At 40.8% G+C, this 288,358-nt stretch overlaps 1 protein-coding gene across 11 annotated transcripts; it reads left to right on the forward strand.

Annotated features, from left to right (window-relative positions):
• Positions 1-18,050: 18,050 nt before the first annotated feature.
• On the forward strand, positions 18,051-194,380 carry SMARCA2 (SWI/SNF related, matrix associated, actin dependent regulator of chromatin, subfamily a, member 2). Of its 11 annotated transcripts, none has more exons than XM_066257157.1 (35): positions 18,074-18,203; positions 28,300-28,396; positions 32,337-32,597; positions 35,555-35,684; positions 44,703-45,092; positions 51,628-51,883; positions 61,531-61,657; positions 63,422-63,595; positions 64,659-64,832; positions 67,437-67,607; positions 76,083-76,136; positions 78,883-79,013; positions 79,238-79,295; positions 81,426-81,526; positions 83,169-83,316; positions 87,977-88,140; positions 89,500-89,566; positions 90,235-90,345; positions 93,461-93,703; positions 96,490-96,603; positions 106,106-106,213; positions 106,814-106,900; positions 111,277-111,323; positions 113,986-114,152; positions 119,234-119,397; positions 126,057-126,284; positions 128,509-128,586; positions 133,700-133,918; positions 161,924-162,141; positions 171,292-171,345; positions 181,764-181,869; positions 182,343-182,444; positions 186,328-186,460; positions 192,080-192,222; positions 193,450-194,380. In XM_066257157.1, exons 3-35 carry the CDS (start codon positions 32,373-32,375, stop codon positions 193,483-193,485), a joined length of 4,728 nt encoding a protein of 1,575 aa, XP_066113254.1. In that variant the 5' UTR covers positions 18,074-18,203; positions 28,300-28,396; positions 32,337-32,372; the 3' UTR covers positions 193,486-194,380. The 11 variants fall into 11 exon arrangements, with proteins under 11 accessions (XP_066113252.1, XP_066113261.1, XP_066113254.1 ...); XM_066257160.1 differs by lacking the exon at positions 18,074-18,203 and adding an exon at positions 18,575-18,923; XM_066257158.1 differs by lacking the exon at positions 18,074-18,203 and adding an exon at positions 19,088-19,203.
• Positions 194,381-288,358: the final 93,978 nt, after the last annotated feature.

Here is a 288,358-nt window from a genome sequence, read left to right on the forward strand (position 1 = left end):
TGAGCTAAAGAGTCAGAGGGAAAGTGAGCATTAATGGTAGGAAGGATGGATGACTGAAGAAAGGCAGTTGGGCTGAGGTCATTTTTGTGTATGGAATAAAAGTAATACAGTTTGGCTAAAGGAAAGTTTCTATAATAGAGCATGAGTCTTGAATGATAGACTCCTATTTGAGGGGGGTGAGGGGCATCTGACCTTGATTGTGGAGCCTGGGCTTCATTTTTTGAACAATAAAGAATCACCCAAGGTTCTGCCACACATGAAAGATGTGTAAAGCCGTACTGTGAATAAGGTTAATGTTAGCCAGGTGTGTAGGAAGAGAGAGGTACTGGAAACAGAAATAACAGTAAAACAACACTCTGTTATGAAATCTTTTCAACCTGGAAAGTCGTTATAAAAGAATTAGAATTGTAAAAATATATATATAATTAAAATTGCAAACTGTGATTACAATGACACAAAACATATGCATGGAAAAGACTAGGAAGAACTACAACTAAATTATTAGCTATTGAGTTGAGCTGGTAGAGTTATGGGTGATTTTTTTTATTCCTATCTCACCACTCCACTCCTCTTTGGCAACTATCAGCTCTATACCTATGGGACTGTTTCTGTTTTGTCTTGTTTTTTTTTTTGTTTTTTGGATTCCACATATAAGTAAAATTATATGTCATTTGTATTTCTCTGTCTGACTTATTTCACTTAGCGTAATATCCTCTAGGTCCATCTATGTTATCACAAATGTCAAGATTTCATTCTTTTTTATCACTGAATAATATTCCATTGCATATATTTTTTTCACTGATTTTGTATACAATAGCAAATTATGCTTTAGACATAGTAAGATAAAGGAAAAGCCATTCAAATGTGGATTTGGGGCAGCTGGCAGCTAAAATTTTGGAAATTGGTGAAGATGTGACATTTTATTTTGTGAGCCATAAAACTGACTGAGAATTCTGATAGGGAATTCAAAGCAAGAAAGGCTTAGCAAAAAACCTGAGCCTTGAGGACTTGCCCAAGAAGATGCAGAAGAGGAGCAGGAAGTGAAGTCTATGGAAGGGACTGAACATCATGAACCTGAGAATAAGAAGTGTTAAGACTTGTTAGGACAAAAAGACCAATGTAACTTAGTAGTTTCTAATGTAATTATCCTCTGAGAGTTAGAAAAATAATGAAGACTAAGAAAAGGCACTGTTTCTAACTTCTTGAACTGATGAAGCTGGAAAAGAACGATAGTGGCTTCATATTTTGAGTGTTTCCTCTGTACTACGACCCTGATATGTGCATTATATCTATTGTCTTTTATAATTTTCATAATAGTGTCTTGTGCTGGGTGCCATTATTATCCTCATTTAGTAAATGAGGAAACTGAGACAGAGCATTTAAGATGGAAAGAAACTTAGAAATTATATGAAAAAATAGCCCCATTTTATCAGTGAACTTAAATGGGCTCACAAGTCAAGGTCACATGACTTGTCTAGGGCCAAAGCTATTTGGAGAAGGGAAGCGCACATTGTAGGGAAGTCATGCACCTGAATTTTTCCTTGATGATGGCCAACCTACCCCCTAGTGTGTCTGAGCCCTGCAGTGGTATTTTTTCATGTTCACTTTCTACATTTTCTCAATACTATATATACTTCTCACAAAAATCTGGGATCATTTATCACTTCATATTCATTTTGAAATATCCTCTAATTTTTGTGAGCAGTATAAATGGTCTACATGTACAGATTTTGATGCTGATGTCACTCAATGTCATTTGGCTGCTCCAAGTAGCTTTCCCACTCCATTTAGCAGCATTTATATAAGATGTCATCTACAGCAATGCTGTTTAAGTCTAATAATGAATCTAAAGTGGGAATTGTTTTCCTGCGTCTGAGAAGGGGCGGATGTTATTCAGGAGAGAACAAAAGTTGTGATCATTTAGTAGAACACTAATTAAAAGTGTGATTAATGTTATACATTGACAATTCAGTCCTACAAAAAAAAAGTATTTAGGTTACAAATGGCCTAACTAATCTTTACTTTCAATGTTTTGTTAATAGAGTATTAGATGTGTGTAGAGCATCTAGACAATTTTACTCTGTTTCTGAAAATACATGGAACTTAGCATAGACCCGATACTATACCCTCTCCATGGCTAATGAACAACAAATCCATCATGAGTCTACTAAAACGTTGGTCCCTGGAAGTGTTGCTAGAAATTTTCATAGTCTAAACTCTCACCACAGTGGGAAATTTTATAAACCTTGCTGTTAGCATGAAATGTGATCTGATATGCAAAAAATATAATCATAAACTAAAATTTTCTTGTTATTCATTTGAATTAGGAAAGTGTGCATCTTTTACTAGATTTCCAAAAGTCTGAAACTATTTCATATGGAATTATATATATTTATATATTATTAATATACTATTATATTATATCTATTATTTAAAAGATAGTCTGAGTGTGGACCCAATACAATTTTATTTTACTAAGATTTATATCATCCATAAACTCCTGATGATGAGGCCCATGTTTTAGTGACATGACCTAAAAGCATAATATTTAGGTGAGGGCAAAATATTCCTGAAATGTCTATCTCCTAAGGGCCCAAAGATTGTTTTTCCACTCTGTGAAGTTTGAGTCATAGTGGCAACATAAAAGAAATAGAATAGAAAATATTAACTTGAGAGGGCATTATGCTTAGTAAGAGTCAGAACTGTTTTAGGAAACTGCTGTAGTTATTGTGTTTGTTAGCCCTCAGATCCACTCCTCCTTCCAATCAGCCCTATAAGGGAAGTGGGGACCGAGCCTTGTGGACTGCAATTCCCAGGCTCCTGTGTCAGCGGCAGTCTGCCCATGAGAGGCACTGGCAAGAGACAAGACAACTGAAGGACAAGAGGGAAGCAGAAGACAGGGTATTTCCCATTCTTCTTTCTGCTTCTAACTTCACCTTGGCTCTTCACCTTGGCTCTAACTCTGAGAACCATCATTAGTTTCAGATTCACTAGGAGACCCTGGACTCTGAGCTCTGTTAATTCTGCCTCATCCCTTGGTTCCCCAGCTTAGGTGTAAAACTGACCTTACTGTTCATTGTTACTGTCAGTTCTTTATTTGACTTCTCAGCTCTTCCATCACCTGTGTAACCAATTCCCTAAATTAAATTCCTTCTGTTTTTCTGGTTGGACCCCAACTGATACAATTTGCTATGTACATAAGTATGTGTATATTGGGCCATAATATATAATACATTTCATACTGAGAGTATTGTTAAAAGAGTTTTGAAAGCCACAATCTATGAAAATAAATTTTATAGCATTTAATGAATTATACTGGTGCCATTTCTTTAGTTGAGTATTGATGGCTGTTACTGAGCTGAAGAACATGAACTTGAGGACTTTATTTCTCCTCTAAAGGAAATAGTATAGTAGAATAGCGTACTGACTGAGAGTAAGGAGACCAAGATTCTAACCTTGGTAGGTGGCCATGGGCAATCCATTCAACCATGTGTTCTATCTAGCACATTACGTTTACTTAAGTGCATGGAAACAGAGGTGATGAGTTTGGCCTGTATTTTTTAAACCAGTGATGATTATAAGAAGTTATAGTGTTACCATTCCAAGGAAGACGCATATAGTCTGTGACAGCTCAGACACCAGTGATATTAGCAATTGAAGACTGAAAGAATAGTCACTTATCTAGATCATTATATTTTGCTTTCACTATTTAATTATGTTCCTCACTTGATAAGTAGTAATTTATTATGTTAGCATTAGAAATAGTAGATCACCATTCTGGTCTTAAGTTCTTAGGAAAATAATAAACATTGATATATGCAGTAGGACATGCAGAATATCAGGTAATGGTAGATATAGTCATTAATATCAGTAAATAAATCACACCATACAAGTGAGGTGTCCCATAAAGACAAACGCCCCTGACAGACAGGTATATTTTTAAAGTAGTTCAATAAAATATAGCTAAAGTGTGAGGTGTCAACCTCTTTAAGACTCAGATATACCTCCAAGTCCTAAATCTTAAGTATTAATTATACAAAAGCACAAACAAATAATGTTGTATGTTATGATCTTCTTTAACCTTATCAACAAATCCCTTATTGTCCCTCAGATTTAAAGAAAATCTATAACCAAAAGGCCCCAAATAGTCTTCATAGAAGTAAAATTCCAACTGAATCACAATGTCTCTGTTAAGATAAGCAATTGAATATGTACAATTCCAGACATTTCCTTTATGCCCACCACTGAAGTCAGTGACTGTTCGGCTGACTTTATCTGAAGGAGAGATGAAAGCTTCCTGTCCAGCATCAGGCCTCGCCCCATGCAGAATCCAGATGCTTGCAACCCTTTCCCAAACTACTTATTCTTGTTTTATATATTCATCACTTTCTGCGATGAAACCTAAAATAAAGCCATATTGTTGTGGAATGTATTTAATCCCTACCTGTGGAGAGATTTATTCCCCTCCCCCTCCAAAAGCAGATTATTTCATCTCAATTTCTTTAAAGAGTCATCTAATGCGATTTTAGTGGTTAGTTCTGATTTTATATGCTCCTGACTTATTTCCTACCCTTCTCTTGAATTTGCATAAAACTTCTGGAATAGAATAATGACTGCAAGAAGGCAACATCAGAGTGCACTTCTGTGTACTGAACTTGAAGTGAGAATCTGGTGCGGGACATAATGCAGGTAGAACCCGAAAAGGGTCACACACAAATAAAAGGCAATAAATAGTACCTGAGAAGATAAGTCCAGTGCCAGCTGAAGTGGTCTACAAGTAAAATGCTACAATAAAATCCCATAAAACAGCATGAGAAATAGAGATAATAGAGCCTGCTCCTGTGGCATTTGGTTGTGGGGCTTAGAATGAGCTACGGTGTCACATTGGTACAAAAGCATATTATCATTCAGAGACACACAGTAGCATGACCTGCCATAACAAATATTAAATTATTTAAACAATTTGTGACAAAAAATATTTAGACACTAAATTTATGTTCTGATTCTTAATGTGCCACTGCCCAAAGATATGTCAAAACCTTAAAGACATGTTGATGGCAATATTTATAGAACTCTTTCTTGTCTAGACAGCATACCTATAATAGAATGTTCCTGAGAAAATCCTTCAGAAGGAAATTATCCTCAGAAAACCTATCTTCAGAGACAAATGAAGCCTTCGTTTGGGCAGTTATAATGCACTTAAATTATCTAGAGATAGATTGAGTTCTATAAGGTGTTTGTTTTTTCTTTTTTAAGGGTAGACATGTATGGACATATAAATGTTACAGAAAAGATTAATTTCTTATCAGAAAATAACCATGCATCATTAATGCTCTGATAACTCTATATCAGTAAATCTTATCCCCTTGGAGGAAGATCCCCTTGAAAATCTGATGAAATGTATGGATTCTCTGTGCAGAAGTACAAATTAACATGATCACAGAATCTCAAGCAGGTTCAAGAGATTCTCAAATGCTTCAAAAATTATTTATATTCCACCCTTACCTGCACCATAATGAGTGAAGAATCCTGTATTTATGACAAATTATTGGGCAGTTTTTACACGAGCAACATAGATCACTACTCTGAATCTCGAGTTTTATGATGCTGAGATAAAAACTTTGACTTCATCATTTAGTCTTCTCCAAGTTGCTTGATCACTTGCCCCTTGCAGTTAAAAAAATAGTGTGATGTATGTATATTTATTTATAATACATGTATTCAGTATTAAGTCATATAAAATATATACAAAAAGAAGTTATATAAGAATGAGATGAAATTGATGGAAAAACTTTATTTTCTAGGCATTTTATTTTACTTTTTAATTTTCATTGAGTTTATTAGGGTAACATTGATGGATAAAATTAAATGTTTCAAGTGCACAATTCTATAATTCACCTGTGTATTGTATTGTGTGTTCACCACCCCAAGTTGTCTCCTTCTGTCACCAACAATGCATGAGGGTTCCCTTTCCTCCACCTCCTCACCAACACTTGTTGGCAAATTTATTGATGATAGCCATTCTGACAGATGTGAGGTGACATCTTACTGTGGTTTTAATTTGAATCTTTCTTATGATTAGTGACAATGAGCATCTTTTAATATGTCTATTAACCATCTGTATGTCCTGTATGGAGAAGTATTTATTCAAGCCCCTTTCCCATTTTTTTAAGTGGCTTTTTCTCTTTTTCAGATGCTGAGTTATATGAGTTCTTTATTAGTTTTGAATATTAACCCCTTATCATTGGTGAATATGTTCCCCCACTCGGTAGTTGTCTTTCCATTTTGTTTATAGTTTGATGTGCTGTGCAAAAACTTTTTACTTTAATATAATCTCATTTCCCCCCTTTGCCCAAGGAGGAGATAATATCAAAAATATATTGCTATGGGAAATGTCTGAGATTTTACTGCCTAGGTTTTCTTTTAGGATTTTTATGGTTTTGAGTCTTACATTTAAGACTTTAATTCATTTTAAGTTTATTCTTCTGTATAATAAATTGATCTAGTTTCATTGGTTTTGCATGTATCTGTCTAATTTTCCCAAAACCATTTCTTGAATAAACTATCTTAACCCTATTGTATGGTCTCACCTTCTTTGTCAAATATTTATTGACCATAAAGAAGTAGATTTATTTCTTCACTCGCTATTGTGTTCCATTGATCTATATGTCTGTTTTTATACCAGTACCATGCTGGGGGCTTTTTTACTTCAATTTAAACAACATTTTTAGATTGACTTTATTAGGGTGACATTGTTTAATAATATTACATAGGTTTCAGGTGTACCATTCCATAATACATCATCTGCGACACGTTTACCACACCAAGTCAAGTCTCCTTCCATCACTATTTAATTCCCCCTTTATCCTCTTTTATATGCCCCACCCCTCTCCCTCCTGTAATCATGACATTTGTCAGTGTCTATGAGTACCATGCTGTTTTGATTACTGTAGCCTGATAATAGGTAAACTAGTTCCTCCAACTTTTTTCTCAAGATTGATGTGGTTATTTGAGGTCTTTTGTGGTTCCATATAAATTTTTGGAATATCCTTCATCTTTCTTGGATCACTTGCCTTTGAGGAATCTATCTACTAGTTTGGTAAGAACATTCAAACAGGCACATGTGTCAAGGAATGGAGTTCTTTCAACAGCCATAAAAAAAGTGAGGTTTCCTGCCAACAATTATGTGAGTGAGCTAACTTGGTAGCAGATTTCTCAGCCCTAGCCATGCCTTCCAGTGATCTATAATATATTACTGGTTAACACCTTGACTATAATTTCTTTAAAAACTATGAGTCAGAACCAGCCAATACTGTTTTTAAATTTCTGACCCATAGAAATTATATTTGTTCTAGTCTAGTTTTGTGACATATGCCATTGGTATCTTGATAGGAATTTAGCTGAATATATAGGTTGCTTTGGGTAGTATGGATATTTTAATGATGTTAATTCTTCCTATCCATGAAAATGGTATATGTTTCCACTTGTTTGTATCTTCTTCAATTTTTTTCTTAGTAGCTAATAATTTTCCAAGTACATGTCTTTTACATCCTTGGTTGTTTATTTCTAGGTTTTATTTCTTATGCTGCAATTGTAAATGGGATTGTTTTCTTAGTTTCCTTTTCTGAATGTTCATTATTGGTGTATAAAAATGCAACTAATTTCTGGGTATTTGTTTTGTATCCTGCTACTTTACTGAATTCGTTTATCAGTTCTAGTAATATTTAGGTGGAATCTTTAGGATTTTTTTTATATACAGTATCATGCTATTTTCATGTGTGCATGCCTGCCTGTTGAAATCACATGTATGCGGTCTAACAATTGGGATCCTGGATGCAGAGAGTTGGTCAACCTGACTCACAAGAGAGGACACATGAGATCATTATGTTTTGGCACATAAAGACCTGGACACCCACTTCAGCAGCTGCTCAGCCTCCCTCATCCATATGGAACAGGATTGGTGGATCCCATCCCCTCTCCATGGACATTAGTGTTTATCCCAACTCCTATTTCATCAGTTCTCTAATAGGTAGTCTGGAAAAAATATCTTTGGAAGGTTGTACAAGAATCTATTTGGGGTCACTTCCTAGGAAGCACACTGCCAAGTGAAAATGAGCACTGGTGGGACTTTGACGAGCCCTGCACACTGTTCTCCCAGAGGAGGGTCCTTGCCCTCTTCTCCTCAGGGGATCTGCAGGGGCCTCTGCTTCTGCATGTTGTCCCCAGCGTAGGATACCACCAAATCAAAAGTCTGTCAGTCTGATGGTGACAGTTCTCCCTCCCCAGTATTTACAGTGTGTGTGTCCCCATCAGGAAGGTCGGGCAACTCTGACATGTAGTGACGTGTACGCTGTCTCTCATTGGAAGTGCATGTGTCCTTATACAAACATCAAGTTTCAACAGTTTTCTGCACTACAGGGATGTTAAGTCTTTGTCAGGCCTTGGGGTTGAGGAAGGCTTTCCAGCTTGTGGTGTGTCTTTTCTGATTTCTATATCTTTCTCATTTTTGTTTTGGGCACAGAAACAGCCAGCTGTTGCCTGACTCGCTCCTGGCCCTGCGGTCACACTTAGCACAGCACTCTCTACCCTGAAATGATGCACATACTTACTAAAAAGGTTTTATTTATTATTTATTTATTTATTTATTTATTTATTTATTTATTTCATCTTATCTCTAATCCATCTGGGATTTCTCTGTCAAATAACAAAAATGATATTTCAGATAAAAACAAATAAAACTATGTGAGCAGACACAAAAGGCATCTATTTTAAGATTCCATTTATAGAAAATGTCCAGAATAGGTAAAGGAGCAGAGACAGAGAGCAGATCAGGTACACTCAGGGACAGGAGGAGTGGGGTGAGGACTTTAGGTGCAGGGTCTCCTTCTGGGATGATGGGACATTCTGCAACTAGATGGTCATGCTTGCACAGCATTGGGAATGTACTTCATGCTCAGGAATGACACAATTTAATATATATATATAATGTTTATTACTAAAAATAAATCACACATTGGAAAAACAAAGGATAAAAAAAGCAAAAAGAAAGAAGAAAAAAAACCCAAATCTTCAAATAATGAAATTTTAAAAAAACTGAATCTCAATAGGGAGAGAAGAAGAACATAACAATGAAAGAAAAGAAAGAGGTCAAAGAGGAAGGGCTAAACAAATCCTTCTGATGGGAGGAGTGCAGGTTCAGCAAGCAGCTCAAGAGCCAGCCCGGATGTGTTTTCTAGAAGCAGCTGCTGCTCTGTGGCGAGGACCAGGGCAGGTTCGAGGGAGGCTTCCCCAGATAGGGGTGGCGGGGCCTCAGGTAGCTCAGGAGATGCTGGGAAGGCCAACCCAGCTCCAGAGCCTCAGCTGGAGCAGCTGATGGAGGGGGCACGACCATGGGAAATGGACACCTTCCAGGCCTGCAGCTGCCTCCTGGTCCACCCCTGCATCTGGCTCCTCAGGTGCTGAGATGGGAGCAGCCGGCTCTACCTCCTGGGCAGATGCTGGAGCTGTGAGAAGAGAAAAGATCAGCCACATGTCTGCATTGCCATGTGATCCCAAAGACAGATCCCTCCAGAGCTTTCCACAGAAGGGCAGCCCAGGACCCACCACAGGACATCCTCCCTGCCGACAGTCCAGCACATGGGTGCTCTGGGGCTGGTCTTTGCTCCTGGCTGTTCTCTGGGGGTGCTCCCTGTGTGTCTGACACTGACCCCTCCCCATAAACTTGCATGCACCTGCACCCCCATCACAGCCCCACCTCCCCCACTTTCTCACCCTTACCCTTTATCTAGTTGGGTTCCAGGTCATCTAGCCCAGTTCCTTTATACTTGGGTATGGTACTCCAGCCTGAAGTCTGAAATCTGGAGCTGTTTGAGAAACTTGGGTGGCTTTGGGGAAGGAGTTCTTTTCTGGCCATCCAGAGACCCTGGGTCCCCAGACCCCCAGGTGGTCACACTCACTTCAAGCCTGCTACAGCCCATGGTGGTGTGGCACACCTACCTCTCACTGGTGGACAGAGGGCAGGGGTCTCCTTTGACAGGCTGCTGCTCCTCCATGTTGTGGGAGGAGCTCTGCAATGACAGTGACCAGCAGCCACTCCAGAGGCCTCAAGCCCTGCCTGGCCCTAGTCGCTCTTGTATCTGCCCACTGGACCTTCTGCTCCTGGATCAGGTCCAGCCTTGTGTCTGTACAGACCTCCACCCAGGGGAAATGAGAGTCACCTCCAGGGCTCAGAATAAACTTCTGGTAAAGGGTACAAGTTGCACTCCATGTCCATCCATCCAGCCTTGACCTGGGGTGTGAACATGACCGGCATACCAGGCTTCTGCCTCCTCCTCAGCTTGTTTCTGCGGGGGGCAGGCTCTCCCCACATGAACGCTTTTCCCCCTGTACCTGCCACACACACATGGGAAGGGAAATAGAGCTGTTCAGGTAGGGGATCAGAGGGGTGGCCTGACCAAAATAACACCTCCCAGGGCCTCCCTGTGTTACCTCTGGGTCCCCTGTGAAAAGGACCACAGGAATCTGGGTTGAGCCCGGAGCCAGCCCAGATGGCCTTGGCGGAATGTGCTATCACTGCTGCTTCTTTTGAGGCTGCAGCCTCAGAGCACTGACACACAGCAGGAGAACATCTTGTCTCTGCCAGTGTCTCTAGCCAAGTGAGCTGGGTAAGGTCTGATTTAGAATGTGGCTGCCTGGTTACCAGGGTTCCAAATTCTGTTGAGCTCTATGGTCAGAGAAATGAGGTCACTGCTTGGTATAGAGAGGTCATTGCTCTTGTCCAGAAGTGAAGTCACTGTTCTACTGAGGAGATGTTAGGAGTAAGGGACCCAGGCAATAAGATGATATCATACTACCAATAACTAATATCTCAAGGCAAAAGATAGGCTTAGGTCAGAATTCCTCATTAATGATAGTTAACAAAAATCCAAATTTCTAGTAGTCTTGGATAACTGAATATTTTGACCTATCTTGTCAGATGTAATTAGACTATTTCTGCTTCTCAATATGGCTATCTAAGAACTCTTAGAGTTTAGCCTGACTAGTGGTGGTGCAGTGGATATAGCATCTTGGGCTTGAGCCCAAGGTCATTGGCTTGAGTGAGGGATTATTGACATGATCCCAAAGGTCACCAGCTTGAGCCCAAAAATTGCTGGCATGAAAAGCCCAAGGTCACTGGCTTGAGCCCAAAGAATGCTGACTTGAGTAAGCCAGGTATCTGGCTCTCTGGTCAAGGCACATATGAGAAGCAAGCAATGCATGACTAAAGTGAGAGGAACTACAAGTGGATGCTTCTCTCTCTCTCTCTCTCAGATGCGTGCACATGCGTGCTTTCTCTCTGTCAACAACAACATAAAAATAACTCAGAGGATAGAGTGGCAGATTTGATCTTGGTTTTCACCTGTGCTCAGTATTATCGGATTTATCTCTGTTTTCTTTCAAGTAACATTTTTAAAAACCACTTGTTTTCCAAACAAGAAGTTTGCTTGGTTGAGACCAAGTAATATAATCTGTGGAAGCAGTAAACTTCAGGCAATGCCAATGCCTTGACATTGAAATACCCAGAGGAAATAAATCCCATGATCATCTTCTGCCAGTGGCCCTTTTCTTCTGTAAGTATTTCACATACATAGTGTTTGGTACATGGCCAGTTTATGTGGAACTGTGTAAAGGTGCTAGTATAAATGAGTATAATAAACAGTTACAATTTTTTTTTTGCTCATCATTACATATTTTAATCATTAAAGGAAAAATAATAGAACTAACAATCTTCCCAGATCATGATGAATTATATTGCCCATTCCACACTGGAGACCCCTGCCTTAGGTGAATTATTATATTTATTCTCTCTTAGCTTTCTCATCTGTAAAATGGGGATAATACCACATATATCAAAGCATTACGTGAATTAAATGACATATATAAAGGTCTCTGCAGTAATTCTGGCAGATGAGTTAAAAATAAACAGGAGCTGCTATTTAATTACTACTATTTTATTGCACAATTGACATGTAAGCACTCATGTTACTTTGAGACTAATTTAAAATTCAAACAAACAAAACCTCCTCCTCTCAATGCTTTTTATATGACTGCAAGAGATATTGCTTCCTCACCTCCTACCTCTAAGCCCTACCAAAACAAAACAGAATAAAACAAAAACAGGAAACATATTGGCCTTTTCAGCTTGGAAAGTAACATAAAGATTCAGACTCTTCTTTTTTATTAAGTTAGAGGAGAGGTGATTGACTCCTGCATGCACCCCGACTGGGATCCGCCCAACAAGCCTTGTCTGGAGCCTATTCAACAGAGCTAGCCTCAGCACCTGGGGCTGAGGCTTGAACCAAATGGAGCCACTGGCTACAAGAGGGGGAGAGGGAGGGGAAGAGAAGCAGATGGGTTGCTGTTCATGTGTGCCCTGAAAAAGAATCAAACCCAGGACATCCACACATAGGGCCAATGCTCTATCTATTGAGCCAACCAGATAGGGCCTAGATTCAGAACTTTTAATTTTGTTCATTAACTCTTTTTTTTTTTTTTTTCTTTTTTTTTTTTTTTTTTTTTTTTTTTCCTGAAGCTGGAAACAGGGAGAGACAGTCAGACAGACTTCCGCATGCGCCCAACCGGGATCCACCCGGCACGCCCACCAGGGGCGGTGCTCTGCCCCCCAGGGGGCGATGCTCTGCCCATCCTGGGCGTCGCCATATTGCGACCAGAGCCACTCTAGCGCCTGAGGCAGAGGCCACAGAGCCATGCCCAGCGCCCGGGCCATCTTTGCTCCAATGGAGCCTTGGCTGCGGGAGGGGAAGAGAGAGACAGAGAGGAAAGTGCGGCGGAGGGGTGGAGAAGCAAACGGGCGCTTCTCCTATGTGCCCTGGCCGGGAATCGAACCCGGGTCCTCCGCACGCTAGGCCGACGCTCTACCGTTCATTAACTCTTTAGTAGTGAGTTTTTTTTTATGCTTGCTGGCTTCTGGGAGTGAGTTTTTTTTCAAAAAATGAAATGAGTTCCAGTTACTCTGGATGGTCAGGAGGCATGAGAATGTACATGAACGTTCATACTACTCAAAGGGTTAACATGATAATTGCTAATAGAAGACCTGCAAATTCTCTTTCAGATAATTTTAATATATAGCTCTCATCCTTTCATTCAACAAAGTTGTTTTTTCTTTTCATTAACAATATGCAGTAGGTCTCCCTTATCCATAGGACATGGCCCAAGACCCCCAGTGGATCCCTGAAGCCACAGGCAGTATTGAACCATATCTCTATATTTTTTCTATACATACAATTTATGGTTTTTCTTTGACATGTCCAAATTGCCAGATCACCACTCATGGACTTTGGGGCCAATTATTAAGTAAAATAAGAAGTTATTTGAACATAAAGTACTGCAATATAGCAACAATCCACCTGATAACCTAGAAAGCTACTAAATGACTATCAAGGCACACATACAATATGGAAACACTGAACAAAGGGATGATTCATGTCCCAGGTGGGAAAGAGTAGGACTTCATGAAGTTGCACTGTATAACCTGTTTATTTCTGGATTTTTAAAAAAATTTTTTTACAGAGACAGAGAGAGTGTCAGAGTGAGGGATAGACAGGGACAGACAGACAGGAACGGAGAGATGAGAAGCATCAATCATTAGTTTTTCGTTGTGCATTGTGACACCTTAGTTGTTCACTGATTGCTTTCTCATATGTGCCTTGACCGTGGGCCTTCAGCAGACCGAGTAACCCCTTGCTGGAGCCAGCAACCTTGGGTCCAAGCTGGCGAGCTTTTTGCTCAAGCCAGATGAGCCCGCGCTCAAACTAGCAACCTCGGGGTCTCGAACCTGGGTCTTCCGCATCCCAGTCTGACGCTCTATCCACTGTGCCACCGCCTGGTCAGGCTATTTCTGGATTTTTAATTTAATGTTTCCAGACCAGGGACCACAGGTAACTAAAACCACAGAAAGCAAAACTGTGGATAAGAGAGAAACTACTGTATAATGTGCAAGGTATCCAGTTACCGTATTTCCTCATGTATAAGATGCTCTCATGTATAAGATACACCTTAATTTGGGGGCCAGAAATTTGAAAAAAAAATCTATTATATAAAGTTATTAAAATCAAGTTTTATTCACCATAAAATTCATACAACTCGTCACTGTCAAAACTCCCATCCATTAGCTTGTCCTCAAATGTATCTAATGAGGAATCACTGTTTTCATATATTGCCTCATCCTCAGTTCCATCTATGGCATTTGAAATGCCACAATCACTGTATAAAATGCACCCAGTTTTTAGACCCCAAATTTTTCAAAAAAGGGTGCATCTTATATATGGGGAATTATGGTAATTGCTGAGGTTTCAAAGATGAATGAACTTGCTCTACACTCTCCAGGTACCAACATTCTGGTGGAGGATACCAAATAAACGCATCAAAGAGGTAAGTGCTATAAAGGCCATACACACTGGTTGCTATGAGAGCAGAGTAGGATAAGTGGCTTCTCTGCCTGTGGAGGGCAGGGAGGGCCACTGAAAGGATGCTAAGCCATAGCTGAGTCTTGGAGGATGTGGATTGCGGGCTTGTATTTTAGTCAGAGGAGAGTTTGTCCAATATGGTATCTTGGGAAACAGCAGGTAGATCATGTTTTCAGAGCTCAGTCATTTAGGGAATCTCAGCAAAGCTGGAAGAGAGCTGTCCACACACAGCCTTGGATGACATGTTAAAATATCTTAAATTTCTCATATAATGGATTGAGAATAGACAAAGGGTTTTAAGCTGGAGAATAATATCATAAAGAGAATTGGGTTGTTATTTTGGAGGAATGATTGTGGAAAAACAATCTAATGAAACTGTTGATTGGAAAAATGAAAGAAAGGAGTGTTTATTTCTGCAATAAATTTACCTGTTAATTCTAGACACTTCACTAAATTAAATGTTGGCTGACTCACTTTGTCAAAGTTTAGTTTCCATAACTGCAGATGAACAGCTCATTCCATAAATGGTCTTACTTTCTACTGTTTGAAGCTGGGCAGTATTTCAGTCAGCATTAACTGTTTACCTCAGTAGGACTAGAAGCTTCCTAACTTTGTGCCCGGTCATTTTCTTAATTAAGGTGTTGTAACTATATAGATAGCAATTTTCAAATCCAATATCTACCTTATACAGAACATCAACCATGGCAGACTTACATAACATGTGAATGTGGCCATACAAACATGAAAAGGTGACTTCAATTCCTTGATCCCAAACTAGAAAGAGAAAAGCAAGATCAGAGAACCCATTATGACTCATTAAAGTCCTAAAGGAAAGGCTTCATGTGAATACAACATCCTGGGCAACCTCCCAGAGTCCTTTTAGCCTCCAACTATATTTGCTTTTGTGTGATTTTCTGAAAAACACAAGAACCCCATCATTTTTCTCTTTAACATCACCTGTTAAATTTTGCTTTACCTTGGAGATGAAGTTCATGCTCTATGTTCTACAATCTTCTCTTTGTGCTGAGTGAATGGTGCTACCTTTTCATTTCTCCTGAGCATAGATCTTATTTTATATAATTCATATTTGCTGCAGTGCAAGCTACAAACAAGACAGTGCTTCAGAGGAAAGACCTGAAGGGAGAAGGTGTTGCTCTCTAAGAACAATGTGAAGGAAAAAGGAGATGGGATATCTATATTTAATCTCTGCTCCCCATGATAGATAATATTTTTCAGATCCCACAGTTGTGCATATAATGCATGGATACACATCCCTCCAGGTACTGCATCAAAATTTTATATGCACTGAGGAATAGATACATGTAACAGTGGGAGTGTTTTCTTCTTTACTTTCTCTCTTACAAATTGCCAGAAGAAATGGCCAATCTCTTTCTCCAGTGTCTTACTAAAGTGACTGTTCTCTTTTCTGAAATTGGCATGGCAAGTGGAAGTAGAATCATAAGGGATAAAGGGCACTTATTCATAAGGAAATAATGGTAAATTCATCAATTTCTGAAAAATGGCATGTGAGTTTGGTGCGCCAGGAAAATGAATTAGGCCCTACCCCCAAATTAAAACCTAACATTACCTAATGTAATAAGTATTGCCATTAGATTAAAGTCCTTTTATAGACAACTAGACTATCTGGCTATATTATTAGGTATAATTTATTGGGTAGTTAGAAGTTATACTTTAACTACATTGCTAATTTTGTTTAAGATTTCTGACTGTATTTTTCCCAGTTAACAGTTATATTGGCAAAAAGAAGAAGGAAGGAAAGAAAGAAGGAAGGAAGGGAGGATGGAAGGGGAGAAAAGCTTATACTGGAACGTCCTTAGGCAGAAAAAGTTCTTACAAAAGATTCTTCAGGTCATACTATATTCTGTTTCTCTTAGTTAGATGTGTTATCTTTTGTTGTCTTGAGATTCCCTTTGGGAAAGACAGAAAATTATGAAGGTGAAGTTGACAAGCAAGTAACAAGTCCTTAAAAAAGGACAGGGTGGGAGATCACTGACACTCCTAGCCACCTGAATACTGTGCTCCTGCAGACTCTACTTCTGCCAGCAGCGGACCAGCAAGGTAAACAATTCTTGACACTTAATGCCTACATGCAGCATTTGGTGTTCTTTCCATTGCTTGGTGTCTTCAATGGGTCCAGTGCATAGTTTTAAGCACCCCATAACTGCATTTCAAACCTGATTCCTCAAATAGAGTCAATTTTGCAACAGTGAAATAGGCTTAAAATAGGATTTTACTCTAGGGGGAAAATCCCCAATCAAGTAGTCACAGTGCACTTTGAATGACTAATTTAAACCATTATGTTACAAAATAGGGGATAAATCATTCTTTTCATAGCGCTATTGTATAGGAACAGTTTTAATTTTAAAAGTCAAGCACCTACATTAATCTGAGACTAAAATAATAGGCCCCTGATTTAAAATCTAACATTCTTTCACACTTCATAAAACTAAATATAACATTGTCTCAGCAAACACTGACCTATTCCTCCCGCCGAAGTACTGTATTGCAAGGAAAATGGGAACAAGAGGTCTCAAAACTACAAAGTGCCAGCAGTTTACTGTTTGTAACCTTAATTGGTCCTAAATGTTGGGTATGAGAGAAGATTCTGTGGTCTGTAGAAAGAAAAACATTTATTCCCCTTCTTAAAAGCAGATTCCATATTTCAACTGTCCCCCTCACCCCCCGCCCTGCCCCCACGGTGTTGTTTTCCCAAATTTTTGTTTGTATTTTATCGAAGAAGGACAGGTGAGGGAAGGTCAAAGTGCTGTGTCTCGTCCACAAAGTAAACAGAAGAGTTAGGGCGGGTTTATTTATTTATAAGGTGTTCAGCCTCTCAGCTGTTTCCCCCCGACTGGTATTTGGAAGCTTGCAGTCCTTTAGAAAAGAGGCAGATTTGGCAGGAATGTTCTTTGTGCCCGCCTCCCTTTCTACGGGGGAGAAAGGGGACAGATTTATGATTACAACCTTGGCTGCGGAGCGGGGGGCTGGCGATAAAAAGTTTCAGTCGGCACGACATCTTTTTTTTTCACGGTCAACACTGTGCCACAAACAGCTTTGGTGCCACTCGGAGTCCTTCCCCTGTCCCCTCCCTTTCCCTCTGCAGGCTCGCTCTGGCAGGCGGAGGCACAAATTCCAGCACCTTCTTCACCAAACCCCAAACTACTACACAATATTACTACGGCTGCCCTCCTTTTCCCTTTGCCTCCTCCGCTTCACCAGCCTCCAGGGAGGTGCCCGGCAGCGCCCCTGGAAGAGGAGAAGGATAACGGGCGCCCCGCTCCATCAAGGCTTGGGGTTTCCTGCGTTCTGTGCAGTTTCTCTGCTCTAGGAACAAACACAGCTCCAGAGCCGGCGCCCTGCAGACACTCACTGATCCACGCATACAGTAGAAGCTGTCTCCGTCCACATTCTTGCACACCGCCCCCTCATCCCCCGGCGCTCACAGAGTCGCTGAGCGGGTCGAGTGACAGGCGCTACCCGCCAACCCGCGCCAGGGCGGGCAGGGAGGAGCGGCGCGCGGGGCCAACTGCAGCGCGTCTTCCGGCGCCGGTGGAGGCGGCGAGGGTGGGACGCGGGGCGGAGCCCGAGTTTAGGAAGAGGAGGGGATGACTGTCATCAATGAAGTCATATTCATAATCTAGTCCTCTCTCTGTGTTTCTGTACTCTGGGTGACTCAGAGAGGGAAGAGATTCAGCCAGCACACTCCTCGCGAGCAAGGTAAATATAACTTACAACTCCTTTCTCCTCTTTCCCCTCCCTCCGGCCTCCCGGTTGCAACCGCAGCACAAACCCCTCCGTCACCGCGCCGCCTTCGCCGGGGATTATTCATTATTATCCTAATTATTATTTATTGAGCATGCACGGAGACCAAAACAAACAGGCGGGCCAACCGCCACAACAACAACAATAACAACAAAAAAGAGCCCGCCTCCTCCCCGCGGGCCTCAGGTGGAATGCTCATAACGACAGAACCCGGGCTGCGGTGGAAGAAACGGGAAAGTTTAAACCGAACCTTACTATTCTAATAATAACAGTAATAATTACTACTTCAAGGAGGCAAGGAAGGGAAATCCCAACAAACCATTGCCTTGACCCTAGGTAGGCAGAGAGCGATGCGCTGCCAACTCAGGGTTGCAACACACACTTGGCAAGATTGCAACACCCCCTCCCCATTCCTTTAACAGCTTGGGGGGTTGGGGAGTGGGGGGGATGGAGACACGACAGTTCATCCCGAGCAGTCCTCCCCGGAAGAGTTGGAAGTGGAGCGAGAGAGGAAGGCAAGGAGCCTAGGTTGACGGCCAGGCGCCAACGAACGCGGCTGCCAATCGCTTCCCGGGGACTTGTTTAAAAGGCTCCGGCTGCGGAGACCCAGAGGATCGCGGCGATAGAAGCCTGAGCTGGCGCGCCGTAGAGGCGGCTGCCACCGCCTCGGGGCTGGTGCGTGCCAGATCGGAGGTGTCACCTCTACTTTGCGCGTTCCCTCGGGCGGGGATGGAAATGCTGACCAGTAGGCAGGCCTTTAGGGGAAAAGGCTGCCACGGGTTTGTGCCGGGGACTCTGCGGGCGTTCCTGCCTCGGGTACCTGGCGACCGCGCGGGCTCGAGTGTTGAAGTTCGGGGTGTCCGGTCCGGGCCGCACTGCTGGGAAGAGGGGGTGGCACCGAAGAAGGAGGTCGGAGGAGCCGGGCGGGCTGTCACCCTACCCTCCTTCTCCCCGGGTTTGTCTTCTTTTGCTGTGCGTCTTACCCTATCTTGAGACGCGGGAATCGCAAGCGTAGGTAGCCCGCAACCGTCCGGGTGCTAGGGGCGCCCTGGGGCCAAGGAGAGCCACAGTGGCTGCGGGCGGGGAGGCCATGATCTGGATAATCTTCTCTGCCTGACTGTCACAAACAGGACTCGCGCGCACCCGGACAGCAGCAGTGGCGTTCGCTAGAGGAGAAGGGCTGCGGGGGGTATGGGGGGGGGGTGAGGGAATGGTGCGGGGGGTGGCGAGAGCGGGAGGCGGGGAGACCCAGTGGGAGCCTTCTCCCGAAGATAACACACACCCTATCTTTCTCGTTCCTTGCCTTCGAGTTGCTTTATTCTCATCCTAACCTGGTTTACCCCTTCCTCTTCTCTTCCCCCTCCATCCGGCCGTCTTCCCTCCTCCCGTTAGCGTTGCAAAACACGGCCATACCATCTGCAAAGGTGTCGTGATGCACTTCCCCAAATAACCGGTCCGGCGCACCAGCCCCTAGCCGCCCTTCGGCTGCGGGCGCACTCCGACTCCAATGCCCCGGGTGTCCCGCACCAGGCCTTGCAGCCTGGGCTCATTTGTACCGCGCGGGGCCAGGCGCAGTAGTACGAGCTGCAGGAGATACCCGCGCTCGGGTCTAGGCATTCGGGCCGGTTTCCGGTACACGCGGGGAAATCTCCTTCTGCCAGTGTCTGCGCTTTCGCCTCCGCCGGCTGGATTGCATTATTATTTTTATCCGGGTTGCGGTTTGCAGCTGATCCTGGTGAGCGCGGGGCTGGCTGAACTGCTGGAGGGTTGGGGGGTGGGGTGGGGTGGTGATAGAGGAAAGTTGGATGCGGATCAGGCAGAGGAAAAAAAAGTTTGGCAGGGTGGCTAAGTAGGATTAGGGGGGTTGAAGAGGGTGGCGAACTCCCGCGGCTCGGGTCTCCGCACCCTCCGGGCTGTCGCAAGTGTGTCCGAGCGTGAATGTGAATGTGTTGTGCGCGTTAGGTCCAGTAAGTCGCGAGCAGCGGCACGGGCAGACGCTCCTGCTTGTGCCTTCCCCCGGAGCTCGGGAAGACAGGCGAGGTTTGGTGGCGGGGGCTGGTTGGGGTGGCGTGTGCGTGTGGCTGTGAGTGTGAGTATGCGCGCGCGAGCGACAGAGAATCAGGAAGTCACAGCAGCGAAGCGCACACAGACATGTTAGATCGCCGTGACATGACGCGCTCGAGGGAGGAAGCGGTGGCGGGGGCCGGGCCGCAGGCTACCGCGCGGGCCTAGGGCTCCGGCGGGGAGACCAGCTCTCGGCCGCCGGCCTCGCCGCCACCGCAGGCTAGGCGAGCCCAGCTCCTCTTTTTGTTCCGCATACCCCAGGTAAGAAGCCTTCGTCGCCGCCGCCCGCTGTGTGCGGATCTTTCCAGCACTTTCTCTGCCTGCTCCCTCTGGTCTGCCGGCTCGCTTTTCCTGCAAAGTCAGGCAGGCGGGAGCAATGGGCTCCTTGCTCTCCGATTGATCGCGTGGAAAACTTTCCAGCGGGAGGCATCATGAGGGGGAAGGAGAACGCTTTTCTGGCCGTTGTCGCTTGTCAGTTCTTTCCCGTGCGGGTCCCGAGAGTGGAGCAGCTTCGCGCTGGGGCTGTTGAACATTCAAACTTAGGGCCTAACCGTGCCTCCAACTCTAGCAGGATTTACTCCAGCAATAAAATAAATATTCAGAGTCGTTCGCTTGATCTTGCCAGGCTTTTGGATTTTTAAAAAGAAGGAGACAGACTCCGGAGTCTAGGGAATTGGGGATGTTGTGCAGAATCCATTTCTTTAGTGTCTGCACCGGTTGTTATGTAATTCTGGTAGCACATGGGTGCAAAACCCATTATGGTCTTCTCTCTTCCTTTGTTTATATAACTTTCGGGAGAGTTTTGCAAGGTTGTCACCTTTTTTCCTTCCTCCGTAACCTGATAGAGGTTGGTGCTTTTAAAAAGCAAAGAGATCCGGGTTAGTATTTGATGGAGAAGTGTCATTGTCAATTGGTGGCTGTATTCCTAAGCATGTGTAATGCATAAGGAAGACATTAAGGATGCACGTTTGTTTACTGCAATCAGTGGTTAGTGTTCACCTCTGTGTGTTACCAGTAGCAAAGTTAAATTTTAAATTTCCATTTCAAAGGACTTACTTAATTTACACCTGATTCTGCTGTGCTTGTAGGAACAAAATGTTTGTAGGAGCAGAAAGATTGTTGCTTGCATGTCGAGTAGAAAATTCCTGTCCAACCAGTACGACTCAGAAACCACTGAGAGTTGTACTAAAATAAAGGCCATGCCCAGTTTTGTGTGTGTGTATATACTTACGTATGCACATTCAGATGTTTTCGGTAATATTTTATATGTGGGACCACTACCCAAGGCTTGTTTGCCCATACTAGACTTGGTGGGCTTCCAGCCTACTGCTAGCACACTGGTGAAGTGTTAAGAGGTGTGTCGGGTTTGAATCAAGTTGGTGTATTGTTATGCAAATTGAGACACACTTAGGAATTTAATTGCCCTCTTATTCTGGATTTTTTAAAGCTTGCTGACAGCACAAATGTTTGCTACTATAAACAAGGGATTTGGAGATACCTATTAGGTAAATATGATATTTATTGAAATGAATTTAGGACAAGACCCACATTTCTAGATTGAGGTCCATGTCTCTTGTTGGAAGGTATTCAAGAGAAACGCTATTTTGATAAAGAATATTGTTAAATAAATTAGAAGCTTGGGATATCAGAACCCTTGAAGAACTGGCAGAGGCGAGGAACTGTTTCCTTCAATGCAGCCTTCTCTTATGAGATATATCAGTTACATCCCAGTTTTGGGACTGGCTGCACTGTGGTGTTTCACAGAAGATATTCACCGCCAGAGTGTGTTCAAAGCAGCCTTAGATCTTTCCTTTTGTTCCTTTTTTAAAGTGGTTTTTGAGCATTTCTCATCAAGTTTCTTGAAAAGTGCTTTGACCAACACCTGAGGCTTGGAATTGACAAAAATAAAACAGAAAAGTGCCTTTGCTTCTATGGTTAATGCTTGAATTCTATTTAAAATATTTCTGAAGGTAAGACTTGGGCAAATAATTATTTAAAACTTTTTTCCCTTTAATTAAGTGTAGAATAATTAATTTTACTGACCAGTATGAAAGCATATCCCATTCTTTTCTGGTAGATAATTACGATACCCCTTATATTACTGTAATATTTTGACATTTCATTTTAAAGGCTTATTATGTATTTGAGCAAGACCATAAAAAACTTTCATAAATTATAAAAGTGGTGCTGTCCTCCAGTGTCTCATGCCTTTTTTTCCTTTTAGAAGTCTTCCTTTGTAAACAAGGCTTTTGTTTGTCAAACTCTCCTAGGTCAGCAGTTTTTTGATACTCGAGAGAAATAATAAATCATAGTTTATGACGTCTTGACATGCTGCCATGAGAACTGAATTATCACAGACAGAGCGCTGAGGGGTGTTGCCCAGCACTAGCTTATTGAAGGTGTGTTGGGAGGACCTGATTTAACCACCACAGGTTTTGATTCTCACTGTTTCTGGTCAAGATGATTTTAAGGAGAGTCATGGACAGTTTGTTGCTTAACATGAGTGGCCTTTGAAAGTTCTCTATAAATGAGTCACATCTATAGTACTTTTGGTGAACAAATGAGAAAATTTCCCTAATGTAAAAAGGCACATTTGGAACATACTTTTGATTTTTTCTTGTCACTTTTTTTTTTAATGTAAAAGAATGATTTTCTAATTTGCTCCATCTCCTTAAATGCTGAATGTTCTGTCATCTTTGCAAGAATTTGTGTTATGGAAATTTAATCTCTAGCCAGTTAGTAAAGCCATGGATCATTTCGTAAGTAGATGGGAATAGAAAATACAGATAGATGGTGGTAAGTTATTTGTTAGAGTATTTAAAAAGGTCTGTGGCATTTGTTTTTTCTACATAGAAATTGAGAATTTATATTTATAGGGAACATAGGAGTCTAAAACTGAATTGTGCCAAAGTCATTGTGAAAGATAGCATATTTATTTGCCTAAGCTACGTATTGCCAAGTTAAATGGGATCTTGCCATCTGGGTTTAGAAAACTTTACAACTTTATTACTGTTTATTATGACTTCTTTTCCTCATATTAATATAGCACTTTTCCTTGTATATATTCAGAATATATTAAAGAGAGCCTTTAAGCTATACCAGTTTTAAAGATATAGTCAAAGATACTTGAATAATTATAATTTAGCAAAGAATAATGGAGCTGACCAAATTCAGGAGCTAAATTACTGGGTCTTTTGAATGTTACATATAAACAACATTTAATTTAAATTCTGAGTTCATTATATTTTAATTTATTCATTTGGAATGATGTTTTAGATAAGGAAAACAGAATTTTTGAAATGTTGACATAAGTAGTGCCCTTTTAAACTTTTGGATTTATAATACATTATTATATAACTGAAGTCTATAAATTATGATGTTTTGTTACATATATAAGACTTTCAGAACATTTGGACAGTTATAATCAGTCTCTATGTTTATTCTCTATGATTTAAAATATTAAAAAATATAACAATATTCTATTGTAGTTTTAGGTATATAAGCACCAACTTAAGCATCAGTCATATATATCATCTATCTCTATGCATGAATTATTGTTTTAGAAACTTTTTAGAAACTGGCCTAATTTAAATATGGCTTGGTCCCTTTATAAATTGATGAATGGAATCCACAGAAGTTGAAATAAATTTAAAATTTAAAAACTGTTACATATAATTATAACCCACCCACCTCCTTTTTTTTAAAAAAACTTAATTCAGAATTTGGGAGTTAAAAATACTTAAACAGAATAAAATGTCTGACCAAAAAGGGTCAGGATATGTGGGTTTATATAAGTGATCAAATTTGGAGGTTGAATGTCCATAAGGATAGCCCTCTCTCCTCTCCTCACTGAGCTTTTGAACCAGGCATGTAATAATGGCTTTGAAAATATTTCCAGGTCTTTTTGTAGCTTGCTGTTGTCCTGTATCCTTATGTGTTCTAAAAGGCTATTAAGCAAAATCCATCGTTCCATAAAAAAGTAAATAATCTACAGTTGAGAATTTATGTATTTTAAAAAATATACCTGAACATGTAATCATGAATAGCAAATGGTAAACTCCACAGGCCACGTGATACAGGGAGCAATCAGGATGAGCTCTAATGGGCCCATGGGGTAGGTAGACAAGGGCTTTGGGATATGGGATGGGGTTGCTTTGCTGTTGGAGTGGGGTCGGGTATGTCGTGGGCTGTGATCATCTGAGATCAGAAGAAAGTTCTGGTACCACAGGACTAAGCCGAAAGAATCTGTGAGAAGACTAATATACCAGTTTTGACCTAGCTACCCAGGACAAGAGGTTTCCAGTTGGCAAGAATTTTCAAAAGATATAAAGTTGGAGATGGTAGAAAGACTTGACTTCCAGGCTAAAGTATGACTGTTTTATCCAATGCATATTGGAGGCTTGTCTCAGAAGTTTTGAGCAAGGGAATTCAAGAACAAAAACAGGGTAGGAATTGAGGCCTTTGGAAGGATCCTTGGGATAATGTACATTTTGATATGATAGCTCAGCAGGTGTCATCATATGTAATGTTTTATTAAAATTGAGAGGGTCATCGCAATTATTATGCTTATTTGTAGGTAAAGGACTTGAAGCTCAAAGAGGTCAAATGAACTACGTGATGATTTTCTTAAGGACATATAAATGTCATAAATGACCGTTATTCAGTTTAATTGCAAAGAACTTGAAAGGGCGCCTTCTTGAATTTTTATTGCTACTGCAAAAGTTGGTGCATATCAAAGTTGGCCTGTCACATCACCTGCATATAATGTTGGAATTTTAGTGCTAAATCCAGTGGTCCAGAAAAGTTTTAAAGTATGTATTTCAGTATGTTTAAAAGTATGTTAAAAGTTTTAAAGTATGTTTAATGTATAAATAATATTGCTTTAGCAGACAGAGGAGGAAGTGGCTGTCACTGATTCTTATCAGCATCCCAAAGGAGGGTGCCTTGCAAAGGGCCTACCAGGACTTAGGAAGGCCAGGCAGACGTGGAAGCATACCCGGCACAGTACATTGCAGCGTGTCATGTTTTGAAACTAGCTTTGCTTGCTTTGTTTGGTTTGGTTTGGTTTGGATTTGACTCATTGCCTGGCAGTTTGGGTTCATAGGAGTTTTAGACACAATCATTCCCCGCAATGACCTTTACAACCACCAATGGAAGTGAGTTCTAGGTTAGGGGGATGCTCTGCTGAGGTGCTTTTTGTTGAGGGGTTTTCTTGTGAACACCCTTTATAAAAGATTTTCTTTCCTTTGTGGAAACATTCACTGCCCTCACGGAGGAGGCCATCGAATCGCATCTCAGGTAGATTCTTGGGAGAAGAATCTCCAGGGTGACAGTGTTAAGAGCCAGGTTCCTGTGAGGCTGTGCCTGGGAATGGCAGGGCACTAATTAGCCACTGCGGGGTTTGTTGTTGCACAGAGCTGCCTCAGAGCCTCTGCCAGCTCTGACTTGGGGCAAGGACAGTTCTAAGGCAGTTTATTGAAAGCGCAGGCCACAGCTCACATTTTAATATGTTTCCTTGACACCATGATGAACAGAAGCCCCACAAACACAGCACACTTTCAGTCCAACCACTTTTTAGAGACATACTCGACTTTGAATGGTAAACTGACAGGAATAACCACGAGAGAAAATGTTTTCCGTGTTTTTCTAGAGTTTCCGTCCAGCAACGGGTAATGTTAACTTTAAGTGCAGTGTGGTTCTGACCCATGGCACAAACCATACGGTGCACTGTGTAAAGCTGCATGTCTCAGACCAAGAAGCACAAGGGTTTTGGCGATGCTTCACCGCCTATCCTGACAACCTCGGCCTCTGAAAAAGAAACTTCTGGTATTTATTTCCTGTACCTTCATTGCTGCTCTCCTTACCCAGCTCTGCTGCCCCATTCAGATTAGTAGTGCTTGTGTCCCAGTTCTAGAGATATTGCAACTTCTTGTCTGGGAATTATCAATTCATTTATAGAGAAAGCTGCATAGAAGACAAGAAGCCCTTCAGGTCAGAAAAGACTTTCTGAATCAGCAGACAAAAAAGAACTCTCTTTTTTTAAAAAAAAACAAAACTCCTATCTTTACTATCTCCTGAGTCTTACTGTTCTACAGAGCAGCCAGGAAACTTTAAAAAGACCGAGTTGTTTGGGATGTGAACTGGGCCTAATTTTTTGTTCTTAATTTCCACCTTTGACCTGTTCCCCCTTTCTGTAGATCAGCAGTGATAAATATCTGCCAGAGATCCAAGATTTTTCATCTTCCTTATCACCTTTTTGTGGAAAGTGTTAAGAGGTGTTGCCTATTCAAAATGGTGGCACTTCTTCAAACTCTTTCTGTGACTAGAAAACAAAAGTTTCCAGGAAACATTTGTTTATGTATTTGTATATCAAAGCCTAGCTGAAATGCCTCAAGGCATGACTGAAATGCCACCTTCTCCAGGAAGCCTTCCCTAATTCCCTTTTCCTTCAGTACTTCAGGCAGCAAGTCATCTTTACTGCCCTGTGGCTGTGTTGGACACTTTAGCTATATCCTTTTTTGTCTTGCAGGAGGTTGTGTGTGTGTTTTCTTTCTCTCTCCTTGGTATTTATGGATGGGTCCTATTTCCCCATCAGACTTGCAGCACCTTGGGGTAAGCCCTCCAGTCATGTTTGTGCATCCTACATGCCTTGTGCGGAGTGGAGGGTCAGTATAGTTGGGAATAGATGAGTCAAATGGGCCCCCTGGATGTTTGATTAAACATCACTGACCTCTTTAGTTATGACATTGTCTTCACCTCGTATTCTCTGTAGGGCTTCCCTTGACTTCTCTGTCTCCTCGTAAATTAATGTGTTATCACAGCCAAATTCTAATCCTTGCAGAAATCTTTCTCCCATTGTTTCCATCTTTGTTTCTCCGCCCTCTGCTTCCCACTGCTCTGTGTCCTTGCGAATTCTCCAGGCTGGTGGATGGCCTTGCCAGTGGCTGCAGTGGCTCAGTAGTAGGTGGCAGTCAAGAGATAAAAGGTTCTACTTACAGTTATGACTTTGGTTCATGCCACGTAGTCCCTTCTTGCCTTTCTGCCCTCATCATTTAAATGGGGATGTGACAAAATGTCTCCCCAATTTACGTCACTAGAAGCATTATGAAGCACATATGGGTGTGTTTTACTACAATGCCGGGGTCTTTGGTATTTCCGTGGATGGCAGTAAGACACTAAGGCTTAGGCTTTGTCATGGTTGTCATGGTTGGACTGGTGACCCTTAAAATTCCATGAAGTGGAAGTCCTTTTAATATGCAGATGGATGTGCTGTGGCTTTCATCAAGGGGAGGGGAAGGAGGTTGTGGCTGAGGGAAGATGTCTGTGGTGGCTGGAGTTGTGGGCAGCTCCGAGCTTTTATTTTTAAAAAACACACTCCCCAGTTGTAAAGGCGGGAACATCAGGATGAAAAAAGACATGGTGTACTGCTGAAAAATTCTTGGCTAAGAATGCAGTGGCCTGTCCCTCAGGGAGTCCTGGTCTGTGGTAGAGAGAAGCAAACGGGAGGTTCAAGGACTAGCAATGTGTGTATCGGGAGGTCCCTGTGCCTTACCTCCCCTCCCCTCCCCTCCCACTACACATTTTCTTCATTGTATCAGCCACATAATTGTAGAATGGGTTGTTCTTTTCTGTGACAATATAACTCCCTCCCCAAACACAAAATAAAAATAAGTTTTGAGTGTTATCTTGTGGACAGACTTACCACCACCCTATCAAGGTCATCCGAGCCTTCTCTCCCTCACCACCCCATCTGCATCATTTCCTTAGTGCTTTGAAGAAGAGGAAAGGGGTTTGGATTCCTCAGGGATAACAGTGGGGTTGAGGAGGGAGTAGCTGAGTTGGCCAGTACTGGACTTTAAAACTCAGTCCTAGTAACTTAGTAATAACATGCACCTCTGCCATGACTGGTTTCTCTTTGTAATTTATACACCCCAGTTGCTTTATACTGTGGAGAACTTTAATTAGACACTCAATCTCTCCTGTACAGTTGCCACCAGAAATGAAGAGGAAGGAGTAGGAGGCCAGGACTGTGGCTGCATTTTTGAGAGGTGCTCCTCATCAGTACATTGGATGGTGGCAGCAAGGTACAAATCCTGGGACAGCCTAGACTTGGCCCTGGTGCCTCTCTGATGACCTCCATGCACAGGATTGGAGGAAGTGTGCGAGGTGTTCTCCAGCACTGATGGGCAGGTGGAGGGAGCTTTGAGATACCCCTATTAGAAGCCCAGGGAAAGCCTACAGACCTTCAAGGAAAAGGACTTTGCCCAGGGCCCCAGAGTTGGAGGTGGCCCTGAGTTAAGTAGATAAGAACCCAGGTCTCTGGCCTCTTGCTAGTCTAAATTCCTGCCAATCATGAGTTGTGGGGCATGGGGCAAGTGTCCTCATTTACTAGACTGTGCTATTTCTCGGAGCTCGTTTCTCATTTGTGAATCTCCGCTATTTCATAGATACATTGTTTATGCGTCTAAAGTTTCTCTTATTAAAAAGTCTTTTTCCTGTATAATATTAATATTCCACGTGAATGTCCATACTTTTCCATTTCCCTTCTCATATGCTTTCCACTATAAGAAATTTTTAGTAGTTACCTTTAACAAAAAGTGAGGAGCATGTTTATAGGACCGTATATGAGTAATTATAGCATTCTACGAGATTCTCAGGTGAAGATGATCATATTTGTAGAAAGTAGTATTACAGGATAGTTACTATATATATTAAAATATAAAACCTGAAAAGTAGAACTGCCAGATAAAGTATTTGTATTGTCATTTTTCACATTTGTGCTATATACTCTAATTAACAGGGGTCCCCAAACTTTTTACACAGGGGACCAGTGCACTGTCCCTCAGACCATTGGAGGGCCGCCACATACAGTGCTCCTCTCACTGACCACCAATGAAAGAGGTGCCCCTTCTGGAAGTGTGGTGGGGGGCCGGATAAATGGCCTCAGGGGGCCGCATGTGGCCCTTGTGCTGTAGTTTGGGGAAGCCTGCGTCTAATAGCTATTGAAGCCCATTTCAAGGTAGATTGTAACAGGAAGTAAGCAATTTCCTTTTATTCACTAAAATATAAAGGGGTATATTAGTTTGCTGACATACATAAAAGAACATTATATTTTGTAGTACCTCTGAATTGACGTCAGCTTCCTAAATTTAAAATGCTGACTGAACATGTGTGTGTTTGTATATGTGAGGAGGTAGACAGCAAAAAAAAAAAAAAAAAAAAAAAGTTACTTCCGCCTGCTTTGTTAATCACAAAGAATAAATAATATTTGGGTCTCTAGAGAATTCAAGGCTATAATTCACGTGCAAGGCTTCCCTCTTGTTTTAAAAACCACTTGAACTACATATTTTCTTAGTCCCATCTTGTATCAGCAAAACAGTTTTGAGTGATCGATCCCCTGCTGGTAGTCACTCCGAAGTAGCCTTTCACTGCTTCTGGGTTTAACCCTAACTCATCAGGATGCCCTGAATTCTTTTTTTTTAAACTTTTTTATTAAAGTATAGTTGGCATATATTATTGTATTAGTTTATTAGTTTCAGGTGTACAACATGATGATTCAACATTTAATCTTGCAATGTGATCACTGCAGTAAGTCTATTAACTATTTATCATCATTCAAAGTTATTAAGATATTGACTGACTATATTCCCTGTGTTTTACATTATATCCGTGGGGCTTATTTTTTTAATAACTGGAAGTTTGTACCTCTTATTACCTTTCACTTTATTCACCCATCCCCCAACACCTTCCACTCTGGAGGTTTGTTCTCTGTATCTGTGAGTCGGCTGCTCTTTTGTTTTATTTATTTTGTTTTTTTAGATTATACATATAAGTGAAATCATGTGGTATTTGTCAGTGTCTGACTTCTCCCCTAAGTTCTTGCTTACACGTTTAAGATTTTTCTTTTCAATTACAGTTTACATTCAGTATTATTTTCTATTAGTTCCAGGTATACAGTGTTGTACTTAAGACAATCATATGCTTTACAAACTGGTTCCTGTGAACATGCTTTTTACTCTCTAATTTTTATTTATTAAATAATTGACTCTATTAATAGTTTGCCCTTGAAATTGTGTTTGCACTTCATTCAGATCTTTTTTGAGCACTAACTACATGCTGGTTGGGATACAGGAGTGACAAAGAGCCAGACCCCTCCTTCCTGGCCTCACATTTTAGAGATTCAGTGAGAGGTGACACAAGGTAGCTCAGAATGGAACTAATGTGGTTTTTTTAAACCTCTGCTTTCACTGTGAACAGAGGCCTGTTACGGGTGACTGGGCCCTAGGGTCTAATTTCATCCCTGCCACTAGGCAATGGGTAAGCAAATCTCTTAGGGTGTCTCATTCTGTATTTTATGAGGTTGGCAGTAGAAAGTTTTTGTGTGTACAGGTGTGTGCCCCCAGATAATATACAATGCAATTATTAATGTCACTAGTGACATTCAGCTATCTTCATCAGAATTTGGAAAACAGCTTGTTCACTTGTTTTGGCTCATGTCCAAGATGCAGTTGTATCTACCCTAAGAGGAGCTCCCCCGTGGGCATGCCAAGAAGTTTTGGAGCGTGGGCGATGGACTATTGCTTTGCTGAAACTGGAGAATCAAAATTTGCATACCTAGTCTGTGGTAGGCCCTGAGCCAGTATTCATGGAGGACTTCTTCCAGGATGTTGGACCACAGAGAGGCCTAGGATGAACTCTTAACTGTACAAGTTGTCTTCAGTTAATTAGCTGGCAGGGGGACCACATCTTAATCTGATCCTTCCGATCCATTTCTGGTATAGGGGAAAATAATGCTAAATAGGAGTGGCTAAAGAGGAAGAAAATGCTAATTTGAAAAGATATATGCACCTCATGGTCATTGCAGCTTTATTTACTAAAGTTAAGACACGGAAATAACTTCAGTACCCATTGATAGACAAATGGATAAAGAAGATGTGATACACACAGACATGTACACACACACACACACACACACATCATGGAAATTACTCAGCCATAAAAAGAAAGGAAATCTTGCCATTTATGACAACATGGATGACCTTGAGGATAGTATATGTTAAGTGAAGGAAGTCAGTCAGAGAAAGACAAATTTCGTATGATTTCACTTATATGTGGAATCTTAAAAAAAAGGAACAAACAATGTAAAACAAAAACTAAATCGTAGGAAGAGCAGATTGGTGGTTAACAGAAGAGAAGTGGGTGGAGGGGAATGCAGACGGGGAAAGGGGCTCACTTGTGTAGTGATGGAGGATAACGAGATTTACACTGGTGAACCCTGTGCAGTGTATACTCATATCTATAATGTCCAACCCCTTAAATGTGTACAATCTGTATACCAATTTTACCGCAATAATATAATAATAAATATTGCAGCTTGTTGTGCCAGGCAGAGTTGTGTTTTATATGTGTTGTTACATTTCATTCTCCACTAATAATTATATAATATGGGTATTTGAATCCATATTTGTCTGACTCCCATAACCTCTGCTTTTCCTATGATTGGGAATTCTCTTTCTCAATTTTTTAGAATTGTACTTTTTCTCAGTTTTAACTATCTAGGATTTTCTATAAAGTTTTCAATGTCCATTTACCTATGAAAATGACTCTCGATTGGATATTTTTAAGGAGGTTATATTTTAATGGCTCTGGGAGGTTAATAACTTGTAAGGTCCCCCAGCTAGTAAGTAATGGAGAGCGTCTGTTGAATTCAGTAATAATTTCAAACTTGTTTAGAATTCTGCTTATGCGTTAAATCTGAGTTTTTCCAGTGAGTCTTTTTTTGTGTACTACATGATTTATATCTTCCCGGGGAATCATTTAGAACATTTTTTTCTTTTAAACAAGTGGTCTTCATAAAGACTAGGGCAGATGGATATATATCACACTCAAACATCTGGATCAGACAGGGTAGTTCTGTTTGATGTTTGTTATAGAAATGGCACCATCAAATACTAACAACTGTTTTATTCTGATCTTAACATCATGTTGAAAACTTTTCTTTCTTTTTTCTTTTTTTCAACTCAGTATCATTGTACTGACCGGCAGAGAGAGGAGAAGTAGATGTCCACGCCCACAGACCCTGGTGCGATGCCCCACCCAGGGCCTTCGCCAGGGCCTGGGCCCTCTCCTGGACCAATTCTTGGACCTAGTCCTGGACCTGGGCCATCCCCAGGTTCTGTCCACAGTATGATGGGCCCAAGTCCTGGACCTCCGAGTGTCTCGCACGCTATGCCTGCAATGGGGTCTACTGATTTCCAACAGGAAAGCATGCATCAAGTGCATAAGGTAAGAGTTTCTTCTCCTGTGCAGTCTCATCTTCTGTGTTGTGGATAGCTAATATGCCTGACAACCCCTGTATCTGCTGTTTTTACAAGAGAAGCTAGGTCTTTGTCTTATCTTGAATAATATTAATAACACACATTCTGAGCTTCTTTTATTGTTACAGATGTTATACTAGTCAAGAAGATCAGATCTTGGCTTTTTAAACACGCAAGATAGAATATGCAGTTCTGATAGTTAAGTTCTGTGATTTATGGGCTGAAGCTATTTTGGCTTGGGGAATAAGTGTGTAAGTGAATAGGTTTTGATTTCATTTTTCTGACTATGTGTTAATAATTTATATCCACAAATAAATATATTGAAAATTATTCTTTCTTTATAATGTTGGTATTTATTTTAAAAATTAGATCTCAAAGAGTGAAAAAAAAATGAGTCCCTTTCTAAAGATTTTATGAAGATTCTAGGGAAATCCCTAAGGGGCACTTTGCTGTCTCCCTGGGAAGTGGCTTTATTCTGGGAGAGGGGTCTGCTTTAGCAGAGCTCAGGTTCGAGTATAGGCTCCTGGACTAATGCTATTATAGTCCTCTATTTATAAGGCTTGGATGGTTGCTGTGGGGATGATCATACTGGTATGATTTTGGCATTAGGCCTTCACAGGAGATGCAAAGAAGAGAGAACAGCCTTTTGAGAAAGTAAACAAGAGCCTCTGAGACAATACGCTTTGGAAGTTAGCAAAGCCAAAGAAACTCTATGAGGCTATTGAACATTAACCTGAAGATCATGCCTGATGAGACAAGTGCAGGTTTTACTTCCCTGTGGGGTGACAGCACAGGTAGAAAGGGTGGTGGAATGACTCTTGATGCTAAATAGACAAGCTGTGGAAGATACTGGTGTAAAACTGGAAGATACTGAAAAAATGAACAATTCATTCCTCTCATTGTGTAGGACTGTAAGTCAGTTTTAAGCTAAGGCATTGGAGCCCAGAGGAGAATATCCACCTTTTTACAACTTTTGTAATTTGATGATTTTTCAAATCAGGAAAGTAATGTATTGCTTATTTTGAAAAGTGAAACCATACTGACATAAATAAAGGAAATAGTTAATCCTGGCTTTATTGTACATGCTTTTCACACCTCACTTTTCTCCATGTTCAATAAAACTCATATACAGGGGTGATTTTTAAATAATTTTTCTTTTACCATGATAGAATCATATTATTACCATTACTCTGCAACTTTCCTCTTTATATTTACCTGAAGAAATAAAGCTGTTTGTTTCCCATATCATATTTTTTAGCAGACATATTGAACATATAGACATATTGAAGTCATTAAATTGTCTTGTGCACATATTAAATTAATTTGGAGCTATATTACAGCTCTGATCTGTCACTTGTAAACCTTAGTCCAGGTGTGTTAAATATTTTCAGAATGGGTTAAGGATGTCTCACCTCCGAAATGAAAGGTACAATTTGAAGGAACTATTTAGCTAATCTCTGTTATTATTTAAGCATTTAAAAGGTAAATGTATAAATGAGCCCTTGGGTCAGTGTTACATTTTTGTCCTGGGTTGTTTATATTGATAATTATCAGTTTTGTTACCTCAATCTTTGTCACACTTTGTCAGATTCTCTACCCCCATCTATGGTCTCTTTTGTTTTGCTCTCATTCTGCAAGGTGTGCATTTTTTTTTCATTCTGGTTTTCCTTAACCCTCAGCCCCTCAGATAATTCCCTGCATGCGGACATGTTAAGTGCCTAAGTTCACACCTGCTGACCAGATGCCTTCACTTCTTTAGATTCTTCTTATAGGCAGCTTTCTTCCCTGTCTTTCTCTTCCTTCTCCCTCTGAGCTTCAGCTTTCTGCTTTTCAACATTACTGGAAATAAATAAACAAGTGGCCTAAATACATCTGCTGTGTTGCCTTGATTTCCTCTCTATTATTACTATTGAACACATTCAGAGACAGTCTTTATACCCAATTCTTCCCATTTTTTTCTTCTGAACATCCTCCTTATGGTAAATTTTTCTCTTTTCAAGTGCATGCTTTGACTCTGCAGAAATTAACTTTTCTTTCTCCAAAACTGCAAACATTCATACTTTCTTGCTTGAGGTTATTTGGTTTCTATAAACTCCTGGAAACATTCCTCCTTTCAGGCTGTTTTGAAAATTGCTACTGCAGTTTGCAGAGGAAGAGACTTTTCCTTTCTCTAACACATGCTCCGTTGCCCAATTCTGGATTGGATTAACGTCAGTTCAATCTCTATTTATTGTGTGTCTGTTATGTACTAGGCCTCAGGTCCCGTTTCCAGACCCTGTGCTCTTAATGCTTTTCCCCAGCTCTGCCTCTAACCTTCTCAGTCTCCCTCCCTCTGTAGCACAGCTTCGTTGCACCATCTTTCCCCTTTTGTGTTCACCCCATTCACTGCTCTGCCCTGGCTCTCTTTTCCCAACTGCCATGGAACTTTCTGGCTTCTGCTTTTCAACTTTCCATAGTTCCTACCCCTCTGATGACAAACAAACAAAACCCATGAAACAGATCATTGCAGGTATTTCAGATAGTCTTCCTTCGGACTTTAGACTGACTTCACCATACAGCAGGTTTCAGGACTTACTTAACAAGGCATGGAGAATAGCTTCTGTTTGCTGGCATGCCTTGGGGAGAGGATTTTATTTTTATTTTCAGCTTTTGACATTACAAAAAGAAATTGAACTATTTGCAGTCTTAACTTTTGACTTACAGATAGTTTGGAAGATTCTATTGATGCAGTCTTTTAAATTTTTTGTCCTCACCTATAAAAGAATTCTAATATATAATAATATGTGTAATGTAGGTGTAAAAGTATATGACTATCCTATGGGTAAGAAGTGGTTGTGCCTCAATTTTGAAGACTTTAGAGAGGGGTCTTAAATAGATATACTGTATCTTAAGGAGGTATCTAACCAATGCCCTTCCACGTTTCAGCCCATGGATGGTATGCACGACAAGGGGATTGTAGAAGATATCCACTGTGGGTCCATGAAAGGTGCCGGTATGCGACCACCTCACCCAGGAATGGGCCCCCCCCAGAGTCCGATGGATCAACACAGCCAAGGTCTGTAATTCTACATACGTGACTTTGGCTTCATACCATAGGCTTTATCTCTTCTATTGGTTACTTTAACTCTGACTTCCAAAGAACATGTCTAAAGAGGATTGAACCCTGCAGGTTCCTTTCCCTATAGAAATTCTGCACCAACACAACTTTATGATTTATAGAGTCAGTTTTCTTAACAGAATTATAGTAATTTTACTAGCCTCCACAAGTTCAAGTATTCTGCACAGTGCTTTATGAACTTTATTCAGACTCTTTATCATAATCTTATAAGGTAAATTTTATATTATCCCAGTTTTATAGACGGGGAAGCTAAAACTCAGAAAATTTATTTTCCTAAGTTTACACAACCTGTGAGTGACAGGGCCAGAAGGAGAATCCTGGTTTGCCTTCCAACAATAGAGTAGACATGAAGGTAAAGTGCACCACCTGTGTTCCTTGAATTGCACGTTCATACATTGTTTGTAAAGTGGCCTTTTCTGGAAGTGGAATTACCAATCATTACTGGCGGGTAGCTATAGTCTTCTAAGGCTGCCATAACAAAATACCACAAACTGGGTGACTTAAAACAATAGAAAATTATTCTTCAAAGTTCTGGAGGCTAGAAGTCTGAAATGAAGGGACCAGAAGGGCTATGCTCTTTGAGGGCTCTAGGGAACAAGTTTTTCCCCCTTCCTAGCTTTGGTTGCCAGCATCCTTGGCATTCAGTGGCTTGCAGAGCTATTACATCTATTTCTGTCTTGGTCTCCACATGACATTTTCCCTGTGTGTCTGTGTCTGTTTCCAGATTTCCCTCTTCCTATAAAGATACCAGGCATTGGATTAAAACCTACCCTAATGCACTATAACCTCATCTTAATTTGATCATATCTGCAAAGATCCTATTTCCTACTGAGGGCACATTCACAGGTACTAGGGGTTAGGGGTTCAGCTTATCTTTGTAGAGGTCACCATTCTATCTACAGTAATGACCAAGTCAATATATAGTATATTTCTCTTCTCCTTGATGCCTTCTTCCCTCAGTTGAAGGCATGGAAAAGATACCTCACAGTCCTTTGAATGTAATGTAACTTGTTTTCAGAATCATTGTATGGTCATTCCAACATGCAAGGGGCCTGGCTTAATCTAGCACTAATTAACCATAATATGTGGATATTCTAATTCAAAGTTTATGGTTTTTGTGTTGCTTTATATACTCCTTTGTAACATAATATAGGTGAATTTTTTCCACTATCTATGATTAGACATCCATCTACCTGAGAGAAGATTTTTGAGTGTGTGAGGATTTAGAAAAATATACTCAGTTTTAAAATATATATATATAAAAAAGCAAGTCAATGGGGGGGGACATAGAGTAGCATCTTCATTAATATTCAAACACATTTTGATCGGTCTGATCTGAATTTTGATGACAGACAGGCATAACTATTACAAATGACTCATAAAATCTTGAACATATCAGAAAAACTGCCTGTAAAAAACGTCTTGGGATTTTTTTGCAATCCAGGAAAAAGAATTTTGACCCATTTAGTGTTAAGAATTAATTAAGACAACACTTTCAGGTTTATCATTTAAATTCTAAGGAGCCCAGTTGTGTTCAAAGCGCTAATATGGTTCTAATTTTTTTAATACTTGGGAGGTATAGATGAATGATATTCAGTGATTCTCAAAGCCAGGTGCTTGTTCACTCTGCTCCTGGGTTTGCAGTACTTCTAATTGTGGGGCGATTAAAAAATTCCAAAATGGGTGAATTATAACTGAGCATTTTTTACTTTTATGTATCTTCAGATTTCTCTCCTTGCTTGGTTTCTTACTTCAAGTGAAAGACGGATGATTGTTCTTGGCCTCTCCAACACTTGGCGCCAGTGTCGAGCATATGAATGGATAGATACTTAGTACATTTTGTTCAATTAAGTAGAGAAGCGAACCTCTGCATTCAAAAGTCAACAGTTTTAAATAGCTCTTAATTTTTATATAATTTCAGTAAATTATAATTACTTTAAAATGCAGAGGACTGCATTAAGTGGAATCATAATTAGCATGTAATATTTTTCTCTGAAATAGCAAAGTGCCTTGTAGGCTGGGAAATGAGTTATTTAAAAGTGTATTTTTTGACCAAGTAGTATCGGTATAATGCAATCTTATTTCATATAATGATTTTAAAAGAATTTAGAATCTGTAATAGCACATATCTTTAAAAACTCTGTTGTACAAAGCCGTTTATAAACACACAGGTACAGAGAGGTGTGGTACTAAAAAAAAAAAAAAGAAAAAAGAAAAAGTTAAAGCTGCCACCTTTAACCACCTAGGAACCCATTAGGTTATTTTAAAATATTGGTTAAGAAGCAAAACCATTTCCTTCAATAAATACTGAATTGTGTACCTTATGGTCCCAATGATAACATTGTTTATTTTTAGTCCATTGGGTAAAAAGCCTTCAAAGGCAAGTACATAATATTTAATGTTTGCGTGTGTGTGAGTGTGTGTGTGTGTGTGTGTGTGTTTGAAGAGAAAATTTATATAAAATTGGCATTTATAAGTTCAAAATTATTAAAAGGAGAGAGAGAGATGATTGCTTCTTTCTGAGGCAAGGTGAAACTGGGGAGATAATGGTTCTTGAAGACGAGGGAAGGAAAACTGCCACTTTTTGACCACTTTTGAATGAGCAAGGCACACCAGATTTCATAAAGAGCAGATTCTGCATCAACATTGTCATTCTCCAGACAAATGTATATTGATTCTCGGGCAATTTCTTCTCTCTGTTTTCTTAATGAAAGATAATTACCAAAATATGTTACATTGTTTTATTGTCTAGGTTTTATTTTTCCTTAAATTTTATTGAATGCTAGTCATCTAGAACAAAAAATTCTCTCTTTAGCTGAAATACTGTGACATTTTTAAGATCATAATGTGATAAAATGATTGTTAACATCCCCTACAAATTCTAGGACACGATTTTTCCCACCTTTAGTTTTTTCTTATTAAATATGAAATTGAATTTTGTTTATTAATTCTGAAAAATAATTTTTATTCCACTCTCATTTCTTTTTTAGCATATTTAGTAAAATTACTGTGTATACTGTAACTGTTTCATTCATAACTTTGCCTTGTCCCCAGGTCATAGTTTATAAGAGATTTATTAAAGTGTTATACAATGAATTTAGACTGGATTGTCTAATGTTTTGGTTCATTATATTAGGTAGCCTATGATTTATCATGGATAAGCTATAATTGATAACCTTAGGAAATAGGAGAGAACAGAAGGCAAGAGACATGTGACCCATTTGAACGCCTGGGTGTATCCCGTCTACTATGAAAATGTCATTAGCTTTTGAAGGAAGTTTTTCTCCCTGCGATAGGTGCAGGGTTGGCTAAAAAGGCATCAAGAAGGTGCTTTCTTAATGAACAAATTGCCATTTTGCACCAACATTACAATTAAAGAATGAATGTAAGCCTCATGAAAAAGGAAAAATGTTAATGATCTAGTTATGCACATATGTTATTGATATTCTGTAAATGTTTATTGTGATAAATAACAATATACTAGGATTAAATTTCAGCTAGTCTTGCGGGCTGATTTCTGGGGTGTTTTCTTGGCTGACTTCTGTGGCCCACTAGAACCCTGATTGCTGCGTGGTGTCTGTGCTCCGTGATGGAGTTGGGATTTGAAGAATGCGAGGAGCTCTTCCATTTCTCTTCAGGACAGGCTTTTTTCCTGAAAGGAGTTCTGATTGTCACCAGTTGATCGAACAAAACCTATTGTCTTAGGGAATCAAGCTAAATTCATTTCTGTTTGCAAATGGCAATTTGAGATAAAAGTAACAGTCCTTTACTTTCTGTAGTCTTGTGAATGAATGGTGATGGTAGGTCCCCAGTCTGTGGCAGTCACATAGTCTCAGGTATCTGATTCCACAAAGGTGCACAGAGCTGTTTCAGCTGAAGCTTGACCTAGTTTCAGACGTACAGCAGATGACTAATAAACATCTATGTGACGGCTTTGATGATAATTATGACACAAGTACACTTAGTAAGGGCAAAAACCTTTAATCTGATATTTATATTGTGCCTGAGGGTACTTTGACTTCATTAACTAGCACGTAGTTTGAATTCAAGGCGACCTTTCAGCTTGCAGCAGACCCCTTTGTTTTGTCCTCTGGCTTGGGTCTCCCTCCACTGACATACAGTCATATGATTTTCTAGGACTTCTTTGGCTGAACTCTAGTTAAACTCCTGAAATAAGTTCCTTGCAATTTTTTTCTATTTTGACTTCTTTTCCTCAAGAAAAGCATTTTTAAATTTCCCATGTATATCTCTTATAATACAAACTATTGATATTTACTCTCATTTTTATGTATTGTAATCTTCCAGAACATTTTTGAGACTTTTAAGTCTTTAATTTAAAACCAAAATTAAGACTAGCATTTTTTTTATATATATCATGAGAGGAGGGGAGGCAGAGACAGATTCCCACATGCACCCCAACCCGATCCATCCAGCAAGCCCACCTAGGGGCGATGCTCTGCCCATCTGGGGCGTTGCTCTGTTGCAACCAGAGCCATTTTTTAGCTCCTTAGGTAGAGGCTGTGGAGCCATCCTCAGCCCCTGGGGCCAGCTTGCTCCAATAGAGCCCAGGCTGCAGGAGGGAAGGAGAAGAGAAAGAGAAAGAGAGAGAGAGAGACAGACAGAGAAGCAAGAAGGGGAGGGGTGGAGAAGCAGATGGGCTCTTCTGTGTGCCCTGACCAGGAATCGAACCCGGGACATCCACATGCCAGCCAATGCTCTACCACTGAGCCAACCATTCAGGGCAATACTATACTAGCATTTTTATAAAACCAGTTCATATTCGACCATGGAAAACTGTACACATTGGAATCAGACAAACCTTAGTTTGAATCATGAGCTACTGAGATCTAACAGGGTGACTTTGGGTCACTTGCTTTCTCTCTGAACCGGTTTCCCCATTTTAAATCAAAGAGGTGACAATATATATCTTTGGGATGCTGTGAGGATTAAAGAAATAACATGCTACATCCCTATCCCTTTAATTCTCCTTATCATTTCTGTGCTCCCAGCAGCCTCATAATCACTGGACAGACCACCATCTTGCCTACTATGTCTACCATTTCCACACATGGAAAAGTCCCTAGGGACTAATTTTCCCCAGAGTCGTAACCAGTGATATAAGTAGTGACAGATGATTCTTAACATATAAATACCTCAACTCCTGATCCCTTCCCTGGGATAATTTGGAGGCAAGTAATTTACTTTATATCCCAGTGCTTCTGCATGAGATTAATTTTCAGGCACCCACTGCAGCAGCTGGCTCAACAGCACACCCCTTATTGGCTGCCTTCTCTTTATGATACCACCTTTCCATCCCCTGCCAGTGCCCTTGTACCTTCCATATAAATCACCAGCACTCAGTCCTTCCATCAGGCTCTGTTTCCAGGGAGAACTCAATTAAGATAATATGTACAGTGCCTTCATAGTGCCTGCAGCAGTAGAGACCCTCGATAATTGGAAATTATTCATAATATTCATAACAGTAAACCAAGTAATATTTGTTATCTCCATAAGATACTCTTCATTTCACATTGTTATATAGTAGACCCCTTCATGTTTTGATCTGTAGTTTGGAGCTCCTTTTAATATATAATACTACCTATTGGTGCCTTTCCTTTGGGTGGATAGTAGCCACTAACATTTGCCTTGTAGGACTCACATGGCTATTGATCATTTGCAGTGTGGCTAGTTTGAATTGAGATGTGCTATAACTTAATATGAAAAATAGAATGTAAAATATCTTAGCCCTGGCTGGTTAGCTCAGTCAGTTAGAGCATCATCCTGAACCACCAAGGTTGCGGGTTCAATCCCTCCCTGTTCAGGGCACATATAGGACGCAACCAGTAGAACAACAAATGAATGGCCCCCTCCCCTCCCCTCCCCCCCCTTCCTTCCTTCCTTCCTTTCTTTCTTCCTCTCTCTCTAAAAAATAAAGCAACATAATATCTATTTAATACTTGATATATTTTGAAATGATAATATTTTGGCTGTGTAGATTTGGCTGTGTAGATTAAATAGTAATATATTTTATTTAAATAATAAATAAAATATATTACTAACATTACTTTTTGTCTGTTTCTTTTACTTTTTAATGTAATTTTTTAGAAAATTAGAAATTTTTATTTTATTTTACCTTTTAATCATCTTTTTATTTTTCAATTATAGCTGATGTACAATAGTATGTAGCTGATGTACAATAGTATGTTAATTTCAGGTATATACCCAGTGATTAGACATATTACATAACTTACTAAGTGATTATCCTGATAAATCTCGCACCCACCGGACTCCATGCACAGTTACTAGAATATTATTGACTGTATTCCCCATGCTGTACTTTACATCCCCATGACTATTCTGTAACAACCAGTTTGTACTAATTAATCTCATCACCTTTTGCACCCACTTCCTCAACTCCCTTTCCATCTGGCAACCATCAAAATGTTCTCTTATCTGTGAGTCTGTTTCTGTTCAGCTTTTTATTTATTTTATTTTTGGATTCAATTATTGATATGTGTTAATTGCCATTTTATTGTTCATATTTTTAATCTTTTTTTTTTCCTTCATCTTAAAGGAGACTGACGTTTCATATAATACTGATTTGGTGGTGATGAACTCCTTTAGTTTTTTTCTTGTCTGGGAAGCTCTTTATATATCCTTTGATCCTAAATGATAGCTTTGCTGGGTAGAGTAATATTGGTTGTAGGTCCTTGCATTTCATCACTATGAATAAATTCTTGCTGATCCCTTCTGGCCTATAAAGTTTCTGTTGAAAAATCAGCTGAAAATCTTATGGGAGCTTCCCTGTAGGTAACTAACTGCTTTTCTGTTGCTGCTTTTAAGAGTCTTTCTTTGTTTTTAACCTTTTGCATTTTAATTATGATGTGTCTTGGTGTGGGCCTCTTTGGGTTCATCTTGTTTGAACTCTGTGCTTCCTGGACTTGCATGTCTATTTCCTTCATCAGGTTAGAAAAGTTTTCTGTCATTATTGTTTCAGATATGTTTTCAATTCCTTGCTCTCTCTCTTCTCCTTTGAGCACCCCCTTGATGCGAATGTCCCGACAACCTGAAGTCCCAGAGGATCCTTACCATCATGTTGTTGTTTTTTCTTTTTACCATTCTGATGGGTGTTTTGCTTCCTTATATTTCAAATTGCTGATTTGATTCTTGGCTTAATCTGCACTATTGTTGATTCCCTGTAAATTATTCTTCATTTCAGTTAGTGTATCACTCATTTCTGACCGATTCTTTTTTATGGTTTCTGTTTCCTTTTTCACGCTTATTTTTTTGTTGATGTTCTCAGTAAGTTCTTTGAGCATCTGTATAACCAATGTTTTGAGCTCTGTGTCTGGCAGATTATTTGTTTCCTTTTTTATTTTCCTGGAGACTTCTCCTGTTCTCCCGTTTGGGATGTGTTTCTTTGTTTCCACATTCTCTGCTGCTGCTTCCTTGTGTTTAAGCAGAGCTGCTACATCTCCCAGACTTGGTAGAGCGGCCTTGTGTAGTCGGTGTCCTGTAGGGCCCTGTGGCACAGCCTCCTCAGTCACCGGAGCTAGGCCCTACAGGTGCGCCCCTGTGTAGGCTGTGTGCACTGTCCTGTAGTTGAGCCTTTATGCTGTTGGCGTCACTGGGAGGGATTGGCCCTCAGGCTGATCAGCTTTGAGGACTGGCTGCAACTACAGCAGAGTAGCTGCTGTGCAGGAGTTGACTGTAAAGAGCAGGACTTGCTTCCTGGGGCTTTGGTACTCACAGATTCTGCCCCTTGAGTATGTCTTTTGTGGAGGTGGTAGAGTTATAATCTGATGTGGTCTGAAGCTGTCCACCGGGTACACTGGGGCCAACCAGTAGGACTTACAAAGCGATCTGCAGATGCCTGCTATTTGTGCTGGGCTTGGAGGTGCCCAGGAGAGGCCAAGCTGTGAACCAGGGCTGGCTACTGCTAGTGCCAGGCCTGGGGCCACTTAGCAGGAGGTATGGGTCAGATGCTGTTTGAGAGATTTTAGGAAAGTCTGAAGCCTGAGCCCAGATAGGCTGTTTGTATGGAAAAGCCACTGAAAAAGGCTTGGGAGGGCCAGCAAGTTGGGTGTGTCAGGGCCTCAGGAAATCACCTTAGCCTAGAGGACAGTGTGAGCCAGGTTGATGGAATCTCAGATATGGCACCTGTCTGCTGACTGTGTTGCTGATGGTGGTGGGGGTCTCAGAAAAGCATCAATGGCCTCTGCTAGCACTTTTGTCTGGCAGAAAGCTGCTCCCCCAGCTCTTTCCTTGATGCGTAATAATCCAGTTCCTCCCCCTATCCCTCTGGTTTCTTTCAACCTGCTGCCCCAGTACAGGAGCTCAGAAGGAGTGAATCAGAGTAAATCTGTTTCTGGGCCCTTTAAGGGGAACTGCGTGGGACTCCCACAGTCCTCAGTCTCCCTCAGCAACAATCCCCACTGTTTTTACAGCCAGAAGTCATGGGGACTTCTCTTCCTGGTACTGGAACCTTAGGCTGGGAGGCCTGGTGTAGGGCCAGCACCCCTCACTCCTCAGGGACAACCTCCCCAGCTGAGATATCCATCCTGATTTCAAAGTGCCACACGTGGGTGTGTGGGACCAGCCTGTTCTATGTCTTCACTCTGCCTACCAGTCTCAATGTGGCTTCTTTAAATCCCTAGTTGTAGGACTTTCATTCAGCCAGATTTCAGGTGGTTCTGAATGAGGTTCTGTAGTTTAGTTGTACTTTTGATATGGTTATGGGAGGATTCAAGTACTATTTACTGATGCCAACATCTTGAGCAGAAATCTAGAAAATTTTAAATTATATATATATAATTATGTCATGATTAAGTTACATATACTTTAAATTTCTATAAGACAGCACTGTTGTAAAAAAATTATCAAAATATTCAGGAATGCCTCTCTTTCTATGTTATCAAGGGCAGCCTGTGATTTTCCTTTTGTGTTTTCTTCCAGGTTATATGTCACCACATCCGTCTCCATTGGGAGCCACAGAGCATATTTCCAGCCCTATGTCATCGGGAGGCGGCCCGACCCCACCCCAGATGCCACTGAACCAGCCAGGGCCCCTCATCCCCGGCGATCCTCAGGCGATGAACCAGACCAACAGAGGTCCCTCGCCTTTTAGTCCTGTCCAGCTGCATCAGCTGCGAGCTCAGATTTTAGCTTACAAAATGCTGGCCCGAGGCCAGCACCTCCCTGAAACACTGCAGCTTGCAGTCCAGGGGAAAAGGACGTTACCTGGCATGCAGCAGCAGCAGCAGCCACCGCCACAGCAGCCGCCACCCCAGCCCCCGCAACCGCAGCAGCAGCAGCAGGCCCTTGTTAACTTCAACAGACCATCTGGTAGGTTAATGTGCAACCAAATGAGCGATGTGATGGTCTGGCTTGGATGAGAAAGACTGAGAATGGCTCCGATAGCCCAGGGCTGTTTGAGCCTTTTGTTGTACCTAGCTGGCCAGCTCCCTTGTCTTGCTTCAGTTAGTTGGCCAAGATTCTTTTTTTTTTTTTTTTTTTTTTTTTTTTTTTGCTGTTAGCTGTTAGAGTCCTGGAACAATGCTTCTTCACCTTTGGGGTCTCTGATACAAGGTTGTAGTAGGAGAAAAAGCACTATCCCCTATGATTTTGCATTCTCTTTCAAGCGGTTCCATTCCCATACTGTGGTTTAAGAACCCCTGCACGCAGTGCATTCCATCGCCAAAATGTGCTCCTCGAATCTACTCCTCGAGACATTTTATGTCCGTTGGTTTATTTAATTCTACCCCTTTTTGTTGTGGAAAGCATTTGGGAAGGCTTCCAAGAAACATACCTGCAGTGGAATAATTAATTGTTAAGTAGAAAATCAGAAACAAAGGGAAACAGAAGTTGAGATCAGGCATGGTGGGGCCACAGGAGTTGTCATGGTTGCCACGTCAGAGCGTTCAAGATGATGGAGTTCTGAAGCAGTCGAGAAAGGAGGGGCAGGGGCAGGTACCTAATTCTCACCATTTGGAAGGAAGTTGCTTACCATTTTGCAGAGGGCACAGGCCCATTTCTAGTATGATAGTATAAAGTAGATATCCCAGGTAGAATTACTTTTTAATTACTGTTATTATTGTAAGAGGCCCTGCACGATAAAGACATCATGACATCTGTTCATCATAAACACTGTAACAGAACCCACACGGCCGATTTCTTACATCCAAACTGAGGCTGTGACAGATCCTGGTTGGAGATGAGACAGTCCGTGTATGCCCTCCTGGTGGTCTGCCCTCATCTCGCTGGTAGACTGCAGAGGTACAGGGGCTAGAGCAGCGGTTCGGTTCTCAACCTAAAGCGACCCCTGTGTTTTGGTCGTTCGACCCCCGCCGGGGTCGCGACCCACAGGTTGAGAACCGCTGGGCTAGAGGATGACCTGTGCATGTTGTTTTTTCCATGCAGGTTGAAGGATGAAGCTCCAGTTCTCTGGATACTCACGTAACAAGTGCTTCGTGTCCCAATAAACATAATCCTGTGCATTTTTTGGATCATGTCCAGAGGAAAGGGCTTCATTTTTTTTTTTTTTTTTTTTAAACCCAGCGCAGTGTTACATCTTCCTTCAATCAGGCCTCTGTCATTTTTGGAGGAATTCATTTTATTACTCACTGCTCATGTCTTGTATTTCCAGGAGTCAGACTTCATTAGAAGTGAAAATATTTGGGCAGAATGTATTTTATGCCAGAGTAGGCAAGGAGGCCCTGGGTAGAGGAGGAAAGAAGATACCCTTTCACATAGAGCAGACCCACTCCTGCCCCTGGGAAGGAGGTTGTACTGACAGCATTGCTGAACTTTTCCCCAAATCTCAGGTTTCACAGGGAGATGATAATCTTACTTGACAAAGGTTTTGGCTTTTTTTTTTTTTCTTGTTTTTTTGAATTGGCATGTAGGACAAGTCAAAATAATGAAAAAAAATACGTTTAAAGTTAAAATTACCTTTGATTAATTGTTATTGTTTATCTTTTCCCCTTTTTAAAAAAGGTATGATTACTTACATTTTCTTTTTATTGAGGAATTAAATTTAATGGGGTGATGACATTGATCAACAAGAGTGCATAGGTTTCAGGCGGACTTCTCAATAGCGTTTGAACTGTGTATTGTGTTGTATGCCCATCACCCAAAGTCAAATCATTATCTGTCACCATATATTTGTCCCTCTTTATCCCCCCACCCTGCTCTGTTAACGACTTCAATTTTATCTATGTCCATGAGTTTCAGTTTTATATTCCACCTATATGTGAAATTATATAGTTCTTAGCTTTTTCTGATTTACCTATTTCATTTAATATAATGTTCTCAAGGTCCATCCATGTTGTAAATGGCACTATGTCATCATTTCTTATGGCTGAGTAGTACTCCACTGTATATATGTACCACAACTTCTTGATCCCATCTTTTATTGAAGGTCACTTTCGTTGTTTCCATGTCTTGGCCACTGTGAATAATGCTGCAATGAACATGGGAGTGTATGTATTTCTGCATACCAATATTTAAATTAAAAAGTATAATTACTTATAAATACTAATATTTCAGAAAAAAATAAGTTTAAGTATGTTCACTTACTGGAGGTGGCTGTGATTTCCTTTTTTTTTTTTCTCTCATTTTCTGGTGTTATTCATGTGTGAAGAGAATCTTTTTGGCTGGGGTGGTCTGCCTCAAATGTTCTCCAAAGTTACAAATCACAGAATTGACATCATCTTAGCTACCACCAGAGAATTACAGTTTGACTGGAGGAATCTTACACCGAAAAAATAACTCTTCAGTCCTGTCATGGGCTCCACTCAAATCTAACCTATCATTTTTCTTTTCATTTTGATTCATTTTTCCTTTTAGAGACTAAAGCAAAATTAAAAATGGGAACTGAAAAAGGTTTGGATTCGGGGGTGGGGTGCAGAAAGGACTGAATGGGAGAAAGTAAAAGTTTTATTACTAAGTTTTTTCACTGCTTGTCCCTTCCCCCTTTCCCCATTTTTTTTAGTTATCTAAAGTTTCTTGGTATGTTCATTTAAGTACACTTTATTACATTTCTTTTTTTAACCTTTGCAAACCACTTAAATCCTTATTCACTGCACAGAATTGTTATTTGCATAACTGTCCTTGAGTGCCAGCAGGCAAACAGGGACCACTGAATGCACAGATATTCTGTACATGTGATACTCAGGTGTTTTGATGAGTTTGGACCTGTTTCTTATAATCAGGCATGGAGTGCATCCAGTTAAACCCCTCACCCTCTTGGCTCTACTGGGGTGCCCCTCAGGAGTGTCAGGGCACCTCTACCTTGACTTCTAAGCTGAAGTCTAAAGCAGATTCATCTTGTGTTTCTGACAATTAAACCTGGATTGTTTACATTGGAGAGGGAGCAGGAGATAAGCTAAAGAATGTAATTTGTCTTTCGTCTGAAGATTCCAGGGAGAGTCTTGTCACGTAGCAGACCACAAGTATCTGTTGTAGAGATGATTTTTGTCAATAGCAAATCCAGGTAGGCAGCTCAACTCCTGAGGGACAGGCATAAACCCTAAGGAATAGGTGGTGACATTCTGGGCATGTTTAATTTTGGTAAGCTGCATTCTGTCCCCAGCCTCTGTAAATAGAAGTTTTTATATAATCTGTTGCAGGGAGTAGAAAATAGACCCATGCGATAAATAAACTAACTTGTTTAGTTAGGAAAAGAATTTGCTTAGAAGTGACTGATAGCAATTTCCAGGAAGCACACGGCAAGCCAGCTTATCTAAGTATTTGTGCTGAGTTGTGTTAAACTATAGAAACATTCTGGAGTTCGCTGTAAAAATAGTACTCCAAAGTTTCCAGCTAATACAGTACAAAATTTCCTAAAAGCCTTTCTTTTGCTGTGGAGTGTATGTAAAGGTAATTCAATTAGACTTCTTTATCTTTGTGTCCTTGGTGGCAGTAAAGATGCTGAGGTGAGGGTGAGCACATGGCCACATTGTTTCATTGAATCATCACTACTACCCTCTGAGGTGGGTACTGTTATCATTGCCATTCTTCAGATCAGAAAACTGAGGCAAAGGGGTTAAGTAACTTGCTCAGGCTCACACAACCAGTAGGTGATGGAGCTGAGATGAAAACTTACTATTCTGTTGGTACAGGGCACTTTAAATGTACCTGTTTAATTCACAGCAAGTTGTAGTACTTTCTAAATTGGAGCTTTGGATACGTAAGTCCATGTTTGAATCTCTCACTGCTTCTCAATGTTAAGAATCCAATAACCAGATCAGAATGTCTTTATATGTAGTAATAAAAGGCCAGCCATGAATATATCAGTCTTAGATGGGAGTAATAAGCTAAACATGACTAAATTCAGAACCAGAGATATCAGACATGCTCTGCATGCCTTTTCTTTCTTTCTTTCTTTTTTTTTTGGTAAAATGTGGTTTTTAAAAAGAATAACTTGAATATACCTCAAGGAGTCATCATAAGCTTCTGTATACGTAATTGCAGGCCATAATGCTAAAAAGAAAAAATGCCCAGAATCATTGAAATTTGTAATACTATTGCACTGTTATGGCTTTTGTTGATGAATTAGACTTTGAAAAGAGGAAAGACAATTTGAGAACTAGATTAAAGTAGTTATTATGATTTTATCTTCTCAGTGAGACCCAAGTTTTCTTTTCTGTTGGAGGTGGGGAGTTTTTTCATTATTTAGTATGTTATACTAGGTCTTCAAATATATTTAATTCTGCCAATTTCTTGAGCTTATTCAGGAAATTCATAGAATCACAGAGAATTAAAGTAAATGTTAGAAATCTCTGTCTCCTTTCTTTTGGTTGGGTAAAGCATGAAAAACAAAAAATTTACCGTTTTCAAAGACCTCTAGGGAAAAAAACGTTCTAAAATGTCCCAGCATAACTCATTCTAAAGCTTAACAACCCTGAGATTTAATGTTTAGAAATTGGTTTCTTATATATAGGTGAAAGAAATGCTAAGTATAAAATATTATGAAAAGTTATGCATTATGCAAAAGACCTCTCATTCAGAAAAATATCAGAAAGTAGTTAGATGAAAAGAATCTCTTACGATAGTCCACCTGCAATGCCTAAAATAAAAAATAAATGTATTTTTCTCTTGAAAATTTTTCATTAACCCCAAAACCAAAGCTACTTGTTACCTTAAAAAGTCTTTAGCTCTGTATCTTTTTGAAAGTTTTATTTAATTTCGGAAGGAGAAAAAAGAACAATACTCACACCACACACACACACACACACACACACACACACACACACACATTGTAGTTTCCTAAGCAATTTGTTCTAATTCTTCACATTCCTCCTGTCAAAATGTTTGCTTGTAGCTACCCATGCATTGTCATTTAAGCTCATTTCTAAATGGTTTTTGCTGGAAGTGGAATAAATGTTTCATTTTTTATAATGTATATCTTTGTATGGTTAATTATTAAGTCATTCCAAAGTGTATAGACTATTATTTTGTTGCCTTTTAATAATTTTAATTTTTCTTGGAAAAGATATAGACAATGCTTTAAGAAATACCTGTGAGAGGTTTTAACATCTGCTTAGTGACATGGTCTTCTTTTTTAATTTACTAAATCAAGCCCTGGCCGGTTGGCTCAGTGGTAGAGCATCGGCTTGGCGTGCAGAAGTCCTGGGTTCGATTCCCAGCCAGGGCACATAGGGGAAGCGCCCATCTGCTTCTCCACCCCTCCCCCTCTCCTTCCTCTCTGTCTCTCTCTTCCCCTCCCACAGCTGAGGCTCCACTGGAGCAAAGATGGCCCGGGCGCTGGGTATGGCTCCTCGGCCTCTGCCCCAGGCGCTAGAGTGGCTCTGGTCGCAACAGAGCGACGCCCCGGAGGGGCAGAGCATCGCCCCCTGGTGGGCGTGCCGGGTGGATCCTGGTCGGGCGCATGCGGGAGTCTGTCTGACTGTCTCTCCCCATTTCCGGCTTCAGAAAAATACAGGAAAAAAAATTTACTAAATCATCTAGTGGCATCACTAATCTTATTCATAATTTTGAAGTAAAAATTCACTTAGAAGAGATGGAATACTTCTTATGTTAGGTCCATGCTTACTAAGTAATTCAAACTCCTTAAGTTGAATGTGGACAGTTCCTTTAAATTAACTTATTAAGTGCATTTTGATAAGATTGATGATTACATATCTGATTCTCCTGAAAACCCAAGAAAAATGCCCTCTTTAATCTTAAATATTTGTTAGTTGTTATTAGGTAGAATGGGCAGATGCCCCCCCTACACTGAATGTTTTTAGAAATATTTTCTAATATGTAGTAAAAAAAAAAAATTAAAGTTCTGAGATGCACTGATTTAGTCTGAAATATACTTTATGAGTCATTAAGGAAAAGCATGTGCCCCTCTGAGGTCACCCCAGAGGACTGGTGAGCTCCTGGGGACATTTATAAAGCATGGTTCTAACAGTAGATGGGGACTGAGGTCCACCTAAAGGGGGCTTGCCTGCACTTTGCAAAATGTGAGTTTAGGATCATACCCAGGTTGCACCTGACTGCTAGCTTATTGAACTCTGAATGCACTTGTAATTCTTTTTGAAAACCTACTGTAGACCTACATTAAAATCTGGCAGTCTTTTTCTTAATCAGTTTATTACTTAAGAGTCATTTTTGGGCCATTTTCACCAATGTTCATTACTGAATGCCATTTTTCTTATGGAGATAGATTCCAGATTCTTTTTGTTTCTCTTCCACCTCCCCCCACCCTTTTCCTCCCCAACCTTTCCTGCTTTTTCATTTTTTAACCACCTTTTTTCTTTCTTGAGACATTTACTTGTCTGTATCATTAGGCTCCAGGGGCATAGCAGGCAGGACTAGTGTGGCTGCAGGTTGATGACCCACCCAAGCTGCTCATGTCGCTCTTGTCCCCCAGGCCCCGGGCTGGAGCTGAGTGGCCCCAGCACCCCGCAGAAGCTGCCTGTGCCAGTGCCCAGTGGCCGGCCCTCACCAGCACCCCCCGCAGCTGCGCCGCCTCCCACAGCCGCAGTGCCTGGACCCTCGGGGCCGCAGCCCACCCCAGGGCAGCCCTCACCCATCCTGCAGCTGCAGCAGAAGCAGAGCCGGATCAGCCCCATTCAGAAACCGCAAGGCCTAGACCCCGTGGAGATTCTGCAGGAGCGAGAATATAGGTAATGTACTCCGCCCCAGGAGGGGTGAAGCTGCTGTGTTCTTTCTTGCAAGTACCATGAGCCGAGGGGTGGGTACATGTCTCCTAGTGTTGTGGTCATTCCTTTCTGTGGGAGGAGGCAAAGGCCTAAGGGAAATAGCAGAGGCCAAAACTCATGCTATGAGAATGATTTCAGAATGAAGTCGCAAAGAAGTTTGTTTCCCACTGGGGTTGGGGAGGTGGGGGGTGGGGCTCTGATGGCTCTGGGTTGGCAGAACTGTGATTTTCACTATTTAATGAGAAAACTTTTATCAATTCCTGTACATGCTAGGCACTGTGTTTGGCTTTGAGCATATGAAGGTCACAAGCCCAGCCTGGAGTTCCTGTGAATCCCAGAAAGTGGTCATCTCACATGTAGATTATGCCGTTCCTTGATTTAGTTTGTTGGCTTGGCCTTGAATGGTGACTGTGAGCTGGTCGGATGTTGAGTGTTGGCCGGACCTTCGGGTCTCATGATAGTAAAGCATACTTCAGTAGATTGATATATTAATATATGTTTTGTTTAAATTTATGCTTTTTTTTAAGGCTTATGCCTTGGTTCAACTTTAGGAGTAAGCCGTATGTAAGTGTCTTCATATGGCGTCTGTATTTAAACTCTTCCTCCAGAAACTCAGTTTTGACTTGATCTGGCACATTTATCTTAGTCAGGGGTTGGCAAATTCAAACCTTTTCTGCGAAGGGCCAGGTAGTAAATATTTCACACTTTGCAGGGCCATATGGTCTCTTTTACAACAGCTCTAGCTCAGCCCTTTGAGTGAGAAAGCAGCCATAGACAGTAACGGGCTGGCTGTGTTCCAATAAAACTTTATTTATAAAAACAGGCTGTGGGCAGGATTTGGCTCAGAGGCTGTAATCAGCAGAACCCTGATGTAAACAGTTAATGTTAGTGGGAAAGGGAGCCCAGTAAGTGTTGAGTCAAGATTAAAATAAAGCTAAGATCATGGTTTCTGGAGTTAGAAAGCAAGTTCTGTCACTTACTTACTATACTTACTAGCTATGTTATTTAAGTTTTGTCTCTATTCTGTGACTCTGTTTCCTCACTTGTTAAAAGAGGGTATTAGAGTATTTCTAATGGGTGGGGTGGGGGGATAAAATGACACAAAGACATTTAATACATACAAATAAGCTATTACCATTATTTCACAAAAATGGTTTAACTTAAAAGAAAATTAGAATTTAAAAATTATACGGAATGCCCTGGCCAGGTGGCTCAGTAGATGGAGCATTGTACCGGGGTGCCAAGGTTGCAGGTTTAATCTTTGGTCAGGGCACATGGGAAAAGCAACCAGTGAGTTGCACAGCTAAATGTAACAACTGGGTGGAACAGCAAGTTAATGCTTCTCTCTTTCCCTCCCCACCCCCTCAAATCAATGGACAAATTTAAAAAATATATATGGAATGTTAGTAAACAATATGTAAACTCCCTTTTAAAACATTATCTTAAACTTTATTGAAAAATACATGACTTATTACTACATTAAAATACCAAGCTTTGAGAGTTATTCTGAAAGAAAGCACAATAACTTGGCATTAAATGTATGCATTTTTTGGGATAAAGAATATAACTAGTTTCATTACTATTGCTAATCTTCAATTAAGAGCTTTTATGTTGCTCTTTCTGGCATTCATGTATTCTTAGGGAGCTAGATACTTATCAATTATTATTTCAATGTTGATAGACAGACTGTTGGGTAAATAATTGCTGTGTATTATTATTATTATTATTGTTGTTGTTTTTTATTTAGTAAGAAGAGGGGAGGCAGAGACAGACTCCCGCATGTGCCCCCACTGGGAGCTACCTAGCAGGTCCACTAGGGAGCAATGCTCTGCGCATCTGGGGCCCTTGAGGAGGCCGTAGAGCCATCTTCAGCACCTGGGCCAACTTACTCTAATTGAGCCATGGCTGCAGGAGGGGGGAGAGAGAGAGAGAGAGAGAGAGAGAGAGAGAGAGAGAAGTGAAAGGGGGAAGGGTGGAGAAGCAGATGGGCACTTCCCCTGTGTTCCCTGACTAGGAATCAAACTTGGGACATCCACATTCTGGTGAATGTTCTACCATTGAGCCAACCGGACAGGGCAATTGTGTATTATTAAGTCAAATATTAGCAAATATTTTTTGGACAGGAAAACTATTTATATGCAGTCTTTTCTTTATGTTGCTATAAAAAGTCAAAAGTATTTTTTAAATGACAATAAATGGGATTGAGAGTATCATTTAATTACTCTAAAATTCTGATTTCCTAAGAGTGAACATTATTTTTCTTACCCTAAAGCACAAAACTATCAGTACCTTTGTAGAGTTATATGAATTAACCCTCATGACATCTGAGACACTCTCTGTACCTAGAAATACATCTGTATTTTTTTCCTTATTCAGCCTGTGTTGTATTTTGTATGTGTATTTTAGTGACCCATAACTTAACTTTATCATTTTCACCAGAATTTTAATGTTGACCTTTCTTGTACTGAGCTCATTTTAGCATCTTTTTTAGAACTGATCTTAATGGAAGCCTCCCTCAGTATACAATAATAAGTAGTACTATTTAGCCTGTTCTAGTGCATTGAAGACCTTTTGTTCTTTACTTCTGTAGCAATAAAAAAAATGTATCTGTCAGTATCTTTTAAATTATAAGCATTGTAGAAAGTGATGGAATGGCTATTTTTTATATTATTTTTATTACTTGATAAATGTCTCATCTTCTGTTGTATAAAGCTGAGAACCATTGATCTGGCAACTGTGGGTCCAAACAGCTGGAGGGTTCTTTGGACAGGACAGTTCCATGGCCATCTTGAGCAGAAGCACAGGTTTGCACTGGCTACGTTGCAGGGATATCCTTTTTCTCTTTCATAGAGCAATAGCTGGCTTCTGCCTGTATGAAGAAAATTGTTCACCTGCTGAGATTAAACTTGTCCCTTAAAAAAAGGTTAGATTAAGTCCCTTAGGTCCTTGTAAACACACCTAAGAAATATTTCCATTTGCCCCTCTTTGAGAGAACGGCTTCCTTAGCCTTTAGCATTGATAACTAGAAGGTCCAGTATATCTTTACCTTCTGGTCAAGGATTTGAGCAAGGTATTAAAAAAGTCTCTTTTACAGTTTTATAAACTAACTTTGAACAAAATCATTTGTCAGAAAAATTTTTAACATATTCATTTCTTTGACTGTTGTTATATTACTTACCTTGTCCATGAAAATTGAAGGAAAATTGCTTTCCTATAGTCCCAATAATGAAAATTCAGAAAAGGAACTAAAAAACATAATTCCTTTTATAATTGCAACAACAACAACAAAAATACCTAGGAATAAACTTAAAGGATGTGAAAGACCTATATACTGAAAACTACAAAACATTGTTGAAAGAAATTGAAAAAGACATAATGAAGTGGGAAAATATTCTATGTTCATGGATTGGTAGAATCAACATAGTTACAATGGCCATATTATCCAAAGCAATATACAAATTTAATGCAATCCCAATCAAAATCCCAATGTCATTTTTTAAAGAAATGGAACAAAAAATCACCAGGTTTGTATGGAACCATAAAAAATCCCAAATATACAAAGCAATCCTGAGGAAATGAATGAAGCTAGAAGTATCACACTACCTGACTTCAAATTATGCTATAGAGCCATGATAAGCAAAACAGCATGGTATTGGCAGAAAAACAGACATACAGACTAATGGAACAAAATTGAGAGCCCAGAATAAAACCTCACATATATGGGCAGTTAATCATCGACAAAGGAGTCAAAAACACACTATGAAGGGAAGAAAGCCTCTTCAAAAAATAGTGCTGGGAAAATTGGAAAAGCCACATGCAAAAGAATGAAACTTGACTACAGTTTTATCCCCTGCACAAAACTCAATTCAAAATAGATCAAAGACCTAAATGTAAGATCTGAAACAATAAATTACATAGAAGAAAACACAGGTACTAAACTCATGGACCTTGGCTGTAAAGAATAATTTATGAATTTGACCACAAAGGCAAAGGAAGTTAAGGCAAAAATAAATGAATGGGAGTATATCAAACTAAAAAGCTTCTGCACAGAAATAAGAAGCTTCTGTACAAAAATAAACTTGACAATAAAACAAATAGGCAGCCAACTAAATGGAAGATGATATTTGCAAACAGCAGCTCCAATAAGGGGTTAAGATCCAACATATACAAAGAACTCAAAAAGCTCAGCAACAAACATGCAAACAATCCAATTATAAAATGGGGAGAAGACCTGAACAGACACTTCTTCCAAGAGGACATATAAATAGCCAACAGATATATCAAAAGATGCTCATCTTCACTAGCTAATTGAGAAATGCAAATGAAAACTACAGTGAGATACCACCTCACACCTGTTAGATTGTCTATTATCACCAAGACAGGTAATAGCAAGCGTTGGAGAGGCTGTGGAGAAAAAAGAGCCTTTATTCACTACTGGTGAGATTACAAACTAGTACAACCATTATGGAAGAAAGTATGGTGATTCCTCAAAAAATTAAGAATACAGCTGCCATATGACCCAACAATCCCTCTACTGGGTATCTAATACCAAAACTTGAAAACATTGGTAAGTAAAGACACATGCACCCCTATGTTCATCACAGCATTATTCACAGTGGCCAAGACATGGAAACAACCAAAGTGTTCTTCAATAGAGGATTGAATAAAGAAGATGTAGAGCACTGACCTGTTGGCTCGGCAGTAGAGCATTGGCCCAGGATGTGGAAGTCATGGGTTTGATTCCTGGCCAGAGAACACAGGAGAAGTGCCCATCTGCTTCTCTACCTTTCCCTCTCTCCTTTCTATCTCTTTATTCCCCTCCTGCAGCCAAGGCTCTATTGAAGCAATGTTGGCCTGGGCACTGAGGATGGCTCCATGGCCTCTGCCTCAGGCGCTAGAATGGCTCTGGTTGCAATGGATCAATGCCTCAAATGGGGAGAACATCAACCCCTAGTGGGCATGCTGGGTGGATCCCAGTTGGGTGCATGCCTCCCTGCTTCTCACTTCATAAAACTCTACACACACACACACACACACGCACACACACACACACAGGATGTGGTATATACATACAATGGAATACTACTCAGCCATAAGAAATGATGTCATAGTGCCATTTACGACAGCATGGATAGACCTTGAGAACATTATACTGAGTGAAATAAGTAAATCAGAAAAAGCTAAGAACTGTATAATTTCACACATAGATGGGATATAAAACAGACTCATGGACATAGATAAAAGTGAAATGGTTATCAGGGTGAGGGAGAAATGGGGGAGGGGATGGGGTAGTGAAAAGAGGAACAAATATAAGATAATGGAAAATGATTTTACTTTAGGTGATGGGTATACAACATAATCAACAGTTGAAGTGGTATAGAAATGTTTACCTGAAACCTATGTACTCTTACTGATCAATGTCACCCTATTAATTTTCTAAAAAAAATTTTAAAAAATGTTTTTTAATGTTGAATACCTTAACTGTTTTTTCTTGTTCATCATAAAATCAGGAATTTGACAAATTGACCTTCTTTATTTAGTGATAGCATAAATAAGTTTATGCATAGGAATATTTTGGCTCAGATCTGTACAAAGTCTCCAGTTAAAAGTTTTTCCAGTTTAATTGTATCCATTTTGCTTGAACACCTTTCTCTTATGATGGAGTTTTATTGCTTTTCTTTGTATTAGTGCCACAGAGATATTCCCTGTTCTATTTATGTGGGTGTGTCTTGCCTTTTTGGACTCTGTCTCTGCCCCATCAATATACCTAACTTTAGTTCTTTCATTTAGAGTTAGATGTTTGGGCAGAAGTGCTCCAGACATTGTCACGTTTGCATATCAATCAGTTCCACGTATGTTTGTATGAGAAATGCATTTCTCATTCGAAGGAAGAGCCTCTCTAGTGCGTCAGCCCACTTTGGTATCGAGTCAGAATTTAGTCTGAGAAACAGTAGTCCTTTCTCCTTGCTTCAGGAAGTAGGCATAGTCTGCTTTTTCTTTTCTTTTCTTTTTTTTTTTTTTTTTCCTGCCCTGGTATTCATTGCAATCCTGAGAATTCCTTCTTAAAAATTACCAAGGGCCACTTTATCAGCAGAGTTTCAAAGAGTCAGTCTCCCTCTCTCTTTTTTTAAAAGTGTCACTCAGCTCCTTGAAGGAACAAAATGTGCCAGTGTCATTTTCTGTTCAAATAACTCTCCTACAGGAATCATAAACTTCTCCTCTGGACCTGAACAAATATCTGTTGCCTTTAATGGGGCTCTTTCTCTTGGCAGAACAGTCACCCCTCTTGATTTACTGTTCAATCTGTATGAAAAACTTGAGTGACCTATTTTTGCTTCAATTTTCTGTGCTTGTGAGGACACTAAATGAGTCTCCTGCAGTCATGCAGTATTACATCTGTTGTTTCGGGAAGTTTAGAATCCTGAATCCCTTTATCGGACTACCTGCTGAATCCCATTGATAGGAAGCTGAGATTGTCTAGAGAGAAGCATTATTTAAAATGAAGATTTCTATTAACAACCACCACCACAAAAAAATAAATATTTCTGTGTTAAAGAATCCCCTCTGTCCTTCTGTTCCCACCACTGCCCAGTATGTGCAGAATTGCATACATATCATTTTACTATGGAAACTACCCTTCCCCTTCTCCTGTAGCTTTCACATATGTACTTTGTACACTCCTTCTTGCCTTCCTTTCATAAAGGAGAGATTCTGCTGTGCTGTGGAATCTGAGATGCAGTGACAAATTACTGGGCCCTTGGGAGAAGCAGTCATTTCAGGAAGAGGTATAACCTCCACCCCAAGCTCCTCACCCACTCCAGTGCCCACTCACACCCAAGGCTGCAAGCCCCCCCAGTCTCTACCTCCTTTCTTCCCCTCTCTACTTCCCAACTTCTCCCTGCCTGGTTCAGTGTGATTTAATCTCTGCAGTGTCAGTCCAGCTGTCCTAAGATTATTTATTTAGACTTTTAGAAGACGAAGGACAAAGAAGCTGTTTCTTTAATTTAGCACCTGACCCACTTTGTCAAAGAGTGTAAACCAGAATATGTTGGGCTCTGGGATTTTCAAGTAAAAAAGGTCTGCAGTGACTCTAGAACCAAGGAAGTAAAAGAACCATATCATTGGCCCTCATCTCACCCCACCGTATATTTAATTTTCCTTATATTACTAGTATGCCTTTATTCTACAAAAATAAAATTGTTTCACTATGATTTTTCTTTAAATTATTTAATTGAAAGAAATCCACAATAGATTTTTCTCTTAATATCTTGATTTTTAAGATGTATTATCTGTTGTGGTATTTAAGAATTTTGGGCTACGTGGCTATTTAAGAAATTGAACTGGATAAATGAAGTAGATATTTGTTTCAGGCAGTGAAAATTTAAAAAAAAAACCCACATACCAGTAATAATCTCATGAGTATCAATATTAAAAGAAATGTAGAAGTTGGGAGAGTTGGAACAATTTGACCAAAAAGAACCATATGATAAAAGTTTATGATAGCCCGACCAGGTGGTGGCACAGCAGATAGAGTGTCGGCCTGGGATGCTAAAGACCCAGGTTTGAAACCCTGAGGTTACCGACTTGAGTATGGGCTAATCTGGTTTGAGTGTGGATTTACCAGCTTGAGTGCGAGGTCACCGGCTGGAGTCATAGACATGACCTCTCATCACTGGCTTGAGCCCAAAGGTCACTGGCTTGAAGCCCAAAGTTGCTGGCTTGAGCCCAAAGGATGTTAGCTTGAGCAAGGGGTCACTGGCTCAGCTGGAGCTCTACCCAGGTCAAGGTACATATGAGAAAGCAATCAATGAAGAACTAAGGTGCCACAACTATGAGTTGATGCTTCTTATCTCTCTCCCTTTCTGTCTGTCTCTGTCTCTCTAAAAAAATAGAAAGAAAAATATATTTGTGATAAATCAGAGTAACATGTATGTACTAAATAAAATAGGAATCTGTCAATATTATTTTCAGTGAGGTCAATGAAAAATCATGCATTCTCTTTTTTTTTTAATTTTGAAAAAGAAGACATTTTATTTTTCTACCAAAGTAAACAACTGTAAGGTTTTAAAAAAATCATTTTGATATTTGGGCTATATGAAATCTCAAGATAATTTGTAGCATCTTAGTCATAGGTTATACTTTCTCATACAGACTGATGAAACCATAATACTAATTTTTAACATAATCTTCAATGTTTATAGTTGAGATCCATGAAAGTTCTCAAAGTATTTTTTTATTATTCTGTAGTGGTTTTGGTATTAGGCAAAGGAGGTTCAATCTAGAGTCCCTCCTTTACTAACTTTGTGAAGTTACATGTTTCTTAATATCACCAAGCTTCTGTTTTCTCATCAGTAACATAGCACCATTGTACCTTGTAGGTGTGTGTGTGCATGTGTGTGTGTGTGAGAGAGAGAGAGAATTAATAAAATGGTGCACCAAATATACTGAACTCAGTGCAGTTAATGTTAACTTCGTTTATTTTTTTAAGACTATTTATTTTAGAGAGGAGATAGAGATGGGGGAGGGGAGGAGCAGGAAGCATCAACTCCCATATGTGCCTTGACCAGGCAAGCCCAGGGTTTCGAACCCACGACCTCAGTGTTTCAAGTCGACGTTGAAGCACTGCTCCTCCGCGGGTCAAACAACTTAAACTTACTGCCTTTTTTATTACTATTCTTTCTTTGTTGAAGTCTCCTCTAAGACAGTTTTGCTCTACTTTTTGGGTGAAACAGTTCTAAAAATAGATTTAAATGGCATGTAATTATTTGTAAGAAAAGGGTCCAAGTGAACTCTAAAACCAGAAATTTATATGGGTAACAGTAATGGTATCCCAAATGAATAAACAAAAATGGGATGTCTTTTATGAGGAACTACCTGCAGTTATATATATTTTTGATGGCGTCTAAAATGAGAATTCCCTAGCAATGCTTTTCTAGAAACTTGGTTTTAAAATAGTGTTTGCTTTGCTATTTGCTGTTGCCCAAACCAGATTTTTTAAAAATTCCTAACTTGCTTTTTCTTTTTTCTCCAGCAAGCACTGCTCAAAGAGGAAGTGGCTTTGGTTGGCAGGGCTCTCTCTGAATGTTTTGGGCTGGCTGATTTCTGTGGCCTTAGCACCTAAAACTGCTCTTGTTCACTCAGCTTTGAAGGGCATTGTCATCAGCGTCTTGGCAAGCAGGGCCAGTGGCCCCACTGCCTTAGGACAGAACCAGAAGTTAGAAAGAAAACTGTTGTTCCAGTCTTGCACTGTGGCTGGCCGGGCGTTTGGGAGCAAGTCAGAGTTTCCTGCCTCTTATTTTCTCTCTCTGTTCAGAGCAAGCAATGGCACTTGACAGTCCTCCTACATGGATCATGAGCCTTCTTTCGTAGGAATCAGAGAAAGGTTATATACAAGACCAGAGTGTTAAGCAACATATAACACCTGTCTGCATTCATGCAAGGGTAACTCTTCTGTGTTTAACATCAGAAAATCCAGCTGAGTGTTAGAAATCAGCCATGAGTGTCTAGAATAGGTTTTGCCATGAACTTGATCCTGTTATTGTTTATCATTTATGACTGAACTGTAATGTATATTTTCACCTCTTCTCTCCCTATTTTATTATGTCCTTTAGACTTCAGGCTCGCATAGCTCACAGGATACAAGAACTGGAAAATCTGCCTGGCTCTTTGCCGCCAGATTTACGAACCAAAGCAACTGTAGAACTGAAAGCACTTCGGTTACTCAATTTTCAACGTCAGGTAATGCCGTTTCCCCAGCAAACCTGAGGTGTTAAGAAGTAAATGTAATTGTTCGAGATTGGTATGTTTCCTTAAGTCTAATATTGTTATAAAGATATAAACTTAGTAAGGTAGTATATCTTTTAGACTAGAAGCATAGCATTGCTTATTATTTTGTTTTTCTCATTTTTTTTTCTCTTGTATTATGGTTTACAAAGTAAGAATTCTGGCAGTTTGTTACTATGGATGAAACCCTGAGAACAAACAAGATAGCTCATGTTTGCATTTATGACTCCGAAGAGAAACAATCAGGTGGTCGATCAGAACTTCTTTGTAAATACTAACATATAATCCTAGCCAGGCCATGAAAATATTTTAACAAAGATGATAGCCACTCTACTAAATTAATTGTTCATCATCTATAGAAAAACATAAACCTGTATTTTGTAACTGTTGATTATTCATCACAAGTTTGGTGCCTTTGATCATGTCAGACCTACATATTGAGAAATCAGTGAATTATCTATTGTTCCTGCCATGTTTATTAATAGTCCCTGACTAATAAAAGCTAGCATAATGATCTGATTTGGAATTGCTAAATCAATAGGAAACTACATAGTAGAATGAAATAGAGCTAATTTTCACTTTGTAGAGTTTTGTCTTGACCCAAAAGGTGCAGGTCTCCTGGTCTGCATGTTGCCTCATTAGCCAAATGGGAAAAGGAACACTTTGTTGCCAGTCTGATGGGTCTGTTTAGTTAAAATCTTGGGGCATGCAAAATGAATTATTAATTAATGAAAGTAGTTTGGAAGTATTGAATTGCATGACTTGGTCTGTTGGAGGATGTGATTAAAATCACAAGGCAGCCTCGCTTGCAATTGTCATATAGACTTGGGATTACATTTGCCTATTGGCCAGGGCAACTTTGACTATCTTGCAAAGAATATCATTGTTAGAAGTGGGAGGCCCAGAACAGTTGGCTCAGTGGATAGAGTGTTGGCCCAGCGTGTCAGACTTCCCAGGATTGATCCCTTGTCAGGGCACACATGAGAAGCGTCTGCTTCTTTTTCCCTCCATCTCCCCCTTTTCTTGCTCTTCACCTCTTGCAGCCAGTGGGTCGATTGGTTCAAGCATCAGCTCTGGGCACTGAGGATAGGTTGGTTGATTTGAACATCGGCCCCAGAAGGGGATTGCTGGGTGGAACCCGGTTGGGGCGCATGTGGGAGTCTGTCTATCTCCACCTCTCACTTAATAAAAAAGAAAAGAGAAAAGAAATGAGAGGAAGCCTAAACTAGTATTTCCAATTTTTTTATGTGACACCAGGAATTAACATTGAGTATCTCATGCCATTGTACATGAACAGGAAGTAATTCTTTTATTCTTTTTTGCAGAACATTGTTAATCTTTAAACATGAGGAGCATGTTAGTATGGCATTTAAAACAAAGTAAAACATTTTAAGTCTTATTACTTAATTAGTATAGTTAGAATAGTTAAATAGAATGAATGAATGAATTTATTTAAAAGCCATTATCTACTTTATTATTTTTACTGTTTTAGTTCTATAATTGCTTATTTTCTGAATTATTTAGAAAGAAAAGTTATACCATCTTTGAAAATACATAAACTGGGTATGATTTAGTACCTTCATTTATTAAAAGGCCAGTTGTGACTGAGAAACCTGTGGAGTCCCCAGTGTGCCCCACTAAATGGAAACAAGAGAAGGGCAAGGTCCAGGGGTCTGGCCCCTGTTTGAGGAGCCTCTCTAACTGCTTTCCTCTTGACAGCTGAGACAGGAGGTGGTGGCCTGCATGCGCCGGGACACGACCCTGGAGACGGCTCTCAACTCCAAAGCTTACAAGCGGAGCAAGCGCCAGACCCTGCGAGAAGCTCGCATGACGGAGAAGCTGGAAAAGCAGCAGAAGATTGAGCAGGAGCGGAAGCGCCGGCAGAAGCACCAGGTATGGAGGCCTGGGCTTTGCATTTCCTCATATTGACAGGCACGTCCAGCTAAGTAGGCTGGATGGAGCCAGAATGGCTGGAAAATGTACCATGGTCAGCAGCGGGGACATTGCAGAATAGGGACGCTCCTCAAAACTCACATAGTCTGATTGCACCATTTTATAGTCGAGGAAAGCTAGGTCAAGCCAGGTAAATGGGCTTTCGTAGTTCTAATCCGATGTATTCATAAGCCCATGGAGAGCTGCTGACTGGGTAGGAGTGCTAGAGCAAAACCCTGGGGAACTTGGAAAAGAAAAGAAGGAAACAAAAAGTATTTTTATAACACATATGAATATGGTATCCATGGCTCTTCAGAGGACTCAGTTTTAGGTTTTACTGGGGCAGATATTTCAAAACATTCCTTTCTAAGGGTTTGAATATATTTTGATGTAGTATTTGATTCTGTGTCATAACAGTATCAGTGGTTGTCAACCATTGGTCTGCAGACTGGTGTCAATCCACCAGATATTTCATCCCAGTCTGGGGAAGAGGGAAGCACCCTGATGCTGTGTGAAGATTATAGACCCAAAGGTCACTGCTATGAGTTCTGTTTGTCTCTCTGTGCTCACTTTAGTGCCTCGCTTAATTTCATTTTTTAAAATGGTAGATTTTAGTGTAAATAAGGGTACACACTTACCCCTCCTTTATTTAAAAAGTGTGTATAAATTATGTATTGAGATTTTAGCTCTAAGATCCGAGTCACCATTCTAAGGTATTTCAAGCAAAAGTTATTGTTCCATTTTTCATCTTTCCATTTCCATGTGGCTAGCCCTCAAAATTCCAGAGACTTCTCTTCCATGGGCCAGCACCAAAATGAACCTTGAGAAGTCCTTCTCCCACCAGCCCTTCAGCGTACACCTCAGTTACGCAGACACCCCGGGGTATCTATCTCCTAGTGGTCCCGTTTCTCATTGTTGTGAAATACATACAGCTGAGTGTTTTCCTGGACTACTCTGAAACTTCAAAGACATTGAAGGAAATGGATTTTCAGTGTTCTTTCCTCTGTCCCTTGGGATCCTTTAGGAGTATCTGAACAGTATTTTGCAACATGCAAAGGATTTTAAGGAGTACCATCGCTCTGTGGCCGGGAAGATCCAGAAGCTTTCCAAAGCTGTGGCCACCTGGCATGCCAACACCGAGAGGGAACAGAAGAAGGAGACCGAGCGGATTGAGAAGGAGAGGATGCGCAGGTTGATGGTAAGGGGCCCAGGAAGAGGCTTCTCTCACATTCGGTGTTGAGAATGTCAAACGTGCCGTGGCAGAAGGAGAGAGTAAAAGCTGCTTAGCAAATGGAGTAATACGTTTGTTTGAACTTCAAACAGATAGAGTTCAAATATCCTCTTTCCCGGACCAGGTTTGAACTGAGTATCTCGTTCCGTTGTGTCTTGGTCTCTAAAGTCTTTCTTGGAAGTCCTTGTCTTTTTGTTTAATGTCAGAAATTTTTTCTCTAACAGTGTATAAAGTGATTTTTAAATTAATTTTGAAATGTTGCTTTTTTTTATTGATAGCTGGGGTATTGTCAAAGTCTAGGATCATTATTTTTGCACTGTTATTTTTTTAATGGACATATAACACAGAAGGGATTGGTTTATATCAGCAAATTTTCAACCCGTGTGCCACTAGAATTTTTAAAACATGCAATACCTGACTATTTAGTTAGGGGTACTGACCTCTTTTCCCTTAAATTGTCAAATAAGACAACAGCCAATGCAACAATAGCCATATGGTGTGAATGAATAAAAAATATACCTTTTTTTTGGTCAGATTGGCAAAAGATATGTTTTTGGTGTGCCACAGAATTTTAGCAATTAGTCTGTGTGCGCCATGAGATGAAAACGTTGAAAATCACTGGTTTATATCATTAGTCTGTGTTTTGTTTTTTTTAATTAGACCTCATTGAACCCTGTGGATTTTATAAAAGTGTGTGCTCTATGATGATAGATGACCTACAGATTCTGTGACATAATTCCTGAATATTGTGTGAAACTTCAGTCCATAATTATGTCCTGGGAAAATTCTAAGTGACGTGTCTTTCTTGCTGGTATTATGGTTTGCATTTTATAAAAAATTTTTATTTGTAATTTATTGTGTTGACATGGTTTCAAGAGTCCCATTTAACATAGTACTGTCTACCCCCCCACCCCCCACCCCAAGCCCCAAGCAAAGTCTCTTTTCATGCCTATTTGTATTTTGTTGTCATTATTTTTTTTGGATCCCAGAGAGTAAATATTGTATTTTAAACTCTCAGCATGTTTTTCTGTGTCCCTCTCCTTTTTTTAGGAGGGAGATGACTACCCAATAAATTTCTAACTAGCTAGGTAGATCATTTTATAGTAATTTGAGCAGTAAGCAGGCACATTTGTCTGATTTAACTGAAGTGAAACTATACTAGAACTTCAGTAACAGATTGGTTTGATACTAATGATCAGGCATTTGCAAATCATTAATTTTTGCAATTAAATGATGGAATATACAGAAAGCAGAGAAACTGAAGTTTTTTTTATTGCTCTTTCTTCAAGTGAGATCAACCATAATGAAAAGCAATTAGAGTTATAATAGCAGTTGAAGTTCATGCTCATCCACGGGGCAGACGGCAGCCAGACTGGAGGGTGACACCGCTGTCACTCGGGCACAGGCTGGAGGGACACCTGCCTCTTTAAGGTTTTGCAATGTGCTCCTTTTATTCTGCATCACATGAGGAAAATATTTTTGATGTGTCCTTTTTATTGGGATATATATATAAAAGATTTCCCTTGAAATGGCTGAGAGCACAGCTGAGTTTTTATTCCATTTAACCTCATCATGTTGCTTAACAGGATGTGAAGAAGGGAATTATTATATGTTATGTTGCTTGATGGTATCAGACTTCACATTCTAAATGACATCCCCAGTCACGTACGCTCATAACTGAGTGCCAGTCTGTGACAAAAAAAAAAAAAAAAAAAAATCACCCAAACTTGACTGTCCCTATCAATCACAATGTTTATAAGAAGTTATTTGTTTAATACTCATTTGATTACTTGACTTCAGAAGTACTTATTGAAATATTTATGAATGAAAGGATATTATGTCTTGAATTTGCTTGAAGACAGTCCATTTGGGGATTGTGAGGGAAGGAATGTGAGGGAGGGGTAGTGATAAGACAGGAATCATCACAAGTTTATTATTGTTGCTTGGTGTTGGTTTACGAGAGAGTATTCTATTCTCTCTACTTTTAATTATATTTGAAAACTTCCAAAATACTAAGTTAAGAATAAACATTTTTTTTGGTCACAGACTGGCACTCAGTTACGAGCGTATATGACTGGGAATGTATGTCATTTAGAACGTGAAGTCTGATACCATCGAACAACATAACAGATACAATAATTCCCTCCTCCACATCCCGTTAAGCCTCATGATAAAGTCAGAGGTGACTTGTCAAATTTTAACTTTTTTTTTTTCAGTTTATATATTTTATTATTAAATTTAATGCAGTGACATTGATAAATCAGGGAAATTTTAACATTTTTTGTGTCATGAATGAAACACAGAACAAAGAGTCTGGTGCTTGATCACACCAGACAAAGTGTAGCTGTGTGTTCCGACTTGGCCATGAACCCCAGTGCCCCGCGACGCAGGCCTCTCACTGTCCTGTGTCCCCTCACTCCTAGGCCATGTGCATGAAGCGAGCAGCCGGGAAAATTTGGTTTGCTGCGCTCTCCATCAGTCAGAGTTCAGACCATCCAGAGGAGGGATGAGTGGAAGAAGGCATCCACAAACTTTTCTTATGCTCTGATCACACTCTTCTCTCCTTAACAGGCTGAAGATGAAGAGGGATACAGAAAACTGATTGATCAAAAGAAAGACAGGCGTTTAGCATACCTTTTACAGCAGACTGACGAATATGTGGCCAACCTGACCAACCTGGTCTGGGAGCACAAGCAAGCCCAAGCAGCCAAAGAGAAGAAGAAGAGGAGGAGGAAGAAGAAGGTGAGTGCCCTGCTGGGGGCAGCTGAGTCAGGGACCATTTTACGGCATGTATTTCTCTTTAAGAAATACTCCTTTCCACAACAATTCAAGGTTTAGATTCCTGGATGGCAAAAATTGCTCAGATAAATGGGTATGGAGAAAATATAGTTGATGAGGCATACTAGACAATAGACTGGAGATGAGGGCACAATGGAGAGGAAGATGTAAGAGGTAGCTGTGGGATGCTTTTAGAACAATTTTCAGCTGTTTATCTGAACAGACAGCGATGTCAAAATTGTTCATCAAGTCCAGCGGCCCTTGGTCACACTGGGATAAATGTGCAGGTCAGGGTTTTAGGTTAGTATAGAAAATAATACTCTTATGTAAAGTCTATCCTAATTATCATGAGAAGTGAAGGGTAACATTTAGAACTTTTGCTCTATGGATATTATTATATCTCATTTCAAGGGCAACATACTAGTGTAGGCCTGTGAATATAGCTCTTCATTGAAGTTTAAGTAGTCTCATAATTTAATTCTTGGCTGATATTTTGTGTTCATGATAAATTGGAATTGGCCCAAGTACAAATAGGTAGTCTTCCTCAGAATTGTGGAGATTGAGCATGCGTAACATTTAACTTTTTTTTAATTGAATTTATTGAGGTGACATTGGTTAATAAAATTATATGGGTTTCAGGTGTACGATTGTATAATACATCATCTGTGTATTGTATTTTGTGTTCACCACCCCAAGATGATGAGTAGCATTTAATCATTTATCCTCTGCACTGAATAACTGAACAAAATGTTTTTCCAAAAATAATTTCATGGCTTCTGAATTCTCATACTTGTTTCATAATTACGGAGAAGGAATAAATGATTGAGATGGTGCTTCCTTGCTGTTGATCTCTTTAGTATGAGATAGCTTCCCTCCATGTGAAGGTGAGTGAGGGATGACTCAGGGCCTGGAGTTTGTTAGACATGTCAGTAGTGAGGAGTACCTCACTTTTCTGTCAAGGCAGCATTATAGACTGCAAAATTCCACCTCCCAGTTTTTGACTTAAGAAAACATTTTCTGAGTTTGTGAAGAGCACATAGGCAAACGATACAATTCTGTAACATTTCATACATGGATCCCATAAAATGGCAGTTTTAGTTTTTCTGCACCTAGACATGGGTTTTACTGAGGTTGTCACAAAGAGGTCACTGTTAATTGTTTTTAGTATTAAAATTCGTGTTCTATATTTCTTTGTGATTATAAGCTAATGGCCCAGACTGGAGCTTCTGGTTTATAATTAATAGATTCTTGCCATGGTGTTAGATCATTATATCATCATAGGCAAAGAAATACACATAATTGATCAATCATGATTATACCTTTATTTTTGTGTAAATCTTGTACAGAGCAGGAACCTGTCATAATATTTTCATGGTGCTGCCAACTCTCTACCTCTGAGCTCTTACCTTCTGGTTTGCAAGTAGCACTTACTCTATTTTTTGCATTTGCTCAACAAATATTAACTGAACACTTACTATGATGGAGGCACAGCATGCTGGGTTCTGGGGGAGAGAGGATGGCATGTGAGAAAAAGCACTCTTGCCCGCTTCAATTTAATCATAGAGATAGAGAGAGAGAGAGAGATTGATCAAATATGCATCTAAATATGTAATTATAAACTGTGATGAATGATGTGAAGAAACACTGAGTCAAATGGGGATGGGGCCAGATTTCCTGGCAAATGAACAGTACATAGTAGCAAAGCGCCCGCAGCCTGCCTGTGCGTCTCTCCGGGCACCTCCTGTTAGTGCTCTCATGCAGCTGAATATGAACAATTATTACTTCATGATCAGCCTTTTACCTTTTCACTGGCCTGCTCTCCTTAGCATTTGAGCCCTCCCTGCTCTCAGCAAGATTAAAGGGGACAAGCTGCTTTTTCCCTTGGCCATTTTACTGGGAGAAATGGGATAAAGAAGGTAAAAAAGAAACTGAGCCCTTTCTTAGTTCTTCCTGAAAATTGTATCTGTCACGGGGCTTAGACACTGAGTTCAAAATGAGTTACCAAATTCCAGATGCACCTTTAATAGTGCAAAGAAAACGGGTGCTTTCAAAAGCTGATTATTTGATACTTTGGATTATTTGTAGTTCTTCTTTCCTCCATTAGAGTGATTGAGAGTTGCTTGTGGCAGTTTCTCTGCTGGGGAGGAAAACTACATCCAGAAGCTTAAAAATCCTGTGCTGTCCTTTTCGGCATCTTCCCATAGAACTAAACATTATACTGTACCTGACTGCATTGTTTTTAATTACGAAAGGTATCAATAAATCTTTGTTTTGACAAGACTTTTTTACCAAGAGAACTAATAGCATTGAGCTGGTAGCAACATCTGTTAGAAAACTAAGATACAGATACCTGGAAGAACTCTGCTGTTAAAGGTGAGTATGATTGACCTTGTAATGTAATTGGAAAAGGATTACTTTTTACTTCGTATATAATTTTTAAAAATAGCCTCAGTGTAACAGAAAAGGCCTTTTGTTTTTCCCTGCTGGGAAGTTTGTTACTTGTTGTTTTATTAGTGAATAATAGAGTGGGATTCCTTTAACCTGCATGACTTTGTTTAATTTTCTCTTCTCACCATTAAAGCCATTTCTATGAAGTATATATTTATAAATCATTCTGAAACTTCTCAGCCTGATCTTCCATTAATGCCCTTGAAATGGAAGAAAAAGAAGTAAACTGTATGTATCCACTTAAGAGTTGGAGGAGGAAAAATTCCTAAAGAACTGAAATATCTAATTATGGGAATCAGCCTCTGCAGTGGGGCACGATAGATGCACTATGATGTGCACTCAGCATGACCTTGCGGTCTCCATCCTTTGCCATGCTTGTTCTCTAACATCTACTGGGTGACTGCAGGATAGGAAGAGGGAGGGGCCTAGGTGAAGCCACCAGGATGTACACAATTAGGATTAAACATGCTAAATTAGAAAACTGGACCATTGTCCAAGTCATGTTAGCACACAATCTTTTAAATTCATAACTGTGGCCCTGGCCGGTGACTCAGTGGATAGAGCCTCAGCCTGACGTATGGATGTCTCGGGTTTGATTCCTGGACAGGGAACACAGAAAGAGCTACCAGCACTTCTCCTCACCCCCTCACCCTTCACCCTCTTCCCCTCCCACAGCCAGTGATTTTGTTGATCTGAGAGTGGCCCCAAGTACTGAGGATAGCTCCCTTGGGGGTGCTGCATCAGCCTCAGGCGCTAAAAATACTTCAGTCCCCAGATGGGGTTGCCAGGTAGATCCCAGTTTGGGTGCATGTGAGAGTCAACCTCACTATCTCCCCTCCTCTCACCTAAAATCAATCAATCAATCAATAAATAAATAAATAAAATCATGGGTGCATAAGCATAGGAGACCAATTTGCTCTTGTTCTCTTATAGGGTATTTTATTAAAAGTCTATTATCTAGTATTTCAGTCTCTTGACTGGTCAGCAGATGATTTGTTAGGATTGAATGGGAAAGTTTATCCAGAGTATTCAGTTTGTTCCCTGGCACATAGTGAGTACTCAGTAAATCTTAGTTATTTTATCCAGCCATTCTGTGGTATAAATGTAAGACCATTATTATTGAAATATGGTTTTAGGGTTTTGGGAAATACACTCTTTGCCGCCATGTTGTATATTCTCTGCGATGTTGAGTAAATAGGTGGCCACCACTTTTTTCAGGATAATGACAGGGTCTTGGACTGTTGAGGCATGCAGTAGGAAATGAGTATTTATTAATTTTGGTGGATTCCACTTATCCTTTTCTATCCATCTCCTACAAAGAGAATTTGTAATTACGTGGCCTGTAATTTAGAGTGGTTTCTGGTGATGATAAGGTATTTTTTGCAGGGTTGTAGGGTGTATTTTGTCCTTAAGCTGTGGTTAGGAGCCTATGCTGCCCCCTAACCCGAACCTACTGCTTAGAAGTGTAGCTATTTCATGGGTTCAACTTGTTGCCATTAGGTTGAGAATCAATATTTCATTCCATATTTCAAATCTTTCAATGGGGTATAACACCAGCAGAACTATGCCCTTGTTATTTATTTGTGACATTCCTTAGAAACCCATGACACTAATAGGAACACCCTCAGTGAATCCATGGGGAACAAACAGCTCACTGTGCCGGATCATTTTCATTGTGGTACTACCTTTTCTTTCTGAAACTTTTATTCGCTCTCTCTTTCACCACCCACGATTATAAGTAAATCTCAGGACTGGAATGTTTTGGAGGGGGAACCTTTCCAGCATAATGTAGTGATCAATATAGTGATAGGAAAGGTGTTCTTATCATTTTTAGGTATCAAAAAAGACAGAAAAGCCTGTTGGTATTTGGTTGGTAAAAAAGCATCGAATGTAAAGGAGTAATGTTGAGACATTTAAATTCAAGTTACTCTCCAGTTCCTCTCAATTCTTTTGTCTTAGGTTTTCCCCAAAGATGATAGAATTTATTGCAGCTTTTCTCTACAAGGATACTTTTGTAGGTAAAAGAAAGGTTCTTAGGTAATTCTGGGCATTTGAGTGTAGCGACTTTTGTAAAGATCGGTTTATAATAATGCCAAAATGATTAGATTTATTTGATTAGTTCAGTGTCAGAATGGGTGAAACCAGAAGTTTGGATCAAAGTCCTGCTTAACTGGATTGACCAGTTATTTGAGTCAAAATGTTAGAATTGGTTTTCTGTACAAGGTACAACCAAAGTAACTTGCAATTGCCTGTTAATTTGATCTTCTGGGGTATTTTTTATTGCCTGATCACCTATCTTAATGCTCAGAGGTCTACTTATGTGGCAGTGAAAATAACCCAGTGATTTCTGAAAGATTAGGTTTCCAGTTAGACAGAATGAGTCTTTAAGATGCCAGCACATTTGAATGTTGTTTCAGTGTGTTATAACAACACCTGCTGGAGGGTAAACTGCACGCACCGTATAATATAGATTGCAATATATTTGGTGTAAAACTGTTTCTTTACAAAATGAGGCTTTTTGTGGCCTGTGTTGTGATAATATAAATAAAGTGCTCATTGAAGTCTATTTTCTTGAGTTCAGCTTAAACAGGATTTTCATGTTTAGGGATTTCTTTCCCTCCTTGATTCCATCACTGATTATTTTTTATAGCTTCTGCAAGGAAGATGGGTAGCAATGCACATAGCTTCGTTCCTGAATATTTCTAAATAGAAGGTATGACCTGACATTGGTCTTTGGAATTAGGAGCCCAAATTGTCTTTAGTTATGAGTAATTTGTTTCAACCCCTCTCACCCCCCCCCCCCCTTACTAGGGTAATTACACTCCTCCTTTTCTCTGTGAGTATAATTAGTTCCAAATTTCTGGCTGGTAGGAAGAAGGCAATACAAAGTTCCTCTAGTCCTAATTAATGGATGAACTTCAATGTTTTGTTTTGAATCAGTGGAAGTAAGCTTGGCTCAGTAATATTGATAGGATGTGTTTGCAATCACAATATATAGATAACTGGTAGGAAAATTCCTCAGGCTGTAGGTGACGTGGTGGCAGCTGCCATCAGCACTGGGTCAATTCACCAGGTGCTCAGAGACTGTCCAAAGTTAGCTCAAACGGTAGGACCAATCACAGCTGTTTAGAGTTCATCTTGAACTCAAAAAAGAGAAGGGTTTTTTTGAGGGGGGAAGGAATAAAGTACCATTTATTTTACATGAAAACATGGATTTATGAAAAGCGTGCCAACCAGAAACCTTCAAAATGAAAGAATCCAAAGCATCATGGGAGAACTTGGCATCTCCTGCCACAGAGTAGACTGCCACCTAGCTTCTACCTCCTCTAACAATATAGCTGAATCGGCTGCAAGTACACGGTGTGCAAGAGAAATCTCCCAGAGCCCCAGTTCAATGAAGAATTGTGTCTGTATTCTTAACTATTTTGGCTTACAAATATATTGCCATCTAAATTACAATAATAATCATATTTCACTGAACATAAACATTGGTCTTGTTGCATTCATTCATTCATTCATTCACCAAGTTTTTATTTAGAGTCTTTGAAATACTAAGTGCTTGGTAGATGGGGGACTATATAAGTGAGCAAAACAGAAATCCTGACCCTGTAATCTTTTGAAGCAGTTTTCAGACAGTGCTGTAGCAGTCTTACATAGACATATAAGAATAGCCATTGGATTATTGTTGATTCTTTTGCATTGTGGAGATTGATACTCATAGTGTGTATTACATGTGACATTGGATTATATATGTTGAAATAGTGATCCAGTCCTGCAGCAGCCGTATGTGGTAATAGGGACTGTTACAAAATAAGGGAACCAAGACATGGCAGATACGCTCAAGATCACACAGTGAAGGTCTCTTGCACTTAGCGACACAGCTCGGATTCAAATGCAGGTTATCTGGTTCTAGAACCAAGTTTCTTAAGTCTAACAATACATTGCTTCTCAAATTTAATACCTACTGGAATTTTTAAAGTCAGTTTAGAGCAGTGGTCCCCAACCCCCGGGCCACGGACTGGTACTGGTCCACAGAGAGAGAATAACTTAAATTATTTCTGTTTTATTTATATTTAAGTCTGACGATGTTTTATTTTTAAAAAGTTACCAGATTCCCTCTGTTACATCTAAGATTCACTCGATGCTTGTCTCGGTCATGTGATACATTTATCCATCCCACCCTAAACGCCAGTCTGTGAAAATATTTTCTGACATTAAACCGGTCCGTGGCCCAAAAAAGGTTCGGGACCACTGCTTTAGAGGATTTTAAATATGGGAGGGCTTGATTATGAGGCAATTTTTAGACAATATGCTTGCTAGTCTATAATACATTCATAGAAAAGTATCCTTCAGAATAGCTTTGATTTTGTTGTTTATGGTCCTTCAAGCTTTTTAGGATGCTATTCATTGAAATGGTGATCCAGTGCTAGCTATTGGAAATTGACTTATTCATTGTCTCATTTGATTTCTTTGTTGGCCAAATTGGTAGCTTATTTCTGACTTGTATGGAAAGAATGGTGAGATTAATTGACTTTCATTAATTAGAACAGTTGCCTGAATACAGTGCCTAGGAACTCCAGAAATGGAGACTGCAGGTGCTGGTAGCAGGGACAGCTTCTCCTCTGAGCTTCTCTGCCATTGGTCTATTGGTATGTCCAGCTTAGACATAGGGATTGCTGACTTTTGATACTGATCATTTCTTTTGAGCTTGTAAACACTGTCACTTTGAGGTGGCATAAGTAGAAACTTAAGTTCCTGGGAAATCGTAAGCAAAGTGAGGATTTTGTTTCCTCCTTTGGTGCCTTGTGCTTTGACATGCACATGTACATCTATTTTTGTGAGAAAATTGTAAGAGAACTTCAGAATTTTGAAACATTTATGGAAATTGCATTTCTTCAGTATGGACCAAAGGCTGAATTTTAAACATTTAACGTTTTCTATAAGAGCTGTTTTGTCAAGAGACAATTGAGTTATTTTCATAAAAAGCAAAAATGTATAATGTAATCAATGCCTTAAGTAAGCAAAGTGAAGTTAATATTGATTCTGTATCATTATATATATTTTTAATTAACTGAAAGGGCCCAAGGTAGGAAAGCTGATTTTCTTAAATGCCTTGATAAAGCAAATGACTTGAGATTTCTTTCTCTCTTATTTTACTGACCTGAAGTAGTATAGCTTTGCGGTTATAACTTTGAAGTAAAGATTCTATAAAGGTGATGTTAAAGATTTCACTTGTCAAAGAAGTTCTTACCAACGTAAGAAATTTTAGACTATTTTGTTGATATTACAGATGAAACTCTTATGTATGTTCAAAATGTGATGTAATAGTAGCTTTTTGTTTAGGCTGTCGGTCTTTGAGGCTCATTAAGGGTAATGGACTAAGATGCTGGGATATTTAAGAAATGGTAGATGACTGACTTTTTTTTATGAGATCACAGTATCTCTCTCAAAATTCCCCATATCCCCACTGAAGAAATACTGTGAATTATTAAACCCTGTTAGGTAGAATGAAAAACACAAGAGAACTCACAGAATTTTATATTCTTTTGTGTTTTTATGACTCAAGCAGTTCAGAGTTTATTCTCAGTGGACACTTGGAGAAGAACTTGCTAAGGGAATAGGAAAGTTTTGCTGATTACATCAGGATTTGTCTTCATAGCACCAAACATGAGAATATTGCAGACTCTGACCTTTCTCTCTGAATGCTGCCAATATCTTAAACCCTTTGAATCCTAGAAGACATAATCCACAACTCTCTGGTGTGCTGGCCTTGACTTGCACCTGGATTTCAATAACTCCCTGCAAGTTGCTAATAAAATACATGCTTTGTCTTAGATAGTGAAAACGAGTAGAAATGAAAGGCATGGATACTTGTTTTCCTAGATGAGGATGAGTAGTAATGAAATGCTGTTACCCAGAGTTAACAGGAAGCCCATCCTGTACCCATTTTCTTGGCTGACCCATATCTTGTGATACATTGTCGTTTTACAGAAGGCTGAGGAGAAGGCAGAGGGAGGAGAGTCTGCCCTGGGACCAGATGGAGAGGTAAGGGGTTTGCTCCATTTCTACTGTGTTCTGCTCAGTGAGTCACTGTCATCTCTTGCTATATCATTGTCCGTGCATACTAATTTTATTTTTACTCAGCTATTCATCTGTAAGTAAAGAGTAGTACACTAGCCTAATATAAAAGGGATACACTGAAAAGTAATCTACTTCCTTCTCAGATGGCCAATTAACTAATATTAAGTTTCTTGTGTACTATTCCAGAATTTTATGTGCACATATAATAACATATATATAAACACATAAGCATATGTTTTGGGATACATAAAATGTGTAAAAACCTTAAGTGATTCTATAATTACATTTGCTCAGTAAACTATATAAAAGCATAATCTATGGCCCAGTTTCCTTAGTTTATTACTAATTTGAAATGATAAAACTCCATAAGCTATAAACAGTTTACTTATTTGGTTAACTTATTTTTGACCTCTTCTATAGGCTTACAGTATAGCTTCTGTTTGTCAATTCATCAGGATATTCCTAAATTTTATTTTCTAGCATTTCCATTATTCTCCTGAATCATGAGAATACAGTTATTCATTTATTGGATATTTTTGTTTTCCTCTGAAAACTCCCAGTTCTCTGCCAGTGAATCACATGAGGAGGTATATACCCAGAGCATAATGGGAAGGGAGCTTATTTCAATATGCCTTCTCCTCTCACAGATTCAGATAAACCTGCCTAGAGGTCTGGGGTAGGCGGAGGCTTGCCTCTTCCCATTCTAGAATCAGTGTGCATGTGAGATGTATTGTGAATGCAAATAGCCCAGATGCAGAAAAAAGGTCGAAACCACTAGTCTGTGGAGAAACCTCTTGAACAATAAATGTTGCTTAACCACTATAATCCATCACAAGGAAAGAAAGGATCAGGATAAATGCCTAATGTGTAAGAACCTCTCAGTGGGCTGTTATGAGAGAAGACTACTATATATCAGAGCATTTGGAAACACTCTAATTTGTAAAAGCCTAGCTTGACCCAAGCACGCCTCACATCAGTCTGTAACTAACAAGCCCAGGGGAGAGATTTGACATGTTAGTTTGAGAGAGCTTTATTCCGTATTATCTCTCAGGAAAATTACCTACTGATCTTGGGTCTGTGACATGCACCCTTTTATTTCTTTAAGTTTTAGCCTATGTGTATCCTTTCTGCTGAAGTTGGCGAAGTGGACATCTTGCTCAGTTTGTTTTGAAATAATTTTCCTGTTACACTCTGCTGTGCTCATTTGGTGCTTCTGCCAAAGTTTTCATTCCAGCTACAGTGAGTCCCAATCTTCTTTGAGGCGTGACATCTAAAGCAATGAAATGAATTGTATTATAATAGTTGAAGACCATGGAGTATGATTTTTCCATGGGAGACAATCACAAATGGTAGATTTCCTCTCTTGTGTGAGCACATAGGTGACCTTACACATTAATGAGGAAGAAGCGTCGGCTTGGCGTGCAGACTAATGGTGTTCGCAGCCACTGCTTTAACACATGTAACAGGAAAAAAGAAAAAGAAAATAGTCTAGAGGAAGCATTTCTTTTTGCAAAGATTATTTTTGTGAATAATTATTAATATATTGCTTCTTATTCTGACAGCACTTTGTTGAGGGAGAGGGGGGAAAGAACCAACTGAGGATGGAGGAGGAGTTCATTTTTTTATAGAAATAGACAATAACCTACAGTATACCATTTTTCCTATCATTTTTATTTAACTCTAAATAAGAATAATGTAGAAAACATTTTTTTGGAATTAATGAATAGTCTAAACATTGGGTTTTACTATTTTTAAGGAGATACATACCATGAACAACTCACAAATTAAGCATTTCCAAACAAACATCTTGCCTGGGGGTCTGCTCCTAAAAGCACAGCTGCCCTCTACTCCATAGCATTCATTTGCATAGGATTACTTCATTTTTAGGCCTTTTAAAACAGTTTATTCTCTGAAGTAGGTTAAACGCAACCTTTGCAATTTCATTTATTCTCTTAATTTTCTGAACAAGCCATTTTTCACTGAGTCTGATAAAGAACTTCAGCTCAGTCTTGGTCTGTTCTCCAGATTTCAGCTGAGCAGCGTTTTTTGCTTTGTCACCCTTGCAGGTACCTATGGTTGGTCTAGTTTCCTGGTGGTTTGGTTTTGGTGTAAAGGACACTGGTTCTGCAGAAGTCAAACCGTCAGTAATGAGATGACACAACTTACATACTTTTTTTCCTTTCTCTCTGAAACCATAGGTTTGCAATAGTTGTCATCTGGGAACTATTATTTGGGAGTTGAGGTTCTTGGTTGCAAATGACAAAAATCAGCTCTGCCTGATTTGAATAGGAGGGGAATATATTAGTAGAATATTGGGTAATTCATCAGACCTCCGGGAGGCCTGGAGAAGCGGACTTGAGGTGACACCTGTTAGTGTATAAACATCTGCTCAGTGGAGAAGTCGCTGACGCCGGGAGCAGGCGGGAGCTCGGCTCCGCTCGTACCCCTGTACTGGCTCTGCTGTCACTGGGGTTTGCCCTTCCACAATGGCGCCTGTGAAGCCCTCCTACTGCCTTGAACTTTCAGCTCCTAATTCAGAGCCTTGGTGAGTACATCCACTCGGGACCTGAGGTCTCGTGCTGGTGATACTTCCAATCACAGAAAACTGTTTCAGACGCCGGCAGCCGAAAGGCTGAGACCTGTCCGGCACAGAGCTGGGAGGACGTCTTCACACCCAGTGGTGACGTGGTGTTGTTTTTCTCCTTTCCAGCCCATAGATGAGAGCAGTCAGATGAGTGACCTTCCTGTCAAAGTGACTCACACAGAAACCGGCAAGGTCCTGTTCGGACCAGAAGCACCCAAAGCCAGTCAGCTGGACGCCTGGTTGGAAATGAATCCCGGGTATAACATTAAAGCAGACTTATTGGTGTTCTTCAACTTTTTAGATTTTCGAGTTCTTTGTGAAACCTTGTAAGAGCTAAAACAACACCACCTTTGCTGAAATAGTTCAAGTTCTTACATATATTTCTCACTGACACATTGGACCTGCCAGTTAAGTCACACATGTATATATTTTTCTGTAATTTAAAGAACTAAGCCTCTTTTTCCCCACTCTTTTCCTGTAGTTACGAAGTCGCTCCCAGATCCGACAGTGAGGATAGTGACTCTGACTATGAGGAGGAGGTATGTATGTGTATCTCCGTCTGGAGTTTATTGGTTTGGAAGTTTATGGGGGAAGCACCTGTGTCCTGTCCCTTCTCCTTCCAGTGTTGTCGGCCTTCGGGTGATGACTGGAATGAGGGTTTGCCAGTGCTTTGCTGGAACTTGCCTGGCCCTGTAGTGCCCTCCTGGGGGCTCCTGGGTGGTGGGGAGACTTGGCGAATTCTAAATTTATTTGGAACCAAGAAAGAGAAGTTGGCATTAAATCGGAAGTGGTGGAAAGGTCTTTTGGGGAGAGGTGAAGAGGGATCGCTTTGGGAAAGCCAGTCCCATGCCTCCGAGTGGTTCACGCTGAGGGTTCGCTGCCTAAACATTTCTGAAGTCCTTTAGGCCTCAGAGTCCATTTGCCAGAGAAAGTCTGGAAACTTAGAGAAAAAGGGCAACATGGGCTTGACTTAATGAGTTTATTGATCCTCTTGGTTTCCCTTTAACTGTGATTCTTGTTTGAATTCCTTGGATATATTTGTTACTAAAAAGAGAAGCATGTTTTTCAGTCTCTTGGAAGGAGTACTCAAGAACTTAAAATGGTAATCTTACCAATCTTTTCAAAAAAATTATGAAATAATAAAGGAATTTTTTATATCAGCTGGAAATAAATAAACACTTAATAATTTAAATAAATGCTTAGTATGATAAATGCGTAATAATTACGAATAGAAGGATGGAGAGAATATTTCCCTCTCCTTTCTCTCCATTGTCAGTGTGTAGTCACTGAGTCTGCTGTCCACCGTGCAGAGGGATCGTGGTTCAGAGAGTGCCATGGCGCCGATGCCGTGGGCCGGGCCCAGCAGCCTTACTGACAATAGCTCACTAGGATTTTAAGACAGTTGTTATTTCCTTCTATTGTGTGGACTATGTTTTCTAAATTAATCTACCATGGACACTTTGCAAAGAGGAAAAGTAATAAAAGTTATATTTTTACAAAAGCATACTATTAAAAAGCAAATCTTTTTAGAGCCATGCTATTTTTTTATAGGCCACTCTTCCTCTGAGATAGTTGAAGCTTACAGAATCAATTCTAAAAATGTTTCATGTTTACTCAGATGAATGGGCCCATAAAGATCGGTTGGGAGAATCTTCTCAGTAAATGAGCCAGGGAGGGACAGAGACAAGGTAAAGTAGATGCCAACCCGAGACTGACAACTGTGGGCAGCTCTAGAGAGGCAGGGATAGAATGAACCAGAAACCCAGGACCTCATCAGGGGTCTGCCCCCAGCTCATGGCAAGTCCTGTCCCCTCTCAGCTCTCATTTCTCCCCTGGAAAATGAGGAAGCTGTGCTGATTCCTCAGTTTCCCCCAATGTGTCAATGATCTGTTATCAAAGGCTTGGTTTTTAGCATTAATATTTATTGTATGTTTTTTCATTCAAGAATTATTGGGAAAGCATTGTTCTCTTGAAAGCTACTTTTAAAGGAAATTGTACCGGATCATCTCTAAAGATTTAGCCTTCGATACCAGTGGTTAGTGGTGGACATAATATTTAGTGAAGCTTTCAAACAGGTCAGCAGAACATAGCACACAGTGGAGGAGTAGGGCCGTAATGAATGAATTTTTTTTGCCTGGTTATTGTCGGTTTTAATCTAAATATTCAGAAACGTGGTGTGAAGCAGCCACAGAAGCTGTGTGTTTACAGGCTCCAGCGCTGTGCTGTGAATCTGTGGGCCCATCAGAAGTCCACTGGCCTTATCAGATAAAATATTTTTATGAATAGGACAATACTAAGATGTCCAGAGTCTGGCTTTCGAGAGAAGGATATAGAATGTTGCTGAGTGAAAGACATGTGGTCTATGCTGGAGTCTTTGATAACCAAGCAGTGACACGTGTGCCTCTTTCTGGCATGGTTTTTACCTTTTTGGTGTTCTTAGGAGCAAAAGTTCTAGGGGCTCCTCAGAGGGTTCTTTTCGTTCTCTCATTTAATGATTTAAACAGCAGTGGAATGATCGTGTATTGCCTCGTATAGGTAGGTATTAAATCTGCTTCCTCCCTTACTTTTATTTAGTTCATTTGTGAGCTTAAGCATGGTTTAATCTCTTTACAGAAAGATGCCAAACATAGAAATTTCCTTGTTAAAATGAAACCTTTGTATCTTCCCAGGATGAGGAAGAGGAGTCCAGTCGGCAGGAAACTGAAGAGAAAATACTTCTGGATCCAAACAGTGAAGAAGTTTCTGAGAAGGACGCTAAGCAGATCATTGAGTGTGTATCTCTCAAGTTTTCTTTCTTGTGGGTGCATTTTGTGACATGAACTAGGCTTTATGAATTCTCTTTTAGGAAAAGTTAAGGCAGAGGCCCTGGCTGGTGGCTTGGTGGATAGAGCATCAGCCTGGCATATGGACATCCTGGGTTTGATTCCAGGTCAGGGCACACAGGAGGAGTGACTATTTGCTTCTTCCCCCCTCCTTCTCCCTCTTCTCTCCCTCTTACCTCCCATAGCCAGTGGCTCGATTGGTTTGAGCATGGCCCTGGGCGCTGAGGTTAACTCAGTTAGTCCAAGCACACCAGCCTCAGGTGCTAAAAATAGCTCAGTACTCCAGCATCAGCCCCAGATGGGGTTGCCAGGTGGATCCCGGTTGGGGCACATGCAGGAATCTGCCTTGCTATCTCCCCCACTCTCACCTTAAAGAAAAAAGGAAAGAAAATATTAAGGCAGGAAGCCGGCTTTGTGCCCACACTGTACTTGCAGCATTGCCATCAACAGTCAGCACTGGGCCCCGGCCTCCTGCCCCAAGGCTTTGGGTTGCTCTTCTCCTTCCCTCCAACTCTTCTCTCCCCACCCCATCTCCACCACCAGCGCAGGCTCCCTCCTGGCTCCACACCTGCTACGTGCACTCTGTCCCAGCCTGATCTAATCAGACTTGCCCCTCTGGCTGGCTGCTTTGCTGTCTGCCCTCCCTTCTTCCTTCAGTTACATCAACACTCACCCAGAAACCCAAGTGAAAAACACTGCTTCCTCTGTCCCCATTGTCAAGGCAGTGAGCCACCCACCAAACCCCACCCGGAAACACCCCAGCTCCCCGGGAACCTTCTCCTCCTGCCCCCGTCTGCACACCCAGCTCCATGGCCACCCCGTTTGCCCTCTCCATCAGTGCTCCACACAGCTCTTTGCGTGCATGGCTCTAATATTAAAAGGAAATTGTGGGGAAAAAATGCAAAATAGAACCTTAAAGAGTGATGAGATTTAAAAGAAAAAAAAACTCAGAAATCGACATTCTAATCTTTTCTCCTTTTATTGTAGGGCTGAATGCTCTGTTTTAGAAGCCTGTTTTATCATTCTGCCTCCCTTTTTCCCTGAAGGGTTTAAGAACCCCTCAATGACCCCTCATTGCCTAGAGAATAAAATACTAGCTCCTTACCCTGGCATAGAAAATGAAAGCTTACCTTTCCTCCAGCCCTCTCTTACCTGACCTCCAAGCTTTAGACAGTGTTCTGCGGATAAGATTTAGCTTTGCAGCCTCAGAGCCTAGAACAGCTTCACAGGCAAAGTGTTAACCTTCAGGTACAGTTTGTGTTCATATCAGTCATCTGAAGTCACGTGGGCCAGCATTCAGATTCTGACTCCACTACCTTCCATGTGACAGGCAAATTCACTAATGTCTCTGAGCCTGAAGTTCTACCCCATGCATAAAATAAGGATGAAAATAACAGTGTCCACCTTGCTTAGTTTTTGAGAGGATTACAGATAATATATTTTAATTGCCAGGCAATTGAGTAGTAGATGATAAATAAACCACACTCATTGCAGCTATTTTAGGCTTTCCGTTCATCTTTTTGAATGGAACAGAAGAAAAACACGTGCACCAGAATGCCTGTGTGTTATCCTCCACTCTCTCTGTCTCAGGACGGCCAAGCAAGACGTGGATGATGAGTACAGCATGCAGTGCAGCGCCCGCGGCTCCCAGTCCTACTACACAGTGGCTCATGCCATCTCCGAGAGGGTGGAGAAGCAGTCTGCCCTTCTCATTAACGGGACCCTGAAGCATTACCAGGTAATTGCTGTGGTGTGTGTTTCCTTGGCGAGTTACAATCTCTTGCCTGTTTTTGACTGGAGTGTGTCGTGCACGTGCTGACTGCTTAAGAAGCTTGATGATGGTGAGGTCTTTTAGGTCGCACCGCTGATAATGTTGACCTTCTCTCCATCGTGCCTATAATTCTGCTTTGAGAGTTCTTCCGTTTTACCATCTTTGCTGGGGCATATCTGCTTTCTCTTTCAGGGTTTTGTGATGAATTGTGTTTTAAGACATATTGACTTACTGTTTGGAACTGTTGCATTGTGGATCACTTGAAAATGGAAAACCCAGCCACACTTGATGAGTATAGGGAATAGGTGTCTCACCTGGAAGCAAGTGAAGTGTTTCTTCAGAAATGTCAGTGGTGGCTATAGTTTGATGCTATGGATTCAGCCATGTAAGAGTCTACGTTTATGCTTTTTTTAAAAGCCCCTATGAAGGGGTGAACATCAGCGCTTTGATGAAAACTGGGCTGTAAACATGACATTTCATGAGACCTGTGTGGAATGAGGTCACCTGCTGTCTTCTATCTCCTGCCACTTTATAGTATTTCCCAGAGTATGTTCCTTGAGGCTTTCCTCCCATGAGATATACTTCAGAAAGAAAAAGAAAAATAGGTCACAAAGTCATTGAATACAGGAAATACGATCAGCTGTAACTTGGAGACTAATGAGAGTGAATAGGGACCCTTATTATTGTTAATAGGTATAACCCAGGACTGTCCTGAGCCATCTGGGCACCCTGCCAGTGACCCCTCTTGGAAATCCATGATATAATACACATCAGCACATCCATACCTCTAACTATATAAATGTGTAATCTATAATTGCACATCAGTGTCCTACAATAAAATAACTTTAATTCTCTATTTCCTAAATTTCCTTTATTACCCAGACTTGTTTTCATATGTGACCTATTAGGATCTTGTAAAAGTAGCATCTTTTAGAATATATTTTATTTTTTTTTTTAATTTTTTTTTTTTTTTTTTTTTTTTTGTATTTTTCCACAGCTAGAAACGGGGACAGACAGAATCCCGCATGCTCCCGACCGGGATCCACCCGGCACGCCCACCAGGGGCGACGCTCTGCCCACCAGAGGGCGATGCTCTGCCCCTCCAGGGCGTCGCTCTGCTGCGACCAGAGCCACTCTAGTGCCTGGGGCAGAGGCCAAGGAGCCATCCCCAGCGCCCGGACCATCTTTGCTCCAATGGAGCCTTGGCTGCGGGAGGGGACGAGAGAGACAGAGAGGAAGGAGGGGGGCGGTGGAGAAGCAAATGGGTGCCTCTCCTATGGGCCCTGGCCGGGAATCGAACCCGGGTCCCCCACACGCCAGGCGGACGCTCTACCGCTGAGCCAACCGGCCAGGGCCTAGATATTTTAGAAAGAACGTGCATTAGGCCACTAGTTCTCAAACTTTCAGGTCCACTTCACTCTTAAAATTCAGCACTGTATCTGCTGCCGTGGCCTGAGTGAAGAGTACGGTGGTTACCACCACAGTGCTGCCTGGATTGTGCTGAAGTGACAGCTTTTTTTACCCACTGTTGCTTTTGCATTGTCAATGCAGACATCAGCACAATCTAAAAGGTAAATAATGTCCTAAAGTTGTTATGAAAATCGTCTGAACTTGTGGATCTCCTGAGCAGTCAGTCTAGAGACACCCAGGCGTCCCCAGAGCACACTTTGACAACCACTGCTCTGGCCATAGTTGGGTCATGTTTTCTCCAGAGATCATGCTACTTTCATGAGGTTCCAAGTGGTTATCTTATCTTACTTGATAGTCTATGTTGATTACCATCAACAGAGACATTAATTCATAGTGTGTGCTAATAAACTTTTACATGTCTATAACTGGGAGATGCAGTCTGGATCAGTCATAAGTAACTTACAGGCACATAGATCTCTGCTGCCATCCAACACCTTTTTCAGCCCTCCTTCTCACTATTTTCACACCTATTTCCCCGGCTTCCATATTTGAATTTTATGCTCTTCTGCCTCTGGGCTGCTATGGATCCCAGAACGTGCCTTGTTCTGTCTCCCTCTGGGTTTTTTGTCTCATGAAGTTTCTCCTACCTGACAAGATTGTTTCCATTTCTTACAAACCAATTCAGATTCTAGCTCCAAGCCTTCCTGGACCGCTCTGTCTAGAAGTAAGCTTCCTATCTTTTTGTTCCTTGACAAGTTTTAGTATTATTGTGATGCTGGTGGCCAAGGCCAGGCAGGTTCACACTGGATTTGGGTGGATGGTAGAGAAACTACGGAGCCAGAAAGCATTGGGCCATTCCTTTTAATAAAGTCTCACAGCGGTGGGCAAGCACACATGCAGGGGAAACCACCTCTTAGGCAAATAAACAGCAGAATGGCCCCTCACAGTGGCGAGCAGGCAACCCAAAATCCCCTATCTCTCTCAAGCGCAAACATCCATAGCCTTATAAAGGCTATGCACACTTGCCTCTGCCACGTGCATACACACTCATCAAGCAAAGTGCTTGCAGCTAGTACACCAGCGAGCAAGCCTAACACAGCTGCCCCATAATCATTAATAATTATTTAACCCTCACATAGCTGAGGCCTTTCCACTACTTCCTGGGAAGCCCCATAAACTGGTTTAATACCCACCCCTTTCAATATTACAGTCTAGGTAAGTACAGTTCATTTCCCATAATTTTAGTGAATTTCTAGTCCCTTCTGCTGCCAGTTTCTGCTTCTGTTTTATCTGAGGTTAACACAGATGCAAAATTCAGCCCCTCTGCCAATTTTTATTTTAAAAAAGAATTCACTACCACCCAGTGTCCAAATGTTCCTGGCATCCAGTTCCTCCTAACGGTCTGGAGGTCTTGGCATCATGTGGCAGGCACACAGCTCCTCCCGGCCACCACCAGTTATGGTTCCCAGTCGTTTCCTCACTTCCCCTTTCTATCAAGTTTCTTCCCTTTTTTTGTCTATCTCTTGGTGTTACTGTTGTTCTGTGAAATCCTTTAGGCTGACAGAGTCTTAACCTGGCACAAGGCACTCCAGGTGCTATACTTAAGTATTTCTTCAAACCACCACAGTGCTATCCCCAAGAAAAACTCAGGCCAGTAGTATCTTATATGCACGGCACTGGCACTTCAACCATTTCCTGTTGTAAGTGTCTATGCAGATGGCTTACTGTCTTCTCTTTGACTGCAGGCTTCTGAAGGGAGGCCTGCATCTTACGCACCTAGGTATCCATGTGCCATAGCTCCTTGCATGGTTCCTTGCACAGAATAATCATTTCAATAATAATAATAATAATAATAATAAATACTTTAAAAATAAATGACTTACTTTTTTCTTACATAAAGCATTAAAATTAACATTTTCCTAAGTGTGACTTTATTAGCAAGCCAAATTGACTTTAGCTAATATAGATATAGATCAATATATGTAGATACCGATACCCATATTTATCTTCCTATCCATCTATTATCTACCTGTTATCTGCTATCTGTCAATCATTGATCCTACCTTTTAAATCCAGCACCTGTGGTATGGTGGTGGAATGGAATTAGTGGTTGGGGAGGTTGTAGGGAAAACAGCTGTGTGAGGTTTGCTCACTGGTTTACCGGCTGCAAGCACTTTGCACAATTGGTACATGAGCACATGGCAGGGAGCCATATGTGTGTCTGTATGAAAAGCTATGGGTGCTTTCGCTCTAGGTGATTCTTCCAGATTGCTCTCCTGCCACTACAAGGTGCAGTTCCCTGATTCCTTGCCCTCTGCTGCAAAAGCAGGTTTTCTTTGTTTCCAATAAATGAGCATGGCCCGAAGCTTTCGGGCTCCACAGTTCCTCTGCCATCTGTTCGAATTCAGTGTGCACCTTCCTGGCCTCAACCATCAGCATTACAGAAGTTTAAAAATTTTGTATTTTCACCCAACCTTTCTAGTACTGGACAGACACAGGGAATGCAGAGCTGCATCTCTGGTGCAGTGCTTTTGTACTTTAAAAATATAGAGAACATGTGTCTAGGGAGTTAGTTTCCAGTATGGAGCCTCTGAGGAGTGCCCACATTACAAAGTTTCCACATGCGGCCTGGGAGATTCCTCCCTCCCTCCCTCCCTTCCTGCCTGCCAGGAAATGCCCTCCTGTGTGCCCAGCGGTGAGCCCCTGGCTCCCTGGTCACCCCGCTTCCTCCCTGAGTGGATCCCAGCCTGGGGTGGAGGCACTTCTTTGCCAAGGAGGGTTATTTCTCATAGTCTGTGACCCATGAGCCAAACCTGCTCTCTGGTTTGTTTGTCTGTAATCCTTACACTGGCTTTTTGTTCCTGGAGTGTTTGCAGTGGATTTTGGTGTGGGTTTTCTTCATTTATAATAATTCTAGAATGTCATATACTGTGAAATGCTAAATAGGGATGAGCAGCAAAGCTGCTTGAAATCCCACCAGTATGCTCCAGCCCTTGGTTTCTAAATCTGATTAACACAAGGCACCTGCCAAGAAGCAGGGATGATTACAGGCTCATATTTAAATTCTTTTTGTGTTGGCGCTTCCCTCACTTTCCTACTGTGTAAAATCCAACATATAGCACTGAGAAGTTAAGAAGTCACAGGCGCACTTGAGTTGTATTAGTATTAATTACCTGTGCAGATCTTGGATAATTGAAGCAATTACTCTTCATTTCAGCTCCAGGGCCTGGAATGGATGGTTTCCCTGTATAATAACAATTTGAACGGAATCTTAGCCGACGAAATGGGGCTGGGGAAGACCATCCAGACCATCGCACTCATCACTTATCTGATGGAGCACAAAAGACTCAATGGCCCCTATCTCATCATTGTTCCCCTTTCGTAAGTTAAGTTGTTTGTTCTGCACTTGTCTTCCTGGGTGTTATAGAGTGCCCTGTTAGGAGCTTGTCCTTGTTTTACGTTAAAGGCAGAATTAGAGCATGTGGAGGGGTTCCCAAGAGCATGTAATCTGGACTTGTGTGTTTATTTCCCACCCCCACCCCCACTCCCAGCCTCGTAGGCTATTTAAGCACAGGACAAGGCGATTTTATCAGCCATTGTCATAGTGGTCCACACAGCCTGCTCCAGGTACAGGGGCCTTATTCCTCATTCCTCCTTAAGTGGCTCACAAAGGAGAAAGGTTTTGACTTTTATTTTTTTACTTAAAATTATTTTTTCTTTTTCTTGTTCCATTTCCAAAAGGTTACATATATTCAAAAGACTATATATATTCTGAAATTGTTCTTTTTTGTGTCTTTTAAGACAGAACCTAAGTCAAAATTCTGAGAATTTTACGTTTTGCTGCCCTCAGTGTGTGTCATTTATTCTCAGTGATTTTACTTGTTTGTAAGGACAGGTCTTCGCTGTTCGCCAGCAATGCAGAGCCTCGCCCCCTGCATCGTTTTTGGTCGTTCATTGTTGGACACCCTGAGAAAAAGGAGGACCTGTTCACAGCTGCCCTCCGGGACTAGAGTGTCTCTGGCTGTGGGAGTTTGAGTGCATTGCATATTAGCTCTCAGTGCGCATAACAAACTTGGACCTAAGGAAAAAGTAAAGATTATGTTTTTCTATTTTTTCCTAATTTTGTCTAAAACAAGACTATTTGCAGACATTTTTAATCTGCATTATTTGAATCCATCATATTTAGACATTCTTTGCATTTTAATCTACATTTAGAATATATTTTTTGCTTTTTATCTATATTTTACTTGTTTTGACTTGAATATTATGGTGATACTTTTAGGGATTTTAAAAAAAAGACATTTAATATTTCTTCCCCTGCACCCTCTTGATAGATTTATTTAATATTTTCATGTGCTTTTGTCATTTCTTTTTCCTGACTCAACTTTTCTCAGGACATATGTGGTGTTTCTAAAGACTCATGTAATCACTTTGGCAATTGCTATTTTTCAATACCATATTCAAATCTAGGGGGTTTTGCCCTGTATAGTTATGCATGCTTTAATTTTTTTTCCTTATGAGATTTCTTTATGGGCCCACAACAAACTTGTCATGCTCTGTGGCAGCTTATTTCTAACACCTCTTTTTTTCACATTTTTAAATAAGTATGTAGTTGAGATAGATTCTCTAGCCCCTTTTAAGGTGAGGCCTGAAAATAAATAAGAACATCTTTTTAACCACTGACTTTTATACAAATGTCTTTTTTTTTTCTTTTCTTCTTTTTTTTTTGTTGTTTTGTAGGACCCTCTCTAACTGGACATATGAATTTGACAAATGGGCTCCTTCTGTGGTGAAAATTTCTTACAAGGTTTGGAATGCTGTATTTATATATAAATGTGGAAAAGCAAAAAATAGATCCTGTGTTCTTCATTCCATATGCACATCTGTGCACTGTATTTGGTTGTAAAGTTTTGTCATGTACATCATGTACTAAACAGTGAGAGTTAATCATCCCAGGAAGATTACTGTAATAAACCATAATTACTTTCAGATAGTGAAATGCAGAAGAAAATTGTTAATTATCATATTGCAAAGTTTCTGATGAGAGTAATACAAATGACAAATATCGCACGTTCTACATGCTGCCAACGGGCTTGCTGTCGGCTGCTGCCTGGCCCACTGTTCCTGCAAAAAGTTAGGCAATTACCCGGGTACCTGAGCCACCTGCTCTAGGCTCCCATAGAAACGCAGCCTTTCATCAGAGCAGCAGGTTCTGTGCTACCTCAAGGTCACCGTCATTTCCTTTTCTCTCTCTCCGCTCGCTTTTCAGTGGGAAAGCCTCTCTGTAAGATTGTGAAGTGTCAGACCTGTGTGATGTCGCCAAGCACTTTCCTCCTGGATAATGCATCTATACATGATGATGCGTATATGTGCAGTCTTTAGTCACGGGTCGGGGCTCCATTAGGCTCTGAATAGTGAGAAATGACACACATGAACCTCCATCGGGTAATGCATATGTTTTTTCTTTGTATTCAGGGCACCCCTGCTATGCGTCGCTCCCTTGTCCCCCAGCTACGGAGTGGCAAATTCAACGTCCTCTTGACTACTTATGAGTACATTATAAAAGACAAGCACATTCTTGCAAAGGTATGCTTACGAATTCTTTTATCTCTAATTATGGACCATCGCACTGAAGTATAAAGTATTCTTCAGGTTATACTCACTAGTGTAATGTGATCATTAAATGGCTTCTCTCCCTCTCTTTTTCTCTCCTTTTCTCTCTCTCTCTCTTTCTTTTTTTCTTTAGCATCAGATGTAATTTGGTCATGGGTTTTAATTTTATGAATACTTTTTTTTTTGGTGTATGTCATTGATCCTGGGGCTCTTACCTGTCCTCTCATAGTTAATGAGTTTACATCTCTTTAAAAAATGTACCTGTGCCTGACCTGTGGTGGCGCAGTGGATAAAGCATCGACCTGGAACATTGAGGTCACTGGTTTGAAACCTTGGGCTTGCCTGGTCAAGGTACATGTGGGAATTGATCCTTCCTGCTCCTCCTCCCTTCTCTGTCTCTCTCTCTCCTTTCTAAAATGAATAAAAAAATAAATAAAATAAAATAAAATAAATACAAAGAAAAAATTACCTGTGTTTCTTTCACAACTCTTTTTCTCTCCAACAGCCCTGTCTGTGCTTGTGGAAGAAATATTTGTTTTTGTTGCCTAGGTTATTGTCAGGAGCGCAACTTCATTTCTCTTGTGCCTTTCTCTCACCGAAGAAAGAGAAAGGGGTTTTCCATGTGAACATTTGCCTGAGCTGTGGCTTTTCTGTTATCCCTGTTTTAGGGTTTTCCCTGGGAAAATAATGGGCAATTATTGTTTGAATTACTCTAGGCTGTTTCTGTGGACTCTTTGGAGCTGAGCAAGAGTGGTTTTCTACCTACAACCTACATGTCTCCTAATGCAGTAGTCCCCAACCTTTTTTGGGCCACGGACCAGTTTAATGTCAGAAAATATTTTCACGGACCAGCCTTTAGGGTGGGATGGATAAATGCACAGAATAAAATTATGCAACTGGCGTAAAAACTAGTATTTTTAAATATAATTTTCAAACTTACGAGACAAGCATCAAGAATGAGGCTTAGATGGATGTAACAGAGGGAATCTAGTCATTTTTTAAAAATAAAACATTGTTCAGACTTAAATATAAATGAAACAGAAATAATGTAAGTTATTTATTCTTTCTCTGCGGACCGGTACCAAATGGCCCACGGACCGGTACCTGTCTGCGGCCCGGGGGTTGGGGACCACTGTCCTAATGTGTGTGTGTCCTAAGTTGTCCTTTAGCCATAAAATACTAACTTTTTTCTCCATTTATATCATCTTGCCTCTTAGTATGTTCATGTTGAATGATGGAAGTAGTTTATTTCATGGAGCAAATATGAAAACTTAATTTTTTTTCTTTAGTCATTTCTTTTGCCCCGTGGTGTTTTGAAAGCACTATCATCTGAAACTAAGTTATAGCCAGAATTTCACAGAATGCCATTTCTAGGGTTCGTTCTATCTCTGCACTAAACCTCTGCCTGGGAACTAAGCATCCCTTCATGGCATCACAGGAAATAACATCAAGGAGAGGTGTCCCCAGCGGAGGGTTAATAATTGAGGTGGTGCTGACACCAGTGCTGTGTTCAGATCCCTCGTATTCAGAGATGAATCTGGTAGTGTCAAAGAAGATGTGTTTGCAGCATTACTATGGGGATGTCTTTATACACTTGGGATCCTTGAAAACAAATTCATATTCTTCTGCATTTGTATTTCAAAATTCATTGGAGACTCCTGTTAATGAGATGGATTGCTTTTATTTATTGTGGGAGAAATGGAGCTAGAATGGGGCAGTAACTTTTTTCCAAGTGGAAGCCCTAATTAGTAGTAGACCCAATAGCAGAATCTAAGACCTCTGCTTCCTTGTTTATTATTTCATAAGCCAAATTAGGCAGGAGAGGAGATTTAGAATATTTATTTAAATATATTTTCTCTGCTGGTCTCTTTTCATGCTATTGATAAGTTTGAGACCATTAATCATACAAATTTGGTTATTCTTCAATAACCAAAAAAGAAAGAAACGGAAGAAAAAAACCCCACCAAACTCTGGTAATTTCTTTTACCTGAACACCCCATCCTGACTGATGATTCGGTATCTTTCCCCTGGTGCTTCTAACGTGGAGGGCAAGGACTGGGTGGGAGACTTTGCAGCAGGATCCAGGGCCATCTGAACACCAGATGCTTTTCTTGGCCATAGCCCCCGTTTTGTAGGGAATGGGTAGGCTTAGTGGAACATTCCACATTGTTCTCACATTAAGAAATGAAGAACAGTGACCTTGAAAAGGGCTCAGGGTAAAATATGAGAGAGAAGGGGGACTATTCATAGACTTAGGGAGGAAGATTGTTTTAGACAGTCATTCTTTACTTTTGAAGTGATAGTGGTGTGTGTGGGGGTGTATTGTGTTTAATTCTGAAGGTTTGGCATAGATAGAGGAATGCTATTTTAGCACTGCCCTCTCTGCCAGTGAGAATACTCTTTCATTTTAGATATCTTAAAGCAGGGTTCCTAGACCTGGCAGATAAGTACTTCCCAGGTAAAGAATGTGTGACCTGAGAAAGTCCAGGTTGCCAGATCTTCCAATTTTTTTTTTTTTTACAGAAGCTGGATGTCCACATTTTTGTGTGAAATATACAGACTTTTAAATGTGAGCAAGTAGTTCAAATTAAAAAATAAAGAACACTGAGCCAAGCCCTAAAGGTAATAGTTAGCCAACATAATAGAAAAGGCATGAAGCGAAAGTATCTCAGCTACAGGTAATGTTGGAAACATCAGTCATTAACTTCTGCTTCAAGTGGAGAGCTGTATTCTGCACTTACTGAGAGCAGCGGCAACATGGCTATTAAATCTGTAATAGCTCATGTTGTAGCATTAACTGAAGGAGTGCTGGAGAGGGAGTCACGGGAGCCACTCCTTTGTTAAAGGGTGATTTGAAATCACACGGCCCCTAAGAAACATTGTTGCTTCAACTTTCCATTATTACATGATGTGTTACATGATCTGTCAGGTATAGAATATTGACTGTTGAGATTCTTTTATCCTAAGGAGACTCCTACCATATCTTATACCAAGTATGGGTTCTTTGGTTTTTTTACTTAACCACTTACTTGTTGGAAATAGTTGTATATTCTCTTACCACATGTTGGTCCTTCTTTTTACGTTATAGATTCGGTGGAAATACATGATTGTGGATGAAGGCCACCGCATGAAGAATCATCACTGCAAGCTGACCCAGGTCTTAAACACTCACTACGTGGCCCCCAGAAGGATCCTTTTGACTGGCACGCCTCTGCAGAATAAGCTTCCGGAACTCTGGGCGCTCCTCAACTTCCTCCTCCCCACCATTTTTAAAAGCTGCAGCACATTTGAACAGTGGTTCAATGCTCCGTTTGCCATGACTGGAGAAAGGGTACTGGTCTAACTTTTGTTTTTTTTTCTGCTCCTTGACAATGAAATGAAAATAAAGGACATAGAGCTGGCAACATCTGAGTGACAGAAACCCATAGGTGGTCTATAATGTCACTTACATCGCAAAGCTAATCAGGGAGTGCATATGTCCTCATTTCAGGGTGTTGTCCCCTCTGAAGAAAATGGATCTAGTAAAGTGTGGGGTGTCCTGACCCCTTTGTCTTTTGCCAGGGTGTTAACCAGGTCACCAGAGAACATTCCAGATGGTTTAATGCGTAACTGCTAGGGGCCACGAGGATGAATGTAAGGAAAGTTACTGGCTCAGTTTAACCACATCAGCTTATCCAACTGAACATAAATACCTTAAAACACTTTCTCGTTATAAACTTGGGCTTCCCTTTAAACTATTTTCACATAAGGAGTTTGTGTATAAAACTGAACTGGCCTGACCTGCGGTGGTGCAGTGGATAAAGCATCGACCTGGAATGCTGAGGCTTCAAAACCCTGGGCTTGCCTGGTCAAGGCACATATGGGAGTTGATGATTTCTGCTTCTCTCTCTCTCTCTCTCTCCTCTCTGGAGTGAATAAATAAATAAATAATTTAAAAAAGACTGAACTAGTTTACACTAATTTTCTGTACACATTATTTCAGATGTTAGCATGAGCCTCAGTTTTGTGTATACATAAGTACTCCTCAAGTCCTGCAGTAGCCGTTTTCAAGTTTCCAACTCCCCTTTCCTTCACTGTCTGTCTTCCCTTAGAGCTCGGTTGTGAAGGGAGGCACGAGCCCCGATAAGAAAGGAAATGGGTGCGTGTTCTTTTGATTAATGATTTCTTAACTACAGGAATGAAAAGCCACTAAGAATGTGTTAGGGAAATTTATGTTGGAACACTTAGCCCTTTAATTTTAAGGTACAGTGGTCTCTCGTCTATCGCGGGGTTAGGTTCCAGAACCCCCTGCAATAGATGAAAATCCACGAAGTAGTGACCTTATGTTTATTTTATTATTTATATATACAGAACACAGTGCTCTGGTTGGTTGCCTCCCATCCACCAGCCAATAGTGTGCTGTGTACGATCTCACGTGGGCAAACTAGCTCAAGTGGAAGCGGCTGTAGCTGCACTTTCCATACATGCGAGTCTTTACTCATCTGCTGTATGCTACATATTTTATTTTGATTTATGTTTCAATATGTTTTAATATTTTTATATTGTTTTCAATTTTTTAGACTAGAAAAATGCTTATTTTATCGCAAAAATTATTAAAATAGTAAATATATAAAAATACCTATAATATACCACAAAATCCTTCAATATAGCAAAAAATCCACGATACAAAATTAGATATATACAATTAAAAAATCCGCGATACAGTGAGACCACGGAATGTGAATAGCGATATGGCAAGGGGCAACTGTACATTTTCTTTTTTGTCAATAATTAATTGGCTCGCCTGACCAGGCGGTGGCACAGTGGATAGAGCGTCAGACTGGGATGCAGAGGACCCAGGTTCAAGACCCCAAGGTCGCCAGCTTGAGCGCGGGCTCATCTGGTTTGAGCAAATGCTCACCAGCTTGGACCCAAAGTCGCTGGCTCGAGCAAGGGGTTACTCAGTCTGCTGAAGGCCCACGGTCAAGGCACATATGAGAAGGCAATCAATGAACAACTAAGATGTCGCAATGAAAAACTGATGATTGATGCTTCTCATCTCTCTCCATCCCTGTCTGTCTGTCCCTATCTTTCCCTCTCTCTGACTCTCTCTGTCTCTGTAAAAAAAAAAAATAATAATAATAATTATTATTGGCTCACTCATTTGTGTAAAAGAAAGTCAATCAACTCTGCCCCCTGAGGTTAATAGAGGAGGGTGAAACAGAAAGCAGAGGATATTGTAACTAGAACTGTATCTTTAACAAGGTCAGGGCAGAAGAAAAGGAAGAGCAAGGTAGTGGGGCTTAGAAGCCAACCGGCATAAATTGGATTGACTCTTGTTTTCATTTTGTTGTAGAAGCCTTGTCCCCTTGGTGGGTTTCTGCATTTGAGGCACAGGAAGAGCCTAATGAATGCTTCCCCTCTGAGAAAGAACACATTAGGTCAGGAGTCCCCAAACTACGGCCCGCGGGCCACATGTGGCCCCCTGAGGCCATCTATCCGGCCCCCGCAGCACTTCCGGAAGGGGCACCTCTTTCATTGGTGGTCAGTGAGAGAAGCCTAGTTCCTATTGAAATACTGGTCAGTTTGTTGATTTAAATTTCCTTGGTCTTTATTTTAAATATTGTATTTGTTCCCATTTTGTTTTGTTTTTTTTTACTTTAAAATAAGATATGTGCAGTGTGCATAGGGATTTATTCATAGTTTTTTTTTTATAGTCTGGCCCTCCAACGGTCTGAGGGACAGTGAACTGGCCCCCTGTGTAAAAAGTTTGGGGACCCCTGCATTAGGTGTTGCCCCCTTACTCGTTTTCTATATCAGTCTTCAGTCAGTCTTCACTGCCATTTGTCCCATAAAATTCTGAGCTGTCGACAGTACTGATATAAAGCTCATTGCTTAGGAGCCCTTTTCCACAAACCCATTCTTAAGGCACACACTCGCTTAACAGACTGTTTTATTACCACCTGGTAGGCAAGTGGGACAAAAATTCTGAGGTGTACATGACCTGGTATAAACCTGGCCTTAATACATATAAAATTTCAAAGACAGTGAAATGGATAATAAATGTAACATAAAGTGTTATTATATGAAACATCCTTTTTAAAAATAAAATCATAGTCACTGGCGGATCTCTTGTAGGTGGACTTGAATGAAGAAGAAACTATACTGATCATCAGGCGTCTACATAAAGTGTTGAGGCCATTTTTGCTGAGGAGACTGAAGAAAGAAGTTGAATCCCAGCTTCCAGAAAAAGTATGTTGCAAAATGCAAAAGTTGTGGTTTCTTTCCCAGATGCTATGGTTCAAGTCTCTGACCTGGAAATACCTGAAATTGTGTTTCTAAAACAGCAGGCTCATATTTTAGTTACAGGTATTTTGGGCATATCTTAAAGCACTATTTTGTCTGGCAAAGCTAAAGGATTGAGGATACAGACAGAAGGGACATTTTGGCATTTTCAGCACAGTATCCAAAAGCTGTGGGCAGATTTTATAAAATCACCAAATTCCCAATTAAAGTCTCATTCCACTTTAATTTACAGCCACTTAGCATGACATTAATTAGCATTGCATTTTCATTTTAGATTTTTTTTTTTAAGTTAACTAACTTTGTGTGAGTTTAGTCTTGCAGGCACCATACACGTGTTCTGTTTGTGAGCCAAATAAGGATTTGAGTTTGGGACTTTTACCAAGTTTGCTGGAAATTTATTTAATATTTGATGCTTGGATTTTTTTTCTTTTTTATTGAATTTATTGGGGTGACATTGGTTAATGAAATTATATGAGCTTCAGGTGTACAATTCTGTAATGTATCATTAGTATATTGTGTGATGTCAGAGTTCTGATATTTAAGTAAAAAATAAAGAGATTCTGCACATTACAGACCCATCATCTAGTTATTCTTGAACATGGTTTCTGTCCTCCACCACAAATATTAGGTTCCTGTGAATATTCTGAGCAAGTATTTTTCAGATTACTTCTTGGACACTGGAGTTTTCAGGGCTTTAGAATGTCTTTTGAGCCCTTAGCTCCCTATTTTTGATTGGATTCGGGTATTTAGTGTGTCTCAGACCATAATTTGAAACCACACACATTTGAGTTCTAAGTTTTTTTCTCTTAAAGATAGGTTGTTTGACATTGTACATTATTATTTGTAGCATGAGATATTTTGATTTGAGTTTTCTCTTTAGATGAGCCAACTCTGAAATGTGTTCTTTTGCATCATTGTATTTTTCTGTGTGATGGCTGTTTTTCGGACAGATTGTTTATTTCTGTCATTTTTAAGTGGGAGTTGGAAAATAACGTACAGTTGAATGCTTGACTGAGACAGAGTTTTGTTCTTTATTCATTAACAATTGAAAATTAAAAATAAATATGCTATTCATACCATACTATTCCAGCAAAAGCCTAAATATTTAGGTGTTTTACTGTGCTAGTGAATGCATCTTGGGCATTAATGCTTGATATTTCTTTGACTTCCTGTGGTCTTAGCATCTCTGGAGAACCTCCTTTCTGTTTAATATGGAGCTTAGCTGCTGAACAGCTAAACTGGGGAATGGGTACAGTGGTCCTGCGGCTGCATTGGCTACTGCCCAGCATACTCTTACTGACGTCCTGCAGGTTACATTCCAGTGGTGGAATGTTAAAAGTTTTGATTTGTCTCATGCTTCCTTTTGTTCTTCAGAAGAGGTATAAAATAAAAGATAACTAAAGTCCTTTATTTGTTCATTCCATAAAACTTTTTGTTTTTTTTCTGAAGCTGGAAACAGGGAGAGACAGTCAGACAGACGCCCGCATGCACCCGACCGGGATCCACCCGGCACGCCCACCAGGGGGCGATGCTCTGCCCCTCCGGGGCGTCACTCTGCCGTGACCAGAGCCACTCTAGCACCTGGGGCAGAGGCCAAGGAGCCATCCCCAGCGCCCGGGCCATCTTTGCTCCAATGGAGCCTTGGCTGCGGGAGGGGAAGAGAGAGACAGAGAGGAAGGAGGGGGGGAGTAGAAAAGCAAATGGGCGCTTCTCCTATGTGCCCTGGCCGGGAATCGAACCCGGGTCCCCCACACGCTAGGCCGACGCTCTACCACTGAGCCAACCAGCCAGGGTCCATAAAACTTTTTAATCTAGTTTATGTATTTACAGGACTGGCTAATAGGCAGATGTTTTTAAAACATACTACAAGTTAAAAGTATGCCCTGTTTTAAGAAAATACATTCTATAGAAATCCAAACTTTTGCAGCATAAGTATTATGGGGCAATCATTTATATCACAAAGGAATTCTTTAGTATTTATTTCAGAAGAGTTCTTTCCACAAGAGAGCTTCCTGAGTGTGAATAGACTTTTAAAAAATTAAGATTAGATTTTAAGAGTCTGTCTCCAATATAAAGTATACTGTACTCTTTAATCGCCAGAACATTATATCTGAGGTATGTTAGACACCCTCTGTGATACCTTGTCTCTGGATGAGCTACATTTTCCTGGAGGCACCTTGGTGGAGTGGAAATCATGGGTTCTGCCATCAGAGTGGACATGGGTCCCCACAGCATTCTGTCTCTTACTAACTGAACTTGGGCAAGTCAGTAACCCAGTGGGTCTCATGGGTGGCATCAGTGAACTAGAAGATAGATAATACCTGCTTCCTGGGATTAGAAGGCTGCAGCTCTCCTACTACTGTACCTGGCGTGTGGTGAGCACTCAACTAGTGACAACCGGGCCTACATAGTCCTCATTTTCCACTCATGTTGCTGTTTCTGTTATTAATGTGAAAGTTCTACTTTCCCATTTATTTCAACTTCTTTCTTATTGTTCTCACATCCCTGCACTTTCTGTGGCCTTCCTACACCTATGTCACCATAAAACTTTCAAGGCCAGTGGGGGCCTAATCGCCATGTTTAGGTATGTGGATTGATTGATGTCTTGTGGCCAGTGCTCATACTCTACTCTTTCCGCCTCGTGAGGATTTTTTTTATCTGGGAGAAATTGTTCATTTAAGTCTCGTCCTTGGGGATAAGGAGTTTTCTTCTACTGTCACTTGCCTATAGCCACAAACAACGTGTGTGTTTTTCTCAGCCTATGTAAAGAATCCAGGAAGCAATGATGGCTGATGGCAACATCGGCTAATACTTCCATAGCAGTCCTTCTCAAATGTTTTTGTGAACAAGAATCAGTTAGGGAAGTGTTCTTTAATTTTATTTTTTAACTCACATATCATAAAATTTACTCTTTTGGGTATATAGTTCTAGAAGTTTTGACAACTGCAGTTAGTTATATTAACTATTCCCACAAACAAAATACAGAGCCATTCTATTTCCCAGTTCCTCTACCCCCAAATTCCTGGGTGCCACCACTTTTTAGTCGGGGCCCCTCTCTACTGTTAGTCTCATGCAGCCACTGATCTGTCCTCTCTCCTGTCGCTTTGCCTTTCCCAGAATGTAATGTGAATGGACTCAGACACTACGTCTCGTCAGACCTTTCGCTTCTGGTTTCTTTCACTCAGCATAGTAGATTTGAGATTCATCCAAGTTGTTGCATGCATCAGTAGTTGGTTCATTTGTATTGTTGAGTAGTATTCTATTATATGGACGCACCATACCTTGTTTACCCTTTTAGTGGAGAGGGACCTTGGGTTTTCCCTAGTTTTTGACGATTATGGATAAATGTACTATAAACATTGTGTACAGGTATTGTGTGAACATAGGTTTTCATTTCACTTGAGTAAATACCTAGGAGATGGGTTACTTGGTCATAATGATAAATGTACACGTAATTTTGTAAGAAATTTCCAAATAGTGTTCCGAGCTGTCTGAACCGTATTGTCCCTTCAGCAATGTGTGAGCATCCCACTTCCTCCTCCACTTTCTCATCAATACTCAGTGGGTGGTGTCAGTTCTTTTTAACATTTTTAGTCATTTCAAACGGCGCATAACTTTAATGTGCATTTCTCTAATGATGGGCCAATGATGGTGGGCGTATTTTCATGTCCTTATTTGGCCCCAGTGAAGTGGTGCTCAAATCTTTTGCCTGTTATTTTAACGTTTGATTATTTCTTTTCTTATTGTTGAGTTTTGCAGTAGAAAAACTCTAAAATTATAAAATGTCAACCTGCCCCAGTAATTCTGGTAAAGTGGTGCTCAAATCTTTTGCCTGTTTTTTTTTCTTTTTTATTGGATTATTATTATTTTTTTATTTTTTATTAAGTAAGAGGTGGGGAGACAGAGACAGACTCCTACATGCACCCCAACCGGGATCCACCCAGCAAGCCCACCTAGGGGCGATGCTCTGCCCATTTGGGTCCACTGCTCCGTTGCTTGGCAACCAAACTGTTTTTAGTACCTGAGATGAGGCCAACCAAGCCATCCTCAGTGCTTGGGGCCAACTTGCTCAAACTGTTTTGCTGCGAGAGGGGAAGAGAGAGAGAGAAAGAAATAGAAGGAAGCAGGGGAGGGGTGGAGAGCAGATGGTCACTTCTCCTGTGTGCCCTGACTGGGAGTCAAACCCGGGACTTCCACATGCTGGGCCAACACTCTACTGCTGAGCCAGCTGGCTAGGGCCAGATTGTTTCTTTTTTTATTGTTGAGTTTTGTGATTAAAAAAAACTCTTGCCTGACCTGTGGTGGCGCAGTGGATAATGTGTCGACCTGGAAATGCTGAGGTCACCGGTTCAAAACCCTGGGCTTGCCTGGTCAAGGCACATATGGGAGTTGATGCTTCCAGCTCCTCCCCCTTCTCTCTCTTTGTCTCTCTCTCTCTCCCCCTCTCTCTCCTCTCTAAAAATGAATAAAGAAAAAAAGGAAAAAAAAACTCTTAAAAATACAAAATATCAACCCACTCCAGTAATTCTGTTTTGTTTAGGTAGAATGACCTTAGGAGTATCTGTTTCTTCAGATGAAACTAAAGCAGGCATTGGAGGGCCACAGTTTGATAAATGAAACTCAACTTCATACAACGATTAGTTTTAATTATATTGAATAAAAATTAATTTTAATCAGTGGGTATTTAATAAGTTTGTAAGTCTATGAAACACCTAAAGAGCAAGGGAATGCACTGTCCCTACTTCCTCAACACTACCACCTAGCTGCTGGTGTAAAACCCATCCTTGTTCTTAGGGAAGAATGGCGAGTCACAGATAAGGGATTAGAATAAAACCCAGTTTCAACTAAATAAAATTTGATTTTTCAATTTAGCTTTCATTTGAGGTTGTCTATGCTGATTCTCCCCTTGTTAATTTATATAATCAAGAGCCAACTATTATATACTTGCACTGGGCTGTGTATCTGTTCATGTCCAAATATGCTAAAATAGCCTGACCTGTGATGGCGCAGTGGATAAAGTGTCAACCTGGAATGCTGGGAATGCTGAGGTCACTGGTTGGAAATCCTGGGCTTGCCTGGTCAAGGCACATACAGGAAGCAACTACTATAAGTTGATGCTTCCCACTTCTCCCCCCCTCCCACACACACACATACTTCTATCTAAAAATCAATAAATTAAAAAAAATAAAAATAAATAGGCTAAAATATTTATACAATGTCCGAGATTAACTGGAGGTTGATATATCTAAAATTTTATTCTGATTTTAATATATAATCTGTGTGAAACCACCAAAAGGTTCTATTTAAATGGGCAATGTCTATATTCGTTATATAAAAATTTGGAACGCTTGATATAATTAATCATTACTTTGTTCCTCTCTCACATTATAGATTCCAGAACCTGGGACTTTTGTATATTTCATCTTATTGTTTATAAATCTCAATTCAGAAAGTGGCAATGTATTACACACCATAATCTAGGTTCATTGTTCTAACAATACATCCTTTTGGAAGGGAAATTATAAGTGAAGAATAGTATTTGAGCAGAAACTATGACTACAACTTGACTACTTCTGCAGCATTAGATGGGAGGAGGCCCTACACCAATGTAATCACCTGATTTGGCTCCTTGTAGGAGCCACTTTGATCTTTCACTAACAAAGGAATTATTAGGGGATAATTATCATGTACCTGAGGTGGGCACCTCTGTTCTACATATAGTTAGAACCACAGTAACCCCAGTGGCTCTCACAAGCCTGCCTTGCTGAGGGACTCATGCCTGTTGAAGGGGCACAGATTCCATTTCCTACAGCGCCAGCTTTTTTATAGATTCTTCATGTTCATGCTCTAATTAGGTGCCATCACATTTTGGGGGGGTAAACTCAGTAGACCCCTAATTATCATAGCAACTGCCCTGGCCTCGCCACTGTTGACCTCTGTGTCTCCTTTACCATTGTTCAGTCTGTCCTGTTCTCAGTACGTAGCTCTGATTGCCCCTCCTGTGGACTGTTTGGCGTTGGGCTGTGGTGGAAGTGCAGGAGCTACACCAGAAATTGGCTGCCCGGTGTGAGAGGTCAACAGGTTTGTTGTGGAGACAAGGTCCGCTTACCCTGAGCAAGGGGCTGACAGTGAAGGGCAGCGTGGTTCAACCCATAGGGATGAGTGGTCCAGGCATTCGAGCACTTTAGGGCAGGGCTCTCCAGAGCACACACGCCAGCTAGTGTGTTTAGGGCTGGAGGTGCTTACTGGTAATGCATTGGGCGCAGAAAGAAGATTTTAAAACTTCCATTTGTATTAATTTTTCTCTTACAAATAAGGAAAGTTCTATTTTATTGATATTTAGCATACAGATTGATACTGACACCTATGTAGAGTACGCACTGGAAAGTCAGTTATGAGTCTGGGCTCGACTATGCAGACTCCCCCACGGGGAGCACCACTACCCAGGGAGTCTGTAAGTCCACCCGCCCTCACAGCCAGGGTCCTGCACTGCCTTCCTGTCGGGAGGCATCCTGGGTTTCCCTGAACCCAGATAAAAGGACTTAGAGTGATCTGATTTTAACCAAATAGCCTCAGCCTCAGAGTGGATGAAGGACTTAAAAAGACTCTGCAAAGGACTGCAGTTTGAAAACAAGAAGAACAGGTAAACAAAGAGAAAAAAGCAGTCCTGCCTCTTCTCTTCCTAGTCTGGGTTTTTATCAGCCACATCATAGGGCAATTGGACTGGAATTGACCCCTCAAAATTAGATGTCATCAAGTTAGCCCCTTGAAATATAGGTAGAAGTCAATTGCCACACACTCTAAAAGTCACTTGTATCTGAGACATTACCACATGCATGTAATTTATAAATAAACATATGGGCATATTGAGAAGATATGCTTTTAGCATGTCTTCCTGAGGAGGGAACGGCATCACAAAATCTTAAAAACCACTTTTTTGAGGAAACGGAAAGAAAAAATTGAGTTTGGCTGATAGATATAGGAGGTGATTATGGAAGATCTTAAAAGAGCCCTCCCAGCAGAGAAGGGTTAGAAAGGAAGCAGTAAGACTGAGGAACCCCTGAGGCCTGGAGAAAAAGTGCAGAGTTACACAGTGTAGTGTGGAGTTGTTGGGAAGGTGCAGGGAGCACATGTAAAGCTTGATCATCCTGAGCATGGAGTTCAGTAGGGTGGATGCAGTCTCCCATCCCGGCCGCACCATTCAATAGCTGCATCACTTGGAATCAGTCTGCTAGGGTTCCTTCTCTATCAGACATGGACACAGAATGTAACTCTCTGAAACGAGAGACGGCACCTGGAGCTCCTCTGTGTGGGGGCGGCGCCTACACAGAGCTCGAGGATATTAGCCCCGGTGTCATTTTATCATTGTACCTGTCTGAACTTCTTCAGTTTCTTCACCATGATCATATTTCACTGAGAGTTGATAGCTCTTGAAGAAGGGGAAGGACTTTAAAAATATGACATGATCAGGCATCTAAAACACAAAGCCTATATTATATGCATCCTTATTTTTCAAACTTGGAGATTTTCGTTTTTCTGCTCTGGCCAAAAAGGTCATTAAAAACTAAAACAAGGCCCTGGCCGGTTGGCTCAGTGGTAGAGCGTCGGCGTGGCGTGCAGAAGTCCCGGGTTCGATTCCCGGCCAGGGCACACAGGAGAGGCGCCCATTTGCTTCTCCACCCCTCCCCCTCTCCTTCCTCTCTGTCTCTCTCTTCCCCTCCCGCAGCCAAGGCTCCATTGGAGCAAGGATGGCCCGGGCACTGGGGATGGCTCCTTGGCCTCTGCCCCAGGCGCTAGAGTGGCTCTGGTCGCAACAGAGTGATGCCCTGGAGGGGCAGAGCGTCGCCCCCTGGTGGGCAGAGCATCGCCCCCTGGTGGGCGTGCCGGGTGGATCCCGGTCGGGTGCATGCGGGCGTCTGTCTGACTGTCTCTCCCCGTTTCCAGCTTCAGAAAAAAAACAAAACAAAACAAAAACAAACAAAAAACTAAAACAAGTCTGTGGTAGGTCACTTGTGTTTTGTAAGTTTTCTGCTAGAGAGCCAGCCTTTCTCTAGTCTGATTTGGTGTGTGAAACTGAGTGGCAGAGGACTATTAATTGCAGTTCCATCAGGCCTGGCAGGTTTTTTCTAAAGCAGCAATTGAATGAATATTAACTTCTCTTCATCTGTGACCTCCTTGCTCTGGCCCTCAGAGCTGAAAATAACCTGATTATTTTTAATCAGTTTATTAAACATTAGGCAGCTTGCTGATTTACTTTTAATCACATTCTGCAGATTTCTAGGCATTAATCTGATGTTTACTATAAAAATTGCACATTGGTATTCTGGGGATTTTTTTAATAAAGAAAAACAATAATAGGAAATAATCAAGGCAGAGTAGAGTTGATGCATTGGGAGCATGCTGGAAGTACTGCAGGTGTGTGTTAATCCTCAGGCATATGAATTCCCTTTAACTGGTTTATATTGGACTTTTACAGTATTTCGAAGTGAAGCACACAGGGCCTTGCCTTCTGTAGATGGCTGTAGAGCTGAGTCCAGCTATGGATTAGTTCTCTGCCTGTTGCCCTATCCTCTCATCTCTCAAAAGCAGGGGTAGTGCCTGACCAGGTGGTGGCGCAGTGGATAGAGTGTCGGACTGGGATGCCGACGACCCAGGTTCGAGACCCCAAGGTCGCCAGCTTGAGCGCGGGCTCATCTGGCTTGAGCAAAAAGCTCACCAGCTTGTACCCAAGGTTGCTGGCTCAAGCAAGGGGTTACTCGGTCTGCTGAAGGCCTGCGGACAAGGCACATATGAGAAAGCAATCAATGAACAACTAAGGTGTCGCAACAAAAAACTGATGATTGATGCTTCTCATCTCTCTCCGTTCCTGTCTGTCCCTGTCTATCCTTCTCTCTCTCTCTCTCTGTCCCTGTAAAAAAAAAAAAAAGCAGGGGTAGTAATAGTCAACCTAGGACTGTTATAAGTCTCATTTTAGGACCAGTGTTGGGAGTAGTCACAAATCACCATTTAAGAAAAATGTTCATGAAGAAAACCATAGGATAATGGTCAATCACTGTTTTTCCTAAAACTATTCTGTGCGTGTGAAAATGGGGTATAGTTGGAAATACTAAAAATACTCTTATATTGAAAATCTTTGAATTTGAACAGTTTGCAAGCCATTCTGTCTCTCTTAAATATGGAACAAGTAAAGAAATTCCTGAAAGCATGGCCCTAGCCTCAATTACATAGAACCTTTGGAAGGTCCTGCCATCATAACAGTACCTTCAGCAGTGATGACTGTGCTCTGTTCCACACCCTCCCACCTTCTCCCCCACTCTAGGAATCCAAGTGGGGAAACAGGTACCTTGTGGCTCCTGGAGTGCCACCAGCAGCTGGGTCTCAACAGTCTCTGTAGAACAGGCACCTGCTCTCTCCTGGTCTGACCTACACACTGTTCTTTTTTCTCCAGGTTGAATATGTGATCAAGTGTGACATGTCAGCTCTGCAGAAGATTCTGTATCGCCACATGCAAGCCAAAGGGATCCTCCTCACAGACGGTTCTGAGAAAGATAAGAAGGTATGTGACAGAGAGGATGCAGCTCCCAGTGCATGTGTCTTCTCGTGACTGTGACATCAGATACTCCCGGGAAGCATCCTGCTCCTGCTGATTCGTTCAGGCAGATTACTGAGTCTCTTCTGTAGCTCTTGTAGCCGCCAAAGGAAATCTCTTAGCCTCTGAGCTATAAACTGCATTGGGGCCGAAAGGAAGGAGGAAGTTCATACCACCAGAATAGTCAGTTGTCCTCATGTCAGTTCTGCAGAAAATGTATTCTGCCTAAGAGTGGGGTGGTGTTTAAGAAGGTTTTAAAACCTAGTTTCATCCTTGGGCATGTCTTCTGTGCTTCTCTCTACCCAGAATCCTAGGGGTTAGACAGTCTTGTCACAAACCCATCAACTTGACATAATTCCTTCCTGGAGGATAAGTTAGTCACAAGAAAGGTGTTCTGTCTAACCCAGAAACTGCTATATTTTAAGAGGAGCCTTGGACAATAACAGGTGTAGGTTCCTGAGGAGACCCATGGCCCTTTGCCCTTTCTATAGAAGCCCACTTTTAAAATTGGAAATACATGATCAGTTAATAATTTGCTCTATTTTTACTCTCTCTACTTGTTCTTAGGGAAAAGGGGGTGCTAAGACACTCATGAACACAATCATGCAGTTGAGGAAAATCTGCAATCACCCATATATGTTTCAACACATTGAGGTAAGTCTCTCTTCTCTGTTTTGGTCCTGAGCCTGCTTGTGCTATTCCTACCAATACTACTTAAAAAAAACAAAAACATTTCGTCCCTGGCCAGTTGGCTCAGTGGTAGACCATCGGCCTGGCATGTGGAAGTCCCAGGTTCAATTCCCGGTCAGGGCACACAGGAGAGGTGTGTATCTGCTTCTCCACCATTCCCCCTCCTTTCTCTCTATCTCTCTCTTCCCCTCCCGCAGCCAAGGCTCCATTGGAGCAAAGTTGACCCGGGTGCTGAGGATGGCTCCATACCCTAGGCCTCAGGTGCTAGAATGGCTCTTTGCAACGGAGTGATGCCCCAGATGAGCAGAGCATTGCCCTCTGGTGGGCTTGTCAGGTAGACCCCTGTCGGGCGCATGCGGGAGTCTGTCTCTCTGCCTCCCTGCTTCTCACTTCAGAAAAATAGAAAAAAACAAACAAACAAACAAACAAAAAAACATTTTAATAAAAACCTCAAATGGAGTTAAAACTTCTGTGGAAGTTAAAACAACCGTTCTGCCCATCTAATAGCTTTACGGGCAGAATGAACAAATGTGACTTTTCTGGTTATGGATGCTTTTTTGGCACCATGCACTGGAACATCTGGAATTTTATAACCAAGAGTTTAAAGCAGTGAGAAAATGTTGTAAGCTACGGCTCAATATGAGGGTTTGGGTAAGTACTGTGAATTGCCTCATTATGGTAGGCACTCTGAAATTGAAGATAATGATAAATCCAGTTTTCTCAGAAGGATGCTGTGAAAAGTATTAAAATGTATTTACACCTGTCGAAGAGAAAGATATTCCTGAACTCTTTGCTCTGTAAAAGACACTGGCTTTGGTCTGTTACTTAGGTTTGTGTTTTTCCTTTCTTGCTTCTATCACGACATAAATTCAGGCTTTTAAACTGACGCTCTGGTCTCTAAGAAGCTATTTTTAGGGGTTGAGGGCATTTTCTGCTCTATTCATTGCATGTGAGTTAGTTCCCTAGGTTGACAGTTTCACCCCAGTAGAAACAATTGACCTGAGTAGGCAGAAAAAGGAACCACAGTTGTAGTCTTCATTTTTCAATGTTGCTGCTGATGTGTACAGTCCTGGAGGCAATTCCTTGCCAGTCTAGTACCTGCTTTCCAGTGCACGTGAGCAGGAGGCCTGGGGCAAGTCCCTGCAGACACCTGGGGGTCTGCTCCAGTTTATTAAAAAATAAATATGTAGAAGGTTCTCGGAAATTAAGAGTTAATGATCACAGTATAAAAATAGGGTTGAATATTCTTGACTTTGACAGTTCTTTCTTTCTCCTTTTTGCTAACAGTTCTTTCTTTCTCTCTTATTTTTGCTAACTGTGCTTGTCAAATAAAAGTATTTATTGCATATCTTCTTCCTACACTGGAGCCCTAAGACTCCTGATACTACTGTTGCCTCCAAGTCTGTAGGACATAGTATCCGTCGACTACAAAGCCCTAGGCTCAGTGGAATGATTCGGTCAGTTCACACCAGTTCAGCAGAACTAATACTTAATTTCTTCTTGAGTTCAGCGAACCGGTTGTTAAAATGGCACTTGTAATCAGGGTTCTCTCTAAGGTGGGTGCCTGGGCAGCGCCCAATGTGGAAATCACAAATTTACATTCCTTACTCTTTTTTAACATTCATCTATGCAACAGTGTATTCTAAGCACCTGTAGTAATGTTCATTCCGTCCATAGGTGAAAAATATTTGATGGAACTATGCTTGTACTATTTATTTCATAAAAATCATTATACCCTTGATGAAATACTACATTTTAATTCCCTCACGTTTGTTACTTCAGTAAAGAGCAAAAGTGCCAAACAACCACAGGGTAGTGACAAACTGTTACTGGAAATATCTTAAATAACAGTTTTATTGTTTTTTGTCAGGTATTATTTAATATTTTTTCATTACTATTTAAAACTTTTTTTATAACATAATCTAGGTTTGTGTACCTCTTTTATTGTTCTTATTTAAGCATTAAATACATGAAATAATAGACTACCTTGCTGTATACCATTTTTTTTATACTTAAAGTGGTCATTAGGGCAGAGAACCGGTTGTTAAATTATTTGAATCCCACCGCTGCCTGAATGTAGGTGAAATGACAACAGTGATAACACCAATAAGCCGCAACTATGGAACCATTTAGACATACAGTGGAAGGAGGATTCAGTGCACAGTGAGACTTGGTAACTCAGATCGCTCGTACTGGAGCGAAGTCTCCATTTAGGAAACTTAATCGCAAGTGCTGACCTGGTGCTAATCACTCAGCCTCTCTAAGTTGTAGTGTACTTGACTTGTCATTAGTGGTAATAGATAAGAGGACAAACCTTAAAAAAATTAACATAGGAAGCATCTTGTAAACTGATAACATGTTAAATGGATGGGAGTTATCAAGGAATTAGTTGTGGGCTGTATGTTGGGTTAGGGGAGAGCCCCAAAAATGTCTAATGATGAAAATGGGGTCATATCAGGTTAATCTGTCACTCACCATCTCACTTTTGCTAAAAACAATTACAGATATATACTCTGCTCTACGGAGGGGTTTGGGGACTCAGATTGTGAAAATTAATTGCCCCTTTTTGGTTATCATACAAATATGAACCTGGGACACAAGTTCGGCCATTTGGGTCGGGGTTGCACTCCCCCCATGCTTCTGTCTGCAGCACTCAGGAAGGGTGGCGGGAGAGGCAGTCACAGAAGGAGCTAAGGTTAAATATCATGCCTTCCCTTGCACGCATATTTACATTTTAAATGGCAGTCATCAATAGGATAACAGACTTTGATTTGCAATTTTTTAACAAAAAACTTTTAGGAGCATATTCCCAGAAACAAGAGCCCTAGTTACTGGCCAATATCTTACGGATCAGAGGTGATGTGTGCATTATGCCTTTGCCTTTATTTTATTTGCTGCACAACTTCTGTTTCTACTAAGTCATACCAGAAGCCCAGTGTCTCCATTGGGCGCACTGTCTCCCCAAGGCCTTCAAACCAGAGAAATGAAAACAGTATTTTTTTTCTGTATTTTTCTGAAGCCAGAAACGGGGAGAGACAGTCAGACAGACTCCCGCATGCGCCCGACCGGGATCCACCCGGCGCGCTCTGCCCCTCCGGCTCTGCGACCAGAGCCACTCTAGCGCCTGGGGCAGAGGCCAAGGAGCCATCCCCAGCGCCCGGGCCATCTTTGCTCCAGTGGAGCCTCGGCTGCGGGAGGGGAAGAGAGAGACAGAGGAAGGAGGGGGGAGTTGGAGAAGCAGATGGGCGCTTCTCCTGTGTGCCCTGGCCGGGAATCGAACCTGGGACTTCTGCACGCCAGGCCGACGCTCTACCACTGAGCCAACTGGCCAGGGCGAAAACAGTATTTTTTAAATGATTCTGATTCCTAATCTTACCACCATCTACTGACACATACCTATTTGGTTTTTACAGCTCTGCTTAGAGAGTGGGTTAGAATCTAAAAATCTAGGAAGAAACGGCTGCCTGTGGAGAGAGGCATGGTTGTTGGAGTTGGAGTGGTGTTTTTGGCTGTTGTCCACGGGTGGCAGGGCCTACCATAAATGATGAACATATTTGAGAGGAGAGCCCAGGGGAAAGATCTGGTCCCCTTGGAGGAAAAGCTTCGGGGGAAGGAAGGGAAGCAGAAAAGGGAGACAGCTGGTGGCTCTTATGAAGGTGTGACATCCTCTCCTTCCCCACAGATGGTCTCCCTTTCCCTAAGTAGAAAGGGAAAAATCCCGTGGAGAGCAGTAATGTGTAGAGCAGTAATGTGTTTCTCCCACAGAATTGTGGGGAGGGAATTATGTGATTAAGTTCTCTATTTCAAAAGTGAAAGCTGGACACTGGAGGAAGCACTGTACATTTATGGCCTTATTTATAATAGAGGAAAATGAAGTATGGAAGGGTTGTTAGGATAGGATTTCACTAAAGCTAAGGGTTAAAATAGAGTATCTGGTCACCATTATGTTTACTGTTAAATATTGTCACAGTATTTACATGCACATCTTAGTCCTGATTTCCTTACTTTAACTGCTCTTCCTCTACTCTGGACTCTGGCTCCCCATTACCAGTATAGCTCGGCTGTGGGCCAGTAGATGTAATCCCTGTTTGATGAATGAACTAACCCTGTCATCTCAGCATGAGAGTCTAGAGACTTGCAGAAACTCACCGGATACATTTCTGGCAGAACAAAAGTCTGAATTCAAAAACATTGAGTCTCTGGTTTACCTTATAACAAGTATTTCTTTATTATTTTAATTATACTCTAGAAATAGAATGACCTCACTAAAAGAATAATCATTAAGTTAATCTGTTTTACTTTTTTTTTAATCATTTTCTTTTTTTCTCTCTCTCTTAAAGGAATCCTTTGCTGAACACCTGGGCTATTCAAACGGGGTCATCAATGGGTAAATCTTAATTTATTTTTCCTTCCAAAAACTAGTTTGTTGGTCTTACTCAAGTTTTCTCTCCATAGTGTTTTTTATCATACAAATACATATGGTCAGCCTCCTCAGCCCTCCTCTCCTCAGCAAAGCATACAGAAGTTGTTAACCAAAATGCTACCAGCATTCTCTTTAACTTTACTGACATAAATGGATACATGCCTTGAGTAAGTGGAGGTTCAAAGAACATAGATCTCCTTTAATAGACTTAATAGTATCCAAGTTCTAAAAATGTTGTCAAAGCTTCAAAGGGGGAAGAGATGTCTCCTCTGCAATAAATATGTATAACTTTACAGTAATTTGTTAGAATATGGTCTATATATGAAACATTTATTAGGAATAGACATTAAAGAGAATCGTGCCTTGCAACAACAACAAAGAATGTATTAACAGACAGTCTCTGTTTTGCTTTCTTTGAACCAGGAAAAATGTTCATTCTTGGGTCCCATGGGCAGACCAAGTCACTGGGCTAAGAAAGAACCAGGAATTGGAGCCCATTCAGAACCAAGAGCCATTAGGCTCTCCTGCCTCTCCTTCCCTCCCTTTCCTTTGGGTCCTCTAGACACTCCTGGTGCCCTTGGTTTGGCCAGGGCTGCATATTAAAGTCATTGCCACCATGGGTGTTTAGAGGACAGTTCTCAGAGCAAGGGAGTGACATTGGGAAGACCTATAGTTAAAAATTTATCTGGCCTGACCAGGCAGCGGCGCAGTGGGTAGAGCATCAGACTGGGACACAGAGGACCCAGGTTCAAGACCCAAGGTCGCCGGATTGAGTGCAGGCTCATCCAGTCTAAGCGTGGGCTCACCAGCTTGAGCACAGGGTTGCTGGCTTGAGCATTGGATTATAGACATGACCCCATGGTTGCTGGCTTGAGCCCCAAGGTTGGTGGCTTGGAGCCCAAGGTCATTGACTTGAGCCCAAGGTTGCTGGCTTGAGCAAGGGGTCACTTGCTCTGCTGTAGCTCCCCCCCCCCAGTCAAGGCACATATGAGAAAGCAATCAATGAACAACTAAGATGCCGCAACGAAGAATTGATGCTTCTCATCTCTCTCCCTTCCTATGTCAGTCCCTATCTGTCCCTCTGTCTGACTCTTTGTGTCAAAAAAATGTGTCTGTTAGAGGTAACATATACCGTGTCATAAAGTGAGCTACCAAATGATACATTTCATTGTCAGATAAAAGAGAAGAGTGATTTATTGTGGAGGGGAAAAGACCCTACTTTGGCTTATTGACACTCTTCTCCATCTGATGGGAGTACACATTACCATGTTTTTTACTTGAACTTCTACGTATGCCTGGACTCTTGCCCCCTCCCCAGTCCATTCCAACACAGTGTACATGGTGATCTCATAAAAAGATATGTTACCAAGTACAGAGTGACGGAAGATGATCTGACATTGGGTGGTGGGCATACAACGCAATATACAGATTATGTATCATAGAATTGGACACTTGAAACCTATATGATCCTATTAACCAAGTCACCCCAATAAATTTAATAAAAAAAAGACATGTCAGATCTTGTCACTCCCCTGTGTGAACCTCACCATCGGCTTTCCATTGCACTTAGAACTAACACATGCAGATGGTGACCGGAGCCCTGCAGGACCCGCCCTGTTTCCACCTCTACCTCCTGCTCTCATCTCCTAGGATTTCCCACCCACTTGTGTTTAAGCCAGCACCTGATTTTTTCAGTTCCCCAGACTCACCAGGCTCTTTTTTATGCCTTAGGGCCTTTGCACCTATTTTCTCCACTTCCTGATATCTTGTTCTTGACCCTCCCAAACTTCCATTCTCCACTTAGCTATCTTTTGCTCATTACTTTAGGTGTTAACTACACTGTTATCTCTTCACCATGGTCACGCCAACACTCGAAACCAGTGGCTGGCAATTCTTTTTTTCTGAAGGGCCAGATTGCAAATATGTTCAGCTTTGTGGGCCAAAAAGTCTTTCTCACACCTGCTCAGCTTTGCCCTTGTAGGTTGACACCAGCCATAGACTGCACAGAAATGAGGGAGCACGGCTGTGTCCCAACAAAACTTAATTCATTCAAACAGCTGGCAGGTCAGGATTGAAGGCTGCCAAACTGCTCCCATCTAAAGATGATGATGTGCTGCTATAAGTTCTCTTATAGCAACTTGCTATTTTTCTTTTCAGTACTTACCACAATATGTAATTAGCCATTTTGAAAATAGGGATTCTGTTTTGCTTATCACTATACATATGCCTAGCATTGTGCTTGGCACATAGTAGGTGCGCAGTAAGAATCTGAATGAACCTTAAGTGCCCTAAATTAACAATTCTATGTGCTTAATAGGTATGGATTTAAGGAAATACACTATATACATGTATGTGTGTTTATAAGAGGGAAAGAGAGTATGAGGAACATGAAAGGGTTTTCTTTTTCTGTCATCATACCTAGCATATGGAATGCACTCTTTATGAGTTTTCTATATATGCATTTTATTTTTCCATTAAATACTCTCACTGCTTTGGAGTGGATATTCATTCATTTATTCCACCAGTTTTTATTGTTTACTATGCACAAGGCATTCCATGAAAAGCAGAGTTATACTGGATCCTGCAGGAAGACAGCAGTAATACTGTCTTCTTGTTTTGGGTTCAGGGCTGAGCTGTATCGGGCCTCAGGAAAGTTTGAGCTACTTGATCGTATTCTGCCCAAATTGAGAGCGACTAATCACCGCGTGCTGCTTTTCTGCCAGATGACGTCGCTCATGACCATCATGGAGGATTACTTTGCTTTTCGGAACTTTCTTTACCTGCGCCTTGATGGTGAGTACGTGAGGAATTAGACTGGGAACCTGCGCTGCGGAGGAAGCAGGGATGATGGGCACTTAGATCTAATCTCAGTGGAAAAGGAGGGATGAAATTGTTGAAGAATGAACTAACTGGGTGGGGTGCAGCTTTTCTCGATAGGAGTTTTTATGCCCTCAAGCTTAAAATAAGATGAAATCATTTGCACAGCTGTTTGTCCCACATACTAGCCAATGTAAGTGGACGATAGTCATTTTAAGTACCATAAATTAAACTGAAATAAAATTTAAAAACCCTCCTTGCTCTTAGGATTATTTATTTCCTATGCAACATATAGAATGTTTCAGTAAGCTGTTAGCTTTTTGTGTTAAGGCAGGTTGTAAGGGGATAAAGGCTGTGTCTTCTTTATTTTCAGTAACACTGTAATAGTTTATTTAAGATTATATTTAAATTCTCATTAAAGTATCCCTCTTTCTAAGCAGAACATGTTACATTATGAGCTAGGGCTCCATTGTTTCCTGTATTTTGCAAACTATTTAAAGTATTTACCTGATATTAAGAGTGAAATTTAAATACCATGTCCTAAAAAATTAGTAAGAAAATCTGAATGAAAGTATGAATTTAGGAATACTTCCTAAATTATGATTTTGATATCAGCCCTAATACTGTAAGGTGAAAGATACTAAAATTTTCATACTATGTCAGGAGGTAACACTTTCAAAAAGTGGTAAGTGGGAATAGGAGCTAATTTAAGCCAGGATGATGATGTTGGGTCTCTGGATATAGAAGAAGAGTACAATATTACTAATACCAATTTTTATCCAATGCAATATGCAAGTTATTGTGAAAAGTTAACTTAGTTTATGTTTAATTGAATGATTTTGTTTTATTTTCTAACAGTTTGCCATGACTTAGATAATAGCTGAATATATACCAAACCTCAGACTTACTGTACTTGAGTTTTTGTGAATCGTCTTTATTATCTAACCTTTAGGGTATTATTATTTTTTTAATTAATTATACCTCTGACGGACTTTTTTTGTTTGTTTTAATTTGGTGCCTCTCCTCCAAAGTCATTGAAAACAGATGAATGGTTAAGTAAATGTTAATTTTGAATTCAGGACACAGTTATGTCATCCACAGTCTGTCTCTTCGGACACATCTCCTGCACTGTGTCTTGTCCTCTGACCTGACCTATCTATCCCTCCCTGGCTGTTCTTGTGGGGGAGTCTGCACCCCTACAGCACTCTTCCTTTGAAAGGCACACCCGCCCACTGCTGGTCAGGTGAGGGGCAGCCTTTCTGTCTCCCTGGTTGGACAGCCCCTCCGCCCCCTCCCCCGCAGGTGTCCTACATAACTGTTGACTACTCTGGCCTTTTGTTCTGAATCTCAGCTCTCCGATAATAGTGACCCTGGATATTGAAGTCTCTGAAACTGACCTTTAGTGATTCCTTGAAACAGATCTCTCCTGTGTTCTCTCAGCAGTCTCAGTGATCTTTAACCCTTTTGAGTAGTGAGCTTTTCTCATGCTTGCGGACCCCCGGGAGTGAGTTTTTTTTCAAAAATGAAATTAGTTCTAGTTAGTTTTATTAACTTAAAATCATGTTTGTTTGATAACTAATTTATGGAAACAAGAAGAACGTATGTTTGCCTTTTTATAATGTTGCCTTACACATTTTTAAAATAAAAATTTTTGTTATCTCATGCCTTTGTTATCCAGCTCAAAGTTTAAAGACATAGATGTATGATATACTCTGGATAGTCAGGAGGCATAAGGACATACATGAATGTTCGTACTGCTCAAAGGGCTACTAGTCTGCTGATTGCTGTCACTGTTATTACTAACAACGGTCCTGAGAGCTAAATGTTTATGGAATGCCTACTCCATGTGGGATGCCAGGCAGAGCACTTCATGTGCATCATTAGTTTAATTTTCTCAGCCTACTTTTATCCCCTGTTTACCGAGGTACCTAATACAATCCTCATTTAACAGGTAAGAAAACAAAGGTTTTAGAGAAATGAGTTAACTTGTCAAAGTTTACACATGAAGCAGTTGGTGAAACCCGGCTCTCACGTACATTTTTATGCTTCCAACTGAGCTGCTTTAGCAGATCCAGCGAGATGTAGCCCCATTTCTGAAAATAGAGGCTGCTGCCCTCGTGACAGCATTTTAAGGATGATTTTTGAACTTAATGAAAAATTTTTAATTGATTGACTAAAAATACCAGGCACCAAATAAAAGATGAATGTTCCTGTTCATCTTTTGTCAAAGCCCTTACCATTAGATTGGAGGAGACAGGTGAGCAAGTTCAAGCAAGTGTTAACAGATGGAATGGAGAAAGCCAGACAGACTTCTCCCCGCAAGAAACAGCAACCATTTGTTTTGGGGTTGGAGAGAATAGTGGGCAAACAGTCAGTGTGCACATGGATAAATTAGTACACACACTTCCAACGACAACACTGCCATCCAACACCCAGTGACTTCAGATTTTCATTGCTAAATTTGATATCACCAATTTTTAACCTCAGGAAAGAAAAAACAAACAAAACTTGCTGACAGCTAAACAGATTTTTCTGCAAAGATTGCGGTCGCATGAATAGATTTAGATACTAATCCATTATAGTCTTTGCTTTCACTGGAAATGATTTTTGAGTGAAAGCAAGTGGGGAAGTTATATCCTAGAAGACAAAATTTTCCAAAAGCAGTTGACATGAAGTTAAAATTAGGAATCACGAAAGCCTGGCAATGTGTTCCTTCTGGCAAATTCTGAGGTTCTCAGTACAACTGCCCTTGCTATTAATTGTTTTCTGGCTGATGTTCTACATCAAAGTCCAAAAGAACACAGAACAGATGCACATTCAATCCTGTGCCACCTATAAGGAGCATTTATTTGCCTGTGGATAAATCTTGACAAGGTATCCTGAGCAATATCCTGAAGATTGCTGATGACCTGCAAAGATCTTGACTCGGGGAACCTTTGACTAATGGAAATGGCAACACAGCAAATTCTGAACGTTGTAATAAAAAATGCCATAGCTTTGCATGAAAAGTGACTTAATCATATTTTTCCTTGGCTTTATAATTTGTCAAGTTCCCAGCTATTTATATAATTTAAATACAAACCAGATATATGGTTGGTCTCTTTGCTTGAGATATTTGTCATTGGGCCTGAAAACTCTTTTGAACAAATAATTTTGGTATTCTCTTTGTTTTTCAGTGCTTTGTTTTACTTTTAGGATTATTTCATCCCGAGTAGCCATATCCACTACTTAATCTTAATGTATGAGATTATTAAGTTTTTTTCAGAGGATTAAAACTGACCTTCTATCCTGAGTGTATGATGCATAGTTTCTGTACCCTGCTGTCAAAAACATATCTCTGGGAACTTTCTGCATTTTAGAAGCTTTTATCTGGGGGGTGGAGAGAGGTGTAGGGTTCCATGACTTTTTATTTAGTTTAAGGCAGAGGATAACTATGTGAACCATTACTTCGCATATTTCAGATATTATTTTTGAAATATTTAAAAAATTATCGTGACTTGAATGATGATGGTAGCAGAAGGTTTCATGATAGAACTGATCTTCCAAGAGCATCGTGAACAAATAGTCCCCCATGACCTCAGAAAGCCAGTTTTGAAAATAAAATAAAACTGAGCCCCACATGTTTGAAACCTCGTTCAGCAAAGCATATTTCATGCTTCTCCCTCAAATTCTTACAATTCACTGTTGCAGGATTTGACCAGTTCACTAAACTTGAACTAATTCAGAAAGTAAAAGAGCTCTAAAGAATGTTGTTTCATTAAACGAGACCCCCCCCAAAAAAAGCCCCTTTTACTGTCTGCAAGGAATTGCTTCTTTCTCCCTCCTCAGGGGGGTACTTACTATTTTTATTAATATGAAAAACAGATCCCCCCATGTTTGGGAACTGAACCCTCATAGTAACTTGATTCCATTAGCTCTAGTCACTTAACAGTTTTAATCCTCTGAAATAAATTGCTAGTACATTTTCATCCTGAAAAAAAAAAAGCACCATGTAGAAATAATATTTGTATAGCAGGCAGTTAGGGGCTATCACGTAGCATGCATATATATTTCAAAATAGCCCAAAGCCTTTTTCAAAACTCTGCAGCTATACATTTGTGGTGCAACATGTCCAGGTAGAATATGGTAGGGTTTTTTCTCCCTTCTACAGTGCAGTTCAGGTAAACATATATATTACACATCCATGGTAGATGACTGAGTGACTGATTCAGAACATAAGCATGGGTACCTTGGCATCCAAAAGGTGAGCACCATAGCCTGTGATTTGGTAGTCTTTTGCTTACTTATGATTTTGGGATCTCTTCAGACACTGTGGGTGAACCATTGCCAGGTGTATGTATCACACGCTGCTCTGTTGGGTTAGTTTGGTGTCCTGAGAACTCAATGCAGCCGAATGTCAACAAACAGACTGAGAGATTCCTTTTTCATTTTTCCTTTTAATTATTGTGGCTTCAAGTCTTGCTAACAAGGGTAAAAATATTTCATCCATATTTTATGTCTTCACCAACAAGATTGTGCTCAGTAGCAATCCACATGGTCAAGTGTAGGAGAAATTGACGTGCCTTTTGTTTCCACTCCCATGGCATAAACAGGACCTCACACTATGCCTGTTGGCAGAGTTGCTGTAAGCCATTATAATAATCGCTTTTTGCTGTGTATGTGTGTGAGTGTGAGTGTCTTTTTAAAAAATAGTTGGTGTTTTAAAGCCCAGAAACACATCCAGAAAATGTTTTTGTTGAGTTTTAGTTTAGTATAAGAATGTTTCAGACTCTGTAAAGTTACAAAGGTGTGCAGTCCAAGATATTTAAACTCTCAGCATTTTAAGCAAAGCGTTCCTTCTTGATTGGAGAAAAGTCTCCTTTCTATTATTGCCTATATATTTTTTTTCAAGTAGCAAAATTTTCAAAGTTTCTTTAAAACATACAAAAACCTCCTGAGGATTACCTCAGCAATGCCGAGAGTCTGCGTATTTCTCAGGGAAGCAGGCCCTTTTGTCTAGCTCTGTGCCATTTTGAGACAGGAGTTAATTGGCAAATTTATTTTTCTTATCCCCTCAGGCACCACCAAGTCTGAAGACCGTGCTGCTCTCCTGAAGAAATTCAACGAACCTGGGTCCCAGTATTTCATTTTCTTGCTGAGCACAAGAGCTGGAGGCCTGGGCTTAAATCTACAAGCAGCCGATACCGTGGTCATCTTTGACAGCGACTGGAATCCTCATCAGGTCTGCATATCGGCAACTTAGGTGCCCAATCCACCCCCCTACCCCCCCCCCCCCAGAGAGGAACTAAAAGGCCAGCAGTTTCATCCGTCACATTTATGGGGCAGAGCAAATTTATAAACAAGTGGACCATGTTTTCAAAAGAAAGTAGCCCATCACATTATTACGGCTGCTTTTTTTTTAATCTACCTTAGAGCATATTGAGATGTCTTATTCATACCTTTGATGTGCCTTTGAAGAGCTCAGATTTTGAGTAAATATACTTAGTTTCTGCTTAGTTTTAACCTTATTTCCAGGGATTGCCACTGAATAAAGTTCATTTGGTGAAAGATAAGTCAGAAATGTTGCAAAGTAAAAAATAGCAATGGTAGCAGCTCACATTGATTGGCTCCTCACTCTGTGCCAGCCTCTTTATTATTATTATTATTATTATTATTATTGATTAATGGATTGCTTTTAAAGAGACAGAGAGAGGAAGGGAGTGGAAGGAAAGCATTCATTTGTTCTACTTAGTTGGACATTCATTGGCCACTTTTTATATGTGCCCTGACCAGGGGTTGACCCACAACCTTGGTGTTTTGGGATGATGCTCTAAGCGACTGAGCTAACTGGCCAGGGCCTGTGCCAGCCTCTTTATGTACATTGCTTATGTGAATTTGTTACTATTACTATTTGGTTCTTTATAGTCAAGAAAAATGAGTCCCAGGAAGCTCTAGGTGACTTTTAAGATAAATGAGTATATGATAGTTAAACTTATATTCTGTGTGTTTTGCTTAAAATCATCAAAAAATTTTCTGTGAAGCATCTACTATGAAGTTGTTTTAGCTGGTAAGTTTAGAGTTACCCTTTTAAAGGAATCCCTTGATGATTAATAAAAAACGATAGAATAGGTCTTTTGTGGCACTGGGTTCTTAAATTATGCTGGGAGATTGTGCACCGGCCTATAAGATATTTGGTGGAATGATATTCATATTGGGACAAATGTTAACTCAAAATAGTAAAAAGGAAGACTGTAGCTCTAACATACAAATTCTCCATCAGCTTAACCTGGGCTCCTCCTTGCACTTTGATTTCCTCAATGGTAAATATGCAGAATGATACTGTCTTGCTGAGTCATTGTGATGATTGGGTGGAAAGGGCTTATGGCAGTTGTTTTTGGCAGGAAGGTGGGTATCAAGTGTGCATTAAGAATGATGATGGAGCTTTTAAAAAAACACACATTCCTGCTCCCTGTTCTCTGCTGCCTCACCCCCAATTTGTAGGTGTTTCCCACCCGTGCGGACTTGGAGACTTTTCTGTACAGTCAGATGCTCCCAGGAGGGTCTGACATAAGTTTTCTCACACAGCTGAAGAGCGTTGCTTTACAGAATAAACCAATGGTCCCAAACCTTTGGGTTGCCACTAGCACTGAACCATTTGCGTATGCATACCTGTCCCTCTCCCTAGGTAACTACAGTGGAATTACTATTAAATCTTTCTGCCCTGGCTAGATATAGCTCAGTTGGGTAGAGAATCATTGTGAAGCACAGAAGTTGCCGGTTCGATCCCTGGTGAGGGCACATACAGGAACAGATCAGTGTTCTTGTCTTTCTCTCTCTCTTCATTTCTTACTGAAATCAATAAATGAACATTAAAAAAAAAAATCTTTCTGACCTCGTAAAGAGTTTCGAGCCACCAGCACAAAGTGTATTCATTGCAAGTCTTCAGGAAGTATTTTAATATATTTTTATCTCCCACATTACATTCCAAAGCACAGGTAGAATATGTATTCATGTGAGAGATCAGCAGTTCTCCTTTGGACCATTACGAATTCAGTGCCTATTCTACAAACATTTACTGAATGGCTCTCTGCCCCAGGCACGGAGCTAGGCTGGGTATCTAGCCTGATCCCTCTCCTCCTGGGGCGCCCAGGGTGGTTGGATGTTTAGATTATCCTCCTTGCTGCTTTCTAAATCTTCATTGGAAGTAACTGGTCCTTGGATGAATGGAGAGTTCACTACATTTTATCTTCCGAGGGAAACATTTCTGTGACATCTCAGTTGTCCACCTTTATTGGCACAGTGCAAATTCTAAAAGCCAAAGGAAGCCACTGTTTCTGGATCGCTAACTTACCGTAAGGATGCTGTCTCTCCCTCTCTCTTTCTCTCTCTCTGTCTCTCTCTCTCTCTCAGTCTCTCTCTCTCTCTCTCTCTCTCTCACACACACACACACACACTCTTTTTTATAACTAGTAGCTAATGGTAGAGCTTCAGAATCAAAGTAAATTGCATGAGCACCATACAGTTCAGGCAACAAAACACAGGACCTCAAATTTTGGGGGTTCTGATTTACTGCAAACTGGTCACACTGAACCACATATTTCTGGAATTGTTTATATCTACTTTAGGTGGATTCCTGGACTCACTTCTACCTGGTTCGGTCACCTAGGTCAGTGATCGGCAAACTCATTAGTCAACAGAGCTAAATATCAACAGTACAACGATTGAAATTTCTTTTGAGAGCCAAACTTTTTAAACTTAAACTGTATAGGTAGGTACATTCCTTATCAAGGTAGCGCCTACACGTGGTATTTTGTGGAAGAGCCACACTCAAGGGGCCAAAGAGCCGCATGTGGCTTGCGAGCTGTGGTTTGCTGACCAGGGACCTAGGTTAACCAGATCTTTCATGTCTGTCACTTAAACAGACATGAAACGTGGCCATTAGTTGGGGCAAACTGGTTTTTTTGTTGTTGTTGTTGTTTTTTTAATTAGTGATCTTGGAGTGACCGATGAGTACTGATTTTTTATTTAGAAGGTAAGAACTGCCCCGGCCAGTTGGCACAGTGGTAAAGCATCAGCTCTCTGGGTGGAAGTCCTATATTCAGTTCCTGTTCAGGGCACACAGGAGAAGCGACCATCTGCTTCTCCACCCCTCCCCCTTTTCTCTCTCTATTCCCTTCCCACAGCCATGGCTCAATTGGCTCGAACAAGTTGGCCTCGGGTGCTTAGGATGGCTCCATGGCCTTACCTCAGATGCTAAAAAATGGCTCCAATTGCAACGGAACAATGGTCCTAGATGGGCAGCACATCGCCCCCTAGTGGGTTTGCCGGGTAGATCCCAGTCAGGGTGAATATGGGAGTCCATCTCTCTGCCTCCCCTCCTCTCACTAAAAAAATAAATAGGCCTGACCTGTGGTGGCGCAGTGGATAAAGCGTCGACCTGGAAATGCTGAGGTCGCCGGTTCGAAACCCTGGGCTTGCCTGGTCAAGGCACATATGGGAGTTGATGCTTCCTGCTCCTCCCCCCTTCTCTCTCTCTCTCTTCTTTCTAAAAAAATGAATAAAAAATAAAAATAAATAATAAATAAATAAATAAATAAAAATAAAAGGTAAGAACTAACTTCTGTTTTGCAACATCTACCAGATACTGTGAGGCACTTAACATAGCTTATTTCATTCAGGTAATCCTCAAAATATTTTACACACTAGGAAACCTGTCAATTTTAACTTGCCCAGGGCCCCAGCCAGGTTCACACCTATGTCTTTCTAGGTTTGGGATTGAATCCTAGCTTTGGGCTCTACTATCTGTACCCCTGCATAAATTTAGCATTGCTTTCAAAATGAAAGTTGTGGAGTTTTTTTATATATTTTTTAACTTGTTGGTTTCTGCATACATTGAAAAATATTCTGTAGTTATTATTTATCATGTCAAATCAAAATTAAGGCATATTAATAAAATAGGTTTATTTGATATAGGTGGGCAAATTAAAAGTAGAAGTCTTAAAGTTGATAATAGGAGGCCCTAGCTAGAAGCAATGATAGAACATGAATGTGGAATTAGCAATAAAACCCTCAGGGTTACCAAGCTTTCATTTCCAAACTGTTGATTAGAAGCACAGATTGGTACTTTTATTTTTAACCCGTGGAACGGAGCTATATTGTTCCTACAGAATGGTCAACCACAAGGTCACCTTGGAGGCCCTCTTCTCGGGCTGTTTGTATCCTCAGATATAGTCACACCCAAGTAATTGTGATGAAATTTCAGACCACTAAGACCTTAGAAATACTGAATCATCCATTCAATAATTATAATGCTATTTTTTTGTCACACTTTCCTCCATATCCAGCATTTTGGCTTAGGGGCACACTGTCTTACATGGCATAAATTTCTTCAGCCTAGAAATATTAATTTTTGCCACTTTCCAAATTGGTAGATGTTTTTTTTTTTAATTTATTATTGATTGTAGAGAGAGAAGAAGAGAGAGAAACATTGATTTGTTCCACTTATTTATGCATTCATTTGTTGAGTCTTGTGCTCTGGCCAGGGATCGAACTAAGATGGTCTTAAACACACAAAGGAACACCACTGTCACCACCACCAAAAAGCAAAACAAAACTCATTGCAGTGAGTGCCTGAGGGTGTAAGAACTTCCTGCTCTGCTTGTACAATAGACGTCCATACCCTCTGTTTCCTCATCTGGCCTATCCTGCCTCTACCTTGCATCTTACTCTTTTTGTGGTTTATGACCTTCTTCTAGGACAGGGGTCAAAACTATGACCCACGGGCTGAATATGCCCGCCACCTTTATTAATATGACCTACAAACAGAGTGATTTTTACATTTTTAAATATAAAAGTGAAGTTGAAAAAAAGCTATCAGCCTTTTTGTGAAAGCAGTTGCCCAGTGTTTGCTGTTAGCCCAGACAGACTGGATCATTTACTTGTGGGTCCATCATGGACATGGTGGACCCCTGTTCCAGAAGACAGTCAAGAGGTTAGTGACATAAAACTTGCCATCTTGGCTACTGCTTAGCCACTCTGGTGTTAATGTGTTAAGAGAGATGATTGAACTAAAGGCTTGAAAATGAAATTTAGGGGTTTTTTTCCCCTTTGAATTTTAATTACCCACTTTGCTTTCTCCTCTTTGGAAAACAATGTAGTTTGGATGAGTCCCAGTTGTGTTTATGGTTCAACTGTCCAATGTTAATATTAACTTATTAAAATGTCTTCTAAAGAAAAACTTTTGCCTAGGTAGTCACTGGAATCTGAGCAGACTTTGGCCTGTACTCTCTGTGTGCTGTTTGGATGACAGGAAACTTGTCTTGTCAAGAGGATGGGCTTATAACTGTGGAGCATCAGCTCTGTGCAAGATCTGTGTCAGGGACTCAGGATACAGGGCTCAGACCTTTGCCCTAAAAATGTACTTGGGTCACCTGGACCAGAATAAATGAAACTGATAAACCAAGAAGTTTTTGTTTTGTAGCCTTAAAATTAGGTAACTCCACTTCATAGGTTTACGAAGATTTTTATTTAAAGATTTTATTAAAACCTTGTTCTTATTAGAATAATAGATGTTAAAAGCAGAAAAAGATTGTTAAACCATATGAAAATAAACTGAAGAAAATTCAGTAACACCTATAATCTTATTACCTGGAGATGTAAACATGAATTGGCTTGTTGGTGTTTGTCCTTCCTGCCTTCGCTTAGTATAAATATGCATATGTAAGGTCATAATATGCATACTAATACAACTTGTTTTCATAAATAATAAGTTTTCACTTATAGCTTTGTATTATTAAATCTTCTACAATATAATTTTATGGTACTATGTTGGTACATGCATACAGTGAGAAACTAACTTATTTAATCAATTTGTTATCAAATGTTTATTTAATTCTGCTTTTTTTTTAAAAAAAAACATAGCCCTGGCCAGATAGCTCGGTTTGTTCTCCGTGAAGGTCAAGCTACTGCAGGCAGGCTTCTAGCCAGTTTACAAGAGAATCTTTTCACCTTGGGCATGGGGAAGTTCTAAGACCTCCCAGTTTTAGTCATGAAAGGCTGGCAGTTGGTTAGAGCATCATTCCAAAGTGCAGATGTTGCCAGTTCGATCCCAGGTCAGGGCACATATAGAAACAGATTGATGTTCCTTTCTCTCTCTCTCTCTCTCTCTCTAAAAATAAGGATGAGAGGTACACCCTTATTTGTAGAAGTTTTTTACATATCCATGATTATTTTCTCAGGATAAATTTCCAGAAGTGAAATTTCTGGGTCAGGGGCCATACCCAGTATTAACATTTTTGATACATAGTGCCAAATTTCTATCCCCCAAAAATTTTACCAAAAAGTTGCACCAGTTTACTACACTACTAGCAATTCTTTTCACTTCCCAAACTAAAGATTCGATTTTTGACGGAATTAGATCCAGAAAATTTGCTACAGAGTAGTCACTGTATGTATAATGTATGTGTGTATGTATAATGCACATATAATTCTTGATGTTTTAAAAATCATCTGGAACCCCTCCCACCAAAGGAAAGGTGTTTCCTGCAACTTAAGGGTAGCTGTAGGTAAATTCAGATTTATTATTTTGTTTTTTTCAGTTAGGGGTTAATCCTGATGGTGAACCTGGGGACAGGTAAAAACATTCTGAGACCTGAATCTCAAAACGTGAGCTGTATTTCGCTTGGCCTGGTTAATTCGAACCCAGGTTACCTCAAATAGGAATGATGACCTTGAATATTCCCAAAAAAGATAGCTAGTATGGTTTTAAAATGTAAACACCATCTTACATTAGTAAAGGTTGATTTAAATAATCCTCCCCTGCGTCCCTTCCAGGCAGGTGACTTGTGTGCTCCGCTCGTCTAGACACATGGCCCTCACAGTGTGCTGTTTTCTCCTCCACAGGACCTGCAGGCTCAGGACCGAGCCCACCGCATTGGCCAGCAGAACGAGGTCCGGGTGCTGAGACTCTGCACCGTGAACAGCGTGGAGGAGAAGATCCTGGCGGCTGCCAAGTACAAGCTGAACGTGGATCAGAAGGTGATCCAGGCAGGCATGTTCGATCAGAAGTCTTCGAGCCATGAGCGGAGGGCGTTCCTGCAGGCCATCCTGGAGCACGAAGAGGAAAACGAGGTATTCCAGAACGCTGACTTTACGAACTCAGATAGTGACCTTTTATCTCAGAAGAGTTAGAGTAACCTCTTTCTTTTTTGGTGTTAATTAAAATGAATAAATTAGTTGCTTTCTTACCTCCCCAGCACAGAAAATCTCTGAAGGTTTTTCGAGTGTTTAAAAGCAGTTGCTACCAGACGTCAAGGCTTGGCCAGTAGACACTTCTCTTGTTTCTCCCGAGAGGTGCATCCAGCATGCTTTGTTGTAAATGCTCCTTTCTAGAGGGCAGATGCAGAGACTGGAGAGAGGCCACTGTCAGGGACAGGGTCAGCCGAATGCAACCAGGCAAAGCTGGGAGTGGCCCTCCATGCCTTTTCTTTCTGCCATCTTCCAGAGACCTCTCTCTCTTGCCTTTTTGATCTGAGACCCCAGCACATCAGTACGTTTGTAGGACACACCTTTGCAGCCTTGTGAAGATAGATATCTACTCTGGTTTAGGTAGGATGTAGGGGAGGCTGGAGCTGTCCAGTTTTTCGAGGCTACATGCATGTGTTGCCCTCTCCACCCTGCGGGGCCACCAGGTGGAGCCTGGAAGTGGAATTCCATACCGCCTGCTCCGCTGGGAGCAGCTTGCCGAGTCCACACCCCTGCTAGGCTATCAGTGTGTTAGACAGGTTACCATTTTCTGGGTGGCCTGTGTCCTCGTGTGCAGATGTTTGGGGACACTATTAGACTGCAGTCAAGGGCTCTAATCCTGAGTCTCTGAGGCAGCATAGGCTGCCATCTCTGCAGCTGACAGGCCATGAACTACTAGGGTGCAAGGAACCCGGGAAAATGTATTGCCCACTCCCCGTTGAGTGTGTTCTCTGTGAAGTTCAAGCCACCGCAGGCAGGCTTCCTGTCAGTTCACAAGAGAACCTTTTCACCTTGGGCATGGGGAAGGTTCAAGACCCCCCCAGTTATAGGCATGAAAGGCTGGCAGGGTTCTATGAACAGGATGAGCAAAGCAGGACATCTCTTCAGCAGATGTTACATGAAGCAGATTCTTTGTACTGGGATGTCTCCACCCACCCTGCTTGTCTGTATCTTTGTCAGATGAAATGTAATATTTAGGCAAACAGACTTAATCAATCTAAAGATAAACAAGAATAGAGAATTTTTCACATCAGTTTTTTTTTTTAACTTTTATTGAATTGTTTTCTTTTCTAACAGAGTGCATAAAATGTTATCTTGGGAACCAACAGTCATGTCATTTAAGCTGTTAGTACATTCATACTCTTTCTAGACCAAATTGCCTCTTTTAAGAAATGGGATGTTTCAAGTTTCAGGTTTTCCTCTTTCTTTCCTCTACTGAGACAGTAAAATTCCCCATTTTATTTTTAACAAGCTAACTCAGCATGTTATAAAAATAATTTTATACGGGTAAGTTCTGTAGGATATGCACAACTATTAGGGTCATTGTTTTAAAAGTGTGGAAGCCACAGACTAACATTTCTAAAAACTTGAGAACTTTCGGTTTCTGAGGAACTTGCAGAGATAAAGTTTCTTAGTCTAACATAATATAACTGAAAATGTTGGTTTTTCTCCTTCATTTCACTTGTGTGAATTTCATAGGGGTTTTGTTATGGAGTTGTCATATCCACAGATCTCACCAATGGTATAATAATGCTCACTGACATACATTGATTAAACATACCTAAAGGCTATATATTTGCCATATATATGATTTCTATGGTCTTGCTCTGTGCCTAGTCATAAAAGCTTTACATATTCATGTTTTTTTTTTTTTTTGTAAGGCTTTGAAAAGGAGCGTTTATATTTGGGATAAGGTTAGAAGAGTAACAAGAATTAATGTTAGGTACTTTTTCCAAGGCTTTCCTTACTTAACTCTTACATCTTCTCTGTGATGTAAATACGTCACACCCATTTTACAGATGAAGTCATCAAGGCGGAGGGGGGGAGCATTAAGTAATTTGTTTCAAAGGGAAAGGAATCAAGATACACACCCAAGAGAACCAGTATTCTTGTAGTCCATCACAGTTCCTTCCTAAACAGATTTTATTCTGGGATGATGGTTTGAATAACTTGGAAAAGAACTAATGGCAAGTACTACACCCAGTTTCTGGCTTGAGAAAGGAGACCCCTGTGGCCTGGAGGACAGATTCTTGTCACCCATTTCTACCTCACTCCATGTATTCAGCCTCCCTCCTAAAGCTTGTTAAATCGTTCTGTTTCTTAACCCCAGGAAGAAGATGAAGTACCAGATGATGAGACTCTGAACCAGATGATCGCTCGACGAGAAGAAGAATTTGATCTTTTTATGGTAATATAGAAAATCATGGAAACAAATGCCTTGTTCCTCTGCCCCTTTTTCTATGAACGCAGGCCATCGGGGCTTTGAGTGCCCTGGAGAAATGGCATTTGTGCAGCCTGTGCCTCTCCCTCAGCTCAGAAGGCTGCATGTGGGCTGGATTTAGCCTGCAGACATATTTTGTTGTTATTTAAAATTTTGAACTTGTTGCCAACATAAAAAGAATCCTGGCTTTTGGCTTCTCTTTAAAAATAAGAGCAGGCAGTACGAAGCCCACATCTCTCCGTGGAAATGGTTGCCTGCAGATGAGTAGGAGCCATACCCTCTGGATGGGCTGTGTGGACTGCAGTTTACCACAGACCGCCCCCCTCCCGGGTCATTTTTAATCTGGGGGTCGGCATCAGTGAGTAAACCTGTCTTCCTCTTAGGGCAGGGTTTACAGCTCTTCCCTAGCTGCCTCCTTACTGGATCAAAATACACATGCTCTCTGTGGGGGTGCGTAGACAGACCCTAGAAGAAGGTTGTGACACTTACTGTTGAAGAGAGTCTACTTATGTAAAAGGAACCGTGCAGATGCACATCAAGGTGTAGCCTTCATTTAAAGATCAAAATTGGTTGGATTTTACTTGTATACAGTAGATATAAAAGAACGTTGACATTTGAGGAGTTAACGAACATGGTTTCAACCTTGATATTTCACGATACGCAGTCATCTCTAATTTTGCTGACCCTTGAATTTGATTTTTGGGTGTGGCCTGCCATGAGATCACTATATTTGGGAGCAAACCCCTTGGCCAGTCAGAGAGGCTCTCCAAAGTCATCTTTTACTGCATTCTAAGGCATTTGCAACAGCGATTTTTATTTACCTCTGCATCCCCAAAGCTCAAAATAGCATGTGGTAGTTGTTTGATAAACATTTATTGAATGAGGGGTGGCATTTGCAAAATTTCAGGCCTTGTGAAGATGTCAGTAGGGATCTGGATGTATAAAGTTATGAGGCTCCCTGTAGCACCTTCAGTCTGTATAACATTTAGCCTGATTGTGGAGGGAGTGAATACATATACACTGTAACTCTGGCATTTGCTGCAGAACCCCCAAATCAGAAGCCCCCAACTCAGATGCTCGGACAGGTAACTTGCATAAGCAAAGTAAGTGGACAGGTCTGGGAGGTCGGTGGTGAACTGGAACTGCTTTGTCTAAGGGCACAGAGCTGCAAGGCCCATGTAGCTAGAAATCCCAAATTTTCAAAAGAAGCTGAAAATCTGGGCTTTTACATGCAATCTCTGGGTTTCAAAATGTTTGCAGCTAAATTCAATTTTTTATTATATAGCACTGCAGGCCAAACAAAGCATGACAGTGGGCCAAATATGACCCACAGGGTTTGCAATCTCCACCTTGTTAGCCTAGACAGTCTGAGAAGGGAACTCCAGCTGTGAGGAGGCTTAGGTTATTTTTGTGACTTGGTGATTTTTGTCTAGGGAACAATGATTATGTTCACACGTAATGATTCAAGATAAAAGACATTTAATCCTTTCTCAGGAAACTTTAAGGTAGCCATGGGAATATCTCCTAAACTGGTATATATACATCTTTTCCCCTTCTAAATGAACCACCTTACCCCAGGTTAGGCCATTTTGGAGAGAAAAGACACCAAAAAAAGACTTGAACAGCATGGTCAATATGGGGTGCTCATAAAACCTAAATTTCTTAATTCATACTGTTGGTCACCACCCTTATAGATAGTATCCTCTATTTAGGGAGATTAGAAATACTCATCGGAAATAGACATCTTTTCTCTCCTTGAGGGACTTGTTAAAGTGTAGATTACTGGGGAACACTGAGGCAAGAGGCCCTCAGGTTCTCTGGCTGCTGACTGACTGGCAGTAATTCAGTTCTGCCAGAGCCTCACATGCTCTTGAGACTCTGAGAGGGATAAGCCGCCTGCCATTATACAAATTAGATTAAGCCCAGAAATGGAGATTTCCATCAGCAACCCCTAAATAAGCAGAAAAGAATACTTCTCTTTTCTTGCTTTTGGGCTGGGTATTTGTAGAAATTGGGAGCTTCAAGAGGGAGGAAAATGGAACGTCTGGCCAAGGCACGGCTTTCTTTTAATTTGGGAATTTTTGTTTGTTTTGTTTTGTTAAGCGAGAGAGACAGTGAGACAGAATGACAGAGAGAGAGACAGATAGGGACAGACAGGAAGGGAGAAAGATGAGAAGCATCAGTTCTTCATTGTGTCACCTTAGTTGTTCATTGACTGCTTTCTCATATGTGCCTTGACTGGGGGGGGGGCTACAGCTTAGCAAGTGACCCCTTGCTCAAGCCAGCGACCTTGGGATCAAGCCAGAGACAATAGAGTCATGTCTATGTTCCTGTGCTCAAGCGAGCAACCTCGAGGTTTTGAACCTAGGTCCTCTGCATCCCAGTCCAAGACTCTATCCATTGTGCCACCACCTGGTCAGGCTAATTTGGGAATATTTTATTATGCAGAGAACAGGCTTATAACTGGTGAAGCTGGCCGGTTGAGTTTTTTTCTGTAGATATTTTGATTTTGTGAATGTTCTACTTATTTTGACTTCTTATTTTTGGATTATACATATTTTTGATTTGGTTTGGTGTGCCTTTTTACTTTCTTTTTTTTTCCCCTAAACTTATTAGGGTTGCATTGGTTAATAACATTATATAAGTTTCTGGTGTACAGCTTTATAATACGATGTCTGTATATTCCATTGTGTGTTTTTCAAAGGCTTGGAGTCAGCTGGTTGCCTTGGGCCGATTCACTATTCATTAGCACCTCCACCAGAGGGCAGGAAATCAAATCTGAGTCCTTGCAAGCTATTCTAATGAAAAAGTTTAGTGAGAAACAGGAATGGAATGTGGAGCTAGATTTGGATTTCAATATTTAAACTCTTTAGCCATTATTATAAAAGAGTTCTCTGAAATGAATACAGACTTTTTGATTTTGTATCATAGACCTTATAGTTAACACACATTGAGCAGATAGTCGCTTGAAAATAAAACCTTCCTCTTGAACATTTTTTTTATTGTTGTTATTTTTTTCTATGACTTAAGAAAAATTTTTCTCCCTTACTGATCATCTATGAATTTTACATAAAAAAGATCTTTGGTCAAGCTACACATCTGAAACATTTGACTAATATATAAACACTAAGCTTTTAGTTGCTATGTTCTCTTTTGTCCTTATTAGCATAAGGCTTATTATAGGGTTTTAAGACAAAACTATTCATGTAATATCTGAATAGCAATTAGACTTACTAGAATATCAGCTTCGGATTTTATATTCGTATTCTGCACAGAAACCCCTGAGAAGAGATACAGTCTTAAGAACTTTAAGCTGATTAAAAATTGCATCATTCCTTCCTAAAAAAAAAATCAGCTCTAATTTATTTTTGTTTATATCAGCGAACAGTTATTTTCTCTGTTGCGTACAAATACATGGCATGTCATTTTGCAGGTCTTGGTGTAAGTAATGGTGGAAGTCTAATAAAAAATTGAAGTGGCAATATTTTGCCGTCTTATTGCAGCACATTTATAAAAAAGTATTTTTCTTATTGCTATCTAATAACTATTAAGGGATTACCATGTTAAGAGTTTGCACTGTTAACAAGGCACCCCCTGTGTGCTCCTCAGGCAGGTTGGGTGGATCCCATTTCTGATACTAGAGCATTAAGGGCGAGATTAACAACAACCTCTCCAGTTTACCACAGCACATGACATGACAGGATGACTACATATATCTACCAGTGGCACTCCACCATGCTCCAAGCCTACCCATCTTGGGAATATAATGATTTCCAAAAATGTTTAAGCACGGTTTAAGGACTTTAAACTTTAATTTTTAAATAGATTCCAGGGTTCATATTTGAATTTGAATAGAAATTTCATTTGCATTCTGTTACCAGTTTTAGATCTTAAGGAAAAATTATATTGAACCAAAGGAAGAAAGAGGGAAAAGGTTGATCATTTTATGGTTAATGGTCTATTGAGTTGCAGAAATGGTACTTCAGCTAGTGATATATATAACTAATGTGTGTTGCAATTCAGTGGAGGTTTTATTTGCTTTTCGTAGCTATCAAATTGTTTAGTTAAAAGTTAAAGCTGTATATGTGGCACTTTGTTTATTTACAAGTGCTCAGGCATGGGGAAACAGGCATTTTGAAGGCTATGAAAGAATACGCAAGGGAGCCATTTCACTGGTAACTTGATCAGTTGAGATGAGATTGCCTCTGAGGTCCGTCTCTCTGTGGTATAATATTTACATAAGAGCTAAACTTTTTAAGAGCTAAAGAATTGAGGGACATTCCTCTCAGAGCCCATAGCGTACTGAAAATTCATGGCTGACTAACTACTCAAACTGTTTATGTGCCCACATGTCTGCCTCCAGCTGAGGGTGCTGGCTACCCTGTTAGTGATGCTTGAGTTGCTGATTTTATTTCCTGGTTGTTTAGTCAAAAGCATGAGCCGTAAAGAGTAAAAAAGGAAATTTTCTTAATGAACTTTAATTTTTTTTTTTTGTATTTTTCTGAAGCTGGAAACGGGGAGAGACTGAACTTTATTTTATATGCTTGAAGAATACTTTTATGCCATGGCAGCGATCAGTTGTACCGCCAGGACTCATATATTTTCTTTTTCTTTTAAAAATATTTATTGATTGATTTTAGAGAGAGAGAGGAAGGGACAGACAGACAGATGGAAACATCAATCTGTTCCTATATGTGTCCTGACCGGGGATCGAACCTGCAATCCTGGAACATTAGGATGATACTCCAAGCAACTGAGCTGTCTGGGCCGAGGCTCATATTTTTAAAATACATCCTCAGTTTGAATTCTGTCACTGTTATATAAAGGGAAGCTTTGCACACAGAAAGACTAAAACAAGGAATTTTTAAAGATTATTTTTTAAATGCATACATAAATTTCAGCAGTGGGTAGAGAGGAAGGGAAGTGATTTTACTCTGCAGATTCTCTGCCTGGCCATTGTTGAGCGATGGGCTAGACCCTGCCGCCACAGAAGGCAGCTTGGGAAAGTGCTGTGTGCTGTAGAGTCTGTACTGTCCAGAATCCCCTTCCCCACTGGTGAGACCTATGTTGTCATCCCCAGCGAATGGACATGGACCGGCGGAGGGAGGATGCCCGGAACCCAAAGCGCAAGCCGCGCCTAATGGAGGAAGATGAGCTACCCTCCTGGATTATTAAAGATGACGCAGAAGTAGAAAGGCTTACGTGTGAAGAAGAAGAGGAGAAAATATTTGGCAGGGGATCTCGCCAGCGCCGGGATGTGGACTACAGCGATGCCCTGACGGAGAAACAGTGGCTGCGGGTGAGTGTGGCTTTCTTAACTCTCCTGGACAGGTGGGGTGTCTTGTTGACTTGGAGAAGTCAGGGCAAAATTCTAAAGCTGAAATTCTTGGAGGGCACAAGTTGCCAATAAACGGGGAGATGGCTGTTGAACATAGATAAAGTCATTCTGCTGTTGCGGGGAATTATTCTACCTTTCAGGGCGGGACCTTAAAATATAATGAATTTTTTTGCTAGAGCAGAGTTGGCTTTTGGAAGCACAGGATTATTAGAGTTATGAGACCCGCTAATGTTTTATGACCGATTGCCTGGTCATGCCTCACTTTCTCGGAGTTAGAATCAAAATGGAAGGGGGCCTTAGGGATCTTTTTAATTGGTCCCCCTCATTTCATGGTCTTTCATCGGATTTTTACTTTTCCAAGGCCTGCAGAGGTGGTTCAAGGACAGGCATTTTCTACTAGCTACATTGTCATTAGAGCCAGAAGGTGCCTTTGTACTCTCTTGGTTTTACAGACAGAGCAGTTGAGGCCCAGAGAGATTTAAGTGACTATGCAGGATCACACAGCTGGCTAGAAATAACAGAATCAGTGAGTGCTGTTGTATTTGCCTGTTCACTTTCAGTCTGAGCTGATCTGCCCATTACAAACACAAACTGCGGCCTGGAACTCGAGTCACTGATGCTTTAAGATGTTTTTCTTAGGTTTGGGGTTTTTTCCTACTTTGGAAAATGTTGATTTCTTATTCGGACCAAGGAATGAAATCTCAGAAGGTTCTGTGGGGAATACAGAAATATCAGAAAGACCCTAGGAGCCGCATATGTGAATGTCAAGGGCAGTGTGAATCTTCTATTTGAAGGTTTGGCCCCACTTCCCTTAGTGAGCACAGACTGAATACCTAGACAGACTGGGCAATCTGGGACAGCATTCCAGGCAGGGCCAGTAATACATGCTGGAAATAGTAACAGTTGGGTGAAAACCAAACAAAATAGAGGCTCTTGTTGTGAGTTATTAATTTTATCAAAATGGAATACAGTTTCCAAGGTTTGTAGAACATGCTTTTGGGACCCAGGTCGTAAGTAGGTATATGGGTAGAAAGGGGATAGAAAGTTTTTGAGACTGGATGTCACCTGCAGGCAGGTCTTCGCACCACTTGAGATGTGGTTTACTCAGGACAAATGAGATGTGACCTGAATTTTGAAGAGATTGAAGTCTGTGGTGTTCTGAAAATAAAGAGACTAAGAAAGCATTGCTTGTGTTGATGGTTGAACAGTGGCTATGAAAGGTCATTTCTGTGTGATTGTTTTACCGTCATATCCACATACTCCTATGGCCGCAGAATAGGGTTTTATGGATTTCTTTTGTTTCCCTGTTATGAGGTTGTAACTGTATAACTAAGCAAGACTTATTCTATAAGGTGAAGAGATTTGTGTTTGTTTAATAATCATTTCTGAGCTCAGGAAATTTTACTCCTTTTTTATTTAAGTAATAAATTAAGTACCTGGAGCACTATTACAGGAGATGGGACAAGAATCTAGACCAACATTTTAGAATCAGTCTTTATGTATATATAATCTCCAGATGTTTAGTGGGTAAGAATGTAGCTGAACGTTTTATTTTATTTCATTTTAATAATCATTGGGAAATGCTCAAGAAAATTAACGTTATGAATCTTAAAAGGTTTACAGGTTTAGAATACCTCTTTTTTTTTCTCTCTCTTTTTCATTCAGTTTCTGTCATTAATGATTAGTATAATCTAGTGCTAAGCCTATAGTAGAGGCTCAGTGAATGTTTGTGAAATGAAATTATAACCTTTTAGAAGTGGAAAGTTACTAATTTACCAGTAATGTTACGATAGCATTTCTCTTTCTGCTGTATCTAGGAGACTTCCTTTTATCAATAGCGTACCCATCTAAAAATGGAAAACTAGTTTGTTACAAAACTACACTGTGAAATTGATGTTCCTAATTCTAAACCTAAGGTGCATTGTGAGATACCGAGTCACCCCAGAAGGACAAAGCTGTTCTTAGTACAGCTTTATTGTAATCATTTCTTTTGGGATACTGGCTTGTGAGAACTGGATGTCAATTTTTGGTATGAGCTGGTAACTTGCTGTTAACTGGGAACTAATGCAGAATGCCCCACAGCCTAAGTGTTCAAAATAAATGCTTCCTGTCGTTTTGTTTTCTTGTTCACCAGTAGCAGTCCTGTTTAATAGCAGTCTATGAAGCTTCTCTGATAATAATATTATATTTAAGGGGTTCTCATGGGCCTGCATGTGAAGAAATGTTCTTGACTGGCATAAGATTGAGCATGTTGAGTGCACCCAGCCAACACAGCCTTGAGAGAGAGTTTGGCAAGGACCATCGTGTAAGAAATGCTGTAACAGGGCTACAGTAATTCTTCTTTTTCCTGGCAGTGTTTTACAAAGCCTGCTTGGCAAAGGCATTGAAGAGACCCAAACTCCCAGAGTTGGAAAGCAGCTGAACGGAGCATCCATCCATCCTGTGCTTAAATCACATAGTCTGCAGAGCCCATGCCAAGAGGCTGGCCATCCCTAAAGGAAACACTTGGCCTTCTTGTCTGAATGGCCCTTCCAGTCCGTGGTCAGCCTCGATGAGTAGTTCTTCCTCCGCTTGAACGGAATTCTCTTTGCCTGTAGCTGCTCCTCACTGGCCCGGACCCTATTCCCTGGGGTGAACAGGACAATATTTTTTTCTCTTTAGCATCACAGCCCACTGGATAACATGTTTGAGGACTCATGTTCAGTCTGGAATGAACTTTCTAACACTATTCTTTCTTTTGAATTTTGCTCACCCTCCAAGGCCCAGCTCACTTGCCACCACCTATGTGACACCTTCACAAGTGAACACTGTAGCACTTGCCACTACGTTCTCATATTCCTCTGCATGTCCTGTCACAACTCAAATCCAGTGTCCTAGTTTTCTTGGTAGCTGCCAACATGCCTGGTTTCCTGATTGGTTGATAAACTGCATCTTGTTAGAACTTAGGTCTTCTGTGTGCAAACAGTAAGTGCTCAGTGACTGCCCATTTGAAATCATAGCGATTGACATATAAGAGTATAACCTAGGGTAAAATGTTTACTGCTGCAACAGATTAAGCTAAACACACCCTATTCATGGACCTATTCAAAAAAGTAAGTAGATTTTTATTTCTCCCATGGACGTCCTGTGAGCATTCCTGGTTGGTGGGGACAGCTGTCCTCCACATGGCCACTCAAGGATCCAGGCTGACACACGTCTGCCAGGATAGGCATCCGCATTCCAGTGAGGAAGACAGCACGCAGTGGTGGGTGTAGAGTTATAATGGGCTAGATCTCATCATGTTCCATTAGCTGCAACTCAGTCCCGGGGCCACACTGGCTGTAAGGAAGACCGGGAACTGTGGTCAGACTGTGAGCCCTGTCTCTGTCTCCAAACACTTAGGTTAAATTTAAGTGATAGGAAATGACCACTCTTTAAAAATTTTATTATGGTTTCATCACAAATGAGTTTTATTTTATAATCATAGTATGCTAAAAATTCCTAGTGTCCTTTAGACAATCTGTTTAGTTGGAAGATTTTAACATTTTTTTCTGTATTTGTAAAGTTGTTTTAAATGAGAAGGATCACAATTTCCAACACAGCTCAGTAAAAGGAAAAAAGAAGAGAGGAAAAAAAAAGGATTTTAAGTTTGTTTGTTTTTTTGATTCCTGTTCCCATTGAGGAAACTAAAATTTCTTTGGTGTTAGACAGTTTCAGGTTAACTTCATCTGCTTGGGGTAGTCAGTTCACCATTCCTGTTCACTGTGGACTGTTTCTTCTGGGGGCTCTTGTCCCACTTCCTTCCCAAGCCATCTGGTAAAGGTAGAAGCAGAGTAGGGACCCACCTGGAGTTACCTCATTAGCATAACAGAGACACAGCTATCACTCAGGAAAGGTCAAGGGTTTCAGAGACTCTACTGTGGGGTGGGGGTGGGGGGTTGTCAGGTAAAGACCTGACAAATTCTTTTATAGAACAGGTAGCAATACCCTCAGGCCTGACTTCCTACCTCTCTTTCTTCCTTTTCTCTCCAGGGAGGCTCTCTACCCTGCCTTCCTGTCCTATAGCATCTTCCCACACACGTATGGCCTAGGCAGAGTGCTGTGCACCATGGCTTCTAAAGCGGTCTGAGGATCACTGTCCACAGGCTTAGCTCTGATATGGAAGAGCCTTTGTAATTGAGGAAACACCTCTCTGCTCTGCCAGCAAAGCCTGATCCAAACTGCTGCTGATATTGGGCTCGCACATCCTGTTGTGGAAGTCAGTAGTGTCATTTGTCTTTTTGTCTTTGCATACCATCTTTATCCTAATCCCTCTCAAGGCAGTGTATTGCTCCCCTGAACAGGGAATGGGCTCTTTAGAAAGTGTGGAAGAGAAAATTAATGTGGTTTCTAAAATACGATGTTCGGTTTCATTTTATAGCTTCCCCATGGTGTTCCAGGTGATGACAAGATTAAATTATTAATGATTATATGTATGTTGTATCTGCACACACAGTAATTGACTCATATCAATAATTTCTTAGAAAAAATATCTTTGTTTCTTTATATGTGAGAGTGAGCATTTCATGAACCTAAATTGGCAGTCATCTGATGGTGGGTCAGGTTTTTACAGTTTAACTTTAACCCTGTGAGTGCTGTGATGTTTCTAGTATTGTAATCATTATTGAAATGGGCTCCATAAAATTTGGGTGACTGCAAAGCCAAAATATAGGCTGAGGGCGTATTCCGGAATGCCTAGGTTTTCTGTTCTTCCTGTTCCTTTGGTCCTTCTGCCAACTTCAGAATCCTTCCCTTCCTTAAAACATTTAGTGACATCCCAGAATTTATTTAATTGCTGAGTGAGTGATTCGTGCCCTCCAGCACTTGAAGATAATTGGAATACAGTCTGAATTATGTGCTCTGTATAATATTAAATTGCCAGCCTGATGGAGGGAGTGAACTTCCTCAGAGTATGCTTTTGTTTGCCGTGGATCTTCTGTCTGGAAACTGGCATGTGGACAACTCTTTGTTCCTGGTGCCTGTGTGGTCCTTATGCCCGCAGTTGAGGGGCCTTCCTTTGGTATACAGTATAAGCTCCTGCTGATGAAGGAAGGTACCTCTGAAGTTTTGCAGTGTCCCTTACAGTTGGGTCCCAAGCTATGTATGGAAATGATGGTGATAAGACTTCCTTCACCAGGTCTTTGAATCTGGGAGTAGATAAGGGCTAGTTTTAGACACCATCGGGTTTCAAGAGGGACCTGGAGGAAAGCTGGCATAGAACACACCCCCTTATTCCTCTACCAGTTTGCCACTAGAGTAAGTGCTTGAGTGCCCCACAGTTTATGTGCATGATGGTGTCCCCATGGTCATGTTTGCTGACCACTAAGGATTTTTGAGCTTCCCCTCTCCCGAAGCTCGGTGTGGAGAAAACAAAGTAAGAAGCTCTTAAACCATGTAATAATAGCGGTATAATAAGCAACACTTCTCAATAGTATATGCCTTTAAAAGCTGCATAACATGCCTGACTTGTGGTGGCGCAGTGGATAAAGCGATGACTTGGAACGCTGAGGTCACCGGTTTGAAACCCTGGGCTTGCCCAGTCAAGGCACATATGGGAGTTGATGCTTCCTGCTCCTCCCCCTCCTCTCTCTCCCCCCTTCTCTAAAATGAATAAATAAAATCTTTAAAAAAAAAAAAAGCTGCATAACACCAGGGTGCAAATGCAGGAGAAGATCTCCCTGGCATTCTGCCACAGCCAGCCATGCTAATCTCTGCACGGAGAGTCAGTCACAGAGACGTAGGAATAATATGCGCAACGTTTTAAAAATTGGGATTTTAAACAAAATATTTGGAATTCTGTTGAAATATACAATGAAGAAGTAACAAAATATAATATTTCTTTAATATATAAAGAGGATTTCTTTCTCTCTGGAAATCTTTGAAACGGGACAGTGTTCCCTGTGTTTGAACTGGATTAAATCTGATCCTGCCTGAAGTCAGCGACCAGGGCTGGCATCTCCTGGCTGGAATCACTGTTGAGAGCATCACTTACTCCATGAGATGCCCTTTTCTTATAGAGAATTTATTTTATACTGGCAAGATTTGTTTTAGATTTCTTATCTAAAGCATAATGTGCATAATACCGATTAGTTTGAAGCTTCTCTTTTGTCTCTTTAAATAATCTTTTCTATTAATATAAGATTTAAAAACTGTTGGGTTTGGTGTTTTTTTGTGTGTGTGTTTTTTTTTGGTTTTTTTTTTTTGGTCTTTTATCAAATGGCATTGTTAGCCTTTAAAATCGGGTCATCAGATGTATGGGGGCAGTATTTCTAGCAAGCTGCATTTCCGTTTTTATACACAAGGGAGAGCTAAGGCCCTAGTAAATAGATTTGGGTTTTGCCAAATTCCAGGTTCTTCGGTCCTTCAGAAACGAGGTTACTGAATAGGCAGCTGTGATCATTGTGAATTGTTTGGGGAAATATCTCAAGTTATATCCTTTGAAATTGGGGTCTGGCTCTGAAATTTAACTCACGCATTAAAAGTAACCATGGGAAGTTGGAACTTGCTTACAGATACTAAACCAGCCCAAGTAAGTTCACGTTATCTTTCCGTGGAGTAAACTACTGCAGACAGATAGATAGTTTTAAGACTGTCTTTGCTTTTCTGAATCAAGATTTTGGTTTTGTCCCGTATTTTCTTTCAAATCAATAAAGCTACATGAAATACATTTTTAAATTTGTATTTATTTTTTGACAAATAAAAAGTATATGTATTGAAAGTATACAATGTGATGTTCTGACATAGATATACATTGTGAAGACCTCACTGGGGTGGCGGTGGGGTAAGATATAATTAAGGAAGGTAGAGATAGGGTGAGGATGACTTTGCTATGACTGTGCCCATGCCTAGATGGTGTCAGCACAGCGGCTTTGCTGCCTGTCTGTCTGGGTAGTGTAGGAGGGTGGCTAAGAGCATAAGCCTGGGAACATGATGAGCCAAGGTTGAGAGCCCAGCTCCACTTAGCAATGTGACCCTGCTGCCTAGCTTCCTTGTAATATGTTCTTCATAGAGTTTTCTGAAGTTTAAATGTAATATAGAACCTGGTATATAAGAAAGAGTCCTCCAAAAACTAGCTATTAAGGAAAAAATATTAAATGACTTCAGAGAATACTTAATAAGTGATAGGAAAAGAAGAAAAACAACATTTCACTTTGTGTCTTGAATGCAAGGTTTGGAGTGACAGGAGAAGAGTAACAAGTGTATAAAGAGGCCTCTGTCCTCACTCAGTGGAACTGCGGAGGAGGAAGTATTCACTAGGTGACTATGTTATTGGACATGCCAACGGGCTTTTTCACCTCAAGCCCACCGACCTGTACTACTCACTCAGCTCTCAACTTGCTGCTCTGGTTCTCTCCTCCACACTCCAGGCTGCAGACCACTGGGGCCAGCAGTCAGGGACCTGGTCCCCATAGGTCCGAGCCCAGCTGAGTCGGTAATCTTGAACAGTTCTCTGACTCTCCTGTGTTGAGTTGCACTATCTTGAACTTGCATGGTCCCTTCCACCTATCTATAGACAATCTCCAAAACCCCATGAAGTAGCTGCTACTTTTCATTATGTTTTTTTGTTGTTATTATTTTTACAACAGAGAGAGAGACAGAGAGAGGGACAGATAGGGACAGACAGACAGGCAGGAAGGGAGAGAAATGAGAAGCATCAAAGTCTTTGTTGCCACACCTTAGATGTTTATCGATTGCTTTCTCATATGTCCCTTGACCTGCAGGCTATAGCAGAGCGAGTGACCCCTTGCTCAAACCAGCGACGTCTGGGCTCAAGCCAGCAAACATGGGGTCATGTCTATGATCCCATGCTCAAGCCAGCAACCCCACGCTCAAGCTGGATGAGCTTGCGCTCAAGCCGGCGACTTCAGGGCTTTGAACCTGGGTCCTCTTTGTCCCGGTCCGATGCTCTATCCACTGCGCCACCGCCTGGTAGGCTCATTATGGTTTTAGTAATGGTCATCCCCTGCTTTCTTATCAGTGGGTCCATTCATGGAAGCTGTTTGAAAGCAAATTCAGTTCCACACCCATTTACCGAACATCAATACGTTGAGCCACACACTGTGCTTGGACTGGGAAAAATGGTGTTAATTGTCAAGTTTTTATTCCTTACCATCGTGGCAATGGTAAGGTACCACCTCATTAGTGCAATCAAGAGCCCTATTTGAGAGATGCTATTAGAGGTAATATTGCACACTTAGCCAACCTGAAGAGCGTGTCAAGAGCAGGTCTCCAAGTGTACACAGATGGGAATTAATAGAGATTAAAACTGATTGTGAGACGCTCCAAGTTGGAGGGCGTTTAACTGTTGAGAAAATCAGAGTTAAACATGATGTTTCCTACTTTATGCTGGAGTTTCAGCATCATGCCTCTGGGGGAATTAATTACAATTTTCCCTCCCTTATACCCAGACTCTGGAGTGTGGAAAGGCCGCCACCTCTTTGACACACAGCTTAGCTTCCAGACATGGGAGGTAGTGGCCTTGCCTCCTGGCTGCTTCTGGGAGACCCAAGCTTTAGCAACAGCCACACCTGTGTTCCGGGGTTTCCCGACCCACCTTGCTTGGCACCACATGTGAGGAGAAATACAGCAGCACGACCTTTGACAAACGAAAAAGAGATTCCAGTTTTTAGGTGGCAAAATAACGAGCTAGAGCATGGAACATTTGCAGATTCCTGGCTTTTGGGTGGGCAGCTTTTTCTCTGTGTTCACAACAGGTGGCAACCCCGAGAGGTCAGACTCTAGTTTCCAAAGCAAATACCAACTCTGACCACCCTCTTTGCACTACTCCCACCCCTACACCCCACCCTGCTCCCCACATAACACCCTCCAGTGTTGATGTGGTCTCCTTTAGCAGGTGAAATTAAATCTGAAGACTTGAACATGACCAGGGCCATGTCCTCTGCCTGACCCTTGAATCTCATTTTCAGCCCTTGCTTTCTGGGTGGCTGCCACATTGGACTCTCTTTCTGGTCCTTTGCACTTCCAGGAGGGCTCTCAGGTGGTCACATGGCTATCTACTTGTTCTAATGTTTTCTCCCCAGAGAAATCCCTGCTGACCACCCTAGCTGAAAGAGGCAGGCCCAGCCAGTAACTGTCACATAGCCGTTGCCAGTTTTCTTCATGGCCTTTGCCACCATCTAAAGGTTATCTCATTGTCTCCTTCCACTGGAATTAAGCTCTGAGAAAGCCAGGGCCTTCGCTTGTCTAGTTCACTGCTGTTTGCCAACACTGGAGTAGCACCTCACACACAGGAAGCACTCAATAAATATTTGTGAGTAAGTGAGTGTGCCAGCCAGAAATGAGGGCTAGGAGAGAGGAGATTTGGTTGCGGTCAGTAGACTCCTATGGGTTTTCTGGACCCATGTGGGTCAAGGGTAGATATTGTTGGTGTAATGCCAGTGGCCAAGGCCAGGCAGGTTCACATCAGATTTGGGCCGATGGTAGAAAAACTGCAGGGCCAGAAAGCATTGGGACATTTCCTATTTAATTGAGTCTCACAATGGCGGATGAGCAAACAGGCAGGGAAAACTGCTTCTCAGGTGAATGAACAATAAAATTGCACCTCACAGTGGCAGGCGGGCGGGCAGTACACAATCCACCATCCTTCCTGAGGGCAAGCGCCCGTAGCCTTACAGAGACAATACACACAGGGTGCTGCCATGTGCTCATGCACCAATCAGAGTACAAGCAAGCAAGCCTAACAGCTGTTTTCCCAACAGTTGGCGTTCTTTCCCATTGCAAGAGTCCAGTGATCTGTGTCTTCATATAAAGATTTAAAAAGAGAATTCAAAATAGGCGCTTTTGACTTAAGCGCTCTTAAGAGTTTCAAGAATCTGAAGGCTCTGTTCTGATTTCAGAACACGCTGGTGAAGATAGTTCTAAACAGCATTAGAGGTGCAGCCATTGCTTTACTTCAGCTCTTCCCCAGAAATTCCCACAGAGTTTACAATAGCTTTCATTTAGCTTGAACCCCCTTCTTTTTCAGCAAAACCCTGATTACTACATCTAACCTAACTTGAAATTAAGAGAAAAAAAGTACTAAATTAATTAATTGGGTTTTCATTTCTAGCTTTGTACAAGAAAGTTCCCAATAGAGAATGTTCATTTTAAACGTGATGTCATATACCTCTCAGATAGCTTCCTTTCTTATTTTCTAAGTATGTTGAACTGTCCGAATCAAGAAAGACTGCAGAAGGGACCATGAAGCTGTGCTCAGAAAAGCGCAATCCTTATTCTCCCACTGCTTCTGAAATATATTTAAGTTCACTGTGCGCATAGTCAATTGTAGAAAGCATATTCCTAATGGATGATGCTTTTTTCAAAAAAATCTTCCTCTTGGGCCTTACAGAATATTTTCCAAAGATTATCTTAAGTGATATCCTCAAAACCTCGGCTTCATCAAGGTTTTCAGGACTAACTGGTTGGTTCTAGCATTTGGAGAGTTGAGATGCGTCCTGTGTGCCCACAGGGCCCGATGGACAGGACTCCAACGGGGTAGAGCCCGTGACATGAGCGCCAGCCTGCCCCAGGGGACTCCTTTTCCCACACAGGTAACTGGGGGCTTCAGAAATTCTGTACAGACCAAGAATTTTCTCATACTTTATCATCAAGAGGAAATGACCCACCTCCTCATTTTTTTATCCTTGTCCACTACTGCACCGAGTAGCTGCTAAATGGATGCATCTTGTTCATTGGACATAAAGTCTCCCTCAAATTATCAACACTGAATCTCTTTACATTCACTTTAATTTAAAAAAATCAATACAGTAATGGCATGAGAATTGGAAGGCATGGGAAAGGATATTGTGGAGTCCAATAGACTACACTATCAACATTCCATGGGAACCCCAGATATGAATGCTCTGCAGAAGAATGAATACCCCGGGTAACGGGTCTTATTTGCCACTGTCTTATTTTGTTTATGCAAATTTGCTGTTTATGCAAAAGCAGCCGTTATATTCGTTGTATCTTCCCACATTTTTATAATCAGTACCTGAAAAGCTTCAGTATCTTTTTTTACATGAAGTTTAAAATTTTGGGGGGGACATTTTCCCCATCATAGAAGCATAACAAGAAATATGGAATCAGACTGAGGGAAAGAAAATAGAATCACCTGTAATCTCACTGACCTTCGTGTATCCGGATTGAATAAGGAGCCAAGTAAAATCGCCACTGACAGTGGTTATTTTGGTGCCATTACATTCAGAATTATTTTTAACTTGTGACGAGGCTCAGCTCTTTCATAGCTGTTTCACTAAATCCCAACTCATGAGGCCCATCAAGCCCCAGCCTGTTGTTGGTATGTTCATGTCCTTCCATGTGGTCTTAAGACCGAATGTTTTACTGGGCGCCAAAGGACGGACTTATTTTTTAAGGGCCATTAAAGGATATGTGGGGGCATGCCTTCTCACGCTGGATTAGAGTTGTTTGCTGCTTCCTGTAAACGAGGCTTTTATGTCTCCATTTCAAGTTTCACAGGCTCTTTCTCTCTCTCATTTAAGGTAGCTTTTCACCTCTCTGTGTTACAAAGTTGGTGCTTTTTCACTACCAGAAGTTAGCTCACATCAGGCTGTCCTGTGCCCCCCACCCCCTGCCCAAGACAGAATTAGGGTTTTTTTAATTGAGACATAACTGACTTATGGCATGTTAGTTTTAGAGGAGCCAAGATTGAATTCTTAATCCAAATTTATTCCTATAGAATTTTCAAGACTTTTGAGACAAATCAGACCCTTTCAATTCCTATGTGCCCTCTCCTCCCCACCACACAAGTGCTGAGCTGGGTGCTGTAAACACTAATCAGGTTTTAATCCCCTTAGAGGCTCGGAATATGTATTTCTCCCATTTCACAGATAAATTACTAGTCCTCCTAGGTATGGAGCATGGTTTTGGATTTAGTATTAGCTCATGGAAAGTATATTTGTTGAATGAATGTTCAATGTTGACCTTACTGCCTTTTATATTTTGAAAATGCACATCCATGCAGGACAGTGGCAGGTTTGCTAGAAGACAAATAAATGACATCCTAGTTTACAGCTCCTCAGCCCACCTGGCCGACCTCCTCCTGACTTGTGAATTCCGGCAGCTTCTTGAAAAGGTGCAGGAGCTCAGAGCTCAGGTGAGATCAACAATTGGTGCATCTCTTGATGAACCTGGGAGGACTTACTGCTAGAGTTTTCAAAAACAGCCTCCTCCTAGGTGAGATATAAGATGCACTCTTGAAGGCTGCGAGCCCGCCGCTCCTTGCAGGAGCGCCTCTGTGGAATCCCTCTGCTGAGCAGCAGGACTCTAGGGGGTCAGGTCAGTGTTTCTCTCTTCTTGTTTGCCTTCTTTTCAGGGAGGCCAGGGCCCCTCCCTGTCCTGTCCTCCTGCTTACCTTGTTCATGGAATTGCAGACACTTTTGCCTTGGAGCTAAAGAAGGGTGTTGATCTCCATTGCTCCTCCACGGTATATGATCCTTTCTGCCTGTAAGGTTGAGTAGCTTATTTAAGTCACTTAACTCTCAAAGCTACAGCAAGAGAGATTTACATGCATACCTCAAAGATACTGTGGGTTTAGTTCCAAACCACTGTACTAAAGTGAGTCTCACAGTAAAGCAAGCCATACTTTTGCTGGTGGAGTGTCTTGCCTTCAATTTGTAAAAAACGCAATACCTGTGACGCTTAGTAAATGAGCAATAAAACAAGGTATGTCTGTGTGGTTAAAATAAAGGCAGTTTAAAGAGGTGGGATGGAGCAGGGCAAATGAAAAACAAAAATCTTCATTTTGCCACACTTACTGGCATAGTTTAATTCACTGTATTATTGTGTAAACCTCCCTTGAACAGAAATCATTTTAGCCGGGCCTTAAAATATGCTTCCTTGGGAAGCCCTGTCATTTGGAGGAAACAGAGGAGTAAACAATAAGACTTCGATTTATTTCAACAAGATTTTTGAGTCCCACTGGTAAGCAAGGCATCAATCTAAAATGCCTTTGAAGCTATTTTGATCAAAATGACATTTTTTTAACATTCCAAAAGAGATTTTAGACTGATAGGAGATTCAAACATATTTTAAGACATAACAAAACTCACACAAAGCAGAATTAAGTGAACATTGAATTTTAAAAAGTGCCTGTAATATTCTGAAAAAGGGATTCAGCATAATATTGTGAAGGATGGCATTTTAGACATTTCTTAAAAGATGAACATTATTTGAGTAAGAAAGGGGAACCAGGAGGAGAATTCCAGGCTGAGGGAGCCACACAGAGGCATGGAAACGTGACTCAGGGACTGTGGCCCTGTATGTTGAGAGTCTGCAGAGTTGATAGGGATGGGAGTGGAGAAAAAAACTAAGTGGGGCCACACTCCGGAGGCTGTGTGTGACCAAAGAAAATGGGCTTTATTCTGTCCTTCCAAAAGACTGTAGAGCAGTGGTCCCCAACCTTTTTTGGGCCATGGACCGGTTTAATGTCAGAAAATATTTTCACGGACCGGCCTTTAGGGTGGGACGGATAAATGCACAAAATAAAATTATGCGACCAGCGTAAAAACTGTGGTATTTTTAAATATAATTGTTGAACTTACGAGACAAGCGTCAAGAGTGAGTCTTAGACGGATGTAACAGAGGGAATTTGGTCATTTTTTTAAAAATAAAACATCATGCAGACTTAAATATAAATAAAACAGAAATAATGTAAGTTATTCTTTCTCTGCGTACCAAATGGCCTACAGACCGGTACCGGTCCACGGTCCGGGGGTTGGGGACCACTGCTGTAAAGGATACATTAAAGGGGCCCTAGAAGAGGGTGAGGAAAACCTCTGGGGGGGGGTGTTCATTATATTTGACTTTGTAGAAGAGGAGACCTTGCTCAGAGCAAGGAGAAAGAAGGGAAAAGTTTGTTTACAATGTTTATAAAGAAACATTGTTTTAGACGTTGATGTATGTCAGGGGTAAACTACATGGTGACTGAGGACAGGACTGCTGCAGTATAATAAGGGGAGCTGATTTAAAGGTTTCTAGCTGGGATGATTGGGGCGCTGGGGGTGGGGTAGGAAATGATGCTCTTCTTAGGTAAGATGAAAAGATCCCAGAAGAGAAATAGTTGTTTGGAAGTAAATTGATGAATTTGATTTGAGACATTTGGTAGGATATTGGAAACACTGATTGGTAACTCCAAGGAGAAGTCCAGGCTAGGGAGATGTAATGCCAGTGGCCAAGGCCAGGCTGGTCCACACTGAATTCGGGCAGACAGTAGAGGAACTGCGCAGCTGGAGAGCATCAGGCCATTCCCATTTACTGGAGGCTCGCAGAGACAGGCAAGGGAATAAAGAAAAACTGCTTTTCGTAGTGGAGGGCAAGGGATCTGGAAAAACGTCCCTCACAGTGTCTGGAGAGCAATCTGAGAGAATCGCCACGGAGGGAAAGCACTCATAGCTTTTCACAGAGACACGCGTGGCTTTCTGCCACGTGCACATGCACTAACTGTGCAAAGTGCTTGCAGCTGGGAAACGAGGAGCAAGCCTGACACAGCTGTTTTCCCCAAGGGGAAAAATTTTTGAAGCTCTAGCCCTGGTCGGCAAATTGGCTCACGAGCCACATGCGGCTCTTTGGCCCCTTGAGTGTGGCTCTTCCACAAAATACCACGTGCAGGCGCTACCTTGATAAGGAATGTACCTACCTATACAGTTTAAGTTTAAAAAATTTGGCTCTCAAAAGAAATTTTAATCATCGCACTGTTGCTATTTGGCTCTGTTGACTAATGAGTTTGCAGACCACTGCCTAGGGCACGGAAGATTTTATGTCCAGAATGGAGGCTTGGACTCCTCCTAGGTACCTGCAACCAAGAGGTAGGGGTTGCTTAACAGCAGAAAGTCCACAAAGGAGCCCCCTCTCTAGGCGTGGGGGTCCTAGAGGCCTTTACAAGGTATGTTTCACATCCCTTAGGACAGCGATTTTCAAACACAATGCCTCAAGAGACACATTGGTGTGCCTGCAGGTATTTTTAAAACAATCAGTGCCTGACTGTTTAGTCAGGTGCACTGACCTCTTTTTCCTTAGATTGTCAAATATAAAAATGACAGCAGCAAACACAATAATAGCAGTCCCATGTGACTGAATCAAAATCATACCTTTTTTTTTGTTAGATTGGCAAAAAATATATTTCTTGGTGTGCCACAGAATTTTAATAATTAGTTTATGTGTGCTATGAGATGAAAAGGCTGAAAACCTCTAGTCTAGGAGAGCTGTTCTAGAGTTCCCCAGCAGAAAGTTCTTCAGGGTCATCACGAGACACCTCGCCAGTCGCTGGTCAGGGCATCCCATTGATTAGTGATATCTGCTGCGACTTGGCAAAGTCGGTTGGCCATGTTTATTTGACTGCATATTTACAGCCTATAGGAATGAAAATTGAGGGCCAAAGAAAAGCTTGGGGAATGTAGGGGAAAAGGTAAGGAAACAACTCAGGACTGTCACAGTTTAGGAAGTAGATATTAAGTAAGGAGCAGTAGAGGAGAAAGAAATTAAATAGGTTTTAGGCAAGACTAATAGAAAGGGGAATTCAGAAGCTTTGGGCAACTTTTGAAAAAGATTCATGGCCCTGGTTGGTGGCTCAGTGGATAGAGCGTTGGCCCAGCATATGGATGTCCTGGGTTCGATTCCCTGTCAAGACACACAGGAGAAGTGACCGTCTGCTACTCCTTGCCTCCTGCTCCCCTTTCTCCTTCTTCCCGTCCCTCAGCCAGTGTCTCTATTGGTTCAAGCGTGGCCGTGGGCACTGAGGATAGTAGCTCAGTTGGTCTGAGCATGTCAGCCTTAGGCACTAAAAATAGCTTAGTACTTGAGCATCAGCTCCAGATAGGGTTGCTGGGTGGATCGTGGCTGGGGCACATGTGGGAGTCTGCCTCACTATCACCCCTCCTCTCACCAAAAAAGGAAGAAAAGAAAGAAAAAAAAATATTCATGTCCTGGTGCAAAGGTATTTTACTGTGTGGTCAGGAGGTAGACTTATTAGTCTGTGTGACTCTGTGGTTCACAGTAAAGGGAAGGGGAGAATTGGGCTAATCACTAGAGGGTAATGTGGAGAAAAGACAGTTTGATGCTAGACTTTCTAATATTTTGCACTTGACGATTAACATAGAAATACCTAGAACAAGTACACTTGATCATATTACCTATATATAACTATATACCTGTATGACACCTAACATGCTATAGGTATATACTTAAAAACAGTTTTCTAAGACAACCCTGTCTTAAAGTTGAGTCTATTGTATTTATACTGCCTTTTCTTCCCCTACTATTGTGCTAGGTACTAGAAGGGAATTGAGAAAAACAAGGCATGTTCTCAGTAAGGAAAAAAAAAATCACAACTAAATAAGTTGTTACAGCTGAGAAGGATTCTGAGCGGGGCAGTGGGAGTTGGTCATCAAAGCCGCGTACCGCATGCATGAGTGTGAGATATATGAACAGAATCATAAAGGGAGAATAAATATGGCGGGATGCTATAAGTGCTGGATTCCTGCTCCTGCTATTTAGGGAATCTTCACGTGCCAGAAAATGTGGCAAGTCAGACTGGGTATAATCAGATTGTGGAGATGTGCAGAGTGCAGACAGGGAGGCTGGGGACTGATACACTGAGGATAATTTAGGAACTTGAGCAGGACAAGAACCTGATGAAAGAAGTACTTAAGGTCTGACCAATGGGATGTAGCTCATAACTATTGAGAAAAAATTCAGAATCGAGCTATTTAGTCCTATTTCAGGGAGAAAAGTACTGCATGACAAAAAGTTAAAAGCAAGGAGATAGGACTTTCCTTGTGCCCCCTGCACATACCAAAAAGGAATAACCACAGAAGCCTTCTTTATGCAAAATAATCAGAACCAGTAGAAGGTTGGTCAGTGAAAATATCAGTGAAGGTGAGAAAATGATACTATATAGAGATGAAAATTTTAGTGAAAATCAAAATGCTTATGTTTGCCATGTTCTTTTGTTTTCTTTTAATTTTCTCTAGAAAAGTACACTTAATGGGGTGACATTGATCAATAAGAGTACATAATGCTTATCCGCCACATTCTTGACATAAGGCTGAGGTTGTCTCTTTGAATCTTCTGACTAGAATACTTGAATCTTTCTTGCATAAGTGACACCCATTGTGTATCATTTAGGATTTCCAGATTTAGTGTTTTTAGGGTGAAAATCTTTTTTTTTTTTAACTTCAGCGTTTCCAATGTATAATTGATAAAATTGTGAGACATCCTAATTGTACATTGTCGAGATTGGATTTCCATATACCCTGTGAAAGGCCGCCCCCGTCTAGTTCACAGGTCCATCGCCTGAATAACAATCTAATACTGAGTGCAGACTCTGCCCAGATTATAATAATTGCCTTTGGCAAATTTAAATGTTGTTCTTTTTTTTTCTTTCTTTTTTTTAAAGCAACTCACTTTTAATGGAGTCTTTGGTACTCACAGCTTGTAGAAATAAGATCCCTACAATTGCATTTCATTTGGTGTAACACCTAACTGAACCAAAAACATGTTGGGGAGCACAACTGACTGTTGTATATGAGTCAAGTGGAGTGAGCAGAGGGTCCAAACTGTGGGGCAGAGTCTTAAGTGGAGGTCAATTGAAAAAGGCTTTTTAAGTTCCTTGAGATTTAGTGACTGTCAGGTATGCCCCCTCTAAATCGTTGGCCATGTTTCAGCTGACCCGTCTCCTGGAGTCTCCTCTTCTGCCACCCCATTCTGCCCATGGTGATTTCAGCCAGGGATTCCCTGCAAAACTGCTCTTGCTGGCATAGAATACCAAGAAGCTACAGAAGCCATTCAAGGCCAGAATAGCGCTAAGTGTGTTTATTAGTGAAACCTGGTCTTATCTGCCTCTGTTCTTGTTTCTTTGTACTTTAGAGATTTCAATTTAAAGTTTATTGCATAGCAGATGGTGATTATAATCTATGTATAGCTCTCAGCTAACCGGAGCTCAGAGTTGTGTTTTGGATTTTTAGCTTTGTTGGCTTAGCATCATAAAAAGCAGGACAATCATACTTGACAGAGAGTCTTACATATACTTAAAAAAATCATACAGACATAAAGTGAGCAAATCCAGATTTGAAGTTATTGCACATTTCCAAGTTGACTTCTCAACTCTACTGGAGCCAGACACTCCTTTGATACTAATAGTATGATTGCATGTACATGTGTGTATAAGTGTACATCTGCATGTGTTTCTGTATAGCTGAACCAAACGCAGGTGGGTCTGTCTCTATGGAATTATATCCTCCGTACGACCAGCTTCCCTCTGCGTGTATCTCTAGGTGTCCTCTGGTTATTCATGGTTCCTAGTCATAACATCTCTGGTCGAGGTGCTACCTCAGGACCTCCCACACTAACTTGACGTAATCTCTCTCACACTTGCAGTTCAAATTCCTAAGGGAAAGTGAACTAATTCAGCCAATCACTCTCATTTTCTGTTTATACAGAGTCCCTCATGCCAGGCCTGCGTGAGCCTAGAGATAGGTCACCCTGAGAGCAGGGACCATTCCCAGTCCCACCAGGTGAGATGAGGACAGGGAGAGTTGCCCGATAAAGAAACATGGCTGCTCAGCCCCAATGAGAAAGGCTGCCTCACTGTTATATACATGCAGGCAGGCCTCACTGTGCACCATTCTCACGTGTACAAACTTCCACCACTCTGATCTAGTTAAAAAACACTAGCACCCCAGTAACAAGTTTCAGTTACTCTATGAGTTTTTTAGGGCTGTGATAATAAAATACCACAGGCTGGGTAGCTTAAACAGCACATGTATTTTCTTACATTTCTGGAAGATGGAAATCTGAGTTCAGGGTGTTGGGAGGGTTGATTTCTTCTGGGGCCTCTCTCCTTGGCTTGTAGATGGATGTGTTCTCCCTGTGGCTTCAAGAGGTAGGTCTTGACGCTGTGTGTATCAGTGTCCTTATATCCACCTGTCAGGACACCAGTCATATTGGATTAGGGCCCACCTTAATTACCTCATTTTGCCTAATTACGTCTTTAAAAACCCTAACTCCAAATGGTCACACACTAAGGTATTGGGGGGAGGGTAGAACTTCAACATATAAATTGGGGGGAACACAGTTCAGCCCATAACTCCATGATACCCTAAGTTATTGCATAAGGTACCAACTTTGCTGCTGGCTGTTCAGTCCACAGGTCATTATGTAAATAACACACATGATCAGCGATCAGTCACATCACTTGTGTCCCAGTGTATGGTGATGAGTCACTGAGCTTGCTTTTTGGTCCATCACACACAGCCATGCGTGCAGTTGTGATGTCTCCTTGTCTTCCAATGACAAACCCATACCACATCCTACAAAAAGAAATAATCAAGGGAGGGAACTGGTCACTAATGGTGACAGTGCATCCAAGAAACAAGGAGTAATGACACAGGAAACAAAATTGGATGTGATTAGAAGATTTGAAAATGACGACATCGAAATGAAAATAGGACGAGTCCTGCACTTAACTACAATACAAACTGTATGGGCAAAGTCTGTTGAATATATAAAACAAGTTCAAATCGCATCAATGTATTTTAGCTTGAATTGCACGAGAAACATAAAGCTACTTATGGTTGAATTTGAGCACTTACTTTGGCTTGATGACTATAATAAAAAATAATAATAATTCTAATCAGTTTGCCTAATGTTCAGGCCACAGTGCTGAAGTGCTTAGTTGCCTCACTGAGAAGCTGGTCATTACATGGAGCTCGGAGAGGAACCTCACTGTCGGTAAAGACTGGTTCCATCGTTTCAGAAGTCGACAAGAGTTGGTGACTGGGCAGGCCGGTGGTGCTGTGAAATTAGCACCCAGGTTCCAAGGATTAGTCAAGGCAGGTGGTTGTGATGATCGTCAAACATTTACTGCTCATGAGACATCTGTTTTGGAAGGCAGCCCTAGCAAGGACTTATGTGAAGAAAAATGTAAGGAGGCAGAGTGGCCGTAAAGGGGAGACTTTAGATACACATCCAGAGGAACTCAGTGCAGTAGTGAACTCACTGACATAAATGAGGAGGTGGTTATGAAGAAAAGGATTAAGCTCTTCCAGAGAAAGTGACACCAGCAAAAACAAAACCTTCAAATTAGAGAAATTCTGAGGTATTTCATTCACTACATTGACAGGGCAAAAGAGAAAATGTTGGAAGCTGATCCTTGGCAATTTGCCAAAGTATGGAAAAGCTGTTTGCTCTATATCATGTTATTTAATAAGAAAAAGGCAAGTGCTATTCAAACACTCTTGATAAGCTTTTATAAAGAAAAAAATATTATAATGTTAAATGTTTCTAATATTTTAAATTAGTGTACTAAACAAGTATGTTACCATGTGTTTTATTTCTCTGTACATGTATAACTGACAATAAGGGTTTTTTTTTGTTTTATTTGTATTTTTCTGAAGTTAGAAGCGGGGAGGCAGACTCCCGCATGCGCCCGACCAGGATCCACCTGGCATGCCCACCAGGGGGCGATGCTCTGCCCATCTGGGGCATTGCTTCGTTGGGGCCAGAGCCATTCTAGCGCCTGAGACAGAGGCCATGGAGCTATCCTCAGCACCCGGGCCAACTTTGCTCCAAAGGAGCCTTGGCTGCGGGAGGGGAAGAGAGAGATAGAGAGGAAAGAGAGGGGAAGGGTGGAGAAGCAGATGGTTGGGCATTTCTCCTATGTACCCTGACCAGGAATTGAACCTGGGACTTTCACACACCAAGCCGATGCTCTACCGCTGAGCCAACTGGCCAAGGCCCTACAGTAAGTGTTTTTAATATTTTGACATAAATTTGTGAGGGCCATGGAACAATCATAATTTTCCCATTAATTATTAAAATAGCTTTGTTATGGGGGAGGTGCAAAAAAAAAAGGCTTTGTATGATTTCAACTTACAGAGTCATTTTTATGCTCCCACACTTCCATGTAAAATAAGGACTCTGTGTGTGTATGTGATCTTTGCTGGAATTCCTTCAGAGTTGTACCAGGTTCTCTTTTTACTTGCATTATTCTTCTACGCTTAGCAAGCATAATTAGCCTTTTCCTGATGGTTCAGTATTCATTTGTGCTTCAAAGTAGATAATATCCCTCTTAAGGATATGTTTATGCAGCCAGACTTTCAGAATTCGAGGTCCACCTGGCTCTGTGTCTTACGTGTATGATTTGGAGCAAGATGCTTCTCTCTGTGCCTCAGTTTCCTCATCTTGTAGGGTTACTATGAGTATTAAATGAGCAAATGTCTGGAGAGGATGGAGCACCTGGCAACATAGCAAACGATGTATGTGTGCTGCTCTTGCCAGCGGTGGTGATGGTGGGGGTGTGTTCATGATGTCACGTGTCTTCAGGTTTATTGAAATTTAGGCTTTTCCTTTTTTCTATCCTCAAACTATAATATTCTTTATTTCTTGGGTTGTTTTACTTATGTATTCTCCTTCCTTGTAGTTTGGCTGTTAATGGCCTTTTTTGCATCTGCCTCAGGCAGAACAATATCCCTGCTCTCAACTACCCTCCATTTGAATTTAATGCTTTTAAGTATAATAGGTTTATAGATCAGAGAACTTGTCTTGTAGGAGCATGTAAACCTGGACAAGGGCCCAGTTCCTCGTGGACAACCTATCACAGGGAAGCTCAGATGACAACTGATTTTTTTCTGGGGTTTTGGGGTGTTTTTTTTTTTGGCTTAGGGACTTCCATTTGTTATCCCTAAATGAGGTTATAATCATAATCACTCTATTGTCGATTTCAATAGCATTAAATTATTCTTTGCAAGTATTGAAATTGTACCACACAGTGTGTTACCTTCTTTTGGCTTTGGCAAGGCTTCATGTTTGTAATGTGCGGAGAATCCTGAAGTATGAGGTGGCCCAGGCCCATGTGAGAAGCCCTGCTCAAGAGTCGAGCGAATAGAAGTCTGGCTGTGTTACCAGTTGATAGGAACTGGATAAATGGATCAGAAGGCAGAGCTGCATTTCCTTTAATTCTCCGTTTCTCTAAGCCTCTTTCAGGTTCAGGTTCCCTGTGGTTCTTTGATTCCACCCAAGGGAGCTGGAGTATTGTTATTGCCTAACCTGTAAGATCAAATGTCACTACATTGTGTGTGTAATATGGTGGGGTCTACAGGGCTGGATATTTTGGGCAGCCACTAAATCTAAAAGTCATTCTCTGAATATAATAGTTTGCTTAATACTTCTCAAAAGATATCCGATGGGTTCTTGATCTTGTAGCTGAAGTAATTTTTATCCTTCCTATACTTTGTTTCTTCTTCCCTACCCCTGACATAGTGAACTTATTTGCCTCTCTCAGTTGGATAAGCCATGGCTCCCATCCCCCCCTCCCCCAGGTTTCTTTATGTAGCTCCCTTTCCCTATGTCATAGGGGAAGAGAGAGGCTTGGTCCATTTTTGAAGAAGTGATGTAAAGTTGTTGACCAAGAAAATGAAAAGGTCACTGTACCAGAAATTCAGTGAAACTGAAGCTCCAGTTGCTTCCCCTTTATGGCCTGCGTTGTACATTTCAGTCCCCGACTCAGGGAAAGCTGGGAGTTGCCCAGCAAATGAGTTAAAGGCATGGGAGTCTTATCAAATTAATGTCATCGGTTGTAATTGTACCACACAAAAAGAAAAAATGTATACTAAAAAAATCCTTAGCCTTCAGATTGACTTTTTTCTTGAATATTTGTTATTCAAAATGTTAACAAAATAATAAAAATAAAGTTTGTGAATAGGTATGTTCTAGACACAGGTATTTTCTTACTTTGTGGTTATCTCCTTAATAACATTTGAATGAATAAGGTTTTTTGAAAAGCTTCTAGTTATTAGGGCAAGACTGAACATGTTACCTGTTGAAATACTGTAAGGTTTGAGTTTGGAAGGAAAGCTAGCGAGATTTCACTAGTATTGTGTGCTGTGTGTTGAGGTGAGAACATGTAGGAACCTGCAGTTGTTGGGGATTTTTTTCCTCTAATATTTAGAGAATTTGATTTTTTCCAGGTACTTTTTAAAACTGGTAAATTTTTAAATTCTGGTAAAATACACATAACATAAAATTTACTATTTTAACCATTTTAAGTGTACATTTTAGGACATGGTTGTACAACTATCACCACTATGCATTCCAGAACTTTTGCATCATTCCAAACTGAAATTCTGTACTCATTAATCAGTAACAACTCCATTCACCCCTCCATTTGACCGCTGGTCACAGTTGTTCTCTTTTCTCATAAAAGTGCAATCAGATAATATTTGTCCTTTTGTGTCCGGCTTATTTCACCTAGGGAATTTGATTTTATGCATCCTTTTCTAACAGGTTGCTTTGGGGGATGGTAGTAATAAAAACTTATAATTGCCCAAAGCTGTGAGTCTGAAATTTTGTATCCAAAATTACTGCTGTCTTTATTAAGCCAAGTGCCTAAAATAAAAATAATGTCATTTTAAGCAAGAATTCTGTGTTCAATTTTTTTACTGTTGTTAAATATTCCTATTATAAGAAAGTTTCTTATACATGAAATCTTAAATTTTCTTTAAAATTCCACTTTTGTTGTTGTTGCTGCTGGTTGTTTTGGGGGATCATTACCTAAACTGTTGGGTTCCACAGTCTCCATGGGGCTTGAGGGGAGTTGAAGCTCCCCGGGTAATGGAATCAAGTTTAGTGATGTGAGTGGTCCACATGAAGTGTTAGTATTGACATGACCCAATTCTGTAATGCTTAGCCCTCAACTCTGTAACTCCACCTCCACCCCCAATAGTATCTTAGACTCTTCAGGAACCCCAGAGCTGCTGAGGTGGGGAGAACCCCCACCCCAGAGAGAGAAAGAGAATTTGTCAGTAGGCAGAAGAAATGTGATATTTAAATATGAGAGTTAAACATTGCAATACTATAGATTCACCATTTCACATCCAAGATATTTCCCATGCATTGTCTAGATGTCTTTTGAATTGCTCAGTTCAGTTTTCCCTAAGATGGTCTATTCCACCATGAGGGCTGTGCCACGCTGCATGGTGGACTTGGGAGATGCTAAGGGGGAAAAGGCGACTACAGGGAAACAATGCGCCTGAATTGGCTTGTGGGCTTTTGTTTGCTTGTCCCTGGTTACCTATTCATAGCCATGGATTCATTTGTGCGGTGTGTATTGTGAAGTCATGTGTAATAGCACTTCATTACACCACGGGCTTCTCTTTGGGCTGTCTGTCTTGCACTAAAAGACGTAGTGTGTGTCAGGATGACAGGGGCATGGCTGGACTCACGAGTGACGGATTCCTGGGTCTGCCATGTGCTCCGCAGGCTGCGGAGTGGTTCCTGTAATGCAGCTATTCGTGCACGGTCTCTCCTGCATTTTATCAGAACCTGCACGCCGCTTTCAGAAGAACTAACTGAAGGAGTCCGTCTGTATCTCGTTCTTGCCCATCCTGTGTCTTGAAAATGCATTCTTTAAAAAAAAAAAAGGAAAGAAAGAAAAAGAAGGGAGGGAAAAAAGGTTGCCATCCAGTGGAGGAAGGAGTAACTCCCAGCTTCATTCAGGAAAAACGTAGGCTGAAATATGCTTCACTGTTTTAACTTGGCTGGGGAATTTTTTTTTTTTTTTTAATCACCAGAAGGGTTTTTTTAGTGACATCCGGAGCCAAAAGGGTGCAGTGTGCCTTTAAGGAAAGAAGCGTCTCACCAAACTTCGCCGTAGTTGTATCTCACCGTTCCTGCAGGGAAGGAAAGTGTTAATTTCTTATTTGTACACTTTTTTTCCCCCCGACTTCCTTCCTATTCACTTCATTAAATCTAGAGGCAGTTCAGCATGGGAGCCGTCTGTATGTTGAATTAGGGCTCGCACTCTTGCGCAACACGTCACCAGTCGGAAACTGGGGGTTTGCTTCTGTGATTTATTTCATTATTGTGCTGGTAAAAGGTTTGGAAGGGAATTCTTTTTGGGGTAGTACTTTAGCATTGTGTAGCAAGTTTTTTTTTTGTGGCCCCCCTCCTAGCACTGAGTTGAGTCAGTTGAGCCAGTTTAATAAGGATTTTTTTTTTTAATTAAAGAACAGTTTTAAATGTCCATGGATAATTTTACTTACATGCAGGAGTAATCTTACTCTACTCTTTAAGTGCGAAAAGCACCGGGAAATATTTAGTGAATTGATTTCCATTAGAACAAGACCCTTAGAAATCTCTGAACATCAAGCCCTGCATATGGATGTGTTTGGGGTCTTTGGGGAGGGGGAAGGATGTTTTGTAGCTCTCTGCATTCCTGCATAAAACCTTAATTTAAGGGGAATAATGGTCAGTACTTTGTGTGTTTCCGTGTGATTCCAAAACCTAAATTTAATAAGAATCTGAACGTCTTAGCAATTGTAATAAAAATTGTTTTACTAGTTCTTTTTGCAATTTAATTTATTTTCGCTTCTTAGCTACTTAGATTTAGAGATTTAAAAGTCCAAATATCACAAGCTTATGCTTTGTTCCTTTTTTTTGCAAAGTTAAGGGGGGGTGAGAGTAGAAATTTTCTTTCACAACTTCCCCCTCTTCGTTTATCCCACTGAAAAGAAAAACAATGAAAAATTTTACAGCATGAAACTGAAAGTGAAGTATCACAGTTGTTCGGGATTTTCTTTAAAGAGCAGAATAACATTTTATTAAAATATTTAAAATTGCTTTTACTGACATGCATTTAATGAAAAAGAAATTCTTTTTATTAAAAAAAAATCATGTTAGACTGCTCCAAAACCATGCAGCCTGTTTTTTGAAAAAGCACTAAAAAGAGGTTTAAAATACCAAAAAATACATACTTGTTTTAATTTTTTTAAATAAATTTGAATATTAATTTGTTTTTTTATTGGCTTAATTGTTAAAATGCGAGTAAGAATCAGAAACCGCCTGAGCTAAAAATCTCTAATTCTGCTGCCTGGAATAATAACAGGGGGGAAAAATATGATAAGTAGTTGTCAATATTAAAGCAGGCTGAAGGAGGAAGGCTTCGGGCCTTGTAGTAGGTAGAATGAAACAGCAGATTTGAGTATCCACAATCCTTTCAGTATTAAATTTTCAGTAAAATAAAATTACTTGTATATGAAAACATAGCCTTTCCCCAGCTCTCTTTTTTTTCCTGATCAGCTGATGAAGAGACTAGCAGCTCGCTGCTTTGCTGGCTTGTTAATTTTATCCCCACTAACTGTGATTTCCGATAGCCGGCCTGCTGATAGTGGTAAGGTAAATATCCTTTTTCGTTGCCGTCTTGAAGATTCAGTAGAACTACATCCCAGGCATGTGTAGGTGTGTAACACATCAAAGCCGATGTTCTCCGTATTTCTGTGTGCAACTGGGTGCTTGAGGAGAGCAATACCATTAACTGTTGACAGCCTTGCATGCTGTATTTATTATTAGCATGTTCAGCCTCCAAGATTTGCGGGACAATTTCCTTTTCTTAATCTTCGCCTAGCTGCAGTGTTTTTAGCTGTATAGTGGGTGTCCAGCTTTTAGGCAAATGAATATTAATGAAATAATGTGAAGCCTTTTTTTTCCTTCTTTTCCTTTATTTCTCATAACTCATCAGATCTCGCCTCATTCATAATGCTTATCTGAACATTGTAGGATCGTGATGGAAATTGTCTTTTGATTATTAAGGCCTAGGCTCAGGCTGTCCCTTTGGATTCTGTCTGTGTGCATGTTGCTTCTGTGGGTCTGCGCCTTGGAAGATGCATAGGAAACATATTTCTTTAATCCCACTGGCATTCTTTAACATGCCAGGTTGTTTTGTGTTCTGCACCAGGTTTTCTTCACAAAACCTTTCTTTTTCAGGAGGCATTGTACACAAGTGAAAGAAATTATGTCTGAGCTGTAATCACTCTTTATATTGATTGTTATACTCACATGATCATAAATATTAGCCATGTTTGGTGCTGTGGAGAAATGAAGGTAATTGCCTTATGATTAGAGCTCTTTCAGCTACGAGAAAGGATTGATTAGCATTTGCATACTGGAGGCAATATTGAGAGGCAGGAGGAGCAAATAACAACATCAGTTATTTTGTGTGAGAAGGCAACCTTGAAATATAATTGAAAGGTTTTAAAAAATATTTTTCTTTCCATTGTCAAATATTCTTTTATCTGTTGTGGGTATTTTTTTTTTCTTCTTTTGCAGTTTCTTTTTTTTTTCCTCTATTTTTCTTAAGTTTTGAGATTTACCAGGGGAAAAAAAGTTTAAACTTCTCGATCTGTCATATGGATCTTTTAGCCATTTATGAACAGGTTTTTTTTTATACCTGGTTGTTTTTATAGCTATTTTATTATCTCTCTGCATTAGTGCGGCTGGCTCTGGTTTAAAGCAAACGTTTGCAGGTAATTGGAAAAAAGTGTTTGTTGTTTGTGAGTGTGTGTGGTCTTCCTAGGATGATTTAAGTGCCTTTAGAAAGGAATGTGGTTTTGTACTTCTCATTTCCTTGTTTACTAATTGCTACGTTAGAACAAAATCTGGATGCAGCTTTGATTTATGTTGTGAATCATGAATAAATTGATGTAAAATCTTAAATGATCAATGCTTATATGATTGTAAGGATGTATTCTTAGGGAATTTTGTTCTTCAGTCATCCCTCCCCCCCCCTTTTTAAGTTGTATCTCCCCTCCTTTACAGTAATGAGACAATTAAGTTCTTTTTATTCTATTGAGCCAAAATTTCAGTTGGATTCAGATGTCTTTAAACACATAAATGTATATAGATCTTGTGTCTGTCATAGCCTTTACTATTGGTATTTCAGGCCTTCACATGTTTTGCTCATGAAACAGTCTTGGGTTAAAGGTGCATTTATTCAATATGATGGTCTTCTCTTTCTTTCTACTCCACTGAATGCTGTTAACTATTATCTTTTGTTGTTGGTGGTTTGTTGTTTTTTTATTAAAAGTGTGTTTGTGTGTGTGTGTGTGTGTGTGTGTATTGTTCGCTTGTCTTGAATTTTTCTCCTTTCCCTATCAACAGGCCATTGAAGACGGCAATTTGGAAGAAATGGAAGAGGAAGTGCGGCTTAAGAAGCGAAAAAGACGAAGAAATGTGGATAAAGATCCTGCAAAAGAAGATGTGGAAAAAGCTAAGAAGAGAAGAGGCCGCCCTCCTGCCGAGAAACTATCACCAAATCCCCCCAAACTGACAAAGCAGATGAACGCTATCATCGATACTGTGATCAACTACAAAGACAGGTGAGTGTTTTACTCCTTCCCCTTGGTCATTTTTACCAAGACCATGAGTGAAACCACCTCAGAGCAAGAGTTATTAAGGTGTAGTAGACTGAGGCTTTTAAGTTCTTTCTACTTTTGGCCTTCACTCCAAAGGTGTCAGTAACTTTCTGCCATGTTCAAAAATGGCTGCTAGTGCTATCTAGAGTGATGTTCTGTGTAGTGTTTAAGATATTTGGAAATAAGAGTTTAGAATACAAAACTAAAAAACAATCTGAACTGGAGAAGGATTCTGAAGGATCTCAGAAATACCGTCATTTATATGGAAGTATTAGAATGATAGAGTGGAATTATACTTCTGGGTCAAATTGTTAGAGAAAGAATAGTCTTAGCGTATTTAAGGTAAATATTTCATGTTAAGATTCTGTTTACAACCAAACAGATGCTTCATCAAAATTATTGTTCCTTCTTTCCTTCCAACACACTTGAATTTCTGAGCACATGTTTGAGCTATCTTCTTCCTAATACTACATAAACAGCATGAAATTTCAGAAAGTTTTACCTCTATTTTCATGGAACTTGTGAATGTGAACTTTGAGAAATCTATACTGGACACTATTTTCAGTACATTTTAAACAATGGATATTTGACAACCAAAGCAAAGGTGTTTTAGGGAGTTGATCAGCCCTGTTCAGTAGATAAACTCGTTAGGCTACAATTTGGTTACTTGATTTGGTTTCCACTTAAAACTCATGTGATACCGTTTTAATGAGAAGATCACATCTCATCCCAGTTGAAAATAGAAAACAAAACAATTAAACATTTCATTTCTGTAAATTGCATAGTGGTGTTAATTACCTTTTTAAAGATTTCATTTATTGATTTTTAGAGGAGGGAGGGAGGGAGAGAGAGAGAGAGAAGGGAGAGAGAGAGAGAGAAAGAGAGAGAGAGAAAGGCTGGGGCAACTCTAGTTGCTTCTCCTATGTGCCTTACCAGGGCAAACCCAGGGTTTTGAACCAGGAACCTCAGCATTCCGGGTGAATGCTTTATCCACTGCACCACCACAGGTCATGCAATGTGTTAATCATTTTTTAGTTCCCAGTTTTCTTTTACATTAAATAGTGTAACTCTGTATACCTGGATGTATTTAAAACAAGTAAATTATGATTTTAGTTTTCCATTGTGATTTGAGGGAAAACTTCATTATAAAGATTAAAGAGTGGGAAAAGCAAGAAACTTTCAACCAGGGGATTTTATTGTTAAGATTTGATTATACTAGGTCATTGGTAAGGAGTTTTCAGAAATGGTGACACATGGGTGGGAGGAGTTGTTGTGAAAGGGTCAGAGTAACTTGCCCCTCCTTACCTCGTAGGTCCTCTGCTTACTGTTTTTTACTATTTTCCCTTTTTTTTTTTTTGAAAAGTGGATTCCCTTTCAGAATTCTGAAGTAGCCACTAGGGACAGCCCTATTATATTGGGTTTGGGTGAGCTGTTCATTAACACAGCAGAATGACATCAGTCCAGGAAGGAGAATTTGGCTATGAGTCCATCCTTTGATTAGAGTGAACTGCAAACTTCCTTGTAAACCAAGAATCAGTAACTCCCTCTGTCAAGTTTCTGTTTAGCCCCAGTCTGACTGGTAGATTTGCCACAGGCAGGAACTGTTAACATCCGGGAAGCCAGCTCGGACAATAATGCCTCATTTTCTCAGCCCCTGGTGTAAAGAAAATAAATAAATAAATAGAAAGTATCACTCTGTCCATCTCAAACTTCTTTGCCATTGTCTCAGGAGAGTAAAATGTCTGTTTCTTTGAGCAGACATCAAGGTATGCCTTGATATTTGACAGGCATTGGGTTCACTACCTGCCCAGTGTGCCTAGACCTGCTTTGGCTCTGAGGGGTCCTTGGAGGTTGAGAAGCCAGGCCTGCTGTTCCAAGTGATGGCTGTCTCCTCCTTTAATGGCATAGCTGAGGTCGCCAGTCAGTGAACCACAGATTGCCAATAGACTGTTTTGTTTCATGTTTCACATAGTTAAAAAAAAAATGTTTTTTAAGCAAATACATTAAACTAGAGAGAGATTATCTTATATTTCTCTGGTTTTATTTATTTATTTTACGTTTCCTTTGAAAAGCCCCTTTTTGGAAAACCGAAAAATCTGGCAGCTCTCTACCCAACCTTCCCCCAGGTCACAGTTGGTCCAAGTGAAGATGTGGCTGCCTCCTCTCTGGGCTGCCATGCTGAAGTCACCCACAGTCCCCATCACCCACTCTCATTCCTCAAGTATGGCGTGTCAGTACCATTAATCACCGTGCTTCTCACACCTGGCCCTGTCACTCACTTATAGTACCTGCCGGCTCCATAGCCTTTTGAGTTTGCGATTTACTGATAGACGTTATGGACTGACTACTTTCCTAGAAACCACCCAAAATACAGGGTAGTATAAGGTTGGGTACCTTAAACAGTCAGCTAAACATAGTATAGTTGTTTAGAGCACAAGCTCTTGTCTTGATTTAACTACCTGTATTTGAATCTTGACTCTAGCATTTCCTTCTGGCAATGCTGGAGGTTAGGGGTGTGGGGGGTACGATTTATTTAACCTCCTGAGCCTCAGTTTCCTTATCCACAAAATAGAATAATTACTGACCTGCCTCTAGAGGCGTTATGAGGATTTGATGAGTTAGTGCAATCCAGGCTTTCTGAATAGTTTAATCACTAATAATCAGCCTTTCAGACTATGTATAATTAATCATATGGGTGAATGGGGCTCTGAGCACCATAAAGTGAGTGTCTTTCCTGACAGGCTTTCTATCTTTTTATTTTCAAAAAACAGAAAACACATTTTCTGTGGGACTGATTATTGAGCAAGTAAATATTTCAGTGTGCAGACATTGAGCAATTGAGCAGTTTCTTACACACACACACACACACACACACACCCCTTTCTCTGGTTTTGTTTATTTTTACCTTTCCTTTGAAAAGCATCTCCTCAGGCCTATTCTGTTAGCTTCCACATTTTAGGTACCTTCCGGGAAGTATGCACAAAATCTCCTATCGCATGTTTCATATATATTTCATGTTAGTAATCCTCTAGAAAAAGCACTTATTCTATTTATATATTTTTTTTATTTCTCTTACCAAACTTGGTGCTCAAGTAGGAGGCACTCAAATTAGGATGACTGTAATTAGATATGTTGTCATATTTTCGGTTGGTTCTAGAACATGCTGCGGGTAAATGTACCTCTCCATGTGTTCAGGTTTTTGTACCATTCAAGTCAGCTACTGATATAGATACAGTAACGCAGCCTGCCTAAGCAGGAAACACCACCTGTACTAACCCCCCTCCCAGCCCCTTGGTCAGATGTTAGAGCTCTGTCAGCGGTGCAGGTTAGGAGTGCATTAAATAAGACCTGCCATCTATATTTAACTGATATATAAGAACTAATTAGCTCTCGTGAGACAGTTTTTTTTCTTACAAAGTTTTTCCCTGATTCTGGGGCAGAGGAATCTTTATAAAGGTCTAGGATCATATAAGAGTATACTTATTGCCTTGTATTTCAACTCCAGGCCTCATTTTAAAGGAAGATCATTTTTAAAATGTCACCCCAAATAGCCAATATTATGTGATTCATAAACATAAAATCTCTCCGAAGTAACTGCTATTGGAGATAGAACTGCTCCGATGCTTCTTGTTCCTCCCATTTTATTTCTCCAAATAGAAAACTTTATGTCAAATAGTATTAGAAGGCTTTGTTTTGACTCATTAAGCATGCTTTGTATTCTGTTTATGTAGAAGGCTTTTATTTTTTTAATGTTTGTTTTATGATTTTTTTTTTAAGAAAGTGTAGAAGGGAGAGAGAGAGGTCCCTGTATGTTCCCTGACCAGAAATCAAACCAGCAACCTCTACACTTCGGGACTACTCTCTACCCAACTGAGCTATCTGGCCAGGGTGCTATGTGGAAGGCTTTGATTGATTGGTTGATTGATTGATTGATTTTTAAGTGAGAGGAGGGAAGATAGACTCCCTCATGCACCCCAACTGGGATCTACCCAGCAACCCATGTCTGGGGCTGAAGCTGGAATCAACCGAGTTATTTTTAGTACCTGTGGCTGATACACTCAGACCAACTGAGCTATCCTCAGCACCCAGGGCCAACGCTCAAACCAATTGAGCCGCTGGCTACGGGAGGAGAAGGGGGAGAGGGAGGAGGAAAAAAGCAGATGGTTACTTCTCTTGTGTGCCCTCATCAAGAATCAAACCTGGAGCATTCATATGCTTGGATGATGCTCTATCCACTGAGCACACCAGCCAGGGCCTATGTAGAAGACTTTTAAAATCATATTCACAGTGTATATGATGTTTAACCTAAGACTATTTCTTTGAAAAGGAATTCAGTCTAGTTTGCATCTATGTTCTTCAACATTATTCCTGGGATGAGATGCCTAGAAAATGATGAAGTGTAGGGTTGGGTGGAGCTATTCCAAGTCTAGGGACATGGCTTATAGTTACCCGAATAAAGAAATTCCTAGAGCAGTTCTTCTTTTTCTTAAGTGAGAAGGAAGGAGGAAGAGAAACAGACTCCCACATGTGGCCTGACCAACCGGGATCCACCTGGCAAGCCCCGCATGGGGCGAAGCTCTGCCCATATGTAGCTGTTGCTTCATTGCTCGGCAACTGAGCTCTTTTAGCATCTGAGGTGACGCCATGGAGCCATCCTCAGTGCCCTGGGCCAACTTGCTCCAATTGGGCCACAGCTGTGGGAAGGGAGGAGAGAGATAGAGAAAAAGGAGAGGGGGAGGGGAGAAGCAGATGGTCGCTTCTCCTGTGTGCCCTGTCCTGGAATTGAACCTGGGACATCCACAAGCAGGCTGACACTCTACTGCTTAGCCAACTGGCCAGGGCCCCTAGAGTGATTCTTAATGTTGTGTAAGGAGTTTCAGCTCTACCTGGTCCAACTTCTCACAACCATACTTGTTCCCCAGACCTCTCTCTGGCAAACTGTCATCCGGCCTTAGTGTGGACATTCCCAGTGTTAGCTGCTGTGTTAGGAAGCCGTTCACTACACCGAGGGACACCTCTAAACACAGCAGCCATTACCTATATCGAAATGGATTTCAGCCTTATGACTTCTAGTTATTCTACTTAGACCTTCAAAGAGTAATCTATCCTCAGTCCAAGAAATGTTCTTCAAAACATTTATAAACACATTCACCTCAGGCTTTTCTCCCTCAGGCTGAAACACCTCTCTTTGCTGTCTAGTGATGCCTAGACTTTCGCCACCCTGGTCCACTTCCTTTGGCACATTATGCTTTCTTAGTGTCCCATTTAAAAAGTAGCGCCCAGAACTTCGCAGGTATTCGGAGGGCTAATTACAGGGTACTTAGCTTTCTTATTCTGAACACCAGAATTCTGATAACAGAACTTGAATGTGTTAACTTCTTTCAGCGACTCTGACACCGAGTTCACACACGTTCAACATGTGACTTGTTGGGGACACTCCCACTCCCCCAAACACGCAGATAGTTCTTCTCTCGCTGGAGGGCTGCCAGGGTTAGTCTTCAACCCAGCATTTCAGTTCTTTTGAATCTGTATCTACTTATTGTCTTATTATCCCTATGCAGTTCCATTTGATTTTTGTTTTCTCATTCTAGTCTGATACAACTGAATTTGTGCCTTTTTTTAAAAAAAATCCTGTTTACTGAACATATCTTCCTAAGTTTTGGGAGGGTCATCTGAAGATTTGCTGTAAGCTATTGCTGAGAAATTGCTAAAGGACAAAAGACAGGTCTCTATATCATGCCCCTGAAAATCACTTCAAGTCCACATGAATTAATTAACCAGTAATCCTTAAAGTTGATGAGCCACCTGTGAACGCACATGTCCATGCAGCCATGTCGCCCACATTTATCTATCCTTTCTCAAGGTTAGCAAGAAAGGCTAAAACCAAGATGTACCATATTTGTGGCCCCTGCAATTCATCCACCTCAAATCCATGGGGAAAGAATGAAATGAGGTTAGCTTGCCCTGGCTTTTTCTAAGAGACCCCCTACTGATCCTTAATGATGTTATTTATCTTCTCTAAAGAGCCCTGTGACTTCTGAATAATTTCTTTTAAGTTTTTACTAAGGGTCCACATCAAGCAGAGCAGTCTCAAATTTCCTTCCTCCTCTTGAAATTGGGACACCAGCTTATCTATAGTCTTCTGATTCCATTTCTATTCTCTGATTTCTAACCATTATTAGCAGGAGCAATCTACACACTCTTTCGAGACGTCATTGGTGTGGGACTGGACACTTGAATTCATTTGAAAGTCCTGATAGGCTTTCTCTCCGCTCTCCTCTCCGTAGCTTTTGTTCAATTTTTATAATGCCTTGCTTTTCAAATACGAGCATTGTTCTCATTCCTGAAGAATCTGGAATCAGAGAGACTATTGTCACCTCCTCTCTCTCCACCAGTCATTTGAAGGCTGTAGCAGGAGCATTTCATGAGGACTGGCTCTGTGGTCTGAAGGGTTTGGACTTCAGGTCCAACAGCTTTGAGATTGGAGGCAGTGGGGGAGGTGGCCTGTCTGATTGAACACAGCCCTGGCACACACACAGTGGGGTGGCCGGGGTGACAACCATAGGGCCCCTTCTCTCCTGAGGCTCTTCAGGGCTCTGCTCTCTTCCCTGAACTGAGACTGTCTTCTTGCTCCTCATTTTCGTAAGCCCTGATGCGACCTGTAGGAGTGGTGGAAAGCCTTAGCTTGTTCTGAATCTTGCTCTTCTCACATTGTAGAAAATCATCCATTCGTTTATGGCACCGCCCCCGTTATTTCCAGCCCTGTACTGCTGAATAGGTCCGAAGGTACTGCCCCCACCAAGGTTCACCCTGCGGGGGAGGAGATAGCCCTCTTACCCACTGTTAGTGAACAAGGCAGTGTGAACTGGGGAATTCAGAAAAAGTGGGGTCATGTGAGCCCATTAAATGAGGGTGCAATGACATCTCGTGTTTATGGTCACTTTTAGGGGAAATATCTATCTATATCATTATAATGACATTTACTAAGGTAAAGAGATAGAACATTTCACTCCGTTACATTGTCGTACCTTTCCAAGGATTTGGTATACTGCAGAAGTGTACTTGTTTAATTCCTGCCCACGCTGAAAAGGCATTTGTAGCATTTCTCTCGTTGTGAGTCCTGTGTTGAAGGCTCCCATGTAGTCAACTCATTCTCCAGAAGGCACAGACTCTTACTAAAGAAATGTTGCATTGTCTCTAGATTTTCTCTACACAGTGCTTTCCTCCAAAGTACATTCAGGGCTTTGCCGCGTCAAAAGCTGTCCCACACTGGTCACCATCCCAAGGCTTCCATATGAAGTAGACTATTTATATTAGTGTTTATTATTGTCTTTCTAAAATAGATTTATAGTAACAGACATTCTTAGAGCCAAATCCATACCGTTATTTAATATTTCTTTTGTTCTGGGATTTTTTGTTGGGTAGTCTTTTCCCCGCAAGCCAGTCAGGTTGCCGACCAGCCGTGCAGGTCCGTCTCCTGTGCTCCTTCTCGGCTCCATTTACAGTTACTCTGCCAGGATTGCCTTTGTTCGGAGGCTCACATCCCCGCTGAACTGCCATTTCCATTTTACTCAAATCATAGAACCATGCCCATATTCTTTTCAGATTATTTGCAGTACGTTCTGTAAAATGTCTAACAGAGTATTTGTTATGCACAGGTTTCTCTTCCTTCACTGTTACCCATTCTGAGATGACACAGTCTGTTTCGGCTTTTGTATCCCCTTGGTTAACACCATCATCAACTCAGTGTCCCAAAAGTGCAATGATAAAAGCATTCCCAGCTCTGAACCCTGTTCCTAACATACGCTCAGATACCACGTTTCCTCAGGACACGAGCATCTGTCTAGCGCCTCTCCCCCTGCCTCCCCACGTACTGTCTTCATCAGACCCTTCCCATCCCTGGCCTGGCCTGGCCTGGCCTGGGACGCTGTGTCCTGCCTGTGTTCCCTGCTCCCATTCTGCCTTCCGTGTATCTGATCATGTCGTATCCATAGCTTCCCACTGAACATTTCAGTGAGCCTACCTGACGATGATCAGACTTCTGCCCTGGGAAAGATAGCCTCCCACAGTCTGGCCCTCGCAACCTTTCCACCTTTGTTTTCCTATGGGCTACCCTTGTGTTTTAGACAGTCCAATGGACAGATTCTGCATAGTCTGAATTTTGCCTGCACTTCCCCCCTCTGCTTCTGTTTATTCTCTGCCCTCTGAGTGATGCCTCCCACTCCCCTGAGGCAGAGTGGGCAGTGGGTCTGAGGAGTGATGTCTAAGTGGCCACGCATGGGCTGTGTGGGCCCAAGGGTGCCCTCTGTGCCTAGGGTAAGTTCTCAATGGGATGGAGGGTTTTCTCAGGATTTGTCACACCAGCAGACACTTCACTGCCACCACACAAAGGGACACCAACATAGCAGCTGTTCCTCAATGAAGAAGCTTCCCTAGACTCCATGAGAGGACTAAAGACCTCAGGTGCTGGTTTTTGTCATTTCCAGTTGAAGAGCGTTAGGGATCTGGGAATCAAGTAGAGTTCTGGGAAGTAGAGCACACTTCCTAGATGCTCAGAAGCCGAGTGTGGCAACTGTTTGGTGCACCCTCTGTGCACTGGCTGCTATAACCAAGTACCTTCATCCTGTTTTTAGCATTCACAACAATTCTGAGGTAAGTATCCCCCCACTTTACAAATGAGGAACCACATATGGATAAGCTAAGCTACTTTCCTAAGGTCACACCACCCCCAGCGAATGCCATCTCTCTCTCACTGCTTCAGGAATGATGGGCAGACCAGGCATCCTGAAGGCCACACGGAGCTTGTGAAGGGAATGTCACCAGAGTAGCGGGCATTGCCATGTTTGAGAGAAGCTGGGGAAGTCCCAAAGAGGTTAGGAAATCCTTTTTCCCCCATTTCTGGAGAAGTGTATATTTTTTCAGAATGAGGTTCTGAACATGACTCCGTGTGATGTTTCCAACCATCCTGTGACGTAGGCAAGGCAGGTAGGTGAGGATACTGAGACTTGCAGAGAGAAATGAATGGCCCAAGGTCACCCAACCTAGGAGGCAGGAGCCAGGCCGGGAAGAGTACCCAGGTCTTCTGACTCTAGTGTTCTTTCTACTCTACTACAGGTGTAACGTGGAGAAGGTGCCCAGTAATTCTCAGTTGGAAATAGAAGGAAACAGGTCAGGATCTGTCTTGTATTCCCGTGTCTCTAAATACAGGTATCCCTTGGTACAACACACAGCACGATTCCTAGGAGTCGGAAACATTTCTCCAGTCGCCTCCTGATGACCCCTGCTTGGAATGTGGGATAGAGGCACAACTATTACAGAACGTCTGCTGTGGCTTTGGGGGCTGTCTGTGCAGTGTCTCCACGTGGGGTGGCTACTCTGTCACTGCGCTTCTTACAAAGGCATCACTAGCAGGCCTGCCCCTCCCTGCAGTACCTCGGATGTGGTTTCTGTTGCTTCCCCCGCCTTTCAGCTTAGCTTCTGTTTCCATCCTGCGGGCCTTTGAACTCTGTGCTGTCTTGCTTTAGAATCTCAGCGAGAAAAGCCCTGGTGCTCAGATCTGCGGTACACTGTGTCTGACATTCTGGAGTGAAATCGGGGCGCGTGGAGGGTATGACTTCTCGGCTGACCTGTCACGGGTGCTGACGCTCCTGAGTGTCCTAGCCAGCCTGTTTAACCTTCGTGTGCCTTCGCTTCTGTTGGGTGGAGAGTAGAAACGCTTTTCTCCTAAAGATCTTGTGAGAATGAGATGATATTCGCTGAGAGGGATTTGTGTGATTTACTAGGGTCGGGAGTTGTTATTAATGTGTTGAAAATAACATTTCTTTTCCCCTTTCAGTCAGCTGGTACCTTTTACAAAGTGTCAATGTATTTACCATCTGTATTCCACATTTGTCAGTTGAACCAATAACGTCCTTTAAGGCATTTTCACCCACTGGTGTGGAATCTGATTAAGGGCAAGGAGGGAAAAGAACAGAAACTGTGTCCTTTGTTTCAGAACAAATGTCGATTGCCAGTTGTGGAGACTAAAGTAGGGTGATTTGTACCTATCCATATTTGTGTGGAGACAAAACTATTGGGCAAGATTGTCCTTTTTTAAAAAAAATATGTTCTTTGGTGTTCAGTAAACAGTTATCCATCTCCTGGGAGCCAGACACACCATCCATTACGTGTATTGGGAGACGTCAAGAATTGTGTTCTGTTTTTGCCACTATGAGAAAGAACTCAGTTTGGGTTTGAATTTTGGGATTGAAACAATAAACACTTGTCTTTATTAATGTGGGCAGTTTAAATAACGAACCAGCTTGAGTAAACATGTCCACCCCTCAACATTGAAAGAAGGCTTTCAGGTCTAAATGGTATACTGTAGGCTAAATGTGAACGAGGATGGATGAAAGCTTTTTTCCTTCTTCTATCAAAATGGTCATGTGACCATGGAAAGCGGATTAATAACAATATTAAAGGCTGTTGCAAGCCTCCAGTGTCATGCTTGGGCTTTTTGAGGAGACGATGTGACTGCAGGTGGTTGGGATCTAGAAAATCCATTTTTACTGAGGACATGTGTGAACTATAATTCCCAGAGCCATAGCAAGGGGCTGATGTGTGCTTCCTCGAGGCTCTGTAGTCTGTTTCATCCCTTACTCTCTCATATGCTTCCTTTTCCCATAAGCCATAAGTTTATGACATGTTTGGAGGCTGTATTATGATGAACACATTTTTAAAATTATTTTTTAAATCCTTTCTTCATGTGTGTGAAAGCACTGAGCATTTTCTGTGTCAGTCTCTGTGCAAGTACTGAGAAAAGTAGAGAAGTGAAAATGGAATGTCTTAAAGCATAGTTGGAAAGAGATCTATAAAGTAATAATGAATAAAGCATATGTCCAGGGCTGGAGGGGAGGAGTGGGGCAGGAATAGGGAAAGCTTCAAGTGGGCTGTGGGCAGAGCGGGAGTTCCCCAAGGAGATTGTGGCAGGGATGGGGGGGCAGGCAGAGGTATTCAGTCGCGTGTGTGTAGGCAGCCATGGAGGTATGGAAAAGCAGGACCCCCTTAGAGGCCACATGGATCTGTGTGGCTAGGTCATCAGGTACAAGGGGAGAGGGACATAGTATGAGACATGGCAGTGTAGACAAGAGAATAAATACTTAGAGATGGAAAGACTTAGGGGCAGACGAGATGCGAGAGGAGGAAGATCAAACTCTTGGATCTCTGTCCTGAGTGGTAAATGGATTTACAGAAATGCGTGTGACATGAATATATGACATGAGTCGGTATGCACGTCACTGCCCAGCCCGGCATACTCCATCCCAGGAAATGTAAACTCTCTCTATTGCTATTAACAGCTCTTGATGTTGTGATTATGTTGTTAGTATTGACCATGCCTTCAAGACCAACCAAGCACTCTTTTAGACAAAATTTATTTACAGCAATGTTGACACCAGACATTTCTTATCTCTTTAAATGGGGGATAGGAACTGTGACTGCAGATTTTGGGCTCAAGCCCTTTGCATTTAGTAGCTCTAATTAGATTATAGAGAAATGCTATGAAACAGTAATGTGACCAAGTGGGTACACTTTTAGAAAATCTTAGTTCTTGGTGATTAGTTCTCGGTGAAGAGCCTTTCTTTGTTTGTTCTCTGTATCAGATGCTTCTGACTCCGCCTCCACCTGACAGTTTATCTTGTGCAGTTGCAGCCTGGCCAGGCCAGAGCCTCACACACAGGGTGCTTCCCACAATGTGGTCCTCACACTTGAGTCCTGTAGCTTCTTGGAGAATCCCCAGTACAGTTAGAGGCTCTGAGAAGTTTTTCTGTAAAGTAACCTATTGAACTTTGTTAATGCCGTGTTTCCCAGACATGTTAGACCAGCGACCCACCCCATTTTTCAAGGAACACTATCGGTAATCCATGAAGCTTGTGTTCCATGGAGCATGCTTTGGGAAGTGTGGACTTTGAGCTCAGACGTTGCATTTAGTCCAGAGAGAGTCTGTTCAGGGAAATCTGGATTCCAGACTTTTATTTTGCCCTCATTACATATATTGATACTTTCAGATGTTTACTGGACTAGGCTACTTTGACTCCTGGCATCTAGATACTTGTTTCTGTTGCTCAGCCAGTTCGACCCACATGCCGCAGGTGGGCAGGCCACAAATAAACTCAGTTTGTTTGCTTTGCAGGGCACAAGGGCCTCCCGGGAGCCCAGGCACTCTGCCTCTCAAGGCTTCAGGCCCTTCCCAAATAAATGGCCTCTCTCTGTGGGAGGGAATGGAGTCCCAGCTGGAAATAGAAAAACTCATTTTATTTTTTTACTTTTTTTTGAGAGAGGGGGCGGGGAAGACACACAAGTAGGAAATAGAGAGATGAGAGGCATCAACTTGTGGCACTTTAGTTGTTCATTGATTGCTTTCTCATATGTGCTTTAACCGGGGGCTCTAGCTGAGCCAGTGACCGCTTAATTAGCCAGCAACCTGCACTCAAGAGGGTGACCTTGGCCTGACCTGTGGTGGCGCAGTGGATAAAGCGTCGACCTGGAAATGCTGAGGTTGCCGGTTCGAAACCCTGGGCTTACCTGGTCAAGGCACATATGGGAGTTGATGCTTCCAGCTCCTCCCCCCTTCTCTCTCTCTGTTTCTCTCTCTCCCTCTCTCTCTCCTCTCTAAAAAAAAAAAAATGAATAAGAGGGTGACCTTGGGGTTTCAAACTTGGGTTCTCAGCAACCAGGCTGATGCTCTATCTGCTGCGCTACCACCTGGTCAGGCCAGAACTCATTTTCATATTGCCTTATAAACTGTCTTCAAAACAGCTCTCGTAGTGTTTTGATCAAACATAGATTGCATTGAAATATTGCAGTTATTTGGGCATATACAAGGGTGGGCAAAAGTAGGGCTACAGTTATTTGTGTGGAAAAGAATACAATACAGAATATAAGAATAAACTGTTTCATGTACTAAAAACTGTACAAGTAAACCTACTTTTGCCCACCTGGTATGTTCTTGTATATTCGGGGGGGGGGGGGAATCTGCCTCATTCCATTAGAATCACACTTCATATGTCTTTAAGAATTTACTAACAGGATCGTTATACGAAAAGGCAGTGCTCTGGAGCCTGCTATAGCCCGCCCCTTAACCAAGTGACACTTGCGGTTAGGGGCTCAGGTGGAGAGCCATTTGATTTTGCCCGCAAAAAGCTTTACATAAGCTTTTGAGTTGGGTCACAATTCGGCCAAAATCTTTGAAGCATATTTATTTTATTATTTTATTTTATTTCTTTACCTTTACAAAGGGAGGCACAAGGAAAGATCAAAGGCAGAACAGTCTGTAGAATGGAAAGTGGGTCCTTGCCTTTCAGCAGGAAGGCACCCTCTGAGTGGCACCCAGGTCTACAAGACAAGGTGACAAAAGCTGGCAAAGTGCCCTGGCCGGTTGGCTCAGTGGTAGAGTGTCGGCCTGGCGTGTGGAAGTCCCAGGTTTGATTCCCGGCCAGGGCACACAGGAGAGGCGCCCATTTGCTTCTCCACCCCTCCCCCTCTCCTTCCTCTCTGTCTCTCTCTTCCCCTCCCGCAGCGAGGCTCCATTGGAGCAAAGATGGCCCAGGCGCTGGGGATGGCTCCTTGGCCTCTGCCCCAGGCGCTAGAGTGGCTCTGGTCGCAACAGAGCGACGCCCCGGAGGGGCAGAGCATCACCCCCTGGTGGGCGTGCCGGGTGGTTCCCGGTCGGGCACATGTGGGAGTCTGTCTGACTGTCTCTCCCCGTTTCCAGCTTCAGAAAAAGAAAAAAAAAAAAAGGCTGGCAAAGTGGCTGGACAGAGCAAGCAGCAGGCTCAGCTCACGCTTTAGGCAGATGGACAGTGAGAACCCTATCCCTGTATCTGCTATTCCGAGATGTCAAGTGAGAAAAAGAGAAGCATGTACATGTCCCAAGTCACTATTTCTAAAAAGTTCAGTAATAGTTGATCTTCTCAAATGTGTAATCAAACTACTTGCTTAAATAAACAAACAGTACTCCTTGAATTCTGTGTCCTGCTGAGCACCCCTGCTTTGCAGTAATAAGTTCAATGGGAGAATTTTGAGGAAATGGAAACTTTATATAGTAGATTCTGACTTGAGATAGATTAAAATTTTTATAGAATTGTACTGATCTGTTATTTATTTATTTGGCTTTGTGTGATAGAGTTAAAAGGTGCCAATTGGTGAAATGAGATGTTTCTGGTGATAAAAATAAAGGGGGGAGCATTTGCCCTTAGACATCATCCCTCTGGGAAAAACCAGACTAGACTTTTCACTTGTAGCGTGTTCTCAGAGGAGGTACCCCAATAAAGGGTTTGAGACCTACTTCATGTACGGATGAGAATATGATCCCAAATTACAGAAGATTGTTAATCTTCATTTTGTTGAATAAGAGTGTTATTAATGTGTATTTATGCTCTGGCATGTCTCACACTAGTCCTTAGTTTAGGCCTTTTTCAAAACCTCATTGAGATTGCTCTGCATTTAAAATGTGATATCCTGTGTTATTTTTTTTTTTTAGTGAATGGCATAAGAAGCGTATTAACAGTATTTAAGGAACTTTCCTTTTTTCCTTTAACATTTTTCTGAAGTGAGAAGCAGGGAGGCAGGCAGACAGACTCCCACATGTACCAGACCAAAATCCACCTAGCATGCCCACCAGGTGGTGATGCTCTGTCCATTTTGGGCCATTGCTCCATTGTAATGGAAGCCATTCTAGCGCCTGAGGCAGAGGCCATGCAGTCATCATCAGTGCCCAGGCCAACTTTGCTCCAATGGAGCCTTGGCTGTGGGAGGGGAAGAGAGAGATAGAGAGAAAGGAGAGGGGGAAGGGTGGAGAAGCAGATGGGCACTTCTCCTGTGTGCCCTAGCTGGGAGTTGAACCTGGGATTTCCACACACCAGACCAATGATGCTCTACCACTGAGCCAACCGCCCAGGGCTAAGGCACATAATTTTTTAATACATATATAGTTTTAGACTCTCCAGCATAAGTGTATACATACACACATATATATAACTATATAAGTGTATATATGTACATACATAAATATGCATACACATGTAGATGTACACCTATATAAACTGTCTAGATATAAAATATATATGTATTTATATTTTAGTGTAGATTACCAAAAGTAAAACCATGCTTTAGAATCTGATTGTATTTAAGACTCTTGATCGAGCCATGGTACTTTCTGGTTGAGCTAAGTGAGCCCTTTATAGGATTCTTACAGCAGGGCATCTACCTTGCATTAACCTGCTGTAACTTTATTTTTGTTGATTGCTTAGGCACATCGTACACCTACAGTCCTTAACGTAATCCTTGGTGACCTTTACCGGCTACCAGCTCCACTACCAGAAACCAGTCTACCCCCATCCCATTCTGTTTTGCTCTGTATCAGAAACATGCTTCAAGTCGGGGAAGTCAGGTTTCCAAGCTTGTCAGAGAGGATCCTCAGTCAACACCCAGTAAGGTTTAGGTGAGCGATCTCAGTAGTCAGTACGGGGTGCAGGCGCTTGCAATACCTCATCTACAGCTGGCCTAGGTCTCTGGGATCTTTCTGGATAAGTACGGTGCTTCTCTGATCTAAGTGCATTTGGAAATGATATATATTAAAGACATCTCACAGGAACCCGACCCTGAAAATCAGCAGCTTGCTTTCACCTACTGCCCTCTGATGTTGACCCAATTTTATAGTCTTCCCCCCACCACACACACACACACACACGAGATTTCCTGTGTTTGACTTTTTTAGGAATGCAATAACTTTTCTGTAAATTTCTTCCAACTCCAAGTGGTATTCTAAGCCATGGCATAATTTCTTAGGCAAGGTACCTACACATTCATATATATTAACTAAACAAAACCTATTTCAAATGTAATTAAAATCTCTTTTTCACCAGTAACTATTAGAAATCCTTGTCAACCAGTTACCTTGGACAGATAAAAAGAAAAATCTATAAAGCATGAATAAAAAAATAAGGAAAGAAACGACTCACCCAATATCATGTCTTCACCTAAACTACAGTCAAAAGTAAAGTTGATGTAGATGTAATGTTTATAATGTATGCAGTCGTCATTTCAGAATCACAGTAGTACAGATGTGAAATTATTGCCATCGGGTTTGTGGAGGTAATGGGAGAAATATTGGTTCTCAGATGAAACCTAGCAGAGGAAATCTCAAGAGTGTGTGTGTGTGTGTGTGTGTGTGTGTGTGTGTGTGTGTGTGTGCGCGCGCTATACATGTAGGGTTTCAAACCACCATTTACACAGTGGCATGTAGGGCTTTTGCATCTCACTGCATGACACATTGTCATGTGTCCCTGTGCCCATAGTCCTCTGTGGAAAGATAATGTGCTTGCCCACCAGGACCAATAAACTCTAGTAAGTGCATTGGGCTCCTTTAAATTTTTATTTCCAGCTACGCTCCTCCCCACCCACCTTATGCCCTATCAGGGTCATGCTTCTTATCTGTGATAAATCATTGTATGAAGTAGATCTGAAATTATAGACCATCAGTGGAACCCTGTTTTTGGAGGAAGGGAGCAGGTATCACTGTTGTCAAGGTAACAGTTTATACTTAGACCTTACATTGTGTAAAATGACATAATGGAAAATACCTTGGGGGTAGGGTAAGCATTTCAACAGAAACGGAACACCTTCTGCAAACCACTGTACAATTAGCCCATTGTTCCTGTACTTAAAAAAAATCTTTCCAGCACTGGGAAAGAAAAAGCATTTGAAAAGGTATATTGAAAAAGCTTATACTAAGCTTCAGTTTGAGAAAGAAATGCCAAGAATTTAAAACTACTTTTTTCTTATTTTTAATTTTGGAAAATATAAATTACTGTAGTGATTCATTAGCAAGTGGTCATACTAACTCAAGTGGTCATACTAACTCACTGCATTCTATAGGCTGTGGAAAAGCTCGATGTCCTTTAGGTTGTCCTGGCATTTCCTCCCAAGTTGGCCACCAGGTCCATTGCCTCTGATAGGGTGAGAGGAAGGGTTTGACTGCAAGTAAAATGTCCCTGCCCTGAGTGGAGGAGAGAAAAAAGAACACACTTGGAAGAATTAAATTCTGAGCAATGAGGCACTGAGAGTTAATATTGAGAATTTCTTCTATTTTTATGGAGAAGGGATTCGTGGTCCTGGATGTGTATAATGAGGTATTTGAAGAAGGGAAAGGATAGAGACCCTTCCAGACATGGAGTGAGAGATGGGTCAGAACTGGAGACCTGGAGTTAGTCATAAAAGGAGAGGGGAGGTTGGCCATGGTACTTGGGGGTACACAGGAGAGAGGCTGTCCTGACAGATGAGTCAGGGCAACAATACCAACCAGGTTTTCAGAGAATGAGCTGAGGAGGGCTCCGAAAGGCCGAGATGATTGACTGGTGATGGAGCCATTGGAGCCACAGGAAAACTTCCTTAAAGAGCTTCCAGGGTCTCCTTTTGTCCATGCCCTCTCTTCTTAGGAAGGGGAAAACAGGAAGTGGGACAGATATTTTGAAACAGAATAAATTTATCTCCTTTTCAGTATTGGCCCTGAGTCTCAGAACATTCAGTTCCCTCCTTTATGAGCACATATAACTCTGCACTTGTCTCCTTGTAGGGTCTAGAATTTCTATGACCTGACTGAGGACAGAGACATCAGACCAAGGTTGGTTTAGCCATTTTGGCCCTGTTAGAAAGAGCTGTATCACACTCTTGGTGACAGACACTCATTTCTCACATCAGCAATGGCACAATTGAAGTTAAGGGTATGTCCATCACAGGTGTACAAAGCAAAGATGTGCTCATAGGCTGTCAACAGAGAAATGACACCATCTGTTGGCAATGTAGAAAATGACCGTGAAGATGCCATTGAGGGTCAAGTGTTAAATCTAAGATTACCAAGACGTCTGACTCTTTGATTGTTGTTAGGTTATAAAGAATGCTAATTATAAAAAAGTCACTGACAAATTGAAAAACTAGTAGCTATAAATTGCCTTTCAGATGTTCCTTTTCAAATAGGTAAAATGTCTGTATATATAAATCTCAGAATGGTAGAAAAAGAATAGACCAGAAATCGTGGCCATATATTGAAGGTTGATAGTAAACAAAGCAGGTTTTGTCGTACATTATGTGGTATAATTTATGGAGGTACAAATACATTTCTCAACCTGAAGAGGTAGAGGCGGGGCATGCAAGAGTGACTGAGTGTTAGAGGACACCTTGATTCTTGCCACAATAATCTAAAAATCCAACTCCCTATTAAACTAGTCTTCTTAAACCTCTTTGTTTGCTTTTGATTTTAGTATTCATGAAGCCCATATATGCGTTAAGAAATAAAACAATGACCTAGTAAAACAGAGAAACTCGCCCATCCCTTTGACAGAAGATTATCGGTTAATTTATGCAAGCCCCTTTGCACTTCAGCATTTTTCCCACTGGTTGCTAGGCAACCACTTGAGTAGCTGCGCATGCCTCTTTTATGATAACTGTCATTATGATTATTTTTTAATTATACAACTGGGACTATGTATTAAAACAGCATATTGTCACTCATTCTTTGCTGCTGCTTCTAGCTTTCTGGCGCACTCCTAAAATCACCTTCTGACATTTACATGGCAGTGATTTATGGGGTTTTTGTTGTTGTTGTTGTTTTGATATTTCTGGCTTCACAAAGGAAGGAAATGGAGATGGCATTATAAGAGCAGCAAGATTTTTGTGGAAAATGACTATACAATATCCCACCAGCTGTTATTGATCTAAATAGGCCAAGTCAGATATTAGGCTTGTGAATCTCAATTATATATATTTTGTTCTTTTACCCATATCTGCTTCTAATATTAAATGATGCTAAAAGCTTATATTGCTGTGTAGACTGTTTTTCAAAATTACAAAACAGGAAGCATTTGTTGCTATTAAATCGGCTTTCAAATAGAGCTACCATGCACTTGGGGGAGGGTACAGCACTATTTCCAGAAACATCAGACATCCACACTGGTTAAATATGTTTGTTCTTTTCTGCCCAAAGTGCTCCATACACACGAAAGTGCAGTTACACGAGACGAAGGGGTTCCTTTGGCAAATAATAAAGGTACACAGTGTGTAAAATACAAGGAACAAGACCGAAAAGATACTCACTAGGCACATACAAAAGGATTTTATTTGCGGTTCCAGAATATATTCTAACATGTTTTCTAAATATAAAGTGAATTTGAAGACAAAGGAATATGGAAATCTTCTTTTTAAACCAACTCAGTTGTTATTCATTTAAAAATTAAAGTTTGTTTGAATGGTATATTTAAATTTTTTCTATCAAAATGAAAAGATGTAATTTCTCTGAAAGAAATTTACAGTGGACTTCTCATATCAGATGTGTGACAGAAGTGGGGACCTAATGCTATATTAATGTGATTTTGAAGTTCACAGGCATTAACCTTTAGTAGAGTTGTAGAATTGTCCTTGTCATAAAGAGACTCACATCACTGTGCATGGGAAGCCAGTTTGCTTTTCTGATGTTTTCTGAAATGAAATAAAACCTTTCCTTGGTGGTGCATGATCTATCTGTTCTGTGTCTGTTTGTCTTCCCCACTCTCCAGTTCAGGGCGACAGCTCAGTGAAGTCTTCATTCAGTTACCTTCAAGGAAAGAATTACCAGAATACTATGAATTAATTAGGAAGCCGGTGGATTTCAAAAAAATAAAGGTAGATATATATATATATTTTTTTACAAACTTTATTTTTTTAATGAAATCTAAATTTATTGAAATGATTATAGTTCCGATGTGGCAGTGGCATCTTGTCTCTTCACTATTGACACGCATCCAGTGCTTGTCACCAGAAAGGATGGGGTGTCTTCATACCTTTACATGTGTGTTATTTAATCATTATGCTGAGAGCTCCTATTTGTTATGTTGTATTTTATTTAAGAAGTTTCAGACTTTTCGGACCCATTGCTGTTTCTGTTTCCATCATATGCTCCTCCTTTCCCCGTCTGAGAAGGAACAAGTGGGATGGTGGGCTCTGGGAATGGCGCCCCCCTGGAGTTGTGCAGTCTCACATCCCTGGCAAGGCTGCATGCTGAGAAGACCAAGGGAATCCGGCTTTGTGAACCACATAATGATTGCTGTATTTTTCTCTCCCCTTCTTTCCTCTATTTTATTTAAAATTTTCATTAGGAAAGAATTCGCAATCATAAGTACCGGAGCCTGGGCGACCTGGAGAAAGATGTCATGCTTCTCTGTCATAATGCTCAGACGTTCAACTTGGAGGGATCCCAGGTCTGTCTTTAGTTGTCTGAAAAAATGTCAACCTCAAATGTCTTCTGTTCTTTTTAGGTAAAACATTTCATTTTCTACATTTGGACCATTGCTACTACCCAGGCAGAAGAAAAATGAAAAATAAAAGTCTGTATATCTCGCTCCCTGTATAAGTGAATTGAGGCTTTGGCATTTTCAAATTCATGTCAGCTCTTCTGTACTATAGCTGTGCTAACTCCTATTCACACTTCCCTTGAAGGCTTTACTTCTAATTAAGGAGGAATTCAAATCACTTAATCATGTAATGCTTAAAGGCAGGAGGTCCAGTTTTGGCATTTTTAGAAATTGTATATTTAATTACATTTACCTTTTTTTCTGATTGTAACCTTGCATCAAGAGTTGAAACTACTATGATATAAAACGAACAAACATTTATACATAATCATTGCCTTAATTGCTTACAAAATTTTGCTTTTTGTCAGGCTAATTGCAAGCTTCTTTTTTCCCCTGTATCCTCATTAAGTAAGCATAAGAATACATAAGTGACACTGAATTTATTAAAAATAACTATGGGGAGGACACTTTTACTTCTAACTCCACCCCAACTCCACTTACCTTTTGTAGGACCTTCCTTGTTCCTTATCTTCTTGCCTGATGCTCTGTATCTGGGAAGAGGACAAGGAGAGAGGTCAGTGTGTCTGTCACCCACTTGAGTGTCAGCCACCATTAAATTCCGTAGGCCTCCTTCCTGATCTTGTTTCTTGACCTTCATGTCAATTGCAGTCACTAAATTGGAGAACATGGGAATCCTCAGAATGTGCCCAGAACAGACTGTGCATTTCTAGGTTAATAGCAGTTAACAGGAGTATTCTTTTGATCAAAACAGTAGATCCTGAAAGAAGACCTTGTGTTTTCAAGACACTCTTCAAAAAAAATTAAGATGAAAGCCAGGACATACTGAGTAGGCATAGAGAGTAAATACACGAGTCAACAGGGTTTTGTGAACGACCATTTGTAGTCTCTGGGTAGATCTTTGGGTTATTTATAATACAGCAGCAACTTCGTGACAAATACCCTGTCCTTTTCCAGTCCCACAGTTTTCCTGTCTGCTCACACTCTGCATCATACCAAAAGCCTTCATGTCTGGCTTTCCTCCCATTCCGTCCTGGATGTTAGCCTGTCTTTCTCTGACCACCTTCTTATCCTGTCTCCTGCCCACCAAGCTTTGTGGTTCCTCATGCACTATTAAATTCTAGAATAAATTTAATCTCCATTGGTTGTTTTCTAATGCTGTACCCTACCCTAACTCTGTAGCTTCATTTCTTGCTGCCCCTCAAACTAACTAGTTTATGGTCTAGTCAGATCCCTTAAACACCGCCTTCCTGGAATATGCATGCAGTTGTGAGGAGTACTGCAGAGAGCCTGTGTGTCCTTTGTACCATCACAAGATTGTAACACGTTGTGTAACATCATCCATTATCATGACTGGAAACTGGTATTGGTGCAGTCCCAGCTGCATCTCTTTTATTCTTGCCTCCTCCCCTTTCTCACTTGCTTTCCTCCCCTCAGAAGCCCCTCCCCTTTCTTGCCCCTGATAGAATGGATCCTCTCCTCCTCCCTCCCCCCCTTTTTTTTTTGTATTTTTCTGAAGCTGGAAACGGGGAGAGACAGCCAGACAGACTCCCGCATGCACCCGACCGGGATCCACCTGGCACGCCCACCAGGGGCGACGCTCTGCCCACCAGGGGACAATGCTCTGCCCCTCCAGGGCGTTGCTCTGCCATGACCAGAGCCACTCCAGCGCCTGGGGCAGAGGCCAAGGAGCCATCCCCAGCGCCCGGGCCATCTCTGCTCCAATGGAGCCCTGGCTGCGGGAGGGGAAGAGAGAGACAGAGAGGAAGGAAGGGGGGTGGAGAAGCAAATGGGTGCCTCTCCTATGTGCCCTGGCCGGGAATCGAACCCGGGTCCCCCGCATGCCAGGCTGACGCTCTACCGCTGAGCCAACTGGCCAGGGCCCCCCTTTTTTTTTTTAAAAGAGAGTCAGAGAGAGGGATAGATAGGGACAGACAAACAGGAACAGAGAGAGATAAGAAGCATCAATCATCAGTTTTTCATTGTGACATCTTAGTTGTTCATTGATTGCTCTCTCATATGTGCCTTGATGTGGGGCCACAGCAGACTGAGTAACCCCTTGCTCAAGCCAGCGATCTTGGGTCCAAGCTGGTGAGCTTTGCTCAAACCAGATGAGCCCGCGCTCAAGCAGGCGACCTCGGGGTCTCGAACCTGGGTCCTTCGCATCCCAGTCCAACACTCTATCCACTGTGCCACCGCCTGGTCAGGCTCCTCCTCCCCTTTAACCCTTTGAGTAGTAAGAGTATTCATGTACATCCTCGTGCCTCCGACCATCCAGAATATGATCATACATAAATTTTTATTTTAAAAATGTGTAAGGCAGCATTAAAAAAAGGCAAATGTGTGTTCTTCTTGTTTCCATAAATTGATTATCAGGCAAACATGATTTTAAGTTAATAGAACTGGAACTGGAACTAATTTAATTTTTTGAAAAATAACTCACTCCCGGGGATCAGGGAGCATGAAAAAAACTCACTACTCGAAGGGTTAATATCCAGCTCATCTCTGATAGCTCTGGCAGGTTCTACCCAGTGACTGCATCCCAGGGTGGTCTCCTGGTCCTTTGTCCTCCTGTTGGACTGTAGTGTTTGGGGCTCAGCATAAGTGTGTGGCTCATCTTTACAAGAAAGCTATACATTCCTAGAGAGCAGAGATCATTCTTCCCTTGTTATTAATTTGTTTTGCTTAACTGTGGTTAAAACATAGAATTTATTATCTTAACAATTTTTAAGTGAGTAGGTCAGTAGTGTTAAGTATATTCTCACTGTTGTGCAAAAGTTCTTCAGAACTCCTTTATCTTGTAAAACTGAAACTCTGTACTCATTACACAACTCCCATCTCCCCCTGCCCTTGGCAACCACTGTTCTGCTTCTGTGAACTTGACTACTTTAGATAGCTCATAGAAGTGGAATCGTACAGTATGTCTTTTTGTAATTAGCTTATTTCACTTAGCACAATGTCCTGAAGGTTCATTCATGTTGTATCTTTTTTTTAAGGATGAATAATATTCCATTGTGTGTATACACCATATATTGTCTGTCTAGTCATTCATCGATGGGTACTAGATTCACTTTCACCTTTTGGCTGTTGTGAATCATGCTGCTGTAAACATGCATGTGCAAATACCTCTTCACGCCCTTGCTTTCAGTTCTTTTACTATGTACCTAGAAGTGGGATTGCTAGATATATGGTACTTCTATTTTAAATTTTTTTAAAGAAAAGGAACATTTCTGAACTTTATATCTCTCAGTAACTATACAAGGCTATGCTCAGGTACATGCATACACAAAAAATAAAGTTTTGATTGGAATAATATTGGCTGGCATTGATAAACTCAGTAATAAAGACTAGCCTCTATTTTGTTAGGGGAATTGCATTGTAAAAAAACGTTGCCTTGCCACCCTATTTGATAAATTCCAGTAAGAAATGTAATTTCTTTGAATACTTTCATTGTCAAAAATGAGAGGATATGTTATAGGAAGTCCACCCTTATTTCCCCAATGTGCATGTGTGCACACAGAGATACATGCTGAAATTATTTCAACTGCATACAGACTGTTCTATAAGAATATGTCTGTTGGTGTTAGACTTGGGTGTTTTCCTGTTTGTTTTTCCTGTAGGCATCAAAGCTAACACTGATTGATGTGTCTACTAAGATTCGCATAGATAGAACAATGCTGACATGATGTACAAGGTAGCGAAGCGACACTGCAGTTGTGAAACTTGGCCCCTTGGCCTGCAGTTTCTGACTGATGCCACTTTGACCCTTTAGATCTATGAAGACTCCATCGTCTTACAGTCAGTGTTTAAGAGTGCACGACAGAAAATTGCCAAGGAGGAGGAGAGTGAGGACGAGAGCAATGAAGAGGAAGAGGAAGAAGATGAGGAGGAGTCAGAGTCGGAGGGTAAGCTCCAGCATCTAGCTCATCCGACCACACCCTGATAACTATTGCTTTAGAGCACAATCCCCCTCCCCCCAATGAATTGGAACTGTGGTCTATTTTATCCGTCATGGATCAGATATCCTTTTTTTAAAATGTGATATTTTGTTCATAGTGTGTTTTTGGCATTAATTTTGAGTTTTTACTAACTAGAGAAATGACCCCTGAAAGTATAGTCTTTAATTTTGAGTTTTTAAAACATTACATTAGACTATTTCTTTTGGTTACTGAATTTTGATGCCCTCTTCAATTTTGTACCAAGAGAACCTCTCTTGTCTTACCATAGCCCCAACCCTGGTTGATAACCTTGGTCTTCAGTAGTTAAAGCTACCTTCAAAAGTCTAAATTTTTTTCTTATCTAATTATATTTTCACCCCATACCTCCTCTCAGAGTAAATCCCAGTAGATTATGATCTGCTATATAACATAGTACAGATACACTTTAAAGTTTTTTATTAGATTTGGTCAGACCAGGCAGTAGTGCAGTGGATAGAACATCGGCCAGAGACACTGAGGACCCAGGTTCAAAACCCAGGTGTCGCTAGTTTGAGTGCAGGCTCTTCTGGCTTGAGCATGGGGCTGCCAACTTCGGTGTGAGATCATAGACATGACTCCATGCTCACTGGCTTGAGCCCAAAGGTCACCGACTTGAAGCCCAAGGTTGGTGGCTTGAGCAAGGGGTCACTGGCTCAACTGGAGCCTCCCGTTCAAAGAGCATAGGAGAAAGCAGTCAATGAACAACTAAGGTGCCACAATGAAGAATTGATACTTCTCATCTCTGTCCCTCTGTCTCTCTCTCTCTCTATCTTTCTCACTTAAAAAAATTTATTAGATTTGTTCCTAATTGCATACTTAGTGCAGACAACTTGGAAAATATTTTTAAGTAAAATTTGAAAAAATAGAATTTGTGTAGTGTAAATTACCCAATATACATTTAACATTTTGAGAAGTTCCCTTTCAGTTTTTTCTATACATAAGTATTTTGTTTATAAAAGTATAGCACCCTGTTTTATAGTGAACATTTTTCTATAGCAATCAGTGTTTTTCTACAGCAATTTATATTACCAATCATTAATGAATGTACTAAAATGTATTAATCTCATAGTAAATAATGCTGTCCTAAATCAGTGGTTTTCAGACATAGGTCTGCCAGAAATTATGTGCCAATTGGCAAAAGATTTAACTCTTTCACGGACCAGAGTTTGAAAACCACTGTCCTAAATGTTCTTACCCATAAATCACTGCAAAAATTTTTAAAATATCTGATGCGAACATATACCACACAGCTGGAGTTGATATCCTTGACAGCAGTGTATGTGCCTGTTTCCCCACACCCAGCAGCATTCTTTTGATACTGCCTTTTATATAGTTAACCATTTTCAATTTTATATGGTTATTACCTAGTTCTGATATCCCAGCAATTGATGATTAAGTCTACATTATCTTAGCTAGATACTTCCTTTTTTAGAGCCAGATTTCTAATCTATTTTCAAACATCTGCCCTCCCATTTCATTTATCAGTTTAGCCTATTTAATCTCTCTTGAGGCCTGGTGTATGAACTTTTTATTGCTGCTCTCACAGATTACCACAAACTGTGGCTTAATAAAGCAGAAATTTGTGATCTGCTATTTCTGTAAGTCACAAGTTTGGTGTGGGTCTCTCTGGGGGCCCTAGGGAAGAACCCATTTCCTTGTGTATATCTTTGACACTTTCTTGTGCCTCCTCTTCTTAAACTTTCTATTTTCTGTTGAGGTATAATTGAACTATCTAACATTATATTAGTTTCAGGTATATAGCATGATTTGATATTTGTATATATTGTGAAATGACCACCATAAGTCTAGTTATCTTATATCAACTGTACGTAGTTAGAACATTGATTTTTCTTATGATGAGAACTTTTAAGATTTACTCTTAGCAACTTTCAAATATGCAATACAGTATTACTAACTAGACTCATTACGCTATAGCTTACCCATGACTTATTTTATAAATGGAAGTTTGTACTTTTTCACACCCTTTGTTCTGACACTTTGCAACCCTCCCTCTCAACCTCTGGCAACCACCAAATCTATTCTCCGTATCTGTGAGCCTCTTTGGTTTCAGGATTCCACATATAAGTGAGATCATATGGTATTTGTCTTTCTCTGACTGACTTAATTTAGCATAATGTCCTCAAGGTCCATTCATGTTGCAATGGTAAGATATCGTTCTTTTTATAAGGCTGAGTAGTATTCAGGCATGAGTATGCATGTGTGTGTTTGCACACGTACATGCACACACACCTCACATTTTCTTTATCCATTTATCTATTGATAGACACTTAGGTTGTCTCCATATCTTGGCTATTATAAATAATGTTGCAGTGCACATGGAGGCGCACAAATCTTTGAGTTAGTGGTTTTGTTTTCTTCTGTTCAATACCCAAAAGGAGAATTGCTAGATCATATGGTAGTTCTATTTTAATTTTGGGAGAGTCTCTATACTGTTTTCTATAGCGGCTGAAGCATTTTACAATCCCACCAACCAACGGTGCACAAGGTTTCCTTTCTCCACATTTTCACCAATACTTGTTATTTCTTATATACAATATTTGATAGTAGCCATTTTAACAGGTGTGAGACAACATCTGATTCTGGGTTTTGATTTTTATTTCCCTGATTATTAATGATGTTGAACACCTTTTAATGTACCTGTTGAAAAAAATGCTTATTAGATCTTTTGCCCAATTTATATTACATTGTTAGCTTTTTTAATTATTGAGTTATATGTGTTTTTTTTATATTGGTGATTAATTCCTTATCAGATACACGAGTGACTAATATTTTCTCTCATTCAATAGGTTAACTTTGCATGTTGTTGATAGTTTCCTTTGCTGTGCAAGAAGTTTAGCTTGTGGTCCCACTTGTTTATTTTTGTATTGACAGCCATTGCTTTTAGTGTCAACTCTTAAAAATCATATCCAAGATTGATGTCAGAGAGATTACTGCCTATGTCTTCTTCTAGGAGTTTAATGATTTTTTTTTAACAGGCATAATTCACTTTATTTTCCTTATATAAAATTATGTGATGGCCACAGCAGGAGCCTGGGTCCTCTGCACAGAAACTCGGGTGTGGGTCTTTACAAGATGGTCAGTGAATTCCTGATAGTGAGACTTAGTGAACACAGTCTCTTTCCAGAGGTCAGGGGTGAGATAGCTATAGGTCTTGGAGATGGCATCAAAGGTGGCCTTGGCAAAGTTGCCCAGAGTAGCAATGCAGCCCCTAGCTGAGGTATAGCAGTCGTCGATACCAGCCATCATCAGCCATTTCTTGGGCACAGGGGCAGAGACAATGCCAGTGTCTCTGGGGGCAGGGATGAGGCGCACCAGCACAGAGCCACAGCAGCCTGTCACTTGGAAGGGTTGAGGGGTCAGAACACTGGGGCTGGAGGGAGCCTGCCACTGAAGGTCCCACCAATCACTACCATCCAGCTTATCTTGCAGGGGACAGTGTGAGGAGTTTAATGATTTTAAAGTCTTATGTTCAAGTCTTGGATCCATTTTGAGTTCATTTTTGTGTGATGTAGAGTATAGTAATCTAGTTTCATTACTATGCATGCAGCTGTCTAGTTTTCCCAACACCATTTATCGAAGGACTACCCTTTCCCTATTGTGTATGTTCTTGCCTCCTTTATCATAAATTGACTGTATCTGTGTGGGTTTATTTCTGGTCTCTATTCTGTTTCATTGAATTATGTGCTGATATCATACTCTTTGATTACTGTAACTTTATTGAAATCAGGGAGTGTGGTGGTTCCAACTTGGTTCTTCTTACTCAAGATTGCTTTGGCTATTCATGGTCTTTTCTGTGTTTCATATAAATTTGGGGATTATTTGTTCTATTTCTGTGGAAAATGCCACTGGAATTTTGATAGGGTCTGCAATGAATCTGTTGATTGCTTTGAGTAGTATGAATATTTTAACAATGTTAATTCTTTAGTTTATGAGCATGAACTATGGTTCTTTTTATTAGTGTCTCTTTTAATGTTTTAAATCAGTGTCTTGGCATTTTCAGTGTAAAGGCCTTTCCCTTTCATGGTTAATTTATTCCTAGGTATTTATTCTCGAGTCTGACCAAACATGATAGTCTAGCTGCAAAACTGGTTTGAATGAGAGACCCACATTCTCAGTGACTTCGTCATCAAATCCTAAACTGGTGTTCTTTGGGCTCCTGTCCCAGAACAATGCCATGGAACAGATTTTCATTATACTTTGGGATACACACCTATATTTATGTTATAGCATATTGAATGCTTCCAAGCGTTTTCATTTCTATCTTCAGAATAGCCTTATGAGAGTGGAAATGAGTGCTCTCTCTCTGGGGGCTAATTTAGTGGAACACTGTTATATAGAAGTTTACCATATGGAGATGTACACCAGACCTTCCTCAGAATCTGCCAGGATATGTCAACAACTAGCTTTATGGCACTTTGTTTGTAGAGGCAAAAAGCTGGGAACTTCAGTACCCATCACAAGGGGCCTGGTTTAAAAAATTATAGTGTACATATAAGGTGGAAAATTTTCAGGTTGATTCAAAGAACTGTCCCACACACATTTAGAGTAAAAAGCAAGGTGTGGATTGTAGGCATATAAAGATCGCTTTGGGCCTGACCTGTGGTGGCGCAGTGGATAAAGCGTCAACCTGGAAATTCTGAGTTCGCTGGTTCGAAACCCTGGGCTTGCCTGGTCAAGGCACATATGGGAGTTGATGCTTCCAGCTCCTCCCCCCTGTCTCTCTCTCTCTCCTCTCTCTCTCTGTCTCTCTCTCTCCTCTCTAAAATGAATAAATAAAATAAAATAATAAAATAAAAATTTTAAAAAAAGATCGCTTTGGGATAAGCATGTAAAGTACATGTGTGCATATACTTGAATTCTTTATATTCTTTTTGTATAGCCTTATAGAGAGAATGGTACACACACACACACAAATGGATATATTTGTAGGTATGGATGTATACTTTTATTCTGAACATAATCAACATAGAACAACAGCAGGTAGAGAGATGGGAGATGGGCAAGGAAAGTTTCATACTCATCTATTTGAATGCTTTTAGTTTCCATTTTGAACCTCCTATGCTTTTAAAAATATTATTTAACTGTTTGAATTTTCTCTTTAAGTCAACTTGAATTATCTACACAGTAAAATTATTGGCTTTTCTTTTTACCCTTTAAACTTATTTTATCTTTCAGTGTAAAAGTTCTACTAAATAAATGCCTATACCCTTCCACAAAGTAGAAAGGGCAGTTCTCATGATCTGTTTAGGGAGATTCCTATTTAGCCATTAAGAGACAGGGGATGGACCCAGCTGCCCTCCTTGGGACCGGTTCTCTCTTGTTGCCTGTTTAAAGTGACTGTGCCATTTATCGTCCGAACTGGGTGAGACATGTTTGCAAGTGAAAGAGGGTACAAAATAGACAGGACAACGAAACCAGGCATCAATTGTGAATGGTCCGGACACTCCTGGACATCTGGTTTGTCATCCACCTGTAAAAAGATTTCCCTGTGATCCCTCATTGCTGTCTGTTTTGTTTCTGCTGTAGCAAAATCTGTTAAGGTGAAAATCAAGCTCAATAAAAAAGATGAGAAAGGTCGGGACAAAGGAAAAGGCAAGAAAAGGCCAAATCGAGGCAAAGCCAAACCTGTCGTGAGCGATTTCGACAGTGATGAAGAACAGGATGAAAATGTAAGTGGACCTGGCTCCTAGGGAGCTAGAAGCCCCCTCCACTTCCGTTTCCCTGTGCTGTGTCCTTTCTGACCTTGTCACTTATTACCTAGAAATGAAAATGTAAAGATTTGGTGAGACTTTGGTGGATGTGAACTGAGCTGCATGCTTTATAACAAAAGAATTGGGGTCTTTGTTTTCTTTAATAGTCTTCAAAAATGAAAAACACTAAATCAAGTTTTCTGTTCTCCTTTCTGTCTTCCCACTGCTTCCTTACAGATAACATTTTCTCCATAGCCAGTTGCTATTTTAGATCCCTAATACCGAGCCTCGTCCCTAGCCTATAGCAATATATAGACGAAATCAGGATTAAATGGGAGAATAAGAAAAAGTGTTAGAAGTACCTAGAGGTGTTATTTTTAATAATTGAAAACCTCAGGCAGCATTTATAGAGCCAAGCCCTGAAATAAGTACCTCCCTAAATTTAATGCTTTTATTAGCATCATGAGATAGATGTCACTCTCAACATATTACATAAACCAATGCTAAGGTTATGTTTTGCTCCAGGTTGTACAAGTCAATAGCAGAGGCTGAATTCAGGTTCAGATAGCCTGGTTCTGTCCAGTGCACTGTCCCCAACTGTGTGGGCAACGGGGAGAAGTGCCCTCCATTCACTTTTCAGAGGACTGCAAGTTCCCTCCCTCCCACCGCCTACTTTTTTCTTTCTGGAACATTAGTTTTCTGTTTTACGGTGCATGCTAGTTTGCTTTTCCTTCGGCACGCTGCCATTTGGGTCTGATGAAAATGCAGCAGAATTCTTATCCCACCCCATCCAGCCTGCCCATTGGCCACTAGCATTTTCACATATATTTAAAAGACCATGCTTTCTTTAGTAGACTTACCAGGGGGTAGACATCAAATGCATGGTACTTTTTTCCTCCTGGGAATTTTCTAAAACAGAGCACTAAAAATAGAAATGATCAGCTGTTCACTTTTCATGCAGAAAGGAAAGGGGGCAGGCGCTGGCAGAGAGGGTGGTGTTGCTTTGTGTTCTGACGTAGGAGCCTTCCTCTTGGCGTAGGGGCTGTCCCTGCCTCTGTAGTGTCTTTTCATCTTCTCACAAAATGAAGAGACTTGGAGGGTTGACTGTTCCCAAAATATCATTTGTTTTCTACATTGCTCCCCTGAGGGTTTATGTCTTTTTCTTGTATGTAACATCATTCCATTTTATCCTCTTTTTACTTGTAGGAACAGTCGGAAGCAAGCGGGACTGATGATGAGTGATGGATACAGACCTTTTTCCTTGGTAGAGCTGAATTCTCCCTCCCCTCTCGTTGCTACCCAGTGAGTTCATTTGTCATATGGGCACTGGGTTGTTTCTATATCATCGTCATCTATAAACTAGCTTTAGGATAGTGCCAGACAAACATATGATATCATGGTGTAAAAAAACACGCACACGTATACAAATTTTGTAACATATTGTGACCAAATGGGCCTCAAAGAGTCAAAGATTAAAACAAACAAAATAAAGCTTTTGATGGAATATATGTGGGTGGATAGTATATTTCTATGGGTGGGTCTAATTTGGTAATGGTTTGATCATGCCTGGTTTTATCACCTGTTCAGATGAGAAGATTTTTGTCTTTTTGTAGCACTGACAACCAGGAGAAGCCATTAAAAGTCACTGGTTATTTTATTTTTCATCAGGCAATTTTCAAGATTTTTATTTGTTTGGTTTTTGTTTTTTTTTTACACTGTGGTACATATAAGCAACTTTAATAGGTGATTAATGTACAGTAGTTAGATTTCAGCTGCATAGACATTTTTCCATTTTATGCTCTATGATCTGAAAAAAACGCTTTTTGAATTGTATAAGATTTATGTCTACTGTAAACATTGCTTAATTTTTTTTGCTCTTGATTAAAAAAACGTTTTGTTGAAAATGCTATGGAATATTGCAACTATATAGTGCATTGGCTGGCTTTTTTTTTTTTTTTGTCAACCTGATCTCTTACGTTACCAATGTGTATTGTCTCCTCCCTAAAGTGTACTTAATCTTTGCTTTCTTTGCACAATGTCTTTGGTTGCAAGTCATAAGCCTGAGGCAAATAAAATTCCAGTAATTTCCAAGAATGTGGTGTTGGTGCTTTCCTAATAAAGAGGTAATTGAGCTCAATGAACGTTGCTTCTTTATTTTGAGTTCTAGAGGAGTGAAGCGCCAGTGCTTGAGAGACAGTCTCCTGCAAAGGGCTCGACGGGCTCTTGCTGCAGAGCGTCTAATAGGAAAGACACTGAGCCAGAGCTAGTCAGCTGAAATGAACCAGGTATGTCGCAAGGGAAAGGAGTCTATTACTTTGGTGACTTGAAACTTGAGCAACAGCAGAGACATTGCCATGGGCTAAGCTAGACTAAGCCCCCTCCTTCAACCTTTCCTAGTGGTTTAAATTGTTTCCCCAGCTAGAAAATCTTGCTTTATTTTATTCCAAGTAAACAAAAATTAAACTCATTTTTAAAATAAAATATATATGTACATTATAGAAAGTGTGGACAATAAGAAAAGTACAAAGAAAAAAATTTACTTATAATAATACCACCTAGAGAAAAAGCACTTGAGACTTCCAGTTTCTGGTCAGGCATGAAAAAAGCTTGAAAGTCATCTCTTCTGTTCACACAAGAAAGAAGAAAGCTGAACAAACTGAAAATCAACAACTCTTCTTAGATCAAAGAATTGAGGTCGTAGTACAAACCACTGCCCCCCAAAACTGAAGACATACATGGGTAGATGCAGTGAATCACAACCTAACCTGTGATTGAGAATCGCTAGAGACCCAGTGGGGACAAGTTTGAGTGACACACTCCAAGGGGCAACACACTTCCATTGACTTCACCTCCAGTAGCTCTATCAGGTTCTCAGTGAAGAGAGAAGGGAAAAAACCCTCATGTTTCCAGCAGAGAGAGGGAGGAATAACCATTTTAAAATATTCCCAGTATATTTTATTCTTAACAAGGCTGTCCTGAACAGAAACTTTTACCAGGCCTAACTGGCCTAGAAGAAGGGAAATAACCCAGTTCTAGTATTCTCTAACCTTCCTGTCTCTCCTAAGAGGGAGAAAAAAACAAGAAAATTCAGAAGTACTTGTAACACAAAAATGAGAGTAGACCTACCTTGCAAGAAATGTTAATTTTTTTAGAGAAAAGATGATATAGGTTTGAAACATATATCTACATAAAGAATGGAAGAGTATTGGAGAAGGAATAGAGGAAAAATAAACTTTTATCACTCTTATTCTTTTTTTTTGCATTTTTCTGAAGCTGGAAACAGGGAGAGACAGTCAGACAGACTCCCGCATGCGCCCGACCGAGATCCACCCGGCACGCCCACCAGGGGGCGACGCTCTGCCCACCAGGGGGGATGCTCTGCCCATCCTGGGCGTCGCCATGTTGCGACCCTCCTGGGTGTCGCCATGTTGCGACCAGAGCCACTCTAGCGCCTGGGGCAGAGGCCACAGAGCCATCCCCAGCGCCCGGGCCATCTTTGCTCCAATGGAGCCTTGGCTGCGGGAGGGGAAGAGAGAGACAGAGAGGAAGGCGCGGCGGAGGGGTGGAGAAGCAAATGGGCGCTTCTCCTGTGTGCCCTGGCCGGGAATCGAACCTGGGTCCTCCGCACGCTAGGCCGACGCTCTACCGCTGAGCCAACCGGCCAGGGCCTATCACTCTTATTCTTAATCAAACAGGAAAGAGCCTGTTTAAAAAACTAATTATTCCTGACCTGTGGTACAGTGGATAGAGTGTTGATCTGGAATACTGAGGTTGTCATGTCAGTTTGAAACCCTGGGCTTGCCCAGTCAAGGCACATACAAGAATCAACCACAAGTTGATGTTTCCCACTCCCCCCCTTTTCTTTTTCTTTCTCTCTATCCTCTCTCTAAAATCAATAAATAAAATCTTGTCCTGGCCAGTTTGCTCAGTGGTCAGTGTCGGCCAAGTGTGAGAATGTGACAGGTCAGGGCACACAGAAGAAGCAACTATCTGCTTCTCCACACCTCCCTCTCTCGTTTCTCTCTCTCTCTCTCTCTCTCTCTCTCTCTCTCTTTCTCTCCCTCTCTCCCTCTCTCCCTCTCTCTCTCCCTCTCCTCCTCTCTCCCTCTCTCTCTCCCTCTCTCCCTTTCTCCCTCTCTCTCTCCTCCCACTCCCACTCATGCAGCCATGGCTCAATTGGAGCAAGTTGGCCCTGGGTGCTAAGGATAGCTTCATGGCCTACGCCGCAGGCGCTAAGAAGAGCTCAGTTGCTGAGCAACATAGCAAGCCCCAAATGGGCAGAGCATTGCCCCCTAGTGGGTTTGCCAGATGGATCCTGGTCAGGGCACATGTGGAAGTCTGTCTCTGCCTCCCCTCCTCTCACTGAATATAAATAAATAAAAATATTTTTAAAAAATTTTATTCTATGATTATAGCTTATGGATAGTTAAAATGAATGACAACTCTATTATAAGAGTGGGGAGGGGAACTGGGAATACTGTATATGAGATAACTTGTACTACCTGTGTGGTAGTGTATCATCATCTGCAGTAGACTTAACATTCATTGTAAATCTATATTGCTAACTCAAGGGTAGCCACTAGAAAAGGTACAATTTTAAAAAGTATAATTGAAATGGCCCTGACTGGTAGCTCATTTGGTTAGTGTCATCCTGATATGCCAAGGTTGCAAATTTGTATCCTGGTGAAGGCATATACAAGAATCAACCAATGAATGCATAAATAAGTGGAACAACAAATTGATGTTTCTCTGTCTTAAATTTTAATTATAATTGAAATTCTAAGAGAATAGGTGGGGGGAGGGAATGGAATTATATATGATACTTAAAGCCTGAGGAGGCAGGGAAAAAAATAGAACACAAAAACAGAACACATAGAAAACTATCAATTATGCTAGCTATTAATCAATTATATCAATGATCACTTTAAGTATCAATGGTTTAAATACACTAATTAAAAGAGACTCTCAGAATGGACCAAAAAACAAAACCCAACTTTGTAAGAAATGTATTTGGTTGCATGTGGGAAGGGCATAGTGAGTAAGTACCCTTACTTGCCTCTCTTTGTAAAATGGTGAGGGCTTCTCTGGATGTTCCCAGAAGGCGAAGTTTGGGAACCACAGGGATACTGAGGCCTGGTTCTCAGGCAGCCCATTTGGGCTGGCAAGAATGTCAAAAAATTATTCTTTATGTCTGGGCTTATAAGGAAATTGTCTGGTAGCTCTTGGGGGAGCTGGCCCATCAAGATGACCTTAGTTTCAAATTGCCCCTCTGTGGGAAGGTTATGAGTTTGTTGTTTGTTATGGCATCATAAAAACACCACAAAATTTTTTTGTTTTTGAGAAGGTTTAGTATGTTGAATAGTTGAAGTGAATGTGACCCTGGGGATGAAATCTCCCAAAGAGGGACAACCTGATAGTAATAATTCACATTTAAGTAATTCCAGAGAATTAGTATTTACTCCAGCATTTTTTAACGTTGGTGGATTTGGAGAAATGATAAAACTCTATTTCAGAGCTTTCACTATTACGTTGATTCAAGCATAGACCCCATAGAGAAATACTTCCAGGAAAGGACCAGTTTACTAGAACGTCGTGAGGCACTATGTGGTTTCGTTGTTGTAGAACAGAGTTAGGAAGGGGTTGCGCTGTATTTGCAGGGCACAATGGAAGCAGAAGGTCAAATTCTGAGCATACTTTCCCTCAGTTTGAATCAGGACATGACCTTACAGAATTTTTTCAGAACCCCTAGGATCATTTCTTGAGAATCCACATCTTTAATAACCTGAAGAGGGAGATTTCCTAGAATCGAATGTCAGTTTCCATTTCTTTCAAAGTCTAGTTGCAGTTTTCAGCCTGGCACTCCCTGATGATCTTCCTTTACAAACTGTGCTAAGGGTGTCCCATGCCTGGTCCTATGCTCCGTGCTGGGGAAATAGCAAGGAAAGCAAGCTCTAGCACGTGTTCATGTCTCCCTTACAACCAGTAACCCTCACTGCCCATTCTGTCACCCTGCTCCCTTCTCTGTGGCCAGTGATACCCAGTTTAACATTCCTGCAGTGGTATCTTATCATCCACTCAGTGCCAAACTCGGCCTGCTTCAGAAGGCTGAGCAGGAACAAAATATAGCATCTTTTCTTGGTTCTGAGGATGGATGGGAATCACAACTTAGACTTAGTTCTAAAAGTTGTTTCACTTTTGTTTACTCCCAAACCAGAAAGCAAGCCGTGGAATGGATGTACACCAGACAAAGGGACTAGTAAACCAACACGCCAGATAAAGCTAGCAGCACATGAGCACATCATTCAGCCTCCTCCAGTGGCTCCCAGTGGTCTGTCCACAAAGTTCTGAGGTCGTTGCACCCCACACACAGGAGCCCACTGAGCAGGATAGCTACAGTCCCCAGTGCTCCCAAAAGATGTGGCAATATTGATGTAAACACCATGTAAATAAAAGCAGAAACAGTATGCCATATTTTATAAATTCTTTTTAATTTTTATTATTTTGTGTTAACATGGATTCAAGTGTCCCACTCAATATAACACCCTCACCCCACACCCCTATGTCCCCTATTACACCCCCTTTTCCCCCTGACCCTAACTCCCTCACTGCTTCCCTCTGGGATATGCTGTCCTGTTATCTGTATCTATGTGTTACGTATTTATAATTTCACTAATCCCTTCACCTTCTCTGATACCGTCCCCTCATCCCCCTTTCCTCTGACAGCTGTCCCTCTGCTCCCAGTGACCCTGCCTCTGCCTCTGTTCCATTCCTCAGTTCACTTTGTTCATTAGATTCCACATGTAAGTGAAATCATATGATATTTTTCTCTGCCTGGTTTATTTCACTTAGCAAAATAATCTCCAGGTCTATTCATTCCATCACATAAGGTAAGGTTTCCTTTTTCATGGCCGCATAGTATTCTATCCTTTATGTGTACCACTACTTTTTAATCCACTTATCCACTGACAGACACGTAGGCTGTTTCCAGGTCTTGGCTATTGCAAACAATGCTGCAATAAACATGGGAATGCATATCTTCTTTTGAATCAGTGATTTGGTATTCATAGGATATATTCCTAAAAGTGGATTAGCTGGGCCAAAAGGCAGTTCCATTTCTAATATTTTGAGGAAACACCATAATATTTTTCACAGTGGCTGCACAACTCTGCATTCCCGCCAGCAGTGCAGGAGGGTTCCCTTTTCTCTACACCCTCACCAGCACTTACTGTGTTGATTTGTTAATGAGTACCATTCTGACAGGTGTGAGGTGGTATCTCATTGTGGTTTTAATTTGCATTTATCTGATGATTAGTGATGTTGAACATTTTTTCATATGCCTATTGGCCATCTATATGTCCTCTTTGAAGAAGTGTCTATTCAGTTCTTTTGTCATTTTTTAATTGGAATGTTTACCTTCCTGGTGTTGAGTTTTACAAGTTCTTTATAAATTTTGGTTATTAACCCCTTATCAGACATATTGGTGAATATGGTCTCCCATCATATCGTGTGGGTTCTCTTTTTATTTTCTTAATGGTGTCTTTGCTGTGCAAAAGGTTTTTAGTTTGATACAGTCCCACTTGTTTATTTTTTCCTTTATTTCACTTGCCCATATAGATAGTTCTGCAAAAATATTGCTACGAGAGATATTGGAGATTTACTGCCTATGTTTTCTTCCAAGATGTTTATGGTTTCACAACTTAAATTTAAGTCTTTTATCCATTTTGAGTATATTTTTGTGAATGGTGTAAGTTGGTAGTCTAGTTTCATTTTTTTGCATGTACTTGTCCAATTTTCCCGACACCATTTATTAAAGAGACTGTCTTTATTCCACTGTATGCTCTTACCTCCTTTGTCAAATATCAGTTGTCCATAAAGCTGTGGGTTTATTTCTGGGTTCTCTGTTCTGTTCCATTGATCTGTATGCCTGTTCTTATGCCAGTACCAAGCAGTTTTGATTACAATGGCCTTACAGTATAACTTGCTATCAGGAAGTGTGAAACCTCCCATTTATTCTTCATTTTCAAGATTGCTGAGGCTATTCGTATTCTTTTTGGTTCCATATAAATTTTTGGAATATTCTATATCTTTGAAGTATGCCATTGGTATATTAATAGAAATTACATTGAATTTATAAATTGCTTTGGGTAATATAGACATTTTAATGATGTTTATTCTTCCTATCCATTAGCACAGTATATGCTTCCACTGTATCTTCCTTGATTTCTTTTTTCAATGTCATATAATTTTACAAGTTCAAATCTTTTATTTCCTTGGTTAAGTTTATTCATAGGTACTTTATTTTTTGTTGCTGTTGCAATAGTAAAGGAGATTGTTTCCTTAATTTCTCTTTCAGACAGTTTATAGTTGTATAAAACTGCCACTGATTTCTGAATATTAATTTTCTATCCTGCCACCATGACAAATTTATCAGATCTAGTAGTTTTTTGACTGAGACTTTAGGGTTTTCTATGTACAGTATCATGTCATCAGCAAATAATGATAGTTTTACATCTTCTTTTCCTATTTGGATGCCTTTTTTCTTCTTGCCTGATTGCTGTGGCTAGGATTTCCAGGACTATGTTGAAGAAGAGTGGTGAAAGGGGGCACCCCTGCCTTGTTCCTAATGTTAAGGGGATCACTTTAATTTTTGCCCATTGAGTATGATGTTGGCTATGGGTTTGTCATATATGGCTGTTATTATGGTGAGGATTGTTCCCTGTATTCCCACTTTGGTGAGAGTTTTGATTATAAATGGTTGCTGGGTTTTACCAAATGCTTTTTCTCCATCTATTGATATAATCATGATTTCTATCCTTCCTTTTGTTTATGTGATGAACCTCATTTATTGATATGTGAATATTGTACCAGCTTTGCCTCCCCAGAATAAATCCCATTAGATCATGATGTATGATTTTTAAATGTATTCCTGGATCTGGTTTGCTAATATTTTGTTGAGAATTTTAGCATCTATGTTTATAAGGGATATTGGCCTATAGGTTTCTTTCCTTATAGTGTCTTTACCTGGTTTTGTAATAAAGATAATGCTTGCTTCATAAAAGGAGCTTGGGAGTCTTTCCCCCTCTTCAATTTTTTAAATAGCTTGAGAAGGATAAGTGTTAGTTCTTTTTTGAATGTTTGGTAAAATTTGCCTGTGAAGCCATCCAGTCCAGGACTTTCATTTGCTGGGAGTTTTTTGATAACTATTTTAATGTCATTTGTTCTAATCAGTCTATTTAGGTTTTTTTATTCTTCCAGATTGAGTTTTGAATGTATGTTTCTAGGAATTTACCCATTTCGCCAAGGTTGTCCAATTTTGGCATATAGATCTTCATAGTATTTTCTTACAATCCTTTGTATTTCTGCAGTATCAGTTGTTACTTCTCCACTTTCATTTCTAATTTATTTATTTGAGTCGTCTCTTTTTTTTTCTTGATGAGTCTGGTTAAAGGTTCATCAATCTTGTTTACATTTTCAAAGAACCCACTCTTGGTTTCATTAATCTTTTGTATTTTCTTTTTTTAGCCTCTGTCATTTATTACCACTCTGATCTTTATTATTTCCTTCTTTCTACTTCCTCTGGACTTTATTTGTTGTTCTTTTTCTAGTTCTTTTAGATGCATGATTAAGTTGTTTATTTGAGCTTTTTCTTGCTTCTTAAGGTATGCATGTAATGCTATGAACTTCCCACTCAGGGCTGCTTTTGCTGTGTCCCATAAATTTTGAGTTGTTGTATGTTCATTTTCATTTGTTTCAAGGAAATTTTTTCTTTCTTTCTTGATCTTGTTGTTAACCCATTCATTATTCAATAGCATGCTATTTAGTCTCCAAGTGTTTGAATGTTTTTCAGTTTTTCTATTGTAGTTGATTTCTAGTTTCATGCCATTGTGATCAGAGAAGATACTTGATATGATTTCATTTAAATTTATTGAGACTTGTTTTTTGTGTCCTAACATGTGGTCTATCCTAGAGAATCACCATGAGTGCTTAAAAAGAATGTATATTCTGCTGCTTTGGGGTAAAAGATTCTGAAGATATCAACTAAATCCTGTTAATTTAGTGTGTCGTTTAAGGCTGCTGTTTCTTTGTTAATTTTCTGTCTGGAGGATCTATTCATTGATGTTAGTGAGGTATTAAAATCCCCTACCATTATAATATTGCTGTCAATCTCCCCCTTTATGTGCATTAAAATCTGCTTTGTATATTTAGGTCCTCTTATATTAGATGCATTAATATTTATAATGGTTATATCCTCCTGTTGGATTGCTCCCTTTATCATTATGTAATGACCTTCTTTATCTCTTCCTATAGCGTCAGATATAAGTATGGCTACCCCAGCTTTTTTTTTTATTTCCATTTCCATGAAATACTTTTTTCCATCCCTTCACTTTCAGTCTATGTGTATCTCTTGTTCTGAGGTGGGTTTCTTGTAGACAGCATACGTACAGGTCCTATTTTCTTATCCATGCAGCTACCCTATGTTTTTTTTTATTGGAGCATTTAATCCATTTACATTTAAGGTTATTATTAATATGTACTTATTTATGGCCATTTTATTCTTTTTCTCAATTTCTTATAATTTTTTCTTTCCTCTTTTCACAGCAAGCCCCTTAACATTTCTTGAGTACTGGTTTGGTTGTAATGAATTCCTTGAGGTTTTTTTTTCTTGAAAACTTTATTTTTCAATTTTAAATGATAGCTTTGCTGGATAAGTAGTCTTGATTGTAGGTTCTTGTTTTGCATCACTTTGAATATTTCTTGCCAATTCCTTCTGATGTTTCTGTTGAGAAGTCTGATGTCATCCTTATGGGGGCTCCTTTAATTAACTGCTTTTCTCTTGCAGCTTTTAGTATTCTTTCTTTGTCTCTTAACTTTAGCATTTTAATTATGATGTGTCTTGGTGTAGGCCTCCTTGAATTCATCTTTATTAGGACTCTCTGTGCTCCTTGAATTTGTGTGACTTTTTCCTTCATCAATTTAGGGAAATTTTCAGCTATGATTTCTTCAAACAGATTTTCTATACATTGTTCATTCTCTTTTATGAACCCCTATGATGTGGACATTGTTTCTCTTCATGTTGTCACAGGGTCTCTTAGAGTTTTCTCAGTCTTTTTGTGCCTGTCTTCGTTTTGCTGCTCTACTTCTGTGCTTATTTTTATCTTGTCTTCTAAATTGCTGATTTGAATCTCTGCTTCATCCAGCCAGCTGTTGATTTCTTCTAGTGCAGTCTTCATTTCTGATATTGTATTTGTCATTTCTGCCTGGTTCTTTTTTTATGATTTCAATGTCCTTTTTGATGCTTGCTATCTCTTTATTTAGGTGTTCATTATATCCATTGTTGCTCTGAGCTCCTTGAACATTCTAAAAATCATTATTTTAAATTCTGTATCTCGTAGTTTGGTTACTTCTATTACATTAAGTTATTTTCCTGAGAATTTCTCTTGTTGATTCATTTAGGTCACATTTCTTTGCCCATTTTGTCTGTGTATTAGGTAGCACTGTCTGACTTTGAAATTTCTGTGTTGTCTTTATGAGGAAGATGGGCTCAGTGGTACTGCCCTCCAGGCCACCTATTTTCCTTGTTCTAGGAATGCTTTTTGAAGGTACTGTTTTCCCTCCTGTTGTATGTGAGTATTAAATGCAGTTGGTCCTTTTTGTGTGTACAGTTATTCCTTCAGGCTGGCTGGCTCTAAGGGTCAACTTTGATCATGTGTATTACACACTGTGCAATGTCTGTCCTGTGGGTATATTCTCCACAGTGTCTGGTGCCTGCTGGACTCCTCCTTTGTGTGTGCTGCTTGTGTACCTAGCTGAGTCTAGGGTTGGTGTTATCTGCCCAGCCACTCCCAGTTGTGTTTGTTTTGGATCTTCTGGGTTAGAGTCAGCTGTTTGTTTGTAACTGCTGTGGGCTACCTGTCTGCAGTTACTGTTCTTTTCCCTGTTTGTGTCTGCATTTTCTATGCCTGAGTAATGTGGGAGGGGCCAACCTGTGTATAAGGATCATCTTCCTCCTACTTAGAGATGACTGCAGCTCCATAAAACTTCCAAGCTCCATGATATTTGTCTCCACTTTTCAGCTAATCCACCTCCTCTTGCAGCTGCCTGGTCTTCCCACAGAGTGTTCTGTAGAAAGACTGTAGTGTGGGCTCAGACTGGCCTCACCCAACTAGCCCCTCAACAGATTGCAAGCTTTTTGGTTTTGGGCAGCTGAGGTTGGGAATACAATATTAGTGTGACCCCCTACATCAGGGTTCTCTTGGTCAGGAGCTCAGTACAGAGAATGTGGCCCCTACTCCAGAGCCTAATCCTTTAGCCACTGCTGGATACTCAAATTTTATTTCTCCCCAACAAGGTGAGCAGCAGGTTCAGATTGAGTGGGGCTGACAGTCCTTTTGCAGGAATTCTTACAGCTAGTGAGACTGTGGTCTCGGAGGAAAACTGAGTGAATCTCTCCTGGGATTGACTGTGCCCCACCAGAAAGTGGCTAAGCCCCCCGACTAGATCCAACAATAGGCTCACAGGGACCCACACTTTAAATTTTCATGTTTCAATCCTCTCTCCCTTCTCCCTGTGGAATATAGCCCAGTAGGGTAGGAGATCCAGCACCCGGGCCAGCTGACTGTGAAGCTCCACCCTATCCAATGCACATGAGCCTCTGTGCTGGTGCTGATCACAGAGAATGGAACTCACCTCAGCTGGGCCAGTTGTGAGGAGCCCTTCCTTAGGTTACCCCACTACAAGGGTTGTTAGGTCCTCAACTGATGCTCTTGCTGCTGTCCACTGAATGTACCAGCCCTGGGCCTCTCTGTCAGAAACTTGGAGCAGACCAATGGAAGACACTGCCTATGACTGGGCTTCAGCAACCTTCTTGGAGCTACAAACAATCCAGAGTTTGTGGCTGCCTCTACTGGGCCCAGGTGCTCATTGGAAATGCCAAGCGGCACACCTAGGTTGGTTTTTACCCACACTGGGCCTGGGGGAAGGTTCGCTTAAAAGGCCAAGGTTCCTTGAGTCCCACCTCCTGCAGCCTCTGTCTGCTGGCTGCTTGTTAGGCTTGGCCACAGAAAAAAAAAAAACCTCTGATAGAATCTAGAGCCATGATGGTGAACCTTTTTATAAAAACCATTCACTTTTGCAGTGCTGGTCAACCTGGTCCCTCCCGCCCACTAGTGGGCTTCTAGCTTTCATGGTGGGCGGTAGCAGAGCAACCAAATGGCACCACCACTGGCCCACCATGAAAGCTGGAATGCCCACTAGTGGGCAGGAGGGACCAGGTTGACCAGCACTGCAAAAGTGAGCAGTTTTTATAAAATGGTTTGCCGTCATGGGTCTAGAGCCTGGCACAAGGTAGGCAGGGATTAGGAAGGGTGTTGGGTTTGGCTCTGCCCCTTGGTCCTAGGTGTTGGTCTGTCCAGACTTTTTTCACAGACCTCAGTGGGGTGTGGCCTCTGAGACCCAGAGGTGTGGTCTGCCATAGTCTGGATGGTTTCCACTGAGTCTCCCATGAGGCAGAAGCATCAGTCTTAGTCTCGGTAGCGTGTGGGGGAAAGCTCCAGCCTCAACACCAGAAAACTGAGTCACTGATGCACCCCTGCTTCCTGACTTCTCAGTAGGACCCAATATTTCTGACTGGGGCAGGAGAGACTCCCAAGGGTGGAGTAGTTGCTTTTCCCCAGGCTTATGCTGCTCAGAAAGGACTACTCCACACAAGAAAGATGGTGACTACAGTATTGGAGAATGAATCAGCACAGGGGTTCCAGTGGCTGTCCCTCAGTGTCTCTCCTTGGGCCTCCAACTTTACACTCTCCCCATGCAACTCTAGTCCTCTCAGCCCTCCCTCTGCCGGAGTCCCAGGTAAGTAGCTGCGATTTGTGTAAGCCCTTTAAGACGGAATCTGTGTCTTTAAGAGCTCCATCTCTCGCAAACAGAAATTGGCTCTTTTCACCTTCAAATGTTATGTGGGCACCTCTTCTAGTTCTGGGGCTCTAGACTGGGGCTCTGGGCCTAGGGCTGAGGACCCTCACCTATCAGGGCAAACCTCCCCACAGTGAGGGTCCAGCCACCACTTGCTCCTGGGAGCGGGACAGCCCTTTTCAAGTCTCTGCCATTCCTACCAGTCTCGGTGTGGCTTCTTCTGTGATCCTTGGTTATAGACTCCTCTTTGTTTAGACCAAAGTTGGTTTTTCAAGATGATTGTTCTTAAATTAAGTTATAATGCAATTTGGTCCTGGGAGGTAGCATTTGGAACGTCCGCCTACTCTGTCACCAACTTGGAATCTTCTCCACATTTTATCACTTCTACAACTTTTTACATCTTTGAAAAATACATGCATTTCTTTAAATTTATGACATTATAGCTTTTGATGGGCAGCTTTTTTCCTGTCTTAGTGATGAATAAAATAATAATGCATTTACAATTTACGGTGTCTTAGAGTCAAGAAAATACTGTGCATTTTCTTCCTTTCTTAACACAAACTCTTCTGCGTCTTACTTTTTTTGCTTGATTTAACTCCAAGAGCATTCATATCAGTGCCTAAAGGACTGCTTCATTCTTTCTCACCACTGCATGTATTCCATTATGTTGTTATCATAACTTATCTAAACAGTTCCACACTGATGGGACATTCTGGTTGTTTCCAGTCCGTGTTTATTTATTGTTGCCAAAAATGATGACTGCTAGGAGAAATGTAAGAGCCAAGTGCTGCGGAGGAAACTTGAAGGTTTTGTGGAAGATGTGGAAGATGTGAAATTAGATTCAAGACTGAAGGAAGGGGGAAACATGAGACAGATTGAACTGCTCTTTGAATTTTGATTTGGGAGGGCCATGAGCGAGCCCAGCAATCTTCACAGGAAGAGTGTGCTTAGTATGTGCAGATTTTAAACAGTTCACAAGGAATGATTGCCTGGAGCTTCTTTTACTTGTTCAAAGCCTATTCAGTGATCATTGAAGATTAATACCCATCTCCCTGCTGCAAGGGCACTGGAAATAGTCATCAGTCACTTCCTCCTTCAGGCTGACCTGTGGCACGTGGAAATAGACCTGTAAAAGAAGATCTTTAAGGAAGATGTTGATGATTCAGATAAGACTGAGGAGCTTGCAGTGGGTTCCTGAGAGAAGTAGGAGCATGAGAGTTGAAGAGTACAGGCCAGAGTAAAAGAAACCAACAAAATGAGAAAAGTGAAATCAGAGTGGTCCCAGGCTTAAGCAACTTTATCCATTCTGTTTTCTTCTGTCTTGGAAATGTCAGGATTTTAAAACAGTACCATAACACTAGTATTCCAGTTCAGAGTGGAAGCTGGCTAATTCCTTAGTTCTTTGCCTGTACCAGTTCGCCTTAACCAGTGATAGTAATTGTGGTATTGCTTACTATGTGCACTGTTCTAAGCTTTTTAGAGATAGGCAGATACATGAATAGATATAAAGATAAAGGTATAGATATAGGCTCATTTAATTCTCTGCAACATCATGAGGTAAGCATTACTTCACAGATGAGAAAATAGAGGCTTAAAGAGATGATCTGGCCAGGGTCATTTAGCTAAATAGTGCAGCTGGGATATAATCTCCAGGTTAAGTCCAAAGTCCTTGTTCTTAACTAGTATTCTAACTTGAACTCCAATCTCCCCTTCAGTGTCTCTTTTCTATACTAGACTGTGTTCTCCTTTGGGGACAAAGATCATGTTATTCAGTTTTGGATAAGCCCTCCTTCCTCATCCAGCAAAGTACTATTCACTGGAGTATTTTCTCCTGTTAATCTGTCTCTGTTAGTTTGATTAGCCCAGCTAGAAGAGCTTAGAAAGTGGGAGGAAATGATATCCTTTTTCAGCCCCCACAGAAGACACACACAATGTCAATGCCAGTCCACCATCTCCACCACTGGATTACTCTATCTGGTGGTTTCTATGTGTAAGTTCTGCATCCCTCCACAGCATGAGCCACTCCTTAGACAGTGTTTATCTAAAACACCAATCTGATCATTCCTCTCATCAGCTTAGATCATTTCTGAGTTTCCTGTTCACCTTTTGGGGGAAAGCATACTCTTTAACATGGCTTACAGTGTTCAATCAAGCTCGTCTCTGCTTAACTTCTTCAGCCTCACTTACCCACATTCTCCAGCTCACAAACTGTTGCACTGAGCAATGGAAACATGACAAGTATACTTTTAAATTTTTGAGTAGCCTCATTTTAAAATGTGAAAAGAAATAGGTGACGTTAATTTTAATGATTTATTTAACCCAATATGTTCCAAAATGTTATTTTAACATGTAATCTATCTGTCTTATCTATCTATCTATCTATCTATCTATCTATCTATCATCTATCTATCTGTCTGTCTTATATTTATATATATGTATATATAGTATCCAAAATCTTTGAAAACCAGGACTAGCCACATTGCGAGTGCTCTTTGGTCACATGTGGCCATTATATTGTACACTGCAGCTCTAAACCTATGGTTCTCAAACTTTAGCTGCATTAAAATCACCTAGAGGGACAATGAGAGGCAATTAAGTCTGGCGTGGGCCCAGGAATTTGCGTTTCTGAAAAGTTCAAAGGGAACACTGACACTGACCATTGTTCTAGATTGGAGAATATGAATGATCCAGCTGGCAGACCATTTTATTTGAACTATGCAGTGTTTTAAAATTTTGTGAAGTAATCACCAACATTTAAAAGTAGGTAGATTTCTCATAAAACTTTGGGTTCCAAGCTTCTGTTTAAAAACACAACAACTATAATTATATAGGGCTCTATTTCTGCCTGGCAATAAGCAAGAAAGTGACAACTTGTAAGTACCCTGTCCTGAAAGGTCACGAAGGCCCTCTTTACTCTTTCACAACACCACGGCCCCTATTGTGGTTGAGTTGGCATCCCAAACCTAGGGCTTCTGGATTTCCCAGTACCTAAATACCTAAAGCCCTCTCTTGCCTCTGTGACTTGGTACATGCGGTTCTGTCTGTCTTGAATGCTGTTACCAGCAGCATCACACCAACCTGGCTAATTACCACTTACCCTTCAGGCCTCAGCTGAGCTGCCACTCTCTAGATCACCTGTTCTGGTCTCCCTATGACTGTAAGTGCCTCTATTGTGTACTTTCCCAGAAGCCTGTGCTTTGCCCATCAGAGCTATCACATGCATTACTATAATTTCCCAGTAACTCACCTGTCTTTCCCATTACTCTTTGAGTTTCTTGAGGGAAGGGAATCACTTCTTTCTTATTCACTACTGTATCTTAGTGTTTAGTCCAGTGCCAGGCTGGCTCCTGGCTGTGTTCAATAAATATTGAGCCAAATAATATTAACCAAATGAATGAATGAAGACATAAAATAGCTAGAAGAGATCTTTAAAATAATATTACCCAACTTTGACTTTCCCCAAGGGTCTGAAATGGGATCTTTGCTTTATTCCTAATTCCAGAGGCAACAACAACAAAAGGCAAATGGTAAATTTTAATTAAATTCCTTTTTAAACTGCAGTACAAAAATAAAAATTAATTTAAATTCCTGAATTATTTAAAATAATACAGTCAACCATGCTCGCCAAAAGAATCAAAACAACAAGAGCACAACCTCCACCTCACAATGTTCATTTCTTCTCTCAGATCCCACATAAGTACATCTACTTGACAAATCTCATGTCTTATGAAACACCTGAACTAGACTTGTGGGCAAGATAGCAGTGTAGGTAGGTAAATGCTGTCCTTGCCTCCTCCCACAACCACATCAGAATTACAACTAAACTACAGAACAACCTTCATTCAGAACTGCCTGAAACCTGGCTGAATGGAAGTCCTATAACTAGAGAATTAAAGAGAAGGCCACATCTAGACTGGTAGGAAGGGCAGAAACACAGTAAGAAACACAGTGCATTGGATAAAAATTGGGAGGGATATCTCAGTGGCAGAGGCCCCCATCCCAGGGTTCCAGTGTCAGGAAAAAGAGTCCCCATGACTTCTTTTTTTTTTTAGTTTTCAAATTTTACTTAGATAATTAACTTTAACAGGGTGACATTGATCAATAAGAGTACATGGTTTCAGGTAAACATTTCTATAGCATTTGAACTGTTGAGTATGTTGTATACCCATTACCCAAAGTCAAATCATTTTCTGTCACCTTATATTTATCTGTCTTTACAACCTTCTCCCCACCCCTTTCGTCACATACCTCTCCCCCACATCTCCCTCCCCCTGGTTAACCACTTTACTTTTATTTATGTCCATGAGTGTCAGTTTTCTATCCCATCTAGGTGTAAAGTCATAGAGTTCTCATGACTTCTGGTTGTAAAAGCCAACAGGGATTGAGGCTGAGGGAGATGGGGCTGCTGGAGTCCCAGATTCCAGGTCTCTTAAAGGGCCTGTGTACAGACTGACTTGGGCATGCTCCCTCTGAGCTCCAGCACTGAGGCAGCAATTTGAAAGGCACCAAAGATACACGGAGAGGAACTGAATTGTCTGGCATCAAGGCAAGTGCTGGGGGGACAGCTTTCTCTGGTATAGGCGATTGTTCCTATGATGAACCCTCCTCCACACAGACAGCAGGCAGGTGCCATACCTGAGACCCCAGCAACCTGGATCACCCAGGTGATTCCCTAAGGCCTGCCCCACCTAAGTTTCAGGCCCACCCAAGTTGTTTCCAGAAACTTTTCCATATAAATAGTATGTCTTGGCTCATGCTTCATTCAGATTTTTTTCTAAACTCTCTCAAGCAGCACCTGGCCTCTGGGTATCCCATATTTTCACTAAATGGTCCCAGGACCAGCACTAGCAGCAGCCCATGTTGGTTTGCAGATTGGCCTCACTTGGGCACCTTCAAACTCAGCACAAATAGAAGCCACTGAAGATTTCTTTGTAGCTCCTGTCAGGTAGCCCCAGACAAAACATAAGACAAGACTGAGTTTGGCCTGTACTTCCTGGAGGCCCCAGAGCCAGTACAACCAGTGAACAGCTTTAGAACATGTCAAAGTATCACCACCCAGCAATCTCCACCACTGACACACTCAAGGGGTGGACTCAGCAGGCACTACTGAAGTAAGTCAAACTCTGTGGAATGAGCCCCTGCACAGTCGATCCTCCACTGTGGTTGGAGGTAAGTGATCCAATGTGTCAGCCAGTCTTTGCAGCTGATTGACTTGGAGGTAAATCCCTCCCACTGACATGCCAACAGCAATCAAGGCTCAACTACAAGAGAATGGTATACACAGCCCACATGGGTGATCAGGGAGATTGTGCCACTGGACCCTACAGGACACCTACTACATTAGACCACTCTACCAAGCCTGGAGATATAGCAGAGCTACCTAATACATAAAAACAAATACAGGGAGGCAGCCAAAATGAGGAGACAAAGAAACATGTCCCAAAAGAAAGAACAAAACAAAACTCCAAAAATAAGAACTGAACAAAATGGATACAAGCAAACTTAACAGATGCAGAGTCCAAACACTGGTTATAAGGATGCTCACTGAATTTAGTGAGAATCTCAACAGTGTAAAAAAGGACCAGTGAGAAATGAAAGATACACTAACTAAAACAAACAATAATGTACAGTGAATCTACAGTAGAGTGAATGAACCTGAGAATTAAACCAGCAGTTTGGAATATAAGGAAACAAAAAACACCCAATCATAACAACAAAAAGAAAAAATCCCAAAAATGAAGATAATGTAAGGAACCTCTGGGACAACATCAAGCGTACCGACATTTACATCTTGGGGTGCCAGAAGGAGAAAAGAGAGAGAAATTGAAAACCTATTTGAAAAAATAATGACAGAAAACTTCCCTTAGTGAAGGAAATAGTGATACAAGTCCAGGAAGTCCAGAGTCCCAAACAAGATGAACCCTAAGAGGCCCATACCAAGATGCATTATAATTAAAATGCAAATGATTAAAGAAAAAGAGAAAACCTTAAAAGCAAGAGAGAAGCAGTTAGTTACATACAAAAATGCTCCCATAAGACTGTCAGGTAATTTCTCAACAGACACTTTGCAGGCCAGAAGGGATTGGCAAGAAATATGCAAAGTGATGAAAATCTACAACCAAGATTACCCAGAAAAGCTATCGCTTAGAATGAAAGGACATATAAAGAACTTCTCAGAAAGGAAAAGCCAACGGAGTTCATTACTACTAAACCACTATTAATGAAATTTTAAAAGTCTTCTTTAAGAAGAAGTGAAAAAGAATAAAAGATAAAAAAAATATGTTTCTATCAACAATCGGATCTAAAAAACAAACAAAACAAGCAGAACCAGAAACAGACTCATAGCTACAGAGAACATTTTGATGGTTGACAGAGCAAGGTTATAGGGATGGGTGAATAAAGGAATTAAGAACTACAAATTGAGCTCTGGCCAACTGGCTCAGTGGATAGTGTGTTGGCCCTGAATATGGATGTCCTGGGTACGATTCCCAGTCAGGGTACACAAGAGAAGAGATTGTCTGCTCTCTCTTTCTCCCTCTCCTTCCTTTTTTCCTCCCTCAGCCAGTGGATTGTTTGGTTTGAGCATCACCCTGGGTGCTGAGGATAGCTGGGTTGATCTGAGCATGTCAAGTTTGGGCACTAAAAGTAGCTTGGTTAATTCAAGCATTGGCCCAAGACAGGGGTTGCCAGGTGGATCCCAATCTGGGCACATATAGGAGTCTGTCTCTGTCTCCTCTCTTCTCACTTAAAAGAAAAAAGAAAGAAAGAAACAGAAGTACAAATTGGTTGTTACAGAATTTTTATGGGGATGTAAAGTACAGCATAGGGAATATAGACGATAATATTCTAATAACTATGCATGGTATCAGATGGATGCGAGATTTACTGAGATGATCACTTAGTAAGATATATAAAGTTTAAACACTGGGGTATACACCAAAACTAATATAATAATGTATGTCAGCTGTAATTTAAAAGAAAAATTATTTTAAAATGAAAAAAAATATTGAAATGAAAATATTCACACTAGCCAGTGTCCTGAGCAGTTAGAAAATTACAAAAATACACAAGGCAGAAATTATCTTTGTAAGGAGCTCATTATTGGTAGAAAAGGAGTCATGGACCCAAGTAAATATAACATGAGATTGGAAGAAGCCAGTGTTATATGACAAGTACAGAATGACATGAGAATTCAGAGGGAAGAAAGTTCTTCCAGTTTGGAGTAAGATCTGGAAATCTGGCGTGGTGAAGGTGGCATTTGACCTGATCTTGCAATAAGATTCAGAAAAATTTATGTCCTTTAACAAATCACATTTCTTCTCAGTACATTCAGGAATATATTTTTAATCTCTCTCTCAAAGTGCATAATATATGAAAAAGTAGGTTAATATATATTAAGAGGAAAAAGTTTGAAGTTCCTGGAAGCAGAATTTTAGACCTGACTTTGCCCAAAGTTTGTAAGTGATGTTCAGAAACTTCTTAATATTTCCAGACCTGAATGTTCTCATCCGTAGGCTGAGCTGATAATAAATGATCTCTAAAGTCCTTTCCAGAAGTAGCATTCAATGAGTGTCTATGTTCTAATTTTTTTTTACACTGATTAGACTTTTGTGGTTAAATGCAATTAGTCTTGCTTTGTGCTTCTCAATAAATTCAGGCTTTGCAATACTTCATTATGCACAGAGGCAGTTTTGTCATTTCTTAGGAGACAAATGAATTGTCAACTTCATAAGAAGAAAATGATTAGAGATTATGTGTCTGGAGGGGAAGAGTAACTCACATTCAGAAGTGAAATAATAACTTCAGAAGGTCATAAAAAGACTACTGAAATGTTCTTTGGAGTCAGATAATTATCAATAAAATAGGAAGGCTGCATGACTAGGCTCCCAGATGCAATGGAATTAGGGATGCATATCTTAAGTAAATGGCATTTCATTAGTCATGACCAGGTAAGGGAGGAAGAAAGAACATACTGACATATTTTGTCCAATTTCTTTAATCCTTAGAAATGGCATTCAGTCAATTTAAAGAAAAGCCTTTGCTAATGAGTATGACCAGAATTTGCATAGTTCCCGGGGGTAGAATCTACTGGAAAGCCCCGGTGTAACTCACACCAGTGATATTTCACTTAGCCTGGCTCTATACCATGTGGTATTCAGTGACACTTATGGACAAAGATGGAGTCACTCCCAGATACATCAAAGCAACTATACAAGAAGCAAGACTGTGAACATAAGAAACTTCAAGTTGATGTGTTATTTATTCTTAAGAGTCCACTGCTTCACTGAAATTTGAGAACACAGGAAAGATTTCCAAACAGTGAGACGCCTAAAGTAGCACTGATAATTCTGTATTTTTCCTTTGGAGCTACAGTAAAAATAATTTCTTTGATCAATGGAATGAAAATAAGTCAAAGGCAAAGGGACAGCTTAAAGGACACCCAGGGACTTGGTGCCCTACTCATCCCAGTTCAGTCACTGGTTTGGCAGCCTCACAATGGTTTTGGTGGTTAAAGCAACCATTGCCAAGAGGGTAGAGCCTGAGCCTCAAACATGGTCTGGGATTAGGAGAAATAGAACCAAGACCCTGACGGTTTGTGTTCTTTGTAGCTGATCACAAGTGAGTTTACCCACAAAGAAAGTGCAGAAAGCAAAGCTGGGAAACAGGAGGAGACAGAGGATCAGAGAAGTCACCCAAGGTTATAGAACTAGTGAGTGACTGAAGTAGATTCAAACCCATTGTCCTACTTCTTCCATAGTTACCTGGATGAGGATGGGTGAAGATTTTGCTTTACTTGAAAGGGTGAGATTTGGAGCCCCTTGGATCTGGGTTGAGTCCCAGCGAACTGCATGAGGAAATGTAATGCACGTGTAGTGTCTGGTGTGTACATGACACCCAATGAATGTTAGTTTTCTCTTTCTCATTCCCACCCCAATCTAGCTGTTTAGTGGCAAACATAACTAATAAATCGTTTTCATTTTCATTATAAGGTTCAAGAATAATTTTTCTTTTTTAAAATTTTTTTAATTAATTTAATTTATTGTGTTAACATGGATTCAAGTGTCCCACTCAATATAAAATCCTCACCCCCCCAACCACGTGTCCCCCATTACATCCCCTTTGCCTTCCTCCCCCTAACTTTCTCCCCCCTTTCCTCTGGGATTAAGGATAATCTTTCTTAACAAAACACAAGCATATGGAAAAGACAACTGTGTTGTGATATATTATTTTGAAAACTTTTCACCCACTTTTTATTAAATAATGATAATACTTGTTAACTTCACTGTGGCTTAGTACGTACTAAACACAGGTCCAAGTACTGTTATAGAAATAATCCTCAACATGAGTGTACAAGAAAAAGTCTATTATGATTTCTATTTTACACATAAGGATAGCAGGCATGGAGGGTTAAACAACTTGTCCACGTCACTCAGTAAGTGGCAGAGCCACATTCAAGCAGTGTGGTGCCAATGATCTGCCCTACCCTGCCCTGTTTTTAATTCCTCAGCAAGGCTGCCTTCTTAGAGTAGAACCAGCAGAAACACAAAACATCTCAGCTTATTTATGATCAACTTTAGAAGCAAATTAAATCTATCCTTGGGAAAGAGTATTGGGGTGGTTAAAAATCCTCAGCATTATAATAAATTAATTGGCCTATAGCTGTCAATGTCTCTTATTGCCCCTAGATGCTTATGTTTCCACATTGAACCTCAAAATAAGCCACAATTCAGAGCACCATATATCCTGTGTATTATCTTCCAAGCAAAAAAATTTATTTTAGTTCCTAATATAAACAGATTATTGTATAAAGCATGTCAACTTACTACACAACGTGATATCACCTTTCAGTTCAGTTTAGAACAGCAAATATATTATATTTACCAATAAAATAATTAAAGGGGAAGTTTTTTGGTTTAAGAAAACAACCTTCAGACAACCCCAAACACTCTAGAGGCATCATTTAATCATAACAATAGGTATACTGATTATTAATAGATATTCGATATTAATAATGCAGTTGCTATAATTGCAGTGCCACAGTGCCTGGCCAGTCCATCCCTCCTTATTTGGAGCTTCCTTTCACCCAAAACCCACTGTGGAGGGCGAGCCTGGGTGTCTATCGCTCCAACTGAATCAGCGCCTCGGCTGAGTAGCCAATCAAAATTTCCTTTTTGTGGGCATTTGAAGTAAAACAAAGAGACCACACGAAAGTATTGTTGGAGCTGGGTCAATGGCAGAACCAAAAAATTTGTAAAACAGAATTTAAAGTAGGAGAAAAAAGCAGATGTCACAGCAGTTCAGAAATAAGAGGTCGCAGACTCTGGAGAGATGTAAAAATTACTAACTTTAAAGTATCATTTCCCATGTGACCTGTATGAGTAATAAAGAACTCAAGATTCGTAATTTCTAAAATAACACTTGGTTAATTATATAAGTTGCCTTGCCCAAAGAAAGCTGGGGACAGATCATCTTGTGGTCAGCAGGGACAAAATTCCTAGAAAGTCTCAGGTAAAAGTAAGAACGTATGTACATCTACTTGAATGGGGAAGGCAGGCCTGGAGGACATGTGTTACCGTGTTGATTTTATTTTATTTTATTTTTATTTTTATTTTTTATCAAGTGAGAGGCAGAGGGGCAGAGAGACAGACTCTTACATGTGCCTCGACTAAGATCTACCTGGCAACCCTATCTGGGGCTGATGTTCTGCCCATGTGGAGCTGCTGCTCTGTTGCTCAGCAACCAAACTATTAGAACCTGAGGTAAGGCCATGGAGCCCTCCTCAGCACCCAGGGCCAACTTGCTTATTCGAGCCATGGCTGTGGAAGAGGAAGTGAGAGAGAAAGAGAGAGAGATAGAGAGAAAGAGAAGGGGGAGAGGTGGAGAAGCAGATGGTTATTTCTGTGTGCTCTGACCTGGAATCAACCTAGGACTTCCACATGCCAGGCCAACACTCTACCATTGAGCCAACTGGCCAAGGCCTGTTAACACATTTAAAAAAGACTATTTAAAGATAGCACTGTTTGTCATTAAAATACTATGAGCCAATTACTGTATTGAGAATTTTAGTTCCTTTCTTCACTGATGTGGAGAGCAGATTAACTATGGAAGGGCTGATTTCTTTATCTACCTGGCTGTCCTTGGTTGCTATTATCTGTTTTATAAGATAATCTCTTATGGACTTTCATTACTTTCATTGCAGTCTTTGGCTAGGTTCTCCCAGAAGTAGACCACGACAAAGTGCAAATATGATAGTTTGGGAGGTGACCCTCACAAAGCCCTGGCAGGGGAGTGAGCAGTTGAACCAATGCAGGGGAGACAGCCAATGCACTTTGTTGACATGGTTAAAGCTGTGGGTCACTGGGGTGCAATCCCACAGGAGACCTCTTGGAGACCACGTAGAACATGCCTCATAGTTAGCCCTCCAAAACAGTGAGGAGCTGAGGTACTTCTCCACCAACTCCTCCTGGCATTGTTTGATGTTCCTCCGTAGAGATGGTTAACTTTCTAACACTCTGTCCTGCCCAGCCTGGGCCCTACATGCCCACACAGTCAGAGGTAACCCTTTGACTAAAAAACCTAAGTCATGGAAAGATCAGTGCATGCTGAGAAATGTGAGAGGGACACCCAGAGCATCTAACCCATGGCTCTTTTCTTAACCCTGCATGAGTCCTTCTTCTTTGCAACCAAGCAGTCTCTTAATAGACCAGTTCCTCTAAAAAAAGTCTTTGGTAGCAGAATTTAATTTACAGTGTTTCTTTAAAGAAATAAATCTTAACTTTCATTCATTCAAACTGACCTCCCCTCTCAAGCCTGAATTAAGAATCATTTTATTGCATAACTAAAAGTTGATTCTGTTATAAAAATTTCAATAAAAGTTACAGCAAGGGAACTGAAATTGGAACTAAATCTGATGGGCCTGACAGTTTCCTTCACTAGAAAATTCTCCTTTTATTAATTATTCATAAGCTAGTGGCAATACAGTGTCATGAGTTAGGAGAGATGCACAAGTCATCCATCTCCCATACTAAGAATTAATGGCCTCACAAGACCAGACAGAAATGACAATGCACATGAGACACAAAATCTTTTAATCTTCACCAAATTTAAAAAAAAATTAAGGGATGTGGGGAAAATGGCTGTATTAGGCTTGCTCATGGGTTTACCGGCTACAAGCCCTTTGTGCAAATAGTTCAGGGGCACATGAAAGCACTATTGTAAGGATGTAAATGCTTCCCCTTAGGGGGTGAAGAAAGGAGATTGTGTCCTACCAGCTACTGAGAGGTACAATTGGGTTTTCCTGATCCCTTGTCCTCCACTGCAAAAAGCAGGTATTCCTTTTCCTTTGTATATTTTCCCTTTTCCTTTGTTCTTTGGCTTGCCTGTCTTGATTAGCCTCCAATAAATTGGAATGGCCCACCATCCTCCAGTGAGAGGGGAGAAACCAGGAGAATGCAGAAGAATGGGCCTGCAATGTCTGTGATCTTATGCTCAAGCCAGTGACCTCAGGGTTTTAGACTGAGGAAGGAAGGACTGGCTGAGAAAGTTTGAAAAGTAATAAACCACAGCTGTAGCCCCTTTATCAGTTCCCTAAAATAAACTTGCAGCACCAACAAGAAAAATGGGATATGTGAATAGTCAAGGACAGACAGTCCAAACCTCCCCTCTTAACCCACCCCTCCTGGAGACACAAAAGTCATGCAGGACAGCAGACAAAGAAGTCAAAGAAACTAGGTACTTGTCATGTGAAAACTAAAGGTGTAAAGGTATAAAAGATTCAGGAAAACTAACTCTGGGGAGCTCATGCTTTGTTGCTATGAGCCCCCCATGTGCTCTGCCAGCTACTAATAAATTCTTCTTCCTTCACTGAGTTGTCTGGGCGCCTATTATCCTCCATTTGCAGGGCAATTCCTGCTTCACCGACTCCACTGTTCCTTTACTGTCTACACAAATTCAATGCGATCTGCATGGCCATGGCCACCGGCCTTACAAGGGGAGATACCAAGGTGGCAACAGCATAGGCAGACTTTCAAACTGTACCTCCCAGGACCAACTTGGATTACAACTTAATTTAAGAACAATCATCTTGAAAAACCAACTTTGGACTAAATGAAGAGGAGTCTATAATCAAGGATCATAGAAGAAGCCACAAGACAGGTAAGAAGGGCAGAGATGTTGAAAGGGCTGCCCCGCTCCCAGGAGTAAGCACAGATGGAGGGTTTGGAGGGACTCAGGAAGTTCACCCTGAGAGGGGAGAGTCCTCAGCCCCAGGCCCAGCACCCTGCATTTAAAATATTAATATTTAGGATGCTCAAGGATCTTAGAGCAACAATGGAAGGTCACAATTAGAACTTAAACAAAGAGATAGCACACATCAAAAAGGACACTGAAATCATAAAAAGGAACCAGTCAGAAATGACAAATGCAATTATCAGAAATGAAGACTACACTAGAAGTAATCAACAGCAGGCTGGATGAAGCAGAGGATTGCATCAGCGATTTAGATAACAACATAAATGAAAGCACAGGAGAGCAGCAGAACAAAAAGAGGCACAAAAAGACTGAGGAAACTCTAGAGATTTCTGTGACAACATGAAGAGAAAAAATATCTGCTTCATAGGGGTTCCTGAAGGAGAAGAGAATGAACAAGTGATACAGAACCTGTTTGAAGAAATCATAGCTGAAAATTTTCCTAAATTGATGAAGGAAAAAGTCACACAAGTTCAAGAAGCACAGAGTCCAATAAAAGGAACCCAGGGAGGCCTAGACCAAGACACATCATAATTAAAATGCCAAAGAGACAAAGAAAGAACACTAAAAGCTGCAAGACAAAGGCAGTTAATTACCTACAGAGGAGCCCCCATAAAAATGACATCTGACTTTTCAACAGAAACACTTGAGGCCAAATATATTGGCAAGAAAAATTCAAAGTGATGCAATACAATAAACTATAACCAAGATTACTTTATCCAGCAAAGTTATCATTTAAAATAAAAAGCTTCCCACCAAAGAAAAGGCTGAAGGAATTCATTACAACCAAACCAGTACTGCAAGAAATATTAAGGGGCCTGCTATAAAAACAGGAAAAAAAAAATCAAGAGAAATAGGATTGTAGATTCAAAGAATAAAATGGCAATAAATAAGTACATATCAATAATAACCTTAAATGTAAATGGATTAAATGCTCCAATAAAAAAACATAGGATAGCTGCATGGATAAGAATACAGGACCCGTATATGTGCTGTCTACAAGAGACCCACCTCAGAACAAAAAATACACATAGACTGAAAGTGAAGGGATGGAAACAAATATTTCGTGCAAAGGAAATGAATAAAAATCTGGGATAGCAATACTTATACCTGACAAAATAGCCATTATGTAATGATAAAGGGAGCAATACAACAGGCGAATATAAGCATTGTAAATATTTATGCACCTAATATAGGAGCACCTAAATATATAAAGCAGATTTTAATGAACATAAAAGGTGACATTGACAGCAATACTATAATAGTAGGAGATTTTCATACCCCACTAACATCAATGGATAGATTCTTCAGACCAAAAATTAACAAAGAAACAGTGGCCTTAAATGACACACTAGATCAGGGGTCTCAAACTCAACTCAGCATGTGGGCCGCAGAGCAAGATCACAACCATTAGGCGGGCCGCACTAGGTCTACAAAAGGCAACTGTTATGCAACACTTTTCTCACTGCAGTTGAAAACAAAAAAAAATCAGTACAACAAGCACAATTGTACATGCAGTTTACTCAGTGTCACAAAATGACCAGAAACTGTAGTTCGCATCACAACTGCTGTTAACTAAGCTAATATCTAGCTAGGATGCTAGAGAAATGAAAAATACAAGTAGGCCCCTAGGCTTACTTAATTTTATCCAAAATATTTTGAACTTCGTGGATTAGTCTGCGGGCTGCACAAAATTGTTCAGCGGGCCGATGCGGCCCGCCGGCCGCGAGTTTGAGACCCCTGCACTAGATCAACTGGATTTAATTGATATCTTCAGAACCTTTTACCCCAAAGAAGCAGAATAAACATTCTTTTTAAGTGCTCATGGTACATTTTCTAGAACAAACTACATGTCAAGACACAAAACAAGTCTCAATAAATTTAAGAAGATTGAAATCATATCAAATATCTTCTCTGATCACAATAGCATGAAAGTAAAAATCAACAATAGAAAACCTGAAAAACATTCAAATATTTGGAGTCTGAGAGCACATTTTTAAATAACAAATTGGTTAATAATGAGATCAAGGAAGAAAGAAAATATTTTCTTGAAACAAATGAAAATAAAATTACAATAATCCAAAATCTATGAGACACAGCAAAAACAGCCCTGAGTGGGAAGTTCATAGCATTATAGGCATACCTTGAGAAGCAATAAAAAGCTCAAATAGCCTGACCTGTGGTGGCGCAGTGGATAAAGCGTCGACCTGGAAATGCTGGGGTCGCCGGTTCGAAACCCTGGGCTTGCCTGGTCAAGGCACATATGGGAGTTGATGCTTCCAGCTCCTCCCCCCTTCTCTCTCTCCTCTCTCTCTCCCCCTCCCTCTCTTCTCTCTAAAATGAATAAATAAAATAAATAAATAAATAATTAAAAAAAAAAAAGCTCAAATAAACTACTTAATCCTGCACCTAAATGAACTAGTAAAAGAACAACAAATAAAGTTCACAAGAAATAGAAGAAACGAAATAATAAAGATCAGAGTAGAAATAAATGACATAGAGGCTCAAAGAAAAATACAAAAGATCAATGAAACCAAGAGCTGGTTCTTTAAAAGGGTAAACAAGATTGATGAACCTTTAACCAGACTCACCAAGAAAAAAAGAGAGAACCCAAATAATGAAAATTAAAAATGAAAGTGGAGAAGTAACAACTGACACAACAGAAATACAAAGGCTTGTAAGAAAATACTATGAAGATCTATATGTCAACAAATTGGACAACCTAGGTGAAATGGATAAATTCCTAGAGACATACAATCTTCCAAAACTCAATCTGGAAGAATCAGAAAACCCAAACAGATTGATTATAATGAATGAAATAGAAACAGTTACCAAAAAACTCTCAGCAAACAGAAGTCCTGGACTGGATGTCTTCACAAGCAAATTTTACCAAACATTCAAAGGAGAACTAACACCTATTCTTCTCAAGCTGTTTCAAAAAATTCAATAGGAGGAAAGACTTCCAAGGTCATTTTATGAAGCAAGCATTATTTTTATTCTGAAATGAGATAGAGACACTACAAAGAAAGAAAACTATAGACCAATATCCCTGATCAGCTAAAAGTTCATAGCATTATAGGCATACCATAAATTAAATATTTATGCACAAAATATTAGCAAACAGATTCACCAATACATTAAAAAGATCACACATTATGATCAAGTGAGATTTATTCCAGGGAGGTAAAGCTGGTACAATATTCACAGATCAATAAATGTGATTCATCACATAAATAAAAGAATAAAAATCACGTGACTGTACCAATAAATGCAGAAAAACGATCTGATAAAATCTAGCACCCATTTATGATCAAAACTCTGAGCAATGTGGGAATAGAGGGAACATACCTCAAACATAATAAAGGCCATAAATGACAAACCTAAAGCCAACATCATACTCAATGGGCATATATTAAAAGCAATCCCCTTAAGATCAGAAACAAGACAGAGGTGCCCCTTTCACCACTCTTATTCACATAGCTCTGGAAGTCCTAGCCACAAAATCAGACAAGAGGCAATAAAAGGCATCCAAATTATAAAAGAAGAAGTAAAACTATCATTATTTGCTGATGACATGATATTGTACATATTGTACATAGAAAACCCTAAAGTCTCAATCAAAAGACTACTAAGACCTAATAAATAAATTCGTCAAGGTGGCAGGATATAAAATTAATATTCAGAAGTCAGTGGCATTTTCATACATCAACAATAAACTGTCTGAAAAAGAAATTAAGGAAACAATCCCCTTCACTATTGCAATAACAACATAAAAAGTACCGAGGAATAAACTTAACCAAGGAGATAAAAGACTTGTACTCTGAAAATTATAAGACATTAAAAGAAGAAATCAAGGAAGATACAAACAAGTGGAAGCACATACCCTGTTCATGGATAAGGAAAATAAACATTATTAAAATGTCTATACTACCCAAAGCAATCTATAGATTCAATGCAATTCCTATTAATATACCAATGGCATACTTCAAAAATATAGAACAAATATTCCAAAAACTTGTATAGAACCATAAAAAGAACCCGAATAGCCTCAGCAATCTTAAAAATGAAGAATAAATTTGGAGGTATCACACTTCCTGATATCAAGTTATACTACAAGGCCATTGTAATCAAAACAGCTTGGTACTGGCATAAGAACAGGCATATAGATGAATGGAACAGAACAGAGAACCCACAAATAAACCCATGTCTTTATGGTCAATTGATATTTGACAAAGTAGGTAAGAGTATACAATGGAGAAATGGTAGTCTCTTTAATAAATAGTGGTGGGAAAATTGGACAAGTAATGCAAAAAATAAAAAATTAAAAACTAGACCACCAACTTATACCCATTCACAAAAATAAACTCAAAATCATAAAATATTTAAATATAAATAATGAAACCATAAACATCTTCGAAGAAAAATAAGTAGTAAACTCTCTAATATCTCTTGTAGCAATATCTCTGCTGATATATTTCCACAGGCAAATAAAATAAAGGACAAAATAAGTAAATGGGACTATATCAAACTAAAAAGCTTTTGCACAGTAAAAGACACCTTTAAAAAATAAAAAGAGAACCCACACAATGGGAGAACATATTCGCAGATATGTCTAATAAGGGGTTAATAATCAAAATTTATAAAGAACTTCTAAAAGAAAACACCAGGAAAGTAAATATTCCAATTAAAAAATGGACAAAGGAATTCAACAGACATTTCTCAAAGAGAACATACAGATGGCCAATAGGAACATGAAAAAAGTGTCAACATTGCTAATCATCAGAGAAATGCAAATTAAAACCATAATGAAATATCACCTCACACCTGTCAGAATGGCTCTCATTAATAAATCAATACATAAGTCCTGGCAAGTGTGTAGAGAAAAGGGAACCCTTCTGCACTGCTGGTGGGAATGCAGACTGATGCAGCCACTGTGGAAAACATTATGGCGTTTCCTCAAAAAATTAGAAATTAAACTTCCCTTTGACCCAGCTAGCCCACTTTTAGGAATATATCCTAGGAATACCAATCACTGATTCAAAAGAAGAAATGCATCCCCATGTTCATTGCAGCATTGTTTACAATAGCCAAGATCTGAAAACAGCCCAAGTGTCGTCAGTGGACCAGTGGTTAAAAAAGCTGTGGTACATACACACAATGGAATACTATGTTGCTGTGGGAAAAAAAAAAAAAAAAGGAAATATTCCTTTTGCGATGGCATGGATGGACCTGGAGATTACTTTGCTAAGTGAATTAAACCAGGCAGAGAAAGAAATATATCATATGGTCTCACTTCTATGTGGAATCTAATGAACAAGGTGAACTGGGAAACAGAATAGAGGCAGAGGCGGGGTCACAGGGAACAGAGGAACAGCTGTCAGAGTGAAGGGGAATGAGGGGACAGGATCAGAGAAGGTGAAGGGATTAGTGAAATTATAAATACCTAACACATAGATACAGATAACAGGACAGCAAATCCCAGAGGGTGTAATGGGGGACACGGGTGTGGGGGTGAGGATGTTATATTGAGTGACACACTTGAATCCATGTTAACACAATAAATTAAAATTAACAAAAAAATTTAAATTAATGATAAAGGAACTTATAACCACTCTACAGTGGGGAAGAGTAGGTGAAGTGCAAAATAGAAATTTATGGGTAAGAACAAATTGTCTCTAGTAATAGGGGTAGTCTTAGATTTGCCACTACAGTACTAATTAAACTCTATTGATCCTTCCAGGTTTGTTGTGCTATGTCACCAGTTCAAGTATTTATATCATTCTAGATTGAAGAGTCAGACATATATTACAGTGATGCTCAAGATATAGAGGGCCCTAGTGCTGAAAAGTTTAGCACTGACTACTCAACTACTGAGATAAAGGAGTCTGTCTTAGTTCTTGCTTTGTGCTGTGATAGACATTATAGTCTACTACATATGTGCTCTGGGGAATTTAGAAATAAGCCTACCTCCAGGCTTAGGTAAAGGGCACTGCATATGGCCAACCATCTGAGCCTAGGGGGGCAATTCCCATTCACTCTATGTGACCTTGCACAATATGAACTTGCAGCAACAGTTTTGAAAGAAGTCACAGGCTTAATTAATAGATAACCAGACAGATATATAGCTTTTGATTGCATTATCAGAAAGTTCCAGAAATACTTTGGATAAAGAATCTGTGGAAAAAAGACTGTAATTTCAGAAGTCAGGTGGGATGAAGCCTCAGACTCATGCCATTGGGCATTATAGGAGAGGACATGGGACCAAGAGCTGGAACAGTTGGGGACATCTAGCTTACATGTGTCCCCTCTCCTCACCACTGCTGCTATCACACTCCCTGCAGGCTGGTGACCTGCACCCTGACTCAGACCAGTTCTGCAGGACACTGAACTCTCCCAGTGGGACCCAGGGAAAATCCTCACCCAGCTTTCATTTCTCATTCTGAGAATCCCGCCAGCCACAGGCTGTTTGGTTTGTAATTTCTTGTAAAAGTGGGAGCTAAGTATACCAAACTGAAAAGAAATGGAATCCAGGGGTGTGGTCATATTTTGCAGCTTTGTAATTGTTGGGCAGATAAAATATATTATGCTCACTTTGTTAAAGATGGCACTGCCCACTTGGAGGCCATCGCCTAGGTGATATTAATGTGTGTCTCTGAGGGCTGTGGGCAGGCAGGATCCTTGTAGCCTGGGGCTTGGTTTTAGGACTAAGCCTTTCCCACCCTTTTTGATGTGGGGTGGTACAATCCAATTATGCCTCAGATAAGTGACTTTGTATCAGAGACTTCCTTATTTTGTAAATTGGATTAAAGGTTTTGATTTCTACACTATAAAATGAGGGCAGAACAGGAGCTTGCTCTCTTGGTTCCTGAGATTAGCAGCAGAGAGCAGAGAAAGGCCACATGGAGGAGGCCAGGAGAAGCAGCCAAGATGGCGGAGTGTTGAGTGAGAAGCCAGTTTGTGCAGAGTTTGTGCAGAGAGAAGGAAGGAGATGGGGAACAGAGGTGAATAAGTCTGGTGAGCTAGAAACCTTTGATTTTAGGAAACTCGGATAAGTCAGTAGCTTTGTGAGCACTGAATGTGAGTGGGTTTTGGAGCCCAGTGTGTGTTTTTACTTGCCCACCGGGTGCAAGCTAGGATTAAAGATAATGGCCCATCAGTTTTTGGCTCCGTTGTTTCTTTACCGACTGTCCGAATCCAGTGCGAACCTGCATGGGCCGGGCTGCTGTGATGGTAGCCCTGGCTACTGGCTTTACAGTATTCTAATTTAATATAGGTTTAGGCTTTGCTGAAAACCCAATTATTAACCTATGTAGTAGAACATTCCAGAGTGAAAGCCATGTTAGATTTCCCAAAGGAGTTTTGGATATGAAGTGATGAGCTGATAAATACATTCATGAGTTACCTTTCCAGCTCCAAAGCATCACAGGGGATTGCAGCAGAGTAGGCCAGGATAACCTACTAGTTTCAGAAATAGGTGGTCCATACTGACTCTGTGCCGCTGGAGAGCTCTCCCCCTTATCTTTCATTTACACTCTGTCAGTAAGCCCGGAAGACACTACTATCGAATACCTCACATTGCTTGATTTGGATTTGTTTCACTTCTCATCTATCACCAAGACCTTGGTCTACTTACTACAGGTATACCTCAGATATTGTGGGTTCGGTTCCAGATCACAATAAAGCAAGCATCATCAAAAAAAGGTGAATAATGTTTTTTTTTCTTTTGCTGGTGGAGAGTCTTCTCTTCAATTTGTAAAAAAACGCAACAGCCGTGAAGGGCAATAAAATACAATAAAGCAAAGTCTGCTTGTATATATTTGCCTCTTAATGGTTCTTGCCCATCCACACTTGGCCCCTGTCATCCATCCTCCAGACGGAAGCCAGAAAAATCATTCTGTAATACAAGCCTGATTATGGATCCTCCTAAAAGCACTTTGGTAGCTAACCGCAGTTCTTAAGACCAACGTCAGAATTCTTAACAGATAACAGACTACTAATGTCTGGCCCCACCTATTTCTCCAGTGTCTTCTTGTTATTGTGGCTCTTATTTTCTGCATTTCCGTCAACCCACATGGTTTCAACACATTTGCAGACCATTCCCTCCTGCCACAGGTTGTTTGCGTATATTGCTCCCTTTATTCAGAATGATTTCTTCTCCCCCTTCACGTAGAACCTCCGGCTCAACCTTGAGACTTCCCTTCCAAACTCATCCTCAGAAAGCTTCCCTAATTCACCTGACATGGTGAGGCCCTCCTGCTGACTCACAATGCATGCTCCAATAAAAAAAAATCTTTATTTACTTATTTATATCAAAATTATACATGAATATACTTTGGACAAACCTAACAGGAACAGAAAGCCATCTTTGAAAATTCACTGCATGCTTTTTCACACCCATGTGTGGTCAAGGTCAAGAGGCAGATCATCATTAGGGTTCCAGAAGCTTCCCTTTCCAGTAACTACACCTGCTCCCCAGGGAGATGACTGCTATTTTGAATTCTAACACATACGTGAACTTTTGTTTTTAAAATCGCTGCAATTCACAGAAAACATTAAGCCCCAGATCCCTTACCACAATAATTGGGTATTTATGCTTCCACTCCCTTATTTGGATACAAGAACATATATATAAATGATATGTATGTGGAAATGTGTGGGGTTTTTTCATCATTTTATAATTTTACATTTATTTGTGTGAGTTTCATTTTCTGTGTCTGTTGCTAAACTGGCATCTGCACCAGGACTAAGCCCGTGGTAGCATCTGCTCTTTGCTTTCTCCCCAGCACCCAGTGAGTGTGGTGAATGAGTAAATGATTATGCCAGGTGCTGGGGCCACAGGACTGAACAAGGCAAACAGGTTTCTCTTCTGTTTTATAAAGTGTAATTGATTAGAAATTTGTCTTAAAGCCTCTTAGAAAGGATGTTCTAAAGCCACAGTTTCTGTCCTTCCTTTCGAGATGACCTGCATCTCAGAGAGCTCTTCTCTGCTGAATGACACACCAACCCTGGACTAGTAAGGGGGCCTCTGTTGGACTTTCTCAGGCTTCCTCCCGCCCTCCACAGCTCAGCTCCCCACACCAGCCCCTCTGGGTGGATGCCCCTGGCTGGTATCTTCCTTCTTTTATTCTACAAAGCTCAATATATCCTGTAGAATTAGCTGGTAAGACAAATACAATGGAAAGGGCTTCATGCCTAAAAGTCAGGAGACATAGGTTTAGGTCTTAACCCTTTTACTTTCTGGCTGATCTTAGGCAAATCCACTAATGGAGTTGGACTAATAAAAATTCTAGGGTTCATTTTTGCTCTAATATTCTATGATTTTAAGATGGAAAGTACCTAAGAGTAAGGTAGATAGCTCACCACTCTACAAGTGATTCTAAGCCCCAGTGATGATTTAATTCCCTCAGGGGAGGCTTAACACTTTGAAAGCCCTGTTTGGTTTCTTCATTACACTAGTCTCACCCCACCCTCCACTTGACTAAGATGCACTGCAAATAGTAACAGCAGAAGGTAGGCAGACAAGTGCTTCAGGCCGTTTGAAATGGATGATCAATATCCCTGTGAAAATGCCAACATGTTTGGGCATTTTCTTCTAAAACCTCTTTCTTTAGAGAATTGTCTTTTGAAACACCATGATCTGATATTCAGGGATGGAATGATTACAAAGCCTGGGGTTTCTTGCCAAGGCAGCGTGTTTTTTATTTCTACTCTATGATTAAAGTCTAAGAAAAAAGCAAAACAATAAAAGCCTGGCATCCCTATCTGATTGTCTCAGGCTGGGTAGAGAGTGGAACTAAACCCTCTGTCTAGAGACTAGGCTAGCCAATCAATGTATGTGGTGTTCAACAGACCATGGGAATCCCAGATTTCATACTCACCTTGCAATGCAAGGGTCCCCCTGCCCCTTTTAATAAGCCATTCCAATGTGACTGAGGCTGCTCCAGTTCTCAGGGTGAGAAATGACTCTCTGTGGGTGGATGTGGCTTTTCTCTACTCTTCTTGCTCCCTGAGACACCAAGCACTCTCAAGGCTTTGGGAACTGAGAACATGAGTATGTATGAATTCTGTGGGACATTTTAAAGTTCATCTCTTTGTCATTACCTAATTTAATTATAACAGTAGCATTCAAATTAGATGTTTTGGGCCCCATTTTACAGGTGAGGAAAGTCAACCAATCTCATAAGACCAGGGCAGAGCAGAATTAGATTTTGATTCATGTCTTAGGACCTCACAATGTTAGTGACAACCAAGGAAAATTTCCGGGGACTGCCGCCACTCCTTCCAGCCCCTGATTATGAGAAAATTCCAGGGGGGCACAAGGTAAACTGTCCTTTTGGTTGAACAGAGTCACTACCAGCCTCGTTCTCCCCTTATAAGGGGCCCCTTATACATTACTGAGCAGGAATGGCACTGAATGGGTACCCCTTGGGGGCACCAAATCACTAAGGTCTTGTGGGCTTTGCCCAAGGCAAGAAACATCTGGCAAAAGTAGTTCTGTCTCTTTTCAAAACAATGGAAGTGATGGAATTGGAAAATACTGACTTTGAGTGAAGTTGAGCATGAGGCAGAATTATACCTGGAAGTCATTCACAAGTGTGGCATTATTTTATTCCAGAGTCTAGCACCAAGCCTAGTTCCCAGTAAGAAGTGTGGATACACCAATAAATCAATGTGTAAATGTATGAACCAATTTCACGAGGAGAAGCCTCTTGAAGGACACCACTGGTGTTCCCTCATCCTCGATATGGCTCTGTCATCTACTGCCATGCTCAGGCATCCTTTATCCTCAAACATGTGCTCAAATTCTTCGCCCCACACTGCCCTTACCTTGAACTACCCTTCTCTTTGCTATCAAACTTCTGGAAAAGAACAGTTTACAACCACAATCTCCAGTTTTCATCATCATCCTCTTACTCAAAGTACGATGCACTCTATTAGAATAAGACTGAATCTTATTATTCTTATTCTCAGCGCCTGACACATATATGATAACATGGATGGTCCCTGCTCTTAGTAGAGTCCCTGCATTCTCTAGATGTGTCTCTTCTACCGCACACAGAAACTAGATGCCCTGCTCTGCTATCTTCTCTACATTGATGCCTCTGGTTGCCAAGGTAAGGTCAAGTTAAAGCTCTAGGTACAAGAGAATATGTTTAGAAAGCATATTCTCTTCCATATGAAATCAGCAACCTGCCCAGGCACCTACGTGAACTAATTTTAACCTGAAATCAGCAGTTGGTCCAGGATCAAGATTATGTGCAGCCTAGACAATGGGTACAAGGCAGCTTGGACCTAAAAATTCTGCCAATACGAAACCAGGTGGCTCTGTTCAAATCTCTCTCTTTTATGAATTTGTATTGAAAAATATGGAAAGAACCAGGTAAGAATAGAAGCAGAAGCTAAATGGTCATGAGAGAGGGATCAGAAAAAAAGCTCTTTTAAATAAGCTAGTGTTTGGGGAATGAAACCTTAGTAAGCTCTAATGGAGATAGAGGAAGATAGGAAGCATAATTGAAGCAGGAGAAAAATTGAGAAATCACAGTGAGAAAATGAGAGGTAACTGAGTTACATTTATATTAGAATGCTACCGAGATGATCCCTGAGCTCTGAAGGCACTGAGACCTTAGCATAAGTCGATGTGGCTCTAGAATGGATGGTTACCAGCCATAGCTTTAGTGGACAGCCACAGAATGGTCTATTCTCTTGGTTACCAAGCAGAGATTTGAGCTCTCCTTTAAGCCAATCCTTTCAAAGGAAAACCCTTTCAACTAGAACTTTCTGGGAAGACCCTATTATTTGCAAGCATATAAACCAAACCCAAGTAAGTTATGCAGACATAGGTGAGGATTTAATCTTTCTACAGCCCTCTGAGGAAAACACAAATATTGCAGAGTGCTCAAAATGTTGTAACCGGTCTTTTCAACCTCTCCATGGGACACAAGACCAGCTGAATTTTCTGTTTTAGAGAGACTAAGTGGATTCAAAATGCAGCATGTGTCCTGACTTTTCAGCCTGATGTTCTCTTCATCCTTCAATCTTTATGGACCCCCTTCTCTGTTCTCTCTTTTCCCATCATTTTTCTGGGAAAGATCACAGTTTCAGGGATGAGCTCATGGAATTCAAATACCATAGGTATAATGGAAATGTCAGCAAGAAGAACCAGAAGTTCTACAAGGAACTGAGGTTATTCTGAGTCAATAGGGTACAATGAAGATGATGTGATGATGGTATGAGACTTGACTTGGAATGGCAAACCCACAATAAAATATACAAATGACGTATTATAGAAATGTACCCAGAAACCTGTATGATTTTATTAACAAACATCACCTCAATAAATTCAATTAAAAAAAAGATAACTGGCCTGACCAGACAGTGGCATAGTAGATGAATTGTCACCCTGGGATGCTTGAGGACCCAGGTTCAAAACCCCACGGTTGCTGGCTTGAGTGAGGGCTCATAGACATGACCCCATGGACGCTGGCTGAGCTCAAAGGTAACTGGCTTGTTGATGGCTTCTCTGGATGTAGTTGACATCTACCCTTCACCATCTGATCTCATTATTTCTGATCCATACATCCTGGCTGGCTTTGGTCCTCTCGGTCCTAGGTCCTCTAGCCAGGTAGAGAAGATTGTTTCATTGCTCCCTTTCCCAAAATGGGTTTTTGTCCCAGTTTGGCCTGATTTATGTTTAAGAAGATGCCTAGTCCCCCAGTGTGGGTCTAAAGCTTTTGGAGCTCCTTATCTGGACTTTCTCCTGCCCCGGCCATATTTCCTAAGAACTTCTCCTGGAGCCCTGAGCAGAGCTTTCTAAGCTGGTAGGAGAACTTGGAAGACAAGAGCCTCAATTGTTGTTTGAGACCCTAGGTCTCTTTGGGGCGGAGCACGCCATTCAGGAATCCAGGAGGCTGGGAATTGAATTTTGATGAGAGAGGGGGAAATGTGCTGGAGAGAAAGTAGTCCTTGATGTATGCCCCAGTGGACAAAAGCTGCTACTTTCAGCTTGATTTGCAAGATCAACATTCATGAGTTCGACTGCTTAAAAAGGGGGATTATCTGCAAACTTGGGCCTGAATAGAAGCCATAAATAAGTGATTTCACACTACCAAGCAGGAAGAATATTCCTCCTCCTAAATTATTCCAAACAGCATGTTCAGCCCCTCCCAGGTTCCCACCAGGAGCCCTTGGGTGTGGTGTGCTTAAATGGTGAACCTCTGGGAACATAAGACTGGCAATGACTTCTGGTAAAGGAACCAAGTGCAGAGCTCCGGAGCCGCGTGCACTTTGCTTCCTAGGAAACACTCCGTATTTTTCTCTGTGCTGCTCCGACAGCCCATTCCAAATCCATCCGGTTCCAGACAAGCTTTTCTCTTTCACCCACTGGCTGCGCACCTCTCTGCTAGGGTTCCCCAGCAGAACTCAGGACGAACGCACGTTTGAAACATGCTCCAATGTGTACCCCCAGCATCAAAACCGTAGGGAAGGTCTTTCATCAGCTGCCTGAGGAGGGACACGCTCCCAGCAGCCCTCATTTGTAGCTGGGTTTACTCTGAAATGTAAATGTGCCCCCTGATGCAAAAAGGTTTTTTCCCCTCCCACTCTGTACACCGGATTTCTCATTTTTCCTAGTCCCCATCCATCCTTTGTGTATCTCTGGCTTTGTTAACCCTATGAGAAACCGCATGCTAGATTTCCTTTCTTCCTTGTGATGTCACTCCCTTTGCAACCTGACTTCTTCTAGCAGCCACGCCACGTCTCCGTAGGACAGGCACGGAATGATAGTCCCTGGTGTGTGTCTTGGGAGCTTTGAGGTATGAGGTGTGGGGCGAAAGCACAGGCTGGGTAAATTCCCTAAGTACAGAACAACCCAAGTCCTTGTGCTCTTTGGGTGAAGCCTCTGGAACCTCTGCTTATACTACTGAACTCCAGCTGCCAGCCACAACGCCCCCGTCTCCCCCAGCCCCAGCCCCACCCCCACTCCAGGAGCTGCATTGGGACGCTGAAAGAAGTAAATGGCGCCAAGAGCCATCCTCTTACTAAGATGTTTGATGATGAATTACTCTCAGGGGCTAAGCAGGCGTGTTCGGAAATGACTCCAATTCTGAAACCTTGCCCAATTTTTCCTTTTGCCTTGGTAGCCTCCCACTGTTTAGAGAAAGAGTGGGCTTTTATAAAGGAAGGTGGTGTGTGTGTGTGTGTGTGTGTGTATAGAAGAAGGGAAGGAGTTAAGATTTATTTCTGGCAAGAGTTGACCTTTTCATAGGGTGTGTGTGTGTGTGTGTGTGTGTGTGTGTGTGTAGGAGAAGGAAAGGAGTTAAGCTTTATTCTCTGGTAGGACTGATTTTGTAAGGGAGGTCAGAACCAGCAACAGGGAAACTTTAGGCAACATGCTTGTATTGGACATAGGTGAGGGCCTGTAAGGGTCATGCAAGGCGTTGGCAGACAAGGGTCTGCACACCCAAATCGTGGGGGACAATTACGACACAGGAAAGAATGTGATACCAGGAGCCTGCTGGCCTTGGCTGGGTGCAGAGCATATGTGAAAATGGTCTACCCTGCAGGTCTGGTTCACTGTGGACACAGGACTCCTGCCAACAGCCATGTGAGTGGGCATGAAAGTGGATTCTTCTACAGTCAAGGTGCAAATGAGACCACAGTCATAGCCAGATGAGAGACCCTGAGCCAGAAGACCCAGCTAAGCCACATCAAGACACTGAATGTGAAAATGTGAAATCATAAATATTTGTTATTTTTAACTGCTAAGATTCACAGTAATTTGTTTCACAACAATACATATTCTTTGATAATCAGCTACCTTTCTACATGCTGTAAAAATTGCTTTCAACATTATATACCGGAGCAGAGGATACAGTAACAGTCAAAGGAGGATTGGTTCTGTCGGGACCAAGACTTGAATAAAAGATCCCAAGTGGGTAAGTTCTTTACATAGATCTTGAATGCACAAAGGAGACATCTGTCTTGTTCACCTTTGCTTCCAACAGCTGGAATTTGGCATCAATAAGCTTGACCAGATTATTCACTGTGATTTGTAAGGAGTCGTATCTTTTTCTGCTAGTGGCTCCAGAGATATCTCTGAGTCTGTGAGAGGGTTACTTGCTTCGTCACTTGACACACTATCATGGAATTTAACACTCCTCTTCTGTTTTGTTCCTGTAGCTGGCAGAATTGGTTTTTCTGTAGAGATTTCTTCCACTTGTGCCTCTGCTCTTAGAATAGTCAAGTGCTGGAGGCCTTTTGTACAGCAGGGTTGTACAAAAGGTTGTGTTGTGCCTGTTGATTCAGTTTTCTAGTCATCTTCAGTCAATGAAGCTGGAGATCCACTATGGGGTCTTTTGTATGATCAAAATGTAGCCATGACTAAATCCTCTGTGATTCTGCAAGCAGTAAGAACTGCCCATGGTTCTTCAGTCAAGGTTGACTGACCTGTCCTTTTGACCTTCCATTGAACTACATTACTTAATTTGGTCTCTGGTATGGATCCGGGTACTGGACACCCCTGTCTATGATTTTTCATAGGGGCGCTTGTTTCCGATGCGTGATAGAGAGTGGCAGATGCAAATTTGGGGAAGGCAGGTGGAGAGACTTCGGCACAGAAACCACTTGGCACGGGTTTGCTGCTCCAGTTGCCTCCATGCTTCATGGAATTTTGGAACCTCATCAATCAATTCTGGTATCAAAATGAGGGCAGAGTTGAATTCCTTAAGAAATATATTGATGGCAATGAGATTGGTCATTTGTGTTTTCTTAGCAATCACATATACTTGAACCATCAAGTGTTGGGCTGTGCCTCCAAGCTGTGTAGAAAGTATATTAACCAGTATCGGATGTGCCCAATTATATGAAGCAATTTGTGCCACATAAACTGATATCTTAAGTTGAAAATAAGTTGCATGCATTCTGTTTAATCATGCAGCTGCCTTGAATGAATTAAATCTATTTTCTGAAGCCTGTATATATGAACTGTTCTGTGAATTTCCATATAGGGCCACCAGGATGTGCGTAGTGGCATGGTTAAGTCCAAGCCAGTGAGGAGCATTGTTGGGAACAGCAGCAACTGAACTAGAATTTGTCCCATATTCAAAAGGTAACCATTCCAAATTCATCCCATCTGGCTTACTCATGTAGTTGTCTACTTTGAAGAACACACAAAATGTAGGAAGAACATTGCATAATGATGGTACATACTGTGAGAAGAGTGGCCATTTAAAGTCATTAGACACTTGAAATATGTAAACCAACTCTGCAAGCCTATTTGCATGGCTTACTCCCTTGCATTATTCAAGTTTCTGCTAAAATGTCATCTCTAATAACTTCCCCTTGACAGCTCTATTAAAGGTAGCTTCTTCATCCTGCTTGATTGTTCTTTCTACCGCTTATCACTATCTAATATAATATATTCTGTGTTGATTTCTTCTCTTTGTAGTCAAGAATGGAAGCTCCCTGAAGGCAGGAACTTAGCTCACTGTTTGTCGCTAAAGCCTAGAGCCTGACACATAGTAGATGCTCAATAAATATTTGTTGAATAAATAAGTATTCAGAAAAAGAAATTTTTCTTGAGAATTGGGGTGGCCATGGGAGCTTCCTGAAGGCTGATATGAATTATAATAAACCATAACTGTGAGTATATAATAGCTTTACCCAAGGAAAGTACCAAAACTAACTACAAACTTATGGGACACACTGAGTATTGTGAAGCTCACCCAAGCCTTGGTGTCCCGAATTTTTTTGTGTGTGTGACAGAGACAGAGAGAGGGACAGATAAGGACAGACAGACAGGAAGGGACAGAGATGAGAAGCATCAGTTCTTCATTGCAGCACCTTGGTTGTTCATTGATTGCTTTCTCATATGTGCCTTGATGGGTGGAGGCTACAGCAGACCGAGTGTTCCCTTGCTCAAGCCAGCAATCTTGGGCTCAATCTGGTGAGCCTTGCTTAAACCAGATGAGCCTGCGCTCAAGCTGGTGACCTCGGGGTTTTGAACCTGGGTCCTCTGCGTCCCAGTCCAGTCTGATGCTGTACCCACTATGCCACCACCTAGTCAGGCAAGTGTCCAGAATTTTTACTGACAGCTCCATCACCCAGTAAAGACTGAGTGACTGGTCAGTGTCTAATGGTATTTTCTGAGTTGTTAGTAATTGGTAGAGGATTTTTTTATACTTTACTCAATGAAGCAGAGTCCTTTTATACTGGAAAAACTTGCATCTTTCAGAATCTATACAATAATTCCCTGGCCCGCCTAAAATGAAAATGCCCACTTTCAGGCCCAGCGCATGTGGTTGCCCGGAATGCCAAGCTCTGTGGGGGAGGCTGCTTCCCTGGAGAGCAGGCTGGGAAAATGATGTTCTGCCTGCTGGGAATGGCTTCCCGAAACAACTTGAGCCACTCTATAAAGGAAAATGTTTAATCGATATTGCAGTTGGGCTGTCAGACATGTTTAATTCCAGAGGATGGAACATTGATTTTGAGGATGAAACACCCATGGGGCCTGGAGGCAGGAGGCTAACAAGTTAAGTTGGGGTGGGGTGGGGTGGGGTGGGAGCTGTGCTTTGGGTTTTCACCAAAGCTTTGTGCGCTAACTTCCCCGGCGCCTGGGGAATTGAATTTCCCACGAAGTAAAAATGAATCACTCAGGGAGCAAAACTAAAATTTCCAATAGTAGAAGTTGTCCCCAGTGATCTTCATCAAAGTAGACATGAGTTTTATAATGTAATGTGTTATTACCCCTGTTGAATTAAAATTTCATTTCTCCTGGCGTCACATTCCTGCTGCATGGCCCGAAAGCGGGGCTCAGTTTTGAAGCAATCTGCCCTGGTGCAAAGGACATGATTAGAAGGAGCAGGGAGGAATCACCTCACTCACATCAGCAGTGAAATATTTTCAAGGAATTGACCTTGGAGTTCTACCAGTTGGAAACCATGGCAACCACTGCTTGCCCCTGGAAAATGATTTCTCCTTACATCACCCCTGTCAATCAGTGCAGGCTTTATCCAACTTCCAAAGCTACCATCCTTAGGATATGGCAGCTAGATTCTGCTGTCCTCCCATGGTGGTGACTTGGTACTTGGAGACCCAGAAAAATGTCATCCCAGAGTCCTGAGGCCAGTAGTAACAGCTAGTATTGATATGGTACTTGATATATACCAGGAACTTCTTAAAGCATTTTGCATATACTCTATTAGCTGCTTTAATTCTTAGAACAACCTCATAAAAAGGTTACTGTTATTTTCAATTTACAGATCAGGAAGCAGACACACAGAGGTCGAGAAACTTGCATGGGATAATGGAGGCAGGATTTTGAGCGCAGGCAGTGTGCTCTGGAATACTTACATGTATTCCAGAGACCACTACAATGTTTTGTGCCTCATCAAAGACAGTAGCAGTTTTCTGGCTGGAGGGGAGACGTGGCCCTTTGCTAGCAAGCTTTCCTCTTAGACTATGTCACCCTTTGCCATGTCACGGTCTCAGCTTATTAAGAGGCTTGTATTCAGCCCTGGCCAGTTGGCACTGTGGTAGAGCATTGGCCCGGTGAGTGGAAGTCCCAGGTTCAATTCCCAGCCACAGCACATAGGAGAAGCGATCATCTGCTTCTCCACCCTTCCCCCCCTCTCTTTTCTCTCTGTCTCCCTCTTCCCCTCCAGCACTCAAGGCTCCATTGGAGAAAACCTCACCTAGGCAGTGAGGATGGCTCCATGGCCTCTGCCTCAGGTGCTAGAGTGGTTCCAGTTGCAATGGAGCAACACCCTAGATGGACAGAACATCATCCCCTGGTGGGTGTGCCGGGTGGATCCCGGTCTGGCACATGCTGGAGTCTGTCTGACTGCCTCTCCGCTTCTCACCTCAAAACAATAATAAAAAAATTAATTAATTAATTAAAAAAAGAGGCTTGTGTTTATCTGGATCTAACCAGGAAAACAGAAAACATTTCAAATATTTGTAAAATAGAATATACTACCAGGTGCTGGTTGCTCAGGTGATGGAGAGGTTGGAAGCCAAACACAGGGATGACAAGGAAACCCAACACCAGCAATGGCAGCCTAAAAGCCAGAGGAAAAGGGTTGTGTTCCAGGCGCCCAGGGACTGAAGTCACCTGCCAAAACCCAGAGCCACAGCAACGTTGGCTGCAGAAGCTGGAGTCACAGCTACTGCCAATTGTCTCTCAAATCTCTCTCCTTTCCAGTTCATTCTCCCCGCCACTGCCAAAATGATGTTTGTAAACTCAGATGGGATAGAATCCTGTTGTGTTCTAATGTCCTAGTTTACAAAAGTTTGGTGCTTCCCTTGCCTCCCTCCCCCAGAGTGCCCTTTATATTTTAGCATCTCTAAGCTACACAGCTCCTTCCAAGGATACAATAGTTTATCATTCCTGTGTCTTTGCTCAGTCTGCCCATTGGACCTCGACTACTGTGCCAGGCAGGGTCCCAGCTGGGAAGAGGACACCCACTCTCACTGATGTGTAAGGGGACTGATGTGCAAAGGAAAGGTTGCACAGGGAAGGAAGAGAACCTGAAGGGCCAGTGCGTTAACATAGGCCAGACACAGGGGAAACATGCCACCCTCACCTGGGTGTTGATGTAAAAGGGGCCTGTCTTGTAGAGGCCACCTCGAGTGGAGCAGTGACCTCTGCTTTAACTTTAGACAGAAACCACCAGCCTGAAGCAATTTCTCAGGAATGAAACCAGGCGAATAAAATACCCTGACAACCCTCCTCTCCCTTCAGACTCCTGCAGGGGCTGCCCATTGACTGATTACAAATTAAAGCCAAAGGACAAAAGCCTGTTGAGATGGTGGTTTGTCCAGGTCAGTGGATGTTGTCAACCCAGCAGAGGGTGGAGATGAGATAGACAGGGTCTGCGGGGGCAAACAGAATAATCCAACACATATGCACTCTCCTGACCTCTCTGATGCAAATTTCTACATCTGTTCCCAAAGATAAAGCTGACATACTACTTTTCAGTAATAATACCCCAGCTTTCCAAGCTGAGGCAGTTACTCGTGGTCTCCATAGTCCCTTCGGTCCCTGGTGTCTGCACTGTAGATGGTGCACAGGCCCTGCCTATTAGTATCTTTATTAGATAACGAGTCCCTTGAGCACATGAACTATCCCTATTTATATTTACAATATCTGCACCTAATTCTAGTGGTGTTGCACTTGAAAAATGTGTGGTAAAAAAGAATGAACCATCTAAGACAATTTCTATTTCTGCTCTGCACAGGTGACACTTTCAGTTAGCTCTTTTTCTTTATTGAGAGGAAGGGAGCCAGAGAGACAAACTCCCCATGTGCCCTGACAGGGATCCACCTGGCAAGCCCCCTGTAGAGTGATGCTCTGCCCCTCTGGAGTGTTGCTCTCTTGCTCGGCATCCGAGCTATTTTTAGTGCCCAAGGCAGAGGCCACAGAGCCATCCTTAGTGCCTGCACAATATGCTTGAACCAATCTAACCAATCTAGCCATGGCTGTGGGAGAGAGAGAGAGAGAGAGAGAGAGAGAGAGAGAGAGAGAAAAGGGAGAGGAGAGGCATGGAGAAGCAGATGGTCACTTCTCCTGTGTACCCTGACTCGGAATCAAACTCAGGACAACCATACACCAGGCTGATGTTCTACCACTGATCCAACCAGCCAGGGCCTCATTTAGCTCGCAACAGCATCTTCTTTCACACAAAAATAATACAACAATTAATAAAAGATAATACAAGAACAAACTGTGTTTTGTGTGCTTACATCTGTAAATTTACTTTGGACCTACCCTGTATAGGAAGAAAACAAATTTGAGTCTTCTTCCCATTTCTGTGGCATGAATTACTCCTAGACTGCACTTCTCTACCTCTTTCAAACAAACATATGCATTCGTTGACTCAGTTCTGTTATTTTGTCATACGGTTATTCTATCTTAATGCTAGAGTGACGACAACTGAGATTTACTAGATGCTTGATGAAAATGAGGGGTGACCTGCAGAAAAAATTAAATCTGGACTTTGTAGACTGGTGTCTGCAAAACACTGCACAAAACAAAGCACCGTAGTTTGGGCAGCTTTGCTCACCATTCAGTTTTTAGCACTTGAAATTGGTTGGTCTTTCTGTAAAATACCTCTATTTCCATATGTCATCTTGGCATACCTGAATTACCTAAAACTAGTTATCTTTTTCTCTGACTATTTGTATTCACTCATAGCCAAGGAGACTCTGGTCTTTGGGTAGTAATTTATTGTGTTGTTTTTAAGATTTAGGAGTTGTTACTATAGATACATTAAATACCAAATGGACTATTACAGCTAGATGCCAGACATATATATGGAGGACTCTCTTTTTCTCTTTGGAATAGAATCCCTGTCCCAGAATGCCGCCAATACTCAGGTCCCACCACTTCTTCCTCTCCCGGGTATCCATTTCTAGCTTACTATGTTCTGCTAGATACTCAGGATATTAATGCCCTCACTATTCTGCAATATTCCCCCACTTCTAAGTCATTCTTTATCCCACCCTGCAATTCTTTTTGTAAAACATTACCTATCATGGAAAACAAACTTATTAGGCATTTACACTAATCTATAAGGCGCTTAAGATTCAGGCCAGCAAGTAGCTTGAACAGGATGGTGCCCTCAGCTTGCCAGCTTGTGCATCACCACTGTCTGTGTGTGTGCCCTCTGATGGTCCCGCCCTCCTGACGGCAAAGGGACTTTTTTTGGCTGCCCACCAGAAGAAACAACCTCCTTGAATTCAGAAATAGGAGTTCAGGCTCCAGTGAAGTCCATGAAGACAGTCTTGTACTCTAACTCAACATATTTTTAAAATATTTTCAACTTTCTGCCTTTTCTTTATGCTTATTTGTCTAGCTGAAGCAAATTATATTTGCATATGGTATTTATACATTTTTAAAAAGTGTTATTAAATAGTAAATTTTAGTGTTTAATCCAATGATCGAGGGCTTTTATGCATTTGAATGAATTCAATCAGGATATAGAGGGGAAGGCATGGAATAGGTTTCTTGTTTCTGTGTTAAGTGACTGCTATTTCTGTTGAACTAAAGGCGTTCTATTCAGCCCCTGTTTAAAGAACATTTTTATACATGTTATTTTATGTGATTTGTACCCCACCCCCGGTCAAATCATGTAAAATAGAACAGGTAGAGATGACTATCCCACTGACAAATGGAGAAACTTAGGTTCAGAGAGGTTAAGTGACTAGTCTGGGATCAGCCTCTACGATGCACAGTAAGAACTGAAATCAAACTATCTGACTGTTAAACCCAAGCTCCTTCTCTGTCTAGCAACCTACGTGATTGTTTGGTACATTAAACCTTGATTGTGCCTGACCAGGAGGTGGTGCAGTGGATAGAGCATCGGATTGGGATACTGAGGACCCAGGTTCGAGACCCCAAGGTCGCCATCTGGTTTGAGCAAAAGCTCACCAGCTTAGACCCGAGGTCACTGGCTCAAGTAAGGGGTTACTCGTGCTGAAGGCCCACGGTCAAGGCACATATGAGAAAGCAATCAATGAACAACTAAGGTGTTGCAACAAAAAACTAATGATTAATGCTTCTCATCTCTCTGTTCCTGTCTGTCCCCGTCTATCCCTCTCTCTGACGCTCTCTCTGTCTCTGTAAAAAAACAAACACACACACACACACACAAAACACCTTGATTATGAAGGGTGTAATTCAGTGGTTCTCAAACTTTTTGAAGTCGGGGTGCATTTAAAATCCTACAAGTAATTGTAGACATATTATATACAAATTTCTGAGAAATATGTCATAATAATTAAGTCAAATATTAAAGAAAAAATATAAAGTCCAAGCGTGCTTTTATGGTAATTAAATAAAATAAATATGACAAAATTAAATTTATTCTGACATTAAAAAACATTTTTATGTTACATGTTTTGAGTTACGCTTTTTAGAATTTGTAAAAAAGAGGGGTTAAAAAATTTAAAAATGACAAAAAATTTATCTTTTTATATATATAGATACATTCTTAGTAAGATTTAGTAAATTCAGCAGGTCCTGGCACAAATATGTTACGTTTTTTTTATTCTTGTCTTTATGAGAAACATGAGCCTGATGTGTCCTAGTGATTTCTTCAATATTTGGGCATATATTTGAAAGGCAAACTCTCATTTCCTTGTCAATACATTGAAGAATTCCTCTTTTTTTACTCTTAATTGTGTTGAGGGTAGGAAATCCTAATTCACATAAATAAGATGTTGAAAATTGTAGTAAAATAGTAGTTCAAAGCTTTTTTTAGATATTGCCACATATTCTTTTATAGAAAAGGCTTCAAGAGACAATTCCTTATGTTTAACCATCAATTCAAAACCCCCACCATACATATCATTTTAACTTTACACCAAACAAAGGATAGAAGAAACTTGCCTCCAGTCTTTCCAGGGAACATGGGGGGTAGTGTAAACAGTCCAGCACCACAGCTTAACAACCTTCTGAAACCTAATCAGGCAAGTGAGGTGGGGCGTTGGGCAGACTGTCAGCTTACAGCCAATTCCTCACACCTCTGTCTCCCAAAAATCTAAACTCCAAAAACCCTGTTGGTTTTTTGGTCCCCAACAGACACATATTTCTCTGGAATACCATAGGGTGCACCTGGAAATCTTCTAGGGAGCACCAGTGAACCCTGGCACACACTTTGAGAACCACTGGTATAATTAAAAGGGTTTTTAAATACCGTTTATCACAAAATCAGTGTACAGTCTGTAAATCAAGCCCATTTTCCATATTCCATGCCAGCTCTTCTAGGGTTTTATAGAAGAGGAGAGAAAGGCGGTGAGAAAGCTGAACCTTTCAGCTTGTCCCCTCCCCCTTACCAACTCCTTGCAGCTTTAAGAACAAAATCATCCAAGAGGCAGAAGCAGTTTGTTATTCTAAGACCTTTGGAAGAATGGCTGGGAGAAGGACCCTGGCGGCTCCACAACAGCTGGGGCAGGCTGCTGCACTCTTCCTCCCTCTCTGTACTCGCTCTCCCTCTCTCTGCACTCTCCCTCCCTCTCTCTGAACTCTCCCTTCCTCTCTTTGCACTCTCTCTCCCTCTCTCTGCACTCTCTCTCCCTCTCTCTGCACTTTCCCTCCCTCTCTCTGCACTCTCCCTCCCTCTCTCTGCACTTTCCCTCCCTCTCTCTGCACTCTCCCTCCCTCTCTCTGCACTTTCCCTCCCTCTCTCTGCACTCTCCCTCCCTCTCTGTACTCGCTCTCCCTCTCTCTGCCCTCTCCCTCCCTCTCTCTGAACTCTCCCTCCCTCTCTCTGAACTCTCCCTCCCTCTCCCTGCACTATCCCTCCCTCTCTCTGCACTCTCCCTCCCTCTCTGTACTCGTTCTCCCTCTCTCTGCCCTCTCCCTCCCTCTCTCTGAACTCTCCCTCCATCTCTCTGCACTCTCCCTTCTTTTCTTTGCACTCTCCCTCTCTCTCTCCACTCTCCCTCTCTCTCTGAACTCTCCCTTCCTCTGTCTGCACTCTCCCTCCCTCTCTCTGCACTCTCAACAGTAGGAGGAAGGGAAAACTTGAGCTGATAAAACCACCACAACCTAACTGAGGCCCCAGAGGTTACTCTATTCCAGGGGTAGTCAACCTTTTTATACCTACCGCCCACTTTTGTATCTCTGTTAGTAGTAAAATTTTCTAACCGCCCACCGTTTTCACAGTAATGGTGATTTATAAAGTAGGGAAGTAACTTTACTTTATAAATTTTATAAAGCAGAGTTTCAGCAAGATAAAGTATATAATAATAATTACTTACCAAGTACTTTATGTCGGATTTTTGCTAAGTTTGGCAGAATAAATCTTTATAAAACAACCTACTATAGTTAAATCTATCTTTTTATTTATACTTTGGTTGCTCTGCTACCACCCACCATGAAAGCTGGAATGCCCACTAGTGGGCGGTAGGGACCAGGTTGACCACCACTGCCTAGTTTCTCAATGCTTTGCCACTTAGAGAATATTTAGGGAAGAGAGTGGGAAAGCTGTTACACAGCCGGACTCAGGTCAGACTTGGGCCTCAGGTAGCTGCTTGGTCAGGCTCTTGAATGTGGGAAAGCTGGGCTCCAAAGTCACCTCCCAAAGTGCTCATCTATGAGAAACTCTTCCCTGATTTTTAGATTGGATAAAAGGCTTAAAAGCCAAGTTAACACAATCATCAAATATGTCGAGAAGAGCAACCTCGGTGTCAGGCTCACTTCTCTGCATACTCTCTCCTTCAGAGCCCTGCACTACACACATCTCATGTACACTGACAGGCCAAAATTTGCAATTTTTTCCTCCTAGTTCAGGAACATTGCCAAGATCTCAGACAGCTTCCCTCTGTCTCTTACGTCACCCTGTGTGTGCCTTCCCTGGCAATTACTTACATTAAAAAAACAAAAAAAATTGGCATATACCCTGAGGAGAAATGAATAGTGTAGCATACTGGGATCACTTTAGTGAGCTCCCCTTCTGGACCCTCAAATGCTGATTTTCTTAGTTGGTCTCTGACATTTTGAAGCAGATGAACTTTTTAAAACCACTTTTCTAGACTTATTGACCTACTTCAAGCTACTTCATAGCAGGAAAACAAATGAAATATCTTTTTCCTCAAATCCTGTTTATCACTTATTGTCCATCTCCATTCCAACTCTCTCATTAACTTTCTTGGTTCATCCTCTTCTGAATTCTTATGGTTCTTGTTCTGTGAACTTAGACATCATAGTAATCCCCAATCAACTACATATGATCAAATAACCAATATTTAAATCCCCCAAAGACCTTCCTAACCACTTCTACATGAACTTCTCCTGCAAAGTTTGTAGGTCAGTGTTTCCCAAATTATGTTTGAGTGTCAGCAAGAGCTAAATAGTTTAGGAGAGAAAAGTTCTATGGTTAAACAAATTTTGTAGAAATGCCCGCTATGTATGTTGGCTCTTTCTCAGATATTTAAATGCACATCAGTACACCGAAGGCTTGGAGATAACCTCTGGGAATGGCTCTGATGAACTCTGTATTCCCTCCACCTACTTCCCTAGGGAAACATTTTCCTACAGAATTTCTAACAGACACAGAGACATCATCACTTCAAAGAAAAATTCAGAGTACCGAGGCACTGCTAAGTTTGCAGACTTCCTGAACATTTGTACACTCACATTTCCAGCTAGATTATAAAGCAAGATTGGTCTCATCATTGTTAATTTGCCTCGGCTTTCGCATCCCCTTACTCATTCAGTTATTCCCATAACAACTTATTAAAACGAGTTCTATGTGCCAGGTGCTGTTCTTGGTGCTGAGGATGCAGCTGTGAACAATACCTTGTTCTCATAGAACACACAGATAAACCCAATAAATAGCCTGACCAGTGGTAGTGTAGTATATAGAGCGTTGATCAGGTACGCTGAGGACTCCGTTTGGAAACCTGAGGTCGGGCTCCTGGGCTTAATCAAGGGGTCACTGGCTCAGCTTGAGCCCAAGGTCGCCAGTTCGATCCTCAGTCAAGGCACATATGAGCAGCAATCAATGCACAACTAGGTAGAGCAATGAGTTAATGCTTCTCTCTCTCCCTCTCTTTCTCTTCCTTTTTCCCTCCCTCTCACTTGTCCTATCTCTATTAAAAAAACAAATAAATAAATTGAGATATAAAAATATTAATAGCAAGTGTTATGAAAAAATGTAGTAAGATAAAAGATTAGAGAGTACACTAACAGTGGATCCTTAATAAAGATTGATTGATTGATTATGGCCATATGATTGCATCACTGATGGTGCTGCCTTCAGAAAGAATGCAAGAAGAGAAAAGTGCTCCCCTGGCTTCACAGGTGTGGTTATTTTCTAAAGGTGAGACATCAGAGTGGGCAATATGTTGATATTCTATATAACTCTGTTCCTACTATTCACTGGCGAGCACATATTCCAATGCTGCATTTTGGCTGTCAGAACTACTTATTCGGCATGCTTCCTCTTGGTATGATCATCCTGAAAACGTTGCTACCTCCTCCTTTTAACTGTTAGCCCCTTGTAATTACTGCAATGATTTCAGATTAAGATGTTAAAGTAAAAAATATTTCAGAAAAAAATTGGCAAGTGTCACTTTTGAATACCCAGCTGAATTGCTGAATGAATAACAATGCGAAAACGCTTACCGAAAGAATAAATAAAAGCTCATTGTTATGCAATAAATCCTTTTCTACAAAACACCACTGAGGAAACTGGCTCTGGGTTTATCACATTCCCAAGTGTTCAGGCCATTTTATTTAATTCTTTTCTGTGCTTTATTCTTTTCCAGGGGGCTAGTGTGTGGTCCTACCCATTGTTCCTCCTGACATGAACGTTACTGGAATGTATGGGTAGAAATACTAGCTAGATGGCTGTTGATAGGAGCAGCCAGTGACTGGAATAAGTGATTAGTTCAGAAAGTGGCAGCCAAAGGGATGTGTGTACAATGGGCAGAGAGCACTATTTATTATCTGTTTTTTTTTCTATACATCCTGAAAGAGCATTAAATCCAAAACCAAGATTATAACTTTAACCTAAAACAAACTGTTGTTCACCTCTGCGATTAAATTAATGTGTATCAAGGTTTGTTAATATCAACAACATAGATGACAATGATAATGATAAGTATGACAAAAAAGATGTTCACACTGCTGAAAGCTTGCTTATATGACCACTTCTTTGGTTTTACTACCATTTGAAAGACCACGAAAATTTGTCAAAAATTTCAGAAATCTTTCATTGAATTATCAGAAGCAGTATGATTTCTGATCAAAAGCACTACTGTTTGCATGCACTCAGTGCTCATTCACTGTGCAAAGCAGAGAAGCAGAAAAAAGAAATAATGAATATAGCTAAGAGCCTAATAGAAAAATTCCAGACAAGATATAATTGCTCAAAGAATTGGAGTGCCTTTCCTTTGATGTGCATGTTTTTAAACCCATTTACCGTTCTGTCATCTCCTTTTTTCCTCTTGCCTATTTCTCCTATTGTTCTTATTAATTTTTTTGTTTTAATTTCATTTTTTATTTTCTTTTTCAGCAAACAATACCATGGAAGAAACAGCCTCCTAGATAATGAATTGCATTATTAATTTGGTTTGCTTTGTAAGATTCTGGTTCTGACTTAACATAATAAGTGAGTGTGAAGATTGAATCAAGGGATGGAGGCTATTATAGAAAAGAAAATCAACTCTGCAGGTGAGTAAGTTTACAGTAATTGGCATGTAGAGCTATGCATTAGGGATGTTTGGTTCAAGCTCTTTCAAGAGGGGATAAAATGAAAATGATATGCTTGGTGAGTTCAAAAGTCAGATCTTTGCAATAACAGGGAAAATAGGAAGCTTTTCTGACATCTTCTGTTGAACCATCGATATCCGGAGTCCTTTGCACTCATGGACTGTTGGGAGAACATTGATTGACTAAAAGAGGCTGCAGTTATTGTCCAGGCAGCATTGTGCATTCTTCTGAGATGCCTTGTTCTGACCTGGACTATTCATCTTGCCCCCTTGCAAACTCTAACTTTTACAGACAGGACGGATCTACTGCCAGAGGTCAAATGGTGCCAGATGAAAGGATTTATCAATTCCTGAACCTGATTATCTACTGTTAGAGTGAATGTTGAGCACCTTGGCTAGCATCTCAGATGCACACTTGTGAGATTCAAAGCAAACAGAAGGGGTAAATATTTCTACTGTGCTATAAAAATTGAAATAAAAAAAAATGTTGACTCTAATTGCTCAACCCAGGACTTCGGATGCTGATAACGGTTGCCAGGAATAAACACCCACTAAGCAAATTCCAGACACTTATTGTTTTCTGTGATTTACTATTTTCAATCCTCAGTGTGCTCTGGGGCAGCTGGGCTCATTTAAAGAGTCCTGTCTGGAGTCCTCTGTGCCCCCAAAGTGATGAAAGGTTAAGAAATCCGCCCATGCTAACACAGAGAGTGAACTGTTTTCCCTTTTCCTTCTTTTCTGTGCTGTCCTGGAGAAATGTAAGCCCTGCTGTCCTCCAAGATCAGGGCACTAGCTCCCGTTCTTTGTCATTCTGTTATCTATTGGTCACCAACATGTACCATAAAAAAGAAGGGATCTTGAAGATGGGGTAACAAGGAGGAGGGAGCTATTCAGAGGAGGAAGTGTCTGGGGAAATGAAGATTTCCTTAAAAAGTGGGCAGGTAAGTGGACCCTCATCGGGCCTCCTGGAAAGAAGTTGTTGGAGCCTCGGAAGCTACCTGGGTGCTGAATCATTGCTCTTTTTACTTTACTTTTGTAGGCATGTATACATGTATGTTCATCTCACTGTCTGCCCAGGAACTATGTAATGTAACATTCTGGGCCAGATCTGAGTCATAGCAGTGCTGACCCTGTGTACCTGGGACTTATGCTGTACCCCTTCCAACATATTCCCGTGACCATTATCCACCCCTTCCCCCTATTTATGATATAAAGCCAAAGAAGAAAAAGAAGAAGAAGAAGAAGAAGAAGAAGAAGAAGAAGAAGAAGAAGAAGAAGAAGAAGAGAGGTCCTATGTATCAGAGGTCTGCGTGTGTACTGAGTTGGGGGTGGAGGGAAGCACTGTTTCATATCTGTTTGGGGGCTGGCAAATACTCATCACTGCCACAGAGAAGGGTCAATAGTTATTGTTACCCTGATAAAACAACAACAAAGTAAACCCTAGATTGTCAGCCTGTGACTTGCTCTACCTGCTGCCTCTCTTCAAGAGAGATTTAATTCTGCTTAAATTAAAGCCAAAGACAGCAACAGCACTTGCCACATTCCTTGACCATCTTACATGGATTCACAAGTTACTTTCACCTTAAGCTTCAGTCCTCTAGGCAGGAGATCAGACCTGAGGAGTCGGGGGTGGGGGGTGGGAGGGGGGTTGGTGTGATGGCATGGAAACCAGATGAAATGTGTGCTTTTGGGAGACTCAGTTAAGACCTTTAGCTGGTTTATAGCATCTTAGAAAGTTATAGGACTAATGGTGTGTTTTCTGCTGGTTAATTTAAAAGTGAGGAAAGTCTCTAAAACAAGAAGTCAGCAAAGTCTTTTTTTTATATAGTGGGATTTGCCGATCATTTCAAGGTTTTGGTTTATAAGACCAGCTCTCATGAAACTTTTAAATATCCTCCTACATACTCTTCTTTAAAATAGTACCTGGGGAATGACCTCATCTGCAGACGTATCCTTCTCTGGCACGTACTATGAGACAAAAATGAATTTCAAATTCCTGATGCTATCACATACTTTTAGCCCTCAGCCTAAAGGAGTTGTCAGTTATCCACAGCCACTTGCCCAGGAGCTGATGTACCTGAGGTACCTTATACGGTGACGAAGGCAGGCAAAGCAGGATTGGATTTCTTCTTGCAAATAAGCCCCACATGCATCACCAGGCAACTGAGAATGTATGGGTGAGGGATAAATGTTTTGACCATTTTAATTATATCAACCAGAGCAGAAATAAGAATGCATGGTAACAGCCAATCATCAGCATCTGTTATTATATTTGTGACTCTTAGTCTTGCTTTTCTTTATTATTTGATAAAAACATTTCAGAGAACCGCAGACAAAATTCCCAGAAAGTTTTAACCAAGTACCTTCAGAAACAGTATACCGTAATCACCCAAAAGAAACATTCATCACAACTTGAAACACGGCATGGTTTTCCTTTCTTTTTTTTTACACGGCATAGTTTTTCTTTCTTTCTTTCTTTCTTTCTCTTTCTTTCTTTCTTTCTTTCTTTCTTTCTTTCCTTCCTTCCTTCCTTCCTTCCTTCCTTCCTTCCTTCCTTCCTTCCTTCCTTCCTTCCTTCCTTCCTTCTTTCTTTCTTTCTTTCTTTCTTTCTTTCTTTCTTTCTTTCTTTCATATTTTTCTTAAGTTGGAAACGGGGAGGCAGACAGACTTCCGCATGCGCCCGACCAGGATCCACCCGGCATGCCCACTAGGGGGTGATGCTCTGCCCATCTGGGGCATTGCTCTGTTGTGACCAGAGCCATTCTAGCGCCTGAGGCAGAGGCCACAGAGCCCTCCTCAGTGCCCGGTCCAACTTTGCTCCAATGGAGCCTCGGCTGCGGGAGGAGAAGAGAGAAACAGAGAGGAAGGAGAGGGGGAGGGGTGGAGAAGCAGATGGGTGCCTCTCCTGTGTGCCCTGGCTGAGAATCGACAACCCGGGACCTCTGCATGCCAGGCTGACGCTCTACCACTGAGCCAACCTGCCAGGGCCCTCACAACATGTTTTACTGCTGGCTTTCCACAAAGAAAATGCTCTTGTTTGTGGCCTTTCCCAGTTTCCATGGTGGAACTACTCCCACCAGGCCATTTTCGACTTATTAATGTGAAGTTACTGAACTCAGAGTTGGAAAAAAAAAGCACACAACATCAGCTCTTGCAAACCAGTGAGAACTGACTACAGCATACCACTGAATAGACCCTATTATTATTTCCATTTCACAGATAAAATGAGGTGAACTGAGGCTACAAAGGTTAAATAATGTGCTCAGGGCCATGCATCTGGTCGATGGTCAAACTTGTTATTCCACCATCTTCTTCTTACAAAATCTAAATAATAGGGTGATTGGGTAAAGGGCATAGAATTATTCTTATAACAATTGCTGTAATGACCTAATTGCTTCAGCTGACCCCTACTTCCTACCATATGGGGTTGAAGCACTCTTGGGGGTAATGGAAAAGACTGAGTCTTGTTCCCTCATAGTCCTTTTGCTCTTCCCTCTGTGAATATATTTATTCTTTGTTTAGATTCAGCGCAGCAAGTATTTATTGAGCACTTATTATAAGCAAAGCATTATCCTGGATACTACTTGGCATCCAAAGGTCACTGGAAGGCACCTGACTCCCTCTCTTTTCTAACTTTCTGGTGGAGGAGAAGGAATAGCTGCCTAATTCCTATTAGAGCTGTCAAAAGTATAGGAACTCACCTATGAAAATCATGAAACGTAAATCAGGATTTTATTTGCGTTGAGATGAAATAAAATAGATCATTTTTAGCCATGAAATAAAAAGTTACTTCCACCATATACCCGCTTCCCTTCCCCTATCCAATTTTAATTAAGCTATCCAGTAGAGGTCCCCAAGATGAACATATAGCACATCTGACTTTTGTCCTTACCCGTCTCCTGAAGACTATAGTATATGCTTAGATTGGTTGGCTCTTTCAAGCCCAGAAAGGCTTCATGAAGATTATGCCATCACTGAGAAAAGGTTTTCATTAGCTGGGTGGAAACTCCAAATGTAGGCACCACAGGCATACCTCGGAATATTGCAGGTAGCTCCCAGACCACAGCTGTAAAGTGAGTGTTTCAGTAAAGCAAGTCTTAATCTCTTTACTGGTGGAGGTTCTTGCCTTAAATTTATGAAAAGTCCCTTTTCTGTGGAGTGCAATGAAGCAAAGCAAAAATAAAAAAAAAAGGTATGCTTGTAGAGAGAATGAAAACTTTGCAAGTTCACGGATGTGAAATAAAAATTTTTACATCTGTGCATCTGTTACTTCTCAAATCTCTGACTCTACTTCCACAGAGTAGGCTATATCCAGATGGGCTGCTGTCACCTGGGTATGCCAACAACATGCACTGTATTTAATTTATTTCTTTGCAGCCATGCCCCGTGACATTTTGCTCTGCCTGGCTATTTCTTGCACAGCTCACACGCAGGTGTCACAGCAGGTGTTACATTGTTGGTGGCCTGATCCCTGTGTAAGAGCAACACTCAGCAGACCAGGGCATGGCTGCCTCAGTGGCTGCCAGATGGGGACATCTTCAATGGAACTGTTTGCATGCTGAAACAGAGCCAAGTAGCAAGCAGTCTGCGAAACCAACATGGCTTTGGAGCCACAATGTCACTGATGAGTAGGAGGCAGGGGTGTGTTTGTGGAAACCCAGCTACTGCAGATGGTGGATGGTAGCATTATCTTGCTCTGCTCTGGAGGCAGTCATCTGAGTTTGGGATCTCTAGGGAGATGTTGTTGTTGTTGTTGCTCCTACTATTCTTTGCTGATACACCATGGTCTTCAGTGTCAGCTGCTGCTGTCTATTTATGAAGATAGACTTTTCCAGCTCTAATCACCAGAATGTATTAAATCACATGTGCTGAGGTAGGACTTCCCAGCAACACTTAAACCCATGTTCAGGGCACTGGAACCTGTACTTTTCTTGCTGGTTGCCAAATACCTCCATGTCTGCTACACTATCACTCATCCATCATCCTTCTGAGAACAAGGCTCCCACAATCTATGCATTTGTTCAGGAAGCAAATATAAAAGGGGAGGCAGGCTAATCATTATTCTGGCCTGGTTCCCAATAATCCAGGTGAGTCATTCATCTGAGGGTCTCAGTCTCAGGACTAATCTCATAGTTAAGTATAGAGGGCAACAATCTTTGTGCTTTAATTAAAGCAGCATTTGGGGGTCAGATAATTCTTTGTTGTTGGGGCTGTTCTGTGTACAGTGGGATCATCAGTAGCATACCTGATCCATTAGATACCAACAGTAGCCCTTCAAAATGTGACAACCAAATGTGTCTCCAGATAATGATAAATGTCCCCTATGGAGAAGACAGTAAAATTGCCCCCTAGTTGAGAACCGTTGATTTAGAAGAATCATGACCACAGGTTTATATTCAATGAATCAATTTATTTTGTTTTGTTTTTTTGTGTGTTTTTCTGAAGCTGGAAATGGGGAGAGCCAGTCCAGCGCCTGGGGCAGAGGCCAAGGAGCCATCCCCAGCGCCCGGGCCATCTTTGCTCCAATGGAGCCTCGCTGTGGGAGAGGAAGAGAGAGACAGAGAGGAAGGAGAGGGGGAGGGGTGGAGAAGCAGATGGGCGCTTCTCCTGTGTGCCCTGGCCGGGAATCGAACCCGGGACTTCTTCACGCCAGGCCGACGCTCTACCACTGAGCCAACTGGCCAGGGCCTCAATGAATCAATTTAACTATCCAACCACAATTTGATAAATACGTATTAATTATTAGTATCAATTTAATATCTATTGGTGCTAATTTAATATTAATTATTAACATCCTATTAGGGACTGGGAATGTATCATTACTTCTGAGTGATGATGGAATGGTGTAGAAGACTAACATAGAGAGAGGGGAGAGGAGTAGGGGGGGAGTCAGTGGGGTACGTGCGGGCACGTGAAGACCCTCTCAGGACTCAGCCTGTGCTGCCCTGGTGAATCTCAGAAGCCCACTGACAGCAGATAATTTAGAGAAAAATATTGTAGTCTGTAAACTTAAAGGCTCGGCTTTTAATCTCAACCTTTAATTGGTGAGAAGAGGGACTTGTAGAGCACAGCAGTTAGTAAAAAGATGAAGAATTAAGGACACTTGAATTAAAAGACATGAATTAAAGTCTCTTATTCAATGTGTACAGCAGATGAGTTATCTCTTCCCTGAGCCTCATCTTTCTCATTGACTAGATGGGGCTCCTAACACAGACCTCATTGTGCAGTCGTGAGGATTCCATGAGGAGGCCTGGCTCAGGGGAAGCGCTCAACAATGGCTGATGTTACATGTAACATGCCAAGATCCTCAGTCCTGGGCTTCCTGGTCCCACCTCTGCAACAGACCTGGGGGGGCGGTGGCAGGGGGCAGGAGCCATCACTGTTTCAGACACATATCTCTGAAGGATTAAGCTAGGACAGTATCAAGGGTTGATGGATTAAACATGAGTCATTAAAAAAAAATCAGAGGATCTTTCATCCTTTTCAAGGTACAAAATTCAATTATTGGTCAACAGACACTGTGGAAACAAAATAATTTTGATTATTATTATATTTTTTTATCTATGGAATAGAAAAAGAGATGTGACCCCAAAAGCTAACTTCCGTTTTCTTATACTTATTTTCTCTTGGTGCTTCTCCCTCCCCTTTAAACACACGTCTTTTGTCCTGAGAAGTCTCTCCTTCATCAGAGAGGGTTTTTCCCTTTACTGATAACTCCCCAGAAGATGTATGTGCAGAGCAGGAAGCAGAGGGACATGGGCCGGTGAGCTGATCAAATGTACAGCAGGATTGCCTGCACCTTCCAGAGACCAACTCAATAAGAAACATTTCACATCTCCTGTCCTGTAACTTCACTAAGAGGATTAGCAGATCTCTGGGAAGTTTAGAAAACGTAGTTGTTTCACAAGAGATTAGGGGTTCCTAGACAAAGAGTAAACGTGTTCATCCTTTGAACTATATTCTAATACCCCTAACATAAAGACAATTTGATGAAAAGGAATAAGAAATTTCTAAAGCTCTTTAGGACAATTACATTTACCTACAAATAAACTCTGAAAGAGGTCTTACCTTTCAGTAAATCTCTGATGTTCCAGAAAATTCAAGTTTTGTAGGAACAACTGGGGACCCAAGAGTTGGAGTAATCCATGTGTCCAGATGATGAGAACAGAACAAAAAAGTGAAAGAATCACCAGCTGGATTTTCAAGGAAGTTATAAGACTTGGGACTGCTACCCAGTTTTTAATTATCCTAGAGGTAGACTTGAGTATTTGCCAATAAACCTGGCCAAAGAAAGCTTGACCCTTGTTAGGCTGAGTTTCTGGAAAGGACATGCAGACTTTCTTCTTTACTTGGGAGATGAAAGCCTCGCCTACCATTATGTTTTTATCAAACTATAAGCAACTCATTATTTTTTCCTACAAGAACTATAAAAGAGCAAAACCAATAGTCTTCCATGTCTTCCTGCCAAGAATGGCCCTGTGTCTCCAGGATGACTGTTTTTAAAGAGGTTTTAAATACTTGTTCAAAGACATGCTGGGCTACTCACCCCTGGGTCTCAGTGTGATCTCAGCACCCTCTTGGAGATTAAGGGTACATGTAGAAATGACTGTCATAGATTTGTATAAAAGGATTAATTTATTAAATATGTATTGGAAGCCCAACTTTAACCACACAAGGTGCTAGATTCTGGGACTTACAGAGATATTAAAAAAAGAAGGCCAGTCCCTTCTAAATAGATCATTATCATACTGTGTGGTGAGTGCATCATACTTTCTTATTATACACACAGGAAATTGTGGGATCGAAGGAGAAGTTTCGTTAACCAGGTCTGGGAGCCAAGGAAGGTGTTGAGGAGGAGAGCTGAGAAGACTTCCAGGAGAAAGGGACCAGGAGTTGAGTTTGAAAGAATGAGGAGGCATTTGATGGTTGAGGTGGGGCTTGTATGAGTAAAGTGCAACTAGAATTAATGTAAGTCGCTAGATTCACAGATAAAGAAACTGAAGTCCAGAAAGACAGAGTGACACAAAATGGAACAGCTGCTTAGCTGCACAGCTGGACCAGAATGTAGGATGTTTTCCACTGAACTATGCTGCCTTGAAAGGGTGAAAATATGAGGTTTAGCATTTCAGTTCTTCCCTGAGAAATCCACAGTGAAGCTTACTCAAAGCCATGCAGGCAGCTCATGACAGAAACAATTATTTCTATGATGAGAACACCCCCCCTTTTTTTTAATAAGTGTTAAAAAAAAACCCCAAATTTTGGGAAGATGGACCCTGAAAGAAGATAGTAGGAAGTAAATTCTTTATAAGTATAAGAAAGAGAAGCCTTTGCCCTATTTCTTAACACTTGAGAACCCTGTAATGCTACTACTTGTAAAAAATGTAATAACCGTGTTTGCAACATATATGCATATGGGGGATAATCATTTAAAATACATTTTATGTGGTATGCCCAGTTCTTAGCATGATTCCTGCCCTAAGGCTCCACGCCCATCATTGGAGAAATGGATTTAAGAGCTTCAGGGAAAGGATGTAGACAACTTTAATAATCAAGTTATGGTATTTCTCATCTCTGACTAGCAAATAGGATTTTTGAGTCACTGCCTAGATAATACTGTAGTCCTCAAAACCAGGCTTTGGGGAGGATTAGTGAATTTCTAAATTCCTTGATCTGCTATTAACATAGCAGGAGCCAGGGCTAGTGAGCAGGCTCAATAGTTTCCATGAACCTGAATAGAGAAAACTCAGGACATAATGTAATATAGATCTTGGTCACACTGATTGGACAGGAAGAAATCTGGCCTCTAGCATTGGAGGTTGAGGGAATAGGAAGGCGAGGACTAGAAAAAGCCAATAAGTCAAACATATGTGTTGGTTTCCCCCTTTGTGGATATCTTGAGTAAATCTAGTACTGAGGTTGGTGACCTCCTCTTGCTGTTGAGTCCCTGTGTTTTACAACTTTAAGGGCACTCATTACATTGTACTTTTTGGGAATGGCCCCTCCTGTGGTTGTGTATTGTTGTGACCCTGTCCCTTGGAGTGACTTGGGAATATGTTAGGTCTCCAGGAGAACTCTGGTAGGAAGACAGTGCGGCACAAGTAAAGGGAAGTGGCTTGCAAGATGAGCCTGGTGATGAGCCACTGAAGCTTGGTGTGTTGGAGAAAAGGCATGATTATGAGAAACGTCGGTCATGAGTATCAGGGAGCACTGTTTCGTGTCATAAGGTTAGACAGGACCATCCTTAGCAGGGGCCAATTCTCAGATTATATCAACACAGCCATCCACTGCAAGTATGCAGAGAGGGACAGCTACCTCTCACTGCCCCAATTGTGAGAAATACCCTCAAACTTTCACTTTCACTCAAGCCATCTTGGAAAAGAGGGAAAAGGGATAAACAGCTCTCTTTATAGAGTTTAAATTTAAATAAAGTATTTGTCCAAAAGAGTAATTTTTAATATGGAGATATTATTTATAAAGTTAAATTCTTGTCTCTTTTCCCACCACATATTTAGCAGGGTTGGGAGAGAAGCTATAATGGGGATGATTAAATTAGTTAAAGAACAGAAAGAAGCTTTTTATTTTTTATTTGCCAGTAGGGTGAAGTATGCCTCCATTTGTAATCCTGTTCCATCAGTTTGGTTCATAACTAAGCCCTTTTGACTCAGCCCTTAAAATATTCTGAGTCTATTGTAATTTGTTTGATGTTCCTAAAAGTTCTCTGTTTTTTTGAATAAAGAATTAATTACTGAGTACACAAATATGAATCAGAGTTTAAGTGTGAGACTTGCGGGACTGGAGGCAATCTGGGAGACCATCTCATTAATGTAAAAGTTTTAGTTTCAGAGAAGAAACTGCCACCCAAGAAACTTCTACTTTTTGTCTCCTGGAGCACTCTCTGGGAGATCTGAATTGCTACAAAAGAAGTCTTGCATTTGCTAGGGACCAAGTGTTAGTGTCTGGATGACAGCACCCACTGAGACCAGCCTTTCACCTTCCCATCAACTTGCCACACATCAACTGTGCTTACTCATTCACCAGAGGAATCCCACCCGATGACTTCAGTTCACATCAGATGAAGCTGAAAAAACCACCAAACTGAGCCCAGACCAAATTCCAGACCTACAAAGCCATGAGACAAATATAGTGGTGGTGGATTGAAGTTGACTAATTCTTGGTAGTCTGTTGTGCAGTGACAGGTAACAAGTAATATAGAAAGTGCAGCAGGACATCAGAGAAGAATTTAATGCTCACTTTGAGGATCTCTAGGATGGGAGAGGGAGATTAAGTATGGCCTTGAAGATGGGCAGACAGTGGGCAAGTGGAGATGATAAGGGGCATGGGAGAGCACTCTCCATGCAGGAAGCAGGGTAGAACAGCAGGTGGGGGCACAGAGAGAGTGTGATGATCCTGTCCAGGGTGACTGGATGAGTCTGGCGTGAGTAGACATGGAAGCAGAAAGAGATTTTTTGGAAAACATCACTGGTTAATGTCAGGACAATGCCTGAAATGGGAGACGCATGTTGCTACTGAGAAGGTGGATTTAATGTGAAGAATTTGCCTGTGGTTATTGCTTCAGTGTCAGAGGCTGTTTATTGAAATGTCATGGTGATCAATGAATAGGCTCACTTGTCCATCATAAACGTTAACATAAGCTTTCAGCAGTGACAGTACAAATAATGGGGTTGCATTGAATATATCGCAAATTTGAGTGGTTTACTGGCCATTGATTTAACCTGAAATCTATATTCCAATAATCCCAGAAGGAGAGTCTGATTGACCCTCTGGCTGGTCTCCCTGCTGTGTACCCGTGGAGCTACATGTGCAGTCCTGAAACTCCTCCAGGAAGGGTTACTCCTTTTCAACTTTCAGAACCTCCTTCAAAGGCATAACCATTCTGTTCATTCATTTGTTCAATGACTCTTTCTTGAGAATCCATTATGTGCCAGACACTATTCTAGGCACTTTCCAACGCTAAGTACAACAGATAAGGTCCTGATCCTGGTCAGCTTACCTTCTAATGGAGGAATCAATGGTAGACAAGTAAATAAACAAGATGATTATAAGAGCTTTCAAAAAAGATACTAGGGTATGTAAGTGAAAAGGTCTGAAGCCTGGGGGCAATATTTGGTACATGGTCATGGAAGGACCTCCCTGGAGAGACAGTTTGAGTTGACCTGAATTATCAGTAAGAAAAAGCCCTGTGGCATCGGATGGAAGGGCTCCCAGGAAGAATGAAGTGGAAAGTGCCCAGACTCAAAGCCCAGGACCTCATTCACTGTGTCTGAAGACTAGAAAGTGAGAGGCAGGGGAATAAGCCCAGAGGGTCAGGAGGGGTTGACACTAAAGCCCGCAGGGCCTGGGAAGCTGTTGGGTTTCGTTCTGATTCATGGGAAGCAAGAGGAGAGGACATGTGGCTTTACCTTCAACAAGTCTCTGGCTGATAGAACGAGTCATCAATGTCAGTGACGAAGTTACTAGGGATATGATCAGAGGTTGGAAATTTTTTTTTTATGTAAATAGCCTGAAAAGTATGCATTTTAGGCTTTAGGGAGGTTTGGTTTTGGTTGCAACTAGTACTTAATTTTGCCTCGTGAAAGCAGCCCTAATCAATAACACGTAAATAAAAATAGTGTTGCTCTGTTCCAGTAGCAAAGAGCAACACTGTGTTTCAACAATCTAAGCCTCATTATTTTAAGTCTGATTGTTTCAAAAAATCCCCCTTTAGTGACATCTGCTGCATGCCTAATACTCTGAAACCCTCAGAATCCTAAAAAAAGAAAGAGCCACCTGCTCTGAAGTATACACTGGAGTCCTGCTGTGTCTGTTTTGTCACTGGAGGGTACAGGTGCCCAGGCCCAATGCCATCCTCCGTTCCTTAATGACACAAACAGCAGCAGCCTGCCTCCACACTGCCGGCTTAAAGGCTGATGTCTTTACATTTGTATTACCGCAAATGACACTGGAACCAGAAAAAATGTATGCAGGTGCTCTAGGTAATGAGATGGAAAAACATTCACGGACTGGATTTATTCTGTTTTATCTTGAAAAAAATCCTGCCTATGAACCCCTTCATTTGGTTCTAAAAATTCTAATTAGGAAGATACTTGGCTAGCACCTGTAGTAAGAGCACCTATGCATCCAGCTGTGAGTGAAAGTCAAGAGGAGAGGGCTTACGAGAGGGGAGGAAGAGAGAGGAAGAGAGAGAGGTTGAGACCACGGGTGCTGGAAGGACATCTGTCTGCAATATGCTGTCACTTTGAATCCCCACTCTGTCCTTTCCCTGTCATACAAATCGTATGTTAAATCTACAAAAGGGAGGGAGGAAAGAAGGGCAGATCCCAAGTGTGTGATGTGCATGGATTTCTTTGGAAACAGTGGAAGAGCTGAGTTCTGAAGCAAGAATGTGGAGGAGGATTTTGAAGGTGGGTGAGCATTAAACAAACAGCTAAGGAGGTGGAAGCCATGGAAACTTACAGAAGCTGGGGAAAAGGTTCAGGCTTTCACAAGCCCTGGAATGAAAGTTGGCTCCAGAATTAGCCACATCGATGAAACGCGGAGGGGCCTCCTGGTAGCTGTGATGGCAGCAGGCTCAGCGTGGGCCTGGTAGAGTCCCTGTAGGGCGTGGTGGCAGCCAGCAGGCCCAGAATGTTGGTGAGCAACATAAGCTAATCTCTGGAGACCTCTAAAAGTATTGAGGGGCTTAAAAAGGAGTTGAGTTTCTGTGTGAGTGGGTGCATCCTTGGAAATCGAGGACATATGGGTATAAATGTAATGTGACCTCATTGGAGACGCCAGGAGAGTGAGGTCTATGGACATTTGGGCTGTTGTGGGTGGTGTATTTGTCTCTCCCACTTGCTGGGAGAGCCACTGAGGTCATGAACTTTGTCTCATTCATTTTCATAACTCCCTTCTTCCCAAATTACTCTTATTTCATCCAACCCAGTGCTTAGCATAGCCCTGGCATATGTTGTATTCACTCGGTGATTATATGTCTAATTAATAAATGAGTAAAGAACATGTGAATAAAATATTCCTCGGAAGTCTGCACACTGGCCCACACCATTCTTTACTCTTGATCAGCTCTAGCTTCTTTCTTGGGTTTTTGGTCCCTATCTATCTGCTCTGAGAGTGTTGCTCAGGCTGACACATTAATTATATGACCCATAGCATTATAGAATGGCAGAGCTGGAAGGGACATTTGAGATGGAGCCCAAAGCTTCTGATGACATCTGAGCTTCTTAAAGGAAAATCTGAGGCACAGTTTGGTAAACACCCATTTATCTGAGATCCAAGCAACTAGCAAGTGCAAATGACTTGAACTGTTTATATAGTCTCTGCCGTATTTTTATCTGTAAGAATATCTTATACAGGTAAAGGTCTTTATGGGATATCAAATCTTTTACTTACAGTATCTCACTGAATTCTCAACATATGTTATTAGATAGCTAGTGAGCTCACCTATTTTATACATACAAAGGTTAAATTTCTCGCCCTGAATCTTTCCGATAGCAAGTGGCAACCAGGTATCATTGCAGTCAATCCCAGGTGTTCTGTGTCCCCACCATGTGATGGGAAGCTTACCATTCTGTGCACAAATGGGCAAGTTGTTCCCAAGAGTCTCCATGATAAGGAAACAGTTTATCGGTTCTCACTCAGTTGCTTCTGCAGCTCCAGAGCTAAATGGTAAAATTCCAGATACAAGTTAACACAGCTATTCCACAAGTTCTCCTGGGATGTGACAGTGGCTGAACTCAGAGGTACTTTGGGTAAGAAAGATATATTAGTGGCCTATTGCCACTGTAACAAATTCCCATAAACAGTGTTTTGAAGTCTGTCAGCTCTGGAAGTCAAGTCTGAAATGAGTCTGAGAGAGCTAAACTCAAGGTGTCAGCAAGGCTGATTTCTCCTGGATACTTCAAGGTGAATCCCTTCCTCTACCCTTTCAGCTGCGGAAAGCTGCTGGCATCCCTGGCATGTCATCACATTACTCCAGTCTCTGCTTCCTTCCTCACTTTGCCTTGTTTTTTTTTTTTTACTCCAATTCACCTTACATCTTTTTATAATGATGCTTGAGCTTACATCAGGCCCACTAGATAATTCAAGATCACCTCCCCATCTCAAGATTCTTTATTTTTTCTTCCTTTTTTCTTCTTTATTAGTGAGAGAGTGAGAGAGAGCAAGAGATGGAATCAGACAAGAAGGGAGAGAGATGAGAAGCATTAATTCCTAGTTACAGCACTTAGTTGTTCATTGATTGCTCTCACATTAAGTGCATTGACTAGGGAGCTCCAGCTGAACTGGTGACCCCTTGTTCAAGTCAGTAACCTTGGGCTCAAGCCAGTGACCATAGGGTCAGGTCTATGATCCCACGCTTAAGCTGGTGACCCTGCATTCAAGCAGTTGAGTCCACACTCAAGTTGGTAACCTTGGGCTTTCTAATCTGGGTCCTCAGCAACCTATATGACAGGGGTCCCCAAACTACGGCCTGCTGGCCACATGCGGCCCCCTGAGGCCATTTATCTGGCCCTCGCAGCACTTCCGGAAGGGGTACCTCTTTCATTGGTGGTCAGTGAGAGGAGCATAGTTCCCATTGAAATACTGGTCAGTTTGTTTATTTAAATTTACTTGTTCTTTATTTTAAATATTGTATTTGTTCCCGTTTTGTTTTTTACTTTAAAATAAGATATGTGCAGTGTGCATAGGGATTTGTTCATAGTTTTTTTTTTTATAGTCCGGCCGTCCAACGGTCTGAGGGACAGTGAACTGGCCCCCTGTGTAAAACGTTTGGGGACCCTTGCTATATGATGTTCTTTCAACCGTGCTGCTGCCTGGTCAGGCTCTATTTCAAGATTCCTAGCTGAATCACAGTGCAAAGTCCCTTTAGCTATTTTTACAGGTTTTAGGGATTAAGGTATAATTATATTTGGGAGCCATTATTCTGTCTACCAGAGAAATTTTTTTTATTATTTTTAAATTTTATTAAAAAATGTTTTTAAATCTACTTGTTAACATGGATTTAAGTGTCCCACTCAATATAACACCCTCACCCCCAAACAACCCTCTTACACCCCTTTAACCCCCACTCCCTATGTTGCTTCCTCCCCTTCCCTCTGGGACTTGCTGTCCTGTCACCTGTATCTATGTGTTATGTATTTATAATGTGGCTAATCCTTTCACTTCCTCAGGTCCCATTCCCTCATCCTGTTTTCCTCTGAGAGCTGTCCCTCTGCTCCCTGTGACTGTGCCTCTGCCTCTATTCTGTTCCTCAGTTCACTGTGTTCATTAGATTCTACATATAAGTGAGATCATATGATATTTCTCTTTCTCTACCTGGCTTATTTCACTTAGCATAATAATCTCCAGGTCCATCCATGCCATTGCAAAAGGTAAGATTTTCTTCTTTTTCATGGCCACATAGTATTACACTATGTATATGTATCACAGCTTTTTTATCCACTTGTCCACTATCAGACACTTAGGCTGTTACCAGATCTGTTCTTTCAATGTCTTATAATTTTCTGAGTACCTTTTATTTACCTCCTTCATTAAATTTATTCCTAGGTACTTTGTTGTTGTTGTTTCAATAGTGAAGGGAATTGTTTCCTTAATTTCTCTTTATTGTTGTATAAAAATGCCACTGATTTATGAATATTAATTTTATATCTTGCCAATTTCATTTATGAGGTCTAGTAGATTTTTGACTGAGACTTTATTTCGGATTTCTATGTATAGTATCATGTCATCAGCAAATAATGACAGTTGTACTTCTTTTCAGATTTGGATGGCTTTTATTTCCTCTTGTCTGATTGCTGTGGCTAGGACTTCCAGAACTATGTGAATAAGAGTGGTGAAAGGGGGCACCCCTGTCTGGTTCCTGATCTTAAGGGGATTGCTTTTAATTTCTGCCCATTGAGGAGTGACGTCACGGAAATGGCGCCGTGAGAAGCGCGTCCGACAGCTCTCCCCTAAATCACAACAAATTTATCAACTAGAAACAGAAAAATTTATCCTCGGAGCATTACGGAGTTCCACACAAACTGAAAGCAAAAGGACTGTTATCACTTGAATCTGAGAGACGAGGGTGTGGAGGAAGCTACCGCAGCGACGCTCATTCAAGCCGCCAGGGAGTGCGCCTGCGTGCTATCAATAAGACCACCCTCAGATGCCGATAAGAAAGAGGAAATCGAATATTATGGATACAAAAGAAAGAGAGGTAACACAAATAGATGTGGAAAAATCTATGGAGAAAAGACTTAACATATTGGAAGCCTTGGAGCTAAATGACAGAGAATTTAAACTAGAAATCTTAAAAATACTCAGAGATATACAAGAAAACACAGAAAGGCAATATAGGGAGATCAGAAAACAACTCAATGAACACAAAGAATATATTACCAAGGAAATTGAAACTATAAAAACAAATCAAACAGAAATGAAAAACTCAATTCACGAGCTGAAAAACGAGGTAACAAGCTTAGCTAACAGAACAGCTCAGATTGAAGATAGGATTAGTGAAATAGAAGACAAACAACTTGAGGCACAACAGAGAGAAGAAGAAAGAGACTCAAGAATAATAAAAAATGAGAAAGCCCTACAGGAATTGTCTGACTCCATCAGAAAGAATAACATAAGAATAATAGGTATATCAGAGGGAGAAGAGAAAGAAAATGGAATGGAGAATATACTCAAACAAATAATAGACGAGAACTTCCCAAGCCTGTGGAAGGAACTAAAGCCTCAAATTCAAGAAGCAAACAGAACACCAAGTTTTCTTAACCCCAACAAACCCACTCCAAGGCACATCATAATAAAGATGACACAAACCAATGACAAAGAAAAAATTCTCAAGGCAGCCAGGGAAAAGAAGAGTACAACATATAAAGGAAGGCCTATTAGATTATCATCAGATTTCTCAGCAGAAACTCTACAAGCTAGAAGAGAGTGGACCCCAATATTTAAAGCCCTGAAAGAGAGGAACTTTCAGCCAAGAATACTATACCCATCAAAGCTATCCTTCAAGTATGAAGGAGATATAAAAACATTCACAAATACAGAAAAGATGAGAGAATTTATCAACAGAAAGCCCCCACTCCAGGAAATACTAAGGGGGGTTTTCCAACCAGATTCAAAGAACAAAAGAAAACAACACCACAAGTAACAGCTCCACCAAGAACACAATAAAACCAAACTTAAACTGTGACAACAAAGGAAAAAAAGGGGGGAGAGGATGGAGATTAACAGTAGCAAAGGATGATGAAGTGCAGAAATACTTATAAGATAGGGTACTACAATGAATATGGTAGGTACCCTTTTCATTACTTAATGGTAACCACCCTTAAAAAAACCACCACAAAAACACTTGACTTAAAAAAGGTAGCAACAGAGGAAAGAAGTATGGAACACAAACAAACAAAAACAAATGATAGAAAAACAAAAGAGAAGAATCAAACTAGATACAAAACTAACAGAAAGCAATTTATTAAATGGCAGTAGGGAACCCACAAGTGTCAATAATTACACTAAATGTAAATGGATTAAACTTACCAATAAAAAGACACAGAGTAGCAGAATGGATTAAAAAAGAAAATCCAACTATATGCTGCCTACAAGAAACACATCTAAGCAACAAGGATAAAAACAAATTCAAAGTGAAAGGCTGGAAAACAATACTCCAAGCAAACAACACCCAAAAAAAAGCAGGTGTAGCAATACTCATATCTAATAATGCTGACTACAAGACAGAAAAAGTACTCAGAGACAAAAATGGTCATTTCATAATGATTAAGGGGAAGTTGAATCAAGAAGACATAACAATCCTTAATATATATGCACCAAACCAAGGAGCACCAAAATATATAAGACAGCTACTTATTGACCTTAAAACAAAAACTAACAAAAATACAATCATACTTGGAGACCTCAATACACCGCTGACGGCTCTAGATCGGTCATCCAAACAGAGAATCAATAAAGATATAGTGGCCTTAAACGAAATACTAGAACACCTGGATATGATAGACATCTACAGGACACTTCATCCCAAAGCGACAGAGTATACATTTTTCTCCAGTGTACATGGAACATTCTCAAGAATTGACCATATGTTGGGCCACAAAGACAATATCAGCAAATTTAGAAAAATTGAAATTGTACCAAGCATATTTTCTGATCATAAAGCCTTGAAACTAGAATTCAACTGCAAAAAAGAGGGGGAAAAACCCACAAAAATGTGGAAACTAAACAACATACTTCTAAAAAATGAATGGGTCAAAGAAGAAATAAGTGCAGAAATCAAAAGATATATACAGACAAATGAAAATGAAAATATGACATATCAGAATCTCTGGGATGCAGCAAAAGCAGTAATAAGAGGAAAGTTCATATCACTTCAGGCCTATATGAACAAACAAGAGAGAGCCGAAGTAAACCACTTAACTTCACACCTTAAGGAACTAGAAAAAGAAGAACAAAGACAACCCAAAACCAGCCGAAGAAAGGAGATAATAAAAATCAGAGCAGAAATAAATGAAATAGAGAACAGAAAAACTATAGAAAAAATCAATAAAACAAGGAGCTGGTTCTTTGAAAAGATCAACAAAATTGACAAACCCTTGGCAAGACTCACCAAGGAAAAAAGACACAGGACTCAAATAAATAAAATCCAAAATGAAAGAGGAGAGATCAGCACAGACATCATAGAAATACAAAGAATTATTGTAGAATACTATGAAAAATTATATGCCACCAAATACAACAACCTAGAAGAAATGGATAAATTCCTAGAACAATACAGCCTTCCTAGACTGAGTCATGAAGAAGCAGAAAGCCTAAACAGACCAATCAGCAGGGAGGAAATAGAAAAAACTATTAAAAATCTCCCCAAAAATAAAAGTCCAGGCCCAGACGGTTATACTAGTGAATTCTATCAAACATTCAAAGAAGACTTGGTTCCTATTCTACTCAAAGTCTTCCAAAAAATTGAAGAAGAAGCAATACTTCCAAACACATTTTATGAGGCCAACATAACCCTCATACCAAAACCTGGCAAGGATGGCACAAAGAAAGAAAACTACAGACCAATATCTCTAATGAATACAGATGCTAAAATACTAAACAAAATACTGGCAAACCGAATACAACAACATATTAAAAAAATAATACATCATGATCAAGTGGGATTCATCCCAGAATCTCAGGGATGGTTCAACATACGCAAAACGGTTAACATAATACACCATATCAACAAAACAAAGAACAAAAACCACATGATCTTATCAATAGATGCAGAAAAGGCTTTTGATAAAATACAACACAATTTTATGTTTAAGACTCTCAACAAAATGGGTATAGAAGGAAAATATCTCAACATGATAAAGGCCATATATGATAAACCATCAGCCAACATCCTATTAAACGGCATAAAACTGAGGACTTTCTACCTTAAATCAGGAACAAGACAGGGTTGTCCACTCTCTCCACTCTTATTCAATGTGGTGCTAGAAGTTCTGGCCAGAGCAATCAGACAAGACAAAGAAATAAAAGGCATCCATATCGGAAAAGAAGAAGTAAAGCTATCACTTTTTGCTGATGATATGATCCTATACATCGAAAACCTGAAGGACTCCACAAAAAGATTATTAGAAACAATAAACCAATACAGTAAGGTCGCAGGATACAAAATTAACATACAAAAGTCCATAGCCTTTCTATATGCCAACAATGAAATATTAGAAAATGAACTCAAAAAAATAATCCCCTTCACGATTGCAACAAAAAAAATAAAATACCTAGGAATAAACATAACAAAGAACGTAAAGGACCTATATAATGAAAATTACAAAGCATTGTTAAGGGAAATCGAAAAAGATACAATGAGATAGAAAAATATTCCTTGTTCTTGGCTAGGAAGAATAAATATAATCAAAATGGCCATATTACCCAAAGCAATATACAAATTTAATGCAATTCCCATCAAAATCCCTATGAGATTTTTTAAAGAAATGGAACAAAAAATCATCAGATTTATATGGAACTATAAAAAACCCCGAATAGCCAAAACAATCCTAAGGAAAAAGAATGAAGCTGGGGGCATTACAATACCTGACTTTAAACTATATTATAGGGCCACGATAATCAAAACAGCATGGTATTGGCAGAAAAATAGACACTCAGACCAATGGAACAGAATAGAAAGCCCAGAAATAAAACCACATATATATGGTCAAATAATCTTTGATAAAGGGGCCAACAACACACAATGGAGAAAAGAAAGCCTCTTCAACAAATGGTGTTGGGAAAACTGGAAAGCCACATGCAAAAGAATGAAACTCGACTACAGCCTGTCCCCGTGTACTAAAATTAATTCAAAATGGATCAAAGACCTAAATATAAGACCTGAAACAATTAAGTACATAGAAGAAGACATAGGTACTAAAATCATGGACCTGGGTTTTAAAGAACATTTTATGAACTTGACTCCAATGGCAAGAGAAGTGAAGGCAAAGATAAATGAATGGGACTACATCAGAATTAAAAGTTTTTGCTCAGCAAGAGAAACTGATATTAAAATAAACAGACAGCCAACTATATGGGAACTGATATTTTCAAACGAGAGCTCAGATAAGGGCCTAATATCCAAAATTTACAAAGAACTCATAAAACTCAACAACAAACAAACAAGCAATCCAATAAAAAAATGGGAAGAGGACATGAACAGACACTTCTCTCAGGAAGAGATACAAATGGCCAACAGATATATGAAAATTGCTCAGCTTCATTAGTTATTAGAGAAATGCAAATCAAAACTACAATGAGATACCACCTCACCCCTGTTAGATTAGCTATTATCAACAAGACGGGTAATAGCAAATGTTGGAGAGGCTGTGGAGAAAAAGGAACCCTCATTCACTGTTGGTGGGACTGTAAAGTAGTACAACCATTATGGAGGAAAGTATGGTGGTTCCTCAAAAAACTGCAAATAGAACTACCTTATGACCCAGCAATCCCTCTACTGGGAATATACCCCAAAACCTCAGAAACATTGATGCGTGAAGACACATGTAGCCCCATGTTCATTGCAGCACTGTTCACAGTGGCCAAGACATGGAAACAACCAAAAAGCCCTTCAATAGAAGACTGGATAAAGAAGATGTGGCACATATACACTATGGAATACTACTCAGCCATAAGATATGATGACATCAGATCATTTACAGCAAAATGGTGGGATCTTGATAACATTATAAGGAGTGAAATAAGCAAATCAGAAAAAAACAAGAACTACATGATTCCATACATTGGTGGAACATAAAAATGAGACTAAGAGACATGGACAAGAGTGTGGTGGTTACCAAGGGTGGGGGGGGAGGGAGGACATGGGAGGGAGGGAGGGAGAGAGTTAGGGGGAGGGGGAGGGGCACAGAGAACTAGATAGAGGGTGACGGAGGACAATCTGACTTTGGGCGAGGGGTTTGCAACATAATTTGATGACAAAATAACCTAGACATGTTTTCTTTGAATATATGTACCCTGATTTATTAATGTCATCCCATTACCATTAATAAAAATTTATTAAAAAAAAAAAATTTCTGCCCATTGAGTATGATTTTGGCTGTCAATTTGTTATAGATGGACTTTATTATGTTGAGGTATGTTCCCTCTATTCCAACATTGCTCAGAGTTTTGATCATAAATGGGTGCTAGATTTTATCAAGTGCTTTTTCTGCATCTGTTGATATAATCATGTGATTTTTCTCCTTCCTTTTGTTTATGTGATGATTCACATTTACTGATTTGCAAATACTGTACCAGCCTTGCCTTCCCAGAATAAATTCAACTTGGTCATGATGTATGATCTTTTTAATGTATTGCTGGATCCTGTTTGCTGATACTTTGTTGAGAATGTTAGCATCTATGCTCATCAGGAATATTGGCCTATAATTTTCTTTCTTTTGTTTATTTATTTTATTTATTTATTTATTTTCATTTTTTCTGAAGCTGGAAACAGGGAGAGACAGTCAGACAGACTCCCGCATGCACCCGACCAGGATCCACCTGGCACGCCCACCAGGGGCGATGCTCTGCCCACCAGGGGGCGATGCTCTGCCCATCCTGGGTGTCGCCATGTTGCGACCAGAGCCACTCTAGCGCCTGGGGCAGAGGCCACAGAGCCATCCCCAGCGCCCGGGCCATCTTTGCTCTAATGGAGCCTTGGCTGCGGGAGGGGAAGAGAGAGACAGAGAGGAAAGCGCGGCAGAGGGGTGGAGAAGCAAATGGGCGCTTCTCCTGTGTGCCCTGGCCGGGAATCGAACCCGGGTCCTCCGCACGCTAGGCCGACGCTCTACCGCTGAGCCAACCGGCCAGGGCTTATTCATTTTTAGAGAGGAGAGAGAGAGGCAGAGGAGAGAGAGACAGAGAGAGAGAAGGGGGGAGGAGCTGGAAGCATAAACTCCCATATGTGCCTTGACCAGGGTTTCGAACCGGCGACCTCAGCATTTCCAGGTCGAGGCTTTATCCACTGCGCCACCACAGGTCAGGCTAATTTTCTTTCTTGATAGTGTCTTTACCTGGTTTTGAAATGAGGATAATGCTGGCCTCATAAAAGGATTTTGGAAATCTTTCCTCCTCTTGAATTTTTTACAATAGCTTGAGAAGGATAGGTGTTCTTTGAATGTTTGGTAAAATTTGCCTGTGAAGCTTCCCAGTCCAGGACTTTTGTTTGCTGGAAGTTGTTTTTGTGGGTTTTTTTGTTGTTTTTTTTTTTTACAGGGACAGAGAGAGTCAGAGAGAGGGACAGACAGACAGGAACGGAGAGAGATGAGAAGCATCAATCATCAGTTTTTTGTTGCAACACCTTAGTTGTTCATTGATTGCTTTCTCATATGTGCCTTGACAGCAGGCCTTCAGCAGACTGAGTAACCCCTTGCTCGAGCCAGCGACCTTAGGTCCAAGCTAGTGAGCTTTTTCTTTTTCTGCTCAAACCAGATGAGCTCGTGCTCAAGTTGGCAACCTCGGGGTCTCGAACCTGAGTCCTCTGCATCCCAGTCCAATGCTCTATCCATTGTGCCACCACCTGTTCAGGCTGCTGGGAGTTTTTTGATAACTGTTTCCATTTCAGTTTTTGTAATTGGTCTGTTTAGATTTTCTGATTCTTCCAGATTCAGTTTTTGAAAATTGTATGTTTCTAGGAATTTTTCCATTTCACCTAGATTGTCCAATATTTGGCATATGCATCTTCATGGTATTTTCTTAAAATCCTTTGTATTTCTGATGTCAGTTGTTACTTTTCGACTTTCATTTCTAATATTATTTATTTGGGTCCTCTCTCTTTTTTTCTGATAAGTTTGGTTAAAGGTTCGTCGACTTGTTTACTTTTTCAAAGAACCAGCTCTTGGTTTTATTGATCTTTTGTATATTTTTTTAGCCTCTATGTCGTTTATTCCACTCTGATCTTTATTATTTCCTTCCTTCTACTTCCTTTGGGCTTCATTTGTTGTTCTTTTTCTAGTTCTTTTAGGTGTAGGATTAAGTTGTTTATTTGAGCTTTTTCTTGCCTTTTTTTTTTTTTTTTTTTTTTGACCAAGACAGGGAGAGAGAGAGGGACAGATAGTGACAGGCAAGAAGGTAGAGAGATGAGAAGCATTAATTCTTTGTTGTGGCTCCTTAGTTGTTTATTGATTGCTTTCTCATATGTGCTTTGACTGAGGAGGGTTACAGCTGAGCTAGTGACTCTCCTTGGTCAAGCCAGTGACCTTGGGCTTCAAGCTGGCGAGCCTGCGTTCAAGCTGGCAATCTCAGGATTTCAAACCTGGGTCCTCCACGTCCCAGTCCAATGCTCTATCCACTGTTCCACTGCCTGGTCAGGCTTTCTTCTTGCTTCTTAAGATATGCCTGTGTTGATACGAACTTCCCTCTCAGGATTGCTTTTTCTGTGTTCCATAGGTTTTGGGTTGTTGTATGCTCATTTTTATTTGTTTCAATGAAATTTTCTATTTCTTCCTTTATCTCATTTCTCATTGTTAACACATTTGTTATTTAATAACATGTAATTTAGCCTGACCAGGTGGTGGCACAGTGGGTAGAGCGTCAGACTGGGATGTGGAAGGACCCAGGTTCCAGACCCTGATTTCGCCAGCTTGAGCGAGGGCTCATCTGGTTTGAGCAAAAGTTCACCAGCTTGGACCCAAGAGTCACCTGTACACTGGGTGTAAGTCACATGCTCAGTGCACAAGAAGTTAAGTGACATTGTAGGGCAGGGGACCACATCTATCACTCAGATCACCCCTGCGCCAGCCCCATGAGTTCATGGACAAGGATTTTAAAACGTGATTATAAGCTCTAAGAGCTGCTTTTCTAAAATCCCTGGAGGCTTTTCAGAGCCCAGAAAGGACTTTACTGACTTGGTAGCCTGTTTCCCTGGGTTTGGGCAGTGTAGCAAGTGGCATGGCAGCTTTGTAGCAGCCTCTGGGGCTTCCTGGGCCTTAGCAGCTAGCAGGGGAAGGGAAAAACAGTGAAAGTACATTTTAGGATCCCCCTAGGAATAGTTGAAGGGAGGAAGAGCTGCAGGTGAGATGGAGCTCTTGAAATTGCAAGTTACAGCAAAACCAGGGACTACTTGTGGTTGCATAATAACTTATAATATTAACAGCCGTCTTAATTTTCCTTTTATTTTCTATGTGGATGAAAAGGGGCCACATGCTGAACCTGACAAGCTCAGGGAAAGCCTGCATGGTGGCCTTACAGACTCAGGGACCTAAAGTGACCACACAGGATGGTCTGAAATGAAACCTTTCTAACTAAGCAGTTCATGGCAGATAGTTATGTCCTAGGGAAGTGTTTTTTTTCTAACAAAGGTCAATGTTTACCTTAATCTAGCCTATCTGTTGTCTTTTGTATCTACAATATTGTACTTGATAACATGCAGGTAAATCTTTTCCTGCCCTATCTTATTTCTGCTTTTGTAAAAGAAGTAAACAGTCCCAGAAATTTTTCCCAACTTGCTTTCTCCCACCTCCCTACTCTATCACCAATCCAATCAATTTCATGTCTCCGTATCAAATAAGTGGTGAAACTGTCATCTTCTGGAGCACTTTCTCAATCTGTTGAGACTTTGCTTTCTGGCAATTGTCGACTGTTTGGCTCAAACTCATAAAACATTCTTATCGGTTTGGAAGTTGTTTTACGTTGACATGATACCCCACAACCCCTGGACCATTTCCCTGTTTCAGCCCGGACTTTGAAGTGTTCATTGCCATGGAGAATTGATGTTATTGGAAAAATAGGAAAAGGCTTTGAGTTTCAAAAGCCTAGCCTTGAGGATACTTAAGACATAAGTAATAGATTTGGACTAATGCCTGACGAGTTGGGTGAAATTGACTTACCATGAGACGAGCTCAAATTTCCGAAATTTGGGTGGAGGGTAGAGAAAAATAGAGTAGAAGCCAAGAATTGGTGTTTGTTGTGGGTTGATAGGGGTTGGGGTTTGTTCTTTTCTACCTATCCTGATGGAAACTGGGACATACAGTTTAAAACAAGTGAAATGCTAATAAAACCTGGGCACTGCCTGACCTGTGGTGGCACAGTGGATAAAGCACTGATATGATATTCTAAGGTCACTGATTCAAAACACTGGACTTGCCCAGTGAGGGGCAGCTATGTTAGGCTTGCTCACAGGTTTACTGGCTGCAAGCACTTTGCTTGATTAGCGCATGAGCACGTGGCAGAGGCACGTGAGCATAGACTATATAAGGCTATGGGTGCTTCCCCTGGGCGGTGATTCTCCCAGTTTGCTCTCCTGCCATCGGAGGTGCAGTTTCCCTTGCTCCCTTACCCTTACTGCAAATAGCATGTTTTCCTTTGTTTATTAGCTCTGTCCCTCCTTTTGTTGTTTATTTTCTCGTCTGTCCTTGCCAGCCTCAAATAAATGGGTATGGCCCGATGCTTTCTGGCTCCACAGTTCCTCTACCATCTGCACGAATTCAATGAGAACCTCCCTGGCCTCGGCCACCAGCATTATACCCAGTCAAGGCACATATGACAAGCAATCAACTAACAACTAAAGTGAGGCAACTATAAGTTGATAATTCTTGCTCCCTCTACCTCTGTACAATCAATAAATAAAATTAAAAAAATAAACAGAAGATAAAATGTAGGCACCATTTGAATACTGATTAGATGTGTTCAAATGTACATTGAAATATAATTATTTGGACCCATGAGAAAAAGCTTCCTGGGTAGCTTTAATGTAATGTTATATGATCTGATTACAGAAATCAAATATATGATGAGAAACTTCACATAGCATAAACTTCTCAGAATGGAAAGCAACCTAGCTAATTTAGTGCTTTCTTTAAGAATTATAGAATATTCTCTATTAGTCAAGACAAACTAGGTTATGCTGTGGGGAGGAAAAGACCTCAGTAGCTTAGCACAGCAAAGTGTTATTTCTCTCTCATGTGATATGTCTGACTTGAGGGCTCAAACTACCAGAGCAGCCTTGGTCTGGAAGCTTTCTGGTTGCCTTGGCAAAGGAAATAAAACCCAAGGGTCCCGTTTCAGAAGTTTACTGTTCTGGGCCAGGAATAAATGCTTCTTATTACAACTCCTTAGCGAGAGTGAGACACATGGTCTCTCCCATCACAGGGAACACAGGAAGTGACAGAAATGGAATTCTTGGAAATTTTGGTGTGCAGTACCAATGATCACCACAGTTACATAGGTGTGGAGACCTTGGATACATTACTATGTCACTAGGTTAGTTATCGGATGCATGAATCCCAATCTGAACCAACAAGTTCACGTTCCAATCAATGCAGATGTTGGTTGGAAAACAGGATGTTTAAAAAGCGTGGCAAATGTTCACGTACATGTAACTTAGAGCACATTATTTAAAATGAATCAAAGTGGATTGTATGATTACTAAAGTATCCAAACATTTTATTTAATGTTATATATTTTTACAGTGATATACACACACGAACACACACATTTATATAATTTGCTTACTGCAATTTATAGGACAATTGATGCAATAATCTATAATATAATTTAAAACTAAAGGCATCCGGTGTCTCCGTTATTGCAATGTCTGAGATGAACAGTTTTATTATTTGTTTGCTTTTTACTTCTTAAGACAATCTTTTAGTGCTTGCTATAGCAGCACATATATTAAGACAATCTTTTATTTATATTTATTTATTTATTTATTTATTTATTTATTTATTTATGTATTTTTGTATTTTTCTAAAGCTGGAAACAGGGAGAGACAGTCAGACAGACTCCCGCATGAACCCCACCGGGATCCACCCGGCACGCCCACCAGGGGGCGACGCTCTGCCCACCAGGGGGCGTCGCTCTGTTGCGACCAGAGCCACTCTAGCACCTGGGGCAGAGGCCAAGGAGCCATCCCCAGTGCCCGGGTCATCTTTGCTCCAACGGAGCCTCGCTGCGGGAGGGGAAGAGAGAGACAGAGAGGAAGGAGAGGGGGAGGGGTGGAGAAGCAGATGGGAGCTTCTCCTGTGTGCCCTGGCTGGGAATCGAACCCGGGACTTCTGCACGCCAGGCCAACGCTCTACCACTGAGCCAACCGGCCAGGGCCTAAGACAATCTTTTAGAACAGTTTTAGGTTTACAGCAAAATTAAGAAGGAGGTACAGAGATTTTCCATGTATGCCTTGCCCACGCTTGCTCAGCTTCCCTGATGATCAACCTCACTCACCAGAGTGGAACATTGTTTCTCAAGTCATGCCTCAGTTTCCCGTGAGAGGTAAGAGTGCCAAATAAAAAAGCTTTATGGGAGACAGTAAGTCATTTTGAATCTGGGTCCTTCCACTGTACCCAGAGAAGTGAGCCAGCCACTGCTATATGTGCTTTGGTTGAAGAGGAGATTTTACTGTGTGAAATAATTTTATAATATGATATATAGTTTTAGGGTTTTCTTGCTGAGGATTTTAACAGTCGTGATTCTTAATTTTCCACTTACAGAATAATCCGAGAAGCACATCATGAATTGGAAAAAGAGGATAGAGAACCATATAGATCTGGGATCAAATTCCAGCTGTTAAACTGATTAGCCAGGTGATCTTGGACAAAAAGCTTAATTCTTTTGTCCTTACTCTGACAGTTGTAGAAATGGGAATAATAAGATGTTGCAATAATTAAAGGACAGAATGTATGTAAAGGGACTTAGCATACAGGGTGTTTAAAGAGTGTTTTTGTTATTACTATTATTTGGAAGTTTTGTAAAATAGAATCAACTCTAAGGTAGAAAAATCATTTAAAGAGAAGAAAGAAACAGAACCTGGGTCACATCTCAGAGTGATTGAAATGTCCAATATCAACATCAGGGTAGATAACACAGCAATGTAATTTTCTGCAATGAAATTGCTTGTTATAGCCAGAGGGTGGGAAAGAATATAATTAAACTGTGTTTGCCCTTCTAGTGTGTTTAGAGCAACACGTATTTGTTGAGTGCAAAGAAAAAAGAGACAGTGTAGTTGAGACAGGAAAATGTGCAGAATTCAAAAGTTGATGAGTCTGAGTTCTAGCCTTTCTTCTTTCCAATTGTATAAAGTGGAAGAAGATATTTTTTCCTCCCCTCAGTAATCCTCATCTGTAAGAAGGTCTTAGCAATCAAAACGGGCATGAGTCCTCCAAATTTAGCTAACATGGGGCTGTTGTCTTTAAAAAGTGGTCAACACAGAGTGAGTACTTACAAAGTACTTATATGTACTAATGCATTTCACTGTGAAGCCACATGGTTACTATGACTATTTCAGTTAGACATTTGAGGCACCCAGGCATTAAACCCTTACATCCAGTAAGCAATGGAGCTAGGCTTTGAGACTGAGAAGTTTCCAGGGGCTGTGCTCTTAATTAATAGGCTACATTACCTCTCAGGCTAGTGAATGCCAGGCCAAGCATTGTGAACACAGAAGCTCTTCCAAAATCATTGTATCTCTTTTCTATCATGGGAAATGTACTTTGGCTATTCGTTCAGAAAAATCTACCTATCAACCAGGATACAATCGAAGGCCACTTCCTAAAGAAGCTTTCTTGGATCCTTCAGACCTCTCAGTTCTCTTTTTTTCTTGAACGCTGAGGTATTAAAACTCTAAAGAGATCTATTCATTGGATCTATTTACTATTGTAAGAAGGTCTCAATGTACAAGACAAACAACATGTTTGCTATTATAAATTGTCCCACCCTATGCCATGTGGAGAATGACAGTCTTACCCCCAACAATTGAAGATGAGTGTTCAGTTTGACGTGGCATCTGTCAGAAAGTTCTGTGACCTCTTAAATGTATAGATACATTGTTTTGGGAGCCCTCACCCTATTTGTAAAGGCTATGGTAAATTAGTTTCTTTTCTTCCCCCCCCCTTCTTTTCCAAGTAAGAGGGGGAGAGATAGACAGACTCCTGCATGCACCCCAACCGGGATCCACCCAGCAACCCCTGTCTGGGGCCAATGCTTTGCCTATCTGGGGCCATTCTGGCAACCCAGCTATTTTTAGCACTTGAGGCAGAGGCTCCACGGAGCCCTCCTCAGCACCCAGTGCTGATGCGCTCAAACCAATTGAGCCATGGCTGCAGGAAAGGAAGAGAGAGTGTGAGAGAAGGGGGAGGGGAAGGGGTGAAGAAGCAGATGGTAGTTTCTCGGGATTTGAACCTGGGACATCTATATGCCAGGCTGATGCTCTACCACTGAGCTAAATGACGAGGGTGAATTAATTTAGAAAATGTTGAAGTTATAAAGGAGCCACAAGCAATTGGTGGCTCCCTGATGCATCAATTCATTTTGCTTTTTATGGGAAGTATAGCTACTAATGTCCATGGCAGAAGCTCTAATTGGCTTTTGACAACTGGATTTATAAAAACATAAATGATTAGTGGCCCAGAGTTATTGGAGTAAGGACTAGGGAGCAATGGTGTCTGAGTAGCAGGCTTCCAGGACTGGTGAAAATTTGCACAACACCTCCAAGGGCAGTGACTGGAGTCCAGAGTTTGCTCACTTGACTTATTGTTTATTAGTTTCAGAGCCTGGTCAGCATTTAACCGATTACATTACTTCTTTGGTGTCTTAGTCTGCTTAGGCTGCTATAAGAAAATATCATAGACTGGGTGGCTTAAATAACAGAAATCTATTTCTCATAGCTCTGGAGGCTAAGTACAAGCTTAAGTTACTGGTGGATTCAACTCCCAGTTAGGACTCTCTCCCTGCCTTGTACAACAACCATCTTCCTGCTGCATCTTTACTTGGGGGCGGGGAGAGAAAGTGAGACATCTAGTTTCTTTCTCTTCTTATAAAGACACTAATCCTATTGGGGTGCTCCACCCTAAGACCTAATCTAAACCTAACTATGTACTTTGCAAAAGTCACACCTCCTAACAGCATTACACTGGGAGCCAGGGTTTCAACATGAAATCAGGGGAAGCACAAACACAGTCTGTAATATTGAAATAGTTGGTAATTATGAATCCTTATTAAAAATTGGAATCATTAATTGCATCATGCTGATTTCCTCCCTTTTGTTCCAACTCTCTGATCCCTAAGCTCCATTCTCCTCCCTTCTCTGTCCTGCTCTTGCCCTAAGAGGCCAATCTGGAGAGACTGCTTGTTCTCCAGATTCTAGTTGACTGGGCCAATGAGAAGCACCAGCAGCAGATTGGAGGGTTGAAGGAGAAAAAAATACAGTAGTTATTTCTTTTCATGCCCCACCTTCTTTGTGCTGTTCTGAAAATGGCCACTTCCCTCTTTAAACACAACTTCTATTCAGGCCCAGAGTGCTGATGGCCTGCTGCTGTTTCTAGATCCTGAGCACCACCCTACTCCTTGTCTCTTACTTTAAGCCAGGATTTTTCAAACTCCACAGTGTTTTCATTTTGGGCTGGATAATTCTTTGCTGTAGGGAGTTGTCTTGTGAATTGCAGCAGGTTTAACAATATCCCTGGCCTCTAGCCACAGGACATGAATAGTAACTACCCAAGTTGTGACAACCAGTGTTTCCAGGTATTGCTATATGTCCCTTAAGGTAGTCCAGAACCACTGCCTTAAACCTAATAAAAAGTAAATCTTTTCATTAAAATGTGGCTTTAAATATTCAAATTTTGTTGTCTATTTCCTGCTAGAACTCAGGTGAAAATATGAGTAAATAATAGTAGAATAAATGGAACTTATTTATTTATTACATGCAAACTGGAGAAAGAATCTTTTAAAACATAGGATCCAAGAGAGAAAAGAATGTCAAAGGTTCTTGATGGTGGAAAGCCTAGAACTGTTTATCATCTCAGTGGCCCAATTGCCATGGGCACGTCTACCTGACTGCCACATTGAAGATGTGGTTTCAACCTGGGGCTGCAGTGTAGGGAAGATGCATGTGGTCTAAGCTTCCCGTCACATAGTTTAATCTATATTATTTTGTATGTTCGTCTAAGTTTGTTCCATGCATTATATAAAATTAAATGACACAATGACTGCTTTTTTTTTTTTTTTTTTTTACCAAAAATGTGTTTTGGACATCTTTCCTACTCTATCTTGCTATTTTTAAGGTAGGCACAGTATTTATGAGTGAACCAAAATTTATTTAGATTCTCCTTTATTAACATGTTATATTTTCCAATTGAATGCTATATACAAACTATGGTGCAACCAACACCTGTTACATAAATATTTGCACACATAGGTGACTATGGCATCCTAAAGTAGAATTGTGAGGTCAAAGGGCATATACACTTAAAAACAACAGATTTATGAATCTTTGCCTACCCATTAATAGAGTAGGTAAAGATTCTTTACCTACTCTATTAATAGCACTCTTAATAGATTATGCTACATCATAAGAGTGCTAGTTTCCTCAAATTCTTACCAGCACTATATACTGTCAAGCTTTAAAATTTTTGTGAATGCAATGGGGATAGGATAGTTTCTCTAATTACTGATGAGGCTGAGCATCTTTTTATATGTTTTTGTATTTTTGCTTTTCTTCTTCACAAATCACTTTTTTGTATTTCAAGCCCATTTCTCTGTTGGGATATTTGCTTTTTTCATATCAATTTGTAGGAGCCCTTTACAGACTCTGGATATAAATCCTTTGTTTGTTATATATGTTACAAATATCTCTGTTTGTCACTTGCCTTTTTAGCTTACTTTATGGTGTCTTCCATCACTCAGAAGTTATGATTTTTTACATGATCTTGTCAGCTGTGAAGTTGTTGAGCCTGATTTCGAGAAGATTGGAGAGTTATCCTAAGGTACCTTCAAGCCAGAGTCTGAATATTACCTTGAACTGAGATATCTATGGTTTATTTTCTTCCTTTCATATTAACGGTGGTTTATTTATTTATTTATTTTTTGCTTGGGAAAAAAATACTACACATACAAAAAATTAGAACCCAAGGTGCTAATACTTGCTCAACCCAACTGAAAAGTAGAAAAAGAACGGGATCTTCTAGTGTCATAGCAGAAGTCTCATTAAACACACACTCAGACACACACATACACACACAGTTTTCACTGTGAATATACAAATTGTCATAAGGAAGAATGAAAGGTAAGTATGAGTGGAATATGTGTAAATATTTATGTAGACATGTATTTTTTTCTTTTTTCTTTTAGTATTTTTTATTTATTGATTTTTAGAGAGAGGAGAAGGAGTAGGGAGATGTAGGAAGCATCAACTCATAGTAGTTGCTTCCTGTATGTGCCTTAACCAAGCCCAGGGTTTTGAACTGGCGACCTCAGTGTTCCAGGTTGATGCTTATCCACTGTGCCACCACAAGTCAGGCAACATCTATTTCTTTTTTTGTTTTTTTGTTTTTTTGTTTGTTTGTTTGGTTTTACAGAGACAGAGAGAGTCAGAGAGAGGGATAGATAGGGACAGACAGACAGGAACAGAGAGAGATGAGGAGCATCAATCATCAGTTTTTCGTTGCAACACTTTAGGTGTTCATTGATTGCTTTCTCATATGTGCCTTGACTGTGGGCCTTCAGCAGACCGAGTAAACCCTTGCTCGAGCCAGCAACCTTGGGTCCAAGCTGGTGAGCTTTACTCAAACCAGATGAGCCCGCTCTCAAACTGGCGACCTCAGGGTCTTGAACCTGGATCCTCCACATCTCAGTCCGATGCTCTATCCACTGTGCCACTGCCTGGTCAGGTGGGACAACATCTATTTCTTAAAAAGCAAGCCCTTAAACCTACTGTGTACTCTGTAGTAATCTACCAATAAAATTTGTTTAAAAACTGTCAGCCTGTAAGATGTTATCTTTTATTGTAAGGCACGAGACTATAGCTTAATGATAATAGATAATTTTCCAAAGGTCATATAGCTGATGAATGGCAAAACTAGAATCGGAACCCAGGTGTACTAGACCAAGCCTAGTGCCCTTCTCATTATTCTGCAAACTGCTATTTATATAGAGGTAAGGGGTACATGGGTATGGGTGTGGTATGTCTATGTGGGTGTATTTTTGTGTCTCTTTTCCTGTGTTTGTGATGTATCTATATGTCTATGCATGTGTTTGTTTCTGTGTGTATATGTGTGTGTACCTGAGTGAAAAGAAAGAAAGAAAGTCTTACTTTAAGGAAGTCAAGTGGCTTTAGTGTTTATGCAGGCTAGTGAGTCTAAAATCTTCAAGGTAAGGTAGTCAGCTAAAGATCCAAGGAAGAATGGATGCTACAGTTCAAATCAGGAAGCCATCTGCTGGCAGAATACCCTCTTCCTCAGGGGCGGTCAGTCCTTTTCTTCTTCAGGCCTTCAACTGACTAGGTAAAGCCACTCACATCATGAAGGGTAGTCTACTCAAAGTCTACTGATTTAAGTGTTAATGCCATCTGAAAAATACATTCACAGAAACATCTAGAACAATGTTTGACCAAATATCTGAATACCCTGCTCTAGTTAAGTTGACACATAAAATTAACGATTGCAGAAAGGGAATTGGATCTTACCAAATGCATTTTTAGCATGTATTATATGATTTTCTCCTCTGTCAGTATAGGTTATTTTATTAATGGATTTTTGAATATTAGACTTTCCTTGCATTGCCAAGAGAACTCATACCAGTTTTCAGCCACTTGGCTTCCAATTTCAAAAGATTCAAAATAACAAGTTTTGACATGGATATTGGGACATGGATGTAAAGTGTTAAAGTCTTTGTAAAGGGCAATTTTACAACCTGTATAAACATTTAAAATATATTTCTTATAATTTATCAGTCCTATATATTTTTTGTATCCTTGAAAATATCTTTATATGTAAACAAAGAAGTATGTGTGTAGAGTGAAAATTGGAAACACAACAGAAATGTATTTAGGAGGAGATAAATAAACTAACAATGAGACATCTATGAAATACCAGCAGCAGTCAAAAAGACTGTTGGATACATACATACATACATGCTTGCTTAGAACTCTGTAACATTGAAAGTTGAAAAACAAAGCATAAAATGCTTAAGTTCAAAACACTAAGCACAAAATGACATCATTTAAATTCAACTTTTTTCCATATGTACATTTTGATAAAAATGAAAATAAAATTATTTAAATTGATAATTGTTACCTCAGGAGAGGTATTATCAGGGAAGACTCTTTCTATAGTGTTTGCTTTTTGACAATGAGAAAGTACTAAGGAATTACTTATACAATTTAAATTTACTATATTTCCTCATGTATAAGATGCACCTTTTTTTGAAAAATTTGGGGTCTAAAAACTGGGTGCATCTTATACAGTGGTTGTAGGGTTTTTTTTACTAGCACTTCCCACTTTTTCATACTTCTGATCTTTGTGCTTTGTTTTGAACTTGTTACCAGTATATTACGGTAGGTTACATTTTGCCCAGAAATGGCTCAGAAAAGATTTTTGTACAGTGCTGAATTCAAGTTAAAAGTGATCCAGTTTGCAAAAGTGAATGGAAGTTTTGCTGCTGAACGTAATTCTGGTCCTCCTCCAACTGAGAAATCAATCTGAGATTGGCTAGGGGAAGAAGAAACCCCACTGAAAACACCATGGCAGAAGAAGGCCATGAGAGGCAAGTCAGCAAAATGGCCTAATTTAGAGAGGAAATTGAAGATATGGATTGAAGAGCAAAGGGCAATTGGAATTCCAGCATCCACAAAGATGGTTCAGCATGAGGCAAGAAGAATTGCTGATGAAAAAGAAGTTATTGATTTCAAAGGAGGACACAATTGGTGCTTCAGGATCATGAAACAGAATGAACTAAGCATGCGTACACACACCAGACTTGCCCAAAAGATGCCTGAAAGATATGAGCATAAGGTTCTTGAATTTCATCGTTTTGTCATTCAATGTTGGAAGACACATCAGTTTGAGTTGGGACAGATTGCAAATATGAACAAAATCCCTCTTCAATTTGATGTCCAAAGTAACAGAACTGTTGATAAGAAGGGGGTGAAAACTGTAGCTGTGAAGACAAGTGGACATGAAAAGAGCCATTATACAGTTGTTCTAGCTTGTTGTGCTGACAGAACCAAGCTGCCTCGTATGCTGATTTTCAAATGCAAAACAATGCCAAAAGATGTTCCTCGAGGAGTGATTGTCCATGTTCATGACAAGGGTTGGATGGATCAGGATGGGATGAAGATCTGGTTTGAGAAAGTTTGGAGAAAGAGACCAGGTGGGCTCTATACAAACCTGCCATATTGGTACTCGATCAGGACATACATAACAAAAACACAAAGAAGATTGCTGCAGAGCAAAAAACAAAACTTGCCGTCATACCTGAAGGCTTGACATCCCAGCTCCAACCACTTGACTTCAGCATTAACAAACTCTTCAAAGCTGCCATGAGAGACAAATGGAACCAATGGATGAAGTCTTTTGGGGACAACTTGACACCAGCAGGAAGACTGAAGAAACCAACTCTACCTGGGGGAAAATATCCTGGGATAATATCAAGATTGAGATCATTGTCAAGTCATTTAAGAAGTGTGGCATTTCAAATGCCATAGATGAAACTGAGCATGAGGTAATATATGAAGACAGTGATTCTTCAGTGATCAGACACAGATGAGGACAAACTAATTTTTTTTTTTCATTTTTTTATTTTTCTGAAGCTGGAAACGGGGAGAGACAGTCAGACAGACTCCCGCATGCGCCCGACCGGGATCCACCTGGCACGCCCACCAGGGGCGACGCTCTGCCCACCAGGGGGCGATGCTCTGCCCATCCTGGGCGTCGCCATGTTGCGACCAGAGCCACTCTAGCGCCTGAGGCAGAGGCCACAGAGCCATCCCCAGTGCCCGGGCCATCTCTGCTCCAATGGAGCCTTGGCTGCGGGAGGGGAAGAGAGAGACAGAGAGGAAAGCGAGGCGGAGGGGTGGAGAAGCAAATGGGTGCTTCTCCTGTGTGCCCTGGCCGGGAATCGAACCCGGGTCCTCCACACGCTAGGCCGACGCTCTACCACTGAGCCAACTGGCCAGGGCCGAGGACAAACTAATTGATGGGAGTTTTGACAGTGATGAGAAGTTGTATGAATTTTCTTTTTTTTTTTTTTTTTTTTTTTGTATTTTTCTGAAGTTAGAAGTGGGAGGCAGTCAGACAGAATCCTGCATGCACCCGACCAGGATCCACCCAGCATGCCCACTATGGGGCGATTTGCCCATCTGGGGTGCTGCTCTGTTGTGGCCGGAGCCGTTCTAGTGCCTTAAGTGGAGGCCATGGAGCCACCCTCAGCGCCTGGACCAACTTTGCTCCAATGGAGCCTTGGTTGCAGGAGGGGAAGAGAGACAGAGAGAAAGGAGAGGGGGAGGGGGAGAGAAGCAGATGAACGCTTCTCCTGTGTGCCTGGGCTGGGAATTGAACCCAGCACTTCTATATGCTAGGCTGACACTACAGCTGAGCCAACTGGCCAGGGCCAGGAGTTGTATGAATTTTATGATGAATAAAACTTGAGTTCAATAACTTTATGTAATACATTTATTTTTTTCAAATTTCAGGCACCAAAATTAAAGTGCATCTTATACATGGGAGCGTCTTATACATGGGGACATATGGTAATATCAAACATAAATTTACAAAATATATTTTCATCCCAAATACTGTTTTTTCATTTTTTTATTGATTTTAAAGAGAGAACTGAAGAGAGAAAGAGTGAAAGAGAAACATCTCTCTGCTTTTCCACCCATTCATGCATTCATTGGTCAATTCCCATATGTGTCCTGACTGGGGATCAAACCTACAACCTTGCCATTTCAGGATAATGCTCTTAACTGAGCTACCTGGTCAGGGTCCAAATATTAGAATTCAGTTTTGAATCCTGATATGTCAACTATGTATATTAATAGACATATTAGAAGTCATTGACATATTTTAAATTTATATTGAAAAAATAGTGAATTATTAAAATATTATTTTAATCTATAATATACACTGTCTGATCTCTAGACAAAGAGTAAATATATTTTATATAAAATCTGGTAATGGTTCTTTGATAAGAATTTTCTCTTAGATTGCTCAACACCTGTCAAGATAGATATGAAACCTAATTTTAGCTTACATGATAGTAATTTGATAAGCAAAGACATATTACTCTTTCATAAAATATTATATGTGTTACTAAACAATTCTCAATATGCGGGGCACTCTGTCTTAGTATTTCACAGTAATTATGTAGAGGAGAAAGAAAGTAATAACAATGATTTAATAAACATAGTTTCATGTAAAACACTAACAAACAAGTAGAAATATTTCTTTATAATTTTATTTTAAAAACTAAAATGTCTTCTAGACAATCAAAAGCTGAAAGTTATCTTCTAATACTCTTTATTACATATATACCTTTTATGAGGTTTCTTGCTTTTGAGAGAAATATAACAAACATAAAATAACTTGAAATTTATTTTTATTATTATATATAAATATAAGGTTTTAAATATATATGTACACACACACACACACACACACACACACACTGCTCACAAACATTAGGGGATATTTTAAAATGAATATGAAGCAATAAAAATCCCCTAATGTTTGTGAGCAGTGTATATAGGTATATAGAAGAAAGGACAAAAAAAATGAAAACAACTGCCTTGTCTTGCTGTTGAGGGCACCTTTTTCAAAACAATATGCTATTCCCAGTGGCTCACCAACTGTGACATACGTCCAACAGGAAGGGAGTCTGTTTTAAGATAGAATATGATTTCTTCTATGTTTCTATGGTACTGAATGTGTGCCTTCCCCTGTCCACACCACCTATTTCTCTCAGACTAGAATTTCCTTCATAACCTCCCAATTTATGCCTCATCATTCAAATACCCAGATTAGAGCCAGCTTGTGGTAACCTGTGCTGTCGCTCAGAGCGCCACACTCTGAAGAGCCCTATACTTGATTTTACTGCTCTGTTGTTGATGTCTTGAAATACTTAATAATTTTATCTTTGAACTTGTGTTTTGTAAGTGAAGCCAAATGGAACAGTAGAGTATGCACATGGCAGAAGAGATGCATAGCACATGCATGCCTCTGTTCCTCACTGCCCCATTCGCACAGTGGTAAAGAGGTCCTGTGAGCACACAGTTCTGGTTGGCCCAGGATGCATGAGAGAACAAGGTGAGTGAGCACAAGGTAAATGTGTTACCTTCACAACTAACTGGGGGTGCTGATGCCTGGGGAAGCCACACTTTCTGCTCTAACCAGAATTTACTTTCAACACAGAACAAGGGCAATGGTGTTTAAAAGAAACAGGAATGAGAAAGGAATCCCATCATATCATATCCTTCCTTACCCATGTTCTTTGCTGTATTAGCCAACCACTTGAGCAGGAAAATGATCAAAAAAATAAAAAAATAATAATAAAAAAGGAAAGACAGGGCAATTTATAGTGCCTTTTTAGCTCCTTCTTTCTTACTCATCAATAAGCTGAAAGTAGAGTGTTGGTAGAATGTGCTCATGTCAAGAAGTGGATTTTAAAGAGGTCAGTCAACAATTGCTGGGAAGCAAAATCTCAAAATTGAGAAAATATTCCAGGAAATAGCAGTTTTACTGCTTATTTTATACAGCAGAATCAAAGGGGAAGACGTAGAGGAGTTACATGAAATTCACTGGAGACAGATTAGGGGGGGTGGGAAAAAGCAAAGGGGAAAATGTCTGGGATTGGATAAAACAAAATGGATAGACACATAAATCTTTTACATGGACAGGTATAGGATAGTGAACAGCAAAATGCCAATAATAATTATGAGGGGATTTGTGGTCCCTGTTCTGGTACAGTGCTTGTGCTTTGAGGGGTCTGGAAAAAGGAAATCACTTGACTATTTCAAAGGTATGTTATCTTAGATGCAAAAAGACATGAAACAGGCTCAGTTTATGATTGACCTTTGTTAAAATTAAGAAAAAATACCACTCTAGGACATGACTACCCTCAAGAACTGCTTTTAGTTAGAAAGTTTTAATTTCAGACCATCCTCTGTGTTTACCGTGAGTCTCTTAGTTTTTAAGCCGACCATGCAGGCATCCCCTGAACTTGTCAGGTGTAGTCTGTGCCCATTTTTTTGTCCACACGGTGCAGTTATTAAGAGACAAAACAAACTGAAACTCTTTAGGCCACCTGCTATCTTCCACTGTCCTGCAATTTCAATTTCATTGTGACACAGGAGAAACTAAAATACAGTTTTACTCAGATTGGGGTGATAGCCCTCATTTTGACTTGCACATTGTTCAGCATTCAATTTAATTAAATGCCTGAAACTTAAATGTAAGGGATACAGAAACCCTAAGCACTAAATGTCCCCTCTGTGACTGTGTGTGTGTGTGTGTGTGTGTGCGCGTGTTTTGTAAGTGTGAGAGAGAGCGAGAGAGAGAAACTATGGGCTTTTATTGTTTTATTTTTGGTGATTATACTACCAAAGCAAAATGCCAATATCAATAACTTGGTATTTATTTTGCATAACATTGAAATATTAGTATCAATACTGGCATTTAATGTTTTTTAATGTATTCAGAATTCATGAAATAAAAAGTAAAAATACTTAATATGCAATAACAAAAAAACTTAAATATATTCTAAAACAACTAAAAGTGAATTTTAAAAAGTATGCATGTTCAGCATACATTGTTATTCCAAAATCACCAATTAGCAGTATCACAATTAATAGAGTGATACTTTGAAAACTCTATAAAAGGAAAAGCTTTATTAACCATGGAAAGTTGAAAATTAAATAATACTAAAAATTTTAGTTCACATACATGTTTTCTACCTCGGTGCAAATTATTTCAGCTACTTTATAAGAGGTATAATAGTGAAATTAGTGATAATCTAAATCCAAATATTTTCCCCAAATATAATATTTTAAAATAACCTTATCTCTTGTATAAAAGCTTTAAGAATGTGTTCTTGAAAAGTTTCTTCTGCACAATCAACACAATTTCAAAGAGAGCAAACGAGCCTGCTTTTGACTCTTAGCATCATCATGTGTATATGGAATATTGATGCTGAGTCACCTGCATCAGTTTTGATTCTGTCATGTCTCTATTCACCTTTTCCAAAAGTCTTCGAACTAGGGAGCGTAATAATTCTTGCAATAGAAGCTTGGCTTCATCCATTGTCATTTTCATTCTCCTCTTGATGGTTATAGAGACATAGATGAATGCTTTCAAAATAAGTGCAATTTTGATGGATTTGAAATGTTAATACACCGAATAATTCTCTGGGTATATCTGTGGTTGGAAAAAAAAATCAGATTTCAGAGTTAAAAAATAATTTATATAAAAAAGTGTTGTTCCAAAAA

This window comes from Saccopteryx bilineata, chromosome 2 (genome assembly GCF_036850765.1).
Source record: "Saccopteryx bilineata isolate mSacBil1 chromosome 2, mSacBil1_pri_phased_curated, whole genome shotgun sequence".
NCBI lineage: Eukaryota > Metazoa > Chordata > Mammalia > Chiroptera > Emballonuridae > Saccopteryx > Saccopteryx bilineata.

Excerpts from the sequence above, each read along its gene's own strand:
- SMARCA2 (XM_066257155.1), top strand. The coding sequence starts at position 32,373 with ATGTCCACGCCCACAGACCCTGGTGCGATGCCCCACCCAGGGCCTTCG. Across the intron at positions 106,214-106,813 it reads GTTCTGAGAAAGATAAGAAG|GGAAAAGGGGGTGCTAAGAC; the intron begins GTATGTGACAGA and ends ACTTGTTCTTAG. Across the intron at positions 192,223-193,449 it reads ATGAAGAACAGGATGAAAAT|GAACAGTCGGAAGCAAGCGG; the intron begins GTAAGTGGACCT and ends TTTTACTTGTAG.